We start from the raw sequence: 243,793 nt of genomic DNA on the forward strand, positions 1-243,793 counted from the left end.
ATCGGTTATGACAAAAAGCGAGTGTCCGCCCGTCTCTGCGGCTGCTCCACAGTGGACCCTGGGACAGTGGTAACTGACGAGAGCTCTCCAGGGCTCTTTTCCCACGCATCTCTTTCCAGCCACCAGCGAGGTCCTAATGGACAGTGTTGTTTCTGAAGCAGGGGGACTGACTCATATTGGAAATCCACCCCATCACCCAGCTCAACAGGGTGGTGCGGGGCGGGGGGGAGGGGGGGGGGACAGGTCAGAGCCCACTTAGAACAGCATACCCTCCAAACCTAGAGCCCTGTCACAAGAGTGAAGTAAATCAGGAAGAGAAAACCAAATATATATTAACGCACACATGTGCAATCTCGAAAAATGGTGCAGATGAACCTATGTGCAGGGCAGGGCTAGAGATGCAGATGTAAGAACAGCCGTGCACACACAGTGGGGGAGGAGAGGGTGGGGCGCTTTGGGGGTTGGCACTGATGTGTACACCTCCATGTGTGCACAGTAGCTGGTGGGAGCCCAGGGAGCTCAGCTCGGTGCTCTGTGATGACCTAAGGGGTGGGAAGAGGGGCAGGGAGAGAGGCTCAAGAGGGAGGGGGTATATGTGCACACGTAGCTGATCCGTGCTGTTGCACAGCAGAAACGAACACAGCATTGTCAATGATTGTGTGTGTGTGTGCTCAGTCTGTCTGACTCTGTGGGCTCCATGGACTGTAACCCACCAGACCCCTCTGTCCATGGAGATTCTCCAGGCAAGAATATTGGAGTGAATTGTCATTTCCTCCTCCACGGGATCTTCCTGATTCAGGGGTTGAACCCATGTCTCCTGCATCTCCCGCGCTGGTGGGTGGCTTCTTTACCACTGCGCTATCCGGGGAAGCTCCAAGCACTTATACTCCGATTAAAAAAAGTCAAAGTAAACCGTACCCCCAGTTCTCAACGTCAGCCCTCTTTCTCAGCAGAACAGGAACAACTCCGGTTTATTCACTGAATGGGGCTGTCAGCACCTCACCAAAAATCTCACTGGAAACCTATCGTCCAAAATTAACACAGTTCCATTTTTGCTAAAGAACTACTCCTGAAGGGCAAGTATCCATCAGCCTCTCGTAGCAGGAATCCCTTGTCCTTCTCCTGTCTCAGCTCCATTTCTTTTCCAAGCTGGAAGCTTGGACAGGTTACTCAGTCAGGCTATGCCTCAGCTTCCCCATCTGTAAAATGGAGCAATTATCCCCACTGCACAGTGTCCACATAAATAACAGATGAGACATGGAGAGTCGGGATGGAAAAGCAGGCCCGCTGGCCCATGACTCTCTACGCAGCTGTGTGGGATGGTCCTGAGCCATGAGCCACAGCGGAGGGTGACACAGACAGCCTCTCTGGTTTATTCTGAGTGCACCGTGATTCTTCCTGCCCAGTCTGACAGCAGGTGCACCCAGAGGTCACAAACCAGGGACCCACTGGCATCATAAGGCTCACTGCCATGTTTGGTCTGGCCCTCGATGCTTTAGAAAAACAAGTCCTCTTTAAATGTCTTTCGGGAGGGCTGGCCCTTCCCAGCTCGGCCACACACAGCGCTCTCTCCCTCTTTCTGGAAGCAGTGGTCTTCCGTCCATACCTTTTCGGCTCCTGAAGACACCTGATTTTTCTACCAGTGATCAGACCAACAAGCCGATGGGAAGTTAGCCTCGGGGCCGTGCAGGGAGCTGGAAAGGGGTCCACGGAGTCAGACAGACATGGGTTCACACCCAGCCTTGTCACTGATGATCCAAGTGGGCTCGGTGGCTTTAGCTTCCTTTCCCCGTCTGTCAAAAGCCATGACAAACCCAGGCCATGTATTAGCAAGCAGAGACATCACTTTGCTGATGAAGGTCCATATAGTCAAAGCTATGGTTTTTCCAGTAGTCACTCACATATGATGTTAAAGTTGGACCATCAGGAAGGCTGAGTGCCATAGAAGTGATGCTTTCAAACTGTGGTGTTGGAGGAGACTTGAGAGTCCCTTGGACTGCAAGGAGATCCAACCAGTCCATCCTAAAGGAAACCAATCCTGAATATTCATTGGAAGGACTGATGCTGAAGCTGAAGCTCCAGTACTTTGGCCACCTGATGTGAAGACCCTGATGCTGGGAAAGATTGAAGGCAGAAGGGGGTGACAGAGGATGAGATGGTTGGATGGCATCACTGATTCAATGGACTTGAATCTGAGCAAACTCTGGGAGACAGTGGAGGACAGAGGAGCCTGGTGTGCTGTAGTCCATGGGGTCGCAAAGAGTCGGACACGGCTGAGCAACTGAACAGCAACGACAAAGGTGCCTCGTGCAGGTCTCAGCCCTGCGAGTGCCTCAGCTCACCCCGGGGCACAGCAGCTGCCAGTCACTGCTCTGCTGGTCTCAGCCCTGCGAGTGCCTCAGCTCACCCCGGGGCACAGCAGCTGCCAGTCACTGCTCTGCTGGCCGTGTCAGAGGTGCAGAGGCAGCTTCTTCTGTGGTCTCATGTCCAAGAACCTACAGCAGGGCTGATGGGAGCAACTTTCCTTGGCCACCTCACGCAGAGTTGACTCATTGGGAAAGACCCTGATGCTGGGAGGGATTGGGGGCAGGAGGAGAAGGGGACGACAGAGGATGAGATGGCTGGATGGCATCACCGACTCGATGGACGTTGAGTTCGAACAAACTCCAGAAGCTGGTGATGGACAGGGAGGCCTGGGAGCTGTGGCCCGTGCAGTCACAGAGAGTCGGACACAACTGAGCGACGGAGCTGAGCTGACCGGAGGCATTATTCGTTTGCTTTGTGTTCGCTCGTGCTGGCCTCTGCTGCTGTGAGGCCTTTTCCCTGGTCGTGGTGAGAGGGGCTGCTCCCTGCTGGGGCTTCTCACTGTGGAGCCTCCTCTTGTTGAGGAGCATGGGCTCAGCACTGTGGCACAGGGGCTGAGTCACTCTGAGGCAGGTGGGATCTTCCCAGACCAGGGATCGAACCCTGGGTTCCAGGTCAACAAGTGCAAGGAGAGGGAAATCCACCAACGACCTGATGACCTTGGAAACGGCTCCTTCCCGTGGAAGTCTGTGGCCTGATGAGACCTCGCAGAGGACTAAGCCACACCCGACTCCTGACTCCCTGGAAACTATGAGATAACAAATTTGCATTGTCTTGAGCTTCTGGGTATATGGTAGTTTCTAGGACAGCAGTAGAAAATGAACACAATGAAACATATTCAAATTTGCAAAAACACTTCAAAGGCCAAACCAGCCTGAGGGGTGCAGGTGGTTTATGGGCAACCAGAAGAGCCGACTCCTTGGAAAAGACCCTGATGCTGGGAAAGACAGGGCAGGAGGAGAAGGGGGCGACAGAGGATGAGATGGTTGGATGGCATCACCGAGTCAAAGGGCCTGAATGTGAGCAAACTCCAGGAGATAGTGGCGGACAGAGGAGCCTGGCACACTGCAGTTCATGCAGAGAGTCAGACATGACTTAGTAACCAAATAACAATGATTGTGCAGTGTGCATCACAGGTAATGAATTGCCTTAGGTGTTAGGTATTAGGTATTTAGAGAGCTTCCCTGGTGACTCAGATGGTAAAGAATCCACTTGCAATGCGGGAAACCTGGGTTCGATCCCTGGGTTGGGAAGATCCCTTGCAGAAGGGAAAGGCTACCCACTCCAGTCTTCTGGCCTGGAGAATTCCATGGACTCTATAGTCCATGGGGTCACAAAGAGTTGGACACAACTGAGTGACGAAGCACACACATTAGGAATTTAGAGGTAGAAGGCACACTTCCGGAGAAAGGTAAATATCTGTAGAAAGAAAGGGGCTTTCCTGATGGCTCAGTGGTAGAGAATCGGCTTGTCAATGATGGGACACAGGTTCAATCCCTGACCCAAGAAGATCCCACAGGCCATGGAGCAGCTGAGCCCGTGTACCGCAACCACCGAGCCTGTGCTCCAGGGTCCAGAAGCTGCAACTCCAGAGCCCACACACCCTGGGGCCCGCGATCTGCAGCAAGAGAAACCAGCGAGTGAGAAGGCCGGCTCGGCACCTGGAGAGCAGCCCCTGCCGCCACAGCTGGAGGGTCCAGCGCAGCCGAAAATAAATAAGACGAGGCTGGAAAACATCACAATGCATCATGCTGTGATAAGTGCCGAACCCCACGTGCAGAAAGGACAGGCCTCCTGGAGCAGCAGGTGTTAGAACCTGATGGTGACCCACGTGAGGTCGGGAGCTGCCCTCTGCACTTTGGGGAGAAAAACTGCACTTTGGGGGGAAAAACTATCTTGTCCCTATTCTCCGTTTCCTCTGAGGGGCTCCATCCTCACTTCGCTCTAAGATCATCTCATCAGTGATTCACTGTTATCTTAAAAATAGATGAAAATGTTACTTTGGAGCCTAAATCATACAAGCACCGGGCTTATTCTTTGAAGCACCCTGGCGTTTACCTGCCCTTTCAATTTTGTGATCCACCAGCCCGTGTTAGAATTTTCCCATCGGACAGCTCTGCGCGGTTTGGGCAAGTCCCAGGTGCTCTGCGAGAAAGCACAGCATTCACTCAACTTACATTCAGCTAACACTGACCGAGGCGTCAGAGCCGTGGGAAGGGGGACCAGCTTGCACAGTGTGAGTGGAAAACAGCCATGCAAGCGTCCTAGGCTCCCCGTCAGCTCAACTAAGCACCTCTCACCTGATCTCAGAAATACATATAATAAAACAAACTGAACAGTCCTCCACATTTCTACCTGTGTCTCCCAAAACACCTTCTCAGCACGTCAGCCCAAGTCATGTTCTTCAGACACAGCTCAGACCCCTAAGTAGCTCCCTATCACGCAGAATGCTTTTTGATTCCTTTATCCATTTGGCTGCTCCAGGCCTTAGTTGCGGCACGTGGGCTCTAGTCCCCTGACCGGGGATCGGACTCTGGGGCCCTTGCATTGGGAGCCTGGAGTCTCAGCCACTGAGCCCCTCATCGTGCACAAGGTGTACCCCGACTTCACCAGGGCTTGTGTGCGTGTCCCTCTGCCTGCTTGCCTTCTCCCAAGGAGGTGCTAGTTATCAGAGTTTGTCTGTAGTTTAAAACACAACGCTATCGCCGCAGCGCTCCCTCAGACAGGCATCAGCCCCTTTGCAGAAGCCTGAACTCTCCTGGCAGCGTCCAGTGGATGTCCCGTGAGAATCGAGGCATGTGGTGACGTATCTGTGATGTGTGTGTGGGAGGAGGTGACCTTCACATCCTGCTACTCCAGCATCAGTCCTGACGGTTGGCCAGTGTGCCCTGGTACGAGTGTACGGAAAACTGAAACATCTAAATGATTCCACACCACTTGGTCAATGAGTTGCAACCCTGAACACCGCCTGCTACCTCCTGTTCTTCAGGCTCCCTTGATCTTACAATTATCCCATGGTGAACCCCTAGCTTTCTGCTCAAGAAACATGGCCAAGGTCCATTCTAGCAGATGGGTACCGAAGCCACTGCTGCTGCTGCTAAGTCGCTTCAGTCGTGTCCGACTCTGTGCGACCCCATAGACAGCAGCCCACCAGGCTCTGCTGTCCCTGGGATTCTCCAGGCAAGAGTGGAGTGGGGTGCCATTGCCTTCTCCGACCTAAGCCACAGAGGCTGTTAACTGTCTAGACCGGGATATGACTGCTGATGGCGGCTGTGCTACTGGAACAAGATGGTCTACCAGGAGGTCCCTCGTCATCCACCAAAGGATCAAAAAAAAAAAAAAAACTCAGAAAGGAATAAAAGGAAAGGCATTAAAAAGCTTCCTGAAGCCAAGAGCAGCTCTCTTTCAACGTGGTGGAATAAAACTTGCCCCGTCATTCAGCTTGGGAAACACTAAATGGGAAATCTGGAAAATAAATACAAAGCACACACTTGCTCTTTGCACTACCGACACCACATGAAGAGCAGAGTAATTATGTATTCGAATATCACTGCTGGGAAAAACTCAGTGTGACCCAAAGTTCACTACTCGAACACATCGGTTCCAGGCGAGATTGCCTTTCATGGTGGTATACCCTTTCTCCACGACCGCCTCGCTTCCAAAGGAAATCAGATACCATCCCTCTTTACCAGAATGGGATCTAATAAGGGCGTCCTCTTGATCACAGGGCTACAAGGATCAGCATTTTCTCTCTTGCTCATGAGAAACCACATAAAATGAAACAACAGAAAGCTGTAAGTGCCGGGGCTCCGGCTCATCGCGCTGGTCCAGCCGAGCAGACACGACTGGCAGCCGGTTTCAAGAGGAAGAGAGTGATCAGAGGGGAGGGCCATGATGTCAGCGTCATCTTCATCTTCCTCCATGTCACCTCCATCCAAAGTTGGATGGATCCAGATGGACTTACATGGCCCCTTGTCAACTCAGCCAGGGGCGCCCACTTGTCTCCAGGAGTGGAGAGCAAGGTAAATCAACACAATGTTCTCAGCCCCAGAATAGACGGCCTGCTAGACTCCTGCCTTTGTCGGGTCTCCAGTCCCTACCCTGAGTTCCCTTCATCAGTCAAACCTCTACCCTCTGCGCCAAAAGACAAGCTGGGTCTCTTTGAAAGTCTTCCCAACTTGTAAAATCCCCCACCCCCCTCCTGGTTCAAGCCATGGTGCTGAGCTCCAGGCTTCTTATTGCTGTTCTGTCACTAAGTCGTGGACAACTCTTTGTGACTCCACGGACTGCAGCATGCCAGGCCCCCCAGTCCTCCACTATCTCTGGGAGTCTGCTCAAACTCATATCCATTAAGTCAGTGATGCTATCTAACCATCTCATCCTCTATCATCCCCTTCTCCTCCTGCCTTCAATGTTTCCTAGCATTAGGGTCTTTTCCAATGAGTCAGTTCTTCGCATCAGGTGGCCAAAGTATTGGAGCTTCAGCTTCAGCATCAGTCCTTCCAATGAACATTCAGAGCTGATTTCCTTTAGGATGGACTGGTTTGTTCTCCTTGCAGTCCAAGAGTCTTCTCTGGCCCCACAATTTGTGGGTCTGCACTAGTGGAATCAAATATACGATCTGCCCTTTGAGACTGCGGGTGCAGTCCTAATCCTGACTCTTACCCCCGGGGCCCTCCTATACGGCCTGGCCCTGCCAGCCCCCTGGCGTGAGACAGAAGTCCTCACGTAACGTCCAATGGCAACACCTGCCCCTTCCGAGACCGCCCAGTGCTGTGCTCTGGTGGCCGGGGCAGGCATTCTGCTGTGACTCGCTGGACTGTAACTCAGTTTCTTTGTCCTCTAAAGCATGGTCCTTGGGCTGCCCAGTTCTCACAGCCAGGATCAATCTATCCAGCAATTCTTTAGCCCTGCTTATCTGCCCTTTCTCAGTTAGTAGGTCCTAACCTGGTTCTCAGGACTTCTCCACCGGCTCAGCAGTAAAGAATCCACCTGCAATGCAGGAGACACAGGAAGCACAGGTTTGATCCCTGAGTGGGGAAGATCCCCGGAGGAGGGAATGGCAACCCACTCCAGTCCTGCCTGGAGAATCACATGGACAGAGGAGCCTGGTGGGCTATAGTCTATGGGGTCACAAAGAGTGGGACACGACTGAAGCTGCTGAGCATGCACATGATTGCAACCTGGTTCTTACAGCCCCTGGCCATCTAAAATCCCAACATGTACTGTCCCCCAGGCCCTTCTTACTGGATCCCCAAGTCTTCAGCCTACTCGGGCTGACAGGATACATCTTGAGGATTTTTGCCAACACAACAGAACTGCTTGTGTTTTTATGACTCACAACCTCATACCTGAAAACCCAAGTGGAAGACGTGCCCTTCTTACCAAGAATAATTGCGCAGGCCAAGCAGAACTGTTTCCTTTCTGGTGGCTCAAATTTAAGTTTTCATTTGCTTCATCTTGTTGCAATAAAATGTGACTTTTGAACGTTTTGCTTTCAGATATATTTATCTAAGAGGATTTTGCTCCATTATGTAAAATAAAACAAAAAGGATCATTTGAGGGGAAAATGTAACATAAGTCCATCATTTAGCTAGCTTTTCAAATTATATCTATTTGATCCTGACTTTCTGCCCAGATGCGAATGGAAAGTTTTTTCTTTCCATCTAAAAAGCAAATATCATTGAAAATATTGCAAACCAAACAGCATGCTTTTTTTTTTTTTTTTGGTCTAGCCATATTTGCTGTCTTTATCTCATAATGACCTTTCCCCAACTTACTTTTTCTCTTTAGTGCCCAGTTTCTAAAAATAAAGTGGCGAGTGGATCTTTGAATGTAGGGATAATATTTTGATTTCACTAGTACATACAATCAGGAAATGTATTTCTGTTTATACTCTTAAAATCAGTTGAGCGTTGTAGATGAAGCCACGTCCTGTCAGCACATTTTTTTTTCTTTTTTCAAAAACCTGGAAAATGTAACAAAATCCGAAGCAGCTGTAGGAAGCAGAATGTAGACTCCATTTGCACTCAGCAGGAGCACAGCGAACAGGAGGTAACTGGATAGTTTCCACATGAAAAAGTTACAAAGAATTTAACCTGTAATGAAAACTCTGATAATCTCCAGGAATGAAAGATGCTTGGATGACGGGTTTGGGGTTTTTTCATGAGTTCAAAGGATCTGGTTTTTCCTATAAATGCCACGCAGGAATAGGAGACGGTCCATGTGGTCATTGTTATGTCTGATAGCCAACAAGAGTTCAGCCCTCATCTTTAAGCCATTAAACAGTGACTGTGTGTGCATTTTAAGACCCTGGATTAGGCTGCCCAGGCCTTTCTCTGGAGAACACAGAACGCAGGATCTCATTGCCTTATCACCCTCTGCTCCGAGACAGGGATGCTCATGGACAATCAGCTTAAAGTTGGCTGAGGTGATGAGTAGGGATCCTGGAGGCCAGAAGTCCTCCAACTCCGAGATGCACACTGAGAAACTCTGCACCCTGTGACATGATTCTGACTCAGCAGGTCTGTGCGGGACGGGACCTGAGATCCTGGGTTTCTCTCCAGCCCTCCAACGGTCCGATGGTGCTCGTCCCTGGACCGCTGTTGAGATAACAGGAGAGCGGACGACTTCTTCCTCTGCCGCCTCATCCTGTCTGCTGAGGTTGACAGTCTCTAGGAAGGTGGCCAGTGAGCTTCCCTCCCAGGATTCGGCTCCTTGAGTAATTCCCTGCCCTGGAGTCTGGGCTGCACCCACTGGCCCACATCTAACAAATGAATAGGGCGGAAATGGTGGCCTGTCTTTTCTGAGGTCAACTAACAAAACCTGTGGTGCTGGAGAAGACTCTTGGACTGCACGGAGATCAAAGCGATCAGTCCTAAAGGAAACCAACCCTGAGCATTCCCTGGCAGGACTGATGCAGAAGCTGACTCTCTAATACTTTGGCCACCTGATGCAAAGAGCGGACTCACTGGAAAAGCCCCTGATGCTGGGAGAGACTGAAGGAGAAGAGGGTGGCAGAGAATGAGATGGTTAGATACCATCACCGACTCAAAGGACATGCGTTTGAGCAAGCTCTGGGAGGGTCCATGGGGTTGCAAACAGTTGGACATGACTCAGTGACTAAAGAACAACAATAAGGCCCTCCTGTATGGCACGGGGAACTCTATTCAATACTCTGTAATGACCCATATTGGAAAAGAATCTAAAAAGAGTGGACACACGTATAACTGATCACTTTGCAGCAGAAGCTAACACAACACTGTAAATCAACTCCACTTTAAGTAAAAATTTAAAACATACACCCACAGACTGTCCAGGCCCACGTCAGATGCCACCCCTCCTGGGTCACCGCCGTTCAGGACGGACTCTCCCGTCTCTGAGGATGGTGGCTGCCCCTCCTGGGTCACTGCCGTTCAGGACGGACTCTCCCGTCTCTGAAGACGGTGGTGTCGGCTTGTGTGGCACCTGGTTCTAACCCACCTTTGTCCCTCCTCTAGCCAGCTGTCACTTCCCTCCTGCATCATTTTGTATTTCAAGTATTCAGTATTATTAGCACTTATTATCATTCTAACATTCATGTAGTCCTACCTCAAAGAAATTGATAGTTACCAGGTTCGAGGGACCCTGCATTTATATCAATCACTTATTTCTTAAGCATTTAATTTTTCACATTTTAGATATTCATTTAATTGGTGCTAAGTAAATATTTGTGAGCCTAATAGTTCAAAAATATACAGGCACTGCAGTACCCACTGCAGTGCTGTTTGCAAGACCCAAGACAGAAACAGCCTAGACGCCCATCGAAAGAGGAGTGGATAAAGAAAGCATGGTCCATACACACATGGAATATTACTCAGCCATGGAAAGAATGACAGAATGCCATTTGCAGTGCTGTGAATGGACCTTGAAATTATCACCCTAAGTGGAGGAAGCCAGACCGAAACAGATAAATGCCATTTTGGTATCACTTATATGTGGGATCTAAAATACGACACAGATGAACTTATCTATGAAAGAGGAAGGGACTCACAGAGAAAATAGACTGGCTGCCACGGAGAAGCGGAATGGAGCAGGGAGGGGCTGGGATGGGCAGATGCCCACAGTTACCCATAGAACGGGTAAGCAAGGTCTGCTGTATGCCACAGGGAAGTATATCAACATCCTTAGTCAATCATCATCAAAAGGAATATGAAAGAGAACATATGCATATGTATAACTGAATCATGACACTGTACACCAGAAACCAACCCTACATTGTAAATCAACTATACACCAATAAAATAAGTTTAAAAATATCTGTGAGTCTAACTAATAGAACGTACATTTCCCAGTATCCTGAGTCTCGTGACAAACTTCTGGGAAGTATAAGAACCATACAATTACGAAATTAATGACGAAACAAGACTGAGAAGCGGCTGAATCGTCTATTTGCAGGAGCCTAACCACGCTCAGCTTGCCTGTTCCTTGGTGCGTGCTCCATCGGCTTATCTCAGTGGACACTGTATCTGCTTGCGTGCGGGCGGACCTCCACCTCACAGATGTCAACTCACCTCATGCACAGACGGACGCAGCGGAGCCTGTGTGGAACCAAACATCTCATGCTCGGACTTGTTGCATTAGGATGCAGATGCCGAGGCGGCCAAAACTAGAAGCGACCGTCGTGCAGAGCTCCTCGTCACCTGATTTTCCCTTGGATGAAAATGGTCATAAGACCTGCAGAAACGGGTGCAGACTTGCAAAGTAGGACAAGACCCTTGCTTCCCAGCTGAGGGGCCCCTCTCTCGTTGCCCCCCCTCCATGTTCCTCCCAATTCCAGGAGACACCATTCGCATTTTCATTAAGCTTGTACGTGGTCATGATATGCTGACGGAACTTGACGTTAAAGGTAAGCTCTGGGAAGACCTATTTGCTGGCATCAGAGGTAACATAAGTCTTTGAAAAGAAAAAGGCTTGAAAGTCAGTCAGAACAAAAGGGCACTCACAAAGGAAGTGAATCGCTAATTGTTACCTTTAGTTTAATCTCCAGATTCCTATTCACAACACGTGACTTCTACACACACACACACACATACAGAGAGAGACACAAACGAGCGCGCACACACAGAGAAGCTGCTTTTGCTGAGGTGTGTCTGTCTGTATGCTGGTATTTATAACGGTATTATGAACACTAAACAAGGTAACATATGTAAAAGGACTAGAGCAGAGCCTGGCACAGGGTATCTTCCCAGCAGAGGTTTATTATTGCTGTTGCTCAGTCACTTAAGTCATATCCGACTCTTTGCAACCCCATGGGCTGCAGCACGCCAGGCTTCCGTCCTTCGCTATTTCCCAGAGTTTGCTTAAACTCACGTCCAACTGAGTCGGTGATGCCATCCAGCCATCTCATCCTCTGCCGTCCCCTTCTCCTCCTGCCCTCAATCTTTCCCAGCTGCAGGGTCTTTTACAATGAGTCAGCTCTTCACATCAGGTGGCCAAAGTATCGGAGCTTCAGCTTCAGCATCAGTCCTTGCAATGAATATCTGGGGTTGATTTCCTTTAGGGTTGACTGGTTTCCTATTGTAATGATCACTAGTATAGAATTAGCACTAGGACTTCTTACCCTGTATCTTTCCCACTGATGAATATGATGTACACTGACTCAGTGAATGTGAAAACCTGCAGATGCAGTCATTTTCAGAGTAAGAAAAGTTAGGTAACTCTCAGGCATCAAAGAGGTACTGAGCATCCTGCCAGGCTTGCTGAGTGAGGAGATGCCAGAAGTGAACGAGGAAGGCATGGACCCTGCCCTCTCTGAGCTGGAGCTCTATCAGCGTTCACTTACTGATTCTATTCAAAGGGGCCAGCGGGTACTTTGGGATTTTTATCGCATCTTCATTCAGTGTTAACGTCAAGGATGTGCTTCCAGGACCTTCAGGTATATTCCGTGTCCTCTTTGTAAACCTCTGAAGTGCGTACAGAAAACGCAAGGCGAGAAGAAGACTTCTAAGGCAGCAAATGCTTCTTAGAATCGTCAGCCTTCCAAGGCTCTTTTCTGTGCCTTGAAAGAAAGCCACCCAGCCAACCGCAACTTTTCAACGGGAGAAGGCAGCGCCCGCGAGAGACATACAATGGTTTTTCTGGAGGCTTGTTGCTGATGGCTGTAAAGATAGGAGAAGAAAGAGGGGAGGAGAGTGACCCCCAATTCCCTTTGGACCAGGATGAAATAATCTAGCAATATGAGCCAGAGGGGAGCATCTGCGGGGAAGAGGAATAAGCAGGGGCTCATTGTTTTGGAACAAGCGAGCCTTCTTTGCTTGCAAACAGTCCATCGCCGAGTTCCACGGTGCTGTTTCATATCAAGATTTCACAAACCATTACAGGCCGCACAGGTATTGGAGGCTGCGGCAGATGTGTTGAAATTTCCATTGTTGTACTTAGTGCATGGAAAATATTACTAATGGTGGGTGTCAGGGGGAGGCTTAACTGACCCCAACTGCATAAACTCATCTGGGCCGAGAGCTTGAAGTCAGAGCCTTTCAATGCTTGCTCTTGTTATTCCATCGTCCCCTCCCCCATTTTATGAGATATTTGACGATATATAGCTCATTTCAGGCAAAGGAGAAATTCCATGACCGCATGAACAGGTGGACTGGGGACTTGGGCGAGGGGTGGGATCTCTTTCCTTGAGACCTGAGTTTTATTTACAGCCAATTCTTGACTATCTCTGACGTGCAAGACAACACCAGGAACAATGAAGAAACCGAAGTCCTCCAAACTCCATTCAGTCTCTCTCTCTGCTGCTACCCACCAAGAAGGACTCGAGTGACAACACTGACATATCTAATGGAGCAAAATTACTTCTCCTTTTATTTTTCCTTCTTCCCTCTCCAATGCACGAGCTAGTCCAATAGAACAGAGAGAGGGTCTTAGAAACACTCCTACCCATATTAACCCACAGCTGACATTTAATTTTCATTTTTAGCATACAATTTGTGGTTTAAAGTTTCTGGGAGATACTGGCAATTACAAATAGCAGAGAAATGCTTAACTTCCACTTCCTTGATATGCCATGATGACCAGAACAATGCTGGAGAAGGGAAAGGCTACCCACTCCAGTGTTCTTGCCTGGAGAATCCTATGGACAGGGATCCTGGCGGGCTACAGTCCATGAGGTCGCAAACAGTCGGACACAACTTGGGTACTAAACACCAACAACCAGAACAATGAAGGTCTTGCCACAACCACAGACCCATTCACTTCTTTTCTTTATACTTAAAGAGCCTCAGAATGCCTCATGGGTTTCTCCACGTTCATTCATTAGAGGTGTCCTTCATTCCCTATCGTGAACTTAACAATAACCCCAGAAACAAGCTCATTAAAATCTAGAGTTCAGGATCAATTCAGAGGAATATTGAAAATATGAATGCTTTTCCAAACCCCATGGTGACTTGATCTGAACCTTGTGTCTTTATTTGAACCTCTTGTCAATAACACTGGGGGAGAGATCTCCTAAGCGTAACTTTCCTTGCAAGAAGATTGCTGGCATCTAAAGCTTAGCCTTGAAATCATAAGTCAGAAAAAGGTCAAGATGATAAAATGTGGCCATGGTTTCAGAAATGAACAATGCTTTAGTGAGCTCCATATATTAAATCTTTCTTTCAACGTGCTGTTCATTAAACAGGATTATAATGAAGTGGCACTGGGATTTAAAACTTAAAGCTGTGATATAAATGCATGATGGCCATTACTTTTTTAAAACATCAAAACTCAGACATACCTGGTTTCTGGTAAAAAGATGATAAGGGTATCATTAAATGAAAAACAAAATCCTCGTAAGTTTTATAACCCTGTGTCAAATTAAACCCGAACCTTTTCTTCTGTAAGAAAAATACCTATCTTCGCTGTACAGTTGCTATATTTCCACTGGCATCTTAGCTGCTTCTCTTAATAGTGTGAGTCCCTACAGATGATCTCGTGCTGCCAAACCGGGGAGTCCACTGGAGGTTTGCCTTGGTATTATGAAAACCGATAGAACTGAACGAGGAGAAGAAAACAGAGCGGCTGGCTACCGAGAACCAGCGTCAGGACCGAACACATGTAGTGTCATCAAGAGCGGTTGGTCTGAATTCCGCCGCATCCTCTGGTCTTGTTTGGAAATGATCCTAAAAGACCAAGGTCTCAGAGCTGGCAAAAACACTTAGCACCTGGAATGAATTTAAAACTTGAGGGAACAAACGAAAACTGAAGGATGGGACAGCCTCACTCGAGAAGGACCGTGAGCAATTCCCAGGGCATGCTGCTGCCGGAATTCGCCGCAGAAATATAATGGAATTTCTAATTTGCTTTAATTAGAAAAAAAGTAAACACTGCCCTCAACATGTCATCATGTTTATATAGGAGCCCAACCAGCTGATTTTCTGCTGGCATGGCCCTGGAACCACTCAATTAAATCTCAGGGCACAATTTCTTTTTATGAATGAAATACCATGACTATGAAGCCAGATTCTTTTTTTTTTCATCAGCTTCACTGGCTGTGACCAAGGACAAGCGACCAAACAGAGCACCTTCCAATTTTCAGTTAACCCCTGACAGTTTCCAAGACTAGATCATTTAGAGGTCCTCTTTTTGAAACAACAGCTTCATTGTTTTAAAACTTTCCACTTTGCAAGACTAAAAGAACAAAAATACTCTACTATTTCTAGCAAGCAACACTAGCAGTAAAATAATTAATCTGAAAAAAAGGGAGAAAGGGCAGTTTGCTTCTTCATGGGCTTCCAGTCCTCTTATTTATCCGGTGAATCCTAGTGAAGGTTTTATCCCAAGAATTAGAATTTTGTTAGACTTTTCCAAAGCTGGAAGGAACTTGGAAAGTATCTTCATGTTAGAGATTATACAACGCTATTCAACTTCCATTAACTGTTGAAGATACAGACATTTTAGTACAGCACTGAGTCAATTATTCTACAGTCTTTTAGATCGATGAAATTTGAGTCATAGTGAGACGAATTAGGAAAATTTTGTTTGAGAAGCTTAGAAGTAAGTAATCATACATGATTTTTTTTTTTTTTTCAGAAAAGGAGATGGCAAAGATTCCTAGTACTCCAAAGCAGACTGACATTGCAATTAAATATAGTGAAAAGTCCGTTTTTCTGCTATTAATGTGAAAGGAAGCAACACTAATTCTCCCAAAGAGCTCCACACTTGCAGCGAAGTAACAGAAGGCAGATCTGATTCTGAAAATCTGGGGAATTTGTCCCCAACTCATCATCTCCGTATCGGTTTCACCCACAGGTAACTGCAGCTGCGTCACGTACATCCCAGTGCAGGGGAACAAGTCCCCAGCTTTAGCCATCTGTGCCTGGGAGCTTGCTTCCCAGTGACGCCAGTGATAAAGAATCCACCTGCCAGTGCTGGAGCGCAGGAGACACAGGTTCAATCCCTGGGTCGGGAAGATCCCCTGGAGAAGGAAATGGCAACCCATTCCAGTACTCTTGCCTGGGAAATCCCATTGGCAGAGGAGACTGGCGTGTGCAGTCCACAGGGCCACAAAGAGTCAGACACGACTGAGCGCCTGAACACACCCATAATATACACCACCACATGTAAAACAGATAGCTAGCGGAAAGCTGCTGTATAGCACAGGGAGTTCAGCTCAGCTCTCTGTGATGACCTGGAGGGGTGGGATGGGGTGAGGTGGGGTGGAAGGAGGTAGGGATATATGCGTATGCATAGCTGATTCACATCACTGTACAGCAGAAACTAACAAAATATTATAAAGCAATGGTACTCCTATCAGAAATGAGGAATGGAAAACAACAAAACTGAGTGTCTCTCAAAGGAAAGCACACTGACCGCTCTCTGGGTATTTCACTTAGTCCTCTAAGTATACAACCTCTGTGTGTGTAAATGAGTTGAGTCCGCCTTTCATTTAAAAATGCAAGATGATCTTTAGTTAAAAGATTCAGGAATGACGTTTACTTAGAATAAGTGAGAAAAATATATCATGACGTGGCTTCTTTGGGGGCCAACCTGTACCTAAGTAAAAGGAATTTCCACTCCCACCCAACATACACACACACGTGCACACACACACGTGCACAGAGGCATCTATTTTTTAGTCCATATTGTCCAATTTTTATTTTTCACCCTATACTGAAACTGCAATCATTTCTCCATAAACCAGGAAGCACTACAGGTTTTCTCACAGACTTGGGTGTCATCAAGGGAAAACATACTTTTCAGTGGTGTCAGATCCAATCATTTTGGGCGTTCCCAACTCAGGGATCAAACCCGCATCTTCTGCATTGCAGGCTGATTCTTTACCATCTGAGTCACCTGGGAAACTATCAAGCACACTACACCTTAATTTACCAAGACTGCCAGACCCTAAAAAGGCAGCTTATAAAATTTTTTTTTCAACCATCCATCACACCAGGCATCTTCCAACAGCTTGCTTGGGATAGAAAGTTCTGAAAGCATTTCTCCAGATGAATCAGTATGAAAATCAGGATTAGACTACATTTCTAAGCTCCACCAAACCATCGGGATAAATTGCGATGGTGTGAGAATACAGTAAGTACTTGATATTTCTAGAATCATTAATATGCTAGAAAGACATGGGCATGGCTTGTGCTCTGTGGTCCACACTGTTGCTTCAGGCCAGCTGAGAGCCTCAGACAGTCTGGAAAACGTGATGAAGTGGCAGGCATGGGTCTTGTTGCCAGGTCTTTCTGGGTACCTAAGGGCTACCTCCCACTCACATCCTTACCTACAACTGTCACCTCCCCCACCTCAGGCCCCTCCAACCTTCCTCCACTCAGTAAGTGTCTCCAACATCCACTCAGGTTTTCAAAGTAGATGCCCGCTAAACTTGAACTTTTCTCTCTCTCCCCTTTGACATTCAGTCACCACCTCTTCACGTTCTTTGTTCAAAATGACCCTTATATTTATCTCTTTTTCTCTAAGAACCGTTTTATCATGGTTCCAACTATTATCTTTCCTCTTAAGTTATATACCAGGCTAATTCTATTGCAATGTCTATAAGTAGGGTAACCACACACCCCATTAAGTCCAGGACGGCCAAAATTAATGCTTCTAGTCCCAGGATAAGACCCGCTTGCCAACACAGGAGATGTAAGAGATGCGGATTTGATCCCTGAGTAGGGATGATCCCCTGGGTCAGGACAATCCCTTGGGTTGGGAAGAGGAAATGGCAATGCACTCCGATATTCTTGCCTGGAGAATCCCATGGACGGAAGAGCCTGCTGGGCTACAGTCCATTGGGTCTATATATAAGCAGATACAAACCAGATGAATTAACACATAAATGTAAACAAGTCCCACATGACATGGAAATGGTCATTATTTAATTTTTCCTTTAATTATTATGTATCATCATCGTTATCATGCCACTAGTAGATAGAAATTAAGCACAGTCATTTTTCTGCTGTTGCTGGAATCATCTCATAACTGTCCCACCAGTCTTCCAACATTGGTACGTGTGGCCTCAGGCTTTATAACCAGGAGAAAACACAATGTATAAGGGAAATCTTTGCCAGGGTTCCCTGTCCTTCACTGTCTTTTGAAGTTTACTCAAACTCATGTCCATTGAGCTGGTGATGCCATCCAAACATCTCATCTTCTACTGCCCCCTTCTCCCCCTGCCCTCAATCTTTCCCAACATGAGGGTTTTTTCCAATGAATCAGCTCTTCACATCAGGTGGCCAAAGTATTGGAGCATCAGCATCAGACCTTTCATTGAATATTCAGAGTTGATTTCCTTTAGGATGGACTGGTTTGATCTCCTTGCAGTCCAAAGGACTCTCAAGAGTCTTCTCCAGCACCACAGTTCAAAAGCATCAATTATTTGGTGCTCGGCCTTCTTTATGGATGATTTTTACATATTTGTACTTTGAAAACATAGATCAGAATGGCCGCTGTCTGGTCTGGCTCTGATGACATCATACTTACTCTCTTCTTTTTTTTTCAGAATCCTAAACCTTCACCTTTGCTGGCTGGGAGCGACCTAGTCTGACAGAGAGTTGATAGGAAAACCTTCTCTTCCCAGTAGCTCATCATCCACCGTGATCCCAAACTAACAGAGTGTCACACACCAACCTAAAGATTTCCAGTTCCAAAAATACACGTTGCTGCTAAGGTAACGAACACAAGACAAAAAGCTGTCTGTATGTTTTCTTCCCGAGACATCAGCCTGCTGCCCTTTCACAGCACAGCTAGGGTGAGTCTGGCAAGCAGCTCACCCAGAGACTATGGCAGCACGCTGCTCTGACGCCTCTCCACTGGAAGGAAGCGCTGCTCCTGGACAATTCTCCAGCTTTCGTGCTTAAGCACTGAGAAAGCCCAGGAAGAAGACAATGAACAATGAGCAGGATTAGTTCTCAGATGGAACACATCATTTTTCCTTTCCCATTTCTCCCATGGGAATTGAGACAGGAACAGAAGAATTGAGTAACTGTGAAACTGGTTAATATTTTTAGACACCATCCACACTCCGTTAAATTCACCTTTTAAAGCACACACTTGTGTGGCTTTTAGTCTATTCACCACGTTGTGCAACCACCACCGATATCTAATTCCAGAACATTTTCATCACCCACAAAAGAAGTGCTGTATCTGTGAGCAGCAAATCATTCCCCACCATCCTGAGCACTTCTCCAAACACGAATCTACTTCCTGTCTCAATGCCGGCCTCATTCTGGACATTCACACGAGTGGACTCGTGCAAGGTGTCGCCTTGTGCGTCCGCCCCCTTTCACTTCACACGTCATTTTCAAGGACCATCCATGCAGTGGCACGTGCTGTTACATTCTGTGCATCTGTTTATTCCAAATATCTGTTGATGGATATTTGGGTTGTCTCCATTTTGGTTATCATGGATAATGCCAGCACACCCATTCGTGTACAAGCTTTGGTGCAGACGTTATGTTTTCAATTCTCTTGGGTATATACCTAGGAAGGACATTGACGGGTCATTGGGTAACTCCATGTTTCAAGTTTTTGAGGAAACATCAAAGTGTTTTCCACATCAGCTGTATCATTTTACATCCCAACCAGCAGTATACAAGTGTTCCAATTTCCCCACATCCTTATCAATGATTGCTATTCTGGTTTTTTTAAATTATTGCTGTTATAGTCCTAGTGGGTTTGAAGTGGTGTCTCATCTTGGTTTTGATTTGCATTTCCCTTATGACTAATAACATTGAGCATTTTTTCATCTACTTACTAGTTATTCATACAGTTTTTTGTAGAAATGTCTATCCAAATTCTTTGTCCATTTTTAAAATTTAGTTTTTTATTCTTTAACTGTTGAACTGATAGAGTTCTTTATGGAGTCTGGATACATACCCCTTGTCAGATACATGATTTGCAAGTATTTTCTCCTATTCTATAGGCTGCCTTTTTACTTTTTTGATGGTATCTTCTAAAATATAAAAATCTTACTTTAAGTAAGTCCAATTTATCTTTTTTTTTTTTTTTGCCCATCCTTTTGGTATCATATCTAAGGAATGGCTATCTGATCCAAGGTCAAAATGATTTATGCTTGGTTTTTTTTGTAAGAATTTTATAGTTTTAGTCCTTATAATTAATCCTTTAATTCACTTCGAGTCAATTTTGATAGATGGCATGAAGTCAAATCAAACTTCATATTCTATTGTTCCAGCACTATTTAAAAGCATTATTCCTTTGCCATTAAATTGTCTTGGATCTCTTCTCAAAAATCAATTGATCATGACTGCAAGATATTATTTCTGCTCCCTCAGTTCTACTTCACTGCTCTCTATCTGTATCCAATGTTGGTATCATATTGTCTTGAATGTAGTTTGTAATAAGTTTTTAAATTGGAAAGTTAGAGTCCTGAAATTTTCTACTTCTTTTTCAAGATTCTTTGACTACTCTGGATCCCTCCCTTCCAGCTCATGTAGAAATTACAAAACACTATTGAAAGAAGTTAAATCACAACTAAATAAATGGAAAGACAGACTTCATGTTTTTAAGAGGCCAGTACTCCCCAAATCAATCCACAGATGAAGCTCAATCCCTATGAAAATCTCAGTGACCATTTTTTGTAGAAATTTAATCCTAAAATTCATATGAAGGGTATGTGTGTTGGGGGAAGAGGGTTAGACTAAGTTTGCTTAAGAATACATTTATAAAAACCAGTAGATATAATTTGATAGCTATAAACTGATCTCTTCTGAGATAAAATGCATGTCAATAGGCATTGTTTGTTAACTGGTTGACCCAATGATTGCAATTGGAGAAGGAAATGGCAACCCACTCCAGTACTCTTGCCTGGAGAATTCCATGGACTGAGGAGCCTGGTAGGCTACAGTCCATGGGGTTGCAAAGAGTCGGAAACGTATGAGTGATTTCACTTTCACTTTCACTTTCAATGACTGCTGCGGCTGCTAAGTCGCTTCAGTCGTGTCCGACTCTATGTGACCCCATGGACTGCAGCCTACCAGGCTCCTTTGTCCATGGAATTTTCCAGGCAAGAGTACTGGAGTGGGGTGCCATTGCCTTCTCAGTGACTGCAATTAACTTCAGTCAAGCACGGTTGACTGCTTGCTACTTGCCACTGACATCCTAGGTGTTGAGATAAACTGATGCATTTAGATTTCCAGTGGTGAAAGGAAACATTAAGTGCATAAAAGGCATAAACAGTTTGCAGTTGTGCTAATTCCAACAAGTAAAGAAGAGAGAAATGGAGCAGAGACTTACTGAGGGGTGGCAGTGGGGGCCGGCCTCTGGGAGGAGGTGGTGGTTGAGTCAGACTCACAGTAACCCTGGGCCAGATTATTCCAGGAGGAGGAGCCCCTGCAGAGACTCAGAACGGAAGCTGCTTTTTCCATCACACTGGACCTGGAATTTCTTCCCAGAAACAGAGGTGAGGATATACCTTTAGATGATGTATTTATTTCAGTTTAAATCTTCTGGAAAAGAAGGTGCAAGAGAACAGGATGTTTCTCTAAGAAATGAAAGCAGCTTTGTTTCTAGAGAATCCTCTTGATTGTCCTGATGGGAAGCACTGGGAAAAATACATATATTTAGCTGAGATTCACTTTGGGGGCATGAAACAAAAGCCACAACTTACTTATAGGATCAAATTTAATGGCTGTCAGAGATTCACTTAATTGTTTTATTGCATTTCATTTTGAGGTTAATTTAGCTGAGGTAGTTCTTATTTAATCAGAAACATTTACCCATTCTCATTAATAATATATGTTCTTGCTATAAAGTACTTTTTGCCTTTTTTTCTCCGAAGTCTATTCTAATTAAGGTTTACCCAATTTTATGAAATTTAATGAAAAATATAGAAGCTATTCCTCGAGTTGGAATTCTTCTTCTGAAAGAGTGGAATAGAGCCATGCTTGTGACTAATTCCAGTGATTCAGAATTCTGACCCAAATCAGACCTTTGGGGGTTCAATCTCCTTTACATTTCATAAAATGCAACTTCCTATTTTTAGAGAATAAAAGGCTTTGAAAGTCACAAGGAAATGGCTCAAAAGGCATCCAGGACATGAAATAGCTTGAACAAACCCTGCTTGATGAGTTAAGTGTAAAGGAATCAGAAACATATGGCTCACATTCCCCTTAAAATACACATAGGTTAGCAGTGAAGAAGAAGAAAAGTGGCTGGCCCAGTGCGGCTTGGGTTTTTTCGAACCGAAAACATTTGAAAAATAGTTCAAGATGGTTAATGGACCTCAAAGTGAGCCTGGGAACTGTTCTAGATTTCACAAACAGTGTCGACTAGAGATGTAGAAAGAAGAGAAAAGAAGGGAAGGGAGGAGGGAAGGAAAAGAGAAAAGAAGAGGAAAGAGCAAGAAAGGAGGTGGGGGAAGAAGAGAGAGAGAGAAAGAACCAAGAACAGGCAGGCTTGAATGTGTCTGCAAAGCACAGAGAAACCCTTTGGATCCACCATCGAGGGAGCTCACTGGGCCCTGATTCCCGATGCGGTCATCTTAAGTCACAGCTTTGGAAAGGTCCCTCCTCCTCCTTCCCATGGCCACCACCATCAGTCCCCCTCACAATAGAAAAAAAAAAAAAAAAGATGGAATCAACATTTCTCAGCATTTCTAAAACTCTGTCCTCTAAGGGATTGTTATAATTCCATCTCATTTAGGAAATGAGGCGTTTGGATACATTGCATTCCCAGGCTTAAATTACTGTGTCATTCTTGTTGATACAATGAACCATTTCACCTCACATTGTGTCCTAGGAAATTACAATTCCTGCATCCAAGGGCTTGCTGGAGAGCCCAGGCTCTAAGCGGAGAGGGCCAGCATTAGTCACAGCCCACGAGCCAGGCCTCCTGGCTGCAGCAGGAAGCATCTTAATCCCCGACCCCTCCACTCCCCACCCCTGGTCTCCTCAGGCCCACTCAGGGGAACTGCCACCCACTGCAAGGAGATGGCCACAGCCGGGTGCACCAGGAACCCGGGTGCCCACGGCAGCATGGAGCTCCTGAAACCCCAGGTGAGCTGCTGGAAGCCCCAGGCAGAGCCTTCGCTCCTCGGTGATGCTCACTTCAGAGGAGGTGTGCCCTACACCGTGCTTCTAAAATGCTTGCTTTTAGAGTCATCATCCAGCGGCTTCCCAGCTGGCTCGGTAGTAAAGAATCTACCTGCCAAGGCAGGAGACGGAGGAGACACAAGTTCTGTCCCTGGGTCGGGAAGATCCCCTGAAGGAGGGCAAGACAACCCATTCCAGTCTTCTTGCCTGGAGAATCCCGTGGACAGAGGAGTCTGGAGGGCTACAGTTCATGGGGTCACAAAAGAGTCGGACACAACTTAGGAACTAAACAACAGCCACAAAGTCATCATCTACTTTCCATTTCCACAACCACAACCATAACTCCAGGACTCTATCCATACCCATCATACACGCTGGGAAAGGTGGCCTTGGGCATGCAGTTTCTGAACTCGGACTCAGCCACATGAGATTTTGGCCTGGACCACTTCCTTGCATGTATGCATGCTAAGTTGTTTCAGTCATGTTCAACTCTGTGCGGCCCCATGGACTATAGCCCACCAGGCTTCTCTGTCCATAGGATTCTCCAGGCAAGAATACTGGAGTGGGTTGTCATTTCCTTCTCCCAGGGATCTTCCCAACCCAGGGATCGAACCTGGGTCTCCTGCATTGGGAGGCAGGTTTTTTACCACCGAGCCACCAGGGAAGCCCCACACAACCACCACGTGGTACTCAGGGTAAAACATCCTGCGTCAACCACGCCTCATCGTCCTCGCCACACAGGCCAGATGCGTACGCAGTCTGGAGCGGGAGGCCAAACAGAACTTACACTGCAGACTGACTGAGTTGGTATGTTTAAATACTAAGGAGATGGACTAAAGGAAATCAACCCTGAATATTAATTGGAAGGACTGATGCTGAAGCTGTTGCTCCAATACTGATGTGAAGTATTGATTCATTCAGAAATCAATTCAGAAAGCTCAACATTCAGAAAACGAAGATGATGGCATCTGGTCCCATCACTTCATGGGAAATAGATGGGGAAACAGTGGAAACAGTGTCAGACTTTATTTTTCTGGGCTCCAAAATCACTGCAGATGGTGACTGCAGCCATGAAATTAAAAGACGCTTACTCCTTGGAAGGAAAGTTATGACCAAACTAGACAGCATATTCAAAAGCAGAGACATTACTTTGCCAACAAAGGTTCGTCTAGTCAAGGCTATGGTTTTTCCTGTGGTCATGTATGGATGTGAGAGTTGGACTGTGAAGAAGGCTGAGCGCCGAAGAATTGATGCTTTTGAACTGTGGTGTTGGAGAAGACTCTTGAGAGTCCCTTGGACTGAAAGGAGATTCAATCAGTCCATTCTGAAGGAGATCAGCCCTGGGATTTCTTCGGAAGGAATGATGCTAAAGCTGAAACTCCAGTACTTTGGCCACCTCATGCGAAGAGTTGACTCATTGGAAAAGACTCTGATGCTGGGAGGGATTGGGGGCAAGAGGAGAAGGGGACGACAGAGGATGAGATGGCTGGATGGCATCACTGACTCCATGGACGTGAGTCTCAGTGAACTCCGGGAGTTGGTGATGGACAGGGAGGCCTGGAGTGCTGCGATTCATGGGGTCACAAAGAGTCAGACACAACTGAACAACTGATCTGATCTGATTGATTCATTAGAATCAAGCCAGCTGATGCAAAATGCTGATTCACTGGAAAAGACCCCACTGCTCGGAAAGATTAAGAGGAGGAGGAGACGGGGATGACAGAGGATGAGATGGCTGGATGGCATCACTGACTCAATGGACAGGAGTTTTAGAAAACTCCGGGAGATGGTGGAGGACAGAGCAGCCTGGCCTGCTGCCGTCCATGGGGTCGCACAGAGTCGGACATGACTGAGCAACTGAGCAACAACCACAGGACAGACACCTACCAAGATCTCAGTGAGAAGGTGAAGTGATGCAGCAGTGACCAGACCTGCATCCCACGAAAAGGCCAGCCAAGCTCTCACCAAGTGCCACCACCGCTAGAACAGACGCACTCCCTCTCAGCTGGGTGGGGAAACAGCCTTATATTCAACGTCTATAATGCCTTCTTACAAAAAGACTGGCATAAAGGTAAAATTTAAAAACCAAAGAAGTAATCTGTCTGATAACTAAGAAAACAATTAAGCAACATAAGCAAACCCTCAGATTATGCATATACTGGGCTCCATACAGTAGAGCATTAAGATAACTATCTTAAATACACTAAATAAAATAGAGGAAGAGAGGACCAAAAAAATGAATGGATAAAAAAAGAGAATTTAATCATCTGAATCTGAAAAAAGGAATCAAAAGCACCTTATAGAGTCAAAAGCTACAACATCTGGAATAACTCATTAGGGCAGTCTAGACAATGCAAAAAAATAGTAATTACCTAAACTGAAGAAGAGGAGAAAAGGGAAGCAACATAAAAGAGAAGAAAATGCACAGAGAAACATTCAAACTGTAGAATATTGTAGTTCAGCTTCCACGGAGCTAAACTACAATATGGAAAGAGGACCAATTTAAAAAAATGATGCCAACCAAATTTGAAACTGATGAAAGGGATTAAATGACAGATTCAGACATCTGAAAACACCAAAATGAGATAAGCAGTCTCCTTCCTTCTGTCTGTCTCTCTCCGTCACTCACACACACACACACACACACACCCCCCAGTATGGCAAGCTTCAGTTAAAAGTCAAAAACAAAAAGAAGTTTTAAAAATCCAGAGAAATAAGGAACACTACCTAAAAAGGAGAAAAATTATCTTCAACAAAATATAAAAAGAGCCAGAAGATAATGTAAGACATTTATAAATTTTTCAAAAAAAGTAAACAAAACCAAAGATACCAGCCCAGAATTTCATACAAAGTAAAAATACAAAATACAGACTTTTTCAGAAAAACAACAGCTGAAATAATGCATTACAAGCAACTCACAGTATAAGACCTTCTAAAAGAAGTTCTTGAAACCAAGGGAAATGGTTCAAGATGAAGCACAGAAGAGCAAGAAAGGATGAGGGAAGGCTGACTGTGCAGGCGAGCGCAAAGGAAACGACTGCCAGGCTGCCTTGTGAGGTGTGCCACGCGCAGAGGTGAGATATGGCAGCAGAGCGCAGCAGACAGAACAGGAGAGATGGAGCTCAGAGGCACCACACGGCGCGGCAGACAGAGAGAACAGGAGAGACAGAGCTCCTGGGCTGTTTGCAAAGTGGTAAAAACAATAAATTAAAAAAGAAATGTCATGAAGGCAAGGATGCACGGTTTAGCTCTAGAATAATCACTAAAAATTGACCAACTTAATGTAGCTGACATATAAAAAACTACATTTGGCAACTGCAGACTTACAGGTTCTTTTTCAGGTGCAAATAGAACATTTAACGTGGTAGATCAAGATTGGAGCACAGAGGCAAGTCTCCACAAATGTCAAAGGATTAACAATCAAGCAGAACATTTCAAAATGGTGAAATTAAGATAAAAATTAATAACAAAGAAACGTTGTGAGAATGTTTGAAAATCTCCCAAGTATGTGAAAATAAGCAGCACAATTCTAAATAACTCATAAATCAAAGAACAAGTGACAATGAAAATTAGAAAATATTTTAATGAAATGATAATGAAAATATGACATATAAAAACTTACGAGATGAAACAAAAGCAGTCCTAAGAGAGAATTTAGTGCCTTCAAATAAATATACTAGAGAAGAAAAAAAGGGAAATTAATGATCTGTTATACCGTGAAGCTAGAAAAAGAATAGCCTAATAAATACAAAGATAGTGGAAGGAAATAATAAAAATAAAAGCAGAAATTGATTAAATAGAAAACAATCATACAATAGAGAAAATCAACAAAGCTAAAAGTTCTTCCCTTGAAAATGTTAATGAAAATGATAAAAGAGTTACAAGACTGATCAAGGGGGAAAATGCAAAGAATAAGCTACTCGTGTCAAGAATGAAAAGGACACCACTACAGACCTTACAGATGCTAATAACAACAGTAAGAGGACACTCAGGAACAACTTTATGCCAATAAAATCAGCAATAAAGTAAAATTTCAAACATTCATTAAATCACAACCTGTGTGTGTCTGTCCTAAGTACTTTAGCCATGTCCGACTCTTTGTGACCCCATGGACTGCAGCCCGCCAGGCTCCTCTGTCCATGGGATTCTCCAGGCAAGAACACTGGAGTGGGTTGCCATGCCCTCCTATAGGGGATCTTCCCAACCCTGGGATCAAACCCTCGTCTCTTGTGTCTCCTGTATTGGCAGGAGGGTTCTTTACCACTGGCGTCACCTGGACGGCCAATTACAGCCTATCAAACCTATAAAAGGAACAAATAGAAAATATGAATTAAATGTGCAATTATAAATACTTCCCACAAAAAGGATCCAGGCCCAGAGCATTTCACTAGTTAATTTATCCAACCATTTAGAGATAAAACAATAAGGAAATACTACCAAATTGAATCAACAGTTAGAAAATGACTAACACACTAAGTCCAAGTGAGGTTTGTCTAGATAGGCAAGAGCCCATCAACATCCAAAACGTGGTGCAATCAAATCCACTACACTGAGCAGAAAAATTATGTAATCATGTTAATGGATGAAGAAAAAAATATTTGACAAAATTTAACACAAATATGTATGATTTTAAAAACTCATGGAAAACTAGAAATAGCAGAAAGCTTATTTGAAGATAAAATATCCACACACAAAAACCAAATGTTATATTCAATGGTAAACATGGAGAATCTTCCCCAATAGCAAAAATGAAATAATAACTTCACTATTTATAGGCAATGTTGAAAGAACTGTCTTGTCTACTTCAAGAAAATGAGAAAAGATATGTTTGAAATAATTATTATAAAACCATTGCTATTAACACAAGATAGGACTGGCATAAGTACAGAAGGGTACTGATACAGACCCACACATATACGCTCTATGATTAAAACGAAGCCAGAACTTTGCTGGTGGTCCAGCGGCTAAGACTCTGTGCTCCCAGTGCAGGGGGCCTGGGTTCGATCCCTAGTCAGGGAACTAGATTCCACATGTTGTGACTAACACTCAGCCCAGCCAAATAACTAAACAGAAATAAATACTAAAAAACAAAGCCAACCCTGCAGTGCAGAGAGAGAGGGGTGGCCCTATCACCAAACGGTGCTGGGTCAGCTGGACAGCCATATGGACAAAATGACTCACCCCAGAAGTTGGAGAGCTCAGGGCTGCTATGACCTGCCTTGTTATTGTTACACCAGCCAAGCCCGTGGCACAGTCCCCACCACCCAGGATCTGCAGCTCACATGAGATTCAAGGTTGTTAAACAACCTTTCTCTCTTTTTTTTTGTATCAGGATGAACATATGCTGGTCTTTTCTATACTCTTAATCTGAAATTCCAAATCTGACCACACAGAAGCATGTCAACCACAGAGTTCTATTCAGGGTTACTCAAGAAACTGCCTGAGTACCTGCAGTATTCTATTATGAATTTGGCATGAGAGGACCGAAGGAAAGGAATGGCATCAAACAGATGCACACAAAGTGAGTAATATTCGTCTCGCCAACTTAGACTTCACAGGGAAAGCAAAAAAAAAAAAAAAAAGAGGGGTTGGGGGGAAGGAATTTGTTGAAATTCCATGAGTTTGGATTCAATCTGAACCATATGTAGCTCCAGATTAGGTCATATTCTCATGATAAAATTACTAATTTTGTCCTCAATTTTGTCTGCTGCTCAGTATTTCCATGATCTCTTATTAGCTGATCTCACGCATTATTTATTTGGTCTGTATTACTCAAAAGATAAGAGACTTCAATTAAAGTCCTTGGCATTTCTGCAAGGTGTATGGAACTCAGCTACCTGGGTGCTGGGGGGGAGGTGAGAGAGTCAGGTACAGTGGAGCACAGACTCTGGAATAGGACTGCTTGGATGTGAAGTCTCCTTCAAAGCAGTGTGATCTTGGGAAAATTACTTCTCTCTGTGCCTTAGTTTTCTTACCTATAAAATGGGCTTAATAATAGTACCTCCTTCATTGGGCTGTTTATGGATTAAGCATTAAAGAGGAAGGTACGTAATACAGTACCCAACAGATAATCACTGCTGTAAAGATGTGAGTTACCATTTCTTCTATACAAGAACCTACAGAAAATTCTTGCCATCTAAACTCCATTGGTTTGGGCTTACTGTCCAATCAGTCAGTTCAGTCACTCAGTGGTGTCCGACTCTTTGTGACCCCATGGACTGCAGCACGACACGCCTCCCTGTCCATCACCAACTCCCAGACTTTACTCAAACTCACGTCCATTGAGTCTGTGACGCCATCCAACCATCTCATCCTCTGTCGTCCCCTTCTCCTCCTGCCTTCAATCTTTCCAGCATCAGAGGGAAACAGCAACCCACTCCAGTGTTCTTGCCTGGAGAATCCCAGGGACGGCGGGGCCTGGTGGGCTGCCATCTATGGGGTCACACAGAGTCGGACACGACTGAAGCGACTTAGCAGCAGCAGCTTAGCAGCAGGCTCTTCACATTAGGTGGCCAAAGTATTGGAGCTTTAGCTTCAGCATCAGTCCTTCCAATGAACATTCAGGACTGATTTCCTTTAGGAGGGACTGGTTGGATCTCCTTGCAGTCCAAGGGACTCTCAAGAGGACTTACTGTTAACTGCATGTTAACCTGAGCTTTTCATGTATTGTAATTTGGAACAAATCACTTGTTTTCCCATTAATAGAAAGCAAACAGAACTTGCTGATTTCCTGTCAGGAATCCACCAGGAAGAAGCAGCAGAAGGGGACAGTGATAAGGTCAGGGCTTTGGAGTTAGTAACTTTGGTTTTGGGGGTTTAAAGATTTCTTTATTTTTTGGCTGTGGGTCTCTGTTGCTGCGGTTGGACTTTCTCTAGCTGCGGTGAGTGGGGGTCACTCTTCATTGCTGTGTGTGGGCTTCTCATCATGGTGGTTCTCCTGTTGCAGAGTACAGGCTCTGGGTGCACGGGCATTGGTAGTTATGATGCACAGGCTTAGGTGTCCACAGTGTGTGGGATATTTTTGGATCAGGGCTCGAACTGGTGAACCCTGCATTGCAAGGTGGATTCTCAACCACTGGACCACTAGGGGAGCCCCCTGTGATCTTGTTTTAAAACTCCTCCTCCACCAGTTTTCCATGCAACTGAGACAAAAGAAGGCTGAGGGCTGAAGAATCAATGCTTTTGAACTGTGGCGTTGGAGAAGACTCTTGAGAGTCCCTTGGACTGCAAGGAAATCCAACCAGTGCATCCTAAAGGAGATTAGTCCTGAGTGTTCATGGAAAGGACTGATGTTGAAGCTGAAATTCCAATACTTTGGCCACCTAATGTGAAGAGCAGACTCACTGGAAAAGACCCTGGTGCTGGGAAAGATTGAAGGCAGGAGAAGAAGGGGGTGATAGAGGATGTGACTCAATGGGCATGAATCTCCCGGAGCAAACTCCGGGAGACAGTAAAAGACAGGGAGGCCTGGCGTGCTGCAGTCCACGGGTGGCAAAGAGTGAGACACGACTTAGCGACTGAACAACAATAACAACATTGCAATGAGTGATTTAATTCATCTTTGACATGCAGACATGGTAGCATCAATTTCCTCAGATAGTCAGGAGGGTCGAACCAGATGATGTCTCCAAATTACTTAGTATTTTATGTACTAATGAAGTCATAGGCAGTATAGCATTGTTACATTATTAGTTTCATTCAGATCCCAAGATAGAAGACTTTGAAACACCTGGCAACAAATACTTTCTAACAATTCAAAATTACATTATTATTATTTCATCTTCACAGCAAAGACTTTGCGTCTTTCAGGTTGGGGTTGAGTTTACTCCAGACCCTTGAGTCTTCATCCATTTTAGATTCAACGCAATCCCTATCAAGCTACCAACAGTATTTTTCACAGAGCTAGAACAAATAATTTCACAATTTGTATGGAAATACAAAAAACCTCGAATAGCCAAAGCGATCTTGAGAAAGAAGAATGGAACTGGAGGAATCAACCTACCTGACTTCAGGCTCTACTACAAAGCCTCAGTTATCAAGACAGTATGGTACTGGCACAAAGACAGAAATATTGATCAATGGAATAAAATAGAAAGCCCAGAGATAAATCCATGCACATATGGACACCTTATCTTTGACAAAGGAGGCAAGAATATACAATGGATTAAAGACAATCTCTTTAACAAGTGGTGCTGGGAAATCTGGTCAACCACTTGTAAAAGAATGAAACTAGACCACTTTCTAACACCATACACAAAAATAAACTCAAAATGGATTAAAGATCTAAACGTAAGACCAGAAACTATAAAACTCCTAGAGGAGAACATAGGCAAAACTCTCTGACATACATCACAGCAGGATCCTCTATGACCCACCTCCCAGAATATTGGAAATAAAAGCAAAAATAAACAAATGGGACCTAATTAACCTTAAAAGCTTCTGCACATCAAAGGAAACTATTAGCAAGGTGAAAAGACAGCCTTCAGAATGGGAGAAAATAATAGCAAATGAAGCAACCGACAAACAACTAATCTCAAAAATATACAAGCAACTCCTACAGCTCAACTCCAGAAAAATAAACGACCCAATCAAAAAATGGGCCAAAGAACTAAATAGACATTTCTCCAAAGAAGACATACAGATGGCTAACAAACACATGAAAAGATGCTCAACATCACTCATTATCAGAGAAATGCAAATCAAAACCACTATGAGGTACCATTTCACACCAGTCAGAATGGCTGCGATCCAAAAGTCTACAAATAATAAATGCTGGAGAGGGTGTGGAGAAAAGGGAACCCTCTTACACTGTTGGTGGGAATGCAAACTAGTACAGCCACTATGGAGAACAGTGTGGAGATTCCTTAAAAAACTGGAAATAGAACTGCCTTATGACCCAGCAATCCCACTGCTGGGCATACGCACTGAGGAAACCAGAAGGGAAAGAGACACGTGTACCCCAATGTTCATCGCAGCACTGTTTATAATAGCCAGGACATGGAAGCAACCTAGTTGTCCATCAGCAGATGAATGGATAAGAAAGCTGTGGTACATATACACAATGGAGTATTACTCAGCCATTAAAAAGAATACATTTGAATCAGTTCTAATGAGGTGGATGAAACTGGAGCCTATTATACAGAGTGAAGCCAGAAGGAAAAACACAATACAGTGTACTAACGCATATATATGGAACTTAGAAAGATGGTAACAATAACCCTGTGTATGAGACAGCAAAAGAGACACTGATGTATAGAACAGTCTTATGGACTCTGTGGGAGAGGGAGAGGGTGGGAAGATTTCGGAGAATGACATTGAAACATGTAAAATATCATGTAAGAAACGAGTTGCCAGTCCAGGTTCGATGCACGATACTGGATGCTTGGGGCTAGTGCACTGGGACGACCCAGAGGGATGGTATGGGGAGGGAGGAGGGAGGAGGGTTTAGGATGGGGAACACATGTATACCTGTGGCGGATTCATTTTGATATTTGGCAAAACTAATACAATTATGTAAAGTTTAAAAATAAAATAAAATTAAAAAAAATAAAAATAAAATAAAATACTCGTGGGAAAAATGCCGAGGCTCTTCATTGACAACATCAGGAATGCATGGACTTTAAATATCATACACGACTCACAAAGTGTGTGCCTAAACCCAACACTCTTTCAAATGCTGCATGTCACTCACTTGCCCCAAGATTTATGAGCTATTCTTGGAGAGGATCAAAGCTGAAGTTTTGTGTAAAATCATGAAAATCAATCTCATGACTCTGTGACTTTCGACTTTCTCAAAAGGGCGGCTCTGGACCCCTATCACTTTTCTGTGACTCTGCCGACACCAGTACATAGCCCAGGAGCGTTACTACTTGTCTGTGAAAAAAATAATGAAAACTAAACAAAAATAAATCCTCACAGAGCTGAGTTCCATGGGCTGCTTACACTGGGGATGATCAAGAGTGAGAGGGAAAAAGAAAAAAAGGCTTCACAGTTCCAAATGGAGTTAATTAGCAATCAAAGTTGGGATGGAATGGAATGGAAAAGTCAACCGGACTTACCAAGGGCTGCCCTGAGAAGAGTGTCCAAACACCACTGAGTGTCTCTCCAACTAGTCTCTAGCTGGTCGTTAGCACCTGATTCCCTGGTAAGGACACATCGGTGGGTCATCAGTAAGACCAGAAGCTCTACAGACAGTTATAAATCATGAAAGGGGAGATTTACTTGAAAGAGTAAGCCAGAATGGCCTCCAGGAATTTCTGAAACATCCCACTGGAGCAAGCAGTGAAATCCAGTTGTTGTTAGCAGCACACAAAGAGCCTCAAGGAAAGCAATCAGGGGGAAAAAAATTATAAGGTAGTGGGTATACTGGCTCAGACCCAGTAACATAAGACATTCATTATGCTGAGACACTGTAATTCTCCAAACACCCCTTAAATCTCTCAGCTGTTTAATATAAGATGAGAGTAAATGTTCAGGTCAATAAAATTATCAGCTATTTCCATATCCAAAAAGCAGGAAAGGTTTACCAGTGGAAAAACGTAGAGGTTAACCGTGAACTTTTTTAATAAACAATTTGGCTGCACGTTATTCCACGCACAAGCCTCCCGTCACCAGCGAACGCGGCATTTCCAGCATTTCCAGCAGTCAGGACATGCTGGGGCCCTCACAGGTTCAAGTGTTAGCCGCCACTCACCAATAGGATGAGTGCTGTATAACCACAGGCAGAGGCTTGGAGGCCAACTCCAGTTAAGCCTGATAATAGTTTTTGACATTTAGAGACATTTTATCCTTCAGGACTCTTGGAGAGCTGAACTGTTTGCCTGAATCTGCTGTTTCTATGGAGATGCAGAGGAGATTTTAAGGTGTTAATCCTCGCTGACCTCTTTTGTGTTTCAAAAGGTTGACTCTTCCCCTAAAAATTCAGCCCAGAGTTACGTGATCAGCTGTTCTCTAATCTCACTTAAATTTTCATCTCGCAGCACTTCAGGGGTCTCCCCAGTGAGCTACTTCTACTCTAGAAGGTGTCCAAGAGAATTCATAGTAAGGAAAGAAACTATTCAAGCCTGTATGTAGATTTATTTTCAATCTAAGAATAAGAAGGAAACAAGTTTCCACAGCAGAGTACAGAGGGGTGTTGGGACTATCCTGCTGCCCTTGTGTCAGGAAGTGCTGAGCCCAGCGAGGAGACTGAGGAGTCCCAGAGAAAGAGGAGGCTCTCCCAGCGGTGGAGGAGGAGACAGCCAGCCTCGTCTTCTTGTGCTTCCATCTCACGGTATCCTATCGCTGCTCACATGCACCCAGTTCACCGGAATTACCCATTCCATGAGCTAGTTTTAACTAATTTTCACAAAATGGACAAAGGGCTTATACAGTTCGTACAAAGCAGGTATGGTTTGGAAACACAAGAACAGAGCAGGGGCCAATGGCAGAGACCCAAAAGAGTTGCTGTTCCGTCCCTAAGTCATGTCTGACTCTTCGTGACCCCATGGACTGCAGGATGCTGGGCTTTCCTGTCCTTCACCATCTCCCAGAGTTTGCTCAGATCCCTGGTGGGCTGCTGTCTATGGGGTCGCAGAGTCGGACACAACTGAAGTGACTTAGCATAGCATAGCATGTCCATTGAGTCAGTGATGCCATCCAACCACCTCATCCTCTACTGTCCCCTTCTCCTCCTGCCCTCAGTCTTTCCCAGCATCAGGGTCTTTTCCGGTGAATCAGCTCTTGGCACTGGGTGGCCAAAGTACTGGACCTTCAGCTTCAGCATCAGTCCTTCCAATGAATATTCAGGATCGGTTCCCTTTAGGATTGACCGGCTTGATCTCCTTGCAGCCCAAGGGACTCTGCAGTCTTCTCTAACACCACAAATTGAAAGCATCAGTTTTTCAGCACTCAACCTTCTTTATGATCCAACTCTCACAACTGAAGGTGACTGCTGGGAAAAAACCATAGCTTTGACTATATGGACTTTAGTCAGCAAAGAGATGTCTCCACGTTTTAATATGCTGCCTAGGTTTGTCATAGCTTTCCTTCAAGGGGCAAGCGTCTTTTAATTTCATGGCTGCAGTCAAAATCTGCAGTGATTTTGGAGACCAAGAAAAGAACCTCTGTCAGTGCTTGCACTTTTTTCTCCTTTTATTTGCCTTGAAGAGATGGGACTGGATGCCATGACCTTAGTGTTTTGAATGCTGAGTTTCAAGCCAGTTTTACTGACTTCTGAAGCCAGACTCTCGACACTACCCCAGACTAAGTCGGTGAGTTTGGGGAAGTTACTTCCTCACACTGTGGATCAGTATCTTCCTGTCACGTACATTATAATGAGAAACTGTCATCCCCACAGTAGCGGGTGTGTTGGGCAAATTAAATGAGTAAAGCCTGCAGTTAATGCTTAAAAAAAAAAAAAAGCTCCTATCAATATCCTTCTAATAAGAGCAAAAGCACTGATGATCTAATCAGATTTGATCACAGGAAATTATCAAGACACTCTCATTAAGTACCATGAAATAAAAACAAGAATAAAAAACAATAAGAAAAAACAAATCTCTAGGTTTGAGCCATGTGACATCACTAATAGCACATGCATATTATAATAATTATACTTGCTGTCATCATTCAGTTGCTAAGTCATGTCTGACTCGCTTGCGACTCCATGGACTGCAGCCCGCCAGGCTCCTCCGTCCATGGGTTTTCCCAGGCAAGAATACCGGAGTGGGTTGCCATTTCCTTCTCCAGGCATCTCTTCCTGAACCAAGGATCAAACCCATGTCTTCTGCATTGGCAGGCAGATTCTTCGCCACTGAGCCACCATGAGATTATATAATAATCACATGACTAAGTGTAATTACATCACAGAGAATATACATATGGAAAGAAACACCAAGCATGTGGAACAAGAAGGTAAACCTGCAGTGTTTTGTGTTGGTAAAGTCACACAACACACAATCCAAACTCTACAAAAATCTCATCAAACTTGATGATAAATGTTCAGAGGCCCCATTTGGGCCTTTTCACTTAATTGCATGGCATTAAGTCATTTCAGTCGTGTCTGACTCTGTGCAACCTTATGGACTGTAGCCCACCAGGCTCCTCTGTCCATGGGATTCTCCAGGCAAAAATACCAGAGTGGGTTGCCATGCCCTCTTCTAGGGGATCTTCCCAACCCAGGGATCAAACCCGTATCTCGTGTCTCCTTCATTGACAGGTGGGTTCTTGACCACTAGCACCACCTGGGAAGCCCTTTTTCACTTAATGGCAAATAATAATGGAGAAGGCAATGCACCCCACTCCAGTACTCTCGCCTGGAAAATCCCGTGGATGGCAGAGCGTGGTGGGCTCCAGTTCATGGGGTCGCTAAGAGTCAGACACGACTGAGTGACTTCACTTTCACTTTTCACTTTCATGCATTGGAGAAGGAAATGGCACCCCACTCCAATGTTCTTGCCTGGAGAATCCCAGGGACGGGGGAGCCTGGTTGGCCTCCGTCTATGGGGTCGCACAGAGTCAGACACGACTGAAGTGACTTAGCAGCAGCAGCAGCAAATAATAAAACAGTCATATTTTATAGGAATATAAGTATTGTTTCTAACAGAGTAAAACAAGTTAAAAATGACACATGGGAAGCATTTTCATCAGAAAATTATTTTGCTACACAGAGAGAAACTTTGCTGAAGATTAGAAGAAATTCAGAAGAAATATGTGATTACTGTTAGATTTACTATAGGAACGAAAAAAAACAGTACTAACAGATCTGAACTAAGCATGTACTTGACATATTATACTTCAATAATGAAATACACTTTTTGGACCAATAAATGAGATGTAACTCAGAAAGTATATTCTCAACAATAAATGACTACTCAAATTTAAAAAACAGTTTGTGAAAATATTACATAAGGAAACACTGAAAAAGAAGATGCTTTGAGTGGAATGAAAGATCCCAGAGTAAATTTACAAAGACAGCATGACACCTAAAATAGATTCACAGCAAAGACACTGGAGTCAAAATGTACAAAGTGCTACCAGATGTCATCCAACGTGCTTATTTTTACAGAAAAGGCTTCTAAAAATTTAATACTTATAAAACATTATATCAGAGAGTCTTTCTCACTGTTTTTTATCTTATTTTAAATAACTGCCAAATTTAAAGGGGTGGGATTTTTTTTCTTTTATTGTTTATATTTTTATTTCATTGTTTACATTTTATTTTTGATGAACTAGGGTTCCCTGGTGACTCAGACGGTAAAGAATCCACCTGCAATGCAGGAGATCTGGGTTGGATCCCTGGGTTGGAAAGATCCCCTGAAGGAGGGGATGGCAACCCACTCCAGTATTCAGGCCTGGAGAATCCCATGGACAGAGGAGCCTGGAGGGCTACAGTCCATGGGGTCGTGAAGAGTCAGACATGACTGAGCGACTAAGCACAGCACAGTACTCTCCTGAGATGGCAAACAGCTAACAGCATCCTGCTTTCTGAAGTAGGCCCCATACTCAAACCTGGGTGCTCGGCCAAAATTGTTAGAGACCATTGTTTAGACAGCATTAGAAATTCTATATTTCAATAGATTTTAAAGAGATAGCACACTTTTGATTACATGTTTTAAAAAAGACCTCTCATATTTGTACATGATTATCACATTCAATTATCTTAACAAAGCTAACTGGAATGGACCAATGAATTTTACACTTGTACTTGCTAATTGGCCTTTTTTCATATCAGTCCTCACCTTCTACATCATCCTTCTACTCAAAATCTTGGCTGCCTAATCCATGCCTTCTTCTTATATCAAGGGCACCAGCTAAATTATTTCTTAACCACCTGACTTATAAGAGACTCCAACTCTGGCCCTCGGGCACAAGCAAGAGCATTTCAGGAAGCCAGGATCATGTTCCAACAACTATTTCTGAGTTTATATCACAGATCTACTTGGGCAACTGGAAAAAATGGGAAGGAAATGTGGGATGTTCCCCTCAATAACCAATCCCACAAGAAGAAAATTCAATACTGGAACTTGGGAAGGGAGAGCAGGAAAATACTCAGGTAGAACGGCTAGGGAGAAAGAAGAAAGTCAAACTTTCTTTTCTTGAATGCATTTATTTTTGGCTGTGCTAGTCCTGGTTGGGGGTCTTCTCCTGCTGCAGACAGTGGGGCTGCTCTCCAGCTGCGGTGCACGGCTTCTCTTGCGGCAGAGCCTGGGCTCTAGGGCCCGCAAGCTTCGGTAATTCTGGTGCGTGGGCTTAGCTGCTCCACAGTATGTGGGATCATCCCAGGCCAGGGATCGAACCTGTGTCCCCTGCATCAGCATGCAGATTCCTATCCACTGAGCCATCAGGGAAGTCCGAAAGTAAGTTTTCTTTATCCTTGGTTTCCCTGGCCTGTGGGAGAACGTGGCTCCTAGTGAATTACAGTAAACTTTTGAGACGAGCTCGTTATCAAGTAGTGTTAGCATTAGGTACTGTGAAGGCCTTTCTGAGAGGGCACGTGGGTCCACTGAGGATGAGACAACTGCTGCCGAACAGGATTTTGGGGTCAATCTCACTTCTTTAAGGAACTGCTGCAGAAATAGTGAGCCAGAGGCCCAGACGGCCAGCTTTAAGGCCACTCTGGATCAATGAACTGGCTCTGGAACTTCTTTCCCTGGGTGTCACAAAGGAAGCAAGTCAGATCCAGCTCCTATGAGCTCAATGTGGCTGGAACTTCTGAGCCCACAGCTTGGGGACAGAAGGCAGTCTGGGCAGTGGCTGGGCCACGTGTCTCAGCACAGCTTCACTAGGTGTGGGAACTTGGACAAAACCCTTGACATTGTTGACGTTCAGGTTTCCCATCTTTAAAATGGGGATAATCATAGAGTTACTAGTACATATAACTGATGAAAAAATTACATGAGGTAAGAATAGGTAAAGTCCACACACTGTATAGTACAAGGAACTCTGCTCAATGTTCTGTAACAACCTAACTGGGGAAAGAACTTGATAAAGAATAGATACGTGTACATGGATAACTGAGTCACTTTGCTGTACACCTAAAATTAACACAACCCTGTTCATCAGCCATGCTTCAATGTAAAATAAAAAGGCAAACAGAGCACCTTGGCGAGTGCCCTGTAGTACACGGGAACTTCGCACTAGCTCTCCGTCTGACACACGATGAACGTGTGTGTCAGAGCTGCTCTCGCAATCCGTCCCCCCACTTCCCCTGCTGTGTCCACAAGCCCCCTCTCCACCCCTTCATTTTCACTCCTGCCCTGGGGCCTGGGGTCAGGGGCTGGGGGCAGGTTCACAAGGGAGGGGACGTATTTACACTTGTGGCTCACTCACGAGGTTATGTGGCAGAAGCCAACATAACCCTGCAAAGCAATTACCCTCCAGTGAACATTTACATTAAATAAAAAATGCAGCCCATAGAAAATACCTAGAAAATGGGCATAATAACACTTGACATCCATATAATGGAGTTGGTATAAGGCTCAAATGATTTTTAACATTAAGAAATGAGGAAATAATAAATATTTTCTATCCCATAGTGTGAGATACTAGAAAATACATGTGTGGCTTGGTCTCTGCCCCTAGTTCCTGGCACAGAGCTCCTGAAACTTTTGCAGTTTCCTAAGCGATAAGAACATCCCTTGTTCTAATATTGGTGTCTGACTTCTCTTCCTGACGCTGAGCTCCTGAGGGTAAGAAGAACGTTTCTTATTCTACCGAGATGACTGTGGGTGGATTTCAGGATGGCTCCAGGGTGAGGACCAGTCACCAGAAAGACCAAGCCATGATTAGAAGATTAAAATAGTCATCCCCACCCCAGTCCCATCCTCTTGAGACCAGAGAAGAGATGAAGACGGAGTCAATGATCCATCACGTCCGTGTGAAGAAGTCTCCATAAAAATTTCAAAAGTGCAGGAATTCTAAGATCTCCCAGGTTTGCAAGAACACGTCCACATCGGGAGGGTGACGCACCCCACCTCCTCGGGGAGACAGGAGCTCCTGCACTCAAGACCCTCCCGGAACTGGTCCTGAGTGTCTTCATCCGACTGTCCATCTGCACCTTCCATCATATCCTTTCATCAACTGTAAAAGTAAGCGTTTCCCTGAGTTCTGTTGGCCGAAAGTAAGCAAGCATTTCCCTGAGTTCTGTGGGCCGCTGTAGCAAATTAATTGAACCCAAGGAGGGGTAGGGCTTTCCCTGGTGACTCAGTGGTAAGGAACTCACCTGTCAGAGATGTAGGTTCCATCCCTGGGTCAGGAAGATCCTCTAGAGGAGGAAATGGCAACCCACTCCAGTATTCTTGCCTGGAAAATCCCATGGACAGAGGAGCCTGGCAGCCTACAGTCTATGAAGTTGCAAATGGTCAGATGCAACTAAGCGACTAAACAAGGACAAAGGAGGGCTGAGGGGACCTTCCATCCCCACCAGTGGGACAGAAGCACAGGTGACAACCTGGGTCTGCGTCCTAAGTGGGGGGAGGGGAAGCAGTCTTGTGGGACCATCTGTGGGGTCTGTGGGGTCTGAAGCTGTCTCCAGGTAGACTGTGTTAGAACCCAGTTAGATGGTAGGACCCCCAGCTGGGGCCGCAGAGACCCGCATGATGTGGGGGGAACCTGAACACGTGGTGAGCAGAAGTGTCAGAAGCACAGCGTTTTGTGTGAGGAATAAAAACACACAGAAAACAGACTGAAGTGTGAGATGTCTCCCTGTGACGGGGGGAAAGACTGAGGCTTTTTTTCACATAGGATTTTCACAGCTGTGACAAATGTGTTAACATTTGTAAAGCATTTAACAGTGCAAAGCACTCCGAAGGTACTCAGTAAGTGGGCTTATACACGGTTCATACAGAGATACGAAAGGTAACATTCAGCTTTGCACGCGTGACCTGAGTGCTCAGTCGGGTCCGACTCTGACCCCAGGGACTGGAACCCGCCAGGCTCCTCTGATCAAGGGATTCTCCAGGCAAGAACACTGGAGTGGGTTGCCATTTCCTTCTCCAGGGGATCCAGGGATCAAACCCAGGTCTTCTGCATTGGCAGGTGGATTCTTTACCATCTGAGCTACCAAGGAAGCCCAATGGCTGAGTAGCATTCCATTGTATGTATGTACTGGGTTGGCCAAACATTCATTTGGGTTTTTCTATACACGTTATGGAAAAAGCTGAATGAACTTTCAGGCCAACCCAATACTACATTTCTTTACCCACTCATCTGGTAATGGACATGGAGGTTGCTTCCATGTCTTGGCTATTGTGAATGGCACGGCTCCATTCCCGTCTCATATTTCTCCTGGGCAAGCCTAGGCATGTTCTTCTCGTGATGGTAGATGACACACAAGGGAGAAAGCCCAGTTGTTCAAGAGCTTTTTAAACCTTTGCTTAATTCATGTCCTCTAATATTTCACTGGTCCAAGGAGTCATGTAGATAAACTGAGAGCCAAGTTTATAGGAAGTTATACCCTGCCTACTTAAGTAGGAGAAACTTCAAAGTAATATGGCAAAGTACAGGGATTCAAAGAAAAGAGAACTGAGGTCGTAAATGCAATTTATCATAAGGAGAACATGACTGGTCAGATCTTTGGAAACCCTCTCCTGAGTTTTGCCATTTGTATATTTTATTGGTTTGTACCTATTGGTAAGATTTAAGGTGGCAATACAGTTTTTGTGATGGTTGTTGTTCAGTCACTAAGTTGTGTCCAACTCTTTGTGACCCCATGAACTGTAGCACACTAGGCTTGCCTGTCCTCCACTATCTCCCAGAGTTCACTCAAACTCACATCCACTGAGTCAGTGATGCCTTCCAACTATCTCATCGTCTGTCATCCCCTTCTCCTCCTCCTCTCAATCTTTCCCAACATCAGGGTCTTTTCCAATGAGTCGGCTCCTCACATCCGGTGGCCAAAGTATTGGAGGTTCACCTTCAGCATCAGTCTTTCCGATGAATATTCAGGGTTGATTTCCTTTGGGATGGACTGGTTTTATCTCCATGTGGTCCAAGGGATCTCAAGAGTCTAAAAGGTACCCCAGCTAAAAAAAGATTTGGACTTAGTTCAGAGCAATTTATGTAACTAACAAGTACTTTTTGGACAGTGCAGAACTGGCACTGGAGAAGGATAAGCTTTGATACTGTGGCCTGTGGGGAAAGTGGAAAAGCCCAGAGCCCTAGACATCAGGTAGACAAGGGCAGCAGAGGAGGAAGCCATGCTGAAACTTAGAGGTGAATCGGCAATAAAGAAAAAGTTCTCCTACATCTAAACTTGGCTCAAAGACAGCCTACAGGCAGTCAGTCTTCTGTCAAACCTGTCTATTGCCATTAAAATGGAAGCAGCAGTGATAGTCTCAGAGGGAAAAAATGTCCTTCTGAGATAACTACATAGCTAACTCTGCAACAGCCGAACTTTATTAAGGAAGTGTCTATGAAAACTGATGCTTACAGAGCTATGGTTTTCTCCGGGAATGTGCCCAGTAGTGGGATCGCTGGGTCACGTAATAGCTCTGTTTAGCTTTTTAAGGCACATCTACACTGTTCTCCACAGGGGCTGCCTCAGTTACATTCTTACTAACAGTGTAGGATGGTTCCTTTTTCTCCACACTCTCTCCAGCATTCCTTGTTTGTAGATTTTTTGATGATGGCCATTATGACTGGTAAGAGGGAGGGGTATATGCATACATATGCCTGATTCACGCTGTTTCACAATAAAAACTAATACAACACTGTAACGTAATTATACTCCAACTCAAAAAAAAAAAAAAAAGATGCTTACCTTTTAAGTTGACTTGCTCATATTTACCTATTTTCTCTTTGTGGCATGTGAACACACAAAAGCTAAAGTAAGTCAAAATAAATGATAAAATGAAGACTGGACCAAGGAACTTCTGTTCATTCAGAGTCTTGAAAATGCCTTGAGCTGGATTCTAAATATTTGATTCAGAAAAACCTAAACCCTGTTTGTCAACTGCATTCTTTTTCCCATTAAAAAAATAAAATAAAAAGGCCTCCCATGAGTATAATGGTGGAAATTCAATCCGTATGTTTTCTGATTCATTTACACTTAGCTCATCAAAATATTTTGTAAGAGCTGAGCTTTTTGGTGGCCAGAGACACTTTGTGGTCCTTTTCCCCTGTGAAACAGAAAAACTGCAGTTTATCATCAGCTTGCATAAATGAAGGCTGAAGCACACTCCTAAATCTGTTATCGCATAAGGTTGGACTGAACTATGAGCCCAGAAATTCTGTCTTCCCGAGCTGGCTTCCTCACCCTTGTAATTTATCCTCATACTCCAGTGCTACCTGCCTGGTGCTGAGCCTCTTTTCACCACTCACATCAGCATCACTGCTCTCACTGATAAGGACAAACTAAAGAAAAAAAAGGATCAGCCTCAGGAGTGATCCAGGAAAGGCAAGAGTAGGCTTCAGGCAAAATGTTCCGAGAAATGTTAGAGGAAAATGAATGTTTGGGAGTGTGGTGTGATTCTGTAGCCAGATTTCAAAGGTAAAGAGCACAGTCTTCTATTTATCAAAAGTCGAAAGGAACAGCTGTGCCCAGACAGAATGCCAAAACCAAATCCACATTTATCAGAAGAACAGAGGAAGCTTTCCTTTTATGTAACAGATCTGCAGTCCTGATCGCTGAGGTGAGCAGCTTTTGCTCACAGCACATCAAGGACAGATCTGGGGAAAATACAAAGTCAGAACAGAAATCACTGTATCGATAGAAATACTAAAATCAGTAACAGAACAAGGGAGCAACCAGTCAGCAAACTCAGGTCATGAGATGCTAAATTATCTGACCTTCCTGGATACAGTGACTGAAAATTAAATGAAAATATTTATTATGAATTCATTTATTTTATGGCTTTAGCTTAGGTTAGTTGGCTTCCCTGGTGGCTCAGCAGTAAAGAATCCGCCTGCAATACAGGAGACCTGGGTTCGATCCCTGGGTCAGGAGGATCCCCTGGAGGAGGGAAGGGCAGCCTACTCTGTATTCCTGCCTGTAAAAGCCCATGGACAGAGGAGCCTGCAGGGCTGCAGTCCATGAGGTCACAAAGAGCCAGACATGACTGAAGCGACTTAGCATGCACTCACACCGTAACTAAAGGCAGAAAACCTGCATGATGGGTAGGCATAAGTGACCTTTTCATGTTTCTCTTGCAATGGTAGGCGACACTCTCAGCTCTACATGCTCAGAACTCACGTCATCTGTAACCTTCAGTTGGCACCTTTTGTGATTTGCAGGTCTTCCACTCCGTTCCTGTCCTCCACATTCAGGTAACTCTCAGCAACATGGGATAAAAGGGTTCCTTTGGTTTTGACAAAAGCAGATCAGTTTCTCAAAGCTGACCAAAGTGACTTTCTTTGCTGTTTTTCACACAAACTAATTTTGTTCGCTCTAATCATAATGAAAACTAAAGCCAAAGTTTCATGCCACAAAAAAAATGGGGCCAGACATTTTTCTTCTTTTTTATTGGAATGTAACTGTTTTAAAATGCTCTGTCAGTTTCTGCTGTACAACACAGAGGATCAGCTACCTGCAGACACAGGCCCCTCCCTCCTGGCTCTCCCTCCCATCCCCCATCCCAGCCCTCCTGGTCATCACCGAGCACCGAGTGGGCTCCCTGAGCTACCCAGCAGCCCCTGCGAGCTATGATCCATGTAGCAGTGTGTGCATGCCAATCCTAATCTCCAATTTCATTCCACCGTCCTCTTACCCGTGTCCACAAATTCATTCTCCACATCCACATCTCTACTCCTGCCCTGCAAGCAGGCTCAGCTGTACCATCTTTAACAACTATAGTAGAGGACTTCCCTGGTGGCTCAGATGGTAGAGCATCTGCTTACAATGCAGCAGACACGGGTTCAGTCCCTGGGTCGGGAAGATCTCCTGAAGAAGGAAATGGCAAAGCACTCCAGTATTCTTGCCTGCAAAATCCCATGGACGGGGGAACCTGGTAGGCTACAGTCCATGGGGTCACAAAGAGTCAGACATGGCTGAGTGAATTCACTTTCTAGAGGTGATCTAATTTCATCTCAGTTATCTTGTATGTGTTTCATTTTTTATGTATTCCAGTTTTTTTATTTTTCTAATTTTATTTTTGTTATTGTTCTGCTCTTTTCTTTTTTTCCTTCTTTTTTTTTCCAATTTGGTGAGGAAGCTTGAGGGAGCGGGTCTATGATCCTTTGGGGCATCTTTTCTTCCTTTTTCTAACTTTTACTGGAGTATACCTGATTTACAATATTGTGTTAGTTTCAGGTGCACAGCAAAGTGAATCAGTTACATAGATACATACACCCACTCTTTCTTAGATTCTTTTCCCACATACATCACTCTGTGACCCTTTGTGACATATCATCCACATGGAAACCAGGACTCCAAAGGCGCAAACCCACCAGAATGCAAGCCCCGTGTGGTTCAGAATGGTATCCGTCATGCCACGCAGAGACAGTGTTTCACTCCTAGTGAACACTCGATAACCATTTGTCATGTGAATGAATTAATCCCAAGAGAAATCCCAAGAGATCAAAAGATAAGTGTCCACAAGAGCTTCGAGACTGATAAGCGCCCTTCACTTAAGTGCCCCCCAGTACGCGGCCATGAACATGCCGAAGCTGAGCAGCCCCCAGCCCTCATCACCCTCCCGGGCGTGACAGAACGGTGAGACCGTCACCACCCTGAGCACCACGTCAGCCGTGATCCTCTGGGGCTACATCTGGATCTTGTCATCATCTGTAATTCTTTCACTTTCAAAATCCTCACTCATAAGTTCCTCATCTTCCAACTTGCTTTTCCAGCCGCTTCTGTGATGACAGCTTTTCAGCTTCATTGGGACCTTGAGTACTCTGGACTTGCTGCTTTTCTTCCATATCCACCCATTCCTCTCCTCAGGGTTTGCTATATCCAACTTAAACTCCTACTTACTGTTTTCTCCTTGTCCTCTCCCAAGCAAACAAGTAAGGTGAGGAGAAAAACCCACACAACAGGGTAAACATAAACCAGTATAAATATAAAACCATTTCATTTGAACGGACCCCCAGCACCGTCCAGCCATTCTGCTACAGCCATGGTATTCAAAATATTGTCTACACACCAGGTAGACAGCATCACCTAGGAGCTCATAGAAATGAAGACGCTTGGGTCTCATCTCAGACCTACTGAATCAGAATTAAAAACTTAAGTAAGATAATCAGCTAATTTATATGCACATGGAAATTTAAACACTCTGCACTGTGGGGATTCCCTGGCAGTCCAGTGATGGGAACTCTGCACTCTCACCGCCAAGGACCCAGGTCCAATTCCTGGTCAGGGAACTAAGATCCCACAAACTGAGTGATGTGGCCAAAAATTAAAAAAAAAAAAAAGGTGTCCAGCCATCACCACTTGCTAACCTTCATAGCTTTCTCTGAATGTACTCAAATTTTGAAATCAATGTACTTGCAAAAGGATGGTCCCTAGAAGTAAATTAAAGGTGCAATATTCCTGATAGTACAAGGATTTGTCACCTCTTCTTATAGGTATTAACTTTCCACCTATAATGCTTAGTTCAGTATTAGCTATTTTTTCTTGACCATATTTTCATACTCTTTACACATTGCTGTAGTTACCTAAAACCTCCAGCATAATTACCAAATTGTTATAAATTATTATTAAGCTACTAACTTTCTGCGTAAGTTAACAGTCTGTAATACTATTAGGCATATTGGGACTGACTGCCTCCACATGCCCCTCCCCAAAGAGTTGGAAGCGATTCATTTTGCAACCTTATTTTGGCATAATTCTCTTGATATCACGAGGGTCTTTGCCAAAAAAAAAATTATGTAAGCAAAGTTCTTTAAGTTAAAGCATTTGCTCAATCCATGAATATAGTATTCCTTGAAAAAAAGCGGAGAGACCATGGGAGGGAGGAAGGAAAGAAAATGTAACATGCTTGAAAAAAAATAATCTTAGTGAACTCTTGATAACCTCTGAAAATCCCTACTTCCTTAAGTGCTCATTAATCAGATTTTTTTTTAAAAAAGAAGACAAACCAAAATTTTGAATTTTTCATGTAGCATCAAGTTTCTAGAGCCGTACACTTTATCAAATTTTGCATGCTTGTTTAATTTATTTACATCTTTGGGTACTCAAACAAATGCAGTCTTTCTGACAAAAGAAAGACAAAAGTCATCCACAGGCATGTAGATGTCCTAGATCACCACTTAAAAGAGACCACCAGTTCAGGTTTTTTGGTTGAACCAAAGAAATGCTTAAATTTACATCAGTTAGAAATAGATCAGAATGGGGAGCATTTTGCCCATTACATGCAGTCCATCAATTTGTACTCTGATTAACACTTTCAGAAAGAGAAAGCAGTCATGGTATCCTATCTTTCATTAGATGACTTCCTTTGTCATCTCTTGTCTCGGGACAATCTGAACTAATCTTCAACCCACGCAATGATGTTAGACAATGTTTGGATCTTTATCTCTTGTGTCAAATTTCAAAGATTTAATATAACACGTTATAATTTAAGAATATTAAAGGGGACCCAGGACAGAACATTTAGCCTTGACATCATATGGACATGTCCAACATTTGATTCTTAAACAGCCTAGTTTTGCTATCACTGGGAGGAAAGTACTGACATGTCATTACATAGACGAGCAAATTTAACATTGAGGCTTCTCAAGACAAAATCAAACTGAGACTTACATAGTCGTAAGCAATTGGGTGATAGTTGAGGTTTCTAAAACTTTACTATTCTGTAGAGAAGGCACTATGTGAATTCAGAATAACAGTGTGCAGATTATAAATAACACTTAACAGCATAATGATGGTTAAGAATTTATGCTATACAAACAAAGACAAATATCATATGATATAGATTTTATGTGGAATCTTTAAAAATGATACAAATGAACTTATTTACAAAACAGAAACAGACTCATGGATATAGAAAACAAATGTACGATTACTGGGAAGGGGTGGAGGGATAAACTGGGAGGTTGGGATTGACACGCATACACTACTGTATGTAAAATAGATCACTAATAAGGACCTACTGAAAGCACAAAGAATTCTACTCAGTACTCTGTGATGACCTGCATGGGAAAAGAATCCTATAAAGACTGGAGATATATATATATATATATATAACTTTCTCACTTTGCTGTATGTTGTGACTAACACAACATTGTAAGTCAACTATACTCAAGTAAAATTTTTTAAAAAAGAACTTATGCTATAAAATGAGACCATCTTAATTCACCACAGCTCCATCACTTACTCTGTGATATGGGTTACTTAAAATCACAGTACCTCTATATCCTCTTCTACAAAATCAGATGATAATGCTACCTACATAGTGACATTGCTTTGTGGATTAAAATGGATGGATGCACAGCAGGCACTTACACAGTGCTTTGAATAAGCCTTCAATAAATGTAAGCTATATTTATGTTCATTGTAACCCTGTACCTTATGCTTAGATCAAAAAGAGTAGAAGAAAAGATACCTAAACCTGTCTATAATATTCTGCAATGTCTACCATGAATGTCTACAATGGTTTAAACAATTAGCCCATGCTACTCTAATAATTGGGGTGAGGTGGATGGGTGGGTACTTAGGGAAAATAGTCCAATTATCCTTCTGTACTCCAGAGGTTTGGTCTTCTTGCTTTCATATATCTTGAGATGATATTTAATAAGAAGCTTTGCCAGTGGTAATCAGGCACAAAGAAAAATAATCCAGCTTATGCAACTCAAACTCACATGAGAATGATTTGTGTCAAAGAACCAACAGAATAATTTATGAGGCTTTGACTGCCAAGCAGACTGATATTCATGTTGGCTCTTCAACACATTCTCTTTGTAGGAGAGAAGTCCGCTCAGGAAACCAAATGAAGACCAAGCCGACTGGTGAGTAAGAGCTGGGAGAGGCTGAAGAAACAGCCCTACGCACGAAACCCGCAGTTCTACCGTTAAAATGTGTCTCTTTCCTGAAAGGCCATGGAGATATACTCTCCCAGTCCTTTCCAACTTCTCTCTTCAATCCCTTACTAGTATTAATATGACTCTTTCTGGTTGTTTCTGAGAAAGAGCTTTTGATAAGCATTCATCGAACTCCAGTCAAGGAGGCTGTGACTTGAGCCCTAACCTCATGTAACCCTTTAGTCTCCGTGACTCCAAAAGAGCCGAGATCAAGTCTCAGAAGAGACCAGTTAATGCCTCTCACTATTTGACATACTGTGCCATCACATATATCAGTAAATTCGTTTCATTCAATCACAAACAAAAGGAGGAATTCCTAAGGAAGGTATACAAATGCACTATGTGTAAATGATGAAAATTCAACCACAGTCCTCAGCATGCCTGAACCATTATTATCTTCAGAAGCTCTTCTAATCTTAGATTCTACAGGTGCTTCAAATTTTATCCAGAAGTTGTTGAGTTCACCCCCACAAACATCCTACATTTATTCCATAATGAACGGTGCATTCAGCAACACATCCATTTAAGAGACAAGAATCTGGAAGTCTCTACACTTGATAGGGGAGGGATCAAATGATACATTCGAAAAAAAAATGCATTCACAGACAAATTAACCAAAATAGGGTGGGAGGAGAAAGTGGTTAACACTGGCCCAATGAGGTTTCCACATTTGACCATGTACGGAAATATTACAAATATTGTCCATGCTGAATCGTAAGAAAAGAAAAGACATCTGGGTAATTATTTTGAATCTTCTTCATTAAAAAAAAAATACAGATGGGAATAGGCACAGAAAAGCCTGGAGAATCAACAAAATATTATGTATGTTTGTAAATATTTCCCTAAATATTATCAATCACTGAGCTGTGTCATCTCATTTTTTATTCAGTCAAATATGCTAGCCACATTTCAACCAAAGATGCTTGCTTAATACACAAATAAATCTTAATACACTACATGAGCTTGCATTTGAGAAAATCTCCAGATGCCAAATGGAGCCAACTGTTAAATAATAAATCATAATATGTGTTAGCAAACTTTCAAATCGAGCTGCTGTTCCCCTCCCCTCCCCCAATCTCAAGATTTCTCCATGTCATTGTTTTGCATATGTTTAAGGAACACATTGTGTAATGGATGAAAAATGTGGATGAAGGTTTTGAAGTCCTTTATTTCTAAAAATAGTGCCACCACTTGAGAAATAAACATGATGTCTAGGAATGGGCTGATTTTTTACAAATATGCAGAATTTTCAAGTTGCCTTAGATGATTCAAAAATCTCCACTTACATAACACCAACCACTCTTAGAATAGTTTAGGAAACATAACACATCCAAGTCTGGACAATTCATAACAAGGGCAAAAAGCCAGATCCCCTCAAACCAGTACGATAAACATGAGGACTTTGTTTTCCATAGATCCTAATACAATACAGTTGGTGGAACTCAAAGAGCAACTTGAGGTTCTAGTACTTTGCTGTACAATGGGCCAGCTGCCGAGTCCGCACCCAGTGGGAGGGCAGCTCCCCCCAGGGATCTTTATGTGGTTCCCCAAACTGAATGAATGCTCCCTCAGGCTCCCACATCAATAGTAAAAATGCTTTATTCCTGTCTACTTGGGTAGATTAGATATTTCTTGATGGCTGAAATCCTGCAAGTTCATCTCTAATAAGGCCCAGGACAGGTTATCCACCAGGACCATATAGTCAAAGCTATGGTTTTTACAGTAGTCATGTACAGATGTGATAGTAGGACCATAGAGGAGGCTGAGCACCGAAGAATTGATGCTTTCTAACTGTGGTGCTGGAGAAGACTCTTGAGAGTCCCATGAATTACAAAGAGAACAACCAGTCAATCCTAAAGGAAATCAACCCTGATATTCATTGGAAGGACTGATGCTGAAGTTCAATACTTTGGCCACCTGATGTGAAGAGCCAACTCATGTGAAAAAAGCCTGATGCTGGGAAAGACTGAAGGCAAAACGAAAAGGAGACAGCAGAGGATGAGATGGTTGGATGGCATCACTGACACGATGGGCATGAATCTGATCAAACTGTGGGAGAGAACAGAGCTGTCCTGGCATGCTGCGGTCCAGGGGTTACAGTCAGACACAACTTAGCAACACAACAACAACAACAACAAAAGATGCTCTGAGATCACCTGGACCCTCTCTCCATCTCTCCAGGATCATGCCTTCCACCCTCCATGTTCCATTTCATTCCTATTCCTTTGGGTATCTCTGTACACCCTGTTCTCTGGAAGATGTGCCCCTCACCCTCACCCTACCCGCCTCCACACAATATTCTATTCCACCTTTTTCATGTTTATAGTAATGTGTTCACATATCTATCTCCCTGTCTCCAATTTGTGAACTCACTGATGATAGAAACTACATCAAATCCTAAATCTATCCATCTTTACCCAAGGCTAGTGGAGAGCTGTGAAAGAACAGGAGTCAGCTAAGTGAGACTCAACTATAAATTAGGTAGTCATATACTCTAAAGTGGGCTTCCCAGATGGCTCAGTGGGTAAAGAACCCACCTGCCAGTGGCAGAAGACACAAGAGACTTGGATTTGATTCCTGTGTGGGAAGATCCCATGGAGGAAGGCATGGCAATGCACTCCAGTATTCTTGCCTGGAGAATCCCATGGACAGAGGAGCCTGGTAGGCTACACCCCATGGGGTCGCAAACAGTCGGACATAAATGAGCAACTGCATGCACACATATTTGTTTCAGGTGTAGAGCATAGTGATTCAGTATTTTTGCAGATTATACTCCGTTATAACAAGCTGGAATCAAGATTGTGGGAGAAATATCAATAACCTCAGATATGCAGATGATATCATCCTTATGGCAGAAAGCCAAGAGGAACTAAAAAACCTCTTAATGAAGGGGAAAGAGGAGAGTGGAAAAGTTGGCTTAAAACTCAACATTCAGAAAACTAAGATCATGGCATCCAGCCCCATCATTTCATGGCAAATAGATGGGGAAACAGTGGCAGACTTTATTTTTGGGCTCCAAAATCACTGCAGATGGTGACTGCAGCCATGAAATTAAAAGACACTTACTCCTTGGAAGAAAAGTTATGACCAACCTAGACAGCATATTCAAAAGCAGAGACATTACTTTGCCAACAAAGGACCATCTAGTCAAGGCTATGGTTTCTCCAGTAGTCATGTATGGATGTGAGAGTTGGACCATAAAGAAAGCTTAGTGCCGAAGAATTGATGCTTTTGAACAGTGTTGTTGGAGAAGACTCTTGGGAATCCCTTGGACTACAAGGAGATCCAACCAGTCCATCCTAAAGGAAATCAGTCCTGAACATGCTGAAGCTGAAACTGCAATATTTTGCCACCTGTTGTGAAGAGATAACTCATTTGAAAAGACCCAGACGCTGGGAAAATTGAAGGCAGGAGGAGAGGGGGACAACAGAGGATGAGATGGTTGGATGGCATCACCGACTCAATGGACATCAGTCTGATGAGTAAACTCCAGGAGTTGGTGATAGACAGGGAGGTCTGGCATGCTGTGTAGTCCATGGGGTCACAAAGAGTCAGACATGACTGAATGAACTGAACTGAACTGAACTGAACTCCATTATAAATTATGGTAACACTTATAATTCCTTGGGCTATACTGTAGGTCTTTGCTATTTATCTGCTTTATCTGTAGTACTATGTGCCTGTTAATCTCATACCCCTAATTTACCCTCCCCTCTTTGGTAGCCACGAGTTTGTTTTCTAGTCTCAGATCATCGTCTTAACACTGCTCATTTAGATTTCATTTAGATAAATGACCTGGAACAACACAGTCTAGGGCAAACCCCTAGAGTCTTTGGGAGTTCTGTTAATTCCATAAAACTATGCAAAATAGGGGCAGGGGTGTTCATGAACATATTAAGAGGAAGTGGTTAGAACTCAGACCTTCAGGAAGCCCAGGAACTCAGCTAAGAGAACATAATGCATAAGGCTTGAGAGGCAAATACAAGCAGCCCTACAGCTGCCCCAAGGAGTAGCTGAAAATATCTAACTTCTCAAACACAGTTAAGTTTTTCATATTCAAACATTACAATTCCGTTTGCTAAAAGCGTCTTGGAAATTCCCTTGATGTTTGCGAGACCAGATTAGCCCATGTGATGGAGCGATCACGTGATAAAAAAACAGATGAAAAACATTCTATAGAACACACTGCTAAAAAAAAAAAAAAAAAAAAAAAAGAACACACTGCTAGGAAATGGATTCTATTTTCAGCTTTTAGCTTTGTCATAAGTCTTGCTTTCCCCGTGGTTACACTGGCTCATTGCCAACATCCTCTGAGGGTGACTGGGCTGAGGAAAAAGAGGTTCACTTCCCCATACTGACCACCAAGAAGGGCAAGCTATGTGGGAAGCCCTGGCAGCAAACATGATTCCTTATTATGATTATTATTTTATGTTTCTATTTTTTAGGTGCTGAAGGGCAAAGTGTAGTTTTGAAACACACAGGAAAGAAAATATAAGTCTTACTGTAGACGAGCTAAAGACGGACCTCTGCCCGGAGCACATACGACCCGCGCCGTCGTGTTTCGGAACAGACGTGGAGACAAAGGTGCGGGCGCAAGCACGTTACGCATGCACGCAACGCACTCCCGTTACGCACGCAGGCTACGCACGCCCGTTACGCATGCTGACATGCAGGGCAGGAGTGCGTTCTCTGGGCAGCTGTCATTTTCAAGGCCGTCTCCTCCTCCTCCCCATTTAAAAGAAAGAAGGTAAAAACATTCTTTAATGAAATATAATTTGCTAAAAGGACACACTAAAATGTATGCAGAGGAAAAAACAAAAAAAAACGCGGCTTCAAAGGCAACTCAAAGTACGAAGTCTGAGGACTAAGACCACACTGGAGTTTTCTGTGATGGCAGAAAAGCTGCAAGGCTGTGCTTCCTTGGAGCAGCTCCCGGTCCCCCCAGACAGCCAGCGGTGAGCAGTCTTGCTGGCTCTGGGCATCAAAGCAGCGCCCAGCTCACTCTGCGTCCAACCTGTTCCTCACAAAACCTACCGACGGATGAGCAATCAAAAGAGGGGAAATGGAAAGATGTGGAGTCAGAGGGGTTTCCCAGGTGGCAGAGTGGTAAAGGAACCACCTGCCAATGCAGGATATGTGGGTTTGATCCCTGGGTCAGGAAGATCCCCTGGAGGAGGGAATGGCAACCCACTCCAGTGTTCTTGCCTGGAGAATCCCATGGACAGAGGAGCCTGGCAGGCTGCAGTCCATGGGGTCACAGAGAGTCGGACACAACTGAGCGACTAAGCATGCACATATCTGAGGTTTCATGCGTTCAGTCTGACCTGGCTCTAGGTTGGCAATAATGATCAAGTGGTTAATGATAAAGCCACAGCAACTGAAATTGCCTTGAATCCAATCCTCGATCTACAACTAGCTAGGAGTGTGACCTCAGCGAACTTCCCGAGGCTTCTATATCCTCATCAAGGAAACAAGGACACTGATGCTGTCTCATTAGGGTTTGTATGAGGATGAAATGAGATTAGTGATATAAACAGAAGCAAGCCCCACAGAGGCTGTCCTGTACACATTAGCTGTTATTACCAATAACACTGGGGAGAGAAGACGGGTATGAAGGCAGATTCTAATTTATTAAGAAAATAAAACATGGATACAAATCACTGTGACACCTCATGGTAAATGGCCAGTAGAGCTTCAGTCACCAGAGGTCCCACTGACTTGAAATCAAAAACAGGAGAAATCACTAAATCAAGTGTTCAGTATTTCAAAGGAGGAGTGACCTTTGGTCATAAAAAAATGAACATAATAGGGATTCACCTGACACATGGAAAGTGTAAGTCACTCAGTCGTGTCCAGCTCTTTGTGACCCCATGAACTGTAGCCCACCAGGCTCCTCTGTCCATGAGATTCTCCAGACAAGAATACTGGAGTGGGTTGCCATTTCCTTCTCCAGGGGATCTTCCCAACCCAGGTTCTGAACCAGGGTCTCCTACATTGCAGGCAGATTCTTTACTATTTGAGTCACCAGGGAAGCCCTGACACATACTATAGATTACTGAGTAAAAAGCACTGAAGAATCCCATACGATGATCAGTTGCTAAGTCATGTCTGACCTTTAAAAAAATTTATTAATTGGAGGATAATTGCTTTACAATATTGTGTTGGCTTCTGCCATACATCAGCATGAATCAGCCATAGGTATACACATGTCCACTCCCTCTTGAGCCTCCCTCCCACCTCCCTCCCCATACCACCCGTCTAGCTTGTCACAGAGCACTGGATTTGAGCTCCCTGCCCCACACAGCAAGTTTCACTGGCTATCTGTTTTCCATATGGTAATGTATATGTTTCAATGCTACTCTCTCAGTTCATCCTCCAGGCTCCTCTGTCCATGGGATTTCCTAGGCATGAATACTGGAGTCGCCTGCCATTTTCTTCTCCAGGGGATCAAGCCCGAGCTTCCCGCAGTGGCAAGTGGGTTCTCTCCTACTAAGCCACCAGGGAAGCCCCCAATAAGACCACACAGATTCAATAATGTTGGCCACATCTGAATTTATGTTCCAGTTACTAATTCTAAGTGATTTTCATAAACTACCTTATAGGGGAAGAGAATACACTTAGGGACAGAGTTGTTAACAATCTGTATTTCTTGGGAGTTTTCTGGGAACTCTCTGATGGTCCAGTGGTTAGAACCTGGTGCCTTCACTGCTGTGGCCTGCATTTAATCCCTGGTCAGGGAACCAAGATCCCACACGTCTTGCAGCGCAGCCCAAAGCAAACAATCAGTTTTTTTCTAGAAAATAACTATGACCTTGGTAGAAGTGAGATTTCTCTGTGACCAACTGATGATAGTATGTAAGGAGCTGGAAGCTAATTACTGAATAAGGCAAAGAAAATGTTATGTACCGATTTTCCTTTTCATATATACTCAAAGGTTGGTAGGAGAAAAGTCAACAGAAAAGCCATCCTCCAATAGTGAGTCAGACTGCTCAGATTCAGCTGTGCCCAGCAGCAGTCTTGGCACAGAGCCGGCAGGCTGCCAGTTAAAAAAAAAAAAATCAGTAAATCCTGTGCATGGAAAAAAAAATGTGTGAAAATCTCTTAGAGTAAAAAATACACCCTCAGCTACTGAAGAAGATAAGAACAAAACAAACAGATTCAGAAGTATGGTACTTGGATTGCAGGAATTTAGGAAGTGTGGAAAATAATGAAACAAGATGAAATAAGAACTAAATCTAACTATCCTTTCTAACGTATCCATATACAGAAATGAGACGTTGGTGGACTCCCAGAGAAAGTTCAGTTTCCCACAGATGACTCAGAGTTGGGTTTTATGCAGCAGCAGGTCCCGTAAAGGACCCGTGTGGATATTTTGGTGTTCTCGGCTGAAGGATGCTTTAGAAGCGTAAAGCCACCCAGTTCTTGAACTACTTTAAAATAAATTAAATAACAGAAAATGTCCACCAACTCACCCGACCCTGTTGACATTGTTTCAGAATTCTTTAAGTGTTTTGGGAAGAAAAACTCTTGCGAAACCTTAGCATGGTGCTTTCAATAGTATTAGTCACATTGCGTAGGACCATGGGTTGCCTGTGAGATCCAAACACTTACAATGCACTCTACTTTTCAGTGAACTTCCCAGGTGGCACCAGTGGAAAAGAATTCTTTTGCAGTGCAGGAGACAAAGAAGACACCAATTCGATCCCTGGATTGGGAAGATCCCCTGGAGGAGGACATGGCAACCCATTCCAGTATTTTTGCCTGGAAAATCCCAGGGACAGAGGATCCTGGCAGGCTACAGTCCACAAGGTTGCAAAGAGTTGGACATGACTGAAGCAAGTTAGCATGCACACACAGACACTTTAAATAAACTCAAAAAAAGTCACAACTTTAAGATAAAATTCACTTGTTTTTTCCCCCCTCGATGGTGACTGCAGCTATGAAATTAAAAGACGCTTACTCCTTGGAAGGAAAATTATGACCAACCTAGATAGCATATTCAAAAGCAGAGACATTACTTTGCCAACAAAGGTCCATCTAGTCAAGGCTATGGTTTTTCCTGTGGTCATGTATGGATGTGAGAGTTGGACTGTGAAGAAGGCTGAGTGCCAAAGAATTGATTCTTTTGAACTGTGGTGTTGGAGAAGACTCTTGAGAGTCCCTTGGACTGCAAAGAGATCTAACCAGTCCATTCTGAAGGAGATCAGCCCTGGGATTTCTTTGGAAGGAATGATGCTAAAGCTGAAACTCCAGTACTTTGGCCACCTCATGCGAAGAGTTGACTCATTGGAAAAGACTCTGATGCTTGGAAGGATTGGGCGCAGGAGGAGAAGGGGATGACAGAGGATGAGATGGCTGGATGGCATCACTGACTCGATGGACATGAGTCTGAGTGAACTCCGGGAGTTGGTGATGGACAGGGAGGCCTGGCATGCTGCGCTTCATGAGGTCGCAAAGAGTCGGACACGACTGAGCGACTGAACTGAACTGAACTATGGAGATTTCAGGAGCGTTGATATACTACATATAGGAAGACATGCAAATGACTTTCCAGGTTTAACTATTTGCCATTAACAAAAGGATTAACCTGTCATTCAGATTCCCTCGCATGGAGGAACTTGGATGGGGTCTTTGCAGAAGAAGGCTACCAAGAAAATGTTGTACTGAAACCATGGTGGGCAATTGAAGAAGAGAAAGAATATAAATAAATTGCAAATGCAGGCACTAAAACAAAAAATTGCTGAGCTTCCTAAGTTCCTTTGGTAAAGTTTTGAAAGAGGCATGATGGGGTCCACCCACGACCCACCTCCAGCAGTGCAGGACCTTCCAAAGGCTTTTGGGTTCCCTCCCTTGATATGATATCTGCAGGCAGAATGTACGAGAATGAGGCTACTGTTTTCCTTTCACTTCAGGGAAAGTGCAGAAAGGGTAAGTTATTCCACAAATCCCTGGAGGAATGCCCAATATCTCTGTGGGAACGTGTGTAGGCACTGCGCTTCCAGGGAGAAAAGAAATTCTCGTGCACGTCTCTCCTGCACTCCTGTGGTCCACTCGGAATGGGTGCATTCAGAAATGATGGGAAACACAGCACGGATGTGTTTCTGATCTGGCGTCTCTGAGCTGGTGTGTCACTCCTTTGAAAGGATGCCTAAAAGATGGCTCGGGTGCAGTGGATAAGTGGGACTGTCACTGTGTGGAACGGTTCACTCTGGGAACCAGATGAGAAGGCAGATACAGACTGCAAGAGGAGATGTTTCTTGGAAACCCTGACTTCATAAAGAGTATGAGAATGAAATATCCCAGGCAGGATGACCAGCTTTTCACTTCAGAAGCCTGATGTCCATCAGCCTTAATTGAATCAAGACTCCCTGGGCCTCCCAATGCTTCTATGAATGAGCACATCTTACCATGAGCAGCAGACACATTTCAAACATGATACAAAGTCCCTTTGGGCTTCCAAGTTGGCGCTAGTGGTAAAGAACCTGCCTGCCAAAGCAGGAGATGTAAGAGAGGCAGGTTTGATCCCTGGGTCAGGAGGAGGGCATGGCAACCCAGACCAGTATTCTTGTATGGATAATCCCATGGACAGAGGGGCCTGACGTGCTACAGTATATATGGTCACAAAGAGTCAGACATGACTGAAGCAACTTAGCATGCACACATGCACAAAGTCTCTTTACGTAAAGGCTTTTATGTCAGCTTAAGGCATGAAAATGGCTCAGAATATATCTGATGTTTGTCTTCCCAGCGGGACACACGGCATTCATCCTTTACTGCTCCCTGTCAACCTAGCTCCTTATAAACATCAGTAAATTAACTGAGACTCAGAAGAGAGAAGGGGTATCAAAATATAAAATTATTAGCTGTGTCCTAGAAATATCACATCAAAACCATCCATGAAGACAGGTCTCTAGTGCTGAAATCAATGTTCCTTCACCTTATTTTTTTAATCACTGAACTCAGATATCACTATGAAAACTTTGCTTAAATATTCAATAGCCATGTTATTCAGGGCTTTCCAGGTGGTGCTAGTGGCAAAGAACCCGCCTGCCAATGCAGGAGATGAGATGTGGGTTTGATCCCGGGGTCAGGAAGATTCCCTGGAGGACAGCCTGGCAGCCCACTGCAGTGTTCTTGCCTGGAGAACCCCATGGACAGAGGAGCCTGACGGACTACAGTAAGTAGGGTCACAAAGAGTCAGACATGACTGAAGGGATTTAGCACGCATGCATAGTCATGTCATTCACCTCTATTGACTCATCAAGTAATTTTCAAATTTCTAGCACAGCAGTAGATGGTTCTTACATATGCTTAACTTTTAAAAGATGCTGATTCACTTTGCCGTACAGCAGAGACTAACACGAAGTTGTAAAGCAACTATACTACAATAAAAAAAAAATTTTTAAGCTAATCTCATGTTTTGGTCTGGTTAACAGTGTCAAAGCATGATTAAATGTGAAGTTAATTTTTTTCTGCATCTGCCAACTACCTCTTCTCCAACTTAATAGTTTTTTTTAAAAAGGTGAATGGTGGATGTCGGCGAAATTTGAAGATATTTTCCCATCTAAACATCAGCCCCCGGCCACACTCAGAAGCATGTCTCAGGCCTCTGCCATAGTCTCCAAAGGCGGCCGCAAGATTATAGTCCTGACTGCAGACAGAACTGAGTACACCCTGTTCCTTTCCCGTTCTCTTCATAAGCGTTGCAACACAAATAGTTGTCAGGGGATGTAGCTGGACAATCAAATGACAGTAATCACAAGAGTGTAAACAAATCAAGGAGAACGGGTGGGAATGGAAAGGGAGGCTATGGATACTCCCCTTCACTGGGTTCACTCTGAATCTCGAAGACTTGACCATGAGGTCATCACAAGCAAAAGCCCGTGGCTCACGAAAGTCTCAGAGAAAGTCTCCGGTCACAGACTAGTAGACTGAGTGGAGGAGATCCAACAAAACCTAAAGAGCTCACCCCTAAACTCCCATGGTATTCCTTCTGACCAGCTTCTGAGAAGTGTTCAAACGAGTATCACCTTTCCATCGTGGACTGAATTATTCCAAAGAAAGTTGGATTTTAAGCAGAATGAAAACAAGTGGGGGCATCCCAATGTGTTGAGTATCATGATGAGTTCTATTAACGTGGAAGAAATCAACTCTCCTTATGTTCATGGATCTAACTGAAGAAACACGTAGGTGATGAAGAAGACTTAAGCATATCCAATTGCCTTCTCCGATATCTAAGGAAAGCAACAACCAAAGGCTTTGTTGGAAAGCCCAAGAAACTTCTGAGATAAGAGTGAATGTAACCTGCAAACTCTATTTCCCAGAGGCCTGTCTGCATTAAAAGTGTGCATCCAGGGACTTCCCTGATGGTGCAGTGATTGAGAGTTTGACCTTCAAGGCAGGGAGCAAGGGTTCAATCCCTGGTCAGGGAACTAAGATTCCCCATGCCTCCTGACCAAAAAGGCCAAAACAGAAAATGGTCCACACACAAAAAAAAAATCTTAAAAGTCTGTGTTCCTTTCAGAGACCCTGTGGCTTTCTTCAACCCCACAGCCACCGCAGCAACAAAACTCATTTGCTTTCGAAGGGTTTCTAGTTTCATTTTATTTTGATGGAAATTGTAGACTAGGTAGCTTGTGTCTAAAGAACTGTGCAACTACATACAATTTTAAAGTGTACTGTATCCTAAATTTTCTTAATTTAATTTTTATTTTATATTTTATTTTATTTTATATGCAGCTGACTTACAGTGTTGTGTTAGTTTCAGGTATGCAGAAAGTGGTTCGGTCACATGCGTACACACACATAACTATGTACAAAATAGACAGGCAACAGGCATTCTCCTCAATATTCTGTTACACCCTGTATGGGCAAAGAACCTGTAAAATATTTTAAACTTATTACACAAACTGAGGAAATGGTATGGAATGAAAGTCAGCCTTCTAGCCAGCAAAAACAGGGAGAGATAGGTAACGCAAACATAATGAAAGACTAATCATTTTAATTGTCTCTGTCTTGCGGCCGAGCAAAATGAAGTGAATCCACGGAACTGTCGGGAATCCATAATCAAATTAGCATCTTTGCACTTGGAGAGCACACTGTATGACCTTACACTTCATTCCCAACGTCTGAAGCCACGTCTCCGCTCAGATGAAGCACAGGCTTGGCCCTCACAGCATCCTGAAATATGCCGTCTGAACACGCCCTGACCATCAGACTTGACCTGAAAGCCACAAAGCATGGAGAATAACCAAACACTTTCACCTGTCTCTAATCAAACCATTTCCAAATATCGAAGGTTTGGTTTTAATTTTCCCGTGCAATCAGGCGAGACCATTGGCATTTGAAGTTTTTGGTCTCCCCACAGCAGCACAAATGGCGCTGCATCATCATTTCAGTTGGTTTGGATTATTAACCACCTTCTTGCTTTTACAAATTTCTCCTATAATATGTATTCTCAAGAAAAAAAAAATAATAAAAATAGAGACTATGGAGAGTTAAGCAGACTTTGGGCTTGCCGGGGGCTCAGTGATAAAGAATTTGCAATTCCTAATGCAAGAGACTTGGGTTTGATCCCTGGGTCGGGAAGGTCCCCTGGAGGAGGAGATGGCAACCGACTCCAGTGTTCCTGCCTGGAGAATCTCATGGACAGAGGGGCCTGGGGGGATGTAGTCCACCGGGTCGCAGAGAGTCAGGCATGAATGAGCGTAACATCAGTGCCTTATCTTCACTCAGCTCCTTCACCCTGCTCATCCCATTCATCCAAGTAACATGAACTAAGTCATCATCATATCTGAGCACCGGGCAAGTCATCAGAGAGACAGAGATAAGACAGCATTCTTTATGGGCGTGCCTACTCAAGAGAAATTTTTACGGAATGTAACTACTTTACCTTCATCGGCTTCAGCGTTATCTCCTAACCTATAATCAGACACGTAACGGTTTATTATGGGAGGACTGACAGAATCAAATGATAACAATCTTTACCCACACTGACATCACACGTGTCATCTCCCCACAGAGTGGGTGTTTTGGTCTATTCAGATATTCTTGAATTATTATGTCTCATGCCATGTAACATCTACTGGCAAAATCCCAACTTTGAAGTCAGAAGGGCTACGTTTGAATCCTGCTTCTGCACCTTTGTTTTGCCTGGACGAGGCACTTCTTTTGGAAGCTGTCTGCATGCCACTGTGCCTCACTGTCTAATTCTAAATTCACAAGCAAGCAAAATTCATTCTCTCCCTGTTCATATTAGATGTGCAAGCGAACTAAAGTATTTTCAGTCTCAAGAAACACACCACAGGACTTCTCTGGTGGTTCAGTGGTTGAGGCGTCACCTTCCAATGCAGAGGGTGTGAGTTTGAGCCCTGATTGGAGAGTTAAGATCACACATGACTCATGGCCAAAAAAAAAAAAAAAACTACAGAACATAGACAACAGAAGTAATGTTGCAACAAATTCAATAAGGACTTTAAAAATGGTGCATATCAAAATCTTAAAAAAAAAAAAAAAAGGAAAGAAGCACACCATATGTAACTCCTAACCTCCATGACTTTCACATGCTGCTTCTGCCTAGAACTTCCTTCGGTTCACCACTCCTGGCTAATTCTTACTCATCATTTCAAGAAAATGCCCAGGTGCCACTTCCAGCGAAGGCGCTCTTCTGTAGATCCAATTTTAGTACCCTTCCTGTATGCTTTCATAGTTGCTACCAAGTCTTTATCACTGCAGCAAAATGATGAAATGCAGTGGAGGATTTACCTTTCCTGCGTGCTAGTCACTTCAGTCATGTCCAGCTCTTTTCGACCCTATGGACCGAGGCCCCCTAGGCCCCTCTATCCATGAGATTCTCCAGGCAAGAATACTGGAGTGGGTTGCCATGCTATACTCCAGCGGATCTTCCAAAGCAGGGATCTATCCCATATCTCTTACATCTCCTGCATTGGCAGGCGGGTTCTTTAAGACTAGTGCCAGCTGGAAAGCCCTTTATCTTTCCAGTGAAACAGATTTTCATTATCTCTTTGCTTTCTCAGTGCCTGGCATATAAGAAGTACTAAGAATTCATTAACTTATTTGTCCCCAATCAAGAGATTAGAGCATTAAATAGTTTCATATGTTGGTGATGGTTTGTTTAGTCACTCAGTCATGTCCGAGTCATTGTGACCCAATGGAATGCAGTATGCCAGACTTCTCTGAATTAGGAAATTTCACATTTTATCCCTATACATTTCTAATACAAAGGCAAGATGATCAGCTTAGGATTGATTGGCTTATATTTGGGGTCATTGTTTCAGCATTAGCGGTACATTTGTCTGAGCAAATTATGTATCCAATCAGCCAGCCTAATAAAGAAATTTGTTGTACAGTCAAAACTATGATTTTTCCAGTAGTCATGTACAGATGTGAGAGTTGGACCATAAAAAAGGCTGAGAACCAAAGAATTGTTGCTTTCAAATTGTGGTGCTAGAGAAGACTCCTAAGAGTCCCTTGGACTGCAAGAAGATCAAACCAGTCCAACCAGTCAATCCTAAAGGAAATCAACCCTGAGTATTCATTGGAAGGACTGATGCTGAAGGGGAAGCTCCACTACATTGGCCACCTGATGCGAAGAGCTGACTCACTGGAAAAGACCCTGATGCTGGGAAAGACTGACGGCAAGAGGAGAAGAGGCACAGACTCAAAGGACATGAGTTTGAGCAACTGCAGGAGACAGCAGAGGACAGGGAAGCCTGCCGTGCCGCAGTCCACGGGGTCGCAAAGAGGCAGACGAGGCTGAACAGGAACAATAATGAAGAAGTGTGACCTCAAAGGAAAGGTAAATATTTCAAAGAGAGACATGAAGAAAAATAAACCTCTGGCTGATAGTAGATGATACAATTTCACAAAGGTTAACCTGTATTACCATGCTAACTGGCATCATCTTTAAAAAAGTAAAGACTAAAACTGCTCACAAAGGTATAATGGAAAACCTATTTAGTTCACCCCACTCCAGTACTCTTGCTTGGAAAATCCTAGGGATGGGGAAGCCTGCTGGGCTGCTGTCTATGGGGTCGCACAGAATCGGACACGACTGAAGCAACTTAGCAGCAGCAGCAGCATTTAATTCAGAGCTTAAAGAAATCAGTTTGCATTACAAGTTCATCAACTGTGACAGTGAAAATGTTTTATTCTAGACCTCAGGCCAAGAGGAGATATGCCTTCTTGAAAACTACATACTTTGTAGAGGAATTCAACTTTGTTTCACAGGACAAGCACTCTACACTATCAAATGTGTGGTTGGTCATCATAGACAGGAAAGGTCTCAGCCACACGGTCTCCATTTCAGTGGTCCTTATTCTTGGTTGTGCATCAAGATGAAATGGGGAGTTTTCTAAAAATATATAGACGCAAAACCACCAAAATATTGTAAAGAAATTAGCCTCCAATTAAAATAAGTAAATTAAAAATATATATATAGATGGATTCTTGGATCATACCCCAGAACTACAAGATCAACATTTCTGGAGCTTGAATACTTATACCCGGCTTCCCTGGTGGCCCAGTGGTAAAGAGCCACCAGGGAAGTGGTAAAGCCTGTCAATGCAAGAGACTCCAGTTCAATCCTTGGGTCAGGAATTTCCCCCGGAGAAGGAAATGGCAACCCACTCCAGTATTCTTGCCTGGGAAATCCTATGGACAGAGGAGTCTGGCGGGCTACAGTCCATGGGGTCGCAGAGAGTCAGACATAGTGACTGAGCAGGGAGCAGAGCAGAACAGGCCTGAACACCAAAGTCAGAAAGATCTATCAAAATGGTGACAATGGAAAATATGAAATCAATCAACTGATATCGTTTACAAGATGAAAATCAGCCTTCTCCTTTTAATGAAGGTCTTGCTTATCTGGATACAGTGAGGAAATTCTTAGTGGTGCTATCACATGCAGGAAGTTTTGTCAGTATCCGGGTGCTAATCTGCCTCAGTTCACGAGCACGGCAGAGTCTGAAATAAACCACAGTGCTTGTTTTCCCACTTGGTACAGAAAAGTCAGGATTATTGGCCTGCTGAGATTTGCTTTTCATTCTCAGTGAATGTTCACCAAACTTACTGCAAACAAGCTCATCTTTCAGAAAAGTTTTCAACAAGTCAAAAAAAAAAAAAAGCAGAAACTTTTCACTCATACAGTCATTCCCCCAAATTACTAAAATTATATTCATTTCAGCATAAAATGCAATGAGTCATCTGTAGTGCCAGAACAGTCTGCTTTTCAGGCTTAATGGCATTGTACTTGTTTACAGCTCTTGTTTTCTCAATCATTCACATGATTCAGACATGTTCTAACATTTGCAGCAATGTCTGAACCTTACCTAGGTCATCACAGAGCAGCTGCGTTTCACTCCGGGCTGAGTTATGAGCTCTGGCAGCAAATGTGGTCCATTTCGTGAACAACAGACATCGACATGGTTTGTCTGCACATCTTTCAGGAACTCACTCTAAGATTTAGTCAGTCTGTGACTGAGTCCCTTCTCTTCCATTGGACCATTGGAAACAAGGTGGCAGGATCTGTCGGCTTCAGACAAAAATTGGTTGATGCTTTGCTAAAGACTTCAGTGACCTTATTTCATCAAATGTATGGTGTCCACAGCTTGCAGGTAAAAGAAACGAAGTGACAAGGTATTAAAATGCTGGCCATCTGTACACACTATATTCAAAATGGATAACCAACAGGGACCCACTGTATAGCCCAGGGAACTCTACTCAGTGTTGTGTGCCAGCCTGGATGGGAGGATAATGGACACGTGCGTGTGTGTGGCTGAGTCCCTTTGTTATTCACCTGTAACCGTCACAACACTGCTAATTGGATATACCCTGATACGAAATAAAAAGGTTAAAGTTCAAAAAGAAAAACAAAAAAAAAGACACCATCAATCAAACAAGCAACCAAAAATTTTGAGTACTTACTTTTATTGCTCAGCTAGATTTACAATAATGAAACAGGACTGGATAAACTTAACAGGACTTTATTTTCTCACAGCTCAGGAGTCTGGAAGTCTGAGATCAGAGTTTCAGTCTAATTAGGTTCTCATAAGAGTTCTCTTCCTAGCTTGCAGATGGCTGTTTTCTGGCTGGGGTAAGTTTAGGGGGAGGGTACTCCTGTAAGGGCACTAATCCCATCACTAGGGCCCCACCCTTATGACCTAGTATAAGCCTAATAGTCTCATTTCTGAATGAGCACCTTGGTGGTTAGGGCTTCTACATTTGCATTTGGTTGAGACAGTAATGTTCAATGCATAGCCTACTGTATGTCAACCAAGACACCCAAATCCAGACAGATTTCTGGGCAGGAAAATTCTAGCTACTGCTACTCAGTAGAGAGTGAGGTAAGGCTTCATATTTAATCGCTTTAGGCAAGTCAAGCCATGTTTCTGAGAAAATGCTGTTGTTGCTGTTGTTCAGTCGTGGAGTCCTGTCTGACTCTTCGCAACCTCATGGACGCCAGGCTTCCCTGTCCTTCACTATCTCCCAGAGTTTGCTCAAATTCATGTCCATTGAGTTGGTGATGCCATCCAACCATCTCATCCTCTGTCATCCCCTTCTCCTGCCTTCAATCTTTCCCAGCATCAGGGTCTTTTCCAATGAGTCAGCTCTTCGAATCAAGTGGCCAAAGTATTGGAGTTTCAGCTTCAGCATCAGTCCTTCCAATGAATATTTAGGGTTGATTTCCTTCAGGATTGACTAGCTTGATCTCCTTGCAGTCCAAAGTGTTCTCAAGAGTCTTCTCTAGCACCACATTTCAAAAACATCAATTCTTCAGCACTCAGCCTTCTTTATGGTCCAACTCTCACATCTGTACATGACTACTGGAAAAACCATAGCTTTGACTACACAGACCTCTGTCGGCAGAGGAAAGGAGAATCCATTTGATTGACAGGTGCCAATCAGAGAGATCAGTCTCACCTAAAAATGTTTTAAATGTGCCTCTCATTGCATGGGCTTCCTAAAATTTATTATTCCAGAGAAAAGGAAAGCCCAGAGTCGTCAGGTGAGAGAAGCAGAAAAATAGTGCTTTGTCTTGTCATTTTCTAAAATAGGAATTAGCAGACAGTATCATATAAAAGCCTTTCAAAGAACAGGGTCAATCAATACTAGGAATTCAACACAAGCCTTAACTAAATGCATAAGCCAAGATTAAGAATGTTTTAGTGACTTATAATGTGTCCTGAAACAAGAAATGGGTATTGTAGAAGACAAAGTCAACTATCACAGTAGACTCTAAAAATGTAGAGAAAACTTTTGGTCCTGATCTGAACTATCTCTGTAACTACACTGGTTAAGAACTATCAGTACATTTTTGGGGAGGAGGAATGGAAGACCTGAAGTAGAAAACTAATTTTAATATCAGAACTTTCTTGAGGAATTTGAGAATATTTTTCAAATATGAACTTGTATACTAGGGGCATTCCCTTCTCCCGACCCAGGGATCAAACTGGCGTGTCTTTACCCAGCGGCAAAGAATCTCCCTGCCAATACAGGAGACACAAGAGATGCCAGTTTGATCCCTCGATCAGGAAGATCCACTGGAGGAGGAAATGGCAACCTATTCCAGTATTCTTGCCAGGAAAAACCCATGAACAGAGGAGCCTGGTGGGCTACAGTCCATGGGGTTGCAAAGAGTTGGACACGACTGAGCCCACACGCACGCACACCACCTAGGAAGCCCAGGTAGCTCAATGGTAAAGAATCCACCTGCCAGTGCAGGATCAGGTGTGATCCCTGGGTCAGGGAGATCCCCTGGAGGAGGAAATGACAAACCATTCCAATACTCCTTCTGGTATGGCAACCCACTCCAGTATACCAATCTACATCATATTCAAGAGACAATTCTCTAGAAAAATTAAGATAACTCGATGCATTAGCTAAGTACCCCAGAGTACATCAGCTCACAGTTTGAGAATCACAGGTATAGTCTATTGGTCAATTCAGATTTTTAAGTCAAGCTACGATTTGAATCCTGATTCCATTACTTTATTATATATGCAACTCAAGCCGTTTATATGTAAACTTTTCACGCTTTATCTGCTTATAAAATGAATCAGATGCTCAAAATTTCATAAATAAGAAAGCAAATATCATATTATTGCATATATATGGAGTCTAAAAAAAAAACAAAAAACTAGTATAGATGATCTTGGTTACAAAGCAAAAATAGAGACACAGACATAGAGAACAAACGTGTGGATACAAAGGGAAAAGGGGGCTGGGATGAACTGGAAGATGGGGGTGATATATATATACTATTGACACTATGAAGAAAATAACAAGAACCAACTGTATAGCACAGGGAACTCTACTCCGTACTCTGTGGTGACCTAAATGGGAAGGAAATCCACAGGAGGGGATATACACATATAGCTGATTTACTGCCCTCAATCTTTCCCAGCATCAGGGTCTTTTCAAATGAGTTAGCTCTTCACATCAGGTGGCCAAAGTATTGGAGTTTCAGCTTCCGCATCAGTCTTTCCAATGAATATTCAGGACTGATATTTAGGATGGACTGGTTGGACCTCCTTGCAATCCAAGGGACTCTCAAGAGTCTTCTACAACACCACAATTCAAAAGCAACAATTCTTCAGCACTCAGCTTTCTTTAGAGTCCAACTCTCACATCCATACATGACTACTGGAAAAACCATAGTTTTGACTAGACTGACCTTTTTGGCAAACCAATGTCTCTGCTTTTCAATATGCTGTCTAGGTTGGTCATAGCTTTTCTTCCAAGGAGTAAGCATTTTTTAATTTCATGGATGCAGTCACCATCTGCAGTAATTTTGGAGCCCAAGAAAATAAAGTCTGTCACTGTTTCCATTTTTTCCCCATCTATTTCCCATGAAGTGTTGGGACTGGATGCCATGACCTTAGTTTTCTGAATGTTGAGTTTTAAGCCAACTTTTTCACTCTCTTCTTTCACTTTCATCAAGAGGCTCTTTAGTTCTTCTTCACTTTCTTCTAAGTACTGGTACTCAGTAGCTGGTACTTAGCTCCATAAATGTGAACCATGTTCATGAATATTGAGAAGAGTCCATCATATAATATTCCCTTTCTTATAATTGCAATAAATCTAGGGAAAACTAAATGTAGGAGTGGGTACACGCTTTTAATTCTCACTCCTTTGTAAGGACCTGGAGTTACATGTTTCAAAAGAGAGGCTTATCAAGTGATTTTCTTGGGTACTTCCTCCCCAGGACACAGCAGAAGCAGAACCAGGTCCTTGTTTTAATTAAGGCTTAGTCATGCAACGAGTCGGACTTTCCAAGAAAATAATGTCTCTATATCCTTAATGTCTAATTAAATACAAAAAGAAATGCAAGACGTTAGCCAAGCGTTTGATTGTAGACATGAAGAGTTTCCAACTCACTCAAGGGACTGGCATTTCACTCCTGCACATTTATCAACAGGAAAAGGTAGTGGGATTAGGAATATTTTTAAAAAAAGAAATTGCTGAAAAAGGAAAACAGTCCAAGTAGTGAGCTTTTTAAGATATGTTTCTACTTTGCTACATTTATTTTGCTTTGCTAAACCACTTAGCTAGTCTTCAGTTGAAGGATATAGTCTTATAAGAGGATATAAAGCATAAAAATCCCAAAGTTTGGCCAGTGTCACTCTCAGTTTTTATAATATTAACAGCATGGTCTTTTCAACAGTTTTATGTGATACTGGGGCTTCCCAAGTGTCTCAGTGGTAAAGAATCCACCTGCCAATGTAGGGGAAAAGGGTTCAATCCCTGGGTTGGGAAGATCCCCTGGAGAAGGAAATGGCAACCCACTCCAGTATCCGCTATCTCCTGGAGTTTGCTCAGAGTCATGTCCTTTGACTAGGTGATACTATCTAACCATCTCATCCTCTGTTGCTCTCAACCTTTGGTGCTAAATTAAAGCTTTAGTTTTAAGCCAGTCAATGGTCATTTTATTCATCTCATTCCTTAACAACCACCTACAAACTCCCACCCTGAAGGGACGAGTCCTGTGACACTTCCCTCTCTCTTTACTCTTTGTCTGGTTGCTATCAATATTCACTTTATTCACCTTATTTCTTAAGAACTCTTTAAAGATTGCCACCTTGCTGAGAAGAGTCATTTGACTCTTCCCATCCTCTTGTTAAGAAACCTAATGTTTTTTTCAGCATCTGTAAGACACTAGTGATAAAGCATCTGCCTGCCAACGCAGGAGACACAAGCTTCAGTCCCTGTGTTAGGAAGATCCCCTGGAGAAGGGCATGACAACCCACTCCATTCTTCTTGTCTGGAGAATTCCACAGACAGAGGAGCCTGGTGGGCCACAGTCCATGGGGTCACACAGTCAGACATGTCTGAAGTGACTGAGCACATGACCCATTTCAGGATGCGGAGATTGCAAAGTGGATAAAGCTTCCCAGATGGTTCTTCAGTTTTGTAACAGCAAGGTGCATGAGGGGTCATGTGCAAGGAGGTCCCTTAACCACAGGATCTATCGTGACCTGGGAAATGAGCATATTCAGCAGGTGGGCAACCCAGTCGTCATGAAGCCGGCCCCTTGCGGCTTGTGCATAAAACACATCAGCTTCTTCAGCTGGGGCTTTCCACCTGGGATTCACAGGGGGAGACTGAAATCCCCCTTGTCAGGACAAACAGACGTGCCAGTGGCTCCTCTCCAGGCCAGCAGCTGGTCTGCTTCCTCGGGAGTAACCGCCTGTGAGTCTGCATCACTTGGAGCCATCTGTGCCTGCTCCACCGTGAGGAGTGCACCTCACACCAACCCAGACACACTCCAGGACCTTCTGAGGCTTGAAAACCAAAGATGTGCCACCTGAGTGAGTCGTTCTCCACTTACACTGAAATTGGGAGAACTGAGCTGCTTGTCCGCTTTGGAGATTGATCCTTCGTCAGCTGCTTCGTTTGCAAACATTGTCTCCCATTCTGAGGGTTGTATTTTTGTCTTGTTTATGGTTTCCTTTAAACAAGATAAGTCCTGGGTGTTCATTGGAAGGACTGGTGTTGAAGCTGAAACTCCCAATACTTTGGCCACCTGATGTGAAGGGCTGATTCCTTTGAAAAGACCCTGATGCTGGGAAAGATTGAGGGCAGGAGGAGAAGGGGGTGATAGAGGATGAGATGGTTGGATGGGGTCACCAACTCAATGGACATGAGATTGAGTAACTTCTGGGAGTTGGTGATGGACAGGGAGGCCTGGTGTGCTGCAGTCCATGGGGTCACAAAGAGTCAAACACGACTGAGCAACTGAACTGAACTGATTGCTTCCTTTGCTGCACAGAAGCTTTTAAGTTTGCTTATTTATTTACTTATTGTTTTTATTTTCATTGCTCTAGGAGGTGGGTCAAAAAGGATCTTGCTGAAATTTAAAAGAGTGTTCTACCTATGCTTTCCTCTAAGGGTTTTATAGGCCTTTCTTTTAGGTCTTTGATCCAATGTGAGCTTATCTTTGTGTATGGTATTAGGGAAAGTTATTTCAATGTATCTACATTGAGCTGAGAGTGACTGATTGTCACGTTCAACATGATAAGCATTATTAATATTGCTGTATGTTATATATGAAAGTTCTTAGAGTAAGTATTGAGTTCTCATTACAAAGAAACTTTTTTCTCTTTAATGTTACACCTATAGGAGACGTTCAATGTTCATGAAACTTATTATGATCATTTTGTGATGTATGTGAGACAAATCATGATGCTGTAAGCCTTACACATATCAGTACTATGGGTCAATGATATCTCAATAAAACTGGGAGAAAACAATTAAAACTATATAAAAATAAGTAAATTAGTCAGTCTCATAATCCACTTCGCTTCCCAGGTGGTGCTAGTGGTAAAGAACCCATCTGCCAACGCAGGGTTCAGTCCCTGAATCAGGAAGATCCCCTGGGGGGAGGGCATGGCAAGCCACACCAGTGTTCTTGCCTGGAGAATCCCATGCACAGAGGAGCCTGGTGGGCTACAGTCCATGGGGCTGCAAAGAGTCGTGATGACGGACACGACTTGGCATGCACATAATCTCTTTCAGTGTGGATTCTGCATGGGACTCATCGCCCAGAATAAGCAGACTCCTCGTGCCCTCGACTTTGATTCTGGTCTTTTCCTTCCCCTTCTTCTCCTGAGTGAGCCTGGAGGTCCCCCTGCAGACACTGTCTCTTTGCCCATCTTCTCAGTAAAGGCCAGCTTTTGCTCAGACCCCAAGTGCTCAGGGTCTAGAGGTGGATCTTCTTGTTCTTTCTGTGCCACCATCTCTTCCTAACACTTTCCCCTCCTTCCTCCTTTGAAGGATTTTTAAAATCATTAATCTATTTATCTGGCTGCACTGGGTCTTAGTCACGCCATGCGATCTAGCTCCCTGACCAGGGGTCAAACCCGGGCCCCCTGCACTTGGCGGGCAGTCTTAGCCATGGACCCACAGAGAAGCCCTGGGTGGCAGCATTCTCACCCAGGATGTCCTCATGACTCTCACTGTCGTCATTTGTGGGATATTTGCTCTGTGATTCACCCCTCCCCTCCTCACTCCGCCCTGGTGGGTGACTTCAGCATCTGCATGGAGGACTCCCCAGGTACCCCATGCTCTCCCTCCCGCCTCCTTCCTCCCATGATCTCCTCCTCAGCCTGAGCTGAGCACCATCAATGTTGCATCCTTGGCATCACCAGTAACCTCACCGCCTTCAACATCTTGCTCCTTCACTACCACCTCCCATTTTCCAAGTACAGTCATCCTCAGCCTCTCCTGCCAACTACTCTGTATGGTCAACTGAACATATAATTTATTGACCCAACTCCTTTTTTGCTATACTCATGATACTTTTTTGTATCGCACTTGTTAGTGATACCGTGATGGCAGGGTACCACTGGGTGGCTGAAACAACAGAATTTTATTTTCTTGCATTTCTAGAGGCTAGAAGTCCCAGATCACCGTGTTGATGGATGGTTTCTACTGCGGTCTCTCCCCTTGGTTTGCAGATGGCCATCTTCTCTGCCTGTCCTCATGCCGTCCCCTCTTCAGTTCAGCGTCTAAGCATCTAAACTTTTGCTGTCTCCACGGATGAATCCTCAGCCCTCCTCATTTCCCTGTTTTCTCCCTAAGTTTGAGCTCCAGCTCCCAAGCCTTTCTTGCTTCTCACATGCTGATGCATGCCGTCCACACTTCCTTCTCTATTGCTTACAGTTTTCCTGAGCTCCAAGTTCAGATTTCCAATGACTTAATGTGTATCTACAGTTGTGTCTAAGAGGCACTTCAAGGGTAACACAATTTATACAGAATTCTTTATCTATAATTCCCGCCCCACAAAATTCCCTCTTCTTTGACTTCCCTGTAGATTACTGAAATATACACTGATTGGCCGCCCTGCTCTCACGCACCTCACATCCCTTACAACCCACAAAATGATCTTTTTAAACTCACAGTCCTACCATATCACTTTTCTTCTTTGCATAAAAACCTCCAATGGCTTCCCACTGCAGTAAGACTTTACACCTTATATCACCCGCAGTGTCTCACATGAGTGGCCCTGATATGCATCTCACTCCTGGAGTCCTCTCTCCAGGATTCCACAGAATTCCAGACATTCTAGCTTTCTTTCTGTCCTTTGAACAGGACAAGATCTTCCTACCTCGAGAACTCTGCACTATCCTTCCCTCTGCTTGTAATGCTCTGCTCCAGCTCTTTAAACACCAGGATTCACTTTAACACTTAGATTTCGGTTCAAATGTTCCCTCATCAGTGATGGCTTCCTGGTCACTCCATCTAAATGAGACCCCCATCTTTAGACTGTCACTCAGTATTATTTTTGCCATAACACTTATAGTAATCTGAGTCAATTATTCACTCATTTGTTTACGATCTGTTTCTTTCTCCTGAAAATGTAAGCTCTACCAGAAAAAGTTGTGTAGTCACCCCTGATATCCCCAGTGCTTAAGCCAATATCCACCGCAGTGTAGGCAGTCTATAAATGCTTGTTGAACAAAGGAATAAGTGAATGAATTCTCGTTTCAGTAAGTTATGCTAATAAGACAATCAGACGAAAAGTATTTATTCTAGTACTATTCAAATAGCAAAGAACTGAAAATAATTACATGGTCAAAAGAGTAAAGAAGTAAATTGTGTAATGTCCATGTAGTAGAATAATAAAGTAATAAGACCTAGAATCAAGTAATAGATCCACATTTATCAACTTGAAAAAATATCAACTCAACTTTGTTAATGAAAAAAGTTGACTACTGGCACAAAAACAGACACACAGCTCAGTGGAACAGAAAAGGGATTCCAAAAATAAACTCATACACTAAGTAATGTTTAATTAATCTTCGACAAAGAGGCAAGAACGCACAGTGGAGAGGGGACAGCCTCGTCAATAAGTGGTGCCGGGAAAATCAGACAGCTACGTGTCAAAGAATGAAGTTAGGACAGTCTCTAACACCGTACACAGAAATAAACTCAAAATGGATTGAGACCTACATGTAAGACCGGATTCTGGAAAACTCCTAGAGGAAAACATAAACAGAACACTCAGTGACATGAACCACAGCAGTATCTTTTTGCATCTATCTCCTAAAGCAAAGGAAATAAAAGCAAAAATAAACAAATGGGGCCTAATGAAATGTAAAGGCTTTTGCAGAGCAAAGGAAACCATCAACAAAAGGGAAGACTCACTAAATGGGAGAATATTTGCAAATAGTATTATCAATAGGGGGTTAAGAGCCAGCATATAGAAACAACTCATACAACACAATACAGAAAGAAACCCTAATGAAAAGATGGGCAGAAGAACTGAACAGACACTTCCCCCAAAATGACATACAGATGGGCAACAGGTACATGAAAAAAATACTCAATGTTGCTAATTCTCAGAGAAATATACATCAAAACAATGAGATATTACCTCATACCTGTCAGAATGAGTATCATCAAAAAGTCTACAAACATGTTCGTGAGGATATGCAGAAAACGGAACCCTCGCACACCGTTAGTCAGATGTAAATTGGTGCAGCTATTATGGAAAACAGCATGGAGGTTCCTCCAAAACCCTAAAAATAGAACTGCCGTGTGATCCAGAAATTCTACACTGTGGCATATATCCAGAGAAAGAGAAAGCACTCATTGGAAAAGATGCATGCGCCCTGATGTTCACAGCAGAACTATGTGCAATAGCCAATATACTGAAGCAACGCATACATCCATCAACAGATGAATGTATCAAAAAGACGTGGTATAAATACAGAAGGGAATACTACTCAGCTGTGAAAACTAATGACACTCTGCCTTCTGCAGCATCATGGACGGACCTAAGAGAATATTATGCTTAGTGAAATGAATCAGACAGAGAAATTCAAATCCTGTATATTATGTGTATGTGGCATCTAAAAATATAAAACAAACAAATGTGTATAGCAAAAGAGAAACATACTCACAGACGCAGAAAACAAACTGGCGCTTAACGGTGGGGCGGGCGGGGCAAGCACGGGGCAGGGGAAGATGTGAACTATGACAGAAGTTAAAGAATCCTTCATTCGCTTGTTTTAAAAAAGCTGGATAAACAAAACCCCAAATGTGCACCCATTTATGCAAAACTATGGATATACAATATTATATATAAACTAAATATTTATATACACATAAATGCAGTCAGATGTTGAAAATATTAACAGATATAATGTTAAGGTATCTGGTTATCTCTGAGAAATCTGGAGTAATTTTTAATTTCTTCCTATACTTTTCTGAATCATTTGAATCTTTATACAAGCATTTATTATGTTCATAATCAGAAAAAAGTAAAAACTAAAATGTATAATCTTTGATTTATTAGATAGACAAAACTAGGATTTTTCCAAGTGATTTTTGAGGGGGAAAAGGCAGCTTTTTCAGTATAGGAATTCAGTATGCTGATTTTTTATTTCATTTCTTTTCCCCTCTTTTGTTTTTCTTATTGTTATTGAGAGTGTGGAAACACTGTTAGCACTGCAAAAAAAAAAAAAAGAAAATAAATCCAAAAAATATTATTAGGCTACGCTTTTCGGAGTGCATTTTAATATAGCATCAAACATGTTCCCATTTTTATTGCTGATTATAATGTTCAACAGCGTGTGACACAACCATTCAGACTTCTTGGCAGATGGAGCCCAGTTTCCATCTCTTTTTGTACAAGATGTAGGGTGTGGAAACTTTCTACTTGCTTGGAAACGCTTCTGAAAACGGGTTTTCACTCAATTCGGCCTCTAAGTGTTTAAGAGGTGACTGAATTTCTGAAAGTGGCCTGACTGTTTTAGTGCTGCTGGCAACCCCGGCAACTTTCACACTATGTGAGAGGGGGAAAAATTCATATTATTAAAAATTTGCCCTAGATCTCTTTCCCATTTCCTATTTTTTCATTGAGGCCAAAATATCAAGATAATTTTCCTATGGAAACATTTGAACTTGGCTTCGAAAATTATTTATTTAAATAACTACATCTCTGAATACTAATGATGGGATCACTAGCACGGCAGCTGCAAGGGGAAGAGAGAGGTCAAGTCCGTGCAAAGCGCTCTGCTTGCGGCTTCGGTTCTGTTTTTTAAGCCACTATACTGCCCAGGCGGACACCCGTCTTTATTAAACTGCTGAGTGAGCTTCAACAAGAAGTCTCAATTACTTACAATATTTGTATAGAATAAAACAAAAAAGCCATTTTAACTCCTTAACAGGGCAATGCATATCATAATGAATTTCTTGAAATGGAAATAGCTTCTGCCTGCTTCAACTGTCCAGCAGAAGGTTGGCTTCCTAGGACAAAAATCCTAAAAACAGGCAGTTTTGATGTCTGATCTGGTTGTAGCACTTAGCCTTTGGGGACTAACAAGGTAGTTAGTCCTTCTTCTCAGGGAGTCCTTTCACACTCTCTGCTACTAAAATTCAAGAGGACGCTAGTCTTGAATTTGAGGAGGGTGAGGGGTAAGCAGATGATCACAAGCATTCTACACACTTTGGTGCATCTTCAGAGATGAGTCTGGGTTTCCTAAAGCCCCGATGAGAAACACTGATGTCTAGTTCTTCAGCCACTCAGTCATGTCCAGCTCTGTGCGGCCCCATGGACTGCATCATCCCAGGCTCCCCAGTCCTTCACTGTCTCCCGGAGTTTGCTCAAACTCGTGTCCACTGAATCGGTGATGCCATCCAACCATCTCATCCTCTGCCACCCCTTCTCCTCCCACCTTCGATCTTTTTTCCACATTAGGGTCTTTTCCAGTGAGTAGGCTCTTCGCGTGAGGTCGCCAAAGTACTGGAGGTTCAGCTCTAGCATCGGTCCATCCAGTGAACATTCAGGACTGATCTCCTTCAGGATGGACTGGTTGGATCTCCTTGCAGTCCAAGGGACTCTTAGGAGTCTTCTCCAGCACCACAGTAGGAAAGCATTAATTATTTGGTGCTCAGCCTTCTTTGCAGACCAACTCTCACATTCACACTGATGTCTTTAAATGCCAGTATCTCGTCAATGTCTATGATGTCCATTATCAAGTTGTCACGATGTGCTGATGCGTCTAAATCCTCAGCTCCACACCTCACTGCATCCCTCTGTCAGATCCACATGGCAAATGCCTTCCCACAACCTCAGCGTGTCATTCGCCACGCCCCAAGCTAACTCTATGCTGCTCTTCGAAGATCTGCTCCTTCTCCTGAGTTCCCTACACGGACTGATAGCATCACTCAGTATCCTTCCATGCTGACGCCCAAATTTGAATCTTCTGTCATCCTTAACTCACACCTTCTCTTCAGCATTACAGACTGTCGTCAAGACCTGTGAATTCCACAGGACCAACATCTTTGAAACACCTCTGGCAATGTTCCCACTTTCTAGCCTAAGTGTCGCTTTCACAGTGGAGCACCTGTCATCGCTGTGTGACCTCAGTTGGTAGATTGTGGCCCACTGACTAAATCCCACTCCCTGCCTGTCTTTGTAAGTCAAGTCTTATTGGAGTGTCTAAGGATGCTTGTGGACCACAAAGTTCAAGTTGAGTAGTTACAGTAGATGTTATATGATCCATGAAACTGAAAATACTATCTGGCCCTTTATAGAAAAATTTTATAACCCCTGGTCTAGACCGTCGCAACAACCTCCTAAAAGTTTATATTACTTACACACTGAATTGAGAAGAATGAATAGACAGTCGAGCAAAGCAAAGGAAAGAAACATAAGCTCTGTAAATTGTTCCATGCTTCTTCTGGGCAGACGCATTCGTATTATTTCTTAAAATAATCGAGTTGTATTATACATACTATTTTTCCTAAATTGAGTCTTTCTTGTCAGCAAGGGGCTTCCCTCATAGCTCCTGCAATGTAGGAGACCCTGGTTCGATTCCTGGGTTGGGAAGATCCACTGGAGAAGGGATATGCTACCCACTCCAGTGTTCTTGGGGTTCCCTTGTGGCTCAGCTGTTAAAAGAATCTGCCTGCGAGGTGGGAGACCTGGGTTTGATCCCTGGGTTGGGAAAATCCCCTGGAGAAGGGATAGGCTACCCACTCCAGTATTCTGGCCTGGAAAATTCCATGGACTATATAGTCCATGGGGTTGCAAAGAGTCAGACATGACTGAGCGACTTTCACTTGTCAGCAGTAATGAAGCTTTTCCTTTTAAGAACTTTCATGGTTATGCTAAATATTACAAAGATTTTTTAATGTTCTACACTTGATGTGTATTTTCTAAGTGTCTAAATTTCAGTTTTCAATTTGCCTCTGGAGAAGTCACACATTTAGACTCCCATGAGGACTGGGCTTAAAAACAAAACAAGCTACATCTTCCCTAATGACAGCCATACACTGGTATCTCTTTTCTTAATCAGTTCAGTTCAGTTCAGTGGCTCAGTCATGTCCGACTCTTTGCAACCCCAGGAATCGCAGCACGCCAGGCCTCCCAGAGTTCACGCAAACCCATGTCCATCGAGTCGGTGATGCCATCCAGCCATCTCATCCTCTGTCATCCCCTTCTCCTCTTGCCCCCAATCCCTCCCAGCATCAGAGTCTTTTCCAATGAGTCAACTCTTCGCATGAAGTGGCCAAAGTACTGGAGTTTCAGCTTTAGCATCAGTCCTTCCAAAGAACACCCAGGACTGATCTCCTTCAGAATGGACTGGTTGGATCTCCTTGCAGTCCAAGGGACTCTCAAGAGTCTTCTCCAACACCACAGTTCAAAAGCATCAATTCTTCAGCACTCAGCTTTCTTCACAGTCCAACTCTCACCATACATGACCACTGGAAAAACCATAGCCTTGACTAGACGGACCTTTCTTGGCAAAGTAATGTCTCTGCTTTTCAATATGCTGTCTAGGTTGGTCATAACTTTTCTTCCAAGGAGTAAGCGTCTTTTAATTTCATGGCTGCAGTCACCATCTGCAGTGATTTTGGAGCCCAAAAAAGAAAGTCTGACACTGTTTCCACTGTTTCCCCATCTATTTGCCATGAAGTGATGGGATCAGATGCCATGATCTTAGTTTTCTGAATGTTGGGCTTTAAGCCAACTTTTTCACTCTCCTCTTTCACTTTCATCAAGAGGCTTTTTAGTTCCTCTTCACTTTCTGCCATAAGGGTGGTGTCATCTGCATATCTGAAGTTATTGATATTTCTCCTGGCAATCTTGATTCCAGCTTGTGCTTCCTCCAGCCTAGCATTTCTCATGATGTAGTCTGCATATAGGTTAAATAAGCAGGGTGACAATATACAGCCTTGATGTACTCCTTTTCCTATTTGGAACCAGTCTATTGTTCCATGTCCAGTTCGAACTGTTGCTTCCTGACCTGCATACAGGTTTCTGAAGAGGCAGGTCAGGTGGTCTGGTATTCCCATCTCTCAAAAAATTTTCCACAGTTTATTGTGATCCACACAGTCAAAGGCTTTGGCATAGTCAATAAAGCAGAAATAGATGTTTTTCTGGAATTCTCTTGCTTTTTCCATGATCCAGCAGATGTTGGCAATTTGACCTCTGGTTCCTCTGCCTTTTCTAAAACCAGCTTGAGCAACTTCAGATGGCCCTTAAAACTCACTGCTGACATCACTGCCTGTAGAAATATGTCTCTCATCACCAGGCATGGATTCCCCCTTCTCCTCTGCTGTCCCAGCACCTTATGTCATCTCCACAGCATGAATCACAGTGTACCCTGCCTGTCACCTTCTTATCCACCTCCCTCATTAGAAGTGAAGACCTACGTAACAGTATCTGCTTTACTTGCCTTTTATCCTAAGGACTTAACGTGATGTGCAGCTGGATGGAGTGAATGTGTTCAATAAACAAGATAATCGATTAGACAGTTGAGGTAGGAAAGCAGCAGGCTGTTGTGTGGGGTTTGGGTTTTAACAGAGAGGCTGAAAGTTCTCTGCAAACAGACATTAACAGTCATCCCAAAGTCTAAGATGTGGATGAGGAAGAGACGCCAAAATGACCCACTAAGGTCTGAAGCTGCATGGCAAAGAGTCAGGACAACGACATAAAAAAAAGCATCGAGACCTACATCACAGACAAGACATCACGTTACATCAAGCAGCGAGTGGGAGTCGGGAGGCAAGAAAAGATGTCAGATTCTGGGAAGATGCTTTGAAGATGAGTCGGACAGGCTGCAGATCCTGAATGTGGAGAGAGGAGCAAAGCCGAAGCTGAGTCCCTCTGTTGGGACCAACCACGGAGCAGGGCAGGCTCCCCTGAGGGCCCGGAGGTAAAGAACCCGCCTGCAGTGCAGGAGACGCGGCTCCGATTCCCGGGTCGGGAAGATGCCCTGGAGGAGGAAATGGCACCCACTCCAGTACTCTTGCCTGGAGAATCCCATGGACAGAGGAGCCTGGCGGGCTACAGCCCTTGGGGTCACAAAGAGTCAGAACGACTTAGCACTTGGCCACACCTGCGCAGGGCGCCAAGAATGGGTTCCTCCTGTTAGAGGAGTGTTGGTGGCCTCCCTCCTAACAAGAGTGGGCTCCTCCTGTTAGAGGAGCGTTAGTGGACTCCCTCCTAACAAGAGTAGGTTCCTCCTGTTAGAGGAACGTTAGTGGACTCCGTCCTAACAAGAGTGGGTTCCTCCTGTTAGAGGAGCGTTAGTGGCCTCCCTCCTAACAAGAGTGGGTTCCTCCTGTTAGAGGAGCGTTAGTGGCCTCCCTCCTAACAAGAGTGGGTTCCTCCTGTTAGAGGAGCGTTAGTGGCCTCCCTCCTAACAAGAGTGGGTTCCTCCTGTTAGAGGAGCGTTGGTGGCCTCCCTCCTAACAAGGGTGGGTTCCTCCTGTTAGAGGAGCGTTGGTGGCCTCCCTCCTAACAAGAGTGGGTTCCTCCTGTTAGAGGAGCGTTAGTGGCCTCCCTCCTAACAAGAGTGGGTTCCTCCTGTTAGAGGAGCGTTGGTGGCCTCCCTCCTAACAAGAGTGGGTTCCTCCTGTTAGAGGAGCGTTAGTGGCCTCCCTCCTAACAAGAGTGGGTTCCTCCTGTTAGAGGAATGATAGTGGACTCCCTCCTAACAAGAGTGGGTTCCTCCTGTTAGAGGAGCGTTAGTGGACTCCCTCCTAACAAGGGTGGGTTCCTCCTGTTAGAGGAGCGTTAGTGGACTCCCTCCTAACAAGGGTGGGTTCCTCCTGTTAGAGGAGCGTTAGTGGACTCCCTCCTAACAAGGGTGGGTTCCTCCTGTTAGAGGAGCGTTAGTGGACTCCCTCCTAACAAGGGTGGGTTCCTCCTGTTAGAGGAGCGTTAGTGGCCTCCCTCCTAACAAGAGTGAGCTCCTCCTGTTAGAGGAGCGTTAGTGGACTCCCTCCTGACAAGAGTGGGTTCCTCCTGTTAGAGGAGCGTTAGTGGACTCCCTCCTAACAAGGACAGTGTAGGCACCCCTCCCGGCCCCTGGACACAGTCATTTGTGTGGATTCCTTCCCCACTGCCTGCACGACGCTCACACTTACTTATTTTATTTCTAAGATTTTTTTATGTGTACCATTTTAAAAGTCTTCATCGCATTTGCTCATTGCTTCTGCTTTAGGCTTTGGCATTTTCAGCCGCAAGGCATGTGGAACCTCAGTTCCCTGACCAGAGATGGAACCTGCACCCCCTGCCTTGGAAGGCGAAGTTGTAACCACTGGACTGCCAGGGAAGTCCCCAGGCCCCACCACCTTGCTTGTGAGCCCTGCTAGGAGCCTGGGGGCATGGAAAACAACGAGGAACTTGTCCGAAGGGATACAAACCTCAGGTTCAATCATTTACAAGAGCAACTATACCTTCTTTGAGCAGAGCAAAAAGTATCCAATTAAGAGACGTTTAGTAGGACATTTTACCGGGTTTCCTGAAACCATCCAGTCTCCTTTTTGCCTGTGAATCAGTACATGTTTAAACAGTAATTAGTACAAGTGGCTTCACAGTTTACCTTTGGGTAGCCTTCTTTATGTAACAAAAGCCCAACTGAACAAACTGACGGCGGTTACACAGATCATTCTTCTTCTCAGAAGGAAATGTCTAAAATTCTTCTTCTAACCCCAGAGAAAGAGATCTTAAATTTGATACGATTTAAATAGCAGATTTTGTGAAGTGATTCATGCTTTTCTAGTGAAGAAAAGTAAACTTCTCCTCGATAACTTCAGCATGTCTTCTTTAGAGAAAGGCGCTTGTTTCTTGTTTTCTTCTCCTGTGTCTTTCTGTACAAAAGCCAGTGCGTTCCTTTTTAACCATCAAGAGCTGACTTTCGGAATGTAAGTCACATTGAATGGCTGTACTTAGACTCAAGAGTTTTTTGTTTCCCTTAACTTATAGGAAAAAAGAAAGAGAAAGCATTGCATGTGCCAGAAGCCATGATCAAATTTCAGATGACTTTTTGCACTCTGCAATAAGCAAATGCCAAATTTAAGCCAAAGAATCTTCTGGAAATGCTTGGTGATATTAGATTTTAAGGGATCATAGTTCTGTGTTGCTACATACAGACATCCAAGTGTATACTTATCACAGGAATAGCTAGAGACGGGTATACAACAGTTTTTCCCCAGAAGCAATTTTCTCTTCCACTGTGTTGGCAATGTCTGCAGGACTGCTTGCTTGTTACTGTTATTTAGTCACTCAGTCATGTCTGACTCCTGCAACCCCACGGACTGCAGCCCGCCAGGCTCCTCCGTCCGTCGGATTTCCCAGGCAAGAATACTGGAGTGGGTTACCATTTCCTTCTCCAGGGAATAATCCCGACCCAGAGATCGAACTCTTGACTCCTGCATTGACAGACAGATTCTTTGCCACTGAGCCACCGGGGCAGCAGATGCTACTAAATTGTGTTTACTGTCACATTAGACACCATTGATTGGTGGAATCCAGGAATCCAGAATTTACTAGAACACACTCATGCTTCATCATTGCCGGTGTTTCCTGGACACAAAAGACTCCAAAATGAGGAATTATGCAGCTTCCAACAAAGGCAGAACCATCCTTCCTGCCTTGAAGCAAGACTTGTACTTCCTCAGAGTCACTGTGAAAAATCTGTTCCTACCAAGCCTCACCAAGCCACATAGAGCCGGATGGCTATTTTCAAAGAAAAGTAGAGAAGAAGGTTCAGGCCATACACTGTAACTTAGCAAAAGCTCCTGCATTGTTGTAAAATAGCTGTTCCTCTCCCAGGCTGCTGCACACTACCGCTAAATGACTACCGTCTCCTTTCTTTCTCCTACAAAGTATTCTCTCCTCCATTTTTTCAAAAAAGAAAAAAAAAAGTCAGTTCTGGCCCTTAAGGTGCTTGTCTCACTAGCAGCAACAAACATCCCACAGTGAATTGGGCCCCCCTTCTTAGAAGACGGCCGAGGGCAGCTACTGACACTCGAGCTTGCGAGGTCAAGTCCTGTTCCTTCCACTTATCAGTGTCCCTTCCTACCACACAGAATATCCTTCCTTAGGGAAGTTATAATAAACGCAGGTCATTCGAGTCATCCAGTAGGCATGCAGGGATGTGAGAGCTGGAGCATAAAGAAAGCTGAGCACTGAAGAATTGGTTGTTTTCAAACTTCGGTGCTGAAGAAGAGTCTTGAGAGTCCCTCAGACAGCAAGGAGATCCAACCAGTCCATCCTAAAGGAAATCAACCCTGAATAGTCATTGGAAGGACTGATGCTGAAGCTGAAACTCCAATACTTTGGCTGCTTGGTGCGAAGAACTGACTCATTGGAAAAGACCCTGATGCCAGGAAAGATTGAGGGCAGGAGGAGGGGACAACAGAGGATGAGATGATTAGATAGCATCACTGACTCAGTGGATATAAATTTGAGCAAATTCTTGGATTTAGTGGAGGACAGAGGAGCCTGGTATGCTTCAGTCCATGGGGTCACAAAGAGTTGGACGTGACTTACGGACTGAACGACAACAACATTCGAGTCACTAGGGTGACCAGAACATCTGACGGCCATGAAGGTGAGCTGAGCAGAGCAGCCTGCATGGAGGAGGGGGTGGTAGTTTACAAGGGCTGCCAGAGGAACAGTTACATCTTGTGATTTCCAGGAGTAACTGTGTCCTCGGAGAAATTTCCTCTATTAGTTCATCTTTATTTTCCATATTGCTGGTAGCCTGTTGGGTATTGAGGTATAGACTGTGTTTCTCACACATACAGACTCCTGATACATTTTACAGGTTGAATCAGCTGTGCATCCAGAAAGAAAGGGTTTCTCATCCTAACGTTGACCACAGGAACTTCAAAGTGACTCTGGCAGCTTGCAAATATGTGGGCTACCTTGAGTGGTAAAGAAAGCTAGACTCCAGCACCGGGCAGGGACTCTCAGCATCTCAGTTCCTACATCAGCTCAACGGAGATAACACCAACCGTAGCCACCACTCTGACTACAGGCCAGACTCTGTGCTATGCGCGTCACAGGGGCCGTCTCATTTAATCCTCCCAACGGTTCTATGAGACAGAGGCTATTTGCAGGGATGCTATTATAACTTGAGAATTATGTGAAGGATGAGACACTCAGAGAACTTGTATGGATCACCAGGTAGGGATGGGAGCAGGGCAGGGAAGATTTTAATGACAGAAACAAAGGACAGGTGGGATTTCCCTGGAAGGCCAGCAGTTTGGATTCCTAGCTTCCAACGCAGGGACACAGGCTCGGTCCCTGCTCAGGGATCTAATATCACACATGCGGTGGGGGTACAGCCAAAAAGTAAAAAACAAAAATGAAAGAACTAACCAAGGACAAGTGCAAACCAGCTTCCATTACTTATGGGACTATGGCGCTGCCAGCAGCAAAAGATACAGATACTGATACAGATGTACTCTCTCCCACGAGGATGAGGCTATGGAGCCTGCATGGCGCTGTCGCTGGTACACAGTCAGCCATGTGGGAGCGATCAAATCTGGGGCAGAGGACAGAGCAGGTATCACTAGGCTTCCTCTAGCATAAAACAGCGAACGGGAAAACAGTTCAAGCTGAAGAATCCATGAAGAGAGAGGATGAGAGCTGTGTGTGCTGCTGAAAGAAGCTCACTAGGCAGGCTTGGATCCTGGAAAGAGAACAGACTATGTCAGCCTGAGTCACAGAAAGCCAGCCACGAGTGACATTTCAAAAAGAAAAGGTGTCTGGGTTGAGAAACATGACCTTGGCCATGCAACCAGAAAGGTGAGTGTAGAGCAAGGGGTTTCCTAGTCAGAGGCCACATTCAAAGCACAGCTCTGCTCCTAATCTGCCTTGGGCAAGGTTTCCACTTACCCGAGCTGTGGATTGCCAACTGTGAAGTGATCATAGTGGTTTGTTTCTTAGGTTTTATATGACAAGTACTGTTCATGGAATTCTCATGAGGATGAGATGGTTGGGTGGTATCACTGACTCAATGGACATGAGTTTGAGCAAAGTCTGGGAGATGGTGAAGGACAGGGAAGCCTGGCGTGCTGCAGTCCACGGGGTCGCAAAGAGTCAAACATGACTTAGCAACTGAACAACAGCATTGCTGAATACAGGAAGAGCTTTAGGGGCTGCACAGGCTCAGTGTGCGGATACCTGCTTTGTCCTCAGCCCGAAATCTGTGTGCCGGTGACAGCACCATGCAGGCTCCAACCCTAGAACGTCCTAGACATTCAGGAAACGAAAGGATCCTTCTGCTGCACGCTGCACCCTTTACCAACCACTCCGTACACCTCCTTGTTCCCGGAGTTCATGCCAGATGTTCAGGGAGCACGCACACCATGGACCAAGCAGGTCATCACTGCAGGGGCTCAGGGAGAGACAGTCAGGAGAAAGCACACACTTCAGGGATTCCATGGCTTTCCAGGCGGCGCTAGTGGTAAAGAACCCACCTGCCAACGGAGGAGACGGAAGAGATGTGCGTTCAACCCCTGGGTCAGGAAGACCCCCTGAGGAGGAAAAGCAACCCGCTCCAGCATTCTTGCCTGGAGAATCCCATGATCAAAGGAGCCTGGTGGGCTACAGACCACGGGGTCGCAAAGGGTGACACTTGATTGTCTGAGCATGCTCATTCTTCCCTTTCCACCACCAGCATCACCACAGACTGGACCACAGAACAGTAAGATGCACTGCAGAGTTTGTTTGCCTTGACATCCTTACTGCAATATTCTTCTAGTGTTTGTAGGCTTTTGTTTTTCCTACCTGTCTCTTTTCTACTGTACCAAATTAAGAATGCAAGTAAGTTATAGTTACCCATTTGTCCAAGAAATATATCTCCTGGGAATCACTTATTTTCCAGATGTGGAGTCAAATGAAAAAAAAAAAAAAAAATGCGACTACCCCCTTCTAAATAATCAGCAATTATAATGATATTCTCTATCTGTAAAGGACTGGGTATCAAGGGAGATGAATTTCACATTAAAAAATGCAATTCCATTTGCAAATGCTCACTTACTAGCCTTCCGTCTAATTAAAAGTACAAATTCCAAATATGAGAGCTAATATGACAACAGATTAAAGAACCTCATTAAGGCAGCTTATGACCTTATTCCCTTTTTCTAAAAATACATTTTCCTCCCAAAAGAACATTGTCATTTCCAAAAATAATGAATAAAGTTTGAGTGGATCCAATTATCTGAATCACTTGGGCAGGAATCACATGTTACTGCATGAAGTAGGGGTATGTGGTCCATCGCCCACAGGAGCGATGGCCCTCCACTCCCTAAATGGGCATCACTTGTTGTTTTCTCTTCCTCCCGTGTTTCCTTCCCCTAACCCTACTTCTTGGGCCAAAGATGATATATAAAAACTAGTGAATGATAATGTGAATAATCTCAGGAGTCTATTTATGTAAATGAATATGTGTGAGAGCTTTTGTCTTTTGGCGACCAAGAAGGAGAAATGCAGATGGCACGGGAGAAAAGGGGGGCTATTTTGGGAATGAGTGTTTTTTGAGCTTGAAGCACACAGTGTTCCATCAGACCATGCAAAAATGTGACACATGAAGGTCTGGGAGAAACACCAGCCACCTCTGCGTAGCTTTGCTTCTTGACGATTCACCAAAACTGAGTGAAAACAGAGGAGCCTGCTTGGTGACACCAGAGGACAGTCAGCGTGGGGGGGAGGCATGCGGGGAGGCCTTCTGGGTGACGGGGGCCGGCGCCCCACGACCGCCTCTGCCACCCACTCCGGGGACAGGCGCCCCAGGCGTCTGCTTCGCCAGGGGGTCCACTCCCCGACTCTGAGCTCCTGTGTGCTTCCAGCAGAGCTCATACAAGCCCTAAGCTCCCATCTCGAAAGCCACCCAGGCTGAGGCTGTCTGTGCCTTTCACATCCCAGGCCACCAGCTCAACTGTGAGAGCCTGCCCCAAACCAGACTAATCACAGCCACGGAAACTCAATGGGGAGACCCCAAGAATGACCGGAGAAAAAGACGCTCCTCTCAACAGCAACCTGAATATCGTGTTGAGAATGTGGCCACCACGAGGGCTTGGCAGGCCACCACCAGGGCTTGGCCATGCAGAGAAACCGGAGATAAGAAGTGGGCCTTGTTAAATGGTGCAGATGATCTTATTCACACAACAGAAACAGACTCACAGAGAACTAACTTATGGTTGCCGGGGTGGGGGACAGCGGAGGATGGGGGAAGGGATAGCTAGGGAGTTTGGGATCAACATGGACACACCACTGTATTTAGAATGAAAAACCCACAGGGACCTCGTGTGCAGCACAGGGGCCTCTGCTCCACGTCCTGTGGCAGCCTGAGTGGGAGGGGAGTTTGGGGGAGAGTGGATACATCTTACATGTGTGGCTGAGTCCCTCTGCAGTCCACCAGAAACCATCACAAAACTATTAACCAGCTATCTGTGTGCTTAGTCGCTCAGTCAGCTCCAACTCTTTTCGACCCCATGGACTGTGGCCCACCAGGCTCCTCTGTTCATCGGATTCTCCAGGCAAGAATACTGGACTGGGTTGCCATGCCCTCCTTCAGGGATCGAACCCAGGTCTCCTGCATTGCAGAGGGATTCTTTACCATCTGAGCCACCAGGGAAGTCCAATTAATCTGCTATACCTCAATACAAAATATAAAGTCTTTTAAAAAAACAATCTTACTGACATCTTTGGAGCCTAAACACAAGTGTTGCAAGTAGCTAGTCCTAGCCCTGTACACACTGCCTTTTGGTCTAAGTTAATCTGAGCTGAGTTTTCTGTCTGCAGGAATAGGGAGCCAGAACAGCAACTAGCACTCAAAGTCAGTATTTTTGGTCTGGATGAGCACTTTCAACATGAATAGCTCACTAGTCTCCAAAAGCTGCATCAGGAAGCGGATCTTCGTATGTTCCACAGAAGCGCAATCAAAGCTGAGAGACCAAGCTCTTTTAAACTGCCATATTGTGCTTCATTAAAGCACGAGAATAAGTAAATCATATTTCACAGACCATTTTAAGGAACAAAGAAATGAAAGCAGTTCTTAGGAACCTGAGTTACGAGGTGGAGTCGTGAGACATTAAAGACCGTTAAAACCATGCAATCAGCAACTGATCATTTGAGATACAAAAGCCTCTCACCATCTGTTTTACTTAATTTGTCCAACTTAACACGTATGAGACGAAGCAGTTTTGCCAACACAGTCTGTGTTTCTGATTTTCTAAACTTACACTACCTCTGACCTTTATGATTAAAATCTAATTAAAAATATGGTTATTTTTAAAAGGTAGAGATGGCGTAATTGTCTCATCTATTAAAGTTATGACTAATTGTTAACCTTCTTAACTTGCTGATTCACTGCCATGCCTTCCATTTCAACCATTTTCAAAGCAAGGGCCAAAAAGATTCACATTGCAAAACAAACTTGGAAAAAAACAAAACAAAACACGCAATTCACTTTCACTGTTTGACCAAAACAACTGGAAAGACTTTTATAAATTTACAAGTCTAATCTCCCAGAATTGTGAACTAACCGAGTATTTGATTCACTTACCAAACTTTTCAATTTAATCCACTAATAAAAATAATCTATCTAACAACTACTCTGTGTCTGTCCTTACCTTGGGTGGGTGCTGTGAAGCAACAGCAAAAAGTTATATGGCATTGTTCACGTTCAGGATCTTGAAATCTGGTTGGGAAAATAAAACTTGTGAATATGGACAACTTCCATGATGAGATCTGCTTTCTTTCAGGAATATAACTTGCCCATAAATAGAAGGGGAAATCATATATGCAAATAACAGTCTTCTAATCCACTGAATGCCAGTGTTCTACTAGCTATCTCTCCCCACAAGGCTTGTAAGAATCCTTAACTGGTGTGAAATAACCCCTGTGAGAAACAGCCTTCACAGAAATTGCAATGTTTCAGGCTTTCTTCTTAAAACTTGATGCGGGGCTCATGTGGACCCGCCATGTTCTCTGTCCATGGTCCTCAGTGTGAATTTCATGTCTGTTCCGAAGAGCCGTGAGGCCCTCCTGTCTAACTGGCTTCATCTTTTCATGAGGATGACTCAGTATCTCTTTGATGTGTTTCCCAAGGAGCCTCTGAAGTTAATCACTCATGTGCCATATAACTATATTTGAGGTTAGATCATTACAAATAAGTGGTGCAAATCTGGCAAAGCACTTCGTAGCCGTCCTCATAGAAAGCATTGACAGATGCAACTTCACTGCTGAAGTTTACTTATTAGGACACAGAAAGCGTTTAGGAAGGGCTAAGCATATTTGAGTCACATTGGCTTCAAAAAGAGTAGGAAAGTCTGTGTATTATCTCCTCTAGTAATGCTTCATTTTTTAAGTGTGACTACTTCCAGAAAAAAAAAAAATCATAAGCAGAAGGTCACAAAAGAACAGATAAAATGGTATTGCTTTGGTGCTCTTCAAAAAGCCGTCTGCCCTGTGTCCACCCCCTTAGTTCAGGGGTACCATTGCAGCTCCTGGAATAAACGGGGCTGTGCTGAACCCCACCATCCTCCGCACGCACACACACACTTTCTACCACTGAGCTCATTTTGTTTTCTTTCCAAATACCTCGCCTTAGATTCTCACCATCACCTCAGATTCTTCTAAGAGGAGATAAAAGATGGACACTTCAGGAATGTCGAAACACTTCACTCAACTTTTAAAAAATGTTAAGGCATCTCTTGTAGCATATTTCATGATTAAATGCTCCAATGCCAAGACAGTGGAAAGAGACATCAAGGAAGGGAGAAAGAGAAAGGAAGGATGGACAGCAAAAGAGACACAGATGCAAAGAACAGACTGCTGGACTCTGTGGGAGAAGGTGAGGGTGGGATGATTTGAAAGAATAGCATTGAAACATGTATATTATCATATGTGAAACAGATCGCCAGTCCAGGTTCGATGCATGAGACAGGGTGCTCAGGGCTGGTGCACTGGGATGACCCTGGGGGATGGGGTGGCGGGGAGGGGGGTTCAGGATGGGGACACATGTACACCCGTGGCTGATTCATGTCAGTGCATGGCAAAAACCACCACAATATTATAAAGTAATTAGCCTCCAATTAAAATAAATGAATTTATATTTAAAAAAGGAAGGAAGGACTGATGGAAGGAAAATGCTCATCAAACCTTCAGCGTCTTAAACAGCATCTTAAACCTACAGAGAATCAGAGAAATTACATTTTTCTCATGTATCTGATTAAAAATGTTCAATGTGAATTTTACATTTGTGAAAGAAAGCTGAGTTCTGAGGCAGAATCCCTGCACCTACCCATGAAGCCTCCTGAGCAGACACTGTCCTAGGCAGGTATTTTATCTGAAGCATGGGATTTGATTCTCTGACCTGACTGGAGCTGTTCCCATTGGCTTCTCTCACCTTCGTCCCCAGGCTCTCACTAACCAACTCTGTCCGGTCCTTCACAATGCCTGTGCAGCGCCCACGGACCCGTCTCTGGTCCCACTCCCTTCCTGAGAGTAGCTGCCTCTGCTCTCTTTGGGGTGAGCCGGGAGATAAGAAGAGGGTTTGCGGGCGCCAGGCATCCCCATAGCTTCTTTAAGAGCTGCCTCAGGATGTCCTGGGTACCTCACCCCAGCCGGGCTAGGATATTTGAGACACATTCCCCTTCAAATCTACACTAACAGAGAGCCTTTTCTGAAGAATGAGTAAACATTCCAGAGAGGTTCTTGTTTTTCCCCAGCAGGTCTGCCCATCCCTACAAGTTGCATTCTTGTAAGAATAGTCCCCCAGTGAGTCACGGCAAAAAAGAAACAGAGTTTCTCAACGTGACACAGGAAGAATTTTTTTATTTGAATTTGCATGTTGTTTATATTTTCAAACAGGAACTGGAAGCAAGGGGCTTTGCCTTCCCTGAGCCTCCCCGGTCATGAGTTCTTTCTGAGCTGTTTGCGCACTGCCCTCGGCAGTGAGTGAGCGTTGGGGGGCAATGACTCAATTTCCCTTGCTTTCATCTCGCTCGCCCTTTCATCCATCTTCCCCAACGTGCCAGGAGCAGGGGCCTTGCCAGGACTGATTCCAGGCTTCAGTTCTAACCACATCTCTGTACCAGTCCCTCCCCATCTTGGAGAGTCCAAGTTTCCACCCTTCCAAAGCTCTTCTGAACCTGCCTCGTCCTCCGCTCCTCCCCTTGCGTGCATGTTCCCGCCTCGGCTAACCTGATCCGTGTCCTTTCTCTCTCCTTTCCTAGAAAAATATTTTTCTAAAATGCCTCACTCCCCTGCCCTTCAGTCTTTGGTCTCCAGGTCTATAAATAACCACTCTGAATTTCACCTAGAATCCTTCTCAGAGGAAGGCGTATGCCTTCAATTATAACATTTTACACATGATTCGTCATTATTTGCCTGGTGCAAAACACGCCGCCTGGGATGGACCGTCTTCCCATCACTCTTGATTTAACAGATGAATAAACCGTGTTGGCTCTGGTTTCTGGTGGTGTCAGCAGCCCCCTTTCCGAGGGTACTGAGAACGCTGGCTGTCGGCTTTGGTCCTGCTGCCACGACCGACGCAGGACGAACACATCTGACGTCTTCTGGGGGGGTGTGGCTCTGGGGTAGTCCAGAAATGACAGGAAAGGGCTTCCGAAGCGGAACAAGTGTCTGTGGGTTAGTGGGGGAGGCAAGGAAGACGGTGAACAGACAAACTGGAGCACAGGGGAGAGCCACACTCTGTGGGAAAGTGATTAAATCCAAAGTCACCATAATGTTCAGTCCCGTTTTGGGGAAGTCACCTGTGCCCAAGTTGCCGGGCTAAGTCGGAGGCTCTTGTGACCTGGAGGAAGCCCTGGGGGGCGGCAGGTGTATTCTTAGACTCACTACTGCTGGGAAAGAGGAGCTGCAGGGAGAGAATACCAAGCTCGGGGGAAATTCCAGGTCATCTGAAACAGAAAACGCAATCAGGAAGCCTCACAGGTTCTGCTGGAGTGGGTGGGCTTGGACCCCACGTTCACTTAAATACTTCTTGGGTCAAGATTACTCAAGGAAATCAAGTGAGACTGGCTCCCTCCATAAGAAAAGAAGTCCAGCTTTGGAACCAAAGAACCCAGAGAGAGGAAAAAATGAGACAGGGAGACTGATACTAAGCTTGATAAATGGATCATTTCATGCCTCGGGCTTCGATTTTTAATCCATAAAATGAAGAAAGCAGGGTTGCCCTTTGGCCCAGTTGGGTTATTTTGAGTCTTATGTGAGAAGTAGGTGAAGAGCCACTGAAAACCAGAAGATAAATGATTACTATCACTGTGATTTTTCTGGGATGGAAAGCTTCCATTAGCTCAGTCTAGAAGTGAACACACTACCATATGTTATCTTTAAAACCGGAAAGGGATTTATGGCTGACTGACATTGTGGAATGGCAGAAGCCAACACAATATTGTCAGCAATTATCCTCTAAATCCATGTTGTCCTGTATGATAGCCACTAGCTATAAGCAGGGGCCTCCCTGGTGGCTCAGTGGTAAAGAATCTGACTGCAAAAGCAGGAGATGCAGGAGATGCAGGAGATGCGGGCTCAGTCCCTGGGTCAGGAAGATCCCCTGGAGGAGGAAATGGAAATCCACTCCAGTATTCTGGCCTGAACAATCCCATGGACAGAGGAGCCTGGCAGGCTATAGACAACAGGGTCACAAAGAGACAGCACTGAGCAACTAAACCACCAGCCCAGCTACAAGAGACTATCAAAGACTTGAGTCAGGCTGGCATGAACTGAGACGTGCCATAAAATACATGCCAGACTTTGAACACTCACTAACAAGAAACAATATACATAATGTATCTCATTAATAATTTTTATCTTAATTGCATCTTGAAAGGATAATGTGTTGGATATATGCATTAGATCAAATAAAATATAGCATCAAAATCAAAGTAAATAAATCTTAAAATCTGAAAAGGAAGGAAGACACTATACATAAAATAAAATATAAGCAAACAGGACAAAGCAAAAACACAATTACAGCCTCTTCAAGCCTTTATTATAAGCCAGGCTTTGTGTTAGATGGTTTTGCCAACTGTGGCTAATGAGAGCGCTGTGAACATATTTAAGACAAGCTAGGCTATGCTATGATGTTAAAAAAAAAAAAAAAAAAGGTACTGAAAAGGATGATCCAGTTGGTGGAACTGGTTTGCACAGCTACCGCTGGGTGACTAAGTTCACAAGCTGACACTTTCACGATTTTCGAGGAGAAGCTGCAGTGGCCTTTGAAAAGAACCTCTCCCGTGCGCCGGGCAGAGCGCGGAGAGCCGCCCCTCGGTTCCGCGCCCTCACGAGCGCAGCAGCGTGTAGGTCTGCACACGCCCTGCGAGTGGAGGCGCAGTCAGCCCGCTCCGCCAGCTGCAGGACTGCCCACTTTCAGGGAGACCGCTCTGCCCACTAATCCGGTGCCTTCCCAGCGTCATTACTTTAGCGGGGCACTTTCCCGCACTCAGTGCTCCTTGGAAATCCACTCCGAGGCACTGGAGCTGTTCTTATGAAACAGGGTGAATGCGAGGGAGGGCTCCCACTGACTTAGCTTCCACCGCACATACTCTTCACCCCCAGAAACGGTCTCCCCTCAAGACACCTTCGAGGCCCCTCGGGCATCCCTAGAACACAGTCCGGCAGCTTCTACGTCACCTTGCCTCCTTGTCCACTCTTCAGTGACCACTGAGAACACAGGGGCCACCCAGCTCAGAGAGCAACGCTTTCTAGCCAGCGCTGAAGCCATCTGCTTAAACAGGCGTGCGTGTCTGCATCAGCTCTCCCCACTGCCCACGGTCATTCTCGTGGCACTGCCCGTGGGTCACCGAACAGGCACTTGCTCCATGTCTCTTGTGCACCAAGTACATGATGAGGCTGACTATTGATCCGAGCTGTGTGTGTGTTCTGGGGCGCAGTCGTGTCTGACTCTTGTGACCCCCTGGACTGCAGCCCGCCAGGCTCCTCTGTCCATGGGACTCTCCAGGCAAGCACATTGGAGTGGGCAGCCATGTCCTTCTCCAGGGGATCTTCCCAATCCAGGGATCGAACTCACCTCTCCTGCTTTGCAGGTGGATTCTTTACCGACTGAGCCACCAGGGAAGCCCTGCTGGGAGGCATTTCACAGCAAATGAGTGAGAGAGAAGATAAACCGTTCTGTGGTATCACTTGCTGCATAGTCTCGGAAAGCTCACCAGGACATGGAGCCTCAATCTCTCATTTGTGAAAATGAAGAGTGAAGGGGTTGGGTCAGATTGTGCCTAAGGATTTCTCATTTCTAGACTTCTCTGTATGTGTGATGCACCTCCCCAGCCTTATTCGTGTCTACTCTCTAATCCAACCCTCCATCCCAGCCAAGGCATACTAATGCCTCAAAGGGTCTTTTGTTATTTCTTTAGTCTCCTTTTGGTCTACAGGTTCTGCCTTGGTGTCCTGGCAAACACTTAACAGCAGTATGATTTTATCATGATTATTATAAGAGTTGACTGAAAAATGACAGTGTTTCGGGCTTCTGTGGGCATCATGGGAGAAGCCCAGTAGAATTCCAAGATCTGATGTCCTTCTTTCCCTGGATTATTCATGTGTACTTTCCAAGTCTCCACTCAGCCATCACCCCTTCTAGAAAATCCTCCCCCTTGACTGGGAGTTTAGGACTAGTAGCTTGTAAGCTATTAAAAACAGGATGATAAACAGCAAGGCCCTATTGTATATCACAGGGAACTACAGTCAATGTCTTGTAATAAACTATAATGGAAAAGGACTTAAAAAAAAAAAAGAAGAATGTCTATATGAGGATAACCAAGTCACTCTGCTGCATAGCAGATTGGCACAACATTGTAAACCGACTGCACATCAATTAAAAAAAAATTTAAAGAAAGTCTTCCCTCGTTATAACTCCCGATGGGATAAATGTCCTGAACCACCACTGCACACCAGAATTCCCTAGGGAGCGTCATCGTCATTTTTATTGTAAGGACGCCTGACACGAGTCTCCCTTCAACAGATTAGCAAGCACGCGGCACCATGGTGTTAGCCGTAGGCGGGGGTGCACAGCCGATTGCTGGAACCTACCCATCTTGCAGAAGGGGAACTCTGCACCTGTCGAGCGGCTACTCCCGTCTCTCCCTCCCTCGACCCCTCTAGCAGCGTTGTTTTACTCTCTTTCTGTGGGTTTGATTACTTGAGATGCTTCACAGACATGGAACTGTCCAGCGGGCGTTCATGCCTCCGCGGCTGGCCGATATCACTTGGCGTAACCCAGCGGGTGTTCCTCCTTCCGTGGCTGGCTGGTATCACTTGGCATAACCCAGCCGGCGTTCATGCCTCCGCGGCTGGCCGGTATCACTTGGCGTAACCCAGCGGGTGTTCCTCCCTCCGAGGCCGGCTGGTATCACTTGGCCTAACTTCCTCTAGGTTCGTCCTTGCTGTCGCACGTAGCAGGATTTTCTTGTGTTTTTAAAGGCTGAGTAATCTCCCACTGAATGCATATACCACAGCAAGTGATGAGTTTTGAGTATCTCTTATCTTTGCTTCTAATGTAAACTAATTTAATTTTGTATGACTGACCACGTTCTCTCTCTCTCTCTCCCTCATAATCTACTAGAAGTCTTAACTGAAGTCTAGATCTCTTATACCAAACAATAACATAAAGTCAGAATATTAGAAAAATCACCTCTTATCGTAGAAAGAAATTAGTCCATCAACTTAGAGAGACAGAAGACCTCCAGCTTGCAGCTCCTTCCACTTGGTTTTCAAGCCCCATGATGCCCCATGATTTGAATGAAAATTAATTCAAGCCCCAAACAACCACTGTAAAAACCCTGGCCATACCTGCATTGGTTCTATTATATTAAAGTTAAGACAGCAAAGAAGGGTGTTTGGGGGCATTCCTACATTCCTGGCTATTTCTTACGGATTTACACAGCTGCTCAATGAGTAAAACACATATATTTGAGAAAGGAAATGTCATGAATTAAGCAAAAAAATGAAATCTGGAGGTGGTGATAGAAGCATTTTTGGATCCCGTTCACTTTTTCAAGTTTTTATTTTGGGCTCAGCTGTAGTACCTACTCTGAGCAAAATACCTGTGTAACACGTGAAATTGCCAGATGAAATCCAGGCTCATATGGAAGAACAAGACATTCAAAATGATATCCTGATTTTTAGTAGAGCGAAACGCATTGCAGAACACAATTCTAAGAAAGTACCAGCCTTTACCTCATGATTGAAACTGACAATGACGTCTCACCAGGAAAAAACTACATTCTCCGTGTTTGTTTCTACTATTACCTACCTAGGCAGCAGGTTATGAAGCAAAGAACTGCAGCTGAACTTGAACGCGAGCGAACACTTCCTTTATCTCCTCCCAGTGCAGGTCTGCAACAGATGGGCTTCCACGAGCTGAGCAAGTACTCGTGAGCAGCTCAAATGTGAAAACACACAGTGGATAAAGAACCAGTGAGGTGGTTTGGTGATAAAGAATCCTCCTGCCAATGAAAGAGACACGGGCTCGATCCCTGGTCTGGGAGGACCCCACGCACCTCTGAGCCTGAGCTCTGGAGCCCGGAAGCTGCAACTACTGAGCCCATGCACTGTGACCACTGAAGCCCGCATGCCCTAGAGCCCGTGTCTCCATCAAGAGAAGCCACTGGGTGAGAAGCTCCTGCCCAACACAAGAGTAGCCCCTGCTCGCTGCAACTATAGAAAGCTCTCCTGTAGCAGTGATGACCCCGCACAGCCAAAAATAAATAAGTTATAGAGGTAAAGCATTTCAATGTTTAAAAAAAGGAAATAAAAAGAAGCTTATTTTTTCTAGCTTTTGTCACATAAACATATGTAGAAGTAAACCCAAAACAAAAGAACCAGTGAGCTGGGAATAAATAATAATTAGGCACAATTCTACAAAGCCTTCAAATAGTGACAAGTTCCTGCAGGTAGGGCTCACTGACCATATTAGCAAAGAGTCTCTACATGAGCTCGATGATCAAACAGCCTTTTCCTTGGAACTCAGGATGAAGCACCTGTGTTTGCTCCAATGAACCCCCTAGGGTTCCGGTGACGCCCGTGTCTCTCTGTAATGTTCTGGTTGCTCTGCTTCTAAGGAAAGATGCCTGATGCTCGGCTATCGCCTTCCTCGGGTGGGCGCTTTCCCAGGAGTGGGATGGAGGCAGACAGGGTGGGGATGGAGGGACAACCCAGGGTTTATTTCTCTTAAAGCAAAATGGAAACTGATGTCAGCACGAACTCTGATGGAAACAGAACAAGACCGGGTTCAGACGGCAAAACAGCAATTGGCACTGGCAGTGGGACTTTGGTTAGGAATCGCACAAGCCGTTGTGTTTTATGCAGGACTTTGGTTAGGAATCGCACAACTGTTTTACACACCGAGAAGTGTGGTCAGGAGTCAGGGCCTTTCCTGACTCTGAGCAGAATCGGCGCTCGTCATAGGACGCACAACCTTCAGCAACAACCTCCTGGCGTCCCTCCCTCCTCGCAGGGGGTCCCCCTGTTCCCCTGTTTGTGCCAATCAGCTTCTTGGGCCGGGTCCTATGAGGGCAGCTGCTTCTAAACTTAAATTTGTCGTGCTCTCACTCCAGCTGTATAAAAATAATGGAAGCTGGTCTACAGGATCCAAAAAACAAGGATCAGACTAATGCGGACACAGGTGAACAACAGATCAAACGGGCTTTGCTAATGCAGTTCCACAGGGGTACGAGAGCAGACCTCAGCACTTTCAGATACTCAATACCGTATGTTTCAGTACTTTCAGACCATGAATTTCTTGCACCTGTTTTTATGCCCCTGGGTATGTTCCAGTGTCTCCTAGTTATAGTCTATGGGAACTTGAATACAATTTTCTATCCTCCTGTTGTGTGAAAATTGTATAAATCTTGAAAAAAAAGTGAAAGTGTTAGTCACTCAGTTGTGTCTGACTTTGCAACCTCATGGACTGTAGCCCACTAGGCTCCTCTGTCCATGGGATTCTCCAGGCAGGAATATTGGAGTGGGTATTCTCCAGAACCCCCGTGGAGAAGCCATGCCCTTCTCCAGGGGATCTTTCCGGCCGAGGGACAGAATCTGAGTCTCTGGCATTGCAGTCATACTGAATTGGTTCATGGAGTTTTCAGGTCTATTATATCATACTTCCACTTTTCTGTATATTCATTCTATTAATTTTTGAGAGTTTGATATTGAAACTCCAACTAAAAATCTTAAAAATAATTCTAAAATCCAAAATACTTAAAAATAATTGTAATATATAATAAAAACTATATGTAATTTTGCTCTGTGTTTTCCATGTTTCCTGTAAATGTGTTATCATACCCTCATAATTTAAAAAAATAAAAAAGAAAGAGAAAGAAATTTTTTTTTTTAGAAAATGGGTTTGGAATCAGTCAGGCTTGGGTGCAAGCTACTACACCATCGAGTACTAACTGGATGATCTTGGCTCTCTTGACTGACCCCCATTCCTCAGATGCCAGTGCACATGCCAGACCATTGTGAGAGCAATGCAGCAATCACTGGCGGGGGGTGGGGGCGGTTCCCCTCGTGCTGGACCCCTAAGAGAATAAGTAGAAACTGCCTAACAACCTCCCACTGGCCATTTTTGTACAATCCATGGGTATGATGCAGCCACCCCAGAACCAGAGTGACAGAAGTCTCTGAGGAGATTGTATCCAGGACTGTGTCATTCGGTAAAGAATGGGATAGTTGAAAGTGGTTAAAAGCAACAGTCTGGAACTAAAAATGGAAAGATTGGGCAAGATATTAAAAACAAACCAATCCCAACAACCTCCCAAGTCGCAACAAGAGTTGGGCAATAGGAGAATGGCCTGAGTCACTGTGAAGGAGAGGAAGCTAGGAGAGGTTAGAGACTGGATGAAAGAGGCTGGAGAGACTGCAGGGGAAGCGGGCTGGAGGTTGAGGACGTGAAATGGTTTTTCCAATCCCAATCTGGGTTTATTTTTATCTCCCTCGTGAAATGTAAAATAATTCACATGACAATCTGATTGAGACCTTATGGGTACCGTCTCCATTGTGCAAGACAGGAATATTTTGGGCAGAAGACCTCTGCCAAATGGTAACAGAAGATGGCCCGTGTGAGCTAGAGTCAAGTGGAGCACAGGGAGGCAGCTTAGTGAATCTGGGGAGAGGAGGCCCCTGGTGTGGATAATGAGCGCCGACCTTAGAATCCTTGTTAGAATCGCCTATTGTTTGTGGCATCGTGGACTTAATGAGGCAGGACTTCTGATCCATGCCCTCCAGTCGTCACTGAGGGGGCCGTGCAAGGACCGTCTGCCTGTGTCTGAACAAAACCCGAGGCAGCTCTCGGATGCTCCCAGAGCTTAACTCTTTCCACTGCAGTGCCTGAAACTGATGGGAAACTGCAAAGTTTAGACATCTGGCTCACGAGTCACTAGCTGTGTGTCCTTCAGCATTACGGCATGGTATCTACAGCAATCTAGATGAGCTCTTAAAACCTCAAAAAACTCCAATGGCTAGTGGAGCCCCAGCTCAGACAATCTGTTCCTAATTTTGCTTTGCCCTTGGAGGACTATTAAGAGTTTTATAAAAAAGATTGCCATTTCCACGCTGGCCAGCTCAGGCTGTTCAAGTCTCAAATGTATGGTAGAGAGTGAGAATAATCAGAGTTATGAAAACTCAGTCCCTCCCATCAACTCCCAGGTACAGGCTGTACCATCACTGGGCAATTTCATCATCTCCTTCATGCATCTGTGTTTGTTTAATGTTGGAGTGTCTTTGGAAGTTCTTGCACAAATGGCTATCTATAAATCCCCAACCATTAGCTGGCCTGGGACTTTCATACAGGGATCCAAATAACTAATCAAAAGAATATTTTGGTAACAATTCTATGTTTATAGAGAGGATCTTTTTTTTCCCCTATAAGGAGCTCAAAGTGCTTTTCATTAAAATATTACAGCACGTCTACGAGGTAGGTAGTAGGTTGGAATCGGTAGCTCTGTAATTTATAGACAAGTTGCTCGACCTCGAGCCAGCACGTCAGAGTCGAAAGGCTAGAAAGAGAAACACCCCATCAGCTCAGTGCACACACTCCACGCTGTCGTGTAGAAGCATGCAAGCCAAATAAAGTGTGAATTCAGATCCACTGCAGAGAAGGGAGCACTTGACCAACCTGTAAAATGTATTTCTATAAAATATACTTCACAAATACAGAGGTTTTCAATGATAGTCTAATAAAAACATCAGGGAGCCCCTATCTACCTCTCAAAACCAGAGAGATAATTCCATGTGTGGTAGGGCGACAGACTTGAGAAATAAATTACAAAAACATACAAACACAGCATATTAAAAAGCAGAGACGTTACTTTGTCAACAAAAGTCAAGGCTATGGTTTTTCCAGTAGTCATGTATGGATGTGAGAGTTGGACTATAAAGAAAGTTGAGAGCCAAAGAATTGATGCTTTTGAATTGTGGTGTTGGAGAAGAGTCTTGAGAGTCCCTTGGACAGCAAGGAGATCCAACCAGTCCATCCTAAAGGGAATCAGTCCTGGGTGTTCATTGGAAGGACTGACTGATGGTGAAGCTGAAACTCCAGTCCTTTGGCCACATGATGCGAAGAACTGACTCATTTGAAAAGACCCAGATGCTGGGAAAGATTTAAGGCAGGAAGAGAAGGGGATGACAGATGATGAGATGGTTGGATGGCATCACCGACTCAATGGACATGAATTTGGGTAAACTCTGGGTGTTGGTGATGGACAGGGAAGCCTGGTGTGCTGTGGTTCATGGGGTCACAAAGAGTTGGACACAACTGAGCAACTGAACTGAACAAATACCAGCAAAATTCTCAAATTGGCCTTTTTGAGGAAGACTGTTAGTTTACAATTGTACATTTTACAAAATACACATGGTAATACTCACCATATGTATATAAATGTGTGTGTGTATTCTGAAATATTTTTTAAAAATGACTTAAGATATAATAGGAAAGACTTTGCTTGACACAAGGAAAACTGTTTGGCTCCCAGAATGAAAAAGACAAAAAATGTCTAGAATAAGTTACCAGGCAAGGTTGTAAGCTGACCTGGTCCCAGGTATCTGCTGGGCTCAGAACAGTAGCACAAATGGAGCTTGATTTCAACATTCTCCGCCCCCTGCCTTGAAAAAATAAACATTCATGATGACAAAATAAGAGATGAATAAACTGGGCTTCCCCGTGGTCCAGTGGTAAAGAAACGCCTGCCGATGCAGGGGACACGGGTCCGACCCCTGGTCCGGAAAGACCCCACAAGCTGCTGAGCAACTAACCCGTGGGCCACAGCCATGGAGTCTGTGCTCTAGAGCCGGGGAGCCGCAGCTCCTGAGCCACCCGCTGCCCCTGCTGAAGCCCGAGCCTCCTCTGGCTCCGCTCCTCAACAAGAGAAGCCTGTGCGGTGAGCAGCTGCACCCTGTGACAGAGGGGCCCTCGCTCAGCACAGCCGGAGAAAGGCCCATGTGGCAGCAAAGACCCAGCACAGCCAAGAATAAACAAATAAAAGTATCCTATAAAAAAGAAATAAAGTCACGGCCATCATGACACACAGAACTGATCTAATATCTAACAGCACTGAGTTTAATTCTTATTATATCTGAGCATGCTGTTGATAATTTGGCAATATTTGGATAAGCACCAAATTTAAAAACCATACATAATGTTTATTATATAACTATCCTATAGAATGTATCTTTCTTGCTTTTATTCCAGCAGATTCACTAATTATATGATTTTCACCATAATTTATGATGTACGGAGTAGTGACTAAAAGATTGAAACACAAAATGTATTCTAAATATATGAATTTGGGTGTATTTTCATTATAAAAGAAAATTAAATGTAAGATAGAAAAAAAGAATTGACTTCAAATTAAGTTATTTTTCTCTACGGAGTCAAAATTATCTATTAAACTGTAAAAAGAAAGTTAAATATTAAAAATATTTTTGTAAAAATAAAATAATCCATAATTTGAGTATTTGGAGTTTGTCCCATTGGCATCATGAAGACTTAGAATTACACATCACATGTGTTATTTATGTAAGTATGACGGTAAGAGTGATATGGACTGTTTAATATTGTGAAACACTCCCCAGCTTGTGAATCTTGCCCTAATTTGAAGTCAGATCATGAAGTGAAGAAAGAAGTGAAAGTGTTAGTCACTCAGTCGTGTCCGACCCTGTGACCCCACAGACTGCAGCCCACCAGGCTTCTCAGTCCATGGAATTTTCCAGGCAAGAATACTGGAGTGGGTTGTCACTTCCTCCTCCAGGGACTCTTCCTGACCCAGGGATCGAACCCGTGTCTCCCTGTTGGACAGGCAGACGCTTTCCCACGGAGCCACCTGGGAAGCCTGCGTACAGCATACCCCACGTTATATAATGTTAACGAGTAATCCTGCTTTCTTTTCTTCCACATCTCCTGGGATATCAGACGTTCAACAGGTGACTCTAATTGTTGATATGAAGGATTCATGCAGTAATTGTTGCTGCTTCCAATAAAAGACTGCAAGTATAAGGAGACCCGTTTACAATCCTCTGGGGTGCCTGTCGGTTTGTTTACAAGAAGACTGACTCTCTGAAGAGAAGATGAGGAACTTCCACAGGGCAAATGAGACTGATCTTTCGATCTTTGAGCAAAATGGTCAGCTGCGCTACGACCCAAATCACAATTTTCTGTAATGATGACCTCAGAATTCTGCTGATAAAGAGAGAAAAACACTTTGCACTGACGTCCTTTCCCTCTTAAAAAAAAAAAAAAAAAAAAATCAGGTTACAAATCCTGCCGAAGGTGAGGATCCAAAATTAAAGAGAAGAAAACCCGATACACTTGGAGTATTTTTTAAAGACATTTCTGCTTACTTTTACCCACCGACAGCTCCTTCAAAAGCAAACTCACTTGAAAAAGCATGAGAACACAGAGCGCTGCCTAGAATTCAGCGTTCTTTCAGCAGGGGTTTGACTTCTAGCAAGTTTATTCTGCACAACTTCTGGATGCTGGCTCACTTTACACATATATCACCTTTGAGTCAGCTGCTAGATAAGCCCGGAACGTATGGGTGGTTTCATCACCTGCCATGACTCAGACTGAAATGCAGATGATTTTCTGCAGGCTCAGAAGACAGAATAATGGGAAAAGTCTTCTTTTTGACTCCTGGCTCCCCATCAATCACTTCATGAATAAAAGAGCAAGGCAGCCATCAGCAACCATGATTCCCAGCGGGCTAGAATGACAAGTCATCAGATGCACCAGGACTCAGAAGAAATAAGGGAGGGACATGTGGCTCTCCTGCAAGGTCTGAGACATGAAAAGACAGCTGTCATGGTGGTGGGAATAAGCTGATACAGATGGGAAAACCACAAGTTATCAGCTACTTGAAGTTTGGAGACACTGAATGGATTAAAGGTAGAATGCAAAATCTCCCACCTCAGGTGTTGAGCAAAATAAGAAACCACAGAAGAGAAGATAATGATAAGGACAAGATAATCGCAGGACATCCTTGGTAGTCCAGTGGCTACGACACCATGCTTCCAATGCTGGGGGTGCAGGTTCAATCTCTGATCGGGGAACAAGATTCCACATGAAGCATGGTGTGGCCAAAAAAAATATTTTTAATTTAAAAAGAAAAAAAGAAGGTCTAATATGTATTACTTATTCAGTAGAAATGAGACATGATAGTAATCCTCTATGCACACAACCTTTTATTTTCTGAATTTACACATAGGAAAGTTAAGGCTTAGGTAAGGAAATTTGTCCAAAATCAGAGATGAGACTCAAGTCCAGGACTTTCTGACACTATAGTCCAGAATCTTCACAACTTTATCTTATTGAGGGGGGGAGGGAGCAATAAGAAAAACACTAGAAATGAAGTAATAAGACAAATGATTGGAGAAAATACTGACCATATATGTGACTGAAATGTAGGTAATACAAAAATGGCCTTTAAAAACCCATAAGAAAAAGATAAAATCGTCAAAATGAAAGTAAGAGTCAAGGAAAACTAAAACACAAAAGTTTCTAAAAATGAAAAAAAATTGTTATTGTATTCCTTTCTATTCTTGCTGTAACAAGTTACCCCAAACTTATTGGCTTAAAAAAGCATATTTTTTCTTCTCATTTTTAAAATTTTTATTTTATGATTGGAGTACAGTTGATTGACACGATTGTGTTATTTCTGCTGTACAACATGTGATTCAGCCACAGATACACATATATCCCTCCCTCTTGAGGCTCCCCCACCTCCTACCCCTCTAGGTCACCACAGAGCACCCAGCTGAGCTCCCCAGCATCATTTTTTATGTTACATGTAAGCTCTGGAGGTCAGAAATCCAGCGCAGGTCCAGAGGACTGCCCTCCTCCTGGAGGTTCCCCGGCTCACCAGCTCCTGAAGACCACCCCCTTCCTTGGCTCTTGGACCTGTTCCTCCACCTTCAAAGTCAGCAGCTGAACGCTCATCTCCTCACTGAAATCCGCTTCCATTCTCACATTTTCTTTCTCTGACTTTGACCCTCCTGCTTCCTTCTTCCAAGGATATTTAAATGACATTAGGTCAACCAGATAATCCAGCATAACCTCATCTCAGAGCTGTTCACTGAATCCTATCTGTGAGGTCTCTGTTACTAGATAAGGCAATGGGCTTAGGGGTGCTAGGACATGGGGATCAGGCCATGGACAGTTTGGGGGGAGGGAAGGATTCAGCAGACCACAGTTGTAACCAAAAGTTCAATCAAAAACAACAAAGATGCCATTTTTCACCCATTGAACTGACAGGAGTGCAGGGTACAACCACACTCCGTAGGTAGGAGCAAAAATTGGCATAGGTTTCGGCACAGAAAGGCTGTGTGTGGGTGTGTGCATGTGTGTGTGTATATATAAAACTGACCATTCCCTGTCTGCAGATGATCTTCCTGACCTAGGGACCAAACCCAGGTCTCCCGCATTGCAGGCAGATTCTGAGTCACCAGGGAGACCCATATAACTAACACAGAGAACTATTCATCAGCGCATATCACTGTATCTCAAAGAGCTTATCAAGTTATTCCTCCAGCTTAGAATTCCGTTTATTGGAGTTGGTCATAAGGAAATCACCATAGACATTAATGAAAGATGTTAGCCTCAATGACAACAACCTACTGTGTTTCAGTAAGTAACGGTATTGTCATCTAATAGTATACAATGTTACTAGAGTAGTGTGTGTTCATACTGCAGGAAAGGGTTATATTGTAGAAAAATATCTACAGTTAAGGAAATGTCTTAAACGACAAAGGCTACAAATAAATAGCATATTTACCCATTTTATAAAGAATATTTTAAAATAAAAAGTGGGTATTTTTTATCTTCTCTGTGTCTTCCAGCTTTTCTCCCATGAACGTGTGTTACAGTTACAATGATAACAACATTGTTTCCAAAAGATCCTTCTTCTTCAGCTTGATACCAAGCAGGAAGAGCTTCAGCCTGTCTAGGCGATTCGATTCGGAGAAGGATGAACTCATCTCCTGGGACATGGCCAGCCTTGGAGTCTTCTCATCTTCCCCACTATCAGTAAAGCCCATGACAGTTCATGAAGATGGAACACTTCCAGGGGCCAGGAAAACACGGCAGAAAGAGAAAGGGCTTGGATCCATGATCTAAACTGGAAAGGCAGCGCCACTATTTACGGCCTGTGTGATCCTGGACAATGTGCTGAATTTATCAGAGCTTTGGCTCATCATCAGTAAAGCGGTACTGCTGATACTTACCTTCCAGGATTCCATGAAGAATAAATGAAATCATTAAGTGTCACGTATGCAGGTGCTCTGGTGTCAGAAGGCTGGAAACTCGGAGCCTGGGCTGTTCCTTCACTGTGTGCCTGAGGCCAGAATGCTCTGACCTTTTATGTCTCAGCTTCCTCTATCACAGGACACTGGAGTGAACAGTGCCTGGAGTTTAAGGCTATAAAGCACTATAATTATAGTTTTCTCTGCGTATAAGCTCAGTAGTGGGATTTCTGTGTTGTATGAATGTGAAAGTGTTAATCACTCAGTCGCATCTGACTCTTTGTGACTCCATGGACTGTAGGCTCCTCCATCTATGGGATTCTCCAGGCAAGAATACTGGAGTGGGTTGCCATTCCCTTCTCCAGAGGATCTTCCTGACCCAGGGATCGAACCCAGGTCTCCTGCACTGCAGGCAGATTCTTTACCACTGAACCACCAGGGAAGCCCTCCGAATCATATGGTGGCTCTATATTTAGATTTTTAGGGAATCTCTACACCTTTCTCTCAGGGAAGGCGATGGCACCCCACTCCAGTACTCTTGCCTGGAAAATCTCATGGGCGGAGGAGCCTGGTAGGCTGCAGTCCACGGGGTTGCAGACACGACTGAGTGACTTCACTTTCACTTTCATGCATTGGAGAAGGAAATGGCAGCCCACTCCAGTGTTCTTGCCTGGAGAATCCCAGGGACGGGGGAGCCTGGTGGGCTGCAGTCCATGGGGTCGCACAGAGTCAGACGCAACTGACGCGAGTCAGCAGCAGCACCACACTGTTCTCTATAGCAGCTGCATTAATTTACAATTCCCACTAATAGTGCAGGAGGGTTTCCTTTTCTCCACATCTTCTCTAGAATTTACTATTTGTAGATTTTTTTGATGATAGCCATTCTGACTGGTGTGAGGGCTATGTAACTGCATTTTTGATTGGCATTTCTCTACTAGCGATGTTGAGCACCTGTTCATGTGCCTCTTGGGCATCTGTATCTCTTTTTTGGAGAAATGTCTATTTAGGAGCACCACCATGTGTAAACAAACAGCTCGTGGAAGCTGCAGTACAACCCAGGGAGCTCAGCTCAGTGCCCTGTGATGACCTACAGGGGTGGGGTGTAGGGGGTGGGAGGCCCAAGAGGGAGCGGGGATAAATGCGGACATATGGCTAGTTCACATTGCTGTACAGCAGAAATTAGCACAATATTGCAAAGCAATGATACCCCAATAAAATTAATTAATTAAAAAAATTTTAAAGCACTGTGGAGTTTAGCACAGGGCCTGGCCTCCCAAACACTGTGAGTGAATGATAGCTAATACCACAGGTGCTCAGCAAATCATGAAGTTTTGTCATTTCTAACGATTGTATTACACAAGCGCATTCTGATAGTTTTTGGTTATCATCATGATGACAAAAATCAGGTTACTCTTCTCTTTATCACTCCAATTAGGAAAAGTCAAATGAACAAACCTTTGTACTGGCCAGATTCACAGCTTGAGAAAATACATCTTTCAAACTCTCCCTCTGACACTTCTCTCTGTGTCACTGAGAATGGGGTTGTTTGGAATAAATGTTCCCAAACTGATGATCCTTCGAAATGAGGCTTAAAAAGAATGTTTCTGGAGACCTTTCAGCAATTGCTTAGGTTCTTTTTTTTAAAGAGTCTCAAAACTTTTTATCTAGAACACCTACTATGTGAGATCCTTTGAATATTGGGTTGCAATTTTTTAAAAAGAGAGCTAAAACATGTGATTTAAACCCTTGAGAAACAGTTTGTCTATGGAAGGAGAAAAAAATCCATACAAATGCAAACTACTTAGGAACATACAATAGAAGACCAAAACCCAGAGGTTTTTAATATGGACACGGTGTATGCTGTAGGAAAGATGGGGTAAGAAGATTGACATTCTATGTACACCGAATTGACAAACACTCTCAATGTCCGTGGTCAAAAAAAAAAAGAAATCTACCTGAAGACCTGGCAAAGGTCCCTTGCTTGGCAAGTGACCTCAGTCTCTGGAACACTGGACCTTGAAGTCTTGCCTGTGAAATTCTGCTGACTGAAGGTGTCTGCGGTGTCTTCCTCTGCTGCTGCTGCTGTGGTTCAGTCGCTCAGTCATGTTCGACTCGCTGCGACCCCATGGACTGCAGCGGCCAGGCTTCCCTGTCCCTCAGGATACCCCTGAGTTTGCTCAAACTTACGTCCACTGAGTCGGTGATGCCATCCAGCCTCGGTGATGCCATCCAGCCATCTGTCCTCTGCCTTCCCCTTCTCTCATCCTCAATCTTTCCACTTCCTTTTTTTTTTTTTTTTTTTACAAAATCTCTACTTCCCTGGATTCTGCAACTATTAATGCATCTGTCACCGCTGTGTTGCTGGAGACCTCTTTTCCTCACGGCGCTCATAATTCTCTGCTTATTCCCCAAGTGCTGCTGTTCCTCAAGGCTTCATCCTTGACAGTGATCTGCAGTCAATCTACATGCTGTCTCAGGGAAGAATTTTTCAACCAACATCAATGCTTATGATTCCAAATTTACATCACTGATCTGATCCGCTCACCCAGACTCTAGACCCTGTAGTTCTGTCTCCTGGATGCCTCCACTCAATGTTCCAAAATATTTAAGTTCAACTTGTCCAAGACAACACATCATTCATTGCTCTTTCCCAAACCCACCTTTGTATTTGCTGATCTTGGCTACTGACTTCAACACAGCTGTATGAACCAGAATGTTAGAAATCATCATGGATTTCTCCTTCCTCTCAGTTCAGTTCAGTCGCTCAGTCATGTCCGACTCTTTGTGACCCCATGAATCACAGCATGCCAGGCCTCCCTGTCCATCACCAGCTCCTGGAGTTCACTCAAACTCACGTCCATCAAGTCGGTGATGCCATCCAGCCATCTCATCCTCTGCCATCCCCTTCTCCTCCTGCCCCCAATCCCTCCCAGCATCAGGGTCTTTTCCAATGAGTCAACTCTTCGCATGAGGTGGCCAAAGTGCTGGAGTTTCAGCTTTAGCATCATTCCTTCCAAAGAACACCCAGGGCTGATCTCCTTTAGAAAGTCCTTCCTCTACACCTTCCTTAACTAACAGCCAATAGACCCTAAACATTTTGCAATCATCCCCTCCTCTCTAGGGTCACTGGTAACATCTTGATTCCAGGACTCATTGTTTTTCTTTTTTCCACTTGAGTATAATTTCTTTGCAATGCTGTGATTGTTTCTGCTGTAGGACAATGTGAATCAGCTGTTTGTATACATTATGCCCCCTCCCTCTTGAGCCTCCCTCTCTCCCTGCCCCCTCTTCCCACCCTCCAGGTCATCACAGAGCACAGAGCTGAGCTCCCTGTGCTGCAGAGCAGCTGCCCACTAGCCTGCTGTTTACACACCGTGGCACACACGTCAGTACCACGCCCTCCATTTGCCAGACCTCGCCTTCCCCCCGTCCATGCGGCCATTCTGTATGTCTGTGTCCCTATCCCTGCCCTTCAAATATGTTCATCTGTACCATTTTTCTAGATTCCACACATTACCTGTTTTTCTCTCTCTGACTTACTTCACTGTGTGTATGACAGTCTCCAGGCCCATCTACATCTCTACAAATGACCCAGTTTCATTCCTTTTTGTGGCTGAGTACTATTCCATCGTATATCTGTATCACATCTTTTTTTCCATTCATCTGTCATTGGACATCTAGGCTGTTTTTATACATGTGTCCTTTTTGAATTATGGTTTTGTCAAGATAAATGACCATCAGTGAGATGGACAGCTACACATAAAAGAGTGAAATTAGATCACTACCTAACTCTATACACAAAAAGGAACTCGTTGCTTTTCTTACAAGGCAAGAGCTTAAATCTATCGTTTTCTCCCTTATCTCTCAGAGTACCCTTATTCTCATACATTAGCAACAGTCAGCTTTGTAAAAGCCCAAATTTGGCCAAGTAATCCCCAATTTATCCTCATAGACAATGCTTCAGTGATTCTCCTTCATGCCCAGGGTAAACACCCAAGCTCCTGGCAATAAGACACAAAGTGAATCATATCCCCCCACCATGCTCCTTCACAAGACTTACTCCTCAGAACTGCAGAACTTCTAGTAAAATTTCACAAAGCTATTTTGTTTCCTCAGCCTACAATTTCCAAGCTGCTTCTTCCTGCTTGATTCACCCATCATCTACATGGATAATCTGTGACTGTTTTTCAAGAATCATCTAAGTTACCATTTCCTCTGTGAAGCTTTTTCTAACTGTTCCAGGTTGATTTAGAAGTCCCTGCTTTGAATAAGAATAAAAGATCATCTCTATCACAGGGAACTCTACTCAATACTTTGTGATAAACAAGAATAGAAAAGAATATGAAAAAGAAACTGAATTACTTTGCTGTATGGCAAAAATTGAATGGTTTGCCTTGGAAACAAACAGAGATCATTCTGTCATTTTTGAGAGTGCACCCCAGTACTGCAAGAAACCTATATGCAGGTGAAGAAGCAACAGTTAGAACCAGCCATGGAACAATGGACTGGTTCCAAATTGGGAAAGGAATACATCAATGTTGTATATTGTCACCCTGCTTATTTAACTTATATGCAGAGTACATCATGCAAAATGCCAGACTGGATGAAATATAAGCTGGAATCAAGATTTCCAGGAGAATTATCAACAACCTCAGATATGCAGATGACACCACCATTATGGCAGAAAGCAAAGAGGAACTAAAGAGACTTTAGATGAAAGTGAAAGAGGAGAATGAAAAAACTGGCTTAAAACTTAACATTCAGAAAACAAAGATCATGGCATCTGTTCCAATCACTTCATGGCAAATAGATGGGGAAACAATGGAAATAGTGGCAGACTATTTTGGGGGGCTCCAAAATCACTGCAGATGGTGACTGTAGCCATGAAATTAAAAGACACTTGCTCCTTGGAAGAAAAGCTATAACAAACCTAGACAGCATATTAAAAAGCAGAGACATTTCTTTGCCAATAAAGGTCTGTCTAGTCAAAGCTTTGGTTTTTCCAGTAGTCATGTATGGATGTGAGAGTTGGACTATAAAGAAAGCTGAGCACTGAAGAATTGATGCTTTTGAACTATGGTGTTAGAGGAGACTTTTCAGAGTCCCTTGGACTGCAAGGAGATCCAACCAGTCAATCCTAAAGGAACTCAGTCCTGAATATTCATTGGAAGGACTGATGCTGAAGCTCCAATACTTTGGCCACTTGATATGAAGAACTGACTTATCAGAAAAGACCCTGATGCTGGGAAAGATTGAAGGCGGGAGTAGAAGGGGACGACAGAGGATGAGATGGTTGGATGGCATCACTGACTTTATGGACATGAGTTTGAGCAAGCTCCGGAAGTTGTTGATGGACAGGGAAGCCTGGAGTGCTGTGGTCCATGGGGTCACAAAGAGTCAGACATGACTGAGCAACTGAACTGAGCTGATGGCAGAAATCAAGACAACATTGCAAATCAATTACACTTTAAAAATATTAAAGAAAAAGCTCACCTCTAAACCATGAACCTTTTCAAAGACTCTAGTTTTTGCAGGACACTTCATACAGAACAGCCCCTTTGAGGTGACTGTAAATCCCATCCACACTGCTTCCAGCATTTATCATTCTCTGCACTCTCTGCACAGCCCAGATTTGCAGATTGCAAACTGCAGTCCAACTTGCTGACTATCCCTCGAGGGAACAGGGACATTTGCAAAATTGGGACAAACTTTGCAGAAGCACTCAGGAGTGGCTGCCTATCTTTATCCTCCCAAGAAGATGTCGGTCAACGGCTTGCTTCCTGTAGCCTAAACTTATAAGTCATGGTGAGCTTCCGCATGTAATTCTTTTCCTGAATGATGTGTGATATTACACTCAAGAATAAGACCCAGTTCGTACCCACAAGGCAGAAGAGCATGATGTCTGTCTTGCTTGGCTCCGGAAGACAGCAGAAGCAGTTGGGATGCACTAGAAAGGCAGAAGGTGTGAGGGACCAGTCCAGAAAGCCCCCTATAATACTCATAGGAGCTCCTTCACGGTGACCCTGACAAGGCAGAGAGTAGGAAACCATCCAAACCCAAGCTGGAGGTCTCTCTGTTATATGTCATGACTCTTCCAAATGTGTGTGGTTTCCCAGCAAAGGAAGATTTGAACAAGCAGAAGCCTAGGACTCTGCGAAGATGAGCCTCACTGATCCAGCAGGTCACCTGACAGCCCCAAGGGACACTAAGTCCACAGGAGAACAAGCGCGGACAGTGGGTGGGGGGTTACACCGAAGGAGGCAGAGGGGCCTCTGCACGTAGCATCAGCGGTAGAGCCAGGGCTGCCTCCCTATCAAGACGCCGACCTGCTCCTTCCCAAAGCCTGATGAACACGTTCTCTGGAGTGCTGACTTCTGATGAAGATTCTGCATCCGCGGCCTTCCTGACCCTAAACTAGACCACCTGGGCTAGTTGCAACCCAGACCTGCGCCGGTGACATCCATGGCCTGCCTCCTGCTGGTAAACCTGAAGAATCATGTCCGAGTCTGTGCAACCCCATGGAGTGTAGCCCGCCAGGCTTCTCTGCCCATGGGATTTTCCAGCAAGAATACTGGGTGGGTAGCCATGCCCTTCTCCACGGGATCTTCCCGGCCCAGGGATGGAAACCAGATCTCCTGCACTGCAGGCAGATTCTTTACCATGTGAGCCACCTGGGAAGCCCGTAAACCTAACTACTGCTGGTTCCCACCCTCCCCCCAGGCCCCTGTCCGTGTCCAGCAGGCAGCAGGCTCCTCCCTCCTAAACCGAAGTGCTTGCTGTTCTGGTACCGCCACTCAGCCCGTGAGATGAACGTTCAAAGCCAAGCTTTCCTCTGCCATTGAATTCAGATAAAGCAAAAGGCATTAATTAGATTACACTCCAAACACCAGCTTTCTTTCATACTCTGGGATAGATTTAGGGCTCCTGGAAATGAGAAGCTAACAATAACAGCAGCTTGGGCCAGGGAAGGGCGGACCCAGAGATGGACTCCCGCCATGGGCGCTGCCCAGAGGCTCAGCACACAATGGGCCGGACCCACCTCCACCTCTGCTCCCAAGCTGTCCAGCCCCGTCCTGACCCTTAGCGCCTCTGGCTGGCATCCGAGGGCCCTGAGTTTTCTGCGAACAGTGATGAGGAGAAGGGAACACTCTGTCCCAGTGATCCGTGGCAGGCATGGGTTTTTGCCCTTGGCAACTTTCTTAGATGGCTGAAAGATTTAAAGACTTCAACCGAGTGCACTGCTCTGACTTCCCCCTTTCTCAGAACGCCTTCTCTACAGCCGGACCTCTGGTTTCCATCCCCCGGCATTCCAGTAACACTGCCCTTCCCAAGGTCAGCAGCAACCTCATTCTGAATGAATCTCAAGACAGGCTCTCTGCTCTCCTCCTCCCTCACCACACCCTCCTTCCTAAAATGCCCCCGTCTTCCCTCAAACTGTGGGCTCTTTTCTCCTGACTTGCCGCCTTTCTGCCAACTCTTGCCAACCCATCTTCTTCTCTGACACTTTCGAGCGGTGGTTGTCCCGCTAAGTGTAACCCTTCTCCTCTTCCTCCTCCGTCTCTTCCATCCTTCCCTTCCCCTCCTCCTCCGCCTTCCTCTTTTTCCTCCTCTCTCTCTTCTCGTTCTTGCTCCTCCTCTGCTTCCTCTTTTTCTACACACTCACATCCTCAGTAATCGCTTCTGCTCCAGGACCACTCAGAACTCCCCAGAGGAACGTTCATCCTCAGCTGTGACAAGCTCCGGGCACTGCCACAGTCCTCTCCTTTGGCCACTGGGCTACAATCCTGACCTGCCCCTACTCAGGATGGGGCAAATCCCAACAAAGAAAAAATACCTTTTGTTTGGAGATCAGTGAATCTACCTCTCTAACGCTCTCTCTTTGAACCTCAAAATCAATGTTTGGCTTGAAAATGAAATTCAGAGCCTGGTTGATGTAAATTCCCTTCCTGTCCTTTAGTTCCATCAGGCTAAAATTGATGCTGAGCCTGAAGTGCTCCCTTCAAAGCTCCTTCCAAACTGTTTGCCTCAGTCCCATTGCTTTCTACTTCTTAGCTTTAAACGGCACCGCCCTCTTGACTTGACAGCATTCACAGAATAGCAGATTGCCATTTCTTACTCCAAGAAACCTTCCCGACCCAGGGATCGTGCCTGAGTCTCTTGCATCTCCTGCATTGGCAGAGGGATTCTCTACCACTAGTACCAACTGGGAAGTCTCCCTATTACATCATCCAGGGCAGAAAGATGCCTGCAAGAGAGCCCTTGTTCTCACTGAAGGAGTGAGGTAGGCTCAGCTTATGCAGAATTACAGACTATGATCAGGGTTTAGAAAGAGGTTTACAGATGCTACGATGAGGGGGTAACAGGAGAAACTGACAGCGTCCCAAGGTTCAGGGGAAAGGGTGCGCAAAAGCTGGGATTTGAAAGATGAGAAGCAGTCCACCGTCACAGAGTCTAGTGGGAAGGACATTCCAGGAAGCAAACATGGAGTGTGCAGCGGTCCTGTGCCGAGAGGAATCTTGACGCATTTGAGGGTCAGGGGAAAAGGCCAGGATGACTGGACTGCAGAGAGTGGGCTCAGGCTTAGCAATGAGCTGGAGTTGAATCAAGTAGGGCATTATGGAGCTGAGAATATCCATCTTCATCTCCCCTTACACAGATATTACAAAGGCTTCCCTGGTGGCTCAGTAGTAAAGAATCCGGCTGCCATGTAGAAGACACAGGTCCAATCCCTGGGTCAAGTAGATCCCCTGGAGAAGGAAATGGCAACCCACTCCAGTATTCTTGCCTGGAGAATCCCACAGTCAGAGGAGCCTGGTGGGCTGCAGCCCATGGGGTCACACAGAGTCTGACGCGACTGAGAGACTGAGCCAGCACCGCCACAAGGCTGTTACTCAGCTGCTTTACTCTCCTTTAAGAGTCTCCCGGGGGTGGCTTTACTCGCCTTTAAGAATCTCACGGGAGTGCAGCAGATTCACAACATGTGTCAAGATTCAGATGCGCACAGAGTGGCTCAGTTACACACACACGTATCTCTGCTTTTTCGAGTTCTTTCCCCATTTATTTTATTACCGAATATTGAGTGGATGTCCCTGTACTATCTATTAGGCCATTTTGGATTATCTATCTTATTTCAAATTTACTTTTATTGGAGTACAGCTGTACAATGTTGTGTTGGCTTTGGTTGTAAAGTGACTCGGTTTTATACACACACACGCCCACTCTCTTCTAGATTCTTTTCCCATGTAGATCATTGCAGAGTGCCGAGTCGTTCCCTATGCTCTATGGTGGGTCCTTATTAGCTCTCTGTTTTACACACAGCAGCATGTATATGTCCATCTCAGTCTCCCAGTTAATCCCTCCCCCATTACCCCCTGGGAGGTAATGTCTTCTGCATCTTCAATGACTTTAATCTTGACCTGACCAGAGTTACCGTGAATGCAGAAGACATTCTGCATTCTGGGTGGGGAGAGATGCTCAGGAGCCGGCCAGGAGGCACAGCAACTCCTTGAAGAAGCGCAGTCAGTGGGAGGGATTATGACCCGTCTGTCAAGCAAGACTTGGCACCTCTCCCCTGACATGGAAAGATTAAGCCATCTCTAAACACTGGAATCGAGATCTCCAACTTTATCTCTCCCACATATTTCCCTGATGATTTTCCCAAGAACTCCTTCTGTAAGACTGCCGTGGAGGGACTTCCCCGGAGGTTCCACGGGTCAGATGTCACCCTCAAAGCTGGGGGTGCAGGTCTGATCCCTGGTCCGGGAGATAAGATCCCATGCATGTCACAGCCAAAAAATCAAAACATCAAACAGAAGCAATATGGTAACAAATTCAATAAAGGCTTTTAAAATGGTCCACATCAAAAACAAAAAACGAAAAATACTCTAAAATATTCCTATGGAAATACTAAAACATAATTACATAAAAATCCTAAAAGAAGAGGCTATATGCGTACATGTCATTGCTGCTGCTTGGCTTGACCTCGGAAATGGTCATCCCCACTGGGGAGAGGAACAGATTCAGGAAACCCACGTGAAGAAAGCAGGCTCTTGGGTCCGTGTTCTCATATAATGCAAACGCAACCACAGTAACAAGGGTTGGCACACCTGACAAAGAATGCGGGAAACAGCCAGACTGGCGAGAAAGCCCCTGGGGGCAAGGGTGGTAGAGTCCGCTCACCCCAGGCCGCGCGAGACAGGCTTGAGGCTGCCCTCGGCCCCAGCTCAGAGGGACAGGTCGTTTCAGGTTCCAGCAAGCCCAGTCCGGTCACAGGCAGCAAACAGCACAGTCAGAAGGAGTGAGTGACTCTGCCGTCTGTGTGAGTGTGTGTTGGCCCTATAGCTGGGTCGACCAGATGCCAGCTGGCAGTCAAGCTGAAACTCTCTTCTTAAAGAGAAACCAGCATGCCCTTTACATAGACCAGAATCCTTCCTTCTGGTTTAAGCCCCTGCCCCCCAGAAAACCATCCTGGGCTTTGCAAACCTAAGTAAAAACACAGCCCTCCCCCCACCCTGCCGACTTCCCTGCCCTCCCCAGCAGGCATCTGCAAATCCCTCCTGGGCACAGATGCAAAATACTTGCCAATCCTCCTTTTGGAGATTTGTGGGGCAACCAGCCAACTGGCTGCCCGCAGGTTATTCACACTGCAATAGGAAACAAATTTCTTGCTGCAGTTATCCCTCAATGTCGACTGTTTACCCCAGGAATAAACTAATTGCTGCTGTAAAACACCCTTTCCCACACTGTCCAGCACACATCTGTAAATTCCAAGAGGGATGGGGGTGAGCCAGTTGCCAGTTGGCTTCTGGAAGGGAATGGCGACTGGCCAACTGGAAGCCAGTTTATTATTCATGGTGGAAGAGAACTTGAACTTCTTATTGCAAATACCCTGCATGCTTCAGCATTTGCCTTTGAAGTACACAACTTGGACCTTAATTTGTAATAAGTCCGTGTTTACCGCTGGCTGTGGACTGGTTGTAGAGGCATAGGAAAGGGAAGACAGTATCATACCTCACATATTTACTGAATACCTACAAAATGCCAGGTGGCATGCTGGATGCTGACAACTGGCATGAGAGTTTTATTATTCTTAGAGGAATTCTCAGAAGTGGGGTAGAATCCATGCTCTCCATTGTTGCCAACTATTAGACCTGTAAGTGCAGTTTTGTTCCAATACTCACTCAATTTCTCTTCCTTACAGTTTCATCATCAAGACTGGGGGTCTCACCAAGGTTTTATATGGTGCTTGACAAGAGCATCTTCTGAACTAGCTCACCTTCAGAAGGTCTATGCTCTTGTGCCTTTGAACAAACTATCTGTTGTTGTTATTCTTTAGTCATGAAGTTGGGTCTGACTCTTTTCAACCCCATGGACTACAGCCCACCAGGCTCCTCTGTCCATAGGATTTCCCAGGCAAGAATACTGGAGTGGGTCACCACTTCCTTCTCCAGGGGATCTTCCCAACCCAAGAAACTGAACCCACATCTCCTGTACTGGCATGCAGACTGTTTACCAATGAGCCACCAGGGAAGCCCCACAAACAAACTATGGTTTCTGCCTAAAAGCCTCTCTTCTGCTTCTCTGATTATGAAAAGCATAACAAATCTCTGAAGACTCAGCCCAAGGCTGTCTACTGTATCCTTACCAGCATCCTATAAGGATACAGTAGGAAAACCTACAAAGGACCACAGTGAGCCCGGGCTTGTGAAGATGGAAACCAGGAAGTCCCCAGGGCCCAACCCTTTTCACCCTGTCTTCCCAACACTGAAAGCTATCTTTATCCTCTGCTGCTCTCTGCCTCTTTCCTGGCTCTTCTCTGAGGTGACCAGCTTCTTCTGATCATTGGGTCCAATGTAAACCGTAGCCTCGTGGCTGTATCACCTTCAAGGTCTGCTGGTCATCACCAGAGATTACGCTCTCCGTGTTGCTTACTCAATGAAGACTCTACAGCACTCCTGATCTACAGTGGACGGATCCTCCTCGGGTCAGATATCTTAGCTGTGGTTGGAAGCCTGGGTTCCGAGACCCTAGACCCTACTGTTTCAGTAAAGCCATGGACAGGTTCAGGGAAAGCTTTGTGAGCAACACAGCAAAACAATGTTCTGTAACTTTCCACACTCCAGGGGTCACTAATGTACGCTCCTGTCACCCCAACCCAAACACACACCCTCCAATCCGTTACGCTACCTACGCCCCTGTGGGTGCATAGGTTACCTTCCTGCCCGGTTACCCACTGGCACAGCCCACCACAAATAAAGAGGCTTTCAAGCAAGGTTCCTTGAGTAAGCCATTTAAAAATGTAAACCGGACTGTGGAACTCGCTTGCTTCAACACGCCAGTGGCTTCCCGTTGTCCCTAAAATAAAACCCAAACTTCCTCCCATGACCTCAAAGGCCAGAGGGGCTGGGACCCTCCGGGGCTCGTGTCAGTCAGATGCCTGTCGCCTCCTCTTTTCCCGGTGCTCAACCACATGGCTGTTTTCTTTTATTTCCTCTAACACATCAACGCCAGGCTCAGGACCCTGACAGGCCTTCTTCCCTCGGTCTGGAATCTTCTCTTGTTCTTCTCGAAGCTGGCTTCTGCCCATTCCTGCTTCGGAATCCAACTGAAATGTTGCCTCATCGGCGAAGCCTTTCCTGACGAACCTCCTGGTCCCACGGTCCAGGCACTCACTCTGCGGTGTGCGCCGTGTGCATCGCCGCTGGGGACTGTTACTCAGCTGGTTTATTTACTTCTCTCCTGTCTTCGTCCCAGGCGGACCGTAAGCGCCACAAAGTGATATACATGTCTCCTTCCTCCTCACCCACAGAGATGGAGCGCTTGGCACGCAGTAAATATTTGTTGGTGGATGAATGTATTGGAGGAGGATGATTTGAATTCTGACTTGATCACGGATAGTGACCTTGGGCAGGATGTGTCTCCTTTTTAAAAATAATTACTTTATTTCACTTTTAAAATGCATTTATTACTGAAGGATAGTTGATTTACTACATTGTGTTAATTTCTGCTGTACTCCTAAGTGTCAGTTTCCACTTCTACAAAACCAGGAGACTCCAGAGCTGATATAAAGATTATTCTAATCCACTTGAAAACTACTCAATCCTTCCGCCCTGAGATGATTTCCCTAATTAACCTATCTCATTCTGACATCAAATGCCTATGCTGACATATTATTTTGCAGTTATGCTCTTAGTTATCACAAGGTCTCTGGACACAGGATGCAGCAGTTCTTGAAGAAAGAGAGAAATCTGGGTGACCCGGAATTTTTGAGACTCCTGAAATATCTTTTGAGAGGATAGAAATTCCTAAATATGGAATGTTTATAAAAACATGTTTATAAAAGCATGATAGTAATAAAACAGCAACGCTTCTAAGTGAGCACGTTCATGTTTTAACTGCAGAAATGTACAAAGCTATGTAACTATGCTATGTGTAGAAAACTGCCCAGAATTCCTTCAACAAAAGCATTCGTCAGGGGCTTACTGGATGTCAGTTATGGGCATTAAAGACCATTGCATGCATGCTCAGTCATGTCCGATTCTTCGTGACCTTATGAGCTGCAGTGTGCCAGGCCCCTCTGTCCATTAAACATCACTGTCCACCTGCTATTTCAATTAATATGACAAAACCTGAGTGACTGTCTGTTGTTTCAGGGATCCCAGTGAACCATGCCCCCCGGTGTTTACATCCTATGAGAGACCACCCACACTGAGGCTGAGCTGGGCCACAGGGCCAGCTTTGACCAACAGGACATTTAGGAAGAGTAATGCAATGGACAAGACACTTGAGAGTCCCTTGGACAGCAAGAAGATCCAACCAGTCAATCCTAAAGGAAATCAGTCCTGAATATTCATTGCAAGGGCTGACACTGAAGCTGAGGCTCCAATGCTTTGGCCACCTGATGCAAAGAGCCGACTCACTGGAAAAGACCCTGACTTTGAGAAAGACTGAGGGCAAAAGAAGAAGGGGCAGCAGAGGATGAGATGGTTGGATGGCATCACTGATGCAATGGACATGAATTTGAGCAAACTCCATGGAGTAGTGGAGGAAAGAGGAGCCTGGTGAGCCACAGTCCATGAGGCTGCAAAGCGTCGGACACGACTTAGTGACTAAACACCACCAAGATATTCAGGAGCACGAGGAGACAGAAGAAAACGAGCTGTATGCTGGCATCTGCATGTGGCCCTCGAGAGCTGCCTAGCTTCCTGATGGTTTCCAGTTGTGATTTTAAGAGGTTATGGTCTTTTCATAAACTGACCTTTCTTTAGAGTAATCTGAGTAATATTCTATTCCCTGTAGCCTTGACAGTTACACCTAAACAAATTTCAAACAGGAAATGATTTCCACTATGGAAAGTCTACCTAAGGATGATTAGGACTTTTCTAGCTCCTTTTAACAAGGGTTAAATTTCCAATAAGCAGGTTCCCATGCTTATTAGGTGGAGGCAATACAGGGGGGAAAGCCTGGGAAAATGTTTTCCAGGACGGTTTTCTACCCAGAACGACTTGATTCTTGACCAAATCATTTGAATTATCACCACTACTAGACTGCCAAAATGCTGGATTTCAAGTGTAAGGGCCCAGGGTCATCTTCAGACGCTTGTTTCCAGGAACTCCCCATTTGATCCAGTTTTCCTGGTGTGTGAGTGTGCATTGTACACATGCTAACTCACCACTACAAATGTGCATCACTTGTGAGCAGCCATATCAAACCTTACAAATCTAGAAGGGAAATGATTAAGCTAGTCGAGGGGGGAGGGGAGAGATCAGTGCTGCAAGAGAGATTAACCCGACAACTAAATTTTTATATTGAACCTGACTTTGATTAGACGATTTGAACCCTTAGAATAATTTACTTTGGTTTCTCTTTGTCAGATTTATGAAGTTCTCCCCCTTTAAAAAAAATGTGTATATTGCTGAAAGATTGTAAAATTTAATAGCAAACAGATTACACACTTAGGAAGAGACTAAGCACAATTAGCGCGCACATTCCTCCCGCTCCTATAAATAACTTGGTTTCCTTTCCGTGTCTGCAAATTTCATTAGAGTGGTGGAAAAAAAGCTGGGGAGAGGAAGGAGGAAAAAAAAGAAAAGCCCTCTCTCTCACCGCAAAGTACAGATCTGCTCACTCAATCAGGGGCTTTGTGCTATGCAGGAGCGGGCTTGAGGGGCACCCCCTCCCCCATCACAGACCACTAGCTTTGGAAAGAGACTTTTCGACATATGGATTTGAAATTCACCTGCTAAAAAGATCACATAAATCTCGGCTATTCAGCAAGCAACCTACTTCCTCGGCTCCTCCACAGGGAAGTGCAGTGATCTGACAGCAAAGGTTTTGTCCCACACCACTCAATTTCAAGCTGTATATACTTTGGACAAGCGACCTAATTTAGCAGTTATGGTTATTTTATATCTGTGAAAAGAACAACAACAAAATAAAACTCCAGCTTCTCAATTATTAGAAGTCAAAGCAAATATTAGTGAGAGGGCGGTGCTTGGAAAGGGGTCAAAGTCTGGAAGTGTGAGACATGAGCCATCCCCTCCCCCAGTCCTCTCCAAGAAAATGTCCACACCAAAACGTCTTTGGAACATGTTGGGAGCATATTGGCTTTATGTTCAGTTCTTGGATGGGGTCTGTTTATATAAAGTGAAGGGAAGAATTTGTATCATGTGAAGCAAAAACCACTCCTTCATCATTATCTGGATATTTCAAGCCCTGGGTATGTTACTGATCTAAATTTGTGTGAGAACTTGCATTTAATCTTAAAATTCTAATCTGGCTGCTAGGGGCACCCAAAACACCAAGCCACTCCCTAATAAAATCTGTAGAGCTTGATTTCATGCACTGGCCTCAAAAAAAAAAAAAAAAAAAAACACAGTAAATGTGACACAGAGCACTGAGAGGAATTGAGACAAAAAGCAAAGACTTCCTGACGCTTGCATGCGCTAGGGATGCATTAGGGATATTAGTGGCTCAGTCGCGTCTCTTTGCGACCAAATGGACTATAGCCCATCAGGCTTCTCTGTCCAAGGAATTCTCCAGGCAATTCATTAGCGATATTTGATAACAAAGAATAGAAACCCATTTTAACAAGGTCGACTAAAGAAAGATCGCTAACATGTGTCTTGTAAGGAGTAAATATCAAGGGTGTATAAAGAATTCCTATGAAACAACAATAGTAAAAGAAACAACTTGATTTTAAAAATGGGCAAAGGACTCGAATAGACATTTTTCCAAAGAAGATATACAAGCATGCGAAAGGTATTCAACATCACTAATCACTGTTGTTATTGCTGTTCTTTATTGTCTAAGTCATGGACTCTTATGCAACCCCATGGACTGCAGCCCTCCAGGCTTCTCTGTCCATGGGGTTCCCTAGCCAACAATGCTGGAGTTGGTTGTCATTTCCTTCTCCATGAGATCTTCCCAACCCAGGAATGAAACCCATGTCTTCTGCACTGGCAGGCAGATTCTTTACCACTGAGCCACCAGGAAAACTCAACATGGTACCTAGAGTAATCAGTCCCAAAGGAAGTAAACCCTGGACATTCCTTGGAAGGACTAATGTTGAAGCTGAAGCTCCAATACTTTGGCCACCTGATGCTAAGATCCTACTTATTGGAAAATAACCTGATGCTGGGAAAGATTCAGGGCAGAAGGAAAAGGAGACGACAGAGGATGAGATGGTTGGATGGCATCACTGACTCAATGGACATGAGTTTGAGCAAGCTCTGGGAGATTGTGAAGGACAAGGAAGCCTGGCGTGATGCAGTCCATGTGGTCACAAAGAGTCGGACATGGCTTAGCGACTGAACAGCAAAATAAACAAACAAGAGTAATCAAATCCACAGAGACAGAAGTCGAAGGGTGGTTCCAAGAGCTAGTACAAGAAGGGGGCAGAGCTGATGTTTAAAGCTGGGATCCCCAAGCCTGGGCCATCCCAGCCCATGGCCTGTGAGGAGCCAGGCTGCACGGCAGGAGGTGAGCGGGGAGCAAGGGAGCCAAGCTTCATCTGTATTTATAACGGCTCTTCACTGCCCCCAGATGGGACCACCTAGTCTCAAGAAAATGACTTCAGGGCTCCCCATGAGTCTGACACCTGTGAGAGACCCTGAGTCAAGGAACCCACTTAGCCCATGCCCAGACTCTTAACCCACTGAACATGTGAGATAATAAATGCGCATTATTCTAAGCCATTGAGTTGATGACAATTTGCTATATAGCAACAGACAACTGATGCCTGCCCCATTCCAGTCTACAGACGAGCCTCCTCCACCAGGACTGCAGCTTCTACATTTACCTGGAATGCAGTCTGCACCTGGCCACAGCATTGACTCCAGATTCCCAACTGCTCCTCACAGGCAACCTCACTGGCCTCTGGATCTCAGTTCCTTACCCCTAGGAGCATCCAACCAACCAGCCAGTGTGAAAGCCATTCATTAAAGCAGACAGGCACCTGCTGTGAACAGGCTGCACCCACCTGTCATCAGGACTGTGCTGGAGGGTCAGTTCAGTTCAGGCGCTCAGTCGTGTTTGACTCTTTGCAACCCCATGGACTGCAGCACACCAAGCCTCCCTGCCCATCACCAACTCGTGGAGCTTGCTCAAACTGATGTCCATTGAATTCGTGAGGCCATCAAACTACCTCATCCTCTGTCATCCCCTTCTCCTCGTGCCCTCAATCTTTCCCAGCATCAGGGTCTTTTCCAATGAGTCAGCTCTTCGCATCAGGTGGCCTAAGTATGGGAGTTTCAGCTTCAGCATCAGTCCTTCCAATGAACACCCAGGACTGATTTACCTTAGGATGGATTGGGTGGATCTCCTTGCAGTCCAAGGGACTCTCAAGAATCTTCTCCAACACCACAGTTCAAAAGCATCAATTCTTCGGCGTTCAGCTTTCTTCACAGTCCAACTCTCACATCCATACTTGACTACTGGAAAAACCATAGTCTTGACTAGAGGGATCTTTGTTGGCAATGTCTCTGCTTTTTAATAAGCTGTCTAGGTTGGTCATAACTTTCCTTCCAAGGAATAAGCATCTTTTGATTTCATGGCTGCAGTCACCATCTGCAGTCAATCATCTGCAGTGATTTTGGAGCCCCAAAAAATAAAGTTCCTCACTGTTTCCACTGTTTCCCCATCTGTTTCCCATGAAGTGATGGGACTGGATGCCATGATCTTCGTTTTCTGAATGTTGAGCTTTAAGCCAACTTTTTCAGTCTCCTCTTTCACTTTCATCAAAAAGCTGTTTAGTTCTTCTTCGCTTTTGGCCATAAGGATAATGTCATCTGCATATCTGAGGTTATTGATATTTCTCCCAGCAATCTTGATTCCAGCTTGTGATTCATCCAGCCCAGTATTTCTCATGATGTACTCTGCATATAAGTTAAATAAGCAGGGTGACAATATACAGCCTTGACGTACTCCTTTTCCTATTTGGAACCAATCTGTTGTTCCATATCCAGTTTTAACTGTTGCTTCCTGACCTGCATACAGACTACTCAAGAGGCAGGTCAGGTGGTCTGGTATTCCCATCTCTTTCAGAATTTTTCAGTTTGTGGTGATCCACACAGTCAAAGGCTTTGGCATAGTCAAAAAAGCAGAAATAGATGTTTTTCTGGAACTCTCTTGCTTTCTCCATGATCCAATGGATGCTGTCAATTTGATCTATGGTTCCTCTGCCTTTTCTAAAACCAGCTTGAACATCTGGAAGTTCACAGTTCACGGATTGCTGAAGCCTGGCTTGGAGAATTTTCAGCATTACTTTGCTATCATGTGAGATGAGTGCAATTGTGCAGTAATTTGAACATTTTTTGGCATTGCCTTTCTTTGGGATTGGAATGAAAACTGACCTTTTCCAGTCCTGTGGCCACTGCTGAGTTTTCCAAATTTTCTGGCATATTGAGTACAGCACTTTCACAGCATCATCTTTCAGGATTTGAAATAGCTCAACTGGGATTCCATCACCTCCACTAGCTTTGTTTATAGTGATGCTTCCTAAGGCCCACTTGACTTCACATTCCAGGATGTCTGGCTCTAGGTGAGTGATCACATCATCATGATTATCTTGGTCATGAAGATCTTTTTTGTACAGTTCTTCTGTGTATTCTTGCCACCTCTTCTTAATATCTTCTGCTTCTGTTAGGTCCATACCATTTCTGTCCTTTATCGAGCCCATCTTTGCATGAAATGTTCCCTTGGTATCTCTAATTTTCTTGAAGAGATCTCTAGTCTTTCCCATTCTGTTATTTTCCTCTATTCTTTGCATTGATCGCTGAGGAAGGCTTTCTTATCTCTCCTTGCTATTCTTTGGAACTCTGCATTCAAATGGGCATAGCTTTCCTTTTCTCCTTTGCTTTTGGCTTCTCTTCTTTTCACAGCTATTTGTAAGGCCTCCCCAGCCAGCCATTTTGCTTTTTTGCATTTCTTTTTCATGAGGATGGTCTTGATCCCTGTCTCCTGTACAATGTCACGAACCTCATTCCATAGTTCATCAGGCACTCTATCTATCAGATCTAGTCCCTTAAATCTATTTCTCACTTCTACTGTATGATCATAAGGGATTTGATTTAGGTCATACTTGAATGGTCTAGTGGTTTTCCCTACTTTCTGCAATTTAAATCTGCATTTGGCAATAAGGAGTTCATGATCTGAGCCACAGTCAGCTCCTGGTCTTGTTTTTGCTGACTATGTAGAGCTTCTCCATCTTTGGCTGCAAAGAATATAATTAATCTGATTTTGGTGTTGACCATCTGGTGATGTCCATGTGTAGAGTCTTCTCTTGTGTTGTTGGAAGAAGGTGTTTGCTATGACCAGCGCGTTCTCTTGGCAAAACTCTGTTAGTCTTTGCCCTGCTTCATTCCATACTCCAAGGCCAAATTTAAATTTGCGTGTTACTCCAGGTGTTTCTTGACTTCCTACTTTTGCATTCCAGTCCCCTATAATGAAAAGGACATCTTTTTTGGGTGTTAGTTCTAAAAGGTCTTTTAATTCACTGATTCCTAGAATGTCGACGTTCACTCTTGCCATCTCCTGTTTGACCACATCCAATTTGCCTTGATTCATGGACCTGACATTCCAGGTTCCTAGGCAATATTGCTCTTTACAGCATCAGACCTTGCTTCTATCACCAGTCACATCTACAACTGGGTGTTGTTTTTGCTTTGGCTCCATTTCTTCATTCTTTCTGGAGTTGTTTCTCAACTGATCTCCAATAGCATATTGGGCACCTACAGACTTGGGGAGTTCATCTTTCAGTGTCTTATCTTTTTGCCTTTCCATACTGTTCATGGGGTTCTCAAGGCAAAAATACTGAAGTGGTTTGCCATTCCCTTCTCCAGTGGAGAAGTAGTGGAGGGTAGAGTCTCATTTTTAGGAGATAGTAGCCCCGGAGGCCGTGACCAGTGTCCTTAGCACATCGTACTTGTCCTCTCCCTGCTTTTATTTTCTTTTGAAATGAGGTTGAGAGGGAGGGGATACATGTATACATATAGCTGATTCAGGCTTCACTAGTGGTAGAGAACCCACCTGCCAATGCAGGAAACATAAGAGACACAAGTTTGATCCCTGCATCAGGAAGATCCCCTGGAGGAAGGCGTGGCAACCCACTCCAGTACTCTTGCCTGGAGAATCCCATGGACAGAGGGGCCTGGCGGGTCCATGGGGTCACAGGGTCAGACACGACTGAAGGCACTTAGCTTGGATGCACTGCTGATTCACTGTGTTGTGCAGAAGAAACTAAAATAACACGGTAAAGCAGTCATACTCCAGTTTAAAAAAAGAAATGGATCTGAAAACAGGATTATTATCAAAGTTGCCAGGAGACTTCAGAATCCTTCTCCATGAATGAAAGACACAGTACAAGTAATAATAACAGTAGTCACATTATCTAAGCTTTGCAATGAACTGAATAAATAAAACTAAGGAAACTGTATAAGCAATATCCACAATGCCTAATCTTACAACTAAAATCTTACTTTTTTATATTTAAACATTACAGTGGACTTCACATGTGCCTGAAATTAGATTAGTGCCCAAGGTAAGTTTTCCTTGTTTAAAAAACTTACCAAGTGGTGAAATACTCACAATATGGTCAGTTCAGCTTCCATTAGAATAGTTGTTCATAGGGCTTCCCTGGCGGCTCAGATGGTAAATAAGTCACCTGCAATGCAGAGACCCGGGTTTGGTCCCTGGATCAGGAAGATCAACTGGAGAAGAGAATGACTACCCAGTCGTTATTCTTGTCCGGAGAATCCCACGGACAGAGGAGCCTGGCTACTGTCTGTGGGTTCACAAAGAATCAGATATAACTGAGCGACTAAGCTCACACAAACACACGCACACAAAAATCATCCAGTAACCCCCATATTACCTGTTTTTTCTTTTGAATGTATCTTGGCTAGCTGCCTAAAATCCTTTTTCAAAAGAAGTCTTTCTAAAATAAAGGGAGAAATGTTCTTCTCTTTTCTGAAGGCCTGTTTATTGAGGTGTTTTGAAAATATAACCAGTGGGGAAGCAGAACTGAAATGCTTGGGACCTTGGGTTTGCCTAAAAGCCTTTTTTTTCCCATTCTATTTTTTTATTGATGTATAGTTGATATACAATGCTGTGCCAATCTCTGCTGTATGGCAACATGACTCACTTATTCACCTTACACATTCCTTTTTAAATATTATTTTCCATTATGCTTTTTTTTTAAGCTGCTCCTAAATAAAACTAGGTAGCAGCCATCTGCACACAGATGTGTTTTGCTTAAACCAGGAGCTAATGTGTTAAATTCTTTATTGTTTCCAAACACAGAGCAGATTTCTACCTCTTCTCCAAAAATGTTGCATAATTAATAAAATTCATATCATCAAACCAACTCTTTGCTCTTTTTTGCTTGCAAAAGTCATAGTTTATTTTCCTATTCTTCCTTTGAAGAAAGACACTGGTGATAGATGGTAGATGACAGTCCAGGAATTCCACCAAAACGACAGCACACGCCCTGTGAGCAGCTGGGGCTGGCGGAGGGCCTGTCTTCTGTGCACATCGAGGGCAAGGCAGCCAACGGAAAGAAGCGGTCACATCCGAGCGTGCCACAGACCCAAAGGGCATCTGCGCTGGGCATCTCCCACACACAAACACAGCTGCGTGAGGTCAGTCTGGCCTGCACAAACAGGACAACAGGTGGAGCAGCTTTGACGAACTGCAGCTGAAAACTCCTCTGCAAACCCCCTGTGTCTAATGTCACCTCTTTAGATACCGTGCAGCAGGCAGGCCCCGGATGGAAGGCACAGGAGGGCGGGGCCAGCCGGTGCACGGGCGTGGGCAGCAGTCGTATAAGGAGGCTCAGAGCCACCACCACTGTCCCCAGCTCCTGTGCTCCAGCAGTTGGGCTTGCCTGACTGCCCGGGCCACACCGGCATCCCCGCTTGGCCTGCATATGACACAGGGGCAGTCTCTCGCAAGAAAGACAACTGTGTTTGCTTTTTCCGTCCCACAATGAGTTGGCTTCTCAGTCTGAGAAGAGGGAGAACCTCAAGTCTGAAAGTTGCCACCTAGGATTCCGTTATTGGGAATTTACACAGAGCACAATGGTGGGATGCGTCCATGCCCGGGATCTTGAGCATATGCAGCTACATCTCTACATCCATACAGCTATCTAGACAGACGACATATAGATATCAATAGATAGATGATAGGTAGATGGATGATGGAAAGATACATAGATGGTAGACAGATGATAGAAAGACATATCAATACATAGATGCTAGACAGATAGTAGACAGATGACAGAAAGATGATTAATAGATGGAAAGATAGATAGACAGACAGATGAAGGACAGATACAGTCTCAGCTACGTCCCTGGGTTTTTTTCCCTCCAAAGGACTGATGTAACACAGAGCCCTTGGCTCTAACTGCTAGAGAAAAGCTGAAATAGCATCATCTATGAGTTCTACAAACCTTCACCATGCTTCACTTGGCAGCACCTAGGAGACACTGCAGGAATCCTTGAGCACCTCCGACCAGCGAGTCTGCGGATTTTTCACTCTAATCTTCATTGGCGCACAGTTGCTCTGCACTGTTGCGCTGGTCTCTCCCGCACAGTGAGCCAGCCGCGCGTGCACACCCATCCCTCCCTTTCGGACTTCGTTCCCCTCGGTCGCCAAGCGCCCTGAGCAGAGTGCCAGGGCTCTGCAGCATGTTCTCACTAGCTGTCCATTCTACATTAATACATACTATCAACAGTTTATCTGTGCCGATCCCAACCTCCCAGTTTCTCCCACCCCCGCCTTCCTCCCTTGGTATCCATACATTTGTTCTCTACATCTGTGTCTCTATTCCTGCTTTGCAAATAGGATTATCTATACCATTTTTCTAGTTTGCACGTATATGCATTTGATGGGTTCCATGAAGACAGGAATCAACCCATGGGATTTTTTGATGACCATATCCCCATCACCTGCAACAATGTTCTGGAACTCAGGAGGCAGTCAGAAAATACTTCCTGAATGAATGAATAAACGTCATAGCAAGATATGATGGGACATTAGGTAGCAAAATCATTCTATTTCCACATATGATGGGGTCTCAAAACCCAGGACTCAGTTTTCCCAATTCAGTTCACATTCAGTGAGCAAAAATTAGTCAAATTAGTAAAACAAAAGCTTAAAATTTGTTAATAAAAATAGGCTAATACCACTGTTCCTTCGTATCATTAGTGCTAACCAGGGCCAGATCCAAGAGAGCTTCATAAAGATCTCATAGAAGATTAACAGGGCATCTCAGAGGTAAGAGATCAGCTAAGAAATAATAAACAAATCAGAAAGTGATAAGTGTCAGTCACTCAGTTGTGTCCAACTCTTTGCAAACCCATAGACTGTAGCCCACCAGGCTCCTCTGTCCATGGAATTCTCCAGGCAAGAGTACTGGAGTGGTTTGCCATTTCCTTCTCTAGGAGATCTTCCCAACCTAGGGATGGAACCGCGGTCTCCTACAATGCAGGTGGATTCTTCATTATCTGAGCCACCATGGAAGCCCCCAACAAAGAGGAAATTTCCAACCTGTAGTGAAAATTCAGCAAGTCAATTGTAGAAAAGAGAAAAGCTAATATAACTTGTTTTAATGAATCCAGGGGAGAAAAGATGTTTCTGTATGCTATACGACTATAATTATATTCATTTTCTTTCTTCTTTCAACATTTTGTATTTCAAATTTGTTACCTGGGATGAGGAAAAAAAAAACATGTCTCTTAATAAAAAGGAAGGAGAAGAGAGGGGCAGAGGGAGACGTGGGTGAGGAGAGGGAACAGGAGAGGGAAGGAAAAGACCTCATAAAATGAAACAAGACAGGCAAGTTCTTCATAGCTCTAAAAGCACTAACTGAAAATGGATAAAAGTCCTATCAACCAGCTGTTTTGTTTCCATGACACTAAAAACTACTGGTTTTACTTCTTCAGAGAATATCTTGAACTGATTAGTTACTGTGGCATCGTGGAGACGTGCCACCGTGTGAACAAAGAAGATGGCACACAGGCTCGGGGGACCCCGGGCTGTGGGGGGGACTCGCTGCCTCCAGGAGACCAGGCCCCAGAGCTCAGGGCAAGCCTCATCCAGGGGATGCTCACGGCGAGCCTCGTCTGGGGACGCTGGCGGCCTTCAAAACCTTCCCCAGAGGATCCCTCTGTTCTGGTCAGGGGACGGTATCTGAGACTCAGGAGTGTGGACCCCTGGGTTCTACTACCCATCCATTCAACAAACAGACCTGCGAACTGAAACATGTATTTTCAACGCTCCAACACTCCTTTCTTCTGCAACAACTAGGATAATGATTTCTGTCCTATTTATTTGCAACATAAGAAAGCCTAGGGTAGGAATGTGTATTTTCTAAATTAGTGAAAAGCAGTGTCATTGATACCACCCACTATGATGTCCCTTCAAGAGAAGGCCTCATGTGGGGGTGCGAAGGTTGGAGGAAGGCACAGTGGGGGACTTTGGGACGGACGTGTGCACACGGCTATATTTAAAATGGATCACCAACAAGGACCTCCTATACAGCACAGGGGACTCTGCTCAGTGTTACGTGGCAGCCCGGACAGGAGGGGAGTTTGGGGGAGAGTGGGTACGTTTGTGTACGGCTGAGTCCCTTCACTGTCCACCTGAAACCATCACAACATTGTTAATCGGCTGTACTCCAATACAAAATAAAATTTAAAAAAAAAAAGAGGAAGACAAGACAGAGTGGTCTAGTGTGAAAACAAGAATCAGAAGAGTCTGAGTTTTGGTGAGAACACCCCCTAGTTAGTGTCAGGGTTTAAATCAGCTTAAATCCAAGGACAATAGTCACCTAAGGGTCTCTGAACTGAACGTTCTGACTACAGTATGCAGGCTCTCTGCCAATTCAAGTGTTAATTTCATGTCAAATGCCCACCCTTGAAATCACCAACCGCTGTCCGTTACAGATTTGGCTTAAAAAGTTAACAGCATGTAAGAACGAGTGAAATACAACAGTTACCAAATTATGACATAACCATGTACAATCACTTTAACTTTTTAAAGTGCTGGTTTAAGTCTTCAAGAGGGATAATGTGGAAAGTGAAAGTTGCTCAGTCATGTCCGACTGTTTGGTACCCCATGGACCATACAGTCCTTGGCATTCTCCAGGCCAGAATACTGGAGTGGGTAGCTATTCCCTTCTCCAGGGTATCTTCCCAACCCAGGGATGGAACCCAGGTCTCCCACACTGCAGGTGGATTCTTTACCAGCTGAGCCACAGGGAAGCCCGAGAATACTGGGGTGGGTAGCCTATCCCTGCTCCAGCAGATCTTCCCGACCCAGGAGTTGAACTGGGGCTCGGGCACTGCAGGTGCATTCTTTACCAACTAAGCTACCAGGGATAATGCGAGCGCCTTAATAATTATGTGTTAAAATTCATGTCACAGAGAAACACAGTGGGGTCAAGGACAGTAGCTTCCGGGTGTGCGTTACATTTATATGTAGACTATTGTCGGCAAACATGAACAAAGCCGCCACCCAGCATGACTAATTAGTTTATGGGGCACATGCTCTGCACTTAACCCTTGTTTGGACTTCTTACATACAGTAACGTCTTCAAAATAGTAGATACTGACTTCACCTGTATCTAATGAGATTTAAAAATCTCTATCTCAAAAAAAAAAAAAAAAAATCCCTCTAAGTGGAGTCAACCAGACACAGAAAGACAAATATCATATGGTGCTGGGAGGGATTGGGGGTGGGAAGAGAAGGGACGACAGAGGATGAGATGGCTGGATGGCATCCCCGACTCGATGGACGTGAGTCTGAGTGAACTCCGGGAGTTGGTGAAGGACAGGGAGGCCTGGTGTGCTGCGATTCATGGGGTCGCAAAGAGTCAGACATGACTGAGCAACTGATCTGATCTGATCACTGATGGTGCTAATGGTAAAGAACTACCCATGCAGGAGACATAAGACGTGGAGGTTCGATCCTTGGGTCAATAAGATCCCATGGAGGAGGGCATGGCAACCCATTCCAGTATCTTTGCCTGGAGAATCCCATGGACAGGGGAGCCTGATGGGCTACACTCCATGGGGTCACATAGAGTCAGACACGACTGAAGCAACTTAGCACACAAGCACACATTGCTTCTGTGTAGAATCTTAAAAAAAAAAAAAAAAATGATAGAAATGAACTTATTTACAAAACAGAGTTACAGATGTGGAAAACAAACTTATGGTTACCAAATTGGAAAGGGGGGAAGAATTAGGAGACTGGGATTCACACATACACACTACTATATGTAAAATAGATAACTGTACAGCACAGGGAACTCTACTCAGCACTCTGCATTGACCTACATGGGAAAAGAATCTAAAAAAGAGTGGATAAACCGGTTAACCGTGCTATACACTTGAAACTAACACATTATTACAGATCAACTATACATCAATAAAAACTAAAAAGAACAAAAAAGTCTCTCAATAAATCAGAAGGGCTAATGCCTTATGGAAGAAAGTGAAGAACTAAAGAGCGTTTTGATGAAAGTGAAAGACGAGAGTGAAAAAGTTGGCTTAAAACTCAACATTCAGAAAACAAAGATGATGGTATACAGTCCCATCACTTTACAGTAAATAGATGGGGAAACAATGGAAATAGTGACAGACTTGACTTTTTTGGACTCAAAAACCACTGCAGATGGTGACTGCAGCCATGAAATTAAAAGATGCTTACTCCTTGGAAGAAAAGCTATGACCAACCTAGATAGCATATTGAAAAGCAGAGACATTACTTTGCCAACAAAGGTCCGTCTAGTCAAGGCTATGGTTTTTCCTGTGGTCAGGTATGGATGTGAGAGTTGGACTGTGAAGAAAGCTGAGCACCGAAGAATTGATGCTTTTGAACTGTGGTGTTGGAGAAGACTCTTGAGAGTCCCTTGGACTGCAAGGAGATCCAACCAGTCCATCCTAAAGGAGATCAGTCCTGGGTGTTCATTGGAAGGACTGATGCTGAAGCTGAAATTCCAATACTTTGGCCATCTGATTCGAAGAACTGACTCATTGGAAAAGACCCTGATGCTGAGAAAGACTGAAGTCAGGAAGAGAAGGGGACGACAAAGAATGAGATGGTTGGATGGCATCACTGATTCAATGGACATAAGTCTGAGTAAACTCCGGGAGTTGGTGATATACAGGGAGGCCTAGCGTGCTGCAGTCCATGGGGTCACAAAGAGTCGGACACAACAGAGGGACTGAACTGAATGTAGCTGGTCTCTACTATACACGAGATTGTCAAAAAGTCTTTCATCTGAGGACCACGGTAATGAAGTTTCTTTGGCAGCTGAGAAGGATACGCTCCCCACCACCTACCCTCTCCCAGCTGTCCTGGACTCCAGGGTCACAGCCCTTCTTCACGGCACCCCGTCCCGTCCCCCAAGTGTGCTTGCGCTTTAAGCCCCTCCATCGTCTCACAGAAACCGACGGCCATGACTTCCCAGATGCACAGCAAGCAGCAGCCTGCTTTCCACAGGATCCTATAAAATGCTGATGGAGCAGGAAACAGCTATAAAACGTCCCCCGAAATCCTCAAGGGATGTCCTGTAACATTTTCCATGGAAATGCCATAAAATATTCCATGCAATTAGCTTCGCTTAAAGAAACATTTGTCAACGTGCTTCACCTTCGTATAGGTGACTTTTTTTTTTCCCTCAAAATACACATGTCATTTACAAAAGTAGTATGTTGTTTAACAAAATACTTAGATGTTATTATCACTGTGGGATTCTGACGGACAGAAAGCTAATCAGAGCAAAATTACATTCTAAAGCTGAAGTCGAATTTATCAGTGAGGAGCGAGTTGGAATAGAGTAGAGAATGCAGGGGGAGGGGGAATTATGAAGAGATTTTTGTTTAGGTAAATCAAACTCCTACCCTTTCAGGGGCCCATTTTCCAGCCTCAGAAAATATGAAATTTCCTTCGAAAGACTCACTGTAAACCATGTGACCCCCGAGAATTCACAGGAATTGAAGTGAACTCCCAGGGTCCCCATCTGACGCCAAGAACCTAGGCTGCAAATCAACCGCTATTTTCCAAAGCATGGAGGAGTGTTACCACGAATCACCACGTGCTGACGATGGAAAACAGGTGTGTGGGTGAGGCTTCCTGACTGCAGCAAGGCCACGCTCAGTCCCCAGGGGGCTCATCTACACCCCGCCAGACGGCTACACCATCTAAGCCACTCCCGACTGGTGTGCAGGGATTTTCCACGGGGACCCCAGGCCTTTCACGGGGCTGCTCAAGTGCAGGAGTATCCCATCACACTTTCCCTCCCTGGAGCCAAGACACCTTGGCCTTCCTGCCCCTTCTCCCAGATGTGTCTGCCTCCTGCCGACTCTCAGGACCTTGCCCGCTTCTGCCCACGGTCGCCTGCGGTGGAAAGTGCCTTGTCTGGGTTCATGGGGCTGTGCTGCCAGGTTTCTGCTTAGACGCCTCCCTTTCATGGGTTTCCCAAAATTCTTCTTGCTGTTCTTTGGTTGGACTCCACAATAGAAGGAGACGATTCATTCAGGTTTGTTTTAATATATCCTTTGTTTACTTATTGCTGTGCTGGCTCTTCAGTGCTGCACGGCTTTGTGTAGTTGCAGGGAGCGGGCGCTTCTCTCCACCTGCGGTGTGCAGGCTTCTCTTGTTGCTGAGCACAGGCTCTGGCAGTTGTCTCCATGAGCTCAGCTGCCCCACAATACGTGGGATCTCTCCACACCATGGACCGAAACGGTGTCCCCTCATCGGCAGGCGGATTAAGTCCATTCACCCAGTTTTGAAAGGCATTTTTTTAAAGCTTTGGAAAGACTAGAGCAACAGGGATGGTGGGGAGAGTTAGACTGTGGGCAGTAGGCTTAGTCGTGAGGAGTCACTGTTGAAACGGATGCAGAAAAGGCTCAAACTACAGACAAGGAGCCGAGATCAGCTGTAAGAAGACATGGGCAGAAGTCAGGCATCAAAGGTAGTTTGCTGGGACTTCCCTGGCGGTCCAGTGGTTAAGAGTCCCCCTTCTGCTGCAGAGGGTGCAGGTTGGGGAGCTAGGATCCCACATCCCTTGTACCCCAAAAGTCAAAACATAAAACAGAAGCAATATTGCAACAAATTCAATAATGGTTTTTAAAAATGGTCCACATCAATAAATAAAGTAAAAAAAAAATCCTACTTTACCAATCATATGCAGATTTGAGGATGTGACCAACTAGGAGATACCCATCAGAAACAAGCAAAGGCAGCGTCAAGGACACAGCAGAAAAGAAGGTAAAATGCATTGTTAAAAGAATGAGCCCCAACTTCATGATGAGTATACACGATGTTTTCTAGACAGATTTATACAAACAGTGAGTTAATTGCATCCAACATGAAAAGCCAGGGGCCCCATTCTGTCACTCCACCAGTTTTAGCCTTCAGAGTATCATTTTGTGACATGATCTAAATCAGGGATCAGGAATGGTAAATATATATTTATTTATCAAGGACTAGGATGTGGAAGAGGACAAACTAAACATCCAAACTGCTCCCAGAATGCTCAGTGCCCTAAATCCATCAGGACGACGCTCCCAGAATTCTCAGCAGCCCCAGATCTGTCAGGAAGGTGCTCACAGAGGAGCAGTGTGATGATGCTGGGACTCCCCCCGCCAGCATCCGGGGTCCAGGTCTTCCTCGCGAGGCTGGCTCAGCCCATCGAGTCGGTCATCTTATGCGTAAGGCCAGAACTGTGGTTTATTCATTCACCCTGAGAAATGAGAATTACCTACTTGTGAATGAACAGTGTGAACTATCCCTGTTGGATGTTCAACGGAGTGAGCCAAGATTGGCGTGTGCAGGTTATGACTAAGAATAGTTAACAAGCAGTCTGAGTGTTCCATGCACTCAGCCTAAGAAAACACAACAGAGCCATCCCGACAACCGGGATGCGCTTGCCAGTGAGTCAAGAGTGTTTAGGACTCCCCAGGTGGCGCCAGTGGTAACGAACCCGCCTGCCAATGCGGGAGACACAAGAGATGTGGGTTCAGTGCCTGGGTCAGGAAGATGCCCTAGAGGAGGGCATGGCAACCCACTCCCAGCATTCTTGCCCAGAAAATTCCAGGAGCAGAGGACCCTGGCAGGCTACAGTCCAAGGGGTCAAAAGAGTCAGGCACGACTGAGCAGGCAAGAATGTTTAAGTCCACCTGATAAAGTTCTGGGCCCCACCCGACCCCAATTCCTGGCCCCGACACCTTCTGAAAAAAACTGCCAACATCTCCCTCTGTGGATTTTCTGTTTGCATTGTTCACGTGTCTGTCTGATGTATGTTTTCCTAATATATTTCGTCAGGCTGCATGCAGTTCCATCTTTACACATCTCTGTTGTGATCTGTGCAAGGACAGGCTGATTCACAAGTTTCACAAGGGGCTTTGCTGGTGGTTCAGTGGTACAGAATCCACCTGCCAATGCAGCAGACGGGGGTTCCATCCCTGATCCGGAAGACCTCACGTGCTGCAGAGCAACTAAGTCCATGCGTCACAACTACTGAGCCTGCACTCGAGGGCCCGGGGACACACTCCTGAAGCCCGTGTGCCTAAAGCCTGTACGCGCAACGAGGGAAGACACCGCAGGGAGACGCCCTCTCACTACAACCAGAGAAAACCCCTGCAGTAGGGAAGACCCAGCACAGCCAAGAATAAATAAATAAACACCGACACAAAATTATTACAAAAAAAAAAAGTTTGACTCCTAGAGATCAATCTCAGGACTCTATTTTCCAGGGCTTAGGGGGAGAGGCTTGCAGAGGTGGGTCACCATTGTTCTCCAGCACCAGAACAGAAGTGCATTGCTTTCCTTCTCATTTTAAACTTTAATGGGGTTTTCTCTAAAGGCCTATTACTGCACTTTCTCATTTATATGTTCCTATCTACAGACCCTGAATCATTTCAGTCCTCCCAGGATGCTGGATTTGGAAAGCTCTTTTTATCAAGGTCGTTAACGAATTCCCACTAACAAAGGAACTTTATCTGGGTTACATTCAGTATTCACAGGGGCAAAACTGTGAGCTTCTCTGGAGAAACCCTGGCAAATGATAATCAGAAGTATCACGGAAACAAATGAGAAAAGAAGATAAGTTGTGCAAAGCCCTTTCGTATTTTGGAAAGCCCAAGTTAAAAGCGCGAGACAGATTGAAGGCGAGCTCAAAGTTATACAATGGAAAAATACCGTGCCGAAGATTAAAGGCCTGCCTGCCAGAGAGATAATGCCAAATTTGATGAGAAAATACATAACATTTCCTTTCCTTTGAAACCTTAGTTGATATTTTCCACTTTGACTGGAAAGAAAGAAGCTCTGAGATGTCACTCAGCACTTGGAGAGGGGGGCCTCCTTTCCAGATGCAAAAGCACAGAGGAAGTGCCTCAGGGTTTTTCCTATGAAGGACAAGCCCCTGGAAAGTTCGAGATCAGTTCATAGGCTGCGAAAAGGCTGCTTCGGGTCTTTTGTTTTTTGCCTGTGAACATTTTTCTCTCTACAGGGAACTGGGGAACTCGTAAAGGGGGCTGGAGGCAGAGAGAGAAGTGGATAAACAAAACGGACTTGCCCGTTCCCTTTATTACTTTGTGGCTTAGAGGATACAGTATCTGCCCACAATGCGGGAGACCCAGGTTCAAGTCCAGTATCCCTGGGTAGGGAAGATCCCCTGGAGAAGGAAATGGCAACACTCCAGTATTCTTGCCTGGAAAATCCCATGGACGGAGGAGCCTGATAGGCTATAGTCCATGGGGTCGCAAAGAGTCGGACATGGCTGAGCAACTTCACTTCACTTCACAGTTGCTTTACAATGCTGTGTAAATTTCTTCTGTTCAGCAAAATGAATCAGCTATATGTTTACAGATATCCCCTCTGTCTTGGATTTCCTTCCATTTAGGTCAACCATAAAGCACTGAGCAGAGTTGATCAAAGCTGTATAGGATACAGCATCGTATACTATGTAATACAGCCTGGGCTATACAGGAGGGACTTGTTAATTATCTATTGTTGTTGTTGCTGTTCAGCTGCTCAGTCATGTCCAACTCTTTGCCATCCCATGGACTGCAGCACACCAGGCTCCTCTGTCCTTCACTGTCTCCCACAGTTTGTTCAAACTCATGTCCATCGAGTAGATGATGCCATCCAACCATCTCATCCTCTGCCGTCCCCTTCTCCTCCTGCCTTCAATCCTTCCCAGCATCAGGGTTCCAATGAACTGGCTCTTCACATCAGGTGGCCAAAGTAGTGGAGCTTCAGCTTCAGTCCTTCCGATGAATATTCAGGACTGATCTCCTTTAGGATGGACTGGTTGGATCTCCTTGTAGTCCAAGGGACTCTCAAGAGTCTTTTCCAACACCACAGTTCAAAAGCATCAATTCTTCGGCACTCAGTCTTCTTCATGGTCCAACTCTCACATCCATACATGACTACTGGAAAAACCATAGCTTTGACTGTAGGGACCTTTGTTGGTGGTGGTGTGATTAAACTGCTTTTTAATATGCGGTCTAGGTTTGTCATAGCTTTTCTTCCAAGGAGCAGAGTAAGTAGGTCCTGTAAATTATACAGCAGGTTCTGTTCATGACTGCGTTCCCTGCTGAGACCTAAAAGCACAACCGCATCCCTGCCCCGAGCTGACCAACCCCGGTCTAATGGGGCAAAACACACACTGTCGGGCAGGACAGGGGCGGGGATAAAAAGCTGAGCGGGGCCAGCTGCAGCTCCAGCCCGCACACGCTTGTCACACTCATTAGATATTCAAGGGCATGCACTCATTAGTGTGGTCCCTGCTCTGAGCAGGCACGAGGCCTCCAGCCGTGTCACATGCTGACTTGCAGGAGAATCCAAGACCATGATTTGCATTAATTGAAAAGTTGTGTCCAGACCTCAGCCCTCACTTCCAAAAGTTCAGGGCAGAACTTAGAATTCCAGGAAAGCACGGCCAGAGAAGCAAAGAGTGAAACTGGATTTCCACCTCAGTTTAGAAATCATTCTACTGATCTGATCTTCCAGCTGAAATCCTTCATTAGAAATGGCAATACTGCTGCTAAGTCGCTTCAGTCGTGTCCGACTCTGTGCGACCCCAGAGACGGCAGCCCACCAGGCTCCCCCGTCCCTGGGATTCTCCAGGCAAGAACACTGGAGTGGGTTGCCATTTCCTGCTCCAATGCATGAAAGTGAAAAGTCAAAGTGAAGTCGCTCAGTCATATCTGACTCTTAGCGACCCCATGGACTGCAGCCCACCAGGCTCCTCCGTCCATGGGATTTTCCAGGCAAGAGTACTGGAGTGGGGTGCCATTGCCTTCTCCAGAAATGGCAATAAAACCTGGTTCATCAACCGGATTCCTCTGCATAATCATTTCATGTTGACAAGAGCTAAGAGCTCACAAACACTCGCACTTCCCAGCTCTGAGTGGAGACCTCCTCCTTGTTTCTGCAGGGGAGAGGCTCCCCACCCTTCTGTTTGCCCGTGTCACCACCCTCAGCTCCCCGGATACACATAATCTGAGGTGAGCTTTTTCTCACTTTTCCGACTTTTTCCATCTATAATGCAGGTTAATGGAGCTACACTGTTGTTCATTGTTCAGTCGCTCAGTCATGTCTGACTCTCTGCGACCCCATGGACTGCAGCACACCAGGCTTCCCTGTCCTTCACGATCTCCCAGAGTTTGCTCAAACTCATGTCCATTGAGTCAATGATGCCACCCAACCATCTCATCCTCTGTCGCCCCCTTCTCCTCCTGCCCTCAATCTTTCCCAGCATCAGGATCTTTTCCAATGAGCTGACTCTTCTCATCAGGTGGCCAAAGTATTGGAGCTTCAGCTTCAGCATCAGTCCTTCCAGTGAATATTCAGGGTTATATTAATGGAAGTAGAACAAATGCTTGTTTATGGAGGATTCCAGGAAATGATAGGTTGTATTTAAGCAGATTTCCCTTTGAAGAACTTAGATCCCATGGGTGTTACAGGGCAAGTGCTTCAGACTGGACCAACGAGATCACACAAGTGTAACTAGGATGCCTAGTGAAGACCCATTAAAACCCCAGCCCCACATTCAGGGAAAGTCAGATACTGGATGGCATGAAGGAATTATTATTTTAATTTAGGCATAAAGTAGTATTGTGACCATACTTTTAATAAATATTTATCTTTTAGAAATCTCAGGTTGGCCAAAAGGTTTGCATGCATGCGTGCACCGTTGCTTTAGCCTTGTCTGACTCTTTTTGACTCTATGGACTACAGTCCACTGGGTTCTTCTGCCCACAGGCAAGATGGCTGGAGTGGGTAGTCATGCTCTTCTGCAAGGGGTCTTCCCAACCCGGGGACTGAACCCGAGTTTCCTGTGTCTCCTGCATTGCAGGCAGATTCTTTACTGCTGAGCCACAGGGGAAGTCCAAAATGTTTGTTCTGAAACATTTTGCAGAAAACTTGAATGAAATTTTTGGCCAACCCAGTGAATTACCCAATTGTAGAGGGGGCTGGAGAGACATAAATGAACCAGACTGGGTATGAATTGATCATTTTTGAAATTAGGTGATGCGTTCAGGATAACAGATTTTAGTATGGTCTCAACTCTTCATATGAATGACGTTTTCCACAAAGAACCTCTCAAAAATGTGTCTTTTTGTATTCTGTATTTATTGGGGAAATCCACTCTGAATATTCACTGGAAGGACTGATGCTGAAGGTGAAGCTCCAATACTTCGGCCATGAGATTCGAAGAGCTGACTGATTGGAAAAGAACCTGAAGCTGGGAAAGATTGAAGTCAAAAGGAGAAAGGGGTGGCAGAGGATGATATGGTTGGATGGCATCACTGACTCAATGGACATAAGTTTGAGCAAACTCTGGGAGACAGAGGAGCCTGGTGCGCTGCAGTCCATGGGGTTACAGAGTCAGCCATGACTTAGCGACTGAACAACAACAATCATTTCTTAGCTGTGGAATGCTGGGCCAACTGCTCTCTAAGCCTGTCTTTGCCTGTGCAGTTGTGAGAGATGACGGGGCCAGTGCAGAGAAAGTGACGAGCCACAGGAGAGAGGATGTGGAGGGCTCCCTGACAATGGCCCCAGGACTCTGTCCACCCCAGGGCATTCTTCAGCAGAACCTGCCACCAGCCCACGGCTGACCGGATTCCTTCTTTGGTCTACCTGTCAGCCAGCGTCTAGACTGAGCTCAGACTTCTGCTTACTTTATGAAACCAGATCAGGCTTTAAGAATCCAGCCTGCTGTGGAGCCCCGGAGTCCTAACCTCCTATGCAACCTTCCTTCCAACTGCCACCCCTTTCAAAAGAACACAAATATAAATTTGGATTTTCCATAAACAAGAGAGCGTGCCAAACAGGTTTGTACAGATTGCAAAAGAATGTTTCTTTGATTCAGATGCTGAAAATATACCACTGAATGACTGTACTTAAGAAACAGCATCAGTGAGAGCTCTTGTACCAAACCAGTCTGGAGCCACTGCCTGCCTACGAAGAGCTAGTGAAACAGAGTTACAGAGGGAATCAATGAATGTCTCAAAAGTAGTGACCGTATGAACACGTTTTAATTACTATGCCTTTTTTTACCGAACAAGGAGCTGAATCACTCTGCGTATCACTGGTATAAACAAAAAACGATGATCTAATAGCATTCTCCTAGAGGGCCTTCTGCTGTGCTGAATTTCCTTAGAGGGGTAAGCCAGTGTAAATAAATACCCTGTTTTTCCAAGCAAGTTGACAGACAGGATTGATTACAAGTGGAAGACTTTCTTAAGTTAGAGAGAAAGAAAAGGTATTTTCCGGTGTTTGCTGTTTTGTGGAGTCACTAACTCGCATCTGACTCGGTATAACCTGCAGCATGTCAGGTTTTCCTGTCCTTCACTATCTCCCAGAGTTCGCTCCAATTCATATCCATTGAGTTGGTGATGCTGTCTAATCATCTCATCCTCTGTCGCCCTCTTCTGCTCCTGCTCTCAGTCTTTCCCAGCATCAGAGTCCTTTCCAATGAGTTGGCTCTTCACATCAGGTGGCCAAACTACTGGCGTTTCATCTTCAGCATCAGTCCTTCCAGTGAACATTCAGGGTCAACCTTCTTTAGGACTTGCTGGTTATACACCCTTAAATGCCACTGTCTCCTCCACTTGCTACAATTCTTGTGGACCTTAACTGCAGCCCCTAGATAATAACTTCTGGGGAGAAAACACATGTCTCTCAAGAATTCTTAGCATCGCAAAGAGGCATCTTTGTGAAAATAGTCTTTACAAATTAGGAATGCTTTGTTTTGTGCAAGAAGTATTAGATTCATGAATTGCAGTGCTGTGTGCAGTCATCAATAGTTAAAATCACAGAGAATGTCCATAAACAAGGGAGAGGAAAATGGAGTTATATTCATATCATAGAGCACAAATCCTCCAAAAATGACCTGCAGGATTTTCCTGAGGTATCACTAAGAAGAGGAATAATGCAAAAGAACGTGTCATTGAGCCCCATCCTGAGATCAGTTCAGTTCAGCTCTGTTCAGTCTCTCAGTCGTGTCCTATTCTTTGAGACACCATGGACTGCAGCACGCCAGGCCTCCCTGTCCATCACCAACTCCTGGATTCTGCTCAAACTCATGTCCATCAAGTCAGTGATGCCATCCAACCATCTCATCCTCTGTTGTCCCCTTCTCCTCCTGCCTTCAGTCTTTCCCAGCATCAGGGTCTTTTCCAATGAGTCAGTTCTTCGCATCAGGTGGCCCAAGCATTGGAGTTTCAGCTTCAGCATCAGTCCTTCCAATGAATATTCAGGACTAATTTCCTTTAGGATTGACTGGATTGATCTTATAGCCCAAGGACCTCTCAAGAGTCTTCTCCAACACCACAGTTCAAAAGCATCAATTCTTCGGCGTTCAGCTTTCTTTATAGTCCTAACTCTCACATCCATACATGACCACTGGAAAAACCAAAGCTTTGACTTGATGGACCTTTGTTGGCAAAGTAATGTCTCCGCTTTTGAATATGCTGTCTAGGTTTGTCATAGCTTTGATTCAAAGGAGCAAGCGTCTTTTAATTTCATGGCTGCAGTCACCATCTGCATTGATTTTGGAGCCCCCCAAAAAGAAAGTCTGTCATTGTTTCCATTGTTTCCCCCATCTATTTGCCATGAAGTGATGGGACCAGATGCCATGATCTTTGTTTTCTGAATGCTGAATTTTAAGCCAACTTTTTCACTTTCACTTTCATCAAGAGGCTCTTTACTTCTTTGCTTTCTGCCGTAAGGGTGGTGTCATCTGCATATCTAAGGTTATTGATATTTCTCCCTGCAATCTTGATTCCATCTTGTGCTTCATCCAGCCCAGCACTGCACATGATGTACTCTGCATATAAGTTAAATAAGCAGGGTGACAATATACAGCCTTGACGTACTCCTTTTCATATTTGAAACCAGTCTGATGTTCCATGTCCAGTTCTAACTGTTGGTTCTTGACCTGAATACAGATTTCTCAGGAGGCAGAACAGGTGGTCTGTTATTCCCATCTCTCAAAGAATTTTTCAGTTTGTGGTGAGCCACACAGTCAAAGACTTTGGTGTAATCAACACAAAAGTAGACGTTTTTCTGGAACCCTCTTTCTTTTTCGATGATCCAATGGATGTTGGCGATTTGATCTCCAGTTCCTCTGCCTTTTCTAAGTCCAGAATGTACATCTGGAAATTCACGGTTCACATACTGTTGAAGCCTGGCTTGGAGAATTTTGAGCATTACTTTACTAATGTGTGAGATGAGTGCAATTGTGCGGTAGTTTGAGCAGTCTTTGGCATTGCCTTTCTTTGAGATTGGAATGAAAACTGACCTTTCCCAGTCCTGTGGCCACTGCTGAGTCTTCCAAATTTGCTGGCCTATTGAGTGCACAACTTTAACAGCATCATCTTATAGGATCTGAAATAGCTCAAGTGGAATTCCATCACCTCCACTAGCTTTGTTCGTAGTGATGCTTTCTAAGGTCCAGTTGACTTCACATTCCAGGATGTCTGGCTCTAGGTGAGGGATCACACCATCGTGATTATCTGGGTCATGAAGATATTTTTTGTATAGTTCTTCTGTGTATTCTTGCCACCTTGTCTTAATATATTCTGCTTCTATTAGGTCCATAAAATTTCTGTCCTTTATTTGCCCATCTTTGCATGAAACGTTCCTTCGTATCTCTAATTTTCTTGAAGAGATCTCTAGTGTTTTTCATTCTATTGTTTTCCTCTATTTCTTTGCACTGATCACTGAGGAAGGCTTTCTTATCTCTCCTTGCTATTCTTTGGAACTCTGCATTCAGATGCTTATATCTTTCCTTTTCACCTTTTCCTTTAGCTTCTCTTCTTTTCTCAGCAATTTGTAAGGCCTCCTTAGACAACCATTTTGCCTTTTTCCATTTCTTTTTCTTGGGGATGGTCTTGATCACTGCCTCGTGTACAATGTTATGAACCTCCATCCAAAGTTCTTCAGGCACTCTGTCTATCCGATCTAATCTCTTGAATCTATCTGTCACTTCCACTGTATAATTGTAAGGGATCTGATTTAGGTCATACCTGAACAGTCTAGTGGTTTTCCCTACTTTCTTCAATTTAAGTCTGAGTTTTGCAATAAGGAGTTCATGATCTGAACCGCAGTCAGCTCCTGGTCTTATTTTTGCTGACTGTATAGAGCTTCTCCATCTTTGGCTGCAAAGAATATAATCAATCTGATTTCAGTATTGACCATCTGTTGATACACAAGATGGTGGAGTAGAAGAATGCTCACTCACCTTCTCCTAAAAGAACTTCATAATTACAACTCACTGCTGAGCAACCATTGACAGGAGACTGTTGCATAAAGATACCCCATGTCCAATGGCAAAGGAGAAACTCCAACAAGAAGGTAGGAGGGTCGCAATCGCATTTATAATGAAACTCCATGCCCGCCAGAGATATTCAGAGGGCTCAAACAAAACCTTGTGCAAACCAGGAGACCCCACAGAGACAGAGCCAGACCTGCCTTTGAGTGTTTGAGTGTCTCCTGCAGAGGTACTGGTCAGCAGTGGTCTGCTGCAGGGGCAGGAGCTCTGGGTGCAGCAGACCTGGGTGTGGCGTAAGCGCTCTTGGAAGGGGTCACCATTAACCCCCCAGAGCCACCAGACTTACCCAGCACTGGGGAAACAGACTCTTGGAGGGCACAAAAAAGGCCTGTGTGCACCAGGACTCAGGAGAAAGTAGCAGTGACCCCCCAAGAGACTGACCCAGCCTTGCCTGTGGGTTGTCCACGAGTCTCCAGCAGAGGCGTGGATTGGTGGTGGCCTGCTGCAGGGTCGGGGCACTGAGTGCAGCAGTGCATCATGGGACCTTCTGAAGGAGGTCGCCATTATCTTCATTACCTTCACCATAGTTTGGTCTCAGGTCAAACAAGGGAGAGGGAACACAGCCCCACCCATCAAGAGAAAAGTGGATTAAAGATTTACTGAGCATAGCCCTGCCCACCAGAACAAGACCCAGTTTCCCCCACAGTCAGTCTCTCCCATCAGGAAACCTCAATAAGCCTCTTAGCCTTATCAGTCAGAGGGCAGACAGAATGAAAACCACAATCACAGAAAACTAACCAAACTGATCACATGGACCACAGCCTTGTCTAACTCAATGAAACCATGAGCCATGCCGTGTAGGGCCACGCAGGACAGACGGGTCATGGTGGAGAGTTCTGACAAAATGTGGTCCACTGGAGAAGGGAATGGCAAGCCACTTCAAGAAGGTTCCTTGAGGGTTCTCAAGCCTGCCTTGAGAACCCTATGAACAGTGTGAAAAGGCAAAAACACAGGACACTGAAAAATGAACTCCCCAGGTCGGTAGGTGCCCAATGTGCTACTGGAGATCAGTGGAGAAATAACTCCAGAAAGAATGAAGGGATGAGGCCAAAGCAAAAACAACACCCAGCTGTGGATGTGACTGGTGATGGAGGTAAAGTCCAACGCTGTAAAGAGCAATAGGAACCTGGAATGCTAGGTCCATAAATCAAGGTAAATTGGAAGTGGTCAAACAGGAGATGGCAAGAGTGAACATCGACATTCTAGGAATCAGTGACTAAGATGGACTGGGATGGGTGAATTTAACTCAGATGACCATTATGTCTACCACTGTGGGCAGGAATCCCGTAGAAGGAATGGAGTAGCCATCACGGTCAACATAAGAGTCCAAAACACAGTTCTTGGGTGCAATCTCAAAAATGACAGAATGATCTCTGTTTCTTTCCAAGTCAAACCATTTAATATCACAGTAATCCACGTCTATGTCCTGACCAGTAAAGCTGAGGAAGCTGAAGCTGACAGTTCTATGAAGACCAACAAGACCTTCAAGAACTAACACCCAAAAAAGATGTCCTTTTCATTACAGGGGCTGCTGCTGCTGCTAAGTTGCTTCAGTCGTGTCCGACTCTGTGCGACCCCAGAGACGGCAGCCCGCCAGGCTTCCCCGTCCCTGGAATTCTCCAGGCAAGAACACTGGAGTGGGTTGCCATTTCCTTCTCCAATGCATGAAAGTGAAAAGTGAAAGTGAAGTTGCTCAGTCGTGTCCGACTCATAGCAACCCCATGGACTGCAGCCCACCAGGCTCCTCCGTCCATGGGATTTTCCAGGCAAGAGTACTGGAGTGGCTTGCCACTGTGGAATGCAAAAGCAGGAAGTCAAGAGACACCTGAAGTGACGGGTAAATTTGGTCTTGGAGTACGGAATGAAGCAGGGCAAAGGCACAAGTTTTGCAAAAAGCATGCACTGGTCATAGCAAACACCCTCTTCCAACAACACAAGAGAAGACTCTGAGATCACCAAAGTGCAAAAACTGTATCAAAGAACACACACTAGGGAGTTATCACACCTTCATGGTTGGATCTGTAGACACAGTTGGAATGAGAGGCACCAGGATTAGGAAGGGTTGGGATGTGTCCATGATAAAAACACAAGCTGCCATGTGGGGTAAAACCTCATGTAAGGAATACTGTGTGTGCATGTATGTGTCTATGCCTGTCTGCATGTTTGCACACACAAGTGCGTGCATATGCATGTGTGTGCATGCATAAAGAGATTCATGAAACAATAACACCTACAGGTTCACTGCACTTGTTGTAAGTACGAGGATCCCACAGGACTCTGACTTTCCTTATTAAGTTTTTATGTATTGTTAGATTTCTTCACATGAGGCATATCATAGAGCGTTGACATTATGAAGGAAAGATAAAATCTAATTTACCATTGAACAAAAAAGCTTTCCATGCAGGCTCAGTTCAATGGACATTTATTGAGCCTTTTGATCATTTTCTGTTGCTGTCCACATTGCTCACGCTGAGGTCCCTTCCTCCACGTTCAAGGTCAGTGATGCAGTGTTTTCTCAGACCCACTGAATGTCACGTCACTTTCTCTGAGTCTCTTCTGCCTCTCTCTCCTACTCTGAAAAATTATTACGACTGCATTGGACCCAACCAGATAAACTAATATAGTCTTCCTATTTTAAGATCAACTGATTAGCAATATTAACTCAATCTGCAATCTTAATTCCCCTTTGTCATGTGACTTAACATATTGACAGCTCAGGGATGAGGAATGAGACGTCTTTGCAGGATGGCGACATCATTCTGCCCACCATGAGCATCTTCTCTCCATGTGCTAGCCCTGCACTAGGCATGGAAATCATGACGGAAACTAGCACAACAGGCACTTCCAAGAAAAATTACATCATCAACCAACATTTATAAAGGATTTCCTGTGTTCCGGGTATTGTTCCAAGCACCATATGTATGTGTTCATTCAACAAACATCAAGTGTGGACATCCATTTGCTGACAAAGGTCCATCTAGTCAAAACTATGGTTTTTCCAGTAGCCATGTATGTATGTGAGAGCTGGACCATAAAGAAAGCTGAGTGCCAAAGAACTGATGCTTTCAAACTGTGGTGCTAGAGAAGACTCTTGAGAGTCCCTTGGACAGCAAGGAGATCAAAGCAATCAATCCTAAAGGAAATCAACCCTGAATACTCACTGGAAGGACTGATGCTAAAGCTGAAGCTCCAATACTTTGGCCACCTGATGGTAAGAGCCAACTCACTGGAAAAGACCCTGATGCTGGGGAAGACTCAGGGCAGAGAGAAGAAGGGGATGACAGAGGATGAGATGGTTGCACATGACTGAGCAACTGAACAACAATAAGATCTTCAATTGGCACTGGGGATGCCACAGTCAAAAAGCGAATGCAAATCCTTGCCCTGATGGAGAAGATGGTAAAGAGAAGAAAATGAATGCATCTGTCAAAAGAATCCTATGACATGGGTACATAATAATTCTCATTTGCAGAAAAGGAAACTGAGGCAAAGAATGGTAAATCATTTCCTTAATATTCTGGCAAGTGATAAAGCTGAACTTCAAATGTAGGTATTCTCTTTCTAGAACCCAAACTCACCATTATATTACGATGCCTCCTTTGACTTTGTCACCTCAAGACAGTCCCAACTAGAGTGAGTCCAATCGGACAATGTAACTAGGCCGCTCTGATGCACAGTGTCACACCTGGGCAAACTGCTAGATGGACAAACTGCGAGAAGTATTTCGACGGCAAAATTTGGCCTATCGAAACCCACCCTGGCTACTTCGCTCACCACACCAGGCCAGCCTCATCAATGTGACCTTCCTTCTGCCTCTGCTCTTACTTTCATCCTATCGTTATTATCATAAAGAGTAAACCCTTGGTGTGGGAAGGAATCTGAGATAATTCTAAATCCCCTTTAAACTGAGAATGAGCCAGAGCCTGTGACTGGCATCTCTGTTTCCAAATCTAAACTGATATCTGTAAAGCCACCTATCACATTTCCAATTCTTTCTCTCCCTAACCTTTCTGCCACTCTAATCCCTTAACCCAAAACTCACAGTTTGCACAACAGCTCTGGGTCTAGAAATTTCAATCCTATGGAGTGTAGGCTTTGCAGTACCAAGATTGCAAGGGCAGTTAACTTTGGCAAAAATAAGGATTGCACCAAATTTCCTGAGAAACTCATAAAGGTCATGTAATCCAAAATAACTGGATGTTTATCAGAGGGGTTCATATTGTGATTCTCTTGAGAGATCATTATAATTTACTGCTTTAGTTCCCAAGAAATGCAAAGCTCAAGCTGATTGGCTCATTCTGTCCCCTGCTGAGTCAACAAAACCTGACCAGCTGCCATATTTTCCAGACTCTCCTGAGCCCTGCTGGCTCATCGGAAACTCTTTTCACACCTGTAGTCTCTTCCATTGACTCATGAATCACAAACTGAATCAAGAAAGCTCTACCTTTACTCCCTGTTGCAGGGGACCGCAAGCTTTCCCTTCGATAACACCCACCTCTTTGGTAGAACCCGTGCTAGGGATAAAGGATCTGCCTTCCAGTTCAAGAGACATAAGAGACACAAGTTCAATCCCTGGGTTGGGAAGATCCCTTGGAGGAGGGCATGGCAACTCACTCCAGTATTCTTGCCTGGAGAATCCCACAGACAAAAGAGCCTGGTGGGCTACACTCCATGGGGTTGCAGAGTCGGACACAACTAAAGCAACTTGGCAAGCACACCCACCCACATGTTTTGAAAAAGTAGGTGCTGGTACAAAGATGTGGTTCTTCTTTATGCGTGTCTTATTAAAGTCACAGAGAATCATCCATACAAGAGTAAAAGATAATACCTGTCTATCGAGTGCTCTACTGTCAGAAAGAGGAATAGAAGCTGCGGGCCCAAGACCAGGACACATACTGCGTTTTAGCGTCATGCCCGGATGTCCTCGATGGCCCCCTTCCACTGCTTCCCCAAGGCTACTTGCAAACCCAGACTCCTGCGTCAGCCTGGACGGTTCGGATGCCTTGCTGCTGCTCCTCGTTTGCCTTCAACCTTCCCAGTGCGTAAAGGACAAGAACGATCACATTCCAGACTTTCCCCAGTCTCGACATGACTCAAGCAATTAGAAGCGTCCCTCCGGTTTCACAGTGCGGTTTCATTTGATTATTTGGGTGGCACCGGAAGAAGTCAGTTTTTTAATCCTTTGTAGCTACTGTACCAGTCGCACTATATTTCGATATCAAACAATCTGAACCGAATGTTAGGAAATTGCATGGAACATTTGGGGCATCAGCTCCCTGGGCCACAACGGAGGCTTCAAACGAAAGCGAGAACTGTCCTATTCCCTGTCTTCCTTATTTCCCACTCTGTCAAATCATCCATTTGTTTGTATCAAAGGAATATTTTTCAGTCTTCAAACACAGAGCCTCCTCGAAAAGAAGTGATGCCAGTTTCCTGGATACCAGATCTGACATCTGCAAACAGACGTTGGTTTTCCACATTATATTTTAAAGAAATTATTATATCATTACCCATGATTTATTTCACTCAAAGGGACCTCCCAGGCATTGTTAAGTGAAGCTTGCCTGAGCCAACATTTAAAAGTCATAACGCCCTTCTAGTATTGACTCAGGGACATTTTATCTGTTCTTTCTCTGAAGAAAGATCACACTGCTTTCCTTTCAAGCTTAAAAGCTCAACACAAATCACTAAGCAGCATTAAAGCTAACATGCTCAGCAAAGGCCATCCTCTCCAGGGCCAGACTCAGCAGAGGTGCGTGTGCGCCCGCCGCGGCAAGCAAAGGACCCAGAATGGAAGCATCAGACTCAGCAGAGGTGCGTGTGCGCCCGCCGCGGCAAGCAAAGGACCCAGAATGGAAGCATCAGACTCAGCAGAGGTGCGTGTGCGCCCGCCGTGGCAAACAAAGGACCCAGAATGGAAGCATCTGCCGCTGTTCACATTCTGAAACGAATGATTCCAAAGACTTCATCACCTACAGGGACTGCAGATGCTGTTTTTAGATGATTACCGCTTACATACAGCTGACTGTCTTGATTCCACTGGGGAGTGCCTAGTACACAGAGCACCCATGATGTGCCATGATCTTGAGATAGTTAGAGCACTGCACGCATGCATGCTAAGTCGCTTCAGTCGTGTCCAACTGTTTGCAACCCCATGGACTGTAGCCCGCCAGGCTCCGCTGTCCATAGATTCTCCAGGCAAGAATACTGGAGTGGCTTGCCATGCCCTCTTCCAGGGGATCTTCCTGACTCAGGGCTTGAACCGGTGTCTCTTATGTCTCTGCATTGGCAGGTGGGTTCCTTACCACTAGTGCCACCTGGGAAGCCCATTTATAGCCCTGCGATCATTCAAAAAAAGTTAAAGCATGCTTTTTCAACTATGCTTAAAAGGAGACAGCATGTAACTGCTTGCTGCTGCTGCTAAGTCGCTTCAGTCGTGTCCAACTCTGTGCGACCCCAGAGACGGCAGCCCACCAGGCTCCCCCATCCCTGGGATTCTCCAGGCAAGAACACTGGAGTGGGTGGCCACCGCCTTCTCCAACGCATGAAAGTGAAAAGTGAAAGTTGCTCAGTCGTGCCTGACTCTTAGCGACCCCATGGACGGGAGCCTACCAGGCTCCTCCATCCATGGGATTTTCCAGGCAAGAGTACTGGAGTGGGGTGCCATTGCCTTCTCCAATGTAACTGCTTAGTGGGGAAGAAAAGAAACTGGGATAGAAGATTACTAGGTATTGATGTCTTGCTTACAAACAAGAACTTTTTTTTTTTGGTTTTACAATACACAGATCTGCTGCTCTGGGCATAATTTATGATACTTTAGACAAGTTAATAGCCTGCTTTTGCTGGCGGCTTTGCTTTGACTCACCTCTCAATTGACTCATCGATTTCTGGGCTCCAGCACAGGCAACAACAAGCCAAGAAAATAGCAAGGCTGGTAGCACCAGATAAATTAGTGGCTGACTATCGCTGCCACCAGGACTCTGAGCAAAACTGCAAAGTACAGGAGGTTTGAGTGTTTCAATTCAGTCTGTTTCTTCAACCAGTTCTCAGCAGAAGGAAGACCACACTTGGGGCAGGTCCATTCTTCCTTCAGTCCTGTCCCCTGCACTTGCAGGACGCTTAGCAGACACAGCTCAAGGCACCCAATGAAGGAAGCGTGCCCCCTCCAGATTGGGGCTGACACACATACCCTGATATTGCATACAAAAGAGATGACGAGCGACAGCCGACTCTGCAACACCGGAATTCTACTCCCGTGCTCTGTGATGACCTCAGTGGGAAGGAAATCCAAACAAGAGGAGATATATGTATATACATGTATGCATAGTAAGTCTCCTTAGTCATGTCCGACTCTGTGCGACCCCGTAGACGGCAGCCCACCAGGCTCCCCCGTCCCTGGGATTCTCCAGGCATGAACACTGGAGTGGGTTGCCATTTCCTTCTCCGTGGGAAGGAAATCCAAACAACAGGGGCTATGTGTATATGTATGTATGTATGGTAAGTCTCCTTAGTCGTGTCTGAATCTCTGTGACCCCTGTGGACTATAGCCCGCCAGGCTCCTCTGTCCTTGGGATTCTCCAGGCAAGAATACTGGAGTGGGTTGCCATACCCTCCACCAGGGGATCTTCCTGACCCAGGATTGAACCCATGTCTCTTGTGTCTCCTGCACTGCAGGCAGTTTCTTTACCGCTGAGCCACTGGGGAAGCCTTTTATAGCTGGTTCATTTTGTTGTATGGCAGAAACTAACACAATATTGTAAAGCAATGATACTCGAATAAAAATTAATTAAAATAAACGAAGTACTCCCCTTCCTCCACACGTGTGCACACATATACACACCACACACACGCACACGTTAAGTACTCAGTCACATCACACAGTTCCGATGTGCTCTTTAACACTTTCTGCTGCCTTGCAGCTCCACAGAACTCACTCAACCAGCTCCATTCTCCCAGATTTTCCCTCCCTTACCCACATGCCTCCTCTCACACACAAATATCTAAATCCTGGTGAAAAATCTCAGGCAAACAGTCCCACACGACCCATGTTGAATTAAGGATTGATGTGCGTTCTGCTCCTTACTATTTGTAAAGAACAAAGTGATTTAGTGATCCAATTAAAACACTTAACAGTAAACACTCAAGGACTAATAAATATCTTTTCAGGCATATTTGCACACGAAAGAAGGCTTCCCAGGAGGCACTATTGGTAAAGAATTCGCCAAAGAATCCGCCTGCCAGTGCAAGAGACACAAGAGAGGCGGTTTCGATCCTTGGGTGGGGAAGATCCCCCAGAGGAGGGCATAGCAGCCCAGTCCAGTATTCTTGCCTGGAGACTTCCATAGACAGAGGAGCCTGGTGGGCTACAGTCCGTGGGGTTAATAAAGTTGGACACGACTGAAGTGACTTAGCACACACACACGCACGTACGAGAAAGAAAAACGTCTGCACCCATAACCTCTCCTGACCCCCAACCCCAAAACAAGACACAGAGTCACGAACTCAGGTCTCCATTTATCAGAGATTGACGGCGCCCCACGCTGGAACACTGGGGAAGCTGTCTTTCAGATTATGAAAAATAAACAACCATACGGCCTCCTTCCTCCTGGGTCACTGAGAAAGCAAGAGCCAGATTTGTTCTCATTCTCAAAGAGAAAGACAAAAAAAGCCAAAATTAGGGGAGAAGAAGTAAGTGGCCCTGAATCTTCAGGTTACACCTAAAATTCCTGGGTCTGTCCCACCTTCCTTGTGACCAGCTGACCACAAGCCCAGGACATGTCTTTCCGGCAAATGTCCTGAGGTTCGGCTTTATTTGGCCACCAAAGAAAAGTGTCGTTTTATTCAAGTTTTATTAAATGCAGTCCCTCCTCCCATAAAAATTATAATAAAATTCAAAGTCCAAGGATATGGCAAGTAATATTGCCCTGGGCAATGAGTACATAAAATCTGGAGGGATAAAAAGGCTTGGCTCTCATTTAGGCAAAGCAATGATCTGAACTCTTTCCTTGTGAAACTGCAAGGCTGTCTTCAGAATTACTTCACAAATACCCAGATGAAACATCAGAGCTCTTAAGGTGACTTATGTCTTTTCCTTTTTTTTTTTTTTTTTTGCCTTGTAGGATCTCAGTCCTATTGTGAAATGGAATGATTGTGTTGCAAGTTAAGAAACCCAGCGTGATTTCTGAGTTCTTTTCCATCTGTCCCTTTGAATGGGCACTTTGATGATTCTAAGAGTTAGCGAGAGCAGAGAGGTTATGGTAAGTGAAACCACAACTGAGGGAGACCCACCGATCCTGTTTCTCTCGTAGGTGTCATGCCAGCAGGGGTGAGATTCACCAAGGCCTCCTGGGTGAGCAGGCACACAGAGACTACAGGCGGATTATGTCCTTATTCCTGGAAAACTCGTACCCAAAAGAAGTATCACTACCTCCAACAGAGCAGTCCAACATAAAAACCCATCCACACGATTTAACTGAAGCTCTATGATTCACCCCTGTGAGAAAAAAAAGTCCATCTTAAACCTTCCCCGATAATTTCAGTTGATAAAGAATCTGCCTGCAACGCAGGAGACCCGGGTTCAATTCCTGGGTTGGGAAGATCCACTGGAGATGGGAAAGGCTACCCACTTCAGTATTCTGGCCTAGAGAATTCCATGGATGTCCCTGGGGCTGCAAAAAGTTGGACACAACTGAGCAACTTTCACTTTCACTTTTCTTTCACTATGATTCACTCCTTTGAGGAAAAAATAAATAAATAAATCCACCTTAAAGCTTAGTGCTATTCCTGAAGACACTCTTATAAAAATGCTTCATTTAATCATACGTACGTGCTCAGTCCTCCAACTCTCTGCAACCTTATGCACCATAGCCCACCAGGCTCCTGTGTCTGTGGGATTCTCCAGACAAGAATGCTGCAGTTGGTTGCCATGCCTTCCTCTAGGGGATCTTCCCAACCCAGGGATCGAACCTGAGTCTCCTGCATTGCAGGCAGATTCTCTACCACTGAGCCACTGAGAAAGCCCTCATTTAATCATTTGTGTCTGTGTGTGTGTTAGTTGCTCAGTTCTGTCCGACTCTTTGCGACCCCATGGACTGTAGCATAGCCCACCAGGCTCCTTTGTCCATGGTATTTTCCAGACAAGGGTTGCCATTTCCTTCTCCAATGCAGGAAAAGTGAAAAGTGAAAGTGAAGTCGCTCAGTTGTGTCCGACTCTTAGCAACCCCATGGACTGCAGCCTACAAGGCTCCTCCATCCATGGGATTTCGAGGCAAGAGTACTGGTGTGGGGTGCCATTGCCTTTTCTGCCATTTAATCATAGATCCCTTCAAACTCCGTGATTCTGGTTTATAATTAGGAGACTTCTATAAATCATCATTTGTAAATGGAAATTACAGGTCACCAGGTAATTAAAATGTTCACTTATGGGGGCGTCAGCATAGACAGTGAGTAACATGTAACAAATTAGAATTGTTTCCTCATTATTGTTTTATGTGAGGATGTACACACATGTGTGGAAAATTTTTTATTTTTTTTAAATCATATGGTAAAAAGCCACGAAGACACAGAATCAACTTGGTTTATTCCCCTAAGCCATCAAGTCCTACGCGTTAAAATGCTTTTAAATATATCTTGTATTAATTTAGAAACACCAAAACAGTAGAATAATTATATAGTGAGTGTCCGTGTACTCAGCACCCAGCTTTAAGAACAGGGCAGCAGCACACAGCCACAACCCCAAGAAGCCTCTTCCTAATGTGTACACCAAAACAGTAGAATAATTATATAGTGAGTGTCCGCATACTCAGCACCCAGCTTTAAGAACAGAGCAGCAGCACACAGCCACAACCCCAAGAAGCCTCTTCCTAATGTGTGTGCGTTGGTCCCCAAACATTAACCCCTGCTCTCAGAGTGATACTGACTATTCTGATGCACTTCCTTGTGCTTTCGGTGTCTGTGTTACATGTGTCTCTCCACTATACGTAAGCGGCATGTTTTTACCTTCTTGCGGCATGTTATGTTATCCTTGTCTTTTGATGCCCTGTGTGACACTTACGAGTTGCATCCTGGTTCTGCCTTACCACAGCATAATAGGTAATAGTGAAAGGAAAAGAAGTGTAGTTGACCTACTGCATTGCTCATTACCAGGGCCTTATTTCCAGCTTCTCCACACTTCATCCTTGCACGATTATCACAGTTCTCTCACTGGCCTGCCCGCCTCTAGTCTCTTCTAAACTAAAACAATTTCCATGAAACTACTAGGAGTGCAATAAAACATGAAGACACTAAAAATGTGCAAAACTAGTCCGTGAATCCCTGTCCTTCCCCCATCACGGTGGTGCCCCCTTGTCTACCTTCCGAGGCCCCAGGGTCACACCCAGACCCTGCAGCCCCCATGGAGGTCCCGGCAGCCTCGCTGGGCGGTTCTCACTCACGCTGACCGTTTCCTGGTCCATCAGCAGCACTTTCTACCAGAAGGCTCTGGCAACGCGTGCAAGCGCAGCCCACAGTGGGTGGCATTTCACCCACTGTGAAATGCCAGGAGCTATTGCTCTGGGCAACCAGGAGGGACAGAAGCTGATGGAGAAACATCCTCCATGGAGGGGAGGATGCTGAGATGTGTTCTGTGGATACAAAGCCAGAGACTCTCCATGGAAGCTTCAGCAGGATGGAGCCCAATGGTCCACAGTATGGCCCCATTTATTAAAGCCTTTCTTGGCTTTCTCTCCCTCTCTTCTCATCTCCAGTCTCTGCCTGTCTCTGCTGGGTTCGGCTCCAACATGAGCTACTGGTACTTGAAGCCTTGCCTCTATGTCTGCCTTTTAGACAAATGGATAGAGACCCTCAGGAGAGACACTGGAATTGGATCACTCACCAGTCAGATGGCAAGAGGCATCCTATGACTGATGACGAGTCGGAGAGTAGCAGGGCTGGGCAGCCGCCAGGATTACTGAGAGGCTCACCTGTGGTGGATCCGGTCCAGGTAGAAGAGGAAGCACTGGCTTTTGCATTTCTTCTAGTCCTGGAAAGATATAAGAGCGGTGATAATTAAAAGGATTATAGAGTTGAATAGCTTTTGTTAAATACCCTGGAAGCCTAGCAGAAAGAGAGTTACATGCTGAGACAGCCAGCCGTCACCTCATGGCACATCATGGGAGCCAGGAAGCCTACAGGCAGCTTTGCAGAAGCCTACGTGTCCTGCAGCCAGTAGGCAAACGGTGCTGAAAATCAGGCACAAGCTTTGATCTTCAGGGTGGTGGAGGTACAAAGGAGCTTGAATTTACAGTTCAAAACCTCTCCGATGAAAACCCTAAAAAGGCAGCAATAGTACCCACCAGGATAGGGATTTTGGAGGGCTGACATTTCTAGAAAATTTGAACTGCTAGAGCCACGTGAAATCATCCAGCTACGGAAAAGCAGCTTCTTGTCATTGCTAGTGAACAAGAGCATCCTGTGGCCTGAAGACTGTGACTTGAGAAAGACGCCTTGATGACGGGCCACTCAAGACCGTCTTTAATGTCCTCTTCTTCTTTCTAGTCCCCAGAACAAGGAGCAGTTCTCAGCAGAGCCCAGTTGGGACAGTCCACTTGCTGCTATGGGAAGAAAGGGATTAGGATCAAAAACAGTTGGAGGGTATGGCTTCTTTGTACCTGCGGTAACTGGGAGGAAAGGCCTGGAAACTGATGTTGAAGATACAGGACCAGAGGCTGGGAGGACAGAGCCAGAATATAAGCCTGTGCAGGAGAGGATTCTCCACTGAAGGGGAACTCTCCCGTGTCTTAAGATTTGCCATCCTGGCAGACACACCTGGAGCCTGTCCTAATACGTTGTTGGAAGGGCCCTTTAAAGCTTAGCGAGATGATGGCCTCTAGAATAAATCAGGTGGCTATACCAGCCTGCCTTGGCACAGTGTTAAGAAAGAGATCAAAAGGCCCAGTTTTTGCAACAGCTTTCAGCTGATACCCTAAGTGTAAGGGGAAGGGAAATGTTAGTCGCTAAGTCATGTCCGACTCTCTGTGACCACATGGACTGTAGCCCACCAGGTTCCTCTGTCCATGGACTTCTCCAGGCAGGAATACTAGAGTGGGTTGCCATTTCCTACTCCAAGGGCCATCTTCAAAATGTGATAGACTTTAATGGAACAGTCCATCATACAGTCTTACGTACTTATGTACTTTTATGTATGCTATACATGGCCTTAGAACCAAAGCTTTTCCTTTTTTAAAATATTGGAAATTAAAGCTGAGATATTTATAAAATTTTTCTTTAACTGTTAAAATATAAACCTATTCCATTTTAACATAAATATGTTATCAATAGTAACTGTATTTCCCAAAAATAATTTAGTGAAAAGAGTGGACTGGTTTTACATTTTGTAAATCTCTTTCAAGTCTGCCCTAATTAAATACTAAAATTTCAGGCTCTCCTGTCTACTGCTTTTGCTCTGTTGTGATCCACTGTTCTGGCTGGATGCTCTGTTGCTCACTGTGTCAGACTGTTTGTGACCCCATGGACTCTAGACCGCCAGGCTCCTCTGTCCATGGGATTCTCCAGGCAAGAATACTGGAGTGAGTTGCCATTTCCTTCTGCAGGGGATCTTCCCAACCCAGGGACTGAACTTGCATCTTCTGCATTGGCAGGCGGGTTCTTTACCACTGAGCCACCTGAGAAGTCCCTATTTTGCTTGAAGTGGTTTAAACAAGTGGAATTCACAGGTAACATACTTGGAAGAGGGAGTAATATTTTGACGACCTTTTTATATAATTGTGGAAATTTATCTTCAACGTGACACCAAAACTTGACAGAGGATAGTTCATTAAAGTTAGTTGCATCATGATATCTGAAACCAAGCTGGGTGTCCCCTTGGCGATTCCAGGCTTCCCAGGTGGCCTAATGGTAAAGAGCCCGCCTGCCAATGCAGGAGGCACAGGAGACATAGGTTCAGTCCCTGGGTCGGGAAGATCCCCTGGAGAAAGGAATGGCTACGCTCTCCAGTGTCCTCGCCTGGAGAGCCCCACGGACGGAGGAGCCTGGCAGGCTATGGTCCACGGGGTCACACAGAGTCAGACACAACTGAGCACGCAGGGCAAAGTATGTTAACTAGAGTTATCGTAGTGATCATTTCACAACATACACAAACACAGAATCATTGTGCTGTACAGTAGAAACTAACGTGTGTCACTTAGGCCTCAATTAAACAAAACAAGCTATTTTTTTTAAAAAGCGACAGCTCTCCCGGCTGAGGAGTCGATCCTGATTGGCACAAGTCAGCTGCAGGTTACCATTTTCCGGGGACGTCTGCTAGAGGCGGACCTGTGCCTGTCTCTGATCGGGAAGACACCAAAAGAGGTCTTCCCCGGACTCTGCGCCAAGCTCTCCAGTGCACAGGACACCCGGCAGGAGGCCTCCCGTCACCTCCGGAGGGGACGCTCGGAGCTCTGCCGTCGGCCTCCCGCCGCAAGGGAAAGCAACTTCAGTGAGCAGCCCGCCGCGGGCCAGGACCGGCTGGAGAGATGGACGGACGCTGCCTTCTAAAATTAGTCATTCTTTCCAGTGGCCATAAACAACTCCAACGTGTTAGTGGCTTAAGGCAGCACACATTTGTTTCCCTCTCTCCTGGGAGGGCTGCGGGACTTCTGGGCTCCAGTCCCTCCCCTCCTCACCCCCACCACCAAATGCCTGTTCCTCCCAGGCGGGGGCTAAGACCGGGGCTAAGCAGCAGCTGCTGATGAGACCTGCCGCTCAGCCGGCAGCAAGCAGCCCCTCGAGAAGGAGGCGCGAGCCAGCCGCTCAGTGAAAGGTTCTGTGTGAAAGCGTCCTGTCTGCAGTCTCACCCCGGGGACAGCTTGTTTGGGGCCAAAGCCCACAGTCCCAGGAGACTGCAGGGCGGGGGGGGTGGGGTGGGGGGGTGGGGGGGGTGGGGGCGAGGACGGGAAAGGGGAGCAGGCTCTCCCCATAGGGGTGGGGTTGTTGTTGAGTCACAAAGTCATGTCCAACTCTTTTCGACCCCAGGGACTGCAGCCCTCCAGGCTCCACTGACTACGGGATTCTCCAGGCAAGGATACTGGAGTGGGTTGCCATTTCCTTCTCCAGGGGATCTTTCTGATCCAGGGGTGGAACGTGGGTCTGCTGTGTTGGCAGGCGGGTTCTTTACCACTGAGCCACCAGGGAAGGCCACGCTCCTCTCTCGTTGTTCAGTCCCTGTCATGTCTGACTCTTTGTGACCCCATGGACGCAGCATGCCAGGCTTCCCTGTCCTTCACCAACTACTGGAGTTTGCTCAGACTCATGTCCATTGAGTCAGTGATGCCATCCAACCATCTCATCCTCTGTCGTCCCCTTCTCCTGCCTTCGATCTTTCCCAGCATCAGGGTCTTTTCCAATGAGTCAGTTCTTCACATCAGGTGGCCAAAGTATTGGAGCTTCAGCTTCAGTATCAGTCCTCCCAATAAATATTCAGGGTTGATTTCCTTTAGGACTGACTGGTTTGATCTCTTCTCATTGGGGTGGGGTAAGTCATGTGAATGTGGACAGGGATATTGAACCCTGTTCCAGGGGAAGAATGGATACCTGGGAACAAAACCCAAACCAGCCAAAGCCCTTACTGACATTCCAACTCTTAGCAACCCCATGGACTGCAGCCTACCAGGCTCCTCCATCCATGGGATTTTCCAGGCAAAAGTACTGGAGTGGGGTGCCATTGCCTTCTCTGATTATTGATAAAAGGGCTCCTATTTCTGGATCTCCATTTCTGTGAGATAACATATGTCTTTACTGCCTGAGTATGGGTTTTCTGTGACTTACACAGTTTAGGGAAGGGCATCTTCACTAAGGCAATGAACACTCCCAAGGATTAGCTCCTATTCAGAAGTAGAGGAAGAAAACTGAACTGTTAACAGACCAGACAAAAGACAAGCTCCCATCCCTCCAGGCACTGACCATCCTTCCCAAAGACATCACTGCTTCTCTCTCCGACTATGAGAACTGGGACACGGCTGCCTACAATGCGAGAATGGCCCTGAGCCTGGAGGGCAAAAGACAAATATGGCCAGAAGTTTCAAGCAGAGAGATCAATGAATGCAGGGGCTTTCATAGACTCTGTTTCCACTTCATTAAATGTCTGGGCAACAAACAGTCTAAGAGAAAGGAAGAACTCAAACAGACCTTATTTTTCATGACTGGTTCAATCAGGTCTCTCTTCCCAGAAGAAAAATCAAATGCATTTGTTTGTGTCTTCCATTAACTCTTTCATTCCAATATGGATCAGTAATGGTGGCCTCCAATTTTTTAATGTATGCAGAGTACTAAATGGGCTTCTGGGTGGCTTAGTGGTATGAAGAATCTGCCTGCAATGCAGAAGACATAGGAGATGTGGGTTCAATCCCTGGGTTGGGAAGATCCCCGGAGAAGGAAATGGCAACCCACTCCAGTACTCTTGCCTGGGAAATCCCATGGAGAGAGAAGCCTGGCGGGCCACAGTGCATGGGGCTGCAAAGAGTCAGACCTAACTGAGCACACAGACCATCGTGCTCACGCTAAGTCGCTCAGTCGTGTTGAACCCGTGGACCGCAGCCCACCAGGCTCCTCTGTCCATGGGATTCTCCAGGCAAGAATACTGCAGTGGATTGTTACTTCCTTCTCCAGAGGATCTTCCCAACCCAGGGATCAAACCCGAATCTCTTAAGTCTCCTGCATTGGCAGGCAGGTTCTTTACCACTAGAGCCTCCTAAATATATGTTGGTGTTGTTCAGTCACTAAGTTGCGTCCAGTTCTTTGTGACCTCACGGACTGCAGCACGCCAGGCTTCCCTGACCTTCACCATCTCCCAGAGTTTGCTCATATTTATGTCCACTGAGTCAGTGACACTATCTAACCATCTCATCCTCGGCCGCCCTCGTCTCCTTTTGCCTTCAATCTTGCCCATCATCAAGGTCTTTTCCAATGAGGTGGCACTTCACATCGAACATACAATTTACATCAGATGGTAGATTTTAGAGTCTATTTGGCTAATAAAACACAACTTGATCAGAGGCCATTTGGGCAATCTGCAGAAGCCACTGCTACAACCTAGGATGACCTTATAAGAACTTTTACTGAACTCAGTGAAAGAAAAAAAAAAAATTAATGAAAACCTTCAAACTGTCCAAGAGAACAGAGCTGAGGGAGTTGCAACAATCATCTTTTGTTTTTTTGTTTTTTTTTTCCTTTCCTTTTTTAAGAACACTGGAGCTGTGACCACAGAGGTGATTGAAGAATCACAGCCTTTCCCCAGCGATATCCAAACAGAAAGTTTTCCAATACATCCCCTAAAATCGCAGAGCATGTAATTCCACGTTAGCTCCAGGAAGGCAGCGTCTCTGCTTAGGGTATGGAAATTTGGAAGTTCACTGCTATAATCTGTGGTTATGATTTCAACCTCCCTGAGTGATGCCGGGAATAAAACCACAGGCTCCTAGTGCTAGGAGCCTTTATTGTAATCCAATAAAACCTTAACAACCAGTCTTCTTTTTTATGATAAATTAAGGGCCTCATTTGCTTTGAAGCAGCCCCTCTGTCCCGATGTTTACCCCACTGTGGAACCAATCCTAGAGAAACACTGAACTCAGATCGGGGAGGGGAATTCCGATGGGGGGAACAACAGCCCAGATTCCCCACCTTGGTTTCACGGATTCAGAATCTACAAAACAAATTAAAACTTTCCCTTCCCAAAGAACTCATCTTTAGGATGAGCCTCTCCTTGGGACTTCTGACAATATTTTACCAACAGACCATGACTTCCGAACCCAGCACCCCAAACACAGAATGTCACCTTGAAATCATAAATGTCATATCTGGGACAGAGGCCATGGGTCCTCTTCCCCACTTTTAATTTTTTTTTTTGTTTTGGCTAATTTGAAACTTTATTTGGAAGCTCAAATTCTGCCCCAATTGCCAGTAATTTATACTTCCCTGCGGTGTCATCTTTGTGAACCCATTTGTCATGGAATGATTTCCCAGCTCAAAACAAACTTCAGACAGAGGTCAAATTTATGTCACAGCCGTAATTCCTTGCTAAGATCCAATGCACTGCAATGTTGATGAACTACCCCAAAACCTACCCGTGTGTTTGTCAAGGATTTCAGAGGCCAGTCCAGGAAGTTTTTAAAAATAAGCATCTGCTTAACCCTCCTACACTGCTGGTGGGTATGTAAATTGGTAAAGCCACTATGGAGAACAGTATGGACGTTCCTTAAAAAACTAAAAATAGAGCTATCATATGACCCTGCGACCCTACTCCTGGGCATATATCCAGAGAAAAATGTGACTCAGAAAGAAAAAACACCCCAAAGTTCACTGCAGCACTGCTGACAATAGCCAAGACATGAAAGCAACCTAAATGCCCATCGACAGAAGAATGGATAAAGATACGGTACATATATATAATGGAATATTCAGTTCAGTTCAGTTTAGTCGCTCAGTCGTGTCCAACTCTTTGCGACCATGAATCGCAGCACGCCAGGCCTCCCTGTCCATCACCATCTCCCGGAGTTCACTCAAACTCACGTCCATTGAGTCAGTGATGCCATCCAGCCATCTCATCCTCTGTCATCCCCCTCTCCTCCTGCCCCAATCCCTCCCAGCATCAGAGTCTTTTCCAATGAGTCACCTCTTCACATGAGGTGGCCAAAGTACTGGAGTTTCAGCTTTAGCATCAGTCCTTCCAAAGAAATCCCAGGGCTGATCTCCTTTAGAATGGACTGGTTGGATCTCCTTGCAGTCCAAGGGCCTCTCAAGAGTCTTCTCCAACACCACAGTTCAAAAGCATCAATTCTTCGGCACTCAGCTTTCTTCACAGTCCAACTCTGACATCCATACATGACCACTGGAAAAACCATAGCCTTGACTAGACGGACCTTTGTTGGCAAAGTAATGTCTCTGCTTTTCAATATGCTATCTAGGTTGGTCATAACTTTCCTTCCAAGGAGTAAGCGTCTTTTAATTTCATGGCTGCAGTCACCATCTGCACTGATTTTGGAGCCCAGAAAAATAAAGTCTGACACTGTTTTCACTGTTTCCCCATCTATTTCCCATAAAGTGATGGGACCAGATACCATGATCTTCATTTTCTGAATGTTGAGCTTTAAGCCAACTTTTTCATTCTCCACTTTCACTTTCATCAAGAGGTTTTTTAGTTCCTCTTCACTTTCTGCCATAAAGGTGTCATCTGCATATGTGAGGTTATTGATATTTCTCCCAGCAATCTTGATTCCAGCTTGTGCTTCTTCCAGCCCAGCGTTTCTCATGATGTACTCTGCATATAAGTTAAATAAGCAGGGTGACAATATACAGCCTTGACGTACTCCTTTTCCTATTTGGAAAAGTCTGTTGTTCCATGTCCAGTTCTAACTGTTGCTTCCTGACCTGCATATAGGTTTCTCAAGAGGCAGGTCAGGTGGTCTGGTGTTCCATCTCGTGACTATCACTTGCACATAAAAAAGATTGAAATAATGCCGTTTGCAGCAAGACGGATGGACCTAGGCAGTGTCATGCTGAGAGAAATAAGTCAGAGAAGGAGGAAAACTATCATATCCTTTACATGTGGAATTTAAGTAGAAGTTATACAAATTAACTTACCAAACAGAAACAGAGAACGAACTTATGGTTGCTGCGGGTGTGGGAGGGAAGGGATAGTTAGGGAGTCTGGGATCAACATGTAATCACTGCTCTGTTTGAAATGGATAACCAACAAGTTCCCACTGCAGAGCAGAGGGGACTCTGCCCAATGTTAACCTGGTGGCCTGGATGGGAGGGGAGTTGAAGGGACAAGGGATACAAGTATACGGCTGAGTCCCTTTGCTGTTCACCTGAAACCATCACAACACTGTTTGCTAACTGGTCATACCTACAGAGTGAAGTAAGCCAGAAGGAAAAACATAAATACAGTATACTAACGCATATATATGGAATTTAGAAAGATGGTAACAATAACCCTGTATACGAGACAGCAAAAGAGACACTGATGTATAGAACAGTCTTATGGACTCTGTGGGAGAGGGAGAGGGTGGGAAGATTTGGGAGAATGGCATTGAAACATGTGAAATGTCATGTATGAAACGAGATGCCAGTCCAGGTTCAGTGCACGATGCTGGATGCTTGGGGCTGGTGCGCTGGGACGGCCCAGGGGGATGGTATGGGGAGGGGGGAGGGAGGAGGGTTCAGGATGGGGAGCACGTGTATACCTGAAATTTTTTTAATAATAAAAAAAAAAAGAATAAATGTTGAATTAATTAGGCAAAACCTTAGCTAAACTGTAAATGTAATAAAATAATACAAAGTTTTAACTAAAAAAAATCTTTAAAAAAAAAAAAAAGACGTGTTTGCTTATCATAAAATCTTGGTTATTTCTGGCTAAATATCTATTAAATTATTTCCATTTCAATTCAATTTACCTCAGAATTCTTTTTTAGTATCTTAAGACTCCACGTTACACATAATTATGCTTTGTTATCTTCCAAGATTTATATTATGAACATATTTGATGCATATTTCAATTTAGTTGGGATGGAAAATGTATATAAAAAAACATTATGAAACTGAATAGCATACTGTTAAACTCATTTCACAAAGTTAAAACGAACTGGTGTTTAGAAAACTGAAGTATATTTTAAAGGATCTTTTTCTTAGTTACTAGCTGTTACCAAACATATTTTGTAGCTCAGCAAACCATTTATAATTATGTGTGTGTGTGTTCAGTCACCAAGTCCTGTCCAACTCTTCACGACCCATGTACTGTAGCATGCCAGGCCTCCCTGTTCCTCACCGTCTCCTGCAGTTTGCCCAAGTTCATGTCCATTGAATCAATGATGCCATCCAACCATCTCATCCTCTGCTGCCCACTTCTCCTTTGGCCTTCAATCTTTCCCAGCAATAGGATCTTCTCCAATGAGTCAGCTGTTTGCATCAGGTGGCCAAAATATTGAGCTTCAGTTTCAGCATCAGTCCTTCCAATGAATATTCTGGATTGATTTTCTTTAGGATTGACTCGTTTGATCTCCTTGCTGTCCAAGCTTGCTGTCCAAGGGACTCCAAGGGACTCTCAAGAGTCTTTTCCAGCATCACAATTCAAGTGTGAATTCTTCGGCACTCTGACTTCTTTATGGTTCAACTCTCACATCCATACACGACTACTGGAAAAACCATTGCTTACACTTATAGCTTTCACTTTTTTTTTTTTTTAAGGTGCTCAGTATGTCCAACTCTTTGTGACCCCATGGACTATACAGTCCATGGAATTCAAGGCCAGAATACTGGAGTGGGTAACCTTTCCCTTCTCCAGGGCATCTTCCCAACCCAGGGACTGGACCCAGGTCTCTTGCATTGCAAGCAGATTCTTTACCAACCGAGTCACCAGGGAAGCCCTTAACTTGCATTTAAAATGTACAGTGTTATATGGCAATTATATCTCAATAAAATTGGAAGAAAATAGCTATGAAAATAAAGAAATAAAAAATTAAATAGGCCATTCATTCCCAGAGCATTCATTTTAATATTTAATATAGATGATGGAGCCAAAACAGTTTGAAAGCAGGAAGAGAGCCCACAGGATATCCTAGCTAGTACAGAACTCAGCTCAGCTCCATCTTCTATGTTCAAACATCAGGAAAGACCAATGATAAATTCAACCCTTGGGACCTCAGCTTAGTTCCTCCTGCACTTGTTAGTACACAGAAACTCAATATACGCATTTTAAAACTCAGGAACTCTACATACACAGCTTTTCCACATCCAGCTCATTTTCAGTTTTATCATGCTTTGCAATAAATGGGAAAAGGAGACTTGAGAGGGAAAATTTATCCAAGCTGCAAAATTTGAGATACAATATGTTTAAAAATTAGTGGTTTGAATGAGGTTTATACTGGTCTATGCTTTTTTCCTTCTCACCATCCCTCCAGGCCCCCGAATCCCAAAGATAATAATGACACTGTGAGTTCCAAGGGGGTATCGTTGGAAGGTAACCGAGGGCCTCAGCCAGTGATCCCTGCCCCTCTCCAAAAGAAACAATGGGTTTTGGAATTCTAGATGCTCTCTTTACACATTTCAGCAGTCATATGATTTCCCTGAGAGCAATAAATTGACCATTATTGCTGATTCTTTGGCAAATTGAAGGTGTTAATACATTACCCCAGAGGATAGTATTTTCACTTTTAAGATGTACTCACAGTTCACAGCTCTTCATTCTCTCCCTGGGGTTCTCATTTAATTAGCGGTTGAGAGAAGAAGGTCATTTCATTTAAATAGGAATTCCATTTGGGAATAGCATGCATTTTCTTGGTTTTAGGAACCCATCAATATTTGCTCAATTAAGACACCATTTGACTTGCTATTTATTCTGGTTGGGGTTATACTTCTGTTTCTACTCCAAGTCTCTTTAAAAAAATAATAATTTGTTAGTGTTGATAGGTTTCCCTGGAGGCTCAGATGGTAAAGAATCTGCCTGCAATTCAGGAGCCCTGGGTTTGATCCCTGAGTCGGGAAGATCCCCTGGAGAAGGAAATGGCAACACACTCCAGTATTCTTGTCTGGAGAATCCCATGGACAGAGGAGCCTGGTGGGGTTGCAAAGAGTCGGACACGACTGAGCAGCTAAACGACAACGACGTTGTTGGTGCTGATGATGAACTCCGGTGCTGACAGCGACCCTCCCACCGTGCAGCCCTTCCCATTTCTGGTTCTTGCCTGGCTTCTCTTTAAGAAAGGTACCGTATCAATGCCACACAGTCAGAGAGTTTAAAAGTCAAATGGTTCTATGCAACTGTCTTTGAAGATTGGCACTTTTCTTCCATATACTCTATTCCCATCTCCCTGAAGCATCTCTTAGATGTTTCTTTGGACATGTCCTTTCTAATACCTAAGCAACAAATACTACCATTTCTTAATTGTTCCATTTTAGAATATTACCTGTGGAATTCTTGCTGTAAGTCCTAAGGTTTAACTCATTTACCACATCTCTTTTACAACTAGTCTCCACACATTCTTGCCTTCTAGTCAGACTCCCAACTCATTTATATCAAAATTTGTTACATTAGTACTTAATCATGACATCATTATTGCTAGGCAAATATTATTCAGAACTAAGCCATGACACAGAGTTCAGGAATAGTCACTTTCTTGGGACAAGTTTGATTATCATACAGTTGATATTTACTTGGTTTTGTTTTTTTTTTTTTTTGAAAGATTTTTTTCTTGATGTGGACCATTCTGTTAAGTATTGAATTTGTTACAGTATTGCCTCTGTTTTATGTTTTGGCTGTGAGGCTTGTGGCGACTTAGTGACTGAACAACAACATAATAAATATATGATACATAGGTATTTGCTTCTTTTTTTAAAACAACAGTAGAATTGTATATACATACGTTTAGCCTCCCATCAATCTACATTGTTCTGGATATTTCCTTCTGAAACTACATAAATGCTTCAAGTAAAACATAGATACTATTTTTAAAATGCAGCGCCAAAAATAAAGTAAATGGTTTTAAATATATATCTAGGTGGTAGCGTCATCACACATAGAGAAATCTAACCATTCTATGCAACTTTAAAGCACAATAATTTGTCTGCATGCTTCTGGAGGGTGTCCTCTAGATATGCTCAAGACAAAGAAAATGACCCAAACAAGCTGCACAGTCTCTTCTGTAATCACACAGCTGCAGTGGCGTGCTATTGTTACTCCTAGAATGCTGGGAGGGCATGAAACAGAAAAGCACCGAGTGTTGACTACGTTTACTCTAAACCTCCTCATTGTAAAGCAACTATAGCACAATGAAATTTTTTAAAAGAAAAATCAAAAGTAAATAAAATTCCTAGTGCTGTTGAAAACTGAGATTCTAGGGTAAGACAAAGAAGATAGAGATCTGATATAAAAACAGGTTTAGTACAGACCTTAAAAACCCTTGCATTGGAACTGGAAGCATCAATAAAAACTCACAGTTTTTTATTTTTAAAACATATCTCCATATATCCTAGCATCATCCCGCTGAGAAAGCCATCTCAGTACCAATGATGACCCCTGCCAACTAGACAGTGCTGTCCAAATATTTTTTCCTACTTAAAAGAACCAGGGCTTCTTGCAAAATTGACTGATTACAGATATGAAACTGGAAATGTCAGGAGAGGCTGAAATCCCCATATGACAAGGACCCTAGCAAAGACTACAGACATCTTACCAAAGAGCTCAGGAACCAACCTGAAGAAGCTCCACCCACTCCATTACCATAATGGATTGAAAGATACTAAGGGTGTATCTCTTATGCATGTATGCATGTGTATATGCATGCAGGTATGTATAATCTGTAAATCACAGTGACCCTCCCCAAATAAATAATCACACTAACTGATCACAGATGCTTACTAACGCATTATTTAAAAAGTAGTAAATATAAAGGGGAAATGAAGCATTTGCCATGACTTTCCTACATAAATTGCACCACTTGGGAGAAAAGTTGTAAATGAGAAGACATTTTCTAAAACAGAAGTTTCTAGCTAATAAAAAAGTTGCTAGAATTAGACTATAACCATTTTGGAAATGCTAATTAACGAGTCTGGTAAAGAATGTGCCTGCCAATCCAGGCAACACAGGAGACATGGGTTTGATCCCTGGGTCAGGAAGATCCCCTGGAGAAGGGAATGGCAACCCACTCCAGTACTCTTGCCTGGAGTAGTCCGTGGACAGAGGAGCCTGGTAGGCTATAGTCCATGGGGTTGCAAAGAGTCAGACACGACTTAGTGACTGAACAACTTAGTTAACGAATCTAGGTTTCTACCAACAGTATCTGTAAATATCAATAAAAGAGAGAAAACAAGCCTCCCTACAAAAGGAAACAAAGCATCCACAAGTCTTCCTTGCCCTCCCCACAATTTATTCTCAGGTTGACCTTATCAAGCCTCCATACAGAGCTGCCAACTTACAGGAAGCTTAGAAGGCAGGGCCACCCTGGGGTGTAACCGGCCAAATCCAGACTCTGGACAAATGATCCAGTCTATTCAATAAATAAACTGCAAGTAAAGACAGAGAGACAGAGTGAGGAAGAATGGGGGCACCTATAAATCAGAAGTTTATTTGTCATATGTGGAAATCAGTCAGATCCCAACTCAAGTAAACAATTTTTAACAAATTAAAAATACAAACACACACGTGTTTAACTTTTATGAGATGACTGGGAAGTCGAATGCTGGATGTCTGATGACACGAGCAGACCTCATTTTACTGTGCTTTGCAGATACTGTGTGGTTCTACAAATCGAAGGTTTATGCCCACCCTGCCCTGAGCAAGTCTATCGGCTCTGATGTTCCAACAGCATTTGGTCACTCCCTATCTGTGTGCCACGTTTTGGTAGTTTTCCCAATATGTCCAAATCTTTTATGCGTATTTTATTTGCTTTGGTGACATCTTTGATGTCACCATTTCAAATGTTTTGGGGCACCATGAATTCCACCCATGAAAAACAGAGGCCTTCACGGATAGATGCTGTGTGTGTTCTGACCACTCCATCAGCTGGTCAGACCTGCCTTTCTCCCTCTGCCCAGGCCTCCCTGTTCCCTAATATTGAAATCAGAACAATGAGCAGCCCTACCAGGGCTTCTAAGCATTTAAGAGAAAGGAAGAGTTTCGAGTCTCTCACTTTAAATCAAAAGCTAGTGATGACTGAGCTTAGTGAGAAAAGTATGTCTGAAGCTGAGACGGGCTTCAAGCCAGGCCTCTTGCTCCACGCAGTCAGCCAAGTCGTGAATGCGAAAGAAAAGTCCTTGAAGGAAGACAAAGGCGCCGCTCCAGGGAGCGCACAAATGATAAGAAAGCAGAAGAGCCTTACTGCCGACACGCAGAAAGTCTTAGTAGTCTGGTTAGAAGATCAAACCCGGCCCAGGATTCCCTTAAAGCTAAGCCTCAGCCAGAACAAAGCTTTAACTCTCTTCACCTTCTTTAAGGCTGAGAGACACGAGGAAGCTGCAGAAGAAAAGCTTGGCGCTTAGCAGAGGTTGGTTCGTGAGGCTGGAGGAAAACAGCCGCCTCCATCTCATCCACGTGTCAGGAGAAGCAGCAGGTGCTCTGTATAAGCTGCAGCAAGTCATCCAGGAGATCTAGCTAAGATAACTATCGCCTACTTTAAAACAGGATCCTATTACACTTTCTGTTTTTTATTTGCTTATTTATTAATTTGTGTTAGTCGCTCAGTCGTGTCTGACTCTGTGACTCCATGGACTGTAGCCCACCAGGCTCCTCTACCCATGGGATTCTCCAGGCAAGAACACTGGAGTGGGTTGCCATTTCCTTCTCCAGGGGATCTTCCCGACCAGGGATCAAACCCACGTCTCTTACATCTCCTGCACTGGCAGGCGGGTTCTTTACCACTGTGCCATCTGGGGGGCCCATTGAAGGTAGCTACACTAAATAAAGAAACTTCAATGTAGAAGAAACAGCCTTATTGTGGACGATGCCATCTAGGATTTTCATCTTTACAGAGAGAAGTCAATGCCTGGCTTTACAGCTTCAAAGGACAGGCTGGCTCTTCTGTTAGGGGCTAAAGCAGTTGGTGACTAGGAGTTGAAGCCGGTGTGCATTTGCCATTCCAGAAATGTAGGACCCGTAAGGATTATGCCCACTCCATAATGTAAGGGCACCACAAAGCCTGGATGGCACATCTGTCAACAGCATGGCTCACTGAGTATTTTAAGCCCATTGTTGGGACCTACTACTAGGAGAAAAAAGAAAAGATTCTCTTTAAAATCTTCATGCTCAGGGACCACGCACCTGGTCATTGAAGGGTTCTGATGGAGCCGGACTAGGTGGTCCTGAGGTTTTCACACCTGCTAACATAATATCCATTCTGCAGTCCCTGGTTTAAGGGGTGATTTTGACTTTCAAGTCTTACTTTTTTTAAGAAATACACTTCGCAAGGTCTAGCTGCCGTTGACAGTGACTCCTCTGCTGGATCTGGGCAAAGTAAACTGAAAACCTTCTGGAAAGGACTCAGCATGCTAGACACCACTAAGAACACTGTAATGCATGGGGAGAGATCGCAAATATCAACATTAACAGGAGTTTGGAAGAAGTGGATTCCAGCTCTCTCGGGCGACTCTGAGGGGCTCAAGGCTTCAGGGCAGGAGACACCTGTAGACGAGGGGGAGACAGCACGGGAACCAGGATGAGCAGTGGAGCCGAAGATGTAACTGGGACACTGCAACGTTGTGATAAAGCTTTAACAGACGAGGAGGTGCTTCTTACGGACGAGCAAAGAAAGTGCTTTTCTGAGCTGGGATCTATTGCTGGTGAAGAGGCTGTGAAGGTTGTTGAACTGACAACGAAGAATTAAGAACATTGCATAATTTAGTTGATACAGCAGCGGTGGGGTTTGAGAGGACTGACTCCAATTTTGAAAGGTCTCCTGTGGGTAAAATGCAATCAAACAACATTGCCCACTACAGAGAAATGACCAGTGGAAGGAGAAGTCAATCAGGGCAGCAGACTTCACTGTTGGCTTCAGCAGTCCCCGTCCTGATCAGCCAGCAGCCATCCATGTCGAGCTAAAACTCTCCACCAGCAAAATGATTATGACTCACTGAACGCTCAGATGATGGTTAGCTTTCTTTAGCAATAAAGTATTTTGAATTAAGGTACATTTTTTAAGCAGAATATTGTTGTACACTTATTAGACTACAGTAAAAATTTGAGGGTTTTGAGCTTTTATGTCTTAAGCCATAGGTGTTTGAAATCAGGACCAGATAACCAAATATAGCCCATCACCTCTTTTGGAACCACCAGTGAGCTAAGAATGGGTTTTACATTTTTAATAGTTGGAAAAAATCATAAAGGTAATAATATTAGGAAGATCAGAAAATAATATGAAATTGAAATATCAGTGTTTATTAATAAAGTTTGGTTGGAAAACAGTCATGTTTGTCTAGCTACTTTGTATGACTGTTGTTTTTTTTTTTTTTTTGGTGGCGGGGTTGGGGGGGTTGCTTCCCAGGTAAAGAATCCACCTGCCAATGCAGGAGATACAGGTTCAATCCCTGAACTGGGAAGATTGCCCCGGAGGAGGAGATGGCAACGCACTGCAGTCTTCTTGCCTGGGAAATCCCATGGAAAGAGGAGCCTGGCGGGCTGCAGTCCACGGGGTCGCAGAGAGTCCGACACGACTGAGTGCGGCTCAGCAACATGCCTGCTCCTGTGAACAAGCGCAGAGCTGAGCCAGTAAGATGGGGACCGCGTGGTGCACAAACCTGAAATATTGATCACTTATCCCTTTGCAGGAAAAAAATCTACTGACCCTGCTTTCAGGCGAGACCAACAGTAGACCATATTGCAGAAAATTCACGATCAAGTTTATGTTTTAGGATGGGTCAGATCACGCAAAGACAAGTCTCTGAATGAACATAGTCTCACCAAGCTGGTCTTTAGAAAGTTATATGAGGGGCTTCCCTGGCGGTCCAGTGGTTAGAACTTCACCTTCCAATGCATGAGGTGCAGGTTTGAAGCTAAGATCCCAGATCCCACGTGCCTTGCAGCCCAAAAGCCAACATGAAAAAAAATTTTTTTAGGAAAATCATACCAATTTACAAGATCATAGGTTATCATCTCAGAACATATTCTTCTCACTTTCACTTTCCACTTTCAGAGGTTTAAAAATAATGCTATTTTCATTTAAAATTGTCAGAGTGAACTTTTTGTTCATATTTCAATAGTGATTTCTACATTCAATTGCCAAATGTCTGTATTCTTCGCCTATTTTTCCATTGAGCTTTTAGTCAGATGTGTAAGACGTCTTCATATTACACTTAGTCATTACCTACAGGATGGGTATGTTTTAAATAAGGTCTGAGTAAGCAGAGTTAACCAAGGTCTCCTGGGAGGGAAAACGTGTTCTAGTGAATTTGTGGGATCCAAAGGCAATGAGATCACAGCGTGCATAATGCTGATATAAAACGACCATCTGTAAAGTCAGAATAAACTAATCAACACCCACGCTCATCTCTTTGACTCATTTTCCTTTCGTTTTGTGTATGAATTTTCCTTTGTTCTTGTTCTGCTGCATGTTCATTTTCCTGTTTGCTTGTTTTTCCTTTGAACCCAAAATTTGTTTCAAAAAATTCCAAGGCACTGGAGTCAGCACCTTCTGATCATATCTTATCTGCCACTAACCATGTGTCAGGGCCAATCTGGATGCCTTCAACAAGCCTGATGCCTTACTCATCAGGAACACTTTTTCCTGCTGTGGCTCTGATAAGCCATCAGCACCACCGTTTATCATAGACTGCTTGAGGTCACTTGCATACAGATTTCTCTACATTCAGTAACTGAAAAGGGGGCCATTTGACTCAGAGACACTGAGACCAGACCAAGGCCTAGAATTAAGTGCAAACCTGTGGAGTCATGCGGTCACAGCTAAAGACCTGCTCCCCATCACTCCAAACCTGCCACATCTATTTTCGGATTTCTTGGTTTTCTTTTCTACCAAAGGACTAAGACAACAAAGGCAGAATAGAACGGGGGTCAGGTGGAGCCTTTTCTCTGAACAATCCTCAAGCGAAAATTATAAACAAAGTTATTAAAGCTTTTCTATCTACTAAAGAAGCAGCAATGTGACATTCCATTTCAGTCCACCTCTAATCTTCAGTCCCTTTATCCCAAATACTGAAATTTCATTAGAGATGACCAATTCCAAAATCCCAGATTCTTCAATTAGTGTGCACTTTAAATTATTAAATAGGAAACTTGAATATAGACTCTTTTCTCATTCAATTTTCTCAGCTTCTGTACTCCCTTTCATGGTGCATAATTTAAATTTATAAATTCTATGGAAAAGCTAATATTCTACTGAGATAAAGACTCATCTAATTTTTGCAGCCAAGGACATCACAGCAAGCACCTACATTCTGTAGAAGAGAAGTGAAACTTTCACAACAGTCTCTAGAAGCAGCACAGGGGAAAACCAGCCTCATGCAACGAACTCCACCTGCTCCAGAAAGAGTACAAACCACTGGAGTTTGGTAGCAGGGATCAAGAGGAAATGAGGTCAAGTCCAAGGTACTACAGTGGAAAATGATAGAGGAATTCTGAAAATTCCCTGGTTGTATCAGAAGAGGACTTATATGGCCCTCTTTCTAGGGTGGAAACCAAGTGCCCAGGTTCCCAGGGTCTCCATCTGAATACAACACTCTGACCTGTTCCCATCCCCACTGCACGCCCTTCCCTACCCATTTCTAGGCTTCTAACCCAGCCAGGTTTCTTCGAAGAATGAAAGTCATTCAGGAAAAGTGAGAAAACCTAAATCTCTATTCTCTCCTGTTGTTGTTGCTTAGTCACTCAGTCGTGTCCGACTCTTTGCGACACCATGGACTGTAGCCCACCAGGCTCCCCTGTCCATGGGATTCTCCAGGCAGGAATACTGGAGTGGGTGCCATTGCCTTCTCCAGGGGATCTTCCCGACCCAGGGATCGAACCCATGTCTCCTGCATTGGCAGGAGGATTCTATACCACTGAGCCACCAGAGAAGCCCATTCTCTGACATCCCCAAACTAAATCCTGGCTTCCTTCTCTCCCCCAGAACACTGTCACCACAGGCAATGCTCAGACTTCACCTGGTCTCACTCCTGGCTCCTGAGTGGCCACTTGCTACTGTCCAAATCGCCCCCAGGTCAGGCAGTGATGGTCCAGACCCAGGATCCCCAGAGGCACTGGCTGCTGATTCCCTGCTGAGAGGTCTACAGGCAGGAGTCAGTCCACGTGCCTGCTCAGAGCTCTGGGAAATCATCTGGTCTCACATCACCTTCTACCTGCACTTTCTCCCCGCACCTGCTGCTCTCTGAGTTGAGGGACACTTTCAGGAATCTTCTGTCCAGCCCTCATGCTTGTTCTTGGGGCCCTCCCTGGAGCCAAATGTGAAATTCCTCCCTAGGGGTGACACCATCAAGATGACGTCACAGGTTGCTCTGAATTCGGTCCTGCTCACAAGACAGATTAGCGTGAGAGAATTTCTATCTGAAAAAGAACCAGAGGGTGTGAACTGGAGGCTCGGGAAGACCAGACTTAAAGACTAAGGGACTCAGATGGCGGGGTGTTGCTCAAAGGTGGTCTTAACCCTTGGGAGTTTTCGCCAGAGGCATGGATGAAAAGTGCCCCAGCTGGAACGGGTCTCACCAAGAAGGCTACACTGAGCTTCGCTTGTGTGACGGGACTGAGTGTCTGCTCAGAAAGCTCTCAAGGCCAGTCTCTGCTTCTTGTTGGTTTGAACTAACTATACTGCCCCCGAACTGCTCCTGCTTTGCCTGTAAATACCGCCTACCCCAAGCCTGCAACAAGCTCGCCGTAGTTTATTATTTGCTCACCCGGAACTGCAGTTCTGCTGTTCCCAAACACGCTCATCTTCATGAGCTTGCCTCGTGATCTCACTTACATGTGGAATCTGAAAGCCTGAGCTCACGCAGACAGTAGACACGTGGATATGTATACTTGAATCACTCCGCTGCACAGCTGAACCCAACAGCCCACTGGACATCGACTATTCTCCAATATAAAGGAAAAGTCAACAAATCCATCAATTGGAAAAAATAAGCTCACTCCATAGAAAATGAGAGAAAATGCTCTCCAGAGACCCAATTCTTCATTTCTTTGCCTTTGTGAAGATGCCAAAATTAACTCAGCTGTAATTTTGCGGTTCCTACTTTGTGTTCTGGGAATAAAGTATACAAATGCAAAAAAACATTTAACATCTATGAGTTACACCTAAATGAAGCATCCACTGAGGTTAATAAGTGGTTTTCTGAGCAAACATGGAGAGCAATGGCATCTGATGTGGCTGATTTAATTTGCAATCATATGTCATATTCACACAAATAGTGACAAACAGGCCCCCTTGTCAGTTCACCAAAAACAGTGCTTCTTGTCGTTCACATCTGTTCCAATCTCATGAAACTGTTTACAACGACACTTTCATAAAACCATTCCCCATGAGAGGAAGGAAACACGAAAATGATTTTTTTTAATATTCCTTGGGAGTTTTCTGTAACATTACAATAGCTCTTCAACAAAAGCCAGAAATTCCACAAACTCAGATCTTACCTCAATATACCCCACTTATCTATGATAAGAATAAACTGGTAAAATTTTAAAAAAGAATGAAATATTGCGGTTTTTAGTAATATGGATGGACCCAGAGAATATCAAACTAAGTGAAGTCGAAGACAAATATTATATGGTATCACTTATATGTGGGATCTAAAAAATAATAGAAATGAATCTATATAGTGTCAAAGAGAAACAGACTCACAAATGCAGAACACAAACGTGGTGACCGGAGGGGAGAGGAGGGAGGGGGGAATTCAGAGTGTGGGGTCAACAGACATGAGCTACGATGTGTACGACGCACCAGGAACTGTATTCAGTCACCCTGTAATAATGAATAACGGAAAGTAACCTAAAACATAGAACGCGTAACTGAATCACTTTGCTGTACATCTGAAACTAACACGGTATTATAAATCAACTCTTCTTCAATCTCATCCGGGCCTCCCTGGGGAACAGGTCTGAAGAGCTGAGTGTTTAACACGACCATGCGTGATTCTTAGCAACAGGAACTTCTGAGAAACTTGGCAGGTTGTCCTGACACACTAAAGGGTATCAGATTCACCAGGACACACATTTTGTTAAAAAGAGCAAGTTTCTGGATCTCAGCCTGAGGTCCAGATGCAGCGAGCTGGTGGAGGAACACACGAACTGCATTTTAAACAAATTGCCCAGGTGACGCTCCTGAAATGTTCCCACGCCCGGCTCTTGAAGGGCAGCAAGTAGGACCCCCCCTTGCAGATCGGGCCCCTCCCTGGGTCCTGGAACCACAGCTGTTCCCAGGCCAGAGCTGACTGGATCAGATGTCGCTGCTTATGGTTCAGACCTTTACAGCCCAATTTAACACAAGATGTGTTCTTGCCTCAATGACGTTGCCGACTCGTTCCCTGTAATTTTCCTATCAACAACTGAACTCCCGAGCAGTCCTCTCGCCCGTCAGCAGTTAAGGTTCCCGTCCTCAGGGCCCAAATTACCCTTGAAAGGTAATGGAAAAACCCCTGTGTGCTGGCCAGCGCTGGCCCCTGCAGCAGACCCTGCCGGCTACCTGCTGCCTGTCCTGAGGATCGCTGTCAGCTGTGCGGGTCTTGTCTTTGTTTAACTGCTCAGTGGTTTTCATAACTATTTTTAGCCCTGAGACTTTTTTGGAGAAAAATGTTACCAGTACAAATAAAATGAAACTGCTGTGAATGAGATGGTGCGGCAGAAGAGAGGGCGGGCAGGCCTTCCAGTCCCCAAGACACACACAGACACACACAAAGACACACACAGACACACACACACAAAGATACAGGTAGACAGGAAGATACACACACATAAACATACACACAGACATACACACAGATGCACACACAGAAAGACAGACACATACACACAAAGATACACACACAGACATACACACACACAAACCCAACACACACATAAAGACACACACACAGAGACACACCCTCAACCCTAAGGCAGTACAAAAGCTTAGGGCTCCATGGAAGACCATCTGAAAATCTCTACTCTGGGTCATGAATTCAGTTTTTGCCTAGAGCACTGGACTGCCTTCCTAGACTTAAGTGTCTGACTTTAAATTTACCTTCAAAAGCACACTGACACTTGAAAATCATGGAGTTACGGGTGTCAACCCTCCCCACCCAGCTTAAAGTCCAAGCATAATCCATAGTCAACAATCAGCCATCTGTATATACCTAGTTCATCAATTCATAGTCAGCCATCTGCATATATCCAGATTATCCAGTCAGCCAGCCGTCTGTATGTACCCAGTTCATCAATCCAGTCAGCCGTCTGTACGCACCCAGCTCATCCATGTCCAGGACTCCACGTCTGCAGATTCAACCACGATCTTGTAGCACTGTGGTATTTACTACCGAAAAAACTGCAAGTCTAAGTGGACCCAGGAACAGTTCAAATGTGTCTTGTTCAAGGGTCAATTGTGCTGCATTGCCTCTTATGAAAAATGATTAATGAAACTGACTGCCATTAATCCTAACTTAATCCTACATTGTTAAAGTTCCTTTCCAAACGTCTTGTAGTCAGGCCCATTCAACTACTTATCAAGCTTGAGTCATTGCAGGCTCATACACAGTCTCCGAAAAAATAAATGAACAAATAGAAGTCATTATGTGCAACTTAAAAATGGTGCTATTGTGACTGACGCTGCTTTTAAACTTAGACTTTTTCAATGCTATTATGTGGACATATAATCGATGTTTGTGTAAAGATCACACCAGGCGAGGGAAGAGAAAGGGGCCTTGAGAGATGCTCTCAGCAGGTACTTTATAATAAAACCAACATCTGTGGAATCATTAGATGAGCATTATTACACGCCAGCAACATGCTAGTACTTTGCAGATACGCTCTCAACTCTTCCTACTGTGTGGAAGCGGGCAGGCATGCGGGTCTCACTCTGAGATGAGGGCGATGGATCTCCCAGAGGGAAGCCGCCGCCCGCGGGGACCCTCTTAAGGTGACTGCTGGGCGAGAGCTGACTCCCGGCTGCAGAGGCCGGGTGCACTCTGAGCCTGTCCTCGCTCGAAGGTCAGGCTTGGCAGGTTTCTTTGATCTTCCCCACATCTGCCATTTCATACTGGGCTTCTCTTTCCTTGCAGAACTTGCCGAGCCGGGCAAAGACATCTTTTTCTTTTTTTTTTTTTTAATCAGTTGTGTCTTCCTTGGATGGAGGCAAGATCGGGGCCAAAAGAAATTCCCTTTCATTTTAGAATCAAGATTCCGTTCACAGAAAAACGAAATTGATATACAGACGAGCCTACACACCACACTTCTCACTTGTAAGTGAACTTAATCACTCGGGCACCCCAAACACCTTTGTGTGTCTTCAAGCTACATTCTGTCCATTGGATGGAGAACATGTGGTTTGGACTTCAGAAGGCATGAAAACCAAGCTGATATTACAGAAGTTGGCTGTTTCAAGTCAAACAAAATAGCACAGAAACTTTCTCCAAGTCAGAGGAGGGCAGCCACCACTGCCTGCATTTATCCCTAAACCAGCTCCCTAAGGAGAGACGAGAAAACACCAACAAGCTCCTCTACTGTAACAGACTCCAAGGAACACACACGCACCCTGGAAACTGACAAGGTTTTGAACACAAAACATCTCTTTCAAAAGCGATAATATAATAGATGACGCTTCTTAGAGACTATGACCTTAAATGACATAAGGGACACTATTGGAGGCACAGCAGCTGTTTGGTGAAAGTGCAGGGGTTTTTCCTACTTCTTCTTGTTGATCCTTTTTCACCCTTCCCTGCCAAAAAAAAATTTACTACATTTTTTTTTCATTATTTCCCTTGTGTCAAGTGGAACTTTTTCATCCAAATCTCACTGCTCAGGCCCATATGTCTCTTCTTTCTTCTTTTCTGTATTTTTTTTTTAAAGATACCACATAACAAAAATGTTTCTCTTATATTAATTTTGTTACTCAGGCAAAGTAAACCATCACTCCTCGGTATGTCATATAAAAGCCAGAAGAGTAGTGACTCACTCGGGCAGAGACTTTATTTAAAACATTTGCTCTGTGGTCGGAGCAGATTAAACACAGACCAGGTTGCCCGTGGAGCTGTGCGGGGCCCCGAGTGAGCGATGTCACCACCCGGCGGGCCAGCCACACGCAGCCCACGGCCAGGATCTGGCCTCGGTCCCCTCTGCCTCCCTGACGCAGGGACACCTGCCTCCAGCAGACTGGGATGAACCGACCTTGTGGACGTGAAGGTCACTGAACACTTTTGTTTGGTGACCAAAAATGAAATGGCTACTGAAAGGGGATAGGAGTTGCCGTAAGGCGTGCAGGGGGCATGGCATGCAGAAAAGAAAAAGGCAGAAAACTGGGAAGGATGAAAAGGGAACAAATCAAAAGGGAAATGAAAGAAACAGACCGAGTCAGAGCACCAGGACAAGTTTCCATTGTTCGTCGTTCGCGCCAGATAGAGCCTGGAATTTTAAATGATTGCAAATTGAGCGGCTCGTGGGTAATCGATTTGGTCTCCACTGGTAGGGGTCAGAAACCCAGGACATGCAAATGATATTTATACAGTTGAAACGAGGAACAGATGAAGTCCATAGAAGAGAAGGCATCTCTGCTGTTTTGATGATTTTTATAGAAAAGTACAAACGCCAACATCTGAGGCAGACACAGTCAGAAAAACGTGCGTGGTGGAGGCTCGTGCGGATGGATAGCCGTGGCTTTGGGTGCTGGAGGCTGTGTGGTATTTGTCTTAGCTCCAGCAACTAAAGTCATACAAAACCCACTCATTAACCTGTTTGTGTTAATCCATCCATTTTCAAATTTACATTTGTCCTAGAGGCCTTTCTCTTCTCTCCTTCCATGCTTCTTCCCTTTTAAATTTCTTTAAAAAAAAAATATGAAGCAAATCACTGATTTCTTCACAGCTAAATTTTGAGCTGTTGAAGATGGAAATCATTAACGAAACCACAGTATATGAGGGTTAGAAGATGACACAGTGCTCATCTAGTTGGTCCTCTGACTCAGGGCAGGAATCTTTTCTATAATGTAAGTTAATATACAGTCACCAGAGAGGACATGCTTGTATATATTTATACATTTTCATTAACAAGCAGCCTGCGGTTCTGTGGTTCACTCTCCATTATTCATGCATCTATGTATTACACACATCTATTTAAGCACTCCCACACGTGCTGGGAGTAATTTAACGGACAGGAAAATCGTAAGACAGTAATACATGGAATTCGAATCATTGAAATAGAATAATGTGAGGGCGACTGCATAGCTCCTAAAGCTCAGGCGACCAAGGAGGGCTTCTGAAAGCACGTGACATCAGCGTTCAGAGAGAAAAGTGTTCTGAACAGAGGGAAGAGCTGAGATGAAGGGCCTAATGGGAATCCTCTCAGCCGAGCGCAAGGAGAGATGAAATAAACAGCATAACGCTCGGGCCGGACCAAGGATGCGGGAAGGTGAAGCTGGAGCCCTGGGCAGAGGCCGATCAGTGCTGGGCTTGGCAGGGTGAGGTAAGGATTGAGGATTCTCCTCTCAGAGCAATGAGAAGCTGCTATCAAAGCAACTGTACTCCAATAAAAATTTTTTAAAAAGAAATGCCAATTAAGGATGGGAAAATTAGAAATTAGAAATCCCAATTAAGGATGGGAAATTTTTCTAATGGGAAAATTCTCATTAGAAAAATGAGAATCATAATACAAGGGATTAAAACACTACAGACACATTAAAACCTGTAAATGTATAAAGACACCAAGGGAAAAAGGACCCCATCAGCCACATTGGGAGGATGACAGAGAACCAAATGAATATGTTGAAAATGGTAAAGAAAAGACAATAAAACTTTTGTCTTGCTTTTCCTTGTGATCTATAAAAAAGAGAAATTTCCACTTGTAGAAGTTTTTCACCAAAATTAACATAAAGTAAAATTAAAGAAGCAAAATTTTAATTAAACAGTCTTAAACAGGGGACTTCATTGCTCATGTGGAGAGAACGGAATCGAAAGCAATAGGAATAGAAACAAGGAAAACAACTGCAAAGTTAAATCAGAAATACACACACATATGTATATTCTGATGGCTTGGGTTGTGACAGTGACCTTGGAGATGGAAGCTGATGGACTTGCAGTATATTGGGAGATCAGGGTTAAAAAGACTCAGAACTTGGTGTGGTTTGGGGTGGGGGAGGGGAGTAAGAGAAAGAAAAACTGCCCAGAACTCGAAGACATTTGATTTGAACAGCTGAGCAGGTGGTAAAATTGCTGGTATGGGAAAGCTGAAGGTTGACCAGGTTTGGGTTTCCCAATTGGTGCTAGTGGTCAAGAACTCACCTGCCAATCAGGAGATGTAAGAGACAGGGGTTCGATCCCTGGCTTGAGAAGATCCCCTAAAGGAGGGCATGGCAACCCCCTCCAGTATTCTTGCCTGGAGATCCCCTGGACAGAGGAGCCTGGGGTCATAGGATCACAAAGAGTCGAACATGACTGAAGCACCTTAGCACACACCCAGGCAGGCAACGCATGTAACCCAAGAATTCTGCTTTGACCCCGTTGTGTTTAAAATACCTGCTGTGTAGACTGGCTATACAAGTGTGCAGTTCTAGGCAGAGGCCAGATGTTTGAGGCATCTGCATTTTGTAAACAATTGAATTATTAGTGGGGCTTCCCTGGTGGCTCAGTGGTAAAGAATCCGCCCAATGTAGGAGACCTGGGGTTGATCCCTGGGTCAGTAAGATCTCCTGGAGAAGGAAATGACAACCCACTCCAGTGTTCTTGCCTGGAGAAACCCATAGACAGAGGAGCCTGGCAGGCTAAAGTCCACAGGGTCACAAAGAGTCGGACACGACTTAACGGCTAAACAACTCCTAAGAGTGAAATGAAAATTTCTCCCCTAAAACTCCCTATGGTCCCAATTTTGTCTTGGGATGGGGAGGAGCTAATTCCTTGCTTAACAAACCCCCAAACATGTGAAAGAATGAAAACCACCATTCACTGCACAGCCAGTATATGCCGAACACTTTGCCTACAGTTTCTTATCTGCACATACAGGATCTCTAAGGGCAGGTGTTCGTGTTGCAACTTTACAGGAAACAGGGGTACAGAGAGTATCTCATGTGAGGTTCCAGAGCCACAAAGTGAAGGAGCTAGGTTTGCTTTAGGTTTGTCTGCCTCCCAGACACCGATGAATAAACACTTGTACCCTAAGCGCTTCTCACACAGCAAGGGCTTCCAGAATATTTTGCCATTCTGAAAGTCCCCTGGTAGCGTCCTGCATCAGCAAGATCTCTCATTAAATTTCGGCCCTTCCAATGAACACATCTGACCTGACCAAGGAGGAGCACACCCAGCTTCTGGTCAGACGCCTCTGACAATGATGCTGAACACTGCATTAGAGTAGCCACATCACACTGCTGGCTCATGTAAAACTTGTGGTCAACTGCTGTCTAGCCAGGGCTCCCACATCCTATACTTGTGCTGTAATTTTTTTGCCTAAATTAAAAATGTCAAGATATTTGAAACCCAAGTCGTTTACCTAGCATATTAGTTATTCCTTCCACTTCTGTTGTACACACAAGTCTAAGACACCGTCTGTCTATGTCCCATTAGTGGATTGAAATGATATTTGAATGATAGAATCAACATTTTCACGTCATAAAAATCACAGCTGGGATGTATTGTTCCAGATATTTTAAGTCTCAGTTTGCTCATCTGTAACATGGAAACCATCATAGTAACAAGCGGTAAACGACAAATCGCCTGTGAAATGCTGAGCCATGAGGTCATATTTATCCACTGCTCGAAATTTTGGAAGAGTATCTTATTTTCAGATGTTGTACGCAGGCTCTGGTAGTAAGCCACTCTCTGGTCTAATGGTGGGACATTGTATTGGAAAAGTATACAGAAGCCAAAATTAATAAACCCAAACCAGCTTTTCCATAGAAAACAAGAGCAAAGGATTTTCATATGTAGTGGAGAGTAGCAATTGCCTGCTGGAGGCCACACCCATTCTATCCCACCAAGAAAAGGAGCTATTTTCAGAGTCCAGCGGGGGAAGATCCTGGAGAGACAGTACCTGAAGGAGGCTCTAAACCCACCCCCGCCCCCCCAGCCTGTCTGCGGCCTACACTCAGCCTGGGCTTCCAGCTTAGCTAGGATCACCCAGAGGACACCACAAGACGAGCCTTCACATGCACGTTGTTTGGAAGGAGACGAGACAGCCAGAAAATGGGGAAATGAGACTGGGAAGAAAAAGAAACAAAGAACTCTTATTTGATGAACCTATTTGCAGGGCAGGAATAGAGACACAGACCCAGAGAGCAGACTTGCGCACACAGTGGGGAAGGAGGGGGTGGCACGGATGTATGCACTCTCACCAGAGTCCTCCCCAGCACCGCAGCTCAGAGGCATCAAGTCCTCAGCGCTCAGCCTTCTTTACGGTCCAACTCTCACATTCATACGTGACCACTGGAAAAACCACAGCTTTGACTAGACGGACCTTTGTCGGCAAAGTAATGTCTCTGCTTTTTAATACGCTGTCTAGGTTTGTCATAGATGTTCTTTCAAGGACTCTTGAGAGTCCCATGGACTGCAAGGAGATCAAACCAGTCAATCCTAAAGGAAATAAGTTCTGAATATTCATTGGAAGGACTGATGCTGAAGCTGAAACTCCAGTACTTGGGCCACCTGATGTGAAGAGCCGACTCATTAGAAAAGACCCTGATGCTGGGAGGGATTGAAGGCAAGAGAAGAAGGGGCCGACAGAGGATGAGATGGTTGGACTCAATGGACATGAGTTTGAGCAAGTTCCAGGAGATAGTGGAGGACAGGGAAGCCTGGCGTACTGCAGTCTGGGGGGTTTGCAAAGAATCGGACATGACTGAGTGACTGAAAAAGAACAATATGCATTACCATGTGTGAAATAGAGTTAGTGGGAAGCTGCTGTATAGCACAGGGAGCTCAGCTCGGTGCTCTGTGATGACCTAGAGGGCTGGGATGGGGGTAGGAGGTGGACTCAAGAGGACGGAGATAAATGCATCCACGTGGCTGGTTCATGTTGTTGCACAGCAGAAATTAACACAACATTGCAAAGCAAATATACTCCAGTAAGAAAAATAAATTTAACAAAAAAAGAATCATTATGAAGCTAGTTACCACTGAGAATAAACACCCTGATTCCTGCTGGGGAGCTCTAGGGTCCAGGGCAGAATGTATGTCTCCGAGTCATCCCATCCCAGGTGACTGGTTTCCTGCTAACTCCCAGCAGTCACTGGATGAGCCTGCCTGGGGTAGGGCTACTCCCCGAGCACGTCCATGGGACCCTGAGCACCCAGGATGCTGTCAGCTGGTGGTAAGGGAACCATGACCCCGCACACAGTATGAGCCAAGAGACAGCAGAAGGGAAGGTTTCCAGAACCCGCCCTCCACTCTCTAACAACCCAGATGATCAGCAGTGCCCTCTCCCTGTCAGGATGCCCAGGCCACAGGAGCCTTAACAGGAAAAAGGCCAACACTGGACAACTCCACAGGAACAAACATAGCAACCAAGGTGTTACCTAAGCTAAGGACTTGAGCAGGCATTTCTCCAAAGATGAACAACAGCCAATAAGCATACAAAAAGATGCTTAACATCTTTCTTTACCTGCTGAGCCACCAAGGAAGCCCAAGAACACTGGAGTGGGTAGCCTACCCCTTCTCCAGCAGATCTTCCTGACCCAGGAATCAAATCAGGGTCTCCTGCATTGCAGGCAGATTCTTTACCAACTGAGCCACAAAGGAAGCCCTCAACATCTTTAGTCACTGGGCAAATGCAAATGAAAGGTGAGACACTACTTCACATCCCCTCGGACAGCTATGATCCAAAGTGGGGAAGGAGCAGGACTTCCCTGGTTGTCCAGTGGTTAAAACCCCATGCTTCCAATGCAGGCGGTGTGGGTTCAGTCCCTGATGGGGCAGCTAAGATCCTGCATGCCTGGCAGCCAAAACACCAAAACATAAAGTGGAAACAATATTGTAACAAATTCAATAAAGACCTTTATAAAATGGTCCACAGGAAAAGAAAAAGCTTAAAAGCGGAGGGAGGAGGATGGGTGGAAACAGGAAGTGCACGCGAGGACATGGGGACAGTGGAGCCCCAGGCACTCCTGGTGGAGCGAGAAAGTGCACGGACTGTGGTAAGCATGTGTCTCGGTTAGCTCAAAAAGGTAAGCAGGATTTGCATGGGATCCAGCAGCTTCACTTGTGAGGACAGACCCGAAAGAATTGAAACGAGAGACTCAAACGGATACCTGTACATCAGCCCAAGTGCCAACGGGTGAACGGACTTTTAAATGTGGCATATGCATGCAATGGAGTATCACTCAGCTGCCAAAAGGAATGAAATTTTAATCCATGCTACAATGTGGGCGAATCTACAGAACATTATCCTAAGTGAAATGAACCAGATACAAAAAGACAAATATTGTATGTCTACATTTCTATCAAGTATTTAGAATAGGCAAATTCACAGAGACCAAACGTAGGTGTCACCAGAGGCTGGAGCACGAGAAATGGAGAGTTACTCTTCTGTGGGTACAGAGTTTCTATTCAGGATGAGAACAAATCCTGAAAACAGATCGTAGTGAATGGTTAGCCAAAAATGTCACTGTACTTAATGCCACTAAATTGCACGCTTAAAATGAACAAAATAATGAATTTTGTTATATACATTTTACCACAATAAAAACATCAAAACAAGCTTGTTTTTTAAAAAAAATTAAAAATGAAGAAAAAAATTTAAGAGAGGAACTTTGGAACCAATTAAGACAGCACATTTAAGCCAGGACTGCTGTCTGAATGACCAAAGCTTAAACATACACAAACAGGAGTTTGCAAAGTATAACACTTCAAATGTGCAAACATGCACATTTTAATAAGCCAACAACTGTTACACCTGTTGCCAGATTTCTCTTTCATTGTCACTATGAACTTCATAACATGACTATTTTCCTTCATAGTCCTATTACTATTACATCACTAGATCCTTTCTAGTCGAAATTAACGTGGAATAAAGTTCAGAGAAGCTTTTGACTTTCATTTTTTGCTCAACTACTTTTAACATGAATCTTTCCCCAAAATGTCAAAAGCCCATAATTTACCAACTTCTCAACTTTCTATTTTGCCTCCTCCCTTTATAAAATTGGTAAGCACATCTTGTTTTCTCTTTGCTGGAATAAATTTTACAGTGAGTGTAAAATTTATCCATGACAGTGTTCCAACGGTAAAGTTCATCTTCACCCCTTTCTTTCCAGAATCATAGCCCATGCATGATCAGTCACTTCAGCTGTCTCCAGCTCTTCGTGACCCCATGGACTGTAGTCTGGCCAGGCTCCTCTGTCCACGGGCTTCTCCAGGCAAGAATACTGGAGCAGGTTGCCGTCACCTCCTCCAGGGACCTCCCTGACCCAGGGAGCAAACCTACGTCTCTTGCATTGGTAGGCAGATTTTGTCCCACTTGAGCCACCAAGGAAGCCCTAGATCACAATCCACCCTTTGCCAACGTCTCTGACACGAGCCTGGGTCATCCCTACATGACAGGTAGACATTTCTATTCTTAACAAAATAAGCAAACCTGTATTTGAAAATCATTATGTATTTGAAAACCAGCAGTTATAGACTCGTCACTTCACCAAACGCTTTCATCCTTAAAAAGGGAAGTTACTTAAGAAATTAAGTGAACGTACAGATGCTGATTTGAAAAGATACATCTAGTGACAAGGATGAGAAAGGGTCCTGGTTTGGCTTGCATGTCTTTTCAAAAATACAGAACATTGTTTTTGCTCTAAAGAATATACATATTTATGCTAAAAATTCAAACAGTGTATAAAGATGTATGGTGAAAACCAATTTCCCTTCTTTATCTCTCAGAGTCCCGTTTTTATTCCCCAGAGCGGATCATGAATTGCATTTCCTAGGTTTGCTCTTCAAACATCTTATATGCAAATATAAAGGTGTGCATAAATCATAGGCATCATGCATGAATGCTGATATGAAAAGATTTGGAGAGGGAAAAAAACAATAAATTATATGAGTATGTATACTATAGTATCATGTGTGATGCATTTATGCATATGTATATTTTTATCATTATATATATAATATCAGAAAGGATTAGTAGGAAATATGATTTGTGATTCTCTCCGGGGAGACAGAAGTGGGAGTCTGAGAAACAGAGGTGGAAAACGACTTTTACTATACATTTCTACATATGGTTAGAACATTTAGCATAAATATGTATTGTTTTTATTACAAAGAATGTATTTATAAAGAGACAACACGCAAATCAAACTGAGGTCCCTCTTTCCTATCACTAGGTAGATCTTTGCAAAGTCACTTAACCTTTCTGAACTTCATTTTTTTCACCCTTAAAATGAAATTCCTAATTTATATCAGGGGTTCTTCAATTGGAAATCCCTTGGGTGTTCTTTAAATACAGATTGCACCCAAAGGTGGATTAAACTGGACTCCCTAGGTTTGAGGTCCCAGAAGGAAATCAACAAAAGTCCGCAAGTGAGTGCTGGCCAGTGACGGGTGCAGTCTGAGTCATTCTCCAGAACTGTACTTCTCTCCTGTATTCAGGCATTCAGTAACATTTTTTGATACTGAAATATAATTATGTTTATGGAGCACTCAAGGTTGAGAGCTGAATAACTGATGCTTTCAAACTGTGGTGCTGGAGAAGACTCTTGAGAGTCCCTGGGACTGCAAGGAGATCAAACCAGTCATTGGAAGGACTGATGCTGAAGCTGAAGCTCCAATACTCTGGCCAGCTGATGCAAAGATCCAACTCACTGGAAAAGACCCCGATGCTGGGAAAGATTGAGTGCAGGAGGAGAAGGGGACAACAGAGGATGAGATGGTTGGAAGGCATCACTGACTCAATGGACATGAACTTGGGCAAACTCTGGGAGATGGTGAAGGACAGGGAAGCCTGACGTGCTGCAGTCCATGGGGTCGCAGAGAGTCGGTCACGACTGAGCAACTGAACAACAATAAAACTGTCTGAATGTTGGTGTCCCTGCAGAATTCACGTGTTGGAACCCTAACACCGAAAGTGATGGTGTTAGGTGGTGGAGCCTGTTGGGGGTGATTAGGTCATAAGAGTGGAGCCCCCATAAATGGGATCAATGCACTCACAGGAGACCCCACCGAGCTCCTAACCCCGTCCATCGTGTGAGAAGACGGACCTCACCATGCTGGCACCAGATCTCAGACTTCCAGACTCTAGGACTCCAAGCAATCACCTCTGTTGTTTACAAGCTACTCAGTCTAGTTTTTGCTATCGCCCTGAAGGCACCAACACGCAGCTTTAGGAGTGAAACACTGACCTGAAGGAATTTTCGGTCTAGCAGGGAAAATGAAGCAGAAACAAGCAGGATGAACCAGAGCTCGTAGCACACGCCACAAGACGCACGAACGCCAGTTTACATCACCCCATGGAGTCTTCTCCCTGCCAGCAAAGAAGCTTGACCCATCTCAGACTTTCTTGCCAGCAGATAATCTTCTACCTGGTTTTTGCTTTCGTCCAGCCTGGAATCCTTGATGAGATGATGCCAGAAGTTCTTCATCAGGTGGGAACAGACAGGAAGCTGTATGATTAAGCAGGGAGAAGGGGAACTCACTTAAACTGGGCAAAGGTTCACCTTCTCAGTCAGCAGCTCGGCTGGGCGTGGTGACTGCTGGTCAGGAAGCAGGGCCTCAGGGGGACTGGGTACAAGTCCTTCGGGGATGTGAGACTCCAGGATGGCAGGCTCTCACCCTTGACAAAGTGCCAGTGCCCCACAGGGTACAGATATAGCAGAGGACAAGCTCTGAAGGGACCAGAAAGCCCGGGACAGGAGAGATCAACTGGATGATGCGGAAAAACCTCCCTCTTCACTTTGAGGTTCAGAGTCATAGCTAAGTCGATTTAAGAAAAATACATGGATGTGAAATATCGTGGGCGTCCTAAGTGGGGCTAGTGGTAAAGAATCCACCTGCCAATGCAGGATACGCAGGTTTGATCCCTGGGTCAGGAAGATCCCCTGGAGGGGGAAATGGCAACCCACTCCAGTATGCTTGCCTGGAGACTGCCATGGACAGAGGAGCCTGGTGGGCTGCAGTCCATGGGGTCACAAAGAGTCAGACACGGCTGAGCAATTTAGCACATTAACTATTATACACATTTAGATTTTTTAGGTTAGACTCATACCTAAGTATGTCAGGCATTCAAGATCTTGGAGAAAGGAAAAGGTACAAATAGACAAACAACTCTGAAAAGAGAGCGTTTTAAAATACACGAAACACTTCTGTTGATAACCCCAAACCCTGGGTTAAGTCCATTTCACCTGCCTTCAAGGTCGTTTAAAGACGGACACGTCCTCCAAGCGGGAGCACGGAGCCTAAAGCGTAAGACGTTGGCCTGAGCGGTTTTCCGGGAACTTGGCTTCGGCGGCATCGAGTCCGGTCTGAGCCGGTTCACACCGGACAGGACCACTGACGCGTCAACGGGGCATGCGCAGATCGGCGAGCTTGGGCCGGTGCGGCGGGTGCTTAATGATGCCTGCGCGGAACAATGTCGAGCACACATTTTTCCAATCACCGTTTCCCTGGTGGCTCAGATGGTAAAGAAACCGCCTGCAGTGCAGGTTCGATCCCTGGGTCAGGAAGATCCCCCGGAGGAGGGCATGGCAACCCACTGCAGTATTCTTTGCTGGAGAATCTCATGCAGAGTGGAGCCTAGTGAGCCATACAGTCCATGGGGTCGCAAAGAGTCAGACATGACTGAGGCTGACACTTTTCCCCTCTGGCCATGCCTCAGGCCACCTTTCTTTATTCCTTCCTACAACAAATGGTGACTCTGGCGGGGACTCTTCTTCCCTGAGACTGACATCCTGACCACTTGGGGTACTCAGGGGCCAGCTTGCCTGCCAATGGACCAGACCCAGTGGCCGCAACTGGGACCCTTTTGTCCCTGGTCTCCTCCTGATGTGGACAACTGGCCAGAGTGCCCCGACCGGTAAGGAACAAGAGACTTTATTGACCTCTCTCCCCTTCCCTCTCTCTTTCCTCTCCTTAACCCTTCCTATCCTTCCCTGTTTTCTAGTCCCCTGGTCCTGGATGCAGGAATCTGGTCGAAGGGCCTCAGCCTGAGCTGAGGATTCGAGACTGATCATCTCCTCTTGGCAGAGAACTCGAATTCTGGTTCTGTTCTGGTCTGATTTCTGGCAGGGCCGAGTTCCAGTCCTCGCTTCTCTGGAGGCCCAGGGAAAAGTCCCATAACGCCTGGGTATCTGTAGGTGGCAGGAGACGTCTGTAAGGCCACCCCTTTCACCCCCCTTTCCCACCTCCTCCCCCTTCTTCTTTCAACCTGGCTTCCTCTCCTCCCTTGAAATCTTTGATGTTAGTACTTGGATCTGAAGTTCTGTGTCTCTATAGGAGGTTTTATGAGAGACCGTATTCTTGTATTTAAGGGCTTCTCTGGTGGCGCAGAGGTTAAAGCGTCTGCTTGCAATGTGGGAGACCCGGGTTCAATCCCTGGGTCGGGAAGATCCCCTGGAGAAGGAAATGGCAACCCACTCCAGTATTCTTGCCTGAAGAATCCCATGTCGCAAAGAGTCAGACACGACTGAGTGACTTCACTTTCTGACTTCACTTTCATCAGTAACCACCCCCCAAACCCCAGGGGGTACCACTCCTTGCTTCAGGCAAATGGATTTAAGATCTGTCCTCTGTCTCCTCCCTTGGCTGCAGTAAACCCTCGCTTGCTGCAAACCTAGGCGTCTTGGAGTTTGGGCTTACTGTGTGGGGGGCAAAAATGACCCGGTTCAGTAACAGTCTTTGCTCAGTGACGACCCTACGGAGCGCGTGTCCTGCTTTCCTCTGTGTGCTCCTGGGAAAAGGCTATTGGTATTATTTATTTGAAATAAAATAGTCACTTCTTTAAATTAGCGTTTAATCAAAACCCTTAATTTTACCTAAAATAATCTTATAATTTTAGTATTAATATTTTGAATGATTTGGTCAAATTACCTTAACTTCACCATGTAACTTGAGTTAACCACAGAAATTCCCTGTTTGCAAACCTCATTTACTACACTTGTCCCCTCCTCAAAGCCCCTTAAACAGACAACCTTTCAGAACTCCAGTTGTGTAAACGAAGATATATCTTTAATGGGTGAAACCACCTGATTCTCAGTAGTCAGCACGCTCCTCATTGCATGAGCTGTATAAAAATGGTGGAAAAGATAAACCCTGTCTGTAATCAATTTAGAAATACGTTAGGAAAATGTGACTGCTGGAAACAATGAAGGAGATGGTCAGAATGGATAAAAAAGGAAAGGGCACCACGGAGGGAATGGGGGTGGGAGGATGAACTGGGAGATTGAGACTGACCTGGATACACTCTTGACACGATGTGTAAAGCAGAGGACTGATGAGGACCTGCTGTGTATCACGGGGAACTTGACTCCCTGTCGGTGACCCGGATGGGAAGGAAATTCAAAAACAGAGGATATGTGTACATGTGTTCACTGTGCTGTGTGACAGAAACCAACACAACATCGTGAAACAAGTACATCCAGTAAAAATAATAATAATAAGGGAAGAAATTAGCCAATAGAGCAGGACAGGTATACTGAAAATAGTTTGTAAAAGGTAAAGATGGATAAGGCAAATAGCCATCCTGAACACCTGGGGCCTAAGAAAGACTTCTCTAAGAAGGCATTTCCAGTTGGTGTCCACAATGGCTCACACGCTAGTGCAAGGCGATCCGAGCTGAGCACAATCCCTCCTTCCTTGGCAGTGGCTTCAGCCAGTGCTGGGGCCTCACTCTGAACTTGCTGCTGGGAGTCAGAAATCCTGGATTGATGTCCGTGCAGAGTGTCCACCCGGCCGCACTGCTCAGTTACCTGGTCACACACAATCCTTGAGGTTGCTGCGAAGGTCCTTTTCAGGTGGAATGGGCCTGTAAATCCGTCGCCTTGGAATACAGTATTTCTCCTCCATCATGTGGAGAGACTTGTCCAATGAGAGGAAGGACTTAAGGGAAAAGACCGAAGTTCTGAAAGGGGAAGGAATCCTGCCTCCAGGCTGGCAGCCCTGGCTCTCCAGCCTGCTGACCTACGGATTTCGGACTTGCCGGCCCCCACTAATGGGAGAGCCAGTCCCTCCAGGTAAACCTCTCCAGGCATCTTTATTGTCATTGTTTAGTCGCTGAGTCGTGTCCGACTCTTTTGCAACCCCAGGCACTGCAGCCCGCCAGGCTCCCCCTGTCCATGGGATTTCCCAGGCAAGAACACTGGAGTGGGCTGCCATTTCCTCCTCCAAGGAATCTTCCTGACTCAGGGACTGAAACCACATCTCCTGCATTGGCAGGCGGAGTCTTTACTGGTGAACCACCAGGGAAGCCTCTCTACGCATCTGTCTATGGATTCATCAACCCTACTATTGGCTCTGTTTCCCTGGAGAACGGTGACTAGTATAAACCTCTTTGAGGTTAAACAACACAACAGAATTTAGGGGCATTTTCTTCCTTATCAAAGACAGCCACCCTAAGGGAACCTGAATTCTCTTTGTGTTGAAACTGCTTCCTTGCCAACGGTGGCTATGTCTAAATGATTTAAGTATCTGAACATTGACCGATCGATGTTGGACGCAGAGGTGGTTTCCCAAAACTAAAATGTGGACCTAATTGTTCCTAGCACTGTGTGCTCTGGTACAAAATGGAAAGGACCTTTGCAAGTAAACGTTTTCAAATTTGGGATAAAGGTAGCAGCAATAGCCCAATATTTTCCAAAAACCCCTTTTCTGTCTGAGTTTTGGGAAGTAACTACAGCATAAAATACTGTAGTGGAAAAAGATTTTTTATCTTTCTTTCATTAGTCTCATTTATCTGCTTCATTTAGAGAGAGAGATCTGTGCTCAGCCAAGTATCTTGCGATCAAGTAAATCTCCAAGGATTGCAACTTGACTGCTGTATTTCAACTACACGGGTCCCCAAATGTCCGTGGCTAACAAAAAAGGGATCCTGTTACCAGTCAAAGTTCCTATCTCAAGGAAATGAAAATGATTACTGGCTTGCATGCCTGTGGGTATTGCCCTAAAGTAAGGCCAAGAACTTCAATTCCGAGTGGTCAAGTTATTCTGTATGCTTCAAAGTTATGGTTTCTACATGGGATTAAAAAAGGGAGGCAGTCCATCCAAGATTACAATTGCTAATCCCCAAATAAACAGTTCAAATAGATGCTACGGTACCAATTCAGAAGACCAAATGCATGAGAGGATATCTTAGGGTTTATTTGGGGTATACAAGAAGTGTATGACTTATCTCGATGGATGAATGCAAACAACAAAACAGGGATACGGCCACAAGTGGATCATGGATGATCAGGGACAAAAATCTACTTGATTTGAATAAGGAAGCATAGGAGAAAACAATGGGGGTGGGGAATGAAAAGGTAAGAATGCAGAGCGTTTCAAATGCCCGAGTTAGTACCATAGGCTTTATTTTGTGGGCTGGGTCACTTGCATGTCTTTCCATAATCATGAGAAGAAAATATACCAGGTAGCAGCTGATCCCAAAAGGAGCTATTACCACATGAGATAAATCTGAATTCAATACAAGTGTGAAGTCAAGTGTAAGCAACCCTAGGTGAGCCCAGCAAAACCACCACCAACCCACAGACCTGTGAGTGAGAAACACATGTTTGTCAGGGCAAATCACTGAGTTTGGGGCTGTTCCTTATATAGCATAACTACAGCAGCAACTAACAAAAGTGCAATTTTGGAAAAATCAGTCTGCCCATGAGGATTAGGAATACACTGGCACAAGAAGATAATTTAGAGCATTATTACAGATCCTTAGAGATATTTTTGCCCCTCTGACACTATAATGTTCAGGATGCAGTAGTCCCGTGTGCTTGGCTTCCAGAGTCAGGAGATACAGAATAAATCCCCTATCTAATCTACAGTTTGCAGGCAGTCCAGGCAAGAAATAAATCTTTGCTGTTAGAGACCAGTGACGTTCCAGCCTTGCTTCTTCCCTCAGCATCGCTCGGATCATCCTAACTCTAGAAGGGTGTTCTAGGATTCATTCGGCAGCTGTCCAATGTCATGGGCTTTTTTGCTTCCTGTGTTCCCATTCTTTCTTCTTCTGCAAACAGTGATGCCTCCTCTTAAAGTTTCAAGGTGACTGTGGCCATTCTGGTTCAAGATAAGGGATGGGCCCAAGTCTGGGTTGTAAGAGAGGCTAGGAAAATGAGAATGTTCGCCTTTTCCAAATCTATAGCGAACAGCAGGCTCTGCCTACCATGAGGAGTGGGGGAGGGATGGCTTTTGAGCAGGGAGCCCATGGGTCCTATGAATGTTAGGAGAGACTGCCCGCATTTCCGATCCCATCCTGTTATTTACTGAGCACTTCATTCTGCTGGTTCCTTCCCAAAGCTCAGACATTATCCCCCCGACCCCAGCCCCCATGTTACAGATGAGACGCTGGATGGACTCAGAACATCTAACTCAGAATCTCAAAGAAAAAGCCCCGGACCTAGGATGACTCAGGCGGCTGTGCAACGCAGGCTTGAACCTGTCGGGCGGCCTGTCTGTCCCTGAAGGCTTTGATCCGCCCGCCCTGCACGGTAAGACTCCGTCTGCAGTGCTTGCGGGCAGTCAGCGACGCTGCTGCCGGATGCCTCTGGACAACAAAAGCGGCGCGGGACACAGACCCAACAACAAAGTCCGTCCCTGGGGCTCTGAACTAGCCAAAAAAAAAAAAGATGATGATGAATTTGTTGTTGTTGTTGTTAATGCCAAAGCCGGCTCCAGTGAAGCAAGCGAGCGCCTGCTGTCCCATGCCTTGTAACAGTAAGCCGGGATAGGTTCTCTTGGGCTCCGAGGAAACGTGCCAGTCTGTTTGTAATTCCGCAGCTCACAGCATGCCTGTCAGAGGCTGGCCCTTCATTTCCACTGGCGACTCTCTGGCCTTCTGAAGGCTTCGCAGGTCCCAGAGCCAAGAGTCCTGGCCCCAGATTCTCAGGGGCTGGCGGCCCTCCTCACCGCATCGTCCGTTTCCCAGCACATGCCCTCGCTGTCTCCGGGGAAAGGCCTTCTTGCGGCCTCGCAGGAAGCAGCAGAAGCCGAAGCCGGTTGGGCAGTGAGGTCTCCGCTGTCCGTTACTCACCCCCAGAGCACGACGCCCCCTAATCACCGGCGCCCGACCCTCGCTGTCAGGACGGCGGTCTGCCCCGGCCACCGGCCCCGCTCTCCGCGTCCCACGCGGCCGCGCTCCACCCGGGGGCCTTCCTCACAGACAGAGCAGCCCCTCTTCCCAGAAAGGCGGTCGAGCTTCCCGACCGTGGCGTCTTGGGGAAGTGACATCTCCGTGCTGGGGAATCATCGTGGCTTTTTCGCCTTTGGAAGGTGGTTCCCAGAGAAGGAGACTAGGCTTTTTTTTTTTTCCTTTCTGGGAATGCTGATGCTGTTATTATCAATCAATGGACTGCTCACTCATCCTGCTCTCTTGATGAGATTGGTTTTGTTTTTTGTTTTTTTTAACATTTATTTATTTGGCTGTCTCGGGTCTTAGCTGTGGCATTCAGACTCTAGAGCAGAGGCTTGTGGAATTTTAGTTCCCTGAAGGAGATCCCCCCTGAATTCCCTGTATTAGAAGGCAAACTGCTAACCCCTGGACCATCAGGGAAGTCCCTCAGTGAGTTTTTTAAGGAAGAAAGAGATTTCAGATGGGCCCCCCAGTCGGCACTAGTGGTAAAGAACCCCTCTGCCAATGCAAGAGACAAGAGATGCGGGTTTGATCCCTGGGTCTGGAAGATCCCCCAGAGAAGGAAATGGCAACCCACTCCAGTACTCTTGCCTGGAGAATCCCATGGACAGAGGAGCCTGGTGGGCTACAGTCCATGGGGTCGCAAAGAGTCAGACACGCTGAAGTGATTAAACTACCACCAGCAGCGAAATATTGACAACACTGGTCTCTCCTGATTGCCCACTAACATCTCGAGCTATTTCTTCTCTTTCTCTTCCTGGAGATCTTCCCTCTGTATCTGTTCCTTAATGGGGTTCTTCAGGGTCTGGCCCAAATACCTCCTTTTATGCACCTCTTTCCCTTATTGTGAAGGCATTACATCTATTTCCATGCCTTTGAGGCTTCCCTGGTAGCTCAGTTGGTAAAGAATCCGTCTGCAATGCAGGAGACCGCCGTTTGATTCCTGGGTCGGGAAGATCTGCTGGAGAAGGGATAGGCTACCCACTCCAGTATTCTTGGGCTTCCCTAGTGGCTCAGCTGGTAAAAAGAATCCACCTGCAATGCAGGAGACCTGGGTTCGATCCCTGGGTTAAGAAGATCCCCTGGAGAAGGGAAGGGCTACCTACTGTGGTATTCTGGCCTGGAGAATGCCATGGAGGTATAGTCCATGGGGTTGCAAAGATTCACACATGACTGAGTGACTTTCACTTTCACTTTCCATGGCTTTGAATATCATACCCTTATTGCCTTTATCAAGATCATGCCTTGGGACCTCCCTGGGAGTCCAGTGGCTAAGATCCTACACTTGTAATGCAGGAGGCTTGGGTTCAACCTCTGGTCAGGGAGCTAGATCCCACATGCCACAGCTAAGATCAGAGATCTCAACTGCTGCAACTAAGACCCAGTTCAGCTAAATTAAAAAAAAAAAAAATATATATATATATATATTTTAAAAAGATCATGTGTCTGATCCTTTTAAAGTATTCTCCAGGCAAGAATACTGGAATGGGTTGCCATTCCCTTCTCCAGAGACCTTCCCAACCCAAGGTTCAAACGCGGGTCTCCTGCCTTGCAGGCCGATGCTTTACCATCTGAGCCACCAGGGAAGCCCTGAGTGAATCGGAGCAAGGGAAGTCTACCCAGCGCCCTGTGGTGACCTGAATGAGAAGGAAATCTAAAGAAGAGAGCGTATATGCACATGTATAGCTAATTCACTCTGCTGTACTGCAGAAAGTAACGCGCCATGGCAAAGCAACTGTGCTTCAGTCAAAATTCATTGAGAAAATAAAATGCTCTCCACTTGTTCTGTCACTGTGACTGTTATAAAAGACAAACTTAAGCACATCATGCTCACATTAAAATTGCTTTTTCTTATGTTACTCTTAGGATAAATTATTGGTGGAATGAATAACTAAATTATTAATTGTAGATTAATCAAATAAGTCAATAATGAAAGAGCAGCAGTCAGTGATTCTTCTTTAATTTCAACATAAAAAGCCTGCCACTATTTGGGGAACTTCCCTGATGGTTCAGGATTTAAGATTCTGCGCTCCCAGTGCAGGAGGCCTGGGTTCAAGCCCTGGTCAGGGAACTAGTGATCCTGCAGGCTGCCACTAAGACCCAATGCAGCCAAATAAAGAAACGAATGAATGAATAAAAAATACAGCTTTAAGAAAACACTCTTCCGAGGGCGTGCAGAGCCCAGACCCTCTTATTGGAAGCACTGAACAAGTCGCTTCTCTTTGCTCTCTGATAACCCTCGTCAGAGCTGCCCAGATAGACAGAGAGACAGAGACGCTTGGCATCTTAACAGTTCCCAGGAGGCTGGCAGTGCTTCCCACAGTTGGGTTTCAGGAAATTCTCTTGGTTCCCTATCATAAATTTCCTTTTGGTTAACGTGGGTTTGTTTTTCTTGTAACCAAATAGGCCCTAAACAGAAATAAAATTAGCCTTCTGCCTTTCCTTCTCAATATAACCCCAAACTTGTATCCAAATCGTAATTTGCAAAGTCATCATATTTGAAAGCTCTGGTACATGTCCCAAGTCCAGGGGCTCATTTGCTGAGTTCTTCACAAGCAAGCTATCCTTTGCCAAGAGAAATAAAAACTTCCCAGTTAAATGATATATTTTTAACTTTTTATTTGGAAATGACTTCAAATTTACAGATAAATTGTGGAAATAAAAATAATATGAAAAATACTCCTATACCCTTTACTCAGATTCACCTATTTTTAACAGTTTAACCCAGTTGTTCTAACATTGGTACTTTTTATCTAAACATACAGCCATCTGGCAGTATCATTTTCTTCTGAACTATTTGATGGTAAATTAAATATAAATAAAATAGAAATTATATACAAATTAAATATATCCACGTAAGAATAATGGAGTGGATTGCCATTCCCTTCTCCAGGGAATCTTCCCAACCCAGGGGTCGAACCTAGATCCCTCACATCACAGGCAGGTTCTTTATCATCTGAGCCACAAGTTGCGTGCGAAGTTGCCTCCGTTGTGTCCAACTCTTTGCGACTTTATGGACTGTAGCCTGCCGGGATCCTCTGTCCATGGAGTTCTCCAGGCAAGAATCCTGGTGTGGGTTGCTCCAGTAACTCACTGGGATCCTCCAGGGGATCTTTCCAGCCCAGGGATCAAACCCACATCTCTTGCACTGCCACCAGGATAGCCCCTAAATACATACTATCCTAAGGATGAGAATATTCTGCTGTATAACCAAAGTACCATTGTGCGCGCTGACAAATTAACATCAGCAGCATTTTATCTGATTCGCCATTTGTATTCCAATTTTGCCAGTTGACAAAACAGAGTCCTGTGAAGTGTTGCCCACCCCAACTCCAGAGCTCAATGGCAGAGACGCCGCCTGCCAACATAGGAGATGCAGGCTCAACCCCTGGGTTGGGAAGATCCCCTGGAGAAGGAAATGGCAACCCACTCCAGTGTTCTTGCCTGGGGAACGCCTTGGACAGAGGAGCCTGGTGGGCTCCAGTCCACAGGGTTGCAAAGAGTCAGACAGGACTGAGTGACTAAATAACAACAACCCCCCACTGCAGAACAGGATCCTGTCTAGAATCGGGTATGGCATCGACTTGTCATGTCTCTGACTTCTTTTCCTGTGAAACATTTCCATGGTCTTTATCTTTCTTGATATTGACACTGGAGGAAAATACAGCCCATCTTTTGTTTAATAGAGAGTTACTCAGTTATTTGTCCCCCTAACAATAGCGACGTCATCTGTGGAAGACACTTTAAATCCACACCAATACCCTGTTCCTCATCCAGTCGCCTTCCTGTATTTAGAATCCGTCGATGATTCTTGCCTGGCATGCAAGGATGTTTTCAGGGATGGCCTGGGCCACATCCTGCTGCTGTGGTTGGGGATGGTCATTTTCCAGGTACTCCCTGCATCCAGTAGACCCTTGGCATCAACTATTAGCAAGAGAGCTCCTTTCTCTATTAATTTGTCTATTTTTTATATGAACTCATAAGTTCCTATTTTTTCCATTGCTTACAAGGTGTCATTGTTTAATTCATTATTATTTAATAATTATATAACTGAATTAGTTCAACATTTAAATTGTCCTAGATTTGGCTAGTAGTAGCCTTTTGACAGGCATATATATATATATATATATATATATATAAAGTTTTTTTGGGGGGCCACCATACAGCATGTGGGATCTTTGTTCCCTGAGCAGGGATCGAACCCATGCCCCCTGCTGTAGGAGCAGGAGCCTTGATCCCTGGGCCGCCAGGGAAGTCCTGGCCTGTATATACACGTATATTTGTGTTGAGCTTCCCCACCTATGTTTCAAGTTCAGCTTGTACTTCTCCTGCTCCAGACCCAGAATCAGCCATTTCTCTTAATTACATTATAAAAGTGAAATATTGTGCATTCGATTTTCTGAAAATGATGCCCATGTATGCCTGCCTCGCCCTTCGCTATCAGAAAATTTTAGGCATAAATAAGAGCAAGACAAAGAAATTCCAGTGGAAAATTCTCCTAATGGCTTATTTCCCCCTCAGTTCCTTGGATAGGAAGATAGACCTCAATGTGGGTTGAATTCTCCTTATTGAAAATCGATGTATTATTATCCTAATTTTCCAAGCGCCGATGCTTGGCATGCTTCTGCAGGTTTTATTGTGAGTTACAAGGCTGGTGATCAACTAATCCAATACATTGCTCAGATCTTCCAGTTCACTAAGACCAAATATGACTGCTCTTTAAAGAATGCAAACTTGTTGGACTCCATTTCTTCATCTACAAGTATAATGATTTTGACTAATTTTATACAAAAATATTGCCATGTGTGGGCTCCATACATCTGTCTTATTTTGTTACTTGCTACTCTCTCCAGCTGCTATGAGTTTAGCAGAAAATTGCCAAATCGAAAAATAAGCTGTCGTGTGGTAATATCCTCTTTGTGGGCATTTTAAATTTTTGTTATTATATATCTTGCGTTTAGAAATATATTGTCTTAAGATATATTAAACACATCTGAGCCTATGCTCAAGAAACAATCACTGCTACTTTTAAAAACAGAATGGAGAATTCAGGACACAAGGTGTTAGAACTTGAACTTTTTTTAGGAGATTTTATGTGACAAGTGTTAGCATCTCATCTAACTACATTTGCTAGATTACCACTCATCTTTAGGAACAAAATGTTAATGAAAACTCAAAATACTGAAATGACAGTAAATGAACTTTTTCCCAGGCCTTTATATTCATGAGGAATGAAATTCTACAATTCTTTGAATGACGGGCAGTTATGTTGTTCTGAAACGTTTTTGTGGTAGAGTTACTATACTCAACAGGATTATCATAATGTAACCAACTTTCTTAAACTGCCATATTTAAGAAGCACTGTAATAGAAGGTCTATGGTTAAAAGTTTGCATTGGTGACAGTTGGTTCATGGGCACCTCAAACAGTTGTAGTTGCTGCTCAGTCACTAAGTCATGTCCAAGTCTTTGTAACCCCGTGGACTGCAGCATGCCAGCCTCCTCTGTTAGCCACTATCTCCCGGAGTCTGCTTAAATTCACCTCCATTGTATCAGTGATGCTATCTAATCATCTCTTCCTCTACCACCCCCTTCTCCTCCTGCCCTCAGTCTTTCCCAGCATCAGGGCCTTTTCCAGTGAGTCAGTTCTTTGCCTCAGGAGACCAAACTATTGGAGCTTCAGCTTCGGCATCAGTCCTTCCAGTGAATATTCAGGTTAATTTCTTTAGGATTGACAGGTTTGATCTTGCCATCCAAGGGACTCTCAAGAGTCTCCTCCAGCACCACAGTTCAAAAGCATCAATTCTTAGACACTCAGCTTTCTTTATAGTCCAACTCTGGCATCCATATATGACCACTGGGAAAACCATAGCTTTGACTGTGTAAATGTCATAGTCATGTCTCTGCTTTTTAATACACTCTCTAGTTTGTCATAGCTCTCCTTCCAAGAAGCAAGTTTCTTTTAACTTCATGGCTGCCGTCACTGTCCCTGGTGTTTTTGGAGCCCCCAAAAAATAAAATCTGCCATTTCTTCCACTTTTTCCCTTTCTTTGTGCCATAAGTGATGGGACCAGATGCCATGATCTTAGTTTTTTGAATGACAAGTTTCAAGTCAGCTTTTTCACTCTCCTCTTTCACCTTCATCAAGAGGTTCTTTATTTCCTCTTCACTTTCTGCCATTAGAGTGGTGTCATCTGCACATCTGCCATTAGAGTGGTGTCGTCTGTACACATTTCTCTTGGCAGTCTTGATTCTAGATTGTCATCCATCCGGCCCAGCATTTCTCACGATGTCTTCTGCATATAAGTTAAATAAGCAGGTGACGATATGCAGCCGTGACGCACTCCTCTCCCGATTTGGAGTCGGTTGTTTCCTGTCCGGTTCTAACTATTGCTTCTTGACCTCCATACAGACTGTTGTTTGGTTTATTAAATTTCACAACTCACAAGAAGTGAAATAGGGAGAGATCCTTTTTACTAACAGCTTTTTTAAAGTATTATTCATATACCATAAACTTCACTCTTACCGCGTGGAACGCAGTGGCTTTCGGTTATGTTCACAGAGTTGTGCGTTGGTCAGCACCACCAACTGGGTTGGCCAAAACATTTGTTTGGATTTTCCAAACACCTTGTGGAAAAACCTGAACAAAAAAACAGCCCCACCTGCACAAATGTCATTTTCTCTCTGTGAATCTGCCTCTTCTGGACGTTTCGTGTCAATGGAATTGCACGCTATGCGATGTGTCGTGACTGGTCACTTTCACTTGTCATGTCACTTTTCCATTAGTAAGACTGTGTCCTTCTTTATCGAACACCTGCCACACACCATCAGTGTATTCAAGACCTTATCTCAAGTCCTTACTCTTCTTTGACCATGAAGAACTTTGGAAAAAAAGTTGTCCAGCCATAGAATGTGTGTTTCAAAGCTTAACCGAGGCTCCAGAAACACGCGCAATACCTTTACCACTGAATCATTTGATATGATTTGCAATGGCACCTGCTCCAGTGCTCTCGCCTGGAAAATCCCAGGGACGGAGGAGCCTGGTGGGCTGCAGTCCATGGGGTCCCTAGGAGTCGGACACGACTGAGCGACTTCACTTTCACTTTTCACTGTCATGCATTGGAGAAGGAAATGGCAACCCACTCCAGTGTTCTTGCCTGGAGAATCCCAGGGACGGGGGAGCCTGGTGGGCTGCCATCTCTGGGGTCGCACAGAGTCAGACACAACTGAAGCGATGTAGCAGCAGCAGCAGCAAGAATACTGAAACAGTCACTGAAAAACAAACAGAGTTCAAATCTGTGCTCAAACGTTCAGATGAGGTGATACACTGAAGGGTTCTGCCTTAACCAACACTTCAGTTGAGAGAGGGTCGGGTGAGGTTGCAGAAATCCTGCCGCAGAAGGTGTGTCGGGAAGATAAGGCTGAGTCTGAATACGTCGTCTGATTTCCTTGTACACCCAAGTGACCCGTAACCTATTCCTCTCTCGTCACATGCTCGGCTCCACACGACGACTTCACTTCTAATTCTTCCTCTGGAAGAGAGCATCTCATCTCAGCAAATCGCTTTGTACTTGGCTACACCCAAAACAGCCACCCGCGGTTCCCTGTGTTCCTGGTATGAATTACATCCCCTCTTTGGGCGGGGACTGGTCTTAGTGTCTTGATTCTAAATAGCAAACGTGATGGGATATTACTTCGGAAATTAAGTTATAAAAAGCCATGACTTCCATGTTGCAGGCATTGGCTGGCTCTTTGTCATCTGCTTATCTTGACAGCACCAGCTCATGTTGGGTAAGTCTGATGGGAAGACTAAGGGATAAGGAACTGGAGCTCTGAGCCTACAGCCTACCGGGAGCTGAATTCTTTCCCACAGCATCGTGTTGAGCTTGGCAGCAGACCCGCCCCTAGTGAGCCTCCAGACACCCGTAGCCCAGACTGACAGCTTGACTGAAGCCTTATGAGAATCCGTGAGCTGGAGGACCAGCTCAGCCATCTCCACGTTCCACAGAGACTGTGAGATAATCAATGTTCTTTTTTTAAGTAACTGCATTTGGGGGTGATTTGTTACCCAGCAAAGCATAGTTAAGCAAGCATGCGCACTCAGTCGTGTCCAACTCCTCTCAACCCCATGGACCGCAGCCCACCGGGCTCCCCTGTCCATGGGATTCTGCAGGTGAGAATACTGGAGTGGGCTGCCATGTCCTTCTCCAGGGGACCTTCCCAACCCAGGGATCAAACCTCATCTCTTTGTCTCCTGCACTGGCAGGGGGATTCTTTACCACTAGCACCACGTGGGAAGCAGAGCATAACTTGGTTCCCTGCTGTTCTGTATTTTGTGCTATAGTTTCTTAACAAACTGAAAGCGATGTGGAAGAAATACGTCCTCCTTCCTGGGTTTTCACATCCATTCCTACAGCTATCTTTCCATTCTCTCATCCTCATTTAATTACTGGAGCAAGTTAGCTCCCAATCACCCCCCTACGGTCTCATATTCAGTGCATTATCTGGGAGTTTATCGTCTTACCACTGAATTGTAACCTTTTATTCACAAACTCCTTTAACTTCTTAGTGTTAACCCAAACCAGGCTTTTTAAAAAACCACATCAAGGCCCTATTCAATGGAGGAAGCTTCTTCTGACCTTCCCCATCCCACCCCATCTTCCTGCTCTGTCTCTGCCATTTACTGGCAATGGGAAACTGCAAGTTTATGCCACGCCTGCAAGCTTCCGTCTCTTCATTTCTTAAGTAGGATAACACCTGCTTCATAAGATGGTTGGAAAATGGTTGAAACGATATGGGCCAAAGTGCCTGACAGGGCTCATCCCTCACCATGGGCTCAGATGAGACTGGCTCTCGTTTCCTGATGCCCGGCCCTCGTTCTTCTGTCCAGTAGGTGCTTACTGAATATTTCAATGGTCCGTTTTCAGAAACGTCCTGGCAATACAAAGACGAATGAGCCTCCCAGGCACTCACAATCTGCCAGAGGAGATAGTATTTATCACACGCTGATTGCAATTGTTATTTGGTCCGTGATAAATGCACACAGTCTGGGAACACAGAAAACGGGCGCTTCATTTTCCTGATACGTCATCTTCATTAATTACATCTGCCTCTTTCTTTCCTTTGTGCTGGAGTCTACAGAATCCTAACTCGCCCTCCAGCCTCACCTTCCAGCTTCGGGTCCGTTTTTCGTTCCACTCCCGTCTCCGTCCATCACGCCTACTTCAATAGGCTGCCACATTCACACTACCTTTAGCACCTGAGTCTCACAACTCCTAGGCAGTTTTCAAATTTAAGGACAAGCCCACCTTGGTTCTCCACTGATACGACTTATCTTCACTCCTTTCCCTTAGACCTCGTCCTCACACAAAAGCACCTCTTCTTCTTCACGTGCTGTTTCTTACTTCCGATGCTCTTCCTTCTGCACTGCTTGGCTAACTCCCACTCCTGCTGCTCAGCCTTGCCCTCCACCCTACAACCAGCTAACGGCCAATCCATCAGTTTTCCTGCAGACTCTTGATGCCTCGGGTGCATGGGGCCCCTCGCTGTTCCCAACACAGAGACAGCATCGCTCTGCCAACACTGCCCCATTGTTTACTCCATGAGGGGTGCCCCCTCCTCCCTGCCGGCATCAAGCTAATAGAATCATTTTCATACTTTATAATAATGTGTTTTAATCGGAGTGTAACTGCTTTATAATGTTGTGTTGGTTTCTGCGGTACGACACACGAATTGGCTACATGTGTGCATATAAGCCCTCCAGCTGGAGCCTCGCTCCCACCCCCTCCATCCCACCCCCAAGCCATCACAGAGCACCGAGCTGAGCTCCCGGTGCTACGCACAGCTTCCCACTAGCTCTCTATTTACACTCGCCTGCCAATGCAGGAGATACAAGTTCAACCCCTGCATTGGGAGATCCCCTGGAGGAGGAAATCGCGACCCACTCCAGTATTCTTGCCTGGAAAATGCCATGGACAGAGGAGCCTGGTGGGCTACAGTCCATGGGGTTGCAAAGAGTCAGACAGGCCTGGGTGACTGAGCAGGCACGAGCACGCATATTGTCTGGACGTCAGCGCTGCTCTCTCAGTCCATCCCACCCCCCTGCCTCCCCCACAAAATATTAATCCCTGTGCAAGGTCCATTACCAAGGCCAGTGACATGTTGCTTGTTCTAAATGTGTGTGCTCCTTCCTTCCTTTAGTTCCCAAGAAGGCTATTCCTCCTTAAATACTTAAACTGCACTCTTGAGTCTCACGTGGTCATGTTATGGTTGCCTGTGTGTGGTCCTAGGTATATCTCCTAACCCTTGAAAGCGCAAATGGTGTTGGTGGCATTTCCCTGGTGGCCCAGTGGCTAGGACCACTCCCAATGCAGGGGGCCCAGGTTCGATCCCTAGTCGGGGAACTAGATCCCACATGGCACCATTAAAGATCTTGCCTGCCACAACGTCTTCAAGCCTGTGTGCCACAGCTAAAGCCCAGCGCAGCCTAAATAAGTAAACAATTTTTTTAAAAAAAATGATGGGTGTGTCAGCATGAGAATGCCCATTACAGATCTTCAACTACAGGGAAGATCACTGAACAAAGGCCCCGCTTGCCGAGCTCAGGAATCCAGCATCCTGTGTCAGCTGAGGCTCTACGGTCCACAGGCCGCTGCCCCTGACCAGTGGCTGAATGCGAACGACACTCAGGCAAAGCCCTTCTTTGGAGACAGGAGGTCCTCTAATGGCCAGTTTTGGCTTGAGCACTCCCCAACTCCCCTGAACTTCCCTTGGACTGCAGGGCATTCTAGGATTTCTGCTGTCCAATCAGGGTCAGACTGGCTTTGTGGGCAGGCGAAGTGGTGATGGGCAGGGAGGCCTGGCGTGCTGCGACTCATGCGGTCGCAAAGAGTCGGACACGACTGAGCGACTGAACTGAACTGAACTGAAGGGCTCTTCCTCCCAACCCCTCCCTATTTTCCCTTACATTGAACATCTACATGAGGATCTTCCCGACCCAGGGACTGAACCCACATCTCTTGCATTTCCTGCATTGGCAGACAGATTCTTTACCACTGAGCCACCAGAATTATTAACCTGAGCCAAAGCTACTCCTGTTAGAACAAAGATCCCAGCATCTCTGAGACCAATAAAGTTTATGACCCCTCTGCCAGCCTGTAAGCCTGTTTCCACTTGGGAATTAATTAGGATCAGCATTTTACCAGTCAATATGTGCAAAAAAAAAAAAAAAAGAAGGAAAGAAAGAAAAGAAAAAGAAAAAATCAACAGTATGCTCCGTTTTTTCTTGCACAATAAGCCCATCACAATCACAGATGTATGTACACTAAAGCTGGCATCTTTGAGGACAGTTGGAAATATTAACAAAAAGCACATTCTTGATGACTTTTTCCACTTCATGTAGTTACATTACAGTCAATAAATGGAACTGATTAAATGTACCTCTTAAATGTGATGCGCTATTTATCTATAAAGCATTTTCCATAAGCATTCACAGAGCAGAACACTGTTCAAGATTAATATCTCCTGTGCCTGAATGAAGCGACCCTGTAGAAGATGGTGCTGCCAGCCAGTGTGACTAGAAATTGATAAAATTCTACTTCTGTTAAACCTGCTTCCTTGACATTTTGTTCTCTTTCACTCTCAGGACCTTGAAGGCTCGATGGACATTCCTATGTTCTCAGCTGCAATTCCGGTCTTTCCACCAGAGCAGTTTTATTTCCTGACTACAGCTTAAGAAAGCCAGTGCCGCTGGAGAAATAATTGCAAATGCACAGGTTATGTGGCTGGTGGAAAATAGTCATTAATGGAAAGGGGACTGGAACCAAGTTCTCTTCCGCCTGCTAATTCAGAGCTTCTGGCTTTTTCGTGGCGCTCCAGGTCCATGTTGACGGCACGACCAAAACAAACTAAACAGAGTATCAGAATTGCAAATGACCAGGCAAGTACCATCGGGCTTTGTTTCCTTTCACAAGTCAGAAGCCACGGGTCACGTTCAACAGCGAGTAATGGTGTGGCGTGACAGCGATGCAGGGAAACGTCTAGATTTCTCTTTTGTTTCAAATCGGGCGCCCTGCCTCTCAGCCCAGACCCCTTCGCAGGGCGTCACAGCCGTGTCCCTTGCACACCGGGCATGTTCCGACATGTACAAGCGTGTCTCGCGTAGTCCGTGGCAGCCAGCGCCACCTAGCTGCCGGCTTCAGCATTTCCTCAGCGCAACAGATTTCCAGACCTTTCAATGAGTCTTCCAGGAGGGCTGGATATAAGGTTTCCCAGATTTTGAGTGATGGAAGTCAAGAAGGAAGCTGGAGCAGCCAAATTGCTTTAAATAATTATCAGGTGGAAAAACACGTCTCTAAGTCTGTGGAACGTTAAGTGGGATTTGCACAGCTTCTCGAAGCATTGACTGGTCAGAGCCTGTCTTTCATTTGAAACTCTATGTGCCAAGCAGTTAGAGAATACGCACAGAGATCTGGCTTCTGAATTCCAGAGGCTGTGTCCTGAATTAGGGAATATCTCAACGGACAGAGTCTTTGCTGGGCTTGCGTCCAGGGCACGCTTCCTTGGATCTAATGAACCACTGATGAAGGGTCAGAAGGGTTAGAAAGTCCAGGGGCAGTGGCACGAGGTAATCTGCCCTACCTCGAAGTGCACTCCACCTTTCTGATGTCAACTCTGCAGGGAGGCTACAATCCTCACTTCTAGAGAAGGTAACAAGGCTTTCATCCAGATAACAATGATCTCCTGCCTTCGTGAGAGCAGACCATCATAGCGCGAGAAGCAGAGGGCACAGAACTCAGGGCCAGGCTGGGTCTGCGCTGTTGAGACCAGTCATCTGGCATCCTGAGTTGACATGTCTTAGAGTCAGTGAATGCTTTGAATACGTCAGTGAAATCAACACAGAAATGGAGCAAGCAGGCAAACGGCCCACCTGAATATTCTGGGAGGCACTTCTTGCTGTTTTCTTTTGGAGGACAGGAGAGTATGACCACCAGCCATGAGCTCAGTGAGGGAATTCTCCAGCTGGTACTGATGATGGTGACGCTGACAGCGATGATAGTGATGATAATGAAAACTATGAAGATGGTCACGGACGACAGTGTTGAAGAGACTGGAAAGCGTTCAGCGCTCCCTGTAAGACTTGAATAAAACAGACTCCCTGCCGCCTCTGTGCGGTCGTGGTAGTTGAGTCGCTAAGTGCTGTTCAACTATTTTGACCCGCCAGGCTCCTCTGTCTATGAGATTTCCCAGACAAGAATACTGATGTGGGTTGCTATTTCCTTCTCCAGCTGCCTCCATAGATGTAGACTTTTTAAAGGAAACACCTAGAATTACTACAGTTCCCAAAGATGGGCTTCCCTTGTGGCTTCAGCTGGTAAAGAATCTGCCTGCAATGGCGGGAGACCTGGGTTCGATCCCTGGGTTGGGAAGATCCCCTGGAGAAGGGAAAGGCTACCCACTCCAGGATTCTGGCCTGGAGAATTCCACAGACTGTATAGTCCATGGAGTCTCAAACAGTCGGACACGACTGAGCAACTTTCACTTTCCCAATGATAGTAATTGAAGAAAACTGAAAGAGCTCCTACAAGCCTTAAAATTCGCTTGCTTCCAAAGAGAAAGCAGCTTAAACTCACCTGAAGTTTTGCATGTTACCACAGCAGGTAAAATCCTATCATATTACGGGCTGGGGGAGTACCTCTCACTCTTCAAGTGAGAGTTAGATTGGATTAATAGAAACTATTCTAAATTCTATTCTTGGATTAAGAATAGAAACTTGAGTCTCAAAGAAAAGAAAACTATAGTCAAGCAACAAGTTCCAGTTCCAGGCAGTCCTTCCTTCCTGACAAAAGAAGCAAGGCTAAAAGTCCAACATAAACCCCATCGAATTTCCATTCATGTTTCTCTGAATTCGGTTTGTAGTCTTTGGAACTCACAAAATAACCCACACAAAGATCCCAGATGTTGGTGTATTTTTTGGTTCTCCTCGTATGAGGCAGGGCAGTGGGTTTCACACCAGCATTTGCCGACAGTAAAATCTAATGAAAACCATGTACGTGTAATACTGTAGACCACCTTCCAACTGCCATTTAATACGACCCCATTATATTGTGTTAAGATTTCAATTTGGCACAGCTAGCCATCGGAGCAATTATGCTCTGATAAGAGTCCTGCCTAGAATAACCTGCTAATGTCCTTTACCTGAAGTTGCATTTCAAATTAAACTGTAGAAATTTTAAACTTTGAAGCTTATGAATGATGACACAAGAAGGATTTGTATTTTAATTTGTCCTTAAATATAATGAGAGATTAGCCAAGAGAGATTTTGATTTCCTGTCTAAAGTTGAATGATGACCATTCTCCCAAAATTTGTTTTCACCCAGAACCCCTGAAGGTGACCACATTTGGAAAAAGGGGTCTTTGCAGATGTAATTAAGCTAAGAAGTTGAGATTAGGTCACTCTGGACGAGGGTGGGCCCTAAAGCCTGTCATACTGTCTCTCTCAGAAAAGAGAGGACGCAGAGACAAGACCATGTGAGACAGAGAGTGGAGTCGTGTACCCAGACGCCAGGAGAGCCAGAGCCCCCAAATGCTGGGCCAGGCAGGGGAGATTCTCTGCTGGAGACTTCAGAGAGCTTGTGGCCCTGCTAATGCCTGGATTTCAGGTTTCTGGCCTCCAGAACTACGAGAGAATGGATTTCTTTTGCCTTTAGCCCCTAGGCTTGTGGTCATTTGTTACAGCAGCCTTCAGAAACTAATACACAGTATACTACCACAATCAAAGAGTTGAGCAAGAGGAATAAAGGTTTAAAAACCGAGTCCTTCTCCACCAATCACTGCAGGAAACCCTCGCCCTAGCCTCGTGCAGCCTCACCAGTGTGGAAACTGCAGTGAGAAAGTTTAGAGCCTTCAGAGGATTTAATGCTTAGATGTGTATGACACAAAGAAACCATAGAAAATACTCTGCTCACACTCCCTGGGCATACCCTGTTCTGCCACACCTCTGTTTCTTTGGAAATGCCTAGAACATCCTTTGCTACCTCGGAAACCCTACTAACCTTCCAGATATATGACCTCTTTGATAAAGCGACCTTCACCACTCCCCCAGCCATAGACATATGCGCACACACACACACACACACAGTCACTCCGTCTTCATCTGCTTCTACAGCATTTTTTACTCGCCTCCGTGACAGCACAGATTATAAGACAAGCTTTGAGATTAGAGTTCCCAGAGCTCTCATCCCTACTAGTCTGTGAGGTTTATATACACAGTGAGGCGACCTGTTTATTTCCAACCCCTCTACCCATGGTCTCCAGTGCTCTAGTCTGGATGTCCTTACAGCTTGGGGGCTGGGTTCCAAGTTCTAAGAAATGGGAGCTGCTAAGCTCGACCCTTTGAAGTTCTGGAATATTACTTCTATTTCATTCTATTGGTCAAAGCAAGTCTGAACCCCACTCCCAATTCCAGTAGGGAAGTAGAGCCCACCTCTTGATCTAAGGCATCCAGGCACACCCAGAGGTAGGAGGAGGTGTTGGTGACCTTATCTGGAGACTCCAGCTGAGGTCTAGTCCTGTCCAGTCTCTTACCAGGATTATGGCCTTGGCCCTAGACATTAACCTCTAGGACTCCACATTCTCTTCTATGAAACTGAAATTACAGTGTCTACTGGATCAGACCGTTAAACAGTGAAAGGGGAGCTACAGTTAACGTAGTGTGGCTTTTTGCATGTAGCAACCCTGTAACAAAGGATAACTATTTTTCCTCTTCTGATAAAGAAGGATATAAGTCGTCGATGTGTGGATAAAAGGAAAAAATGCAGAGACAGAGAGATCTTCCTGGGGAAAAAAAAAAAGGAAAAGGATAATAAAGACACCCTTTACCAACTTCAGTCAAGTCTCCAAGGGCTAATCTTATTACTATGAGGCAACAATAGTTGAAATAACCAAAACTCTGCCGAGAAGTATTTGGGGGTGCTGAGCAACAAAGTACACTCCAAGTACATTCTAGGAAACCTCATAGTTAAGCTTCAGGATATAACTGTAGCTTTGTAGGACTTATGAAAATCTGTAGCTTTTAAAAATAATCTTTACTTCTGACTATTAAAGTAATATATGTCGTGGAGAACATTTTAGGGAATTTAGTAAAGCAGTGGGAAGACAATAACTATTCATAATGCAACCACAAAAGGAAACTGCTAGAAATAACTGAATATACTTTTTTCCAGTTATTTTGTTATTGTAATATGCACACAGGACTGGTTTTATAAGTGTAAAACATGTGTAGACACAGGGTTCCACACTCAGAGGGACCACGTTTTTGGTTGCGTTCTATGTTGTCACCATCTTGAAATTCTTCATTTTTTTTTAGTTGGAGGATAATTGCTTTTCAATATTGTGTTGGCATCTCCCATACAACAACATGAATCAGCCACAAGTACACATATGTCCCCTCCCTCCTCAACCTCCCCCCACTCCCCACCCCACCCCAGCCCTCTAGGTCATCGCCGAGCGCCGAGCTGAGCTCCCTGGGATATACGGCAGCTTCTCACTAACCATCTACTTCACACACGGTAGTGTGTGTATATGTCAACACTACCCTCCCAAAGGTCACCCCTTTCCTTCTGGAGTCTTAGCCACTTTTTATTATATTCTAATATAATACATTATTGCAAGTATGTTCTCACATTATTAAACCAGTTTTGTAAACATTATTTTAATGATGACATATATTTCTTCCATGGACCTGTCATGTTTTAATTAATTATTTCATTCCTTTTATTAAGCTTGCAGGAAATTTACATTTCTGCTTATATAAATTACTTTGCCGCATGTATCTTTGTGCATAAATTTTTCTCTTCATCTTTTATTTATTCCTATAAGACAGAGCTCTGGAAATGGAGTTATTAGATCAAAGAGTTTAGATATTTCTAGGTTTTGAAATACACTTTCAGACGTATGTTTTCCTTAGCAGAGTTATTCAGATGAATAGTCCAAACAGCAGTCAGCAGGAGTGAGTTAGGTACGTTTTATAAAATGTACAAATGAACAAAGAGGATTCATTCACAGAGGGAAGATGCACAGTGCTTAACAGCATGGGTTTTAAACTCAGTTTTCATATTACCCTACCAAGCTACATGGTCTACCAGCGTCATGGCTTCATACAACCTCTGTAGGTTTCGGTTGACTCACCTGAAAAATTGAGGACCGTAATATTCACCCTGCAGAGGTGCTGTGCAGATGAACTTGCACCACTCAGCAAGCGTGAAGTCAACACCAACCCTGTTACAGGAGCTCTATTAGGCCCGTGGGCTGCACCAGTGAGCAGGGCAGACAAGTCCCTGGAGTTCACAGTCAGACAGAGAAGTTAGCCACGAAGCAGGAAGTGTAATCAAAGTGTCATGACAATCAAGAAAGAAGAAGAAATGAAGTCTCTTTCAAAGTATATGACTATGTCCAGAGAAGGCTTCTCTCCGGATTGGAGTAGCTCTGAGACCTGAAAAAAATGACAGGGGAAGGTGATCCTGGGGAAAACTGCATGAGTGGGAAGGAATGTTGACGATAAAGGAAAAATCTATAGAGAAAAAGCCCAGAAATATTTTCAGGTTCAAAGAAGCAGAAACTCCCAGATAGCGAGGGTGACCAGAAGTCCCAGGTCACCTAGACAGTTCCTGTTCCTACCGACTGCTTTGATGTCCTGATTAACAGGGTCCCTTCATCTCAAAAAAGTCCTGGCTTAGAAGACAGTACCATCATGCTATAGGAAAAAGCCAAGAACAAGAGGGACAGTAGTAAGGAATTAAGTAAGCCGTTGGAGGAGCTTACATATCCTGTTAAGAGGTTTTATGTTTATCTTAAGGACTTAAGTGTCATTAAGGGATTTTCATCAGGACGGTTACATAATCTGATTTGCTTTTTCCCATAGATGCAGCTGCAGCAGTCAGAGGGGTTTTGTTGAGTGAAGATTAGCATTCACAAAGAACCTGGAGAACTTGGCGGCGTCTAAACCTGACAGAGAGTTACTACCCAGATTTGTCAAGAAATTTTGAGAAATCAGCAATGGAAAAAGTAGGGAATTCAATAGATGAAAGATCTGCACAGGCACTTCCTGGAACAGAAAATGCACACGGGTGAGAGGTGCTTGCCCTCAGCATTAGCCCTCAGAAGGACGCACATTGAGACAAGGCGTGATGGCCTCACACCCTTCACGCAAAGACGGGAAGTCCAAGGACACCAGTCGCTGGTGAAGTCTTCATTCACACGTTCAAGAGAGATTTGCTGAGAGAATCTGTCATACCCCAAGCACTGCGATCAGCAGTGAGAATACAGTAAGGAAAAAATAAGGACTTACGTGGCGATCCCGCGGTTAAGAATGCGCCTTGCAACACAGGGGACGTGGGTTTGGTCCGGGTTAGGGAGCTAGGATCCCACATGCAATGGAGTGACGGGGGTCAGGTGGTTTGGAGCCCGCATGCCACCACCCCGGAAGCCCAGCACCCTGGGCAGCTGCTGAGTCCACGCGCCGCACCCAGGGAGTCCCTAAGCCACGACGAAGCTCCCTCATGACACAACGAAAACCAAGGCAGCCAAGTAAACACAATATTTAAAAAAAGAGCTTCTGGAGGAGTCAGGTAAGTAGGGGATTGGAATCAGAGAGGGGAGCTCGGGTTTCTAAGGGGGAGCCACACTCAGTGACAACCCAGGGTGCAGCCACTGGCAGCGGGGTAAGGACGGTCGCTGTGGCGAAGAGGTCATCCGAATTAACGACCAGCCTGGACTGGCTGGCCACTCGCAGCTGGCACTGAACTTGGTCACCGTCACCAGGTAGGTCTATTCCCAATATTAACACTGTGCAGAGTGTATGTTATTATTATTGCAGAGTATATGTTATTATCATTATCATAAATCATCACGGCGGCCTGAAGACTTAGAAGAAATATATAAACGTATGTCGAAGGGTCTCAGGATCTTAGGAAGTCACTAAAAATTTTCTTATAAAAGTGTCACCATCAGAGTGCTGCCTTCAAATGATGGCTGATGTTCAAATCTGTGGTGTTTGAAAGAACAGAGCGAGAATAGGGATACCGGAAAAACCATTGATTAAATATGTTCTTAAGAAACAGACTCACAAATATAGAAAACAGACCAGTGGTAGCCAAGGGGGAGGGGCTGAGGGAAGAATGGACTGGGGGTTGGGGTTGACAGATTTCGGCTTTCCAACAGAGAACGGACAAGCAAGAAGGTCCCACTGAGTGATTCACTACAGGGAATTACATTCAAAGTCCCATGATAAACCATAATGGAAAAGAATATTAAAAAAAAAAAGAATGTATATATGTATAACTGAATCACCTTGCTGTACAGCAGTAATTAATACATCATTGTAGATCAGCTATACTTCAATTTAAATATTTTTAACATTTTCCGTCTCTACTGATTTGTAAGGCCAATGTTTCTCTACACTTAACTATCTATTTGTTGCAAGTGCTTTTCGATCAGAAATTTCAGAAAAGAAAATATGGGGGGAAGAAAAGCAACAACAGGGAGGCCAGCCTCATTTAGAGAGTGGAAACGAAGCAAAGGAGGAAAATGAAGGCCGTCCTCAGGAGAAGACAGCCCGACAGTCCACACACAAACGCGGCTGGCATCCACGGCGAGGTCTGGACAGCTAACACCCCTGAAGGGACCAGCTGTCATTCCTTCCCACTCTAACCACTCTACTTCATTCCATACAAAGCAATCTAGTCTGATAGATCTTAAGACAGCTAAGAAGGTCTTTATTCAAAATGACTTCCTGTCATAACATAAGACACCTAACACATAACACAATATAGGATGTAACACACCATGACACCATCTGGGACCAAATACCAGACATTTTCTTGAATGCTTAAACTTAAAAAAAAAATTATTTATATATTAATGTGGCTCTGCCAGGTCTTAGCTGCGGCACACAGGATCTTTGATTGTCATTGCAGCCTGTTCTTTTAGTTGCAACATGCGGTATCTCTCCCAGCATTGGGGTCTTTTCCAGTGAGTCAGCTCTTTGCCTCAAACCCGGGCCCCTTACATTGGGAGGATGGAGTCTTAGCCACTGGACCACCAGGGAAGTCCCTTAAGTGCTTAACCTTTGAATAGAGAAATTCAGAATGCCCAGTTTTCTCCTGGAACTGTATCTTATGAGAAGCATAAATAGCTGCTCACACCTCATCTGAGCCTCAGGGTGCCTTGCTCATTCCGGAGCCTGTGGTTCCCACAGCCTGGCCTTGGAGGAAGCTGGAGACTTGGAACCTGCGCCCTTGAATCGCATTCTCTGAATCCATCTCAGCAGAGGGTTTAACGCAAGCCGAAGGAAGTGCATTCCAGGGGGAAAGTCCAGCCTCGGATGCCACACAGGCCAGAGCTGGGGGAGCAGGGTGTTGGACGTGCCCGCCAAAACAAGGAAGATGGGAAGCTGGGTCTGCTTACATGACTCACCCTTCACCTCCGGAAGCTGTGAATTCTTGCGAGAAAGCCCTGCCCAAGGCAATGAAAGTTTGGGAATCTATTTACACAGCAGTCATCGAGGCCGAGTGTTTTTCTTCTTGTTTTCTCGTCTACTGGCTAAACAGGAAGTTTTCTGCAGGATGCTCTGACTTCCTCTGTTCAGAGTAATAACTTTAGCACTTTGCCTTCCTCTTCTCCCACGATACACTTAATGTTTCCTCTTTCAGGCCCCAGATTCGGTCACAGATTTCCTGCAGGAAGCTGAGGCACCTTAACGCTTTGCAAGGATCTGTCACACACCACCCGCATCAAAAAGTTACAAGGGTGCTTTCATAGAAAGGACTCAGCTTACTCAGAGGCCCTAGGGAAGGTCAGAGTTGGCGAGTTAATGAAATTCTGCAAAATCCGACCAGCCGTCTATGTCCCTCCCCATGACATCCCCTGGAAGCCAGTTACTTAAAATAAATTCCTAACCATAGGGAGAAGGGTGAGTGAATCACGGAGGTTAACTAAGAAAGGAAGTTCTTCCTCCAGGCCTTATCTTGGCACCTGCATGTCATTAGAAGGGCTAACTGTTATGGTCATCTAAAAAGGATGGCGAAAATAAAATTCAGCCAACGGGAGCCAGGCGTATGGTACTGCCATCCAGAGCGATTATCAACAGCTGCCAGTCCTCTTTTAAAACCAGTCTCCTATCCTCTGGTCATATTTAAAGTTCTGCCTTTCCGGTTCAGGGCAGTGTGGTGATGAGTCCGGGACCCTGGGTTTGATCCCAGCTCCAACATTGGTATTTGAATAATGTCAAGGACATGTGTCCACTTCTTTGTTGGTGGTGCTGTTCAGTTGCTCAGTAGTGTCCAACTCTTTTATCCTCCCCTACCCCAGAGTACTGGGCAGGGGCTGCCATTCCCTTCTCCAGACGATCCTCCCAACCCAGACATCAGACCTGCATCTCCTGCATTGGCAGGCGGATTCTTTACCGCTGAGCCACCAGGGAAGCCTGACCATTTCTTTAGTCTTTTCTTTTTCTTCACCTTTAAAGTGGGAATAATCACTGCATTTGGTGGATCATAAAATTATTCATTTTTGTAGGTTAAAGCTGATGTAAGGGATTTTTTTGTTTGTTTGTTTGCAAGGATGAAGGAGTTAATACATGTATAGTGCCTGGCACATTGCTAATGCCTATTCAAATTTGACAAAGCAATTACATTTTTATTATTATCAGTTTGCATCATTTATGGTTTTGATTATTAAGTATTTGTAATATCTGTTGATTAGTCGCTAAGTCATATCAGACTCTTTTGCAACCCCATGGACTGCAGCCCACCAGGCTCCTCTGTCCATGGGATTTCCCTGGCAAAAATACTGGAGTGGGTTGCCATTTCCTTTTCCAGGGGATCTTCCTGACCTGTGTCTCCTGCATTGGCAGGTGGATTCTTTACCACTGAGCCACCAAGGAACCCCATATTTATTACATAGCGAGAGACCACTTAATACCAGGCCAGAATATAAGATTCTAGTGTCTGTTCACTGCTGTGTCCAGCCATGAAACAATGCCTGGTAGGTAGTAAATCATCAATAAATATCTGCAGATTGAACAGATACAGTAATAACACAATGACAACTATGACAAGAGAGGGATGACCATCAGCCTAAAACACCCTGAGCTCTTCTCTCCAATTTATTTTCAGTGCAATGAGCTATTTGTGGAAACAGCGTCATTTCTAAATAGCCCAGGCAGGTGGGTGAATCTTCAAGATGGCAGGATAGATTGACATACTTCTGAAAGCCTTAATCCCTAGACAGTTCACATCTTCTCAGAAACCACTGGAGCAATCCGAGAGAAGCAACAGCTGAAGCTTGGGGGAGGGTTCTGCCTTGAGAACAGAAACCAGGAGGAAAGTCCATCATTGTGGTTCTTGTAAAATTAATGATAGTCACCCCATTTAACCTTGAATATTCATTGGCAGGACTGACGCTGAAGCTCCAATACTTTGGCCACCTGATGCAAAGAGCTGACTCATTGGAAAAGACCCTGATGCTGGGAAAGGTTAAAGGCAAAAGAGAAGAGGGCCGCAGAGGATGAGATGGTTAGATGGCATCACCGACTCATGGACATGATTCTGAGCAAACTCCAGGAGATGGTGAAGGAATGGGAAGCCTGGCGTGCTGCAGGGTCGCAAAGAGCTGGACACAACTTAGAGACTGAGCAACAACCCCATTCAGAGGAAAGAATGATGCATTTTATGTTGACTTTTACCTTCTCAACATTTCCCTCCTCGTTTCTTTACTTCTTTGGCCTGATTCTTAAAATAACATACAGGGCATTGGCTGAATGCTATCAGAACTGCTCTGCTGCCGGAAAGTGACTGTCTGCGTAAAATGTCATTGGTGTTTCGAATCTAGCACTGATGTGTGATTGCTAATTTTAATAAAAATCAGCATGGTGATCACAAATGTTCATCTACCAAGTGCAGGGCCTCTTTACGGAAGGCTATGGATATAACACAGGGCTTTCCTGGTGATTCAGATGATAAAGAATCTGCCTGCAATGCAGGAGACCCGGGTTGGATCCCTGGGTTGGGAAGATCCCCTGGAGGAGGAAATGGCAACTCACTCCAGTATTCTTGCCTGGAGAAACCCATGAACAGAGCTTGGTAGACTACAGTCCACGGGGTTGCAAAGAGGCAGACACGACTGAGTGACTAAGCACGCAGGCATGGGTATAATAGAATGCCTACTAGAAAACAAGAAGAGTACAGCTCAGCTAGTGCTGACCCGCTGCCTGGGGCTCCTTTCCTGGGTCCTTCACACTCACTCACTGTGCAACAGTGGGAAAGCAGTCTCACCTCCCTAGGCAGAAGTTTCCCAGGTACATTAAGTGAGATGATACACGCGAAACCCTTTGCACAGCGCCTGACGTGGCCAACACTTAATCAGTGCCGTTCTTTGCTGTTCCCGCACCATTTCACAAAGACAACATCTGCGTCAGGAGAAATGCTTTTGAAAAGAGGAGATCCTCAAAACCCTTTCTTCTTTTGTGTTGTCCCAGTTTCCATCATTTCCTTGAACATCGTGTCAGTCTTGAAGCCCTGGCATTTTTTATTCAGCTGAAAACAAGCTCAAAGCCGCAGACCCAGCACAGCCACTCGTAATCCTGGGCTTAAAAATAGACGCGCAACAATGAAACTCTTTTATGATGGTCACCAGAAACTGTAGCGCTTCATCTCTTGACATCTTCCTGTTTCAATAAAGATTCTCACGAGAGTCTTGAAAGGATGGAGGCAGACCAACTCCGGTGTGAGCGGAGCACGCGCCGCGGTTGCAAGGATGTTGTTTAGGTTTTAGATCCTGTTTTCTTCCTGGATAAAGGGCCGCGGCCTCCAGGTGCTTCTCCCACTGTTATCGGCTCCTCCACAGGGAGCAGCCTTCTAGAAGCCACTTCCTGCCGCCTCCGTGGGCCTGGCTGTGAAGAGATCGGAGGCAGGCTGTCAGGGGTTATCTCCCACCTGTGTTGCAGTTCCCAGGGTCCGTCACTATCTGGGGCAACCATTTATATGGGGAGACAGCGCTCCTGCTCAAGGACAGTTCAGAAAGCAAAAAATCAAAACCCAAAAGGTGGCAGGGCGTGGGTGGTTGAGACACTGCCTGTGATTCCAACAGTCTGATGCTGCACGCACCAGGGCAAGGCCTCGGCCTCCTGGGAAAGCAGTGAATGACACTGCGATGACTGCTGTTTATATATTTTAATAACTGTATGGATGTGTTTATTTTTGGCCATACTGGGTCTTCCACTGCTGCGCCGGCGGGCTTTTCGCTAGCTGCGGCAAGCCAGGCTCCTCCTCATTGCGGTGCACGGGCTTTGCATTGAGGTGGCTTCTCTGGTTGTGGAGCATGGGCTCTGGGGCTCATGGGCTTCCGTAGTTATGCCAAGCGGGCTCTGAAATTGTGAGTCCTGGGCTCTAGAGCACAGGCCCAGTGGTTGTGGCGCTTAGTCGCTCGGTGGTATGTGGGGTTTTCCCAGTCCGGGGCTAGAACCCACGTCTCCTGCATCGGCAGGTGGAATCTTTACCACTGAGCCACGGGGGAAGCCCTCTGCAATGAGGTTCAGATTGCTGTGCATGTATCCAATGGTCATTGTGTTGCCCCCAAGAACAGCTTGGATTTAGCTTCTAAATGGAGTGGATAGCTTTGTGCTTTCTCCCAAGGAAAGAAGTGTTGTGTCTCCTTGGATAATTAACCTTCAAAACAGAGATATGACGGACCATTTTCCCTCCAGTGGCAATTCGTGAGCTCAGGAGAAAGCAAGGATGCTTACTCTGCACCTAATCTTACTGCTCCTGCTCTGCTGAGCCTTCCAGTCAAAGGAAAGATACATCTCTGCCCAACTCTCCCTCCCAGACTCAGGAGGGTAGCGTGTAGACAGAGGCTCCCAGAGGTGCAGACACGGGCCATCAGGAAGTCCCACTGAAGCCCAGTCAGGCGCTCCAGTGCCTGCCAACAAAGCCTCATCTGCTTCTATAAGCCACTCATTTAAGGAAATGAAGTACACACTCGTATCCTCTGAGTTACACCAAGTGATTGACGGTAAAAGCAAAGACTTGACTTAGGAATAAGGAAAATATTGCCCAGGACACTTCCTCGAAGCTGGTCTCAGTATTTCCTCCTCATTGCTCATGGCCTCATTCCAGGAACGGACAGTCCGAGGCAATGATCCGGCAGTTCCCAAGCAGCCCCCGCTCCCCCTTTGCCCAGGCACTGGCTTCGAAGGGAAACCACAAACGGGAACCTTCACGGCAAAATGCAGAGCGTGAACAGTCATTGTTCCCCTGTGGGCAGATCAGGAAAGAAGAGGGGCAGAGAATGGATGGTGTTGGGCGAGGGGGCATGACTTCCTAGAGTAATCCTTGTGACTGGAGCCTGCAGATTTCAGAAAACAGAGATGTGAAAATACACAGAACTGCTTTTACTTTGAATCAGTTTTTTCTAGTTTCATGTAAAACCCTTTCCTGAACCCCTGGGGATACTCAGTCTCCAGTGCTGAGATAAAAGTAGGTAGTTTCTAAACCACAAGGGAATCCAGAACTCTTCCCACTGACTTAGAACTGCAGTGTGTCTAGGAAAAGTCATGCTTCCTATACGGAGATTTTAGAGCCCTAAATGTTAAGTGAGACACAGCCATTAACAAAGAATGAAATCATGCCATTTGCAGCAACATGAATGGATCTAGAGATCGTCACACTGAGTGAAGTAAGTCGGACAGAGAAAGACAAATATCATATGACATCACTTATATGTGGAATGTAAAAAAAAAAAAAGGTACAATGAGCTTGTTTACAAAACAGAGTCACAGAAAACAAACTTATGGTTACCAGAGGGTAGGTGGTGGGGGCGAGGGATAAATTGGGAGATTGGGATTAACATGTACACACCACTATATATACACAGATAACTAATAAGGACCTGCTACACAGCACAGGGAACGAAACTCGATACTCTGTAATGACTTATATGGGAAAAGAATCTTTAAAAGAATAGATATTTATATATGTGTAACTGAGTCACTTTGCCGTACACTCGAAACTAACACAACATTGTAAATCAACTACACACCAGGAAAATGTTTAAAAATGAAATTAAATGATGAAGAGATGCCCAAATACAATGTTATGTTAAAAACCACATGATTATAGAAATAGTGAAAGTTTTCTAATGTCACCAAAGAGACACAATGTGAGCGCCCCCCAAAAGAGACAGATATAAAGAACAAATTAGGGGTTACCAGTGTGGAGATTCAGTAATTAATTGGTTAGCAGTTCACTAGAGGAACGACATAGAGGACAAGTATGTTTTGAGAAGTTGGGGAAGGAACTCAGTTAGGGGGGGCAGCCCACCTGGGGTGATGCCACGTGTACACACACACAAGGGCAGGAGGGTGAGAGCCAGTGAGGATCAAGGCAGCAAAGTAACACCTGGGATAGACTGTCGGGGCAAAATTTCCTCCAGGGCTCAGTTCCAAACACCAATCTGAACTAAACTGATGCTCTCTTACCAGCCATAATTTTAAATGACTCCAGCACGTAAGTGTTCCTTCTACCCTCTACTGTGTGCAAAATACATCACTCGGAGGGGAAATTGCTTCTCCATTTTCTCCTTCTCAGCTCTCACACTGTTGGGGTCGTCTGGGCTTTTCAAAATCCACAGGAATATTTTGCATAACACAAAGAGCTGCCAAACACTGCAACCCAAGCTTTTCCAAACACACGTCTAAATCACTGGGATAAGAATTAAAAGAGTGTGGAAATAAAGTCTTTATATCCAGGCGAGTTTCCAAGGCAATGTTGAGAACCACGATAAAAATGCGGATAATCATTCTGGTATTAAACAAATTTGGAGAATGTCTAATCGGTTGACCAACGATGATGGTGAGGAAACAAGGAAAACCCAACACGTGGGTGCGTGGACACAGCAGATGTTGATTTCCTGCTTAGAAGAGCTATGCAGAACTCTCCCCAGGACATCTCCCTCTAGACTTCCTCCATCCCCTACCCCCAGGGCACTTCAGCTGGCAGGAGAGAACAGGACAGGCGTGGAGGAGCCCTGTGGCCAGGCATAAAAACACCACAGGGCACTTCTGCTCACATCCCATTTGCTAGAGCCAGTCAGTGGCTCCAACTGAAATGCAAGTGCAGCTGGGGACTTTCCTGGTGGTGCAGCGGTGAAGCACCTACCTTCCAGTGAAGGAGATGCAGGTTCGACCCCTGATCCGGGAACTAAGATCTCACGTGCTGTAGAGCAACTGAGCCCTAGCACCACAGCTCCTGAGCCCAAGAGCCACAACTGGAGAGGAGCCCAAGCGAAGTCCCTGCGTGCCCCAGGTGAGACCTCACACAGCCAAAACACAGCTTTCAATGCAAGAGAAGGTGACAGATGGAAGCAACGGAATACTGCCTGTGCCAGTCGTTATTTCTGTGACCTGGGCTAAATTGCTTCCTGACTTCCCCAGGTACTAAATATTTCTGCTGCCAAATCTCCTATGGCTGTTGTTTAGTTAAAAACCTGTGACCCTCTATCAAGTGTGCTATTTCACAGCTAGTGGAATTTCACAGACGATGAGATGGAAGAGATAATAGATAAAGGAAAGCATCAAGTTTCCTCCACAAGAGAGTGAATTCTTTTCCAAGATTTTTAGGGAACTGACTTCCCTGGTCTATGCTGAGGCCCATCTGAAGATGTCAGAGTTAACTCTGGTATTAAATCTCTGGACCTTGAGGAGGTTCATGTAAAATGTCTCTGTGACAGAAATGACAGCTAGGGTTGACTCTTGTCCTTCCGATGTGACATGTGGGTTTTTGTTTCTATTGTAACTGAGTTTGGGAAATTACTCAGTGACAAGTAAACAGAATACCACTGTCACCATAATAATATTGCAAGAGAAAAACATCTAAGGGAGAAAGAAATTAATACATTTCTGACATTCCAAGGTGTGAAAGGAAGAAATCTGATGTCTGGAAGCCGGAAAACAAACAGCTTCTTGGCCCATGCTGTCCACACACGTCAAGGTCACCTAGAAAGTTATCAGGACTCAAAATAAATCAAATTAGAAGTCTATTTTTAGATGATTTCTTGAGTCCAAAAGCATGTAAAGACTTGAACGTCGTCCCTGTCTAGTTTGAAAGTCCTCAGTAAGCCTTTATCATGCTAAGGTGGCTGTTTAATTTAGGTAAACACTAGAATTATAGAGTGATTTTCAAACAAACATATCACCCACTGTATATAACGGAAACCTTTAAAGGGAAATCCTGAGAGTGTTTACTCAAAGATGCAAAACTGATGAAAAGTCATTACTCAAAACAGTAAAATCTAGAGTAAATGAAAATCCTTCCTGGAACCAACGTCCCACAGAAGCAAAAGAAGTAAAAGAAGCTTGAAATTCAAATTCATAAGCCTTGAAATGTAAATGTTTCTGTGGTACAAAAATTGCGTCTCTGGGGATAATAGTTTCAACTTGTTAAGTCTTCAAAAATAAGTAAAATCCCTCTTATGATTCAGAGTCCCAGGAAGAGTTTGCTACATAAGCAGAGAGCACATTCCTGAAATGTCACCATTAAGCATTTTTTTTCAGTTGTGCAGGTGATACTTCTCTCTCTTCTCTCATACACACACACACACACATACACACACACACATTTACTGGAATACCATCTTATGTCATTGATGAGTTACTAATCAGAAAATGTTTTTAATATATACGTACTACAGCAAATGACAAGAGTTCCAATATGTGACGATGAAAATGAAGAGATACTGAGGAGAAAAGCAGAAAAAGTTAACACGGACAGCATGAAATGGTGGGAATTGTTCACGCATAGCTTTCGTCTCCTGATCTCTCCCTTCGTCATTTCTGTGACCCACACCAATGACGTGACTGCATCAAGCCCCTGGCTGACCCCGATAACACGGGGACGATAGTATGGACTGTTAAGGTTCACGGAAGGACTACGTACTGTAATCCTATAGTCTGTATCACATACTGTGATATGGGTAAAAAGACACGAAGATTTCTTGACCAAAGATTTCTCTCACTTTTTTTTTTTCCTCAAAGAAAGATCATCAATTTCATTGTGAAAATCTTCTAACCACCCACATATGGGTACAACCATAGATTTAGTAATAACTGAAATACTGGGTTGGCCAAAAACTTTGTTTGGGATTTTCCAATCAGATCTTATAGGTAAACCCAAATGAACTTTCTGGCCAACCAGATACATAGACTTAAGTGAGGAGTCATTGATGGGTAAAGAGGTAGAGAAAGAGTAAGAAAAACAAGACCACAGGAAGGTTGTATCAACATTTTGTAGGATAAACTGACCTATATCCGGCCAAGAGGATATTAAAATACTGCAACAAACCATCCCTTCCCCCAGCCCCAACTTCAAGTCATGAAAAGAGGAACCAGTTGGAAAATCTGTGGCTTCCAGTTATCCTCAGGAAATCCACAACCGTGGTGATCTAATAGACTCGTGACTCGGGTAAGCTGTTTACTGCTTCTCAGTCTTGCTTTCCTCATGTGCGAAGTGATGGTGATTATGGTGGAAATGAGAGGTGATACAGAGGCCTCAGTGCAGGGGAATGTCCCTTGATTCTATCCTTGTCTCACTTGACACACAGCCAGTTCATGAGCAAGTCCTTAACAGGCAAAGCCACCCGTCTCTTCCCATTTTTACTCTGCTTTGTCTTATAGCCTGTTGTTTACATAATGCATTAGTCAGGGCTCTCCAGAGAATGGAATCTACAGGGTGTGTGTAAGCGAGATAGAGAGAGAGAGAGAGAGAGAGAAAGAGACAGAGGGAGACAGGAAGACAGAGAGAGAGAAGCAGAGAGAGGGAGACAGAGTACGTTTGTGTTATTTTAAGGAATTATCTTGCACGATCGGGAGTGTGGCAAGCCTAAAATCTGCAGTATGCAGCCAAATACAGTCTGAAGGCAGATTCTCCTCTACTTGGAAGGACCTCCATCCTTGTTTTTTCTCTTTTGGCCTTCAACTGATTAGATGAGCCTACCCACACCATGGAAGGTAATCTGCTTTATTCAGTCTATTGAGTTTCACTGTAACCATATCTAAAAAAACACCTTCACAGCAAAATCCAGGCTAGTGTGTGACCAAATATCTGGGAACCATGGCCTGGCCAGTCTGACACCTAAAATTAACCATCACACAAAGCATCAACTGCCAGCCTTATTCCTGCCGTAGGGCCTTTGCACTAGCTGTTGCCCCTGCTTAGAAAACCCTGACCCATCTCCTTACGTGTTTCCTCACCCTGATCCCAATACAAATGTCCCCTCTTCAGAGATGCTGGCTGCCAACCTGTGTATGGCAGCTCCCCGGGCACTTTGCTTACCCCGGTGACAATCCCTTACCTCTCCTCATTTTGTTTTATTCACGCCCTTTCACTCTCTCAAACACATCTCAGCTCTGCAGTTTCCTGTGTGTTGTCCGTTTCCCTCCCAGCTTTGGGTTCCACACGTGCAGGCGGCTGGTTAGCTTAGCACTCTAACTCAGTATCTAGAATCCTGTCCGATAGGCACTCAGTCGTTCAGCCACGCCTGACTCTTGCGGTCCTGCGGACTACAGCCCACCAGGCTCCTCTGCCCACGGAATTTTCCAGGCAAGAATGCTGGATTGTACTGCCATTTCCTTCTCCAGGGGATCTTCCCCATCTGGGGATCAAACCCACATCTCTTGTGTCTTCTGCATTAGCAGGTGGATTCTTTACCGCCAGCGCCACCTGGGAAGCCCAGGCACTCAATAAATAACTGTTGAATGAATGAACCTTTCAATGCTGGGCACTCATGTAAAATCTGATTATTATGTTTATTAAGAATTAATTTGTATACTATATGACTATGCCGGTCTCTGGATTACCTTTTAATCATAGATGCTAAATTTATCCTTAATCCTACTGTAGTTATGATTTCAAATAAGTGTGTGAAATTTAAATCCTATTATATGAGGAACATAAGATGGATGATTAAGGAACTGGAAGCAAGAATTACCTGGCAAAGCTTAATATTTTATACATTAGCTTGTCTAATTGTGAATTTTAAGAATAGAGCCTTAAAATAGATTCTGCCTACACATGCAAAATGGGTTACAAGTGATTCCATGAGGTCCTGTGCTCAGTCTGCGTGCTGAGTCACGTCTGACTCCTTGTGGCCCCGTGGGATATATCCCACCAGGCTTCTCTGTCCATGGGGATATTCCAGGCGAGAATACTGGAGTGGGCTATCAATTCCTCCTCCAGGGGATCTTCCCGACCTAGGAATCAAACCCGCACCTCTTGCATTGCCTGCATTGGCAGGTGAGTTCTTTATCCCTAGTGCCCCCTGGGAAGTCCAAGTGACTCACTAACCCTGAACAATTCAGGCTGAAATAACCATGTCGATTTAGATATTCTGATAAGTAAGGCAAAGGTGGGCTCCTAGTTCTTGGATTACTTTGTTTATAGCTTCACTCCCTTCATCCTTTTGTGAAGGCAGACACAGCTGAAGAGTGCATCAAAACTCACACGTGGCAAGGGGCGTGCCCTCCGTGAGGGGCGGGCCCTCCTTTATCACACGTGGTGAGGGGCGTGCCCTCTTTATCACACGTGGCGAGGGGCTTGCCCTCCTTTATCACGTGGCGAGGGGCGAGTCCTCCTTTATCACGTGGCGAGGGCCGAGTCCTCCTTTATCACACGTGGCGAGGGGCAGGCCTTCCTTTATCACACGTGGCGAGGGGCGTGCCCTTCATGAGGGGCGGGTCCTCCTTTGTTACACGTGGCGAGGGGCGAGGGGCGGGCCCTCCTTTATGGCACGTGGCGAGGGCCGATGACCTCCTCGGAGATGAGGAGATGAAAGGTGTGACTCCGTTACGCACTGGGGAGAATGAAAGCATGAAGGTAGACGTTGTAGGTGAGATGAAACAACCTCTTAGTGGACCATTTTTCATATTTTGTTTTATCTATATAAGATACAATTAAAGTTTTGAACATGACAATGAATATGACTCTGGTGCAGAAGCCTTTTTTTTTTTTTTAGGAATGACTGGGCCTAGCTCTCACTAGCATGAAGGTAACCCCGGACATGATAAACTGGTAGAAAATTCTCAAGATTTCCTTCCACAGGGAGTTGCAATAAAACCCTTTCCCCCAAGAATCTCCTTAGCATCTCAGCTTCCTCCTTTCTTTCTGTGTCGCCTGCAGTCTTTACATGAGCACAGATGCATTCAGTCATTTCAATCTGTAAGGAGAGTTTCGTTTTGTCCTAAGAGTAATTATTCATTCAAAAGTATACATGCTGATGAAGACACAGGAGCAAAATTATTGATTTCTTTTTCAGCCCCTTGGGGTTGGACGGCATCCTTAGGGCCACCTCTCTGCAGGGTGTGTATTAATTGGAAGTAAGACTAGTGAAAAGACCTCTGGCCTGGTCATTCTCTGCTTTAGTGGACCTAAACTGACTCAGTGTCTGGTTCGTTTTGGAGATAAAAGTGAGAAAGGAAACTGATACTCTTTCCCACTAACTGCCAGACCCAGGGCTGAGCCCCTAAGCCCCAACCCCACTTTATTTCATTGAACAATGCTGTCAAGTAGATATTATTAACCTCGTATACAAATTTGGGCAACTGATTTAACCTTTCTGAGTCTCAGCCAGCACAAGACAGAGGAGAGGATTAAATTCATCCAGTCTGGCTCCACAACCTGCCTAGGAGCAAACTTTACATTCACCGACAGGAAAAGCCATCAAACAGAAAACACAGAAAGTATAAATCATGAAAGAGAAGACTGCTAGGTGTGGCTCCTAAAAAAAAGAAAAAGCAAAGAAAAGTATGCGACAAAAAAGACATTATAATGTTGAAAGACAAATGACAAAGGGAAAATCACATATATAAGACAGAAAATTAATATCTGATAGAAAAATGATCCTTATAAATCAGTTAGTAAGAGATAACCTCATGGGGGAAAACGGAAAAAGATAAAAATAGTTGTTTCTTTAAAACCAAAATAGAGGAGGAGAAGGGGGTGACAGAGGAGGAGATGGTTGGCATCACCAACTCAATGGACAGGAGTTTGAGCAAACTCCAAGAGATAGTGAAGGACGGGGAAGCCTGGAGTGCTGCCATTCATGGGGTCCCAGAGTCAGAGACAACTGAGCAACTGAACAACAGTGAAAGCCAAAATATAAATAGTAAATATACAAAAGAACATTCAAGATAGCCAATAACAAAGATGGTCAGAGTGAAAAAGATTAGGAAGATGAACCCTCTATTGGTAAGAATGTGAGGAAATGGAAATTTTCACACACTTTTGAAGAAATTGTAAGTGGCTACAGTCTTCTGGGAGATGGATTGTCAACATATATCAAAACTTTAAATGTGTGTGTGCCTTTATGTTAATTTGAAGAATGATAGAAACATTCACTAAAGCGAAAGTACATGGAAATTATTTGCAATAATACTGATGAGCCAAGAATTCATCAAAAAGCATTGTTTGAATTTTAACAGCCCTACCATGGATTCCAATATTGAAAAAGATTCTAGATATTCATTCATTTTTCATTTTTGCCTTTGTCTCTCTCTGTTCTATCTGATTTGTCTATACATATATATATGGGCTTCCCAGTGGTGAGCGTGGTAAAGAATCCACCTGCCAATGCAGGAGACGCAGGTTCAACCCCTGGGTCTAGAAGATCCCCTGGAGAACCCACTCCAGTATTCTTGCCTGGAGAATCCCATGGACAGAGGAGCCTGGTGGGCCCCATGGGATCACATGGAGTCAGATATGACTGAAGCAACTTAGCACACACGCATATATTCACTTCACAATCAGGGGTTCCAGTCTATAATTTTCAAGATCTTTAATACAGCTCACGCTTTACAATTTACAACACACTTTCCCATATTTTATTCTAGAGTAAAAACTAGGTCTCTGGTCCAAGGAAGCCACAGTTTCACAGAGTTTTATGCCAAAAGCAACCATTTTTCTCTTTGCCTGTGAATTTCTTTTAAGTACTTCAAAAAAAAAAAAAGAAGGAGACAGGCTCCTCAGATCACTCAGATGTTTGAGTCCAGACAGCACAATCAGAAGGGGAGGAAAACGTGGTTCCTTTCATTCCAACCCCTGAGCATCTTCTCAACCCTGTGAAAGGACCACTGCCTAATCCAGACAAACCTCTGCTCAGCCTCCAATGAAGAGATGCAATGTGCAGCTGACTTCAGGACTGGGGACTGACATGCTCAGCATCTTCCCCGGACTGGGCTGGGGAGGCCTTTCATGTGAGCGGAAGGAAAGGGCTGACAACTTTCTCATCTTTATGGAAGGCATACTTTATTTCCAGCTCCCAGGTCAAAAGCCTCCGGAAAGAAAACAAAACCACTGAGAGATAAAGACTAAAAATAAAGTCCGGGGGGGCGGGGGAGTGGGGAGGGCAGTGAATCAACACCGTTTGGGACCCTGAAGGCAGCAACAAGGCAAGGATATGCGTAGGGCTAGATCTGCGTCATCCTTAACAGGTGGTCATGACCAGCATCAGGATCCCTGGGCCAGAGAGGAAGGCGGTCTGCAAACAGGTGTGCCGGGGGGGGGAAGGCGGGGGGAGGAGAGGAAGGGGCCGCTCAAACAGCCTGGGCTGGGAGCCCAGACACTTCCCAGCAGGTCACCTCGGGGAGAGACCCAGGGCTGGGCCTGGGCTGAGAAGGAGCTCCATCTGATCCGAGGTACTGTGGTCTGGGTGATGTGCTTGAAGTTTAAAATAGAAAGAGAGATGTTTACGCCGTTGGGCTTTCTTTCTCTTTACGTTTAATTGTCACCTTAGAAGAAACACATCTATGATCCACAGACTAATACTCTGCTCCCCCACCCCCAAAAAAGGAGTCCTCATTGGGTGATATCCTATTTTACAGGAAGCAAAGGGCGAAGGGGCTTCCCAGGTGGCGCTAGCGGTAAAGAGCCGGCCTGCCAATGCAAGTTAGATGGAAGTGACGTGGGTTCAATCCCTGGGTCAGGAAGATCCCCTGGAGGAGGGCCTGGCAACCCACTCCAGTATCTTGCCTGGAGAATCCCATGGACAGAGGAGCCTGGAGGGTTACTGTCCATGGGGTCACAGAGAGTCAGACAGGACTGAAGCGACTTAGCCTGCACACACGAAATGGGAGAATAAGTGAAAAAAATCACACTAAACACATTCCTTAAGGACTTTTGAGAATGACGATGATTTATTTTATCAATATTTTATAGGACTTTAATTGGGCTTTTCAGTTCAGTTCAGTTCAGTTCAGTTGCTCAGTCGTGTCCAACTCTTTGCAACCCCATGAATCACAGCACGCCAGGCCCCCCTGTCCATCACTAACTCCCGGAGTATACCCAAACTCATGTCCATCGAATTGGTGATGCCATCCAGCCATCTCATCCTCTGTCGTCCCCTTCTGCTCCTGCCCCCAATCCCTCCCAGCATCAGAGTCTTTTCCAATGAGTCAACTCTTCGCATGAGGTGGCAAAAGTATTGGAGTTTGCTTAAGCATCAGTCCTTCCAATGAACACCCAGGACTGATCTCCTTTAGGATGGACTGATTGGATCTCCTTGCAGTCCAAGGGACTCTCAAGAGTCTTCTCCAACACCACAGTTCAAAAGCATCAATTCTTCGGTGCTCAGCTTTCTTCACAGTCCAACTCTCACATCCATACAAGACCACTGGAAAAACCATAGCCTTGAGTAGAATGGACCTTTGTTGGCAAAGTAATGTCTCTGCTTTTGAATATGTTATCTAGGTTGGTCATAACTTTCCTTCCAAGGAGTGAGCGTCTTTTAATTTCATGGCTGCAATCACCTTCTGCAGTGATTTTGGAGCCCCCAAAAATAAAGTCTGACACTGTTTCCACTGTTTCCCCATCTATTTCCCATGAAGTGATGGGACCAGATGCCATGATCTTAGTTTTCTGAATGTTGAGCTTTAAGCCAACTTTTTCACTCTCTTCTTTCACTTTCATCAAGAGGCTTTTTAGTTCCTCTTCACTTTCTGCCATAAGGGTGGTGTCATCTGCATATCTAAGGTTATTGGTATTTCTCCCGGTAATCTTGATTCCAGCTTGTGCTTCTTCCAGCCCAGCATTTTTCATGATATACTCTGCATATAAATCAAATAAACAGGGTGACAATATAATCGGGCTTTTAGAATTTTTAAATTCTAATTCCTTTAGAAGGTACTTTAAGGACATTTTAGTGTGGACATACAACAATCCTGAGAGGTAAAGAAGCTGGTTCTTACTAACCATATTTCACAAATCCTGAGAGGTAAAGAAGCTGGTTCTTACTAACCATATTTCACAAATTAGGAAACTGAAGTCAGATCAGTTAAAGGCTTGTATGGGGTTGCAAAGAGCCGGACACGACTGAGTACATCCACATCCACACACACACACACACACGTTGTCCTAATTAAAATAGCCAGAGTTTGTTTGGCCAAGCAAAAGGTTCAGTTTGATCAATAGTTTAAAATGGGTTGTATTATTTTGCTTTATTACAAGGCTACATGAGTTTTTTTTTAATGCAAAGTGTTAAAAATATATTTCTCCACAGGAAGGAATGAAAAGTGATCTGCAATCTTCCCTTGAAGATGGCCATCATCACAGGCTGTAAATTTCCTCCAGTGCTTTGAAGCCGCATATATAACACATGTACAGATAGAAGTTACTTTTACAAAAAGAGGATCATATTACACACTCTATTGTTTATTTGCTCATTTATTTATTAGTCTCTCAGTCGTGTCCCAGCCTTTGTGGCCCCACGGACTGTAACCTGAAAGTCTCCTCTGTCCATGATCCTCCAGGCAAGAAAGAACGCTGGAGTGGGTAGCCTCTCCCTTCTCCAGGGCGTCTTCCTGACCCAGGGACTGAACCCAGGTCTCCTGCGTTACAGGCAGATTCTTTACCATCTGAGCCACCAGAGAAGCTCTATTTATTTGTTTAAATGTTTTTATTGTAGTAAAAAGTCACATAATACAAAGCATCCTGTTTTTTAAGGTTTTTTGTGTGGACCTTTTTTAAAGTCCTTGTTCAATTTTACGATACTGCTTCTGCTTTCTGTTTTAGTTTTTCAGTCATGAGGCATGTGGGATCTCAGCTCCCTGACCAGGAATCGAACCTGCACCCTCTGTATTGGAAGGCAAAGTCCAAATGATTGGACCACCAGGCAAGTCCCTAAAACATCCTGTTTTAACCATGTTTAACCATGTGGTTCAGCGGCACTGAGCTCATTCGCGTTCTGCTTTTAATCACATATCTATATGACTGTTATTTCCTATCAGAGTACCTTACTATATGATGCATAATTGTATATAATTAATTATAAAATGTTTTAAAAAGCATGGTCCATGTCCTTACAGACTAAGCTATAATAACCACACACACACAAGCCAGTCAGGACCATTATTTCTCTAAGTGTACCACTGGGCAGACCTCCAAGTCTGGCATTAGTCGGCATTAGTTGCCAAGGAGCATGGTGCAAAAAGTAATACTGAATGCAAGAAGCAAGAAAAAGAATCAAGTCTACATGGACTTAGTAAAAAACGAGATTCCCTCTGTATCTGAGCAGAACTACCTTCCTGGGCCTTTCCGACTGTCTCCTAGAGGTTTCCACCAGCAGGCCCCCGGGTACCAGACTCCACACCCGCGTGGACGACACGGGGCTGGTCATCTTTACCCCTCACCCCCCTCCTCCTCCTGGCTTCTCGCCCTTTCTCTATCAACAGTACCACCACGTTCCAGGAACAAATCAGTGAGAGCGTGTTTGAGGCCCTTGGTCCCTTGCTATATAGTTAAGACTTTTGTCCAATAGAGCAAATACTGTGTTACCATCAGAGAGACAGAGGGGGACTCCCAGGGGCAAGGGCCTAAAGCCAAGCTGTGTGTGTGCACACCATGGTCCAGGCCTCTGCACAAGGCCTTCCTGGATTGTGAGTCTGATCTAAGAGGCATCCGGTGGAGGATGAGAACCGTGGGGATGCAGTCGCTATGCATCTAGAGGTCGTGCTCCCTTTGTGGCCTTTTGATGACACTGTTCTGTGTGCTTCTTAATAGATAATAAGCTCTTTCAGGGGAAATGGCCACCCATTCATCTTCATATCCTAGAGAGCACTTAACATAATCCATTGCTCATAGAGGACACCTGATAAACATCTGTTGAACTGGGATGAACTGAAGCTTGCGTCCTAACTTTCAGGTTATTGAAATATACAATAATAATGTCTGAAAGTGAAAGTCACTCAGTTGTGTCTGACTCTTTGCGAGCCCATGGACTAGTCCATGGAATTCTCCAGGCCAGAGTACTGGAGCGGGTAGCCTTTCCCTTCTCCAGGGGATCTTCCCAACCCAGGGATCAAACCCAGGTTTCCTGCATTGCAGGCAGATTCTTTACCAGTTGAGCCACCAGGGAAGCCCTAATCACTTGTAATTCCAAAGTTGATGAAGAGGAAAGCACCAGGCCCAGTTTCCTGAGCATTCATTATGTGCTCAGGATGGTGAATACATTTTCCATCTCACAGCAGACCTGTGAGACTGGTTTGTCAGATTCACATTTTCTATACAGTAAACTGAGGGTGAATAAGCTCTTCAATCATGTATGGATGTGAGAGCCGGACCATAAATAACTCTGAGCACCGAACAACTGATGCTTTTGAATTGTAGAGCTGGGGATGACTCTTGAGAGTCCCTTGGACTGCAAGGAGATCAAACCAGTCCATCCTAAAGGAAATCAACCTTGAATATTCATTGGAAGGACTGATGATGAAGCTGAAGCTCTAATACTTTGGCTGCCTGATGCGAAGAGCTGACTCATTGGAAAAGACCCTGATGTTGGGAAAGATTGAGGGCAGGAGGAGAAGGGGGTGACAGAAGATGACATGCTTGCATAACATCACTGACTTGAGGACATGAAGTTGAGCAAACTCTGGGAGATGGTGAAGGACAGAGGAGCATGCTGCAGTCCATGGGGTCACGACTGAACAACAACAAACTTCTTTAAGTCTACAAAGATGGAGGGTCAAGGGAGAGTCAAGGGAGAATTGGGGCTCTTATTCCAAAGTGTGAGCCTAACCACCAACCAATAACCACAGTGGACATCAGTGATGTGTTTTCACAGCTACCCTGGACCGGTTTCCCTAAAGACATCATCATTTTCACCAAGACATTCATGTCCTCTTGAATGACTTCCCTTTGGGACTAGCTGGATGAAGCCTGAACACATATTATCTGTGGCTCAGCATCAGGCTGTGAGCTGAAAAATATAACAGGATCTAGGGGCCAAAACAAACATTGAGGTCACCAGCGTGAGGCCAAGACAGGGGTAGAGTCAGGAGCTGACAGGAGTTGAATCCGAAAGACAGCAGAGCCGGGAATCCAACTTGGAACCGACAGGAGCCGACACACGGATAGGCACGAACCCCAGAGAGGCCAGTGGGAGACTCGGAAACAACAACAGCAAGGATCCAGCAAGGATCCAGGATGCAGACAGACAGGATAGGCAGGGGGCCAAGTGCCAGCAGCCCCAAGGCCAGAGCCCAGCACAAGCCATCCCCGCCCCCTAAACGTGCTAGGTGTTTCTGAGAAGCCAGGATGCGGCGTTGAATGTTATCTGACTTGGGACTTTCGGGGAGAGGTGAGCGGAAGGTCTTGCCTGAAGGGGAGGGAGTGGGGAGTGAGGTGGCTCAGCAACTTCTGATAATTTATTGTCACTTTCCCTAAAGCACATGGCAGGACTGAACGTGCACAGCAAGTACTCCACAAACACTCACCGGTTCCCTGATCAATGGTGGGGACTTGCTCATGTGTCCGTTTTTCTCTGATGTGTAGGTGTGGGCTAAGTCGCTTTAGTCATGTCTAACTCTCTGTGACCCCACGGACCACAGCACACCAGGCTTCCCTGTCCATCACCAACTCCCAGAGCTTACTCAAACTCACGTCCATCGTGTTGGTGATGCCATCCAACAATCTCATCCTCTGTCATCCCCTTCTCCCCCACCTTCAATCTTTCCCAGCATCAGCGTCTTTTCCAATGTCAGTTCTTCGCATCAGGTGGCCAAAGTACTGGAGTTTCAGCTTCAGCATCAGTCCTTCCAATGAATATTCAAGACTGATATCCTTTAGGATGGGCTGGTTGGATCTCCTTGCAGTCCAAGGGACTCTCAAGAGTCTTCTCCAGCACCACAGTTCAAAAGCATCAATTATTTGGTGCTCAGCTTTCTTTATGGTCCAACTCTCACATCCATACAGGACTACTGGAAAAACCATAGCTTTGACTAGACGGACCTTTGTTGGCAAAGTAATGTCTCTGCTTTTTAATATGCTGTCAAGGTTGGTCATAACTTTTCTTCTAAGGAGCAAGCATCTTTTAATTTCATGGCCGCAGTCACCATGTGCAGTGATCCATCAAGCCCATTCAGGTGCCCCTTTCTCAAACTAGCCCAGCAAGTCAAAAATTACTCCAAGGGGGCCAATTCCTTGGCAGAGGGCTGGGCTGAGCCCCGTGGGAGGAAGAGCATTCTGTTTCCCACACCTGGGTAACCAGAAATGCCATACTTCTTTGCCAGCAAATAGGTGGATATCCCCTGCCTGATTTAGGAGCAATACAAGAATTGGCCAAGATGTTAGGACTTCAAGCAGCAGTAGGGAAGTCATTATGAGCATAATCAAAACTGGATATTCCCAGAAAGCATCACCCCACTCCATCACAGCATCCCCAACCACACCTTCTTTCCCAGATTAGAAAAGTCATTAGATCACATCATTGAATTTCCCCAAAACTCCAAGTTACAGCTGAGCGTCAAAATTCAAAGCAATTATTCACTCCAATCAGGACATTTCAGATATCTGAAATTCCCCAACGGGTCAGACCAGACCAGATGCACTCTGCCCTTAGGGATCTCCAGGAGGCTGCACTTTATCTTTGGCAATTTTCACCTGTACCCTTAGCTCTCAGATTGCCTGACTTAAACTCACTCTGCTTTTTCAAATGGTAGCCACTGACCAAAATCACCAGGACAAAGCCTAGTTCTCATTGTGTTTGAAACACCTACTATTTATTTTTCAATCCCAAAGGAAGTCCACATTGAATATTCATTGGAAGGACTGATGCTGAAGCTGAAGCTCCAATACTTTGGCTGCCTAATGCAAAGAACTGACTGATTGGAAAAGACCCTAATGCTGGTAAAGATTGAAGGCAGGAGAAGAAGGGGATGACAGAGGATGAGATGGTTGGATGGCATCACCGACTCAATGGCCATGACTTTGAGCAACTGGGAGATAGTGGAGGACAGGGAAGCCTGGTGTGCTGCAGTCCACAGGGTTGCAAAGAGTTGGACACGACTTAGCAACTAAACAACAACAATATTTATTTTATGATATAAAAGGTGTAGAGCCTTAAATGAAATATCCCCCTGTATAGGTCTCTGTGTAATAATATCACCTGTAATTCTTTCTGCTTGGTGTTCGGTAAATGCTCCCTTTCTGCCAGAGAAGAAGATAAACCTTCAAAACCCATGAACAGAATACATATTTTTAGACTAGGTTATTTTAATTAGTGGACCCTCTATCTTTCATGGATGTTGTGATCAAATCATTATTCTCCATAATGGGATTTGTAATTTAATGATTTTAGGAGAAAAATCAACCCCTTTGCACACACGCTAAGCTGTTTAAGCCATGTCCAACTCTTTGTGGCCCTATGGACTGTAGCCCAGTAGGCTCCTTTGTCCATGGGATGTTCCAGATCAGAATATTGGACAATTTCCTTCTCCAGGGGATCTTCCCAGACCAGGGGTTGAACCTGCATCTCTTGCATTGGCAGGCAGATCTTTACCACTGAGCTACCCAGGAAGCCCATGGTACCATGTACAGAAAGCCCAAATAACAAAAGAGCGCAGAAACTGGCCAGAAGGATAAGCAGATCCGGAGAGAGTGCTGGAACTAAGGGTAGCTGTCAACGAGGCCTGGGGTTTAGTGTAAGTTTTCTAAAAGCAGAAAGTACTGATCCATTTCTCACAGGCCCACCTTGTGCTGGCCCTCCCCACGCCCCTCCCTACTTGAGGTCTCTGTCCAAACACAGGAGCCAATGAGCGGGAGCCGTCCTCTCGTGACCACGCCCACCGAGCACCCAGATGGTCATGCTGCCCTGGTGGATAGATCAGGTATGTCCATTTTCTTGGCAGATTTTTCTTGGCTCTTAGCTCTACGTTTTTAAAAGCTATTCTCAACCTGCAGAGTCAAATGGCTCTTGGTTTTATCTTTTTAACCTACTGCCTCCTAACTTTGGGAAGAATCCTCCATTTCAATCATTTTATGGCTCTTTGATACTCTTTTGCTGCTTAAAGACCCTCTGGGACCCCTCTGCTCTCTGAAAGCTTTCTCTGTTTGCCCTTTGCACCAGCGTCTCCTCTTGGGAATTCAAAAATCTTGTAGCTTTCCCAAGTACTCAGGGCATGGCAGCTCGTAAACCAGGATTCAAAACAACAACAAAAATCTATGCCTTTTTATTTTCTCCAGTTCACTGGGCTGCCCTATCGTGGAATGACATCAATAATTCATAACGATCCTCCAAGGTACTTTAATAATGCAAACCACACTAATGAAACACTGTAAGTCTAGTACTTCACTAATGACCACACCTGGTCACAAAATTAATGATCTCCCTGAACTCTTCATCCAAAAACATCCCACAGTCCCTGATGGTTTTAAGATATCCAGAAGCTTCGCCCTTCCTCACAGCCGGTTTGCTGGCTACTCTCAGAAAGTACACAGGGCCAAGACAGGAAGTGTGCGCTTCAAACTGGAAAATTACAAATACGTGAACCTGCTTTTGAAATTCCCCTTTGCCCTGGACTGGAGCCAGAACACGAAGTCTTACACTCCCAGCCATGCATGAAGGATGTTTGGGAATTTTTCTAATCCAGGGGCCACAGGAGCTTTTCATGTTGACTTCCAGGGAACGAGGCTCCGGAGTGCAAGTGTGTCTTAACCCAGTCTGATTTTTACCTCTTTTTAATTTATTTAAATGTGTCCTAACAGCTACCACATCTGCTATTTTATTGCACCTGCCTTTTTATTTATTTTATTCTTATCCTATTAAGAAATGCTTCCCATGTGGCTCAGTTGTAAAGAAGCCTCCTACCAGTGCAGGAGACCCAAGTTTGATTCCTGGGTCAGGAGAAGACCTCCTGGAGAAGGAAATGGCAACCCACTCCAGTATTCTTGCCTGGGAAATCCCATGGGCAGAGGAGCTGGCGGGCTACAGACCGTGAGGTCGCTGAAGAATCAGATGTGACTTCTCTACTAAACAACAACACTAAGAAACAGGATAAAAGATTCAAGCTCATCATTGAATTTTTCAGTAAAGATTTCAATCACAAACCTGCAACCAAAGCAAGCTCTGGAAATGAGGCATTCTTCAAAGACAGGTCAAAGCAGAAAACCCACCAAATCAGACAACTCACCACAATGAGTTTATTCGTGTCAAAACATATTAGGAGCTTATTAATATAAAAACCCTGGGTCGACTCTAAAGAGCTGTGCCAACATAAGACATCATTTTAAGGCCACAATAGAAGATCCAGCAGGGACTCTGACCTCAGCGTGCTGTGCAGCACGTGATGCAGCTTTGGCAGGCACACAGGGTGGTGGTTTTTTTTTTTTAATTATTACTCATCGTTGTTGAGAGGAAGAATCCATGGACTAACTGTCGGGGGGCCAAACACTACCATTTGATGTGGCTTTACCAGGAAAGACTTCCAGTTTTCTCAGCCTGCTTCCTGTCCCCGCACCTCGGGCTCAGAAGTGTCACAGGATGACTAGGTGATGTGTCTCTTGCGCCGTGTGTGTGCAGACCAGCATGTGGAGACACCACCCTCTTCTTTGAGGAATTTACACCAAAAAGTTGGTGAGGAAGGAGCAAAGCTGAGTGTCAGAGTTGATTTCCAATCAGGATATCCCACCAGGCAGCTGGCCAGCTTCCGCTCCTTTGAATTCAGCCAGAAAGACATGAGCTTCCTTACAAGTGAACACACAGCCTTTGGGCGTGACAGTGGATGTCCGCCGTGCACAGGACTCCGAGTCATTCGGTAACCAGTGAACTCCTGCCGGAGACTTTGGTTCCCCAGTGAAGTCTGAGTACTCAGAAGGGCAGCCTTAAGCTGCCTGGTTATTCTCCTTAGATGATTCTCTTTTCGATATTTTAGCCTTAATGATGATTCTCAGGAAGAGTATATATGAGACCAGGCAGACTCATACACTGTTCTTTTTTTGGGGGGGGATTTTTTTTCTTAACATATATATTTTATAGATGAGCTTCCCCGGTGGCTCAGAGGTTAAAGCGTCTGCCTGCAATGTGGGAGACCTAGGTTCGATCCCTGGGTCAGGAAGATCCCATGGAGAAGGAAATGGCAACCCACTCCAGTATTCTTGCCTGGAGAATCCCATGGACGGAGGCGCCTGGTGGGCTATAGTCCGTGGGGTCGCAAAGAGTCGGACACGACAGTATAGTTGACTTACAATATTTCAGGTGCACGGCAAGGTGATTCAATTATGCATATACACATAGATTATTTTTCAGATTATTTTTCCATTATAGGTTATTACAAGATATTGACTATAGTTTCCTGTGCTATACAGCAAACCTTTGTTGCTTGTGGCATTTCTGTTTTTTAATTAGAAATCTATTCATACTAAGTAAAACAAGTAGAATCGAAATGTCATAAATTTGTAGTTAGGGAAAACCTTAAGTTTCCTAAAATATATATTAATGTACTGTTTATATTTCTGTATACAAATAAGGTTTTGTGCTACACTTGAGAAAGGCTTGAGAAGAGCATGAAAAAGGAAGAGATGGGAAAATTGGAAAGCATAAACTCAGTGAAATGGGAGCTGCTGCTGCTGCTAAGTCGCATCAGTCATGTCCGACTCTGTGCGACCCCAGAGACGACAGCCCACCAGGCTCCCCCGTCCCCAGGATTCTCCAGGCAAGAACACCGGAGTGGGCTGCCATCTCCTTCTCCAATGTATGAAAGTGAAAAGTGAAAGTGAAGTCGCTCAGTCTTCGACTTAGCGACCCCATGGACTGCAGCCTACCAGGCTCCTCTGTCCATGGGATTTTCCAGGCAAGAGTACTGGAGTGGGGTGCCATTGCCTTCTCTGAAATGGGAGCACTGAATATGAAATAGAAAAAGTGAAACAAACGAGATGCAAGTCATAGATCGTCATGAAGTCCAGTTGCTTTTAAACATGGCTGCTCGTTAGAAACACATCTGGAGCTTTGGAGAAAAAAAAGTGGAAATGCTATTTAAAATATTCTTAACTTTTAACATAGAAATCCTACTTCTGGGGAATTCATCCCAAGTAATCATTTGTCATGTCACAAAGATGTGCTATAAGAACCTTTTATAAAACAATTAATAAGAGGGAAGAATCGAGAAGCACCTTCTGGACCCAATACTAAGGGCCAGGCACAAGGATGTGTCTGTACAGTCACGTGCTTTGCAGTTATTGAAGGATCATCATGCTTAGTCAGAGGAAGAAAAGCAAACATGTTTCCATTTCATGAGTTTACATATTTGGTGAATTTTATGTGTTATGTAAATTTATGTAGTGTGTGATTTGGATGTGTAAAGGAAAGACTGCTGCTAAGTTGCTTCAGTCGTGTCTGACTCTGTGTGGCCCCGTAGACGGCAGCCCACCAGGCTCCCCCGTCCCTGGGATTCTCCAGGCAAGAACACTGGAGTGGGTTGCCATTTCCTTCTCCAGTAAAGGAAAGACAGACACACACAAAGTCTATTCCCCAAAATGTAAACAGCATATGCTTTTCTGAATGCTAGAATTAGAGATGATTCTCATTTTCTTCTTGCTTATCTACATTTCCTTCATGAAAGCCTCTTATTTTTATAATAATGCTTAATAGTGCTAAAAAAAACTAGCAACCCAGAGAGGCAGAGGACAGTTTTTGGTTTGTTTTGGTGATTAACACCTTTTAATTTTTCCTCTGTTTCTGGTTCTTATTGGTTTTTTTGTTTGCTTGTTGTTTTATAGGTCAGGCTATTCAAGATAACTGTAGCCTCACAAAGGGGATTTCTCCCAAATAGAGTTCCAGATTATACTGTTTTGTTCATGTTTTCCTGCTGACCTGATGAAGTTATCCT

General features: G+C 44.8%; 4 long non-coding RNA genes across 8 annotated transcripts; 2 read left to right on the forward strand and 2 right to left on the reverse strand.

Moving 5' to 3' along the window:
• Positions 1 to 17,706: 17,706 nt before the first annotated feature.
• Positions 17,707 to 28,836, reverse strand: LOC132343136 (uncharacterized). The gene is made up of 2 exons (XR_009491840.1): positions 21,088 to 28,836; positions 17,707 to 19,314 (listed from the first exon to the last, which is right to left on the reverse strand). It is a non-coding gene; the product is annotated as an uncharacterized lncRNA (long non-coding RNA).
• Positions 28,837 to 43,961: 15,125 nt separating this feature from the next.
• LOC112442736 (uncharacterized) lies at positions 43,962 to 53,580 on the forward strand. Its single transcript, XR_003031024.2, has 3 exons — positions 43,962 to 44,129; positions 48,709 to 48,752; positions 53,270 to 53,580. It is a non-coding gene; the product is annotated as an uncharacterized lncRNA (long non-coding RNA).
• Positions 53,581 to 116,904: 63,324 nt separating this feature from the next.
• On the reverse strand, positions 116,905 to 229,569 carry LOC112442737 (uncharacterized). Of its 4 annotated transcripts, none has more exons than XR_009491844.1 (6): positions 218,071 to 229,569; positions 190,675 to 190,935; positions 161,885 to 162,066; positions 158,056 to 158,310; positions 157,596 to 157,742; positions 116,905 to 130,413 (listed from the first exon to the last, which is right to left on the reverse strand). It is a non-coding gene; the product is annotated as an uncharacterized lncRNA (long non-coding RNA). The 4 variants fall into 4 exon arrangements; XR_009491842.1 differs by having other exon boundaries at positions 116,905 to 128,515; positions 214,786 to 229,569; XR_009491841.1 differs by having other exon boundaries at positions 214,786 to 229,569.
• Positions 224,512 to 243,515, forward strand: LOC132343137 (uncharacterized). Of its 2 annotated transcripts, none has more exons than XR_009491845.1 (3): positions 224,512 to 227,656; positions 234,708 to 239,797; positions 242,436 to 243,515. It is a non-coding gene; the product is annotated as an uncharacterized lncRNA (long non-coding RNA). The 2 variants fall into 2 exon arrangements; XR_009491846.1 differs by having other exon boundaries at positions 224,512 to 227,111.
• Positions 243,516 to 243,793: the final 278 nt, after the last annotated feature.

This window comes from Bos taurus, chromosome 19, assembly GCF_002263795.3.
Source record: "Bos taurus isolate L1 Dominette 01449 registration number 42190680 breed Hereford chromosome 19, ARS-UCD2.0, whole genome shotgun sequence".
Lineage (NCBI taxonomy): Eukaryota > Metazoa > Chordata > Mammalia > Artiodactyla > Bovidae > Bos > Bos taurus.